A 249,862-nucleotide genomic window follows, 5' to 3' on the forward strand; every position below is an offset into this window, starting at 1 on the left:
GGAGGTTTGCACATGGAATGCAAAAGGTGCCTGGTGTCTGCTTGTGCTGTGAATGCAAAGCATGGCCTTGGCTCATTGAAAGTGTGATCAAGGGGCACAGTCTTCCCAGAGAGATGTGGAACTAAAGGGAAGTGTTACAACTGCATGGCTGAAACAGTAAATGTTTATTTCAACTCATTTCTCTGTCTCAGAAAGTCTCTTTCTTCACACCAAGGTACTGAGTGGGATTTTTAAGGATCCATGATTGAGCAGAATCTTCGCAAGACCTTTGTTGGTTTAAGACCTGAGTGGGGGGAAATAAAAACCAAGCCCACAAACAAAAACAGAAAAGCATTTCTTTTCCATACAGATCCTAGAGGAAAGCACAGAAACCACACTCGGAACTCCCAAGCTCTCAAGCAGCACCCCAAGTCCTGGGCTTTTCAATCCCTTCCTGTTTAATTCAACTTCCAGCATTCAAATGAGTGTTATAATCACTGCGGGCGCAGCAGACATCGAGCTTGAATTATAATATACTACCAGCTCAGCGTGCCAAAAGCACTTCCCTCTCTCTCTCTTTCCACACCAGTTCTCCGATTTCTCAGCTTTTAAATACCCTCTTGTTCTTTCTACGCACTCATTGTGCAACACAATTTATTTCTGCAACACATCGTTACAGCAAGGGAAGTGCGAGAGGAGGTGGGGACAGTAGGCAGCAGAGGTGTGAATGGGTGGTAACAAACTAAGTGCTATAGTGAGCCACCAGTCAACACCTAGAGGTTTCAAAAGAAGGGGGAAAGGCGGGGAAAGAGAAAGAAATGTATCTCCATGTGCTTTATAACTCGCATGAATATTAGAGAGCCCCTGTGCCAAGGCAGATGCTGCATTCCCGAGGCACAGTGCACTGTGTCAGCCACAAAGAACACAGACCTGTACATGTGCCAATATCAGCACTCCATCATCCATCCATCCCTTACAGCCTCTTTGTCTCTCTTTATCTCACTTCTTTTTGCAAGGCTTCTTTCTCCACAAGAAGAGATAAATGGTTTACAAGGGGAGGGAAAGCCCCCGCCATTTCACACATGCATCCAAACCAGCATTCCCGGGCACAAGATAAAGACACTAAACAACCACAGGGAAAACCTCTTATATTTTTATATTCATAGTTTGTTTGAAGCATTTTTTAGCATTATTTTTTCATCCAAAATGTTCAATAACAACATTCATTTTACTCGGTGGGGGGAGTGTGAGATTTGAAGGACCTCAAATCCCCTCTTACCAACCATTATAAAACTATTCACGAGGAAAATGCAGCTCAATACAAAAGCTACAGATTCGGTGAAATGTTTGTACAGAAATAGTGCACCACCAACCATCATTTGTGTGGGTGTGATGAAACTCTACTCTTAGTAACTTCACTGAAACTACAGCTTCATCCCTAAACCTCTCCAGAAACAGGAAAGGAAAGCCTGTAATGGATGAGGAAAGCAGACAAAGGAGAAAAAAGAAAAGAAAAAAAATCAGCCAAAAAAATGAACACAACCCCAGATTAGTATTATTCACTATATTAAATAAATACCACCCGAGCAGTCAATACTAGACCTAATACCCATAGGATGGATGAGGGACAATCCAAGCCTTGAGTTGGTGATGCTGCCCTTTTCTTTCTCGGGGGCAGAATTTCACTTGAAGTTTTTATCTGGATATCAGCCAAATTAACCCAATATCAGCTGCACATGATTCTGGGCACAGGTTGGGAACTATCCTGCAGGAAACTGTTTCACACTGGGTGAGCAGCACATGAAAATCCAATATAATGACTAGCACTTATTTTCTTTCTCAATGTAAAAAAAAAAAAAAATTTTTACATTATTTATCACATAATTTAATGAAGAATTTCTGCTACTACCTAATGTTTACAAGGTCATGAAAACCATAGTTTATGTGTATATTCCAAATTACAGCAGTCATGCTTGTCTCATAGCATCCAGCCACAAGTAAGGAGACACCAGGGGCACAGGCATTAGCCATGTGAAGTGTCCAGAGACAAGAGATCTCATCCCATTCTGGGAGGTGAAAAGCAGTCTCAGAATGCAGAAGAGAACCAGGATGGATTAGAGTGAAACAAGGGAGAATAGTTTAAATAGGGCATAATTTTTATACTCAGTTTGACAAACACATCTCCAGGAAGACCAGGAGAAACTGCATCCACTGTTAACTAAAACCAAGGCCTGGATTCCCAAACAGAGTTGTTTTCTGTGAGATTCTCCTCTGTGAAAACATCTACAGCTGTATCTATTTAGTTTTGCCTCACTGATGTCTAATGTCATCATCCAACTGCTTTATAAGTGGGTCACCCTTAGGAGAGAGCAGAAAACTCATTTCACACTGCCAGAACCACAGAGGGAACCACTTGCCTCTGATTTGCACATTAGTAGTTCACTGCAATCACTGCAGAACATCCTAATTTTCTGTCTACATTCTCTGTCCCTTCTGTAGAGACTTCCCTCCCATCCCTGCTATTCCTGTGTGCTGCAGAGCCACGAGCTTCTTTGCACACTGTGCCTTCAACAGGTATTTTTTTCTTAAATGTGTGAAATCTTCCTTTCCAGCTGGGCCACCATCCAATCTTTACAGAGCATACCTTACACGAGCAGGTGCTTCATATGGAGCACAGATGCCCAGAAATGCACAAGCTGATATATTTGGGTAAGAAACCTTGCCAGCCCAAGCTTCCTCATTAGGTTTCAGTTCCATCCTTAGCTAATGCTGCAAAAGTGAAGAAAACAGAGCTTTTCACAGAGCCTCACAGCTCCTGCAGCAGCCAGAAGTGGTTATGACTGAGATATGCATGACCAAAAATAAACAAATCCTGCATATTAAAAATAAATAGCCAAGTCCTGTTTCCAAAGAGGGATTTCCTGGCAACAGGTTGTGGATGCTTTCCCTACCTAGCATTCAGTGCCAGTCCTACAAGAGCAGCACATATCTTTGACACATACATGCAATTTAACTCCTTTCCAAAGCCTGATGGTTAGGAATGTGCCTGTGCAGAGGAGGAAATGTGCACAGTTATTTGTACCTGCAAACTGAGCAACAACCACCTACAACTCAGCCACTGACTGTAGGCAAGAGCAGCTCTTTGAGTGCCAAAGATCAGTGAGAAAACTCTGGCCAAATACAACTGGAAGCAGTGCTGAGGCTCATGTTCATCCCCACACTGACAAGCTGGCCTGCTCATCTCTGAGGGAGCCAGTGCCACATCCCCATCTGCAGTACAACCATTTTTTGGGTACTTGCAGAGATGACAGTGTGGCACTTGTGCAGTTTGAGAGTTCCAGGGAAGCCTTTCACACATCACATGCAGCTTCTCCTCCTGTGAGCAGTGCTGTAAGAACAGCAGCCCTCAGTGCTGCTGTGGTGTGCGGGAGAGGCAGGAAGAGAGACCAGGTGGGTTTGTGGATGACTTCACTTTAAAAATAACACTTAAAAAACATAATAATAATCATTTTAAAAAATCTTTCCACTGGCCCAGCCTCAGCGCTGCTGGAATATCTTATTTACTCACGTAAAGAGGAGGTGATGGGGGATGTAGATTCTCTCAGTCACTTTCCTTATTCAGCTGGCGTGAGGCTGAGGAACTGAAACACACTCAATTAAATCTTGTAGTGTGGCTGCTTGGGGTGTTTTTTCCTCCCCCTCCTTTTTCCTTCTTTTCTCAGTCCAAGATTCAGACAGGAAAGCAGCACTGCTTTCCATTGAAGCCAGGGTGCTTTGGGAAACATCTCAACTGGCTTTTGAAATCACATTTCCAGGATCTGGGAGAGCTTTCCAAAAAGTGCTCTGGCCCACCCACATCCAAACAGCAGAGACTGCAGGGGAGTCCTCGCCAGCCTCAGCCTCTTGCAGGACACATGTGGGTGTGGGCCTTGGAGTTTTGGACACTTGCTGAAAAAAAATAAAAAAAATAAAAAAAAATAAATGGAAAGGGAACTTCAAAGGGAACTAGCTGAAGCACTTGAGAAATTAATCATGCCTGGTGGAAAAGATGATTAGCGGCTTCTTGTGCTCTGGTTTTAAAGCTATTGATCTTGGACACAGGAAGGAGATTTCATATTCTCCACAAGCCACAGATGGTCAAAAGGGTCCCGAGAGGAAAAGGACAAAAAGAAACCACAAGGGAACTACAGAGAGTACCAGAACTCAAGGTGTGTCCCAGGGATCCACGGAAAAGGATGCACTGGAAAATCAAACACAGCAGCAGCAGCAGCTTTTGCTAGTTTTCCTCTCTCTCAGCTTCCTCAAAACATTATCTAAAATTTCTTGCCTTTGAAACAGGTAAGATTTAAAAGCCTTTTTCCAACACTTTGAATACACCACGCCAGGAACACCAAATAAAACAATTTGCCTCAGATTTGGTGCTGTTTTCAGATCTACAGTCTGCAACTACATGGCTCACAAGCAGAAAGGTTGAAGCAGAAACTGTAAGAGAAAGACAGGAAGACCTTTCATCTAAACCTTTTGGTGATTGGGAGTAACAGAATCTCTCTCTCTCTCTCTCTCTGGCCAATTTTGAAGACTTTGTGCAAGCTGAATTTTCCACACAAGATACAATTATATCACAAAATACCAACTATAAACCCTAAATTGCCTCCAATGTAGTATTGTGCAGGGTCAAGCTTTCTTCTGGGAAGCACTGTCCATTTTAATCTCCAATCAAAATACATTTACCAAATAACCAACATTTCTCTGTAAGATGATAAGATGATACATATTCCTGGTTTTATTATAGAAAAACCCACATCTTTTCATGAACTTGCTGAGAAAACATAAAGTCCCGTTAGGAAATAAAATTATGACAAAGTAAAGAGTGCAAAATTTCCCACCCAGGAGGTGGTGGTGGTTACTCCCAACAAACGTCTGGAGTGGGACTTACTGAGCTTCCCATTGTGGCAGGGAGAGGTGGGATCAGGCTGTTCAGAAGTCCTGCTTCTTATATCGTTTGGAAATCCAGGTGCTGTCCATTCTTCACCCTAATATATGATATTATGTATCATTACATATATATATTGGTTTAATACCTGTGTATTACCATACCCATACCAACCCAAATGAAAATTTGCACAATTACATTTGTCTGTCTTCCATTTCCCTTAAATTACCTCAGCTTTATGTACCCAGTTCCCTTGTGACAACAAGCAACAACTGCAATGGCACAATGACAAGGATGGAGCACAGGGAAACAAATAGCAGGTGTGTGGGAGAGGTGGGAAAATGGGGATTGTTTGGCTTGGCAAATGTTCCCCCAACTAGGACTTCAGGGAGGAAGGCAGAGGCTCCAAAATGCCTTCATGGAAAATAAAGCATTTTAAAACTCCAAGCAAGGAACTGTTCCTCTGATCAGAACCCTCTGAAATCAATTCAAATAGCTGAGGCAGCCTGGGAGTTCTTGATGACTGTATTAACATTTTGACATTTCTTTGCACAGTCACTGCAACTACATTATTAGCAAGGATCTAACAGCCTTATGCTCCACTGTGGAATAGTACAGCAGAAGAGTGGAAAGAAAAATAAAATAAAATAAAATCACAGTAGATGCTTTCCTATCCTTCTGACAGCAGCATTCTTCCCACAAGAATACTCCCCCCTAGAAGGAACTGTTTGAGAAAACCAAAATTTTAGATTGCTACTGAATTTTTTTTTTTAATATATAAATAAGAACATTTAAGAAAGCCATTTGTGTTTCATCCTACTGGTTGTTCCAGAGGCACTTCTTCCTTCTTCCAGTGCCAATGAAAACAAGAAAAACAAATCAATAGCCAGAACAGGGTACCTGCAAAATTTTTAGTTATTTGGGAGCAGATGAAGGGGGAAGAGAGAGAGGGGAGAAATGGAAAGGCAGGAGGAGTTCCAGTCATCCCAAGGCACACAAATTGAAATACAGGTTACCACAGCACAGGGTGGCCTAAAGCCTCTTGGGGAACACCATGGAATTTTCCTGCAATGCATCCAAGATGCTCAGAGGAACTGGGCTGCAGCAAGCATAAAACAAGTCCCTAATCACTACATGCATGATTGAAAAGGATGAGACATCTAATTCTATTACCAAGCAGAGCTGTGAAAAGTTTTTCTCATCAGAAAGTAAAATGAGTAAGGTTTGGCTACTTTACTGTAAAAATGTGGTAATGTAGGTATAAAAAGAAAAATGGGCAAAGGGGTTTTTTTGCAGGCAGAATAGTGCTGTCTGGAGGTGAGAGCAGGGAATCTGGGAGTCTATTCCTGGTTCTGACACCCCAGCCAGAGCCTGGACAGCCCATTTCACCCACCTGGCACAGGTTGTGCAACCACAGCCAACTACAGCCCCGGGGCACTGTCTCACTCGTGTGAGGAATAATCTTTTTAATAAGAAGTTATTACCTGTCATATTAACATGAAGGTGTCCTAAACTTTCTTTTAAATGCCAAAGGAAATCCCCTTATCACCACGTTTACTAATTTTATCCATTGCTTTTAATACTATAGAATTAACTTTGAGTGATCCTTGCACTGTTTTCCCTTTCCCACGTGCTAGGAAATGCTTACTGGGGTGCCTGTTTCTCTGCTTCCAAAAATATTTCCTCCTTACAGCATCTTTTGGATTTCTATATTTCTATAAAAGACAGCAAACAACAGCAAATCAGCTCTCAATATTTTTCCATTCAAGATGCAGATTAACAATGCAATAACAAACTAATTTCCCCTAACTAGGGAATAAAATGGTGACACATCCTCATTCAATCCAAGATTATGCCAGACCAGTTTACATTTCCTTTCCTTCCTGTTTGACACTGGGCTGATCTGCTTGGACAGATTTTCTGCAATTTCTGTTCAATCCACTCTTTGTGGCTCTCTAGTTTCACTCCCTCTGAAACTGTGCAAACTGATGTTATTTACACATTAATTACACAGACTTAAACTGTTAAGGCTAGTCCAGAGCTAACAAGAGCCCCAATCCTGCTGTCAGATCCTCTCTGCTAATTTGTTAGGTCAGTGAGGCTTCGAGGGAACTCAGGCAGGGGGATCCAGTTGCCTGCTCAGGAGTGAAGTTCTCATCACTGAGATGGGAATGCTGGCATGGGACAGATGAGTAACTCTCAGGAGAGAAGCAGCACTGAGTGAGTACCTCAGCCTCTTAATTTTCCTTGATCACAGCACTTTTGGTAAAGTATCTCTCAGCAAAGGCTTCAGACAATTAATTAAAAGCACCCTGGAGTGTGAACAACAGAGCATTACTGTCATTTGAATCCAGTCTTTATTAATCTCTCCAATTTCTGTTAGGCAAGGTTACATAAACCATGTTCTTCTATATTATACATATTTGCTTTGGGTCTTTCTTCTGCAGGGGGATAAAACTTAAATGCAGAGGGATTTTGCAATCTTTGAAACTCAGCTGTTAAATATCCCTTTACTAATAACTTACCCCATTTTGCCATCTGAGCAAGCAATTCAAACTCTTTAGATAGGCTGCAGTGCAGGAATCAAAGAAGAAATATTGGGTCATTTTCCACGAAATTCTAATTTCATTTTGAAGCCCAGTAGGCATTACCAAGCTGATGACAACAGAGCTACAAAGAGTTTGATGTTTAAAGAATCTACACTGAAAAAGACAGAAAAAGAAAGAGACCTTTAGTCTGGATGTCTCAGCTTTTCATATGGGTGGTTGACAAGCTGGGCTATAGGGTAAACCATAATGTGCCAAGCACCACGGAGCCTGGAGCCAAGAAAGGGATAATTTCAGGCAAGACCCGGTCTCTAAAGCCAAAACCACTGGCCTGAAAGCTTTTCTCAGAAGGTTTGCTGTTCCCATCACTGCTGGGATGAATTTTAACTCATTATTGATCAAGGGAATTTTAAAATCAATTTTAATTAAATGAAAGATTTCTATCATGGCTTGTTCTGCGTGGAAGTCACACAGACAACATATAAATATATGGAGGTAGATCATGCAGAGTAGATTTGTAGCAGTTAGGTCCTAACCAGGTGAGAAAGAATCCAAAGTTACATCTGAAAGCAAATTTGTTGTGGTGAATTATCTACTATACCTGTCTATTCCCTCATATTTTTGCTTTTGCTGTTGGAATTTAGTCCCAATCTGCACTTTCTTTTTTTTTTAAACCATAGAAGTGTTTTCATTAGGTTGTCTCTCAGATCCCAAAGACTGGAAAAGGGTTCAGGGGGCTTACTACATGCTGACTACAGAAAGGCTGGATTGCTCAGATTGCTGCTCACAGCCAAGTCTGAGCAGGGAGATGAGGAGAGCTAACCCCTCCACTGAGGCTCAGTCTCTACAGAAAACACTTCTTTCACATCTCAAACCACTCCTGTTTCCAAGGCAGGGAGGAACTAGATCGGCTGTGCAAGGCATAACAGAAGGGATGGAAGCAACAAAATCAACTAATGAAAAGACTGATCAGCTTGTTCAGGTCTTCAAGCAAACCCATGTACTCCCTGTTGAACTGCAGGGAGCCTGGGCAGGCAGGACACACCTTTGTCCCATGAGGAGCCTTTCCTCCCCAGCTGCCTTGGCTGAACTGGGGGTTTATCCTAGGGCTGCCTGAGTTCCCTCAGACTGCACCACAGAGGAGAAGGAGGTTTTCACCTTGCTCAGGTGCACTGACTGTCTGACCACGCTGCTCACAGACAGGCTCTGAGGGATTGCCTCCAAGCCAAGGCACTTGGGGCTCTTGCACCGTTGTGCCAAGCTCAGAAAGAGCAAATCTGCAGTTTTCAACACCTGCTGATGTTGAAGAGTCCAGTTCCTCGTGCTGTGCTCAGGCAGGAGGTCAGCACACTGCTCGTGCTGTGGGTCACAAGTTCAGCCCTCGAGCTCAGCCTTGGGTTCAGCTGAGGCCCCAAACTAAATCACCAGAAGGTGACTTCATCATACACAGACAATGCTGAACAGACTCACGAGACTCCTGTAACATTGACCACTGGCATGAGGCTGTGCATGTACTGCAGGCTTTACAATTATTAATTCATTAACGCTAATTCATTAGTCATCACACTGTCTGAGTAGCAGTCTTATACCGCTTCTTTGTGTAAGAAATCAAAGGGCCAAAGGGTTAAATGACTTGACAAAGGTCAAAGAGAAAAATCAATGGAAAAATTGGAATTAGAACGTAAAGACACCCCCAATTCCTTGCTTTGTGTCTATTTCACTTTAACTCACCTAATCACAGGCAACAAATAAAATGAGCAAGGTCCTACAAGACTCCTCATAGCCAGAAGAGCTTTTTTCAGCTGCAAGGTCTCTACCAAGCCCAGTCAGAATCTACAAGGCTTCATTGTGTTTTCAAATACAATGCACACTGCAGTAAATAGGTTATTTTACAACCCTGGCCCAGTTTTCAAAGTGGCCTCAATCAGTGTTGTGCAAAACATTCATGTCCAACCACAAAATTACAATCAGGCTTTGTTTGAATCCAGCCCGTGTCCCTGGCCAGCGGTGGTTAGTCCCAACTCACAGGGTCTGTGAACTGTTAGTCAAAGGTTTTTGCAACATTTTTGCCCTGCCTGGATTTCTCTGAGTATTTATAGGCAGCTGTTCTCCGGTGACTTTCATGTTCAAAGTGTGCTGGCCGGCGGGGTGGAAAGGGGATGTAAATAAAGGAGGGAATCACATGTTTTCCACTCGCCCCACTTGTTTTGCTTCCAGTAAGAGACACGTGTTGCAAGAAAACAACTGCAAGGCTGTGACTGCAGGACATTTAAATCAGTGGAACAGTATTTCTACACACTTGAATGTTTTCAAACATCCAGCTATTGTGAAATAAGAGTCAACTGTTTGGGTATTCGAGCAGGCTTGTGAAACTAAAATTTGTCACGCTGCTGGTCAGTTTGGGAGTGGGGATGAGATACATCTCTTGAAAAACTCTGGACAAAGACTGTGAGGTACCAGCAGCAGGAATCAGCCTGAAAAATCCGTGCCATGATTTATCCTGCAACCAAAGCATTCCAAGGCAGGATCCACAAGGTTTAGTCACCGCTGTGTGGAAATTCACACAGTGCTGATGAGATCAATGGAGCACGTTGGGCACATCATGGTTACTGTCACTGGTCCTTACGTAATTCCAAACACCATGGAGAAATCAGGAAAGCATCTGGGTGTCCAAATAGCTTTGTCTGCTGAGCAGAAGACATAAACAAGCCCTTGCATCATATGTATATATGTCCTGCTTCACTGTCTCTCTTAAACATTATAAGCTTTGGGCACAGTGGGATGGTTTCAATATTTCTTACAGGATTGTTTTACTTCTGAGGCACAATGGGGAGGTATCTGAGCTCTGAGGAACCCCAGCTCCCCAGAGATGTAGGTTTGCCATCCTCTGTCTACAGATCCTCACCTAAAGGTCTGTTCATCTTGACCGTTACATGATTTGCTGCTTAAAACACAAAGCCAATTTTGTACAGGAGGAAAATCAGCTGATGGCACAGTCTTAGAGATGTTTTTGGAAATCAGGTCCTTGTGGGCTGTGTCTGTTCAAAACATTCCCAACAAGGGCTAAACAAAGGAAATATCATTGCTGATGGCAAAATATTCTTTAGTCCAAAAAAATCTGATGAAACAGAAGTCTGTCCATATGGATGACAATTCATCTTAACTGGAGATGTCTGCAAACCTCAAGTGGAAACTGCTGAAACCATAAAAGTTAACTGTTGAAAAGACATAGCTAAGGAGCAAAACAGAAGAGACAGTGACAGTCTGTGGACATCTAATGGAAACTACCTTCAGTGTCAGTGCACAAAAGCTGAACCAAACTAGAAACAGAAAAGTCTGATGTTGACCCAAGCCCTTTGTAAAATACCCAAATCTCAGAGGACGACGCGGAGAGAGGTTTCTTCTGACTGCAGCTTTATTCCAAGATATTTCCAGTAATTCTTGTCTCCCACCAGGATAAAAATACCAGGACAATTGCCTGGTCTACAGTACTTTTGTTCTTTTTTATAAATCTGTTCCAAAATCTAAAGTGTACAGGGTCACAAGAGGATGAAATATAAGGAAAGAGTACGAAAGAGACAACAGAGATGGTTTTGTTTTGATTCTTTTCTTTCCCAAAAGTTTTGTTACTTTAGGTGTAACTGTTGTGCAGAGAGGAGATGGATTTCCAAAGCTGACTGTTGCATACTCACACTGCTCAAAAAGCAGCTGGATAACTGCATTAGAGGTTCACAGAAATGTTCTATAAATGCAGAATATATTCTGTTTTCCCCTGGCAATTTTGAACCGATTCTTTGTCCCTATAGCTTTTCAGTTTTGACTGAAAAGAGAAATCTTTGTGTCTTGTAGCTATGATGAGGAGACAACATGGAAACTACATTTTTTTTCCTGTTGACAAGATTGCTTATTTAGTAAAAAATTAATTGAAAAAAACTAAAAAACTCACAGAGGATAAAAAGTCTTGCATTGTTCTTAGCTCTTTGCAAATTCACTTTTAAGTATATGAGGGAGGGAAGGATCTTTCCAGTTGCTGTCTTGTTCTGTCCATCCTTCCTGCATGGGAACATAAGAGGATTTCACATTCATTAAAACTGCAACACAGCCTGGCTGAAACATGAGTTGGGCTGCATATAGAATAAACCACAGCTATATTACAATGACCTTTCCTGATTATCTTGTACTCTGTCACAAGTTAAATGAGGTCATTACTGATGTTACTGGCATTCCTCTTCCTTGGCCCACGACTTCAAAGACTAATGGGCCCCTTTTGTCACTGAATTCTTGTCAAAATGTTCAGTCCAATCAGACCCCTAATAACTGCACACAGGGTAACATTCACAGATGAAAAGAACATGCAGACACATGCCTTATGCATAATTAATCCTTCCAATGAACTTCATGAATTTCAAAATTACACAAAATGGAACAAATCCAACACAGAGTCTCCTGTGGGCATATGAGGTCATGTATCCTGCCAGGGGGGTGAAAAAACCTTATTCTGACATGGATACCCAGCAATGACTCACACAACTTCATTAACTGATTTATTTTCTCTTCCTGCTGTCATCTCTATGGCTCTACCTGAGGGCTGACAGTGTTAATCAAGACACCTGTCTATCACACCAGAAAATGAGCACCAAAAACTATCACAGGAGTCAAAAGAGGTCCTGGTCTTGCTATCAGCCCTGCTATCATCGAGGCAGCAAATTCTGTATCTGTCCAGTTCTAGTTATTCACACAACCAAGGAAGCAGATTTCTGCCCAGAAAGTTTTTCTCCCTGCAAACAACAATACTGGGGGCAGGGTGGAGGGCAGGCTTCGTTCTTGGAAGCCTGTAAAAGCAGTGGTTGACAATTTTCTTTCTAATGAGAAGTTTGCCTAATTCGGTGCTGGCAAGGCTGTGCACATGTGGCAGCCACATCAAGAAGATGGGCACTGGCATGGAGAGCAGCACAGCCTGCCGTGGTTTTTGGGTTGCTCCACGCCAACTGTGTGCTCAAACCCCACTCTCACACTTGGGTCTGTCATCCAAACACACACCAGCACTGCATCAACCAGCAGCTTGGTTGGATTTGTTCAAAATCAACAATGTGGACGTTGCCTTCTAATAACAACATCAGCATTTCCTCCTCCCTCTTAATTCCACATCTGTCTCTCCATGTGTTGTTTCTGATAGGCATCAAAACATGCCAAACATATCAAAAGGAATATTTTAGTTTGGCCTTACCCCAGTTTTATGGAGATCGTTTGAAAAAAAATATATATTGTTTTCTTTCTTCATAAGTAGATTAATTTGTTCTAGAAATCTCAATATTTTTAATATAGGAAGCCACCATTCTCCTTCCAGCCAATCTCAAAGTCAACACACATCCACAAGTGTGAGGAAAAATCAAACAAGTCATGGAAAAGAAGAAAAACAAAGCGGAAAACAGTCACAAAACCAGCTTTACACACATGAGGATTTTAGAAGCTGAGTTCTTGTAAGCAAAATAGCAGAAATTGATTTTTGAGACAGATTATCATAGAAAAGGAAGACTCAAAAGGTCAGCAAGTTCTTGCCCTTGCACAACAGTTGGATAAATATTTCAAGACCACTCCTGATTGATTTCAATCTAATTTGTTGCTAAAAATGTACAGTAAAGGAAATTTGAAGCCTCCTTGAATACATCTTTCAGATGCTTCACAACTTTCATCATTTAATTTTCCTAGTATCTTACACAAATCAACTTGCAACTTTGCGGTAATTGAATCCAATTACTTTTTTACTTATTCCCTCTGACACAGAGAAAAATGTCAATGTTCTTTTTATAAGAACTTCTTATATAAAACAAAAGCAACCAGCTCCTAAGCCCCATCACAGCCAGACCCAGCACACTGCCTTAGTTCTAAAGATTCTCTCTCTCTATCAGAAAGTTTACAACTCTGGTGTCATGCTGAAGGACATGTGCATTTCTTCCCAGCCCCACTCTTTGCAAATCACATACATCCTCTTTAAAGCACAGAGCCCCAGATCCCAACCCCAGTGTTGACCATATCTGAGCCAAGGGCAGTCAGCTGCTCTTTTCATATGCCCTCCAAGCCTGAAAAAGCACCTTTTTGAATTATTCATTTAATGTCTGTCCCCATCCCCTGCTACCAACCATGTACCCATTTTATGGCTACTTATTCTTGACCAATTTCCCTCCCTTGCCTACAACATAAACTGACAAAAGCCTCACTAAAATTGGGACCTATTGCATCTCATTTTTCCCTCTTAACCTACTGAAGTGGTTTTCCAAGAAAGAAACTATGTTATAGCAAGACACTTCTGTGTCCCATTTCAGAGTTCAGCATCAGAAGAGGTAAGGAGCTGTAACAAAATTTAAGGACCATTCTTGAAAGAGAGATGCTGGAAGTTCATTATGGGAAGAGTCTGAGGCAAAAGGATTCTTATGGAAAGATTATTTTTTTCAGGGAGAGCAACAGTAGATAACTTTCTCCAAAACAAAATATAGCTTCCACTCCTAATAGAAATCATAGGAACTGGGTTTGGTACACACAAACCAGTTAAAACTATATATTTTGCCCTCAACAATTAGAAGAACAGAACTATAATCTGGAGTAACCACACATACATTTGCCCTGCAGCAATGGTATGTCAGTACAAGAGCCTGGAAAACAGTAGTTTATAGTAGTCTGCACTTAAATTTGAGGTTTTCTGTTTCTTAGTGGTTAGATCCAATTCAGACAAATAAATTCAGAAAACAAACATCAAAATACAGAAAATTGCAGCAGCAGAGAGGTTAATACACTCCATAGTTATTGAATTTGTCACCATTACGAGCAAAAAACAAAAGTCTGCATTTTGAGAAGTAAGGCTTATAAAATTGACTCCAACTAACTATGACACTTCTGTAGGAAAAGATGTTCTCAAAACAAAATCCACCCTCTGTGGAAAGGAGATAGAAGGTCATAATCCTCCCAGAGGAGCCATAAACAACCCAAGATAAGGGCAGGGAATTTGCTGAAAGTGTGCTCTCGTGCTCAGCCCAGCTCTCCTTGCTGTCCTCTCCTGCAGATGTAACCTTGAAGGACACTGTCATGTGCAGCTGACTCATGGCAATGCTTCTGAAAAATCAGCAGAGGGGTTTTTTCCTCTGCATCTTGCAATTCATCATCTGCTTTAATTCACACAAACTCCTGACCAGCTCCTGGGAGCACACAAGGCCAAGCTCAGAGTCCTTTGGTCTCTACAGTGGATATATTACCCTCACATCCTGAGGCATTTCCCTGATTTTATAGGGAGACAGTTGCACAATTTGGCATGAGACTACCCTTGTCCATGGGCACCTTCCAAATTATCTCAAGCAAAACCCTCACCTTGGTGACACATACAAACTCCACTCTGGCCATGGAGCTGACATTTCCAAACAGGTAGCCGGTAGTAAATTGGGGTAGCAGCAGAGATTAACAGATCAGAATTCTGGAGTGAGTGAAACCAGACAGGTGACAATCATCAGATAAACCCTCAAATCACTGTCCTCAACCAAACCATCTACTCGTGTCTGTCTCTGTGCCTGTCTCAATAAGTATTGTTATTGGGGTTCTACCAATAGGTTTTATTTTGCTCCAGCTCAGTCTCTCCCATTAAGGAATGTAGGCTTCACATCTGGAAGGTCAGGTCTGGTGACAAGATGACAATATATAGCTATGCTGAGATGACCTAGGGAAAAAGCATCTCTTAACTGAACATAGAAACCTTTTGTTCAGTAGCTGTAATTTTTAAGGCAAAAACTATAAACTTCTTCAAAAATATACATTACAGGGATTCTAAAAGCTGAGGCCAGGTCAAGACAAATGACTTAATATTTAAGTTCTATTTTAAAAGAAGATTTTTAACACCAAAACCATCAGAGTGTTTTCTGAGGAGCTGCATATAGACCTTAGATCAGATTATCTTCAGGGACAGACTTTCCTTTCTGCTGTCCCTCTTTTGATAATCTTTGAGGTTAAGCAAAGAAGAGGCTTAGCCCCCCAGAGACCCTCACAAACTGCAGAGTGGGGGATCTCAGGGGGCTTGTATGCAAAGAAAATGCCAAGATTCAGCTCAAGTTTAATAGTTTCAAAAGATTTTTAATGGGGCCATAAACAAACCACGTCACTAAACACAGAGACTTCGAGCACCAGTCCTGTGCCTCTTTTCCAGCCACAGATTCACATGAAAATCTCTGGAGCCTGCACAGGAGACAGTGGCTATTAGGCAACTATTTAGCTTTTTGTACTATGTTTATTTTGGGTGGAAAAGGTCATGTCATATAAGCAGTGACAAAATTACAATCTGGGAGTTTTGTCAGTACAACTACTCTTACACCAGCGACTCTTGTTGGAATAGCTGAACTGGCCAAAAATCACAAACCAGCCTATCTCTGCCCATCACAGCTCTGTTAGCAGATGTCAGTAGTGTAGCACAGGCTCTGTTTGCAGAACTCTAACCATAGGTTTTCTGTTACAAAACACAGCCCTGAAACAAACCTGCAATCAACTCAAAAGTCAGAAAATGTAGGATTAAAAAAGAAAAAAGTAAAAACAAAAAAACAAAGTGACTGGCTCTTTGTTTCTTTTCATTTCCCTAATGGTACCAGACGAACCTTGGAAGTAGCCACATGGAAAAAAGGTAGGGAATGAAAGCCTCCCAGTTCAAATTGTCAACATCATAATACCTCTGGCAGGGATATAACATTTGCAGAGCCCGAGAATTGGAGGCCATTCAGTTGGAAACTTCGGCATGTGAGACTAAATTCCTGCCCACTTGTATTTGGGAATCTGTGTGCCTATTTATTTATTTAAGAGAAGGGCTCGGTTTTATCTTTCAGGCCAATTGCCAGTGCTCCTCATTAAGTTCTGCCTCTAAAAGTTTCTCCTGCAATTACAGCTAAATCAAACCCTCTTCCCTCTCTGTCCTCAATGCTGAAAGCAAAACTCAGCTGAACTGCTTCAGTGCTCCTCTGTGATGGAAGGAAATCTATCTCTGAACAATGAATTCAGCTATCCAGATTTTCTCAGGTTGCCATGAAGTCTGAGACTGGATGCAGTGCTGACAGAAAAAACAGAGACTTACTGGAGTGCACAGAAACAGTGTGAAACTTCTCCCAACACACAGAAGAGGTGAGATGCCCAACACTCTTGTAGATAGGTGGAACAAAGACATGCTCTAATTTATCCTAATACTCTAAAAACAAGGTTATGAAGGAGCACAGCTGGATTCAGTAATTTTTATACCTCATTCACTGTTTTGAAGACTGAAGTGACATCTGTGCACTAGATTAAAGGGGGAAAAAAAAACCAAAACAAAACGTTAAACGTTATAGTACTAAGCATGTAGTGTCTGTACAAGTATTTCAGGAGAATTTTCTTCCTAGAAAACAGAACAGACTTTCTAAGTCTATTCTTTCTAAAGCAAGAAGGGGCTCTCAAACCCAGTCAGCTTCTCTGTGCTACAAGGTCCTATTATCACCTTCACCTTTCTTAGATTCTGCAGAGCTCAGAAAGAAAAAACCCCAACTAATTTATTTGGGAGTTCAGCTTTTTAAAACTTTTTCTGGAAGAGGTGGGCACTGAAAAGGTATGGAAGAGGAAATACTAGGAGTTCCACCTTGAGCAGTTCCCTCTACAAGTAGATTTAGCAGAAGTCATTTTGTCAGTGCTCCACACTGGTCTCATTACACCTCTCCCTGTCCTTTAGCCCCAGGGTGTAAAAGACACCAAGCCACTAGGAGACGACAGGCTCAGGGCTCTGGGTAGAATTTAGGTCAGCTCAGCACGGCCCCAGGACACCCTATTGAGATTTTTGATGCTCTCACAAGACAGAAGAAGCAGAGTCCAAAGAGGAAAAACTCCTTTTCCTTGCAAGTAGGAAGAGGTGAATTTCCCAGTTCACTGCCAAGCAGCAACAGGGCAATGCAGTAATCTCATTTACATTGGTAAAACTTTTGCAATCAATTCCTTTATCCCAAACTGAGAACGGCTTACTTAAAACAAAGTAGACGTGGTCAGTTTAAGCTGTTAACAGCAATGAATATTCATTATTGTTAAATACAACAGAACGAAGGACTATCACTAGAGAGATCTAGAAGGACTATCACTAGGGAAATCTAGAACCTGAAAAGTCTTCTGAAGGTAGCTTTTTTACTTTACTGACTGTAAAAAAGGAAGTCAAAAATAATTAGACTTCTAATTCAGGTGAACAATTTAGAGCCTACAGGTGTGGTTGTGCAAAAGCTAAAACTCTCCTCCTTCCCTGTGATGTGTTTATGACCCTTTGCTTGTGCTCTGAATTTGCAGTGAACCAATTTGGGAAGAAACACCAAAAGAAGATTAATCACACTAAAAAAGCCAATAGTTTGCTGCCAGCTTAGCTCCCTGAAGCACCTCACCAAGGCTGACCTGGTCAAGAGAGGAGAATTCCCAAAGTTGTGAATAAATCTGGGTCTGTGTCAGGATGGGGCAGTGGGACAGCAAGACAGAACAAGACTGCCTAAAACAGTTGTGGAATCAAAACTGAAGTCAGATGGAATAAATCCAGCCAATATGTTTCTTCCAGAGATTATCTCAACATCACACTGTCCTTACAAAGTAAACTGAAACTTCTACAGATGCATATGTGCACATAAACCCTCGTGTGATTTTTATTGCACTTGGTACATGGGGTTTTACACATTCATCTGTGCACCACAACAGGCATGGACATCAGTGGGTGCACAATGCAAACTCTATTTGCCAAAGAGTTCTTGTGTTGCTTAAAAGGTTTAGGTCAAGTGCATTCCACACTTCAGGTTTTATTAAAAGCAAACCAAATTCTTGTTTCCTTGAAAGAAGTTGTCTGTTGTAAAGGCTATACCCAGAAGAAATATGTTCCTATTTTTTTAAATAACAATGTGGTTGAAGCAGGAGTTTCTAATTTTTTTTTCCTGGCATTTGAATCATTAGATTCAGATAGGAAGTCTAAGACTGAAAAGTTGTGGACAAACAGTTAATGGAAATGGAAAGGGAACTGACATATCATAGCAAAATCAAATAAACAAGTAAGTGAAGTAGATATTACAGGATTGAATACAAGCCGTGAGGGGGAGAATATTGAAAAATATGAAAAAGTTTGGGATAAGATACTAAAATATGTGATAACTTCAATCACTTCATGCAGGAAGAAATAGGCATGAACTAAACAAGAACTTTTCAAAGATGAAATAGATAAAGAAAACCATTAGAAGCCATAAAAATAAAATTAAATCAGTGGAAAACAATAAAATGGCGCAGGGAGCAGCTCAGATTACATACAGATAATGCTGTACAGGTAATGCTGAGAAGTTCACCTGTCCCTCCTAAAGGCACTGAGAGGGTAAATCCCTCTGAGTTTATAAAAAGGTCAGTTAGGAAACTTCACTCAGGTATTAAAATGGAGCCCTAATTATTAATTCTGTCACATTCCTTTTAAACATTCTGACTGCAAGCTCAGTTCAGGACACCTGCACCTTTGACATGAGCACCTTCTGTGCCATTCACTGCAGCTCATCAAAGGCAGAGCTCCCATCACTGCCAGGAGCAACCTGAAACCCAGCGAGGTGATGCAGTTTGCAGGGACAAGGCATGAACAGCTGCCAGACCAAAATAATGTTTCACTCAGGGCCTCTGCTGGGTCAAGAGGCACAGGCAGAGCCCGATGGGTTGCTGAAATCAGATCTAGTCAAGTTTAGCTCTTGCAGGCTTGCTCAGCTCGTGTCTCTGTGGAGGATGATATCCGGTAACACCACCTCTGAAGTGCTCTCAGATGGAGAGCATCCTCACTCCAGCAGCCCGAACAGGAAGGTGTTTATATCTCCTCTCATCTCCCGTTCATATGGATTTTTAACACACACAAGCCCAGTCTGGTTGCCAGAGAGGCGAAGAAAAGGTCAACAAACTCCTTTGCCGCGAGTTAGTTTGTCAAACTCCATTCTGGGCAGCATGACTTTACATGTTAATGTGAGTGTTTGCCTCTGTGTCAATAGCCCCTATTGTGTGCATTTGTAACACAAGATTTATGGTAAAGCTTGCGACATTTTTCAGGCATAATAAGCGTTTATTCACCATCCCAGGTCTATAAGCAGAGGCCTGACAAGTAATTATTGACACATTGTGCAGAAATAAAAGCGGTGGGCGAGCTGCTGTTGCGAATGGCAGCGTGGGTAGGGGGAAGGAGGGGCTGTGTCAAAGGAGTGACAGCCTTGGTGCCCAACATTGTCAAAGCCGACAGTGACTTGCACTGTTCTGTGTGCCTGACTGTATTTGTGCTCCCTGTCACTGGGGTGTGACATGCCAAAACACGAGGAGCGCTCCTTTTGTCATGCTAATGCTTTGTGATGACAGCTTTGTGATCCCCCGGCTGTGCTCTCGCTCAACAAGTCAAGGTGTGACAGGCAGCAGAGCCCTTTGTCAGCGGGGCTGTGCTGCCCTCATCAACACCCTGTTCCTCCTGGACTAGAACCGACCTAATGCCTCAGGGAACACTCACATCCCAAAGCCCTTCCTGGGGATACCAGCTGTGCCTGAGAATGTGTTCTCGGGTCACCTGCCACCTCAACTGACCCCACCGTGCCCAACACAGAGCCCTGTGCCACCACTGGATGAGGAGGGAATGAATTTGAAAACCTTTTCCCATTTTTCACGAGCTGGGGTTCAAATCTGCCTTTCTCTGTCGCACAGGGAACAACTTGTTAACTTCAAGCTAAGCCTAGGAAAGCTCTGCAGAGGTTTTATGGTGGTTTAGCACAACTAGTAAACTCTGCCCAGGATTAATTCAGCCTCTGGACTGCACAAGGTATCACCAGACAGGATTAGGATGTATTAGCAAAGCAGTGTGAAGGAAGGTTGCACGACGCCTACTTGTATTATACTTGGCTGTAAAACCGAAAGTCACATTAGCACCAAGTTCATCCAAAACACCAAAGCAGCCCTAAAACTGTATTTTATATGGGAAAAAAAGCTGGGCAGGAAAGGGCAGAGTTCAGGCTGCCTAGACTAAGCAATGTGTTGGCTTCTTGGGATTGGAGTTTGCAAATGGCTTGAAGAAGTACATGAGCTTGGCTACTCACATGAAGCTTATTCAAATGATCCAAAACTCAATGATCAGCAAAGCTGGGCTAGGAAACTTGCCAAAACAGGCTTTTTCACAAGATTTATGGTGCTTCCTGCTTCTTGTTCCCAGGCATAACCAGGAAGTGAACTGAGTAAAAATGGAAAATATTTTTCAGAAAAGTTATGAATCTCTTTTTTCAAAGGTTAAAGAAGTTCACTGCAAAAAATTTTGCGTCAACTTTCAGACCTTTGTTTTCTTACTTATCCAAATTCTACCCAGCAGCTGAGCAACAGATTATTATTCTGAAATGTTAACAGTATTGATGAGGAAGACAAAGAACAAGCTAACTACGATCCAAAATCAAAGCCATGATATCAGAAAGTACAGGTTACTCACAGTAATTATTTCCTCTCCCTAGTGACACCACTGGCAATCAGGGATCCCATTACATTAGGCATCCTGAACACAAAACAGCAATCTGCTCCAAACAGCTTGACCCAAGATTTCAGCACGCTGAGCATGGGGTGGTTAAAGGGGCAAGTGGAGGGTGGAGAAGAAGACTTGAATGAAAATTATTTTATTATCTGCAGTTCTAGCATGGCAGAGGTTGGGATTTTCAAAGCTGCCTGTGACATCTGGAGACCATGGCTCTGCACAGAGGTACCACCAACCCAGGAATTTTCAGAGCTCTGTTCTAATGCTTTTCCTGCTCTTCCACCCCACATGCCAGAGGCTGCTGAACTCTGATCTGCTGAGCAGCTGAGCCAGGGAGGGAAATGCAGCCCAGCAGGAGGGATGATGCTCAAAGGGCTCTGCTGGAAGGGACTGGGCCAGCTGCAGTGCAGAGCTGGAGCTCCAGCCAGCCACAAAGCCCAGGGAGCTGCTCCTGCCATGGGATTGAACCCAGCACAATTCTGAACATCTCAGTTTACAGGAAACTCAGGTGTCTGCACTCACAAAAAGCCTGAGGAGCAGCAGTAAGAGCTTCAAAAATATGGTCTTTGGTTTGAACTGCAAGGAAAAGCCTCCACCCTTCAGGATGCACATGTGATTACATTGGCAGAGGCTGTCCCACAGAACCTGGAGTTCTGCACTCCCACTCCTTGCTTTACCCAAAACCTCAAGGTTTCTGTGCATCTCTGCTGTGTTCCAGTTGCATGTGACATGTCTATGCTCCTTCAGCAGGGTATTTGTGTTTCAAAGTGGATTCAGGTGCTGATCTAAGTGTTAACGAAGACTGAAAACTTCCATGTTTTCTATCAGATGATTCTGTAGCTCTTGGAGGAGTAAAATACCTGCAAAAACTTTGATTTAGTCTGAGGATGGTCTCAACTGATTTGCACAGAAAGAGCTTCAAAAAGTTTCATCCAGATAGATCCACAGTCTGAGCAGTTCAAAGAAAGAAGGAAACTTCTGAGATCAGTGAAGGCTGGAAACAAGCACTCCATGCATGAGGGAACCCAGGTCTCTATCTATACTGAGAGCTGACCTGCATTTTCATCTGTTCTTTCAGCCCTCACTCTTGACTAGAATTACCCTAAGCCCAATGGTCTTTCCCTGCTTTCACTGCAGATCCTATCCTTCTTTTGACTTCTGAAATCCTCTCTTTTCCAACAATGGGCTCTGATCTGAGCAAATAATAACTTGCAGTGAACTATCAGCTCTGCCTGCCTTTTCCACTCCAGTACTTCTATACACAGAGAAATTCATTTGAGGGCTCCGAAGGGTCTGCAGTGATATCTGCACCTTTCATTTTGCTGACATCTCTAATTACCCTCTACTTTTAGGTGTGTCTTTGTTTTCATGAAGCCTGAGCTCCACGAACAGAATCAAAACTGCTCAGTACCCTTTCCCTCTCTCACGTGTTCGTATGTCTATCTTCTCTGCCCTCCTTAGTCTGAATTTCCTAGATAACACATCTCAAATGCTAGAGATTTCAGATGGGTAAAAGGTACAAATTCCTGGCACTTGTAGATTTCCTTGGAGAGGAAATGGGAGTAATGAAGAGAAAGTGTTAAGGAGTAAAACTCAGCAGGAATAATATCATCCAATAGAGCTCACCTGGCCAGGGCCCGTCAGAAATACGAGATTCTGCAAGTCTCCAGCAACTAAATACTGTGCTGGTACAAATCTGCTTTCAGCTGTTTGGAACTGCTCTGCTATATTCATTTTACGTTTCCAATGAGACCCAACTCTGCAGTCAAACCTGCCTCAGCCCTGCCTAGAGGGGGGAAGGAAGGCAGGGGATGTGGTGGTGTGGGACTATGCCATGCTGGGAGAGCTCAGTCTGGGTTTGAGGGCTCCAGCACAGCCTGTGGCTGCACTTGGTCAGTGTGGGATTAGCCAGAAACTCCTATTTTCTGTAAACAGACAGAAGATATTTACCACATAAATTGTGGTTTAATCAACAAAGGAAAGCCTTAGATTTAGGCTTGATCTATTTTCATTTAATGAATGCAAAGGTTGGAGGACAAGAGGGTATTTTACTGTAAGTGCTACTTTTGGCAAGGCTTGCACTGACACATAAACAGCCTGGAAATGGGACTACTGGCTTCTGCACTCATGCTGTCACAGTCACATCTCACCAAGCTGCCTCAGGGCCAGCAGGAGACTCAGAATTGCCAATTTTAATCAAAGCCATTATGGCCCAAAGGCAGCTCACCCTGCCCATCCACAGGGAGAGGCTGCCCAGCAAGGGAACATCCAGCACGAGGTGCCAAACACACAGTCTGCCACTTCCTTTTAGTGTGAAACCCTTTGGAGCATCTCTGCTGCTTCCCCATACTGACAGCCTGGTGGGCTCCAGGGCAGGAGCAAGGCTCTCCAGGAGACAGAGAACTGCATGGAATTTTGACAAATGTGTCTACCAGGTATTGACTGGTGGCATCAGTAGGGCTGAGGTGGCACAAAGTCATTGAAATCAACATTTAACATACAATCTTAACTTAGAACAACAACAAAACCCAGGTAAATTAAACAGACAGAAAACCAAAAAGTTTCCCACACAAGATTCATAAATAATATCTTCACAATACAGGACAGAAAGACATTACACAAACCCCACCCCTTGGCCCAACTACAACACAAATTTCTGACTGCCATTCTACTTAAAACCATGACTTAATACTTGTTTTGCCCAACACACCTGTCACTGTGGTGGGTGATGGACAACCAGCCCTGCTGGGCTCTGCAGCACTGGGTGGGGACAAGGGGACCCAGGAGGGTGCAACATCCAGGGCCAGGAATCCTGGGGAATAGTTCATGGCCATTCAACTTCAGCAGCTAAAGTTTGGGTTTTGGTGGTTAAATTGACCAAATGCCAGGCTCAGGCAATGTTCCACAAATGGGTCTTTAGTCTGCCTAGGCTTAGACTTCAGTTTAAACTGTACAAGTATTATTTAAACACCAGTGCTTACAAATAGTATTGTGTTTGCTAATCATGAACATAAATCTGCAGTTTAACACTCTCTAAAATTTTTCACCTCCTCTGGATTTTGGTGATGCCAGAAGTCACCACCTCCATGAATATGGTGCACACCATAAATCTATACAGGAAAAGGAATGTGATCTTTTCCCCTGAAGTTGTGATGTCCATAAGTCACAGGGAGTGCAAGAGGGGATGCAGAAAGCAAGAATATTCCAAAGCCACACAGTGGGAAGACAAACAAGAACACCAACCAGCTCTTCCAAATCTGAGGTCACAAACCCATGCAGTCATGAGCACACAAATGCACAAGCAATGTACATCTGTACTATGGGTACATACATATGTATTACCAGAAAAAAAGGTTCAATTCAAATGAAACTTGCATAAAACTGGATAATTATTGACATACTGAAATAATTTCAAAATCAATCTCAAGAAAATTTAATGGCTGGTTTAAGCTAAATGAAATCCAAACAAATTGTGATTCAGCACACATTTAAAGCATTCTCTTGACTTCATCTCTGCCCTGTAAGGATGCAAATTGCTTTGGTTAAGGTATTCCAGTGTTTTGGGCCCAGGCTTACTTAGGTTTAGTTTAGATATCATACCTGGGGATTTGGTTCCAAGTATTTGAGGGGATTTGGTTCCAAATTTTTTTGTACGAGATTCATACTTGCCACTAACTTTAGAGTTTATATTTTACACTTGAGATTGACAAGATCACCAGGAAAAGAGTTATCTCCATCACACTAAAACTCTGGCTTGGGAACATTCTGTCAGGGTTCCTGTCAGAGCTTTTAGGTTTGGGTATGAGTTGTTCCACTGCTTGAGACATTGGTAGCCCAAAAAACCCACATGGAAGCCACCTGGTTTGCAGGTGAGAGCCATCTGAGTCTCCCTCAGACCTGTGGGAACAAGACAGACCCTCAGTCAGCCCAACACCACCAGAACCAGCACAGCCTGGCCTTGCCCTTCCTCAGGGAAGGAGAACAACTTAGGCATGGAATCAGCTGCTCCTAAGCCTTTCTCACTGCAGTGGATGATCAGGATTTCAGCAATCATGAAATACATAAGTAGAAACAACTATTTGTGTTCAAGAGAAGGAAGATCGAGTGTCCAACCACAAATAGCTGGTGAAGAAAGTGATATTCCACTTTCTTTACTAACTCATTGATTTCTCAAGCAAATAAATCTGTTCTGTCAGTCCTATAAGAATAATTCCCCCACTTTTTGTAGCCCTACACAGTTGCCAGATCTCATTTCCCTGTTCCTTTTAATAACACACACCACAAGTTAACAGTGATCAAACTTGCAGAGCCAGCCTTCTTTCAGGGTAATTTTTAGGGCATATAAACCACTTGCAAAGATCAGTTTTGTCAACACTGAATGTAATACATCTCAAGTTAGGAGCCCTCCAAGCCCTGCTGATCTATTCTGTTTTTCCAGGAAGCAAATGACTTTGAAATGTTCTCTTCATCTGTCACAGTTATCTGGCACCCATTTACATGCAAATATAATAAAGTGGTATTTGCAGTTAAAGACAAGATCACTCTAACCGAGTTATCACAGAATTGGTTTCCTCTGAACAACCCTTTTTTTTCCTTTAAATAAAATTATTTCAAAAACATTTTAGCATGTTAGAGGCCCTTGATGAATAGGGCAGTCCAGTCCAGTGAATCTTGGACAGGAAAAGGGTACCAGACAAACTCCTTGGGTTAATGCAGTGTGGACAGATGAATGGCTGATCCATCCTTAGGCTGATCCAGCTTCTATCAAGTTCAAAATAAGGGAAGGCAAACCAAGGACATCCTTCCCCCCATCATGATTATTTATTCATTTCCTTTATTCAGCACAGTCCTCCCCTCATGCCTCTATGGAAATATATATTAAATAGCCTAAGTTTCCCAAGCATAATAATTCACTCGTAAACTTCTAGGAAATTCCATTAGCACAAGCCCTCCTTTAATTTAGCTTCACAACATCTGGTGAACACAACAACAGTGCCACTTGCAAAAAAAAAAAAAAAACCTTTCAAGTTCAACTTCTAGCAGGATTTTGGGGAAGATGGAGAGACCTCATGAGAGAGAACACTGAGCAGCACACACCAAAAGTTGCAAACCATGCCAGGAATTCCAAGATGGCTAAAAACACTTTAGAACTTTCAGTGTCTAATTTATGACAGCTGATATAATGGGTAGCATGAGGAAACACATGGATTGGTCAAAAGGAGTATAAAGGCTTTGGTTTTGTAAAAGTTTTGTTTTTATTGACCAAACTCCCCTTGTCTTCAGTGAGGTGTCATTTAGGTTCCAAGTCTTGTTGATGGTGTGGTTGGAAGGTTTGCCATAAAGACTTTCCTCACATCCTTCAGCTCCTGAAAATGCCCACACAGAGAAAATACACATGGTGGCACTGAATCAACTCTCACCCCAGTCAGTGCTGTACAGCTGCCCCAGTCCTGTCCTGCTCTTAGCTGACAACCTCTGTGTTAAATCCTTTTCCACTGCAACAATAATTCATTAATTAATTTTAATTTAACCCATGCCCAGCCTGAGGAGTTCCAGAGTAACAGCACAATTCAAGCTTACATCTGATCCAATCTTCCAGCTGCAAGAGAAAACAGCTTGGTGTTCCACACAGTTCCTTAAAATAACCACACAAAAAAGATTCAGAAATATGAATTAATGTTTTTCTGCTTATCTATTCCTTCAGTGGTTGTTCACTCCTCCTGGCTAGGACAGTTCCATATACATTTAAAATATCAATCTAATCTGCCCAAAGAGCTATTGATTTATCAGCTCCATCTCGGTGTTGCTATTGAATGTCTTCAGAAATCTGCCAAATATGTCTATCCTTTCCACTGCTTCTATCAGTCCTGCAGCCTCAATGTCAGCTCATCTATTGATCCAAGAGCAGTTCTGCTCTTCCAGTCTACTGCTCTCTCTCTTCTCCTCATATTTTAGATGTGCTCATAATTGGTGCATAAAATTTAGGGGTAATACTTGTGCTCCTTCCCCAGCAACATTCAGCTCATCAGTCCAGTTCCTCTGAAATCAAACTTACAAAAAGAAACCAAAAGGGAGGAGAGATGAAAAGAGAAAAATATTTTTTAAATATATGAAATAACGAGAAAGTGTATCTATCCCCAGGTTGTGTTTCTATTATTAATTTCAGTGAGTATTCAGATGAGTAGCCTAACTCTGCTGGAGATTCTGTTCCTACTAATAGTCAAAAGAAGTTCAGAACTTCCTTCAGCATTCCTTGCGCAATTCCAGCTCTGAAGGCTAGAGCCAATCCCATCCTTTGCCCATGAGCCTGACCCAAGGCCCTTTAATTAGAAATCTCTCGAGTCATAATCATGTTTCTGTCCACACTTGACATTTACAGATCAATTCTGAAAAGACACTTCTGCCACAATTCAGGCAAAATATGCACAAAATACACCAAGTGATGGCTTGAGGAATAGTCACATGTTCATCCAGCGATTGGCTGCTATTTGTGAGCACAATTAATCTTTAATTAATGATTATTCCCCACTTGCCCATGTGCTCCAGTCACCTATTGCTTCCCTGACGAAGTCCTGCAGGAGCACAAGGCAGAGAGGGGAGCTGTCACTTGCTCCCATCTGAGCTGCTTCAGAAGGCAGTGACATCTGCAAACTTGACCCAGCAGCAGAGCCCAGCAAGCCCTGGCAGAAACGAGCAGCTCCCATCACAGGATGTTTTCATACATTACCCTGCTGATAACAGACAAGGGGCTCAAGGAGCCAGCTGACAGGCAAACAAACTCAGCTTAACCTCTCTTCCCAAATTCCATTTTAATGTTCAATTCTTGGCTTCATTGAGAGCCCCAAGTCCTTTGGAATTTGAATTTGGTTGACCAGATTTTTCATTAGTGGAATTTCCTATGAGCAAATGCCATGTGAAAGCAGACCTCACTTCAAGAAAGAGTTTCACAACCCTGTTGATTATTCTGCCTGCAAACATCCAGAGGGGCAACAATGCCTTGGGTCATCTCCCCAGCAGCCTGTGACTAGAAGAACATGAGCTTTTGGGGAATGCTAACTTAGGGAGGCAAAGTGTCACTGCTGTGTTTTCTCAAGAACAGCAAAGGCTGTTCCCTACCATGGCTGCTTGGGGCAGTAAATAAACCAACAAGTACCTGGAGCTGTGGGGATATTTTCTAAGGCAAAACAGTAAGTTAAATTAAATTACTGAACAAACATTTATAAAACTGAAGAATTAATCAACTTCTGTTTCTAACCCTCACTGAACAACTGCTCAGCTGCTTTGACTACACTGAGATGTAAAGCAGTCAGGACTTAACTGTGAATTCTACTGTTGGTGTTCAGTCTCATCCACGTATATTAGAATCCCCTCAAAAACTTTTACTAAGGATACTGTATTCAGGTCTGTGTTTTTTTCATTTTTCCCCCCTAAATCAGTTAAGTTATATCGATAGAAATTTAAAAGAAGACTCAGTTATACCGGTATAAAGATTACTTTCTCCTATATCATCCTGTAAGTATGTTTGCAGATCTGAACATATCTTTAAAAACCAGCCTTGTATAATTGTACCTGTAGAGAATTTAGGACTTTAACAGTATGTTTAAAGCAGTGTGGTTCTCCAATGCAGGAAGGGTTGTAAGCTCTATTTATAAGCTCTACCCTCTGCAGAAACCTTGTGCTTCATTGGGATACACACAGAACTCTTTGCAGGATCAAGATCTCCATCAAGTCGTTTATACACATAAATAAAAAGGTCTTTGCACAGAATCTTGCAGTTTATGGCAGAACTGAAACCTTAAACTAGATTTCCCAAGCCCAAAGTTTGCATTTGTTGCTATATCATCTTTCCTTATACTAACTAAACTTCCTCTAGTCACTTCACCTTTCTGGTTTTAGTATACAAATTCCTAAAAGGGAATACAGCTGCTTCAGATGTAAGACTAACAAGAGAATAGCTACCCCTGAAGAAAGGGAAGACAGCTTTGCATGGAATATACCTTTTGTTTATTTTTGCCTGGATTCTAGGACTTGCTAGGAACATGCCCCAAGTGAATTACCCTGTTATTGTAAGGTAATGCAGCTAATGCTGCAAACCTGATTGGACATGAGTACAATCAATAGAGATAAGCAGAAGCAGCAGCCAGATTTCTTGAATAAATGAATTCTTGCAAGCTTCTTGCTCAGCTGCTCCATCAATGACAAAACTCCCATCGATTTCAGTGGGAAATAGGATCAGGCCCTGATTTCTGACACTGCTGATACCAGTAGTCTGTTATATAACAGGTGATGTACAATTAATTAGAATTTAAACTATATATATATTTTTTTTAAGAAACCAGTTTCTTTGTCCCCAAACTTCCATGGTCCCCTGCCCTACAATTAATCATGTCTATTATTAATCTTTCCCCAAACTGTAAAGCAGCACAGCAAAATGGCAGTGCCAGCACTGCAGTTCAGATCTCACAGCCCTCATTAATAAACTTAATATAGGCACTGGAGTATTTCAGGAGTGTAGTAAGTTACAGACTAAGGACTTTCCTTTGGGTGTAATTTTATATTCTTGCTTCATACAAAAGTAATGTATTTATTCCAGAGTCCTTGTCTCTGTGAAAGTGAAAAAGAGAAATTAAACCCCTGTTTAATCAGCTGGCATGGTGTGAAGTTTAACCCTCTCACCTTACAGGTCAAGCATCCCTGGAGCTGCAGAAATCTTGACTTGTGCCCTGAAACTGCTCCTTGCACAGAAGCAGGAGGCCAATATAGCCATGGGCTGAACAGCCACTTACATTTGTGGACATAACTATGTAGAGGAATAAATGGATGTAAACCTAGAACAAACCAAGTTTCTATCATCAATAAAGACAAGTCTAGTCTGTGACTGCTTGAGCCCTGACTAGAGTGACATTTGTGTGAAGAAGATTCTAAAAGATGAGAGGTTCTTACTCTACTAGCCCAGCTGATCACTCACTGAATAAGAAGAGGTTGAACTAAAGTCACATTATCTTCTCAAGAGAGAAAAAGCCACCCCAGAGACAGCTCCAAGTCACACCCGGTTCAGAACTGAGCTTCAGAACAGGTCTTGAAAGCACTCCCCTCCCACTTAGAACCTCTCTCTGGCTGATGAAAAAGCATCTCTGGCAGCTGCAGAAATCCACCCCCCAGAAGATCAAAGATAATGCACTTTACAGCTGTGCAACACAGTGCAAGGAGCAGAGCAAACCTGGAGCTAACATGGGCTTCCCAAGGAACTGGGGGCAAGAGGATGCAGCAGTGAGCAAGAGAACAGAGCACTGAAGGACCACCAGGGTGTTGGAGGAACAGAACCAGTCTTGTGTGATCAAGTAAACACTCACTAAAATTCATTTAATATTATTGCATCAAATGTTGCAGTTGGTTTAAACGAAAAAAACCCAAACAAACAAAAACAAACAAACAAACAAACAAAAAAAACCAAAAACCCAACAATAACAACAAAAAATAACCAAAAAACCCCCAAACAAATTAGGTCACACATTGCAAAATAGCTCTGCATCAGAAAAACTGTTTCCAAGTCTGCGGCAAAATCCCCATCAAATTCCTTAAAATTCCTTGGCTAAAGGTAAGAATTTCTGAGAATCCTCTGACATTCATAAAAAGATTTTTAGAGATATCCAGTGCTAGAAACTGAAATTTTGGTGCTTGTTTTAAAGCCATTCAACATTTCCCTCATTCTTTTTATTGTTTTTACTTTTAAAGTTATCAGGTCTTGCTAGGGAAAAAAATCAACTGGAGGCAATGTGAATGTGAAGTAAATGGGGTACAAAAATAGAGGCCAATAGCATACTTTGTATTATCCCTGGGGCACAAGAAGATGTGTCCAGCAGTGTTTGGATTAAAAATAACATTTTGAAGCAACATGAATAACCCAAACACATCAAAATGCAGTTACTTTAACTCACAGTTTTAATGGTTTTATTTATTTCAATTAAACCATGATGGCTCTAGTCCATTAGCTAGTTAATAATGTGAATTAGAGAGCGTCAGTTAACACTGGTGCTTGCTATTTTTCTAAAAGTATTCAACACCCATTTGTCAGGAAAATGGTGCTGCTTGCATGGAGAGAATCAGCAATGGTCTAACATGTGTTTATCATATGATGGGGCAGTTTTTGATCCTTTTCTTCCCCTCCTAGAAAAGGACCAAATCTAAAAGCAATTCCACTGTCTCAGAAAAAGTGTTTCCTTGAGGATTAAGCACAATCAGGCAATACTCTTAAAAGCACATCTGTTTTTGTCTACACAAAGCAATATTCTATTTAAGGCTTTGCTAAATGCTGTTCACTGCCTTTCCTCCAACACACACTGGTTTTTTGCAATATACTGGAAGACTGGGAAGGTTTAACTCCAGAATAGGTGTTTTCTTTCAGAGAGTTTGTAAACAGTTTTATCTACTCTCTCACCCTGGATGAGAAACAAAGCAAATCCAATAAGACTGTAGTAAAAAGTACAGCTGTGAGAACTTAGGCTACTTGAAAAAAGTACCAATTTGAAAATCGGTGAGATGCAAGGACTTCCTACACAGCTACCCTCGACATAATTGGGGTTTTTTTGAGCTTCTGGAACTCCACATGTGGTTATCCTAGGAAACAGACACTTTGTTTTTATTTTTTTTTCCCCTGAATGAAGGACTATTTTGAAAAAAAATTTTACAGTAGAGATACAGCGAAGTGTGAAGAAACTGATTTTAATCTACTTTCTGCCATGATGGACAAAAGTAATACTCTCCACTAGGGACAAGAGGAGCAGGAAGGCCTCTACATAACACAGTCATGTGTACAGGAAAGAGAGAAAAATTTAGACAAGAGCTCAAAAACATGATGACAATCTTTGCCAGGTTGAATTTGTGCATTTGGTGAATTAAGCTTATTTCTTCAGACACCCTATTTACATGCTGTTTCCTCCTTTTTAGTTATTACACTCTCAACACACAAACAATTCCTTTGCTTTTACCTTTTTCTTGAGTAGGAAAGAAACTGAAATGGGCTCAGAGGCTCCAGGTGGAAGTCACACATCTCTTCTGTTTGTTCATCTCTCCTGATGTTCCTCCTCTTTGAGCCTGTGAAGACAGAGAAAATGGAGGAGGGATCATAAAAAAGCACAGTTCTCATTTATCTCCACCTATCTGGTTCCTTGGAACATGAAAACAACATTAAAAATGGATCTATAACCTATAGATTACCAGGAATTATGGAGAGTGGGTGTGAGTTTTCTCTCCATCATCCATCCTACAGCCCTGGGAGAGAACATGCTGTTTCCACCCCTCATGTTTCAGTTCATGAAGTCTCCCTTCCTCTGCTTTTTCTCCACAGACTCTCATATCCACACACACTCATTTTGCCCTCTGAACCGAAGCAATGAACCATTCCTTGTGATTAAATTAGCGTAAGTAATAAGATATCATAGAGCTGATTGATTTCCCCAGCAATAGTTATTAACCAGCTCAATTCAGAGGAAAGCAGAGCCATTATTCTAAACATTGATTCCTGGACAGGACTGCAGGAGAGGAGCGTGCTCAGATCTATGGAGTGTGCATGCAAACAAATCTCAATCCAAACCCAGAAAAAGTGCAAGTTTCCACTCCCAGCCAGAAACACAGACTCAGGTGCCCCTTGGGAAAAAAAGAGACATGTTGGTTGATAAAAGGGGATTATCTGCAAGATGTGCTAAAGGTGCCATAATTGTGAATTTGTTTCAAGGCAGCAGAGACTGAAATTTGTTTGAATGAGGCAGTAGCAATTGGGGATTTAGCATAACCAAACTGGGGAGTTTCACCTATTTTCTTGTGGCTGACTCTTCTAGGAACAAACACAGCTGGCACAGCTGCACCTCTCCCAGAACCTTGGCTGCTCCAAGCACAGAGACTGAGAACACCAACTCACTAGTCAGAGTTGCCCTTGCTTCTTCTGCACTCATTCCTCCAGCATTTTTTGTGATCCAAACCCTCCTGGAGGTCTCTCCTCCTGCCTTCAGCTTTATTTCTCAGCTGTTTTCTGCAGGATTTCATCATCACAGTGCAGAGGACTGGAGACCAAATTCTCCGTCTCCCTCTAAAGCAGCAGTGTTGGCTCTCTCAAGACAAGAAGCCCAAATTGTTCTGTAGTATTCAAAGTCCCAAGATAAAGAGAACCAAAGTACTCTGGAAGTTCCTGACTGTGCTCAGAATATGGGCTTTCTGAGCCAGGATTTAATTGTGTTTCACAGCCCTATCTAGATTTTTCTTCTATGGCACAATCAAGTAGTTTTTGTGCCCATGTGAACTTTACAGGATCTATGGCATGCTGAGGCAAAGAGCTGCACAGCTTAAATCTATTTTTAAGACCTTCTATCTGTTTATTTTGACCTTTTTCAATGGTTTATCTCATCTGAAGCCCTCTTAGGTCTTGTAAGGCAGCTGGAGCTTACTGTGTGGAGGGGAAAGGTAAGTATATCAAGTGACACAAAAAATACGTGGTGTGGGTAACCTGAGGAAAATAGGCTGGTATGAACTGCAGGAAAAAGCCTTGGTAGAGTCAGAGAAGTTCGTGGAGCCAGTGAATGAAGCAGTCATACATTCAAGCTATTAGAAACACTAAGTATCAACAAATAGCCCCACAGTAGCTCAATTTACTGCCATCAGTTTCAGTTCTGGTCCAAATAGCTCTCCCCTCTCCTGGAATTCAAAATGAGATGTATTACACTTTAAAGAATCTGTGTGAGTGTATGTGTGCCTATGGGACTTTTTCAAGTCACTTATTTGTCTGAATGCCATTGATTTTTCTCCTAATTGTTATTCACTATGCTAATTTCCCTCACAAATCTCACATGCTATTGATCAAAAAGTAATAAACTCTCCAGCAAACAAAACAAGCATTATTGCAATGTTGGGAAAACATCATTTAATATCAATACCATATTTACAATTATCTTTAACCCAAATTTCACCCGCAATACAATGCATAATCAAAATCACAGAGCTACAGGCAAAAGGGTAATATTAAAAGACTCCCACTAGACTATTTTCTAGTAGATTATAAGAAGAAAGGCTGAAACAGGACAATCTCAAACAGTTTAAGATATACAGCTAATGCTAGAAATAAATGCTGCTGAATAAAGTCTGTTCTGCCTAGTCCATGTCCCTTCTGGTTTTGGAGACAGTCACCATGAGGATAAAACTAAAGAAAAGGCAGCATCAGTATCTGTGCCAAAATATCAACCTATGGAGGATCAGACCTCATTTAAATTGTGGTTTCTGCATTTCATTTTATTTTTTTGATAAGAACATACTGGGTTCAATCCAGTTCCTAGTGCATGCCTGCTGATTTTCCTCCCCTTGAGTGGTAATGGTAGTAGTAACAAAGTGGTAGGAATTTATGATCATTGCAGTCCTGAATCTTGTTCCAAACATTATGAAATACCCCAAACTATCAGTTTTCCTTTTACCCCCATAATTTTCTGAATTTTGCCGTTAATTTTCTCCATGTTAGCTTGAAAACTATCACTCCTTTTCTTCTCTACCATGCTTCCAATGCAAACTGCAGGCAAGTTACTGCAGAGTCAAGGAACTCAGCCTGGTGTAAAGTAAGATATAAGGAGAAAATCAGGCCCTGTGGAGGAGCAGAGAAGCATCCCAATTGTTAAGCCAGATATATATTTATTTATCCAAATAGAAAACATTCAGCTCTTTTGTCTCCTCTGTCCCCAGAGTATTTCTTGGTAGAAAATCGACAGTTTATGTTTCAACTCACTTTGTCCCTTTGTGATGAACTCAGACAGGAACTTCACCCTGCACTGGGTGCAGTGAGCTGGGTTTGGTTGCTGACTGTAGATAAAAAAGCATCACTGGAAGCAGATAGATAAAGAATCTTTATCTTCATTTGGAGGGTAGGGCAGTTGGACAAGAGCAGGCACACACAGCTGGATGCCAAGAGCACGACACATAGTTGTGGGGAATTCAAAATCTGATTGAAATCCCACAAGATATCTTTATTTGGCACCACAGCTCATCTTTAATTTCAGCATAAGCGTGGTGTCTCATATTTGGGGCTGAATCTTCACAATTCATAGAGCTCATGTGTTCCAGCTCAATCCTACTCCAAGGGAATCTAAGGTTCCCAGTTATTTTCCTACAGTTTTCTCTCCCTGCCCTTTCTGGACACTTTCAAATCTCTCCTTTACTAGCACACTCAGATTCAAGGATATTATTTCCAAGTTGCATATTTCCAAGAGCTACATGTCACAGAACGTGACGAACACAGAAATCTGTAGCGTGGGTGGATTTGTGAAAGAAGAGCTTTTGAGTGTGGCCTGCCATTCAACTCTGCACCTGGCAGAGAGGGAAAACAATCCCAGCCAGCCAACTCAAACAAAACAAAAAGCAGGAATGGAATCAGCAATCTCAGGGCAACTCTTGCCACAGCCCTGCTAGAGTTTCACGAATCCCACATTCCCTGCAGCTGGAAGAGCAGCCAGGTTTCTGTCACTAAGCAAAGCCACCAGAATTGCTGGGACTGGCCATCTCCAGAATGAGGATTACTGAGGTAACAGGGCTGCTCCCTCACTGGGGTAAAGTGGCATCGTGCCAATCGTGACACACCAGCCAAGGATCCAGTCCATGATTTTTTGCATCTTAATAGGCAGACATGGAATTATTGTGTCTCTGCAATTATTTCTGACTAATTCCTGCCATTACACCTCTTTGCATCCAGCACACCCCTGGGGGGAAAGTAGATGATTTGTCTGGTGATATCAAGCTAAGTTGCCAATCAAAACAGGGGTTATTGATATAACACTGAAAAATATATCTAATTAATTTCATACTATTTGAAATACACATTCTGCTCCGCACACACCCTCTTCAGTAGTATTTTGAAAATAAGTCAATTTTTGGAACAATCTGCAAATAGTGATATTAATAACATTCAGTAAATTGATGGCACACCCTTCCTTGGATGGCTATGTTCACTCCTCACTCCATTTCAAAACCAGATGTAGCGGAAATAAGCAGCCCAAGAATGGAGAAGGAAAGATTTTTTGAGATTCAGGGAAAGACTTCCATATGATATTGGTGAAAGGACTTGATTTAGTGAGAAGATCAGGAAGAGTGAGCAGCAGAGAGCACAGCACATGTGTTCTTTTTTACTCTTATAAAACAGCAACAAAGAAACATCAGGTAAAGATGAATGAAAACAAATTCAAAACCAATTACAAAACCAGAAATTCTGTTTCCTATGCAGCCCACAACCAAGTTATGGAGTTGATTGCTTCATATAAATTATCACTGATTTAAGTATTTATAAAGATCTGAAAGGGATTAGTCATTGGCATTGATAATCAAAACAATAAGTTACAATAAAAACTTAAAAATATGACTGGACAAATGCCAATTATTAACTGCATGAGATAAAAATACCTCACTGGTGCAAAATGCAATTCCCCAGTTATAGGGTATCATGTAGGGTTTCTTCTGAAATGTCCTGGCTGGCTACTGAGGGAGGCAGGATATTGGATTAGAAGACTTATGGATCCCATTTGCTGAGGAAACTCATCATTTCTCATTTGGTGATTCAAGGGGCAATAGGTGAAGAACTGCAGGAGTGCCCATGGGGAGGCACTGAAAGGGCATGAGGAGCATTCTGAGCAAAGATTAGAGAAGGATTAGATAAAAGAAGGATTAGATACCTAAGAATATAGAGTTCCTTTTTTGGTTAAAGCAAATGTCTCACCCAATGGAGGAAGCTGAGGAATGTGTGTGCTGTGCTGCTGCTCCTGAAATCATGTCAAGTCATCCTCTTGACCAACATTTGCTAGAGAGCAGTTCAATTTCTGAGCCTGACTTCAGCAATCACAGATTCTCATTAGGAGATCTTATTCACTGGAAGGTTGAAACATGGTCTAAACTCTTCAGCCCCTGAGGGTCACCCCCAGAGCTGGGTGTTGCTATCACCCAGTCACATCAAAACACTTCCCTGTATGAGAACATTTTCTAATATCTGTAGAACTCAAGGAAAGGAGACACTTCCACTTCTGACTATAAAACTGCTGCATGAGGCCACTGGGAAATCATATTCCTTCAGCTTCCCAAATCCTGTTGTCTCCCTTGCTTAGAACCTCTAACATGTCCACAGCCACCCCTCGTACAAAGTGTGGGGTTGTTTTTTCTTACAGAACTAATTTATTCTCTCTTTCCACTCTAAATTCAGTCCTCCTTGGTCAAAAGTTATCTTCAACAGAGTTTAATAGCAAGAAACATTCCGCAAGGACTGCACAGCATTATTTTGTTCTCAACATACTGGGAAACGAAGTGTGTGGGTTTTGGATTCTAGGATCCAGACCATCTGTTAAACCTATCAGAGGTTTGAATTCTAATTTGCTGTTGATTTAAAAATAGTCCCAGCATTACCCTGTCATTTTCTGTAAATTATATATTATTTAGTTTGCCATTTTTAAATATTATAGCGTCTTCTTCTCTCTTCTCTTATGGTTTAATTTAGATTCCTTATCATCTCTACTGGTACCATTCTTCCCTCCCAGTAACTGATCCTTGTCTCTGTTCTATGCCAGGGAACCTACCTCACTACTCACAAGCTGGCTCAGAAACTAATTCTAATGTCGTCATCTGAACACAACTTCATCACTGCTGCAAGATGTCATCTCTGTTGAAAACCAACAAAAAAGCATTTATTCTGTTTATTTCATCTGTTTACCTATAGTTACCACACTAATAATATGTCTTGCAGTAACTTGTCTTACCACTCAAATGACCAGCAATTAAGGTATCACTGCCACTGTATTAAAATGACAAGCTTTGGGAAGATTTTCCTAGAGAGTCACAATCTGCATTTTTTCAGAGTGAAGATGGATCTCATTCTCATATTTTATCTTTAAAAAAAGACTCAGCACATATCATCATGGGTTCTGCCATGGTGTTTTCTTCTCAGTCTGCCCCACAACCTTAAATATGACCTGTTTTCTCAGACTACAAACCAAAGGGCTCCAGTTTGCTTCTAATAAGAGTGCAAGAAATTAGTTTTGCCCAAATAACCCTGGCTTTTTCTGCTGAAAGCGCTGTCAGCTTAAACAACAAAAACCTGATGGTTTAGTTGCACTGCAGATTACCTGGGTGCTCCTGTAAAGTTCCTAAGAAATTCCTTTTACTTGTATCAGGAATGCAAGTTGCTGTTTTGAAGCTCTGGTTGCAGCAGGATCCAACATAGATTCATCCTGCAAACAGGAGCAGAAAGTGGAAGTGATTTAGATTTCAGTAAAACCTGACACTGCAGCTCCCATCAGCTCAGCTGAGTGAGGGATGGTACAGCAGGGCTTTGTGAAGATGAGGATTTTTTACATTTACTTGTTGTCTAACCCCAGCCAGGGAAAGACAGACCAAAGACCATGTTTGACACTCTTTCTGAAAACTAGCATTCACAGATATTTTATTGCCTGGCACATTCCTGCCCCCTCACTTCAGACTCCAGCTAGGAAAGAGCACTTGGCACAACCAGGAGTATGTGCATGCTCTATCTTATTAATTATTTGTAAAACACACACATCTAAAGCAGTGATTCTCAAACATGGCTAGTGTACAATAAATTTATTTCTCATTACTCAGTTGTATTTTGGTTTAGCTATCAAAACTGCAGCTGTCATGAATTGGTGTGGCTGCAGATGCGCCCACATTAAAAATGAATTGTGTGCAGTGGGTTACGTACATGAATTCACAGACTGAGCAGGGTGGTGGACAGACAACAGGAGAAGAAAAAAAAAAGACAAATAGCAATCTGTCAATTTTTAGGAGTTTATTTAAAACTTAAACTGATTTTTTTTTCTAATAGGTATCAATCCCAAACTAAGCCATCTTGGAGCTATCATCCCTGCATGTGCAGAGCTACTCTACATCTCAGGCACATTGAAACCAAACTCAACATCTGTACAGCATTCACTGTTGAGAACCAACCTACTGCAAACTCTAATTCTCAGGGTAGTTCTATCTCAAGCATCTAAGTTCTTCAATTAAAAATGTCTAAAAATTCAGGGATGATCACAAAAAAATCAACTTAAAGGGATATTATTAGATGCAAATGCAGCCCTACACCCCTCCATGACCAAGATAAAACACTGCCTCAAGTGTCAGTACCCCTAAAGATTTCACAAATTTGTCTCATGAGAGTTTATAATGGTTTCTAATCCAAAAAACTTGTCAGATCTTAAGAATTGTAGATCTTAATCCTTCCAAATTGCAAAGATCAAGAGTCACAGTTTGGTTCTCTTTTCTAGGGCAGCCTGAGAAAGGACATGTTTGTTATTACATGAAGCGTTTTGGGGATTACAACCAAAAACCATCATCTCCTGACCCTAGCACTGGGAATGCCAAAAATTCCTGCCACTGAGCCTGTTACTCACAGAACCTCTGGGCTGCAGGCAAAGATTGGTGCATCTCGCAGAAGTTCAAATTACCATATTTTCCCACATAATTTTAGATCTCCAGTTACAGATTGGAAGAATCTTAACTCATTCCTCAGCCACTCTGTCCTTTCACGTCACGAGAACACAGCACAGACTGACAGAAGTGCTTGTCCACATTTAATGAAGATGCAGCTGGAGTCAGGACTGAGGCTTCTAGGAAATGTACCACAGCAAGGAAGTGAGCATGACTGGTCCCTACTGTGCTTCATTGGACCTCACGTGACAAAATACATCTCTGCTGACAAAGAAATCACCAGGGAGAAATCACCAATGAAACAGGCATTGTATCCTGCCTGTGCTTCCAGGGAATTAAAGGTCAAGAAGACACACAGCAAATTGGAAGAACCCAAACAAGAAATGCACAGATAACAAGAGCAGGGAAGAACAAGCCATAGGGCAGTGAAAAGGATGGGGCAGCAACTTTTGCAGAGAAGCAAATGGGGCTTTTCCACCTTCTCTGACAAGTTTTAATTACTTCCATGGATCAACTCAACATTGCAGTTCTTCCCCTAATACCTGTTATGCTGAACTTCAGCTGCATGCAGAAGGCTGAGCCCATGAAAGTCCAGAGGAATGGAATTGGCAGGGCAGCTCTGTGCCCAGGAGGTTCAGCCCAGTGTCCCACCAACTGCAGTCATCTCCAGCCACCCCCAACCTCATTCCTGGGCTGGGATTTGCCTACAGTCAGACACAGACACCAGAGGGCTGTGGCAACACGCAGTGGTGGCCTCGGGCAGACTCTTTAAACCATAAGTGTACATTAAGACTTTGTTTTGGCCAGACTCTCCTTTGGGTGGTTTATTTTTACTACTTTTTAATTACTCTAATTGAAGGGGGAATATTTCCCTACATTTCTGCCATTGGGCTGCTTCACCTCCTCCCACCCTCTGCTCTGAGTCTGTGCCTGCAAACACCACTGTTAGTCATATTTCTGTGCTGGGGTAAAGCTGCTCGGCCTCCCCCCTCCCTGAATTCTGTCGGAAAATAGAGAACAGATGAATTTCATTAACTCCCTCAGCCTGTAGGTTGACACACCCCACGACTCGTAAACATAGGGATTAGCTAAGTCCTTCTAATAAACAGAGGAGCGAAAAGAGAGATCTGTCCACTATTTGTGTAAGGGATTTTGTGTTGACAAAGGAGAGGGGAGCATATGGGAGCAAACCTGCTATTTAGTCCTGGTGGAAGGAGAATGGCCCAGAATAAGGAGAAAGGCTCTCCTCACACACACACTCAGATTTTAAGACAGTCACCTCCACATAAAGGCTGAAACCATGTTACCTTCACAATCCTTCACAAACTCTTGAGAAGACTGACCTGGAACAAGACTTTTTGCTGGAAACTACAGCTAGAACCCAGACCTGCACTGCAGTCTTGATAGGTAATTAACTGGAGTGATTTAATTGCTACTCTGCATGCATTCAACTCAGCAGCACAAAGCAGCACTCCTGATTCTGGCAGATGAAGGAAGGTGAGAGGCCTTTGAGCTCTGGGATTCAGTGGAAAGGAGAAGTCTCCTCCAGAGGAACTCAGGAAACATCCAGCACCTGCCTCACTAACGCAGAACAGGCTTCCAAAACCCCTGCAGATTTTTTGCTCACCATTTGATATCCATTTTTCACATCCAATTATTAATCTGCATGTACTGAATTCTTTGGTTTCTGCAGATCTGCCTGATTATTTAAGCTCTGAAATAAGAAGGCAGAAAATGAGAGAGAAAATGAAGATCTGATTCCCAGATGGATGCTAAAACTGGGAGGGAGGTGGGGGCACACAGACTACATCATTATAATTCAAGATTTATTTCTTGTTCTGCAGCCTTTCCAAACAAGTATTTGGATCAGAAGAGGCAGGGTAGTTTGGGATTTAGTAGTGATTTCTGTGAATGACCATAATTATTCCAAGTTCTCAACATTTAAGCCTCACATTTCAAGGTCTTCCCCATCCTGTTATTCAGAACAATTAGCTTCCTTTTGCATTTCAACTCTTAGAAGAAGAATAATCATACTTTAACAAATCTAACACTGCTGATATAATGGAATGCCTTTTATTTTTAATGCCATCAGGATGTGCTGTTGCTGGCATTCCCAAAAATAGTGAAAGTGAAGAAGTGTACAAAATAAACAGAGAGGTCACTCTGTAAAAAGGCACTTTTATGCATAACCTCAGGTTCTTCTGGCCAGAAGAATAAAATTCATACAATTTTTTGTGTACAACTGTCTTTTCACTAATGCCTTTTGAATTTTCACCCTGCCTCCCCCCAAATAAACAAGTCCATTCCTCTTTTAAAAATGTTTTCATTTTCTGATAAGGAATCAGACCCTGGAAAGGTCAGAAGCAGTACCAGCAGATTAGTAGGTGCTTCCACTGATTGCAACTGGGTTATGCAAAACACATCTCATTTCCTTTGAGCTCTCAAGCCAAGGTTTGAATACAGAGAGTGAGCAAATATAGCAGCACAGCTGCTTTAAGCTTCCTCCGATGCTCACTCATAATGCACAAGTGGTGCTCCTGCTCCAAACTGTGCTGCGATCAAAACCAGCTGATCCTGAGTCTATCAGGACGCTACTGTTGAAATTGCACTTGAGTTTTTACATTTTCCCCTGGTATGTTTTACGGGGGCCCTTGTAAATCGGATAAAATGCTGGAGCAGCTAGAGCTAAGTGGTGCTAATGCTTCCCTCCCTTCACAGATTTTCCTGATGCTCTCCAGTGCCTCGTGTGGTCCTTGGGGCTGCCTGCCTCTAACTCTGCTCCAAAGGAATCATCTATCCTGTTCCTTCCTTGTTTCAGTCGGTCAGAGATGGACACATATAACACCCTTCACGTGCAGATCACACAGTGCTTATCACTCATTAAAATCTAATGACAGAAAAGGATATAAACTGCCAAGCAAGGCGATTTCAATAATTCTTTGAGACTCGATTTGATACACTCAGCAACTCAGAACAACAACATTTGCAGGATCCACTATTAGATCAATTCAATTTCTTTATCCTATCAGAGATACAGAAAAAGGTGGGTGTGAAGGTCTCACTAGCTAGATGACTTATAAAGGCAACATACCTGGAGTGGTTTCAGGTCACATACAACCAGTTTACTTGATGGAAAAGATGACAATTCTTAATTCTGAGCTTCAGAAAGTGTATTAAAAACTGCCTGGAAACTCTGAAGTGAGTGTCTAAGATCAGTTTCCAGTCTCCTAACCCTGCCTGGCTGGCTGTGGACCGAGCTCAGTGTATTTCCATCACCCTGCTACCAGCACGGGATGCCAGCCCATCCCTTCTGCAGAACAGGCTCAAGAGAGATTTCCTACTGACCTTGTGGCAAGTGCAGATTTGATAATCATGTGCCTTCAATGAAAAGCACCCACCACCTGCAGTGTGTTTAAGAGCAGATATTAACATCCAGTTCAAATCATGCTGCTTGGAAACTCCTTGAGCATCAGTTGCAGAGAAGATTCTTATGGTTAAAACTCCCTTTAGCTCACAGGAGACTTCAGCAAAAAGGTCATCTGCTCCAAAACAGACTGCAGGGCTTTCTGATGGCAGCAGTGTGAAGTGTGTTTTCAAGGCAATGCTGTGTTCCAGCAGCCACTAACAGGTCCTATTTACAGAAGCTGCTGTTTTAAGCATGCAATGATTGTGTCTCTGATACTTCAAAGCACTAAACGTGTCTGGTTCACCTGCCATGGCAGAGACAACAAGCAAAGCTGTTAAATTGCCCTCCTTGAACTTACAAACCTTTCCAAAGCAGCATCTCTGCACACAAGCAGCTTTGCTCTGGCTGAAACAGCTCTGTTTATCCATGTAAAGCCTGCCATACAGGACACCATTTCCTTTTATTTTCTCCCCATAAAAAGTTAAATTATTAAAAAAAAAAGTAAAGAGAAAAGAAACATTTTCTTGAGTGGTTGCAGGTCACTCTGGATCAGTGAGGTTTAACTTTAGTGTGTTGTGATGAAATATTAATACTGAGTCAGTGTGTTTATTTCTTCATGCGTCTGGAGCCACTGAGTGTTTATGCCTCAAGATTAGCAGGAAGTGTGCCCATGCATAGCAGCCCTGTACTTAGAAAGTCTGAGATTTCAACATTTGAAGACTGTCCACAGCAAATCAGCTGCATCAGATTGTGTGTCAGTTCTGCTGTGAGACAGAGAGCTGTTCCCATGGGATTTCAATCCCATAACAAACCAACAGATTGTCAGATTAATAGCAGTGCTAGCAAGGCATATCTCAGTCCCTTCATTTCCGCTGCACAGTATTCGGACTTATCTGGAGCAAGCAAAATTAGGACATAAACTTACTACCAGCAGCCGAGACAGTAAGAGGGTCCCAACTTATTCATTGTGACAGCAAAAACCCTCTGGCCAGGCACAGCTTGCTCTGTGTTTCAGCATCTAAGACATCACCTGCCCAAAAGAGAGAAAGCCAGTTCTCCAGGTTTCGAGGAAAACATATGAACTCATCCTACGGTAAATGGACACGGTTTGGCAGGTTATAAAAGCTTCCCCCAGTGCCTCCTGTAAGACACAGCAGCAGCAAACTCTGAGAGGTGGGGCAGGGGGAATTGTTTGCACAGAAGGCTGGGACAGGAGGGCTGAAAGAGTGCCAGGAAATCTATAGCCTCCCTCAAAGCCAGCCCGCAGCACTTCACTCCATAAACATGAGGGACAGGAAGCCACTTGCCTTTCCCATTTGAAAGGTTAGAAGGGTCCTAAAGGAAGGGCAAGCGTAGGAGCAAAGGCAAACGTAGAGGAAAAAGGATACTGCAACGTCCTGCCCCAGTTTCACGGTGTGGCTGGGGGCAGATCCACTTCCCTTGTTCCTACAACAAGTGGAAACAGGATTTGTGTTTTGGCTGAGAGTCTCTCTCCTGTCATTTATGTGGGGCCATCTCAAAAGTAGTCTTTTTAGGTGGGTGTTTCTCTAAATGGATGAGTCATGAAACCAAGGTCCTGGCCCCACAGCAAAGTTCAGTCGAGATTTCCTTGCTGTAGTTTTCAGTCTGGCACTGACAATTAGTGCCAGAGCAGCTGGAGCTGCTCTCGAAAGGAAATGCAAGTGACTGGACCAATTTGCCTTTGCTGCACAGGAGGAAATCCAGCACAGTGCATTGCTTACTATGCCAAGCAACTGCAAACAGTAGCCCAGGATGTCTTTTGGAGAGAAATATAAAACCTTAGCATGGTGAGAGGAGAACTCCCAGGCATCAGACATTTCTCTTAGGGGACATAAGGGAATGATGCTGAGGGGTGGCTCATGCTGACAGTGACAGGGTGTGACCAAGGGGACAGAGAGAAGGCAGCACTGGTTGTCATGGCAGGACACACAGATGAGGTTTAGAGGAAGGCTCAGAGCAGCAAAATCAGCCTGTTTGCTCCCACGTCTGTGCTCATGTTGGGCATTCAAGCCCAACACAGAGGTGATGTGAATATGGGATTCCAACTGGCTGAGTTCATGTCTAGTGGGTCCTTGCTGATGCTAGAAAGCAGTTTCCTAAAAACACCTGATGATGATTCAATACCACACCAACAGCTATCTAGTTTATATACACAGTGGTGTAAAGGATTTTTAATTCTAGTCCAATTATGTAAGAAAAAAATAAATGAGCATTATTAAAAAATTGATCATCTTTACTACCAGAAAGCCACAAGCCAATAAACACTCCTTTCTAAAGAATGGTGCCAACTTCACAGACATTATACACACCTCAGGGTCTATTAAACTAATTTATACCTGTGGTATACAGCTGTATAAATTTGAGAGCAAACAGAGATGCTGCTGGGATCCTACAGAACTGCAATCACTAAGACAACAGCATGGTGTTCAGGACAGGGGCTGGTTCTGCCCACTCTAGAATCCTTGCACCTACCTGGAAAAGAGGGCTAAGGCAAATATTCAGGCCTCTTTAAGATCCCCTCCAAAAATAAAGATATACTCAGGCAGAGATACAAAGAGATTATCTCCGCCTGACATAAACATTGGCGGTGGAAGCAGCGAGACGCTCACACAAAGAGGAAAAAATAAATTAGATAAGTCATAATAGTACTATAATAAAACTATAAAGCAGGAGACTGCTCCAGGCATTTGACATGCATCTTGGCACTTTTAATGAGGGAAAACAAAAGACTCAACGTGCATCCTCAAGAGCCTGTGTGCTAGAGAGAGAGGGAGAGCGGGCGGGTCTGGCTGGCAGGGGAGGAGGATGCTGCTCACTGAGGCCCATCAGGTAGCAGTAAATCTGCCCCGTCGGGCTCTCCCCGCCTCGCTCCTCACGCTACATTAGGCTCCTTGTACTCCCTCTGGTTTATGGAGGGCTGTGGTGCTAAATGAGCCTGAACAAGAGCTGTGCTATCAGGGGATCCAGTGGCTGTCTCCACCGAGCAGCTCCACTCGGTGAGGCTTTCTGCAGCTCTCTCTTCTGTGCTTAGGGTTGTGCCAGGAAAAAAGCCAAGCAGCACAGTCCCTAAATTGCTGTGCAAGTGATTTGCACACACCCCAAATTTCTGAGTCTGTGTTTGGCATTCTGAGACCTGGGTAAAATGTTATTTATCTCAGCTGTCACTAAAATTCAAGTTTGTGACTTCTCTCTATTTGTCACTTTGCTGCGAAGCAGAGGATCTGCAATTTCCTACCAAATCCTGGCACTTTTGGATGGACAGGTCACATTGCAGCCTTCTTTGGAAAAGCAGGAAGATGTTCAATCATATCTTAAATCCATAGCAGGAGTTAACACTCAGCTGCTGCTTCCCTCTGGCATTCTCAGCCCCTCCTGGAATCAGCTTTCACCCTATCTTTCCCTCACTATTCTTCAGTTACCTCCTGATCTTTTAATATTTTAAATTGATTCATTTTCATTTTTTATTTTCTTTAACTAAAAGTCACAGTTCAGCCATTACTGTATTATTTTCATGCCTTAAAAGACCGAGTTTTGCACAAGTGCGTGGGCCACGCAGGAATATTGGTGGGCAAAAATCCAAAACCAAATCATTTGCCAGACATTCATAACATTTCAAAACATGTTTTCATGTCACACTGGGGCAAAAATTCAAAATGTTTTAATGGAAATACAAGAAATGAGATGGGATGTTAGAGTAAAGCAGCGCTCTGTACGTTTTTAGTGCAATGAAGGTGGTTTTAAGTTCCTTCTGGAAAATAAAAATGCAGCTTCAACTTTTGATTTTCAGAGCTCTCCATTATGGGGCTCTAATTTGTCTGATAGCTGCTCAATTCTGACCAATATTACAAAAAATCACTTTAACAACCACGCTACTGTCTGCATTAGGAACAGGTATTTCAACTGACAAAACCACACACAATAAGAAAAACACAATCTGAACTCAAGTTACGGATGATCAACTCAGAATTAACTACCACATCGCAAAGAATTCATTGTATTTTTGTCAAAATCTAACCAATGATCAGCTGGAGATGAAATGCAAAGGGAAAATTAGAAATTCAGAAAGACCAAAACACTTCCTTTTATGACCATTGGCTCCAATAACTTGAGTATCAGATGCAGTTCTGGTTGCCTCAGCAGAATTGCCAAAAAGTACATCAGATGAAGAAAAAGGGCACAGAGATATCCAGGAAGGACTAGACAGACTAAACAGGCTTCTGGAAAAGAGGGACGACTAAGGAGGGATTACAATAGAGATCTGCAAAACGAGAGATCAGTACTTACTACAAGACCATCAATTGTATTGGACAGTTATTACTGGAAGCATTCAGTGGTTCTAATCAAGGAAAAATGTGATTATCCAGTGAAACAGAAGGTTTCAAGCTACAAAAGAAAGGATGTTTTCATCCTGTAGGTATTCAAACTGCCACTTGTTCCTAATGGACTTCCTTGAACACATATGGCTTTGTATCCAGAAAGGTAAATGGCTAACCAGCAACACCTCCAGAGTAGAATTTTAACACAAAAATGTGTCTCTGTACATATCTGGATTCACAATTTCAGGAATAAAGAAAATAGCATAAATCTTTAATATATTTACCCTGACTCTGAAATGAACCCAATTTTGTTGATTCAGGGAAAGAGAAGGGAAATTTATTTAGCTGTTCTCCTTATATTCTGTAAAGTTTTTTAGAAAAACAGTAGTCCAGAGAGCCAGGATGGAGAAAACCATTAACTTCTGGTTTCTTCCCACTCTCACGATGCCATTTGTTCACACAGAAGAAGCATTCTCTCCAAATATCCAACTTTCTGCATGTTCTGATGGCTATAATTTCGCATATGGAGGGCATTATGATACCACCAGGACAAAAATAAAGAAAATGATTTAGAGGCAACGCTTAGCAGAACATACAGTATCCCACCCTCCTGCTTCCTGACCATCTTGGTAAGAAAGTATTTGCTCGATTGCTTTAAGAAGTTCTTGGCCACACCTCATTTAACTTATTTTCCAGATCAATCAGGTCAAGCCCCTGAAAAATCCCCTCAGGTTGCCTTTTTAAATGTTGACTTGTTGCCTTTTAAGCAAACAAAATAGAAGTTTCCTTTTCAGCTGGCATGAGCTGGAGTCCAGATGCAGGGCTCCAGCCCAAAAACAGCATTCAGCAAAGGACCCACATACCAAGCAGGATGACTGATTTTTGCCTTCACTTCCCCTCCCTTTTTTTTTTTTTTTCTCCTGCCTTGGGAAATATTTGGGATGCACAAGCAGACAGCCTTTTTTAGACATTGCCTGCTTCTAGGAAGAAAGGAGTGGGTGAATGGATACAATAGCCCCAGAAAGTAGAGCTGTTTAATCAAAAGCAGCCACGAACAAAAGAAAGCCAAGGAGCCCAGGAGGATAATTATATTTCACACATCAATTAACATTCTTTCGCTGCCACTTAAGAAATCCTGTTTAATTGCCCTGCCTAGGTCCTGATTGTATAGGATGTGGTAGAGAAAGTGAATTGGCTGCAGTGGAGGATGCTGTGGTACAGAGAGCACAGAGATGCATCAGTGCAGAGTTTGCCTTGCTGGTGTGTCCTGGTCTCTCCATGGATGGCACTGATGCTTCCTCAGCTTTAGCAGCATCACAGCAGCCACCCAGAACCTCATCCCACAGTGCTTAGGGTGTCAGCTCTTTGTATTCATATCACAATAGCACCTAAAGGCTTCAACAGATCTGTATAAACACAGGACACCTTCTCCCTGATAAACTTAAAGGCAAGGAAAAAGCAGCACTCCTCAGCCTTGGACAGTTTGAGCAATTTAATTAAGCAAGATTGTGAGAGAAGAGCTGGAAAGTGGCCTCAGATCTCAGTTTCTTAATAATAGGTATTTTTCTTTCACTGGGGTTCCTGGGTACTACAGAAACAAAAAAAAACCCAAAAAAACCACACAAAACAAAAAAAAAAAACCAAAAAAACCAAAAAACCAAAAACAAACAAACAAACAATGACAAAAAAAACCCCACAAACAACCAAAACCCAAACCAAGCCAAAAGCTGAAATAATCATCATCATCAACTTTCTATCATCTTTCTCAAATCCCTTTCCATTTAAAGAAGAGGGCCTTTGGGAAAAGGTCAGTGTGCCTAGTGTTTGGCAAATACAAAATAATTTTTCCAGTGTGTAGAAATAATTTTTTACGTTTGAAAGTTAAGCAAACCATTTCTACTGGAAAACCTGCAGAAAAAAAAAAAGGGAAAAAAAAAAGCAAGCCAAAATACTTTTATGATTATTTATTGGGACACATTTGAGCATTGCACGGGTGGCAAGTCAGCGAGCATCCTCTGCTGGCCCTCTGGCTCCCACCACAGGCAACCTCAGCAGACAAACTCTGCCCAAACCTTCCCTCCATCGCACAGCAACCACCTCCTTCTGCTGCAAGATTTTGTAACCCTTTTAGTTTGGCTTTTTCCAGTAATTTTTCAGAGTCCATCCTGCAATGCCCTGTGGATTCCCCAGGGACACAGACCTGCCCTACACCTCCGAGCAGCCCCTGCTGTGACTCACTCCAAGAGCTAAGCCAGCAGGGCTCACATTTGCCATTTCTCCTCCCTTCCCCCAAATTCTGTGGAAAAGGACTTTGACTTTGCACTTTGATCTGCAGGAGCACTTCTGCTGCACAAGTGTTGATTTGACATCCAGCTCCTACTTCATCCATCTTCTTAACCAAGAATGCCTGCAAAACTTCTACATTTGGAATAAGACTCAAATACAGACTGGGTAACACATAACATGAATAAATTCAAAGCCCACTGACACCAGGATATCTACAGAAATACAGATTTTAATCCAGCCATACAGGATAATAATTTTTAAAAGTCTCTCAATAAAAAGAAATTAACTTCCCTCCCTTTAGTAGGGATAATGAAAGCTGAATTGTTCTGTGTGTCTTTATGGGGTGCTGTATATCTGATAGAGGCAAACCATATTAAAGATACAGCATGTTGTTATTTTTAAATCATGCGATTTTCTCTGTCACTAAGAAGTAACAGATTTTATTCAATAAAATAGTTAAAATATATGGATTGTGACAGCCACACACAAAAAAGAATAAACAGGAAATCATGAAGATCTTTTCCTGTTCTTTGAAGTGGAGACACTTTTTTCACCTAAAAAAATACTACATTAATTTAGATTAACTGAAAACACTACTACATTTTTTGATTAATTGCATGATCTTCCCACAAAGTATTTGACTCCTTAGGCAGTCTTGCCATATGGACTTAAAAGTCTCCACGGATGGACTGCAGCTCCACCATAGATCTGTTTCAAATCAGCTCTCTCTGCTCAGTGTCTACAGCAGGAGCTATTTATGAAATGGGAGTTAGGAACTCCTGATTTGAACACACTGATTTCTTTTAAAGTGTTTAATTGTCACTAAATTTGACTTTCTATTATCAAGTAAGAGTTACTATTATTAAAATTATTAACTTCTTAACACAATCCATGTCATGTATTTGTACCTAAGGAGTATGATCTTTAAACCAATTTTTTAAAAAGTATTTTTTTTGTTTGTAAGCCACATCTTTAGAGCACAGAACAAACATTACATAAAATTTAATTTAATTGACCAGGCCAGCTGCTCCCCTGCCAATATTCAGCTATGACAGGCTCTCCCTGCCCTGCAATGGATAACACACAACACCCTTCCCTGAACCCTCAGATCTTCCTGCACAGCTCTGGGCAGGAGGGAAGGTGGGAAGACGATAAAGGGAATGGCAAAGAAGACCTGAGAAGCAGCAAGTCACCAGGCTAGTGATGGCAGAGAGCACTGTGGCCAGGGCAAGAGCTCTCAGAGTAAGCACCAAGTGACATTTTGGGTGTCCCAGAGCTTGCACAGGAGGAAGTGGAGCAGTGGCACCCTGGTGACACTCAGAGCAGGTGACCCCTCCAGGCTGGGTCAGGAGGCTCCCAACAGCTGTGCCCCAGTGCCTCTGCAGGGATAGCACCCTAATCACACAGGCTGGAAGTGCCTTTAGCTTCCACCCTCCAACACTGCAGCCACAATTCCTCTGGACATCTCATTTCTACACTTAAGTGTCCAGATCCCTTCTAAGTCTGAGCAGGTTGCTGCCTTTAATGCTATCCTGCAATCTGCAGAATCTGAGTTGGAGCTTAATGTTGAGTGTGACCTAAAGTGGTATCTTTCAGAAAGCAGAGAGGGGCTTTGGATGCAATTCACAGAGGTACAAAGGTGCTGGTGCTCTTTGCTTCATAAACTTCTACAAAGTTTGATATTGGGAAGAGATCCTTCCCTGTGAGGGTGGGCAGGCCCTGGCACAGGGTGCCCAGAGAAGCTGTGGCTGCCCCTGGATCCCTGGCAGTGTCCAAGGCCAGGTTGGACAGGGCTTGGAGCAACCTGGGATAGTGGAAGGTGTCCCTGCCATGGCAGGGGTGGGACAAGATGGGCTTTAAGATCCCTTCCAACCCAAACCATCCTGTGATTTTATGAAACAGAAAGGAGCCCCTGGCTTTGCTGGCAAAGCAAAAGGTGAACTTTCAGAGAAGGTCACCAAAACGTTCCATTTTACTGGACAAACGCACACAGTTTGAAGGTGACTAAACTAAACCCATTAAAACTTAATACCCACTAAACCATTAAAACGTATTTTCATATGTCGCCAACATTTTTGTGGATGCCATTTTACATCTGCAATTTCCTTACTGAGACATGCAGCTCCTTGTCTTACCCTATATACACACCCAACCCTCCCAGTCACAAACCTTGTTCCTGTTATTTCTCAAAGCAGACCGGAGAGGCAAAAATGGAAATACAACTTTTTATGAGTGCAAAGCCATGTCATGCAAAGCTCGGGCAAGATTGATGCTGGCAAACGGTAAAAAAAGGAGAAAGAAAATAAGAAAAAAGCAGAACATTTCTTTGAACCTCAAGTACCAGTGATTTGATAAATCAGTGTTGTGGTAGGTTAGAAAGTGCGAGTTTTTAAACCTGAGCTGTAGCACTGATACTGGCAGGAACTTCAGAGCAGAGAAGTCTCTTTCCTCAGATCAGAATTTTGCAGAGTGTCTCAGCAGTAACACACACCATTGCCAGCATGTCACACATGTCCCCTGAATCTTCAGTGACTTTCAGTAGAAGATCTAATCAATCTGTGTCTCTGTCCTCACTTTAAAGGTGCTCAATGCCTTTGAAAAAAATCTAAATATTTGAAACGAAAGCTGCAATGCATAACAAATACCACCAGGAACTGGGGACCACTACAGTCCTTACTGCCTTCAGTTCTGCTTCAGCACCTTTCCACCTTCCTCCTCAAATATAAGCACAGAGTGACACAAGCATTTAAAATCAAGAAAAGAAACAAAAAGCCTCCAAAGAGGCTTTCTGAACAGTAGGGAATTCAGCCAGACATAGAGCCTTTAAACCAAGGACAAAATTAATAAACCCATGACACATTAGTCATGTTCCTCCAGGCATTGTAGCAAGACACTTGGAACTACACTAATGAGGGATACAGAAGGAAAGGGAGAGAAAAGGATGGTTTAATGGCTGAAGAACTTCACGGGGAATTGTAATTTTTGTGTTCTATTTTCAGTCTGCTACAGACCTCCCAGATGATATCAGACCAGTTAATTGATTTGCCCACCTGTTTGTTAAGCAAGATAATGGCAGTAGTTCTTCCTTCCCTATGCCTGCATCTCCATCCAAAATCTCATTTTTCTTTTTTGTCTTACAGATTGGACTGCAAGCTCTCAGACAGTCACACTGTACACCACTGACAGCACATCTCGGTCAAAACTGCAGAATGCAAAGATTTCTGATTTTTTTTCCTACAAAAAAACTTAGAAATCAGTGTCAATCACAACTCAATTTCTCAATTTATTATTTTTTACTAAAACCTCTTTTATTAATGTACTTATTCGTATGCAATAAGTTTTCAGACTATTTCTTAATGAAAAAAACAAACCACCACCAGTCTTTTTGTTGTTATTTTTAAACCCAAACTGGCCTTTTATGTGCACAGCTCCTGTATGAGGATATCTCACCCCCTGGTTTGGAAAAGCCTGGATTCTCCTCTCTGTTGGCTACTCAGAGGAACAGCCATGGCCTGCTGTAGTCAGCTCAAGACCAGCAAAGGCTGGCATTGCATGCCAGGAGCCTGGAGCAAAGCCCAGTCATGTTTGAGCTATTAGAGATCTAAGAATGTAAAAGGAGACAGAAGCAAATGAAAAGAAAAATAAATAAATAAAGGAAAGTATTTAGAGGAGGGCTGGGAAAAGAAAAAACGTGGGCCCTACTGGAGATTAAAACTTTGTTCACCGTCCAAAATTCAAAAGCAGCTCTTCTGCGGGTTGGCTCCTGCTCCTCCACAAACAAGCTGGCCCTGCTTCTAACCTGGATGAATTTATCCAGCCACCAGCAGAGCCAGAGCCCATCCAAATCCCTGCCCTGCTGTTTGCCCAGGGCTTTCGAGGCAGATCGTGTGGAGGGAGCTGCTGGTGGGTCACTTGTCAATGCTCTCCTTTCAGCTGCTGGGGACACCTCTGATGTCCTCCTGCTGAAAGCAGTGTCGCCATGCTGCCGGGACAGCCCTGCTGAGCAACCCCCGAGGCATCCTGGCTCACCACGGAATGTCCCTGACGTGCAGAGGGAGCCTGCTGCCGTGGCCAGCTCCAGCTTGTGTCCTGGAGTAACACCCAGGGAAAAGGACAGGATCACCTCCTGCTCCCCACGCACACTCTGCACTTGTCAACCAGCTACAAGCCAATTTCAAACACACAGCCTCGCTCAGAACAAATGCAGTGTTGTTCTATTCAGCCCACAGTGCTCTTTATGCATTGTGGTAGTGATGCCTGATAAGTTTTGCCTTTTCTTTCTTATATACCCTTTTATATATTTCTATACCCTTCATACATTCTGCACCCTTAGCCTGCATACTTGTAATTTTTGTAGTCTAGTATTCTAACTTAGTTTTAAAGTTCTACAAAACAAAAACCCCAAACATTCACAGGAAACAGCCAAAGGACCCTATACTATCAAAAAACCTTGAGGTTGCAACTTGGTTGAAACCTCCTCTCTAAAACATATTTTTTAAATGGAATTCTAGCCTCATTTGAAAGAAGATTCTCTAGAATAAGGAAGCATTACTTCATTTATCAAATTTCTTATTGAGAAATTCTAAACAAATGTACTCTTTTGCAAAGCCCATAAAAATGGTATACAAGTTATACAGAGTACACATCTCAGTGTGTTCCACCTTTGAAAAACCGCTCACCTAGAATTCTATTAAAATACCAAAATAAAACCCTTTCACCACTTTAACCGTGCCTGCATCATAATTCCAAGACAAGCCAAAAAGCAACAGTAGAAAAAGAAGATTTTTATCCCATGGCACACCTCTGTTCAGGCTGAGTGACAGAGTGCAGGGACTGCCTGGTGGATTCCTGTCTCTGCTCCTCAGATCTCTCTCTCAAATGGGAGCAAATTTACTTCTTCTGCAGGTAACTGTAAGTAAATTTAGGCACCTTACAGACTCATGGTCTGGCACAGGCAGTGCAGCTTGTTTGAGTGACAAGGCTGTAATGAAGTTACAACATGAGACTGATTACCCAGAGAAGCTGAAAGCTGTTGAGTTCTCCCACCCCATGCACAGACAGCAGATTGAGCCACTTGCTTCAAAATAACCCAACAGGTGACAAGGCTCTTTCATTCCCACTCTGCCCCCAGAGGTTATAAAAACACACACACTGATGCCTTGGAGAAGGCTTCTTACAAAGCACCAGTTCTTTTCAGAGCACAGGTCTGTTTTCTCTATCACTGGTAACTTTCTGCATTCATTTTTCCCAGGTTACTCCTGCTCATGAGCACCTGTGAGGTTCAGACTGCCTCTGTCCACAATTATTCTGCTGGGTTTACCCACAATCTCTTCAGTTTTCTTGTTTGCTGGCCAAACTGCTTGTTCTTCCTGTTTTCCCTTTGTTTTGTTCTGGAACTAGGAAAAGACTAATTTTTTTGTGAGCTAAATCCACCTTCTAGATTACTGCACCACGTGTGGTCTTTATGGAAACCTAGCTATCACCTCAAATTCAGACATTATCAAATGTGCTATACAATAACTTCTGCCAATATAAAAACATTTGAATTGTAAAAAAGCCATGAAAATGCCTCAACATAACCCACCCTGCCTGGGCAGAAGGCAAAGACAGACATTCAGTGATCCAGCAGGAAGCAGGGTGAGCTAGATGGAAGGGATCAGGGTATGAAGTCAATGTGATTGTGGCTCTTGGCACATGTAACCAGGGCTGCATTTGCAATTATGCAACCAGAGAGGGTATGAACAGTTCTGCTTAGTCCTGAATTCCACCAAAAATAACTAGGGGGTGTAGGGGGAAAAGGAGAGTCACCACACTGTTCCTAGATGGATTTGAACCCGCTGGAGCCACAAGGAGATCACATCAGGGCACACACTCCATGTGTGACACAAAGCTCCTAAACCAGCCCTCTCTGGAGCAGCTCACAGAGTGTCCCAGGGATTCACAGAGTGTCCCAGGGATTCCCAGAGCTCCAGCAGGGATCAGAGCTGACACCAGGAACTTTCAGCCTGCTCTTCACAAACTCTATGTTTTTTCCTTTTGTAATCACATTTCCAAAAATTTATTCACAAACTTAACCCTTTGCCAAAGCAAGAGGTGTTTATTTTAGGCTTAACAAATGATTCAGTAACACTCAGTTCCAGCAGAGACACAAGAAAATCTGAATAAAAAAATGGAGATGGACAGTCTTCCAGGGTCCTCGATGTTCAGGTATGATTCTCTCTAGGTGAGAGGGTGAATTTTTATTCCATGCAGCCCTGGCCCCCAGCAGCCCCTCTAAAATTGCAGGGCTGTAGATTGTGTCCTGCCTGCCATACCAGTAGGAATGTTACACCACACCAGGGCTTCAAAATTACACTAAAATCGAAACTAAAGTAACATCTATTAGATAATATTTTGTTAGCCATCTTTCTTCCATCCTGACTTCAAAAATAAACCTATTTTTAAGATCATTCACACTTAGAGAACACAGTTTATTCCTATTTGTTACTAGCAGCTTTTTCAGAATTTACATCACTGAGAAGCTTCTAATGTTTATTGAAATCTCATGGAGCAGAAGCAGCTCTGGAAGACTTCTGCCCTCACTCTTACACCTCTACATTGTCACAGGCTCATAAAATTCAATTTGCTGATGCAATTGTGAGTTTGGAGACAACATCCTGCAAAACTAGACTGACAGTGCAAAACCTGCTTCTGTTACAAGTATCTTCACAAAAGAAATACTTTTCCCTTTCAAAAGCGAAACTTCATAACAAGAACATAATGCAAAATATTACAAAGTTAACATGGGAAAGACAGGTCTGTGATTAGCAACTCCTTTTGAAATATCTTCCACCATCAACTTGGAAGAAATAATCCCCTAAATAGCACAAACTGTACAATGAGATATCATTAAGAGCATAAATGGGCCATAACTTCAATACAGATCCCATCAATATATTCATTTCTTAAAAGAAATTAGAAAAACTCCAGTCCTTTTCAGATATAAATGTTGCACTGCTCAACGAGAGCTTGAGTTGTGCAGAGGTTCAGAGTCCACATTTGAAATACCTTGTAGTTGTTAGAAATATTTATTTTGCCACTTGGAAAGCACTGAACTCAGTGTGTATGGTTTTTTTCCTACTACAGCCTGGGTTTTCAGAGTTTTTTTTTACTCTCACATAATGCAAGAGGAATTGCTGGATGGGCTTTGCCCAACATTTTGGAGAAACCATAATTTTTGACAGTCATCAAGGAACAAAAATTCCAGCCTAAGAGGTAGTTTTTTCCAAAGGCCCTAAAGCACTGAAAGCAGCGTCATAATGGAAGATGTTTTGCAACCTTAACTGCCCAGTGGTTGCTCCTGGCGCCTGCAATGCTACAGACCTGCAGAGATGCACACACTGAAAAGGCACTGGAGATTACAGATGATCTTTTTTCCCTCTCTTTTTAACTCAAATTATATGCTGTAGTCCATCGGATGAGTTCCCTGGATGGAGCTGTAGCTGAAGGAAACTTTGTCCTCATGCTGCAAAAGGAAACCAAAAACAGAGGTCTTGCCAGTCTGGGGCTTTCCTAGCAGCCCACTGGTAAGGAATGTAGGAAAGGACATGGTGGCCTACTTTTAAAAGGGTATTTCTGCCAAGTCACAAAATCATAAGAGAAAGAATTTATGGTATAACCAAAAAAAAAAAAAAAAACTTTAGGTTGTGGAAATTGTGATGGACGACATCTCTTGCCCCTGTTGCCTGTGATCTGTTTGAACATGTACAAGACCTTAATTACAGCCTTGCAGTAAATGATCAGGCTTAAGGAATTCTCCTGGCCCAAATGGAGGAGCAATCCAGGCAAAGGAACAGAGCTGGATTAAGCAGAAGTGTTGAGGTCCTGGAGGAGACACTGAACCTGGGAAAGAGAGTGACTCGAAAGCATCAATATTTGAAGCACCAATACTTGTCCTGTTGTGTTTTAGGGGAGGCAGTGCAATCCCACATCTCAAGTGTTTATTAATTCTTCCTCTCCATCAGACAAAAAACAGGCTTTCCCTTGTCATAGACTTGCAAAGCTGAAAGGTACAGAGTATTTTTACCAAAACCATGAACCCCAGAAATGACTTTAGATCCCAGCCTTGCCTAGGGAAATTCTAAGATCTTTAAGATGGTCGCTCAGCAGCATTCTAGTGATACCAAATAGGCTTTAGCAGATACTGAGTTTTGCAGCCCAATATGAAAGGTCAGACACAGCACCAGATTTTTGCAAGAATAGCTGAAATTTGACAGGAAACTTCTAGGTCTGTGTTTACTTCAGCTGGAAAGGTTGTGGGGATGTTGACTGAAACTCATAAGTTAATGTCAGAAATGGTGAACAACAGCCCAAACTGAAAAGCCACTGTGAGGAAATAAAACACAATGAAAAGCTGTCTGCACACCATGTGTAGCCAAGCCTTTGCATTCATGGCCATACAAACTTAAATATTGTAGCTGGACTGACAGAAAAACAAGCTAATTTGGTGACCAGTAATGAGAGAGTATCAGTAGAAGTTCAAGTTGGCTGGATTTCACCATACACAGTGTAATCACTGGAGGGGCCCTCTCCTTCCAGATTTACTGGTACAGGTAAATCCCCTAAATAGTTCCCTCCACTGCAGACTTTTGCTGTCCTCTGAAACATCAAGTTTTTCTCAGTGCAGACATCATTATTCAAAACTGGAGTGGCAAGTCCAAAGGCAAAACATGTAGGTGCCAGCACAGAATGTACACACAAATCAGTATTTCATTCTCTTTTTTTGTCTCTTTTCCCATTTGGCTAACAAAACAAGCTCTTTAAAATAGGAAGTGGGAGAAAATCAGACTGGAGGGGCACTATGAACACCTTCTGCAACCACCAACAGAACCTGGGTTAAAGAAATCCCACCTCTGGTGGAAGACGGCTGTGCTTCCCTTCTGCATAAGTAAATATGATTTTGGGCAGTACCTTGAGGCTGACCCACAGACTTTTTTTAAAAAACCAAATCTCAAGTTAGAATCCAAGTGATGATGGATTTATCACTTCCCTGGGTAAACTGCTCCTATAGTTAATTATCCTTACTATTTAAGTTACGTCTCATTTCCAGTTTAAAAAAAAAAATTCCTGAAGGCCTCATAATATTTTTCCACAGTGTCTATATGGATGTTTTTTGTGTGCACACCCACACACATACTTGTTTAAAATAATCCCACTTTAATTCCTAAAGAAGGACTCTTTTTCCACACGCAATGTTGTATTATCTCTGGATCTGAGAACTGGGATTTTAATTCAGAACTGCTGCTGGACTGATATGCAGTTGTATGGCAAAAAATTCCAGCTCCCTACCCTAAGTCAGGCTTCCTAAAGCAAACTGACAGCAAGCACTTGGATTTCCCTTAGAAAAATAGGAGTTGCAAAAGGTCCATATTTTCTCCTACATTTTTAGGCACAGAATTGAATGCATGTGTGTACTTCATCAGTTGCTGCTGCATGGTTTACATTATAACTATTGAAAGGCTGGCCACTGCTTATAATTATCAAATGTAGGCTTATAGACAAGTTTACATGCAAGCTATGAGACATCTTGAGAAAACACTCTTCAGCCAACTCACGGTCAACACGAATTTTTCTTTTTTTTCCCTAAAGGTTCTAGAGTCTTCACAGTTTTCTTTTTGTGATCCTGTCAAGCTACTATTATTAATATTCTGAAAACTTCTGAAAAGGCTGGAAGATATGAAGCAGAATGAAGGAGACTACAAGAAAAGAGCACTCGCTTTGTCTCTACTCCTGCAAAATTTCTGCTGTCCAGCTGCAGTCTCTCTCACAGACGATGAATCATATGCCTAGAAAGAAACTACATATCTGAGTAAACCACATTGGGTTGCTGTCTCTGTTTGGTTATATGTTAGGTAAACCCAACCAATCAAAGCTCATCAGCTGACACAGAAGCCAGTGGAATTAAAACACAGACATACAAAAATTCTTGTAAATTGTTAGTAGGGTCACACAAGGCCTTAAATATTGAGAAAAGCAAAACAAGCTATTAATAACTGAAACACTGATAAAGTTTCTGCACAGCCTAGAAAAGAAGAGACAACCAAGAGGTAGAGTTTCCAAGTTTTCTGTGGTCAGTGAGTTTTTAATCTGATATGAAAGTGCTTGCGTGCCTCCATGTCCTGGGACAGCCAGGATCCAGGGGCTGAGAGACAGTTCAGCTGGGGGCAAGTGTATTAGAGGATTATGGACAAGGGGGGGAAATAAAGGTAGGCAAAACATCATAAATTTTTCTGGTCATATGCAAAGTAAGACTTGTTTTTATGCAACATCAGACACAGATGAGTTGGCAGCTGTTTGATTGTGACCTGACTAGTCCAACCTCTGTCGTTTCTGCTGCTGTTTGCATCAGACCTTTGGGATTTGCCCTAGCAGGAGACCAGGAACATGCTGTCTGGGGAGCCAGAGTTACTGGGAGAGCTGTCCTGAATGCACAGAGCAGGGTGCAAACAGCAAAAGGCACATCCTGCAAAGCCTCCAGCAGCAGGATCAACACCACACTCAGCATGCAGAGGTGCCCTGTGCTGGTACAGGGACCAGCATGATGCATCCCATGGGATGCCAGTCTGCCAGAGCCCACAGCAAGCCTGATGAAATGGGCTTATCCTGCTGGCAGCTCAACAGCATCTTTGGGAAAACGATGGCATTGTGTGCAGCAGTGTGCAGAGTAACCTGATCCAGGCACAGCCTGTGTCATCTCAGGTCAGAAATTACAGAGAAAGAAGAAACTGTGGGTTTTGTTTGTTTATTTGGTTTCAATATGTGGCCAGTGCAAAGATCTGTTGTCAAATGGAAAACATTGGTTGAGAAGTATTGAAAAAAGGAAACAGTCCCAAGAGAAGGATCCTCTGTGCCACAGTGCAAACTCCACAAGTCCCCAATCCCCTTTAAGGCTCTGTCTGAGCAGGTTTAAACTAGATTCTCCCCAGATCCCAAAAAAACTGCTTTGTATCACATCCAAATCCCAGCATTAGGCGGTAGAGCTGCAAGGCAGAAGCCAGTTTGTGTGGAAAAGAAAGTCTCCCTGCACACCAAGTTATCTGATAGCTGTCCTTTCCAAGAACATATAAACTTCCTGCTGAAGTAGCATCAGGTTCTGGCCACTGGCTGGAGTGAGGCACTGGGCTGGATGAACCAGTGGCCTGGGCTGGTGACACTAATCCCCATGGCTCTGGTGGCTGCCCAGCAGAGACACTACTGGGAGGAGGGCATTTCCCCATTCAAGTGCAAACCATGTGACAGGAATGAAAAATCAACTTCAAACATCCACTGGGCTTTTGGAATAATAGCCTGGCTATCGAGTACAGGCAGCAATGGCCATCAGCCCTGCTGCTTCTTCCCACTCCAAATCACATCTAATAATTATTTGAGAGACATCAAAGCCTTGGCCAGAGCTCATAAAATGCTTCAGTAACTTTTGGAACATGGTTTCCTTGCTGTAGTGGGTGGGTCAGCCCTGCTGTGTCTGACCTGCCTCAGGGTCTGAATCCAGTTCACTGCCCAGCTACACACCTTGGCTCAGCAGATTTTTCCTGCCTGTCAGTTCTGGGGCAACCTGCACAGCTCTTTGAATAGCCAGAATCTGCCTGTGCCTTCAGCACACCCAAATGCATGTGGATCCCCCTCCTTGGGGCCACTGTGGATTTATGTGCCTGGTACAGAAAATTGTCATCTCAGCCTTTGAGGTGTTGCTACAAAAGCAACATTGGGTGGATGTTATGGTCAGGGATTTTCATAGGACAGCACTGTCTCTAAATGTGATTTAAAGGTAGGGCGAATCTCTGGAAAGAAAATGGAAATACAACATGTATGGCCTTAGGAGCACACTGAAAATCAAACCAGCTCTTGAGATCAGCCAGCACAGCCAAGTGAAGCCACTGACCCTCAAGTTCTGTTTGATAATTCATCTCTCCACCACTGCAATGGGAACTTGCAAAAAAGCCCTGAAGTGAAGTGCTAAACCTTCCTCATGTGAATATCTCAGCCTCATGAAGCCTGAGATCCTCAGTGATCCTGAGGAACCAAAGTATTACATCACTCAAGAGAAAAACAACATTAAACAGCTAAACAGGGATTATGAGATACAAGAGGGTGCCCTTCCCTCCTGGACAGACCTGCCAAATGTAATCATTTAAATGAGAGTTTTGCCAAGAACAAAAAGCTGTGAGTGCCACAAAGCAGTGCCAGCCCAGCCAAAGAGCCTCAGGAATGTTGAATCAATGCCTTAGATAGCTACTGCATCTAAATATACATTAAAAAGCAAACATAGCATTTAAGTACAGCAGCTGGATCCATGCTGCTGGGTCTGATGCATCATTTCCATTACCCCCTCTGCAAAATGCAGTGGCAGCTTTAAATGCAGTGAAGGCAGAGGAGATGTCAAAATGTGATGCCTTTTTTCTCCACATTTGGAAACATAACCTGTGATGAAAGGATGCTCAGTTACTCTGAAAATTCAGCCTCCACTTTAAATTCAATTCATTTTAGGGCTTCCTGTTTTCCAATTGCAAACAAAGCCTGCCAATGAAATAAGTTATTTTTAAATTTTAAATCAAGTGTCATAGACAAATGCCACATTTTTCAAGTTCCTCTCTTCATTATGCATACCAAGCACCCATGACACACCTTTTGTCCCATGACATACAAGGAACACACAGAAGCATCCCCCGTGGTCATCTTGGCCACTTGCTTGGCTCCAGAGGAAACACAGACTGTTTCAGTTCACCTTCATTAACATCTCATCCTGCCCAGTCACAGGTATTTCGTTGTTTTTCAGGGAGTTTTGATTTGGATTAGGGAGTGTTGTGGGGGTAGGAATTGAAATAAGAAGAATAAATCTGGTGACCTTTTAGAACGGGATATAAACCCAAATGGAAATAATTATGTGTCAATGATGGACTGATCTCTGTCCTTACTTTCTTGAGGCACAAATTATGGCCAGGATTTTAGTTCTTAGGCCCAAACTTTGAGTGCTATAAACTCTTACAGATCCACACTGACTTACCCTGGCAGAAGACTTGCCCATTATACATATGCCTGTGACTAATACATTTGAATGGAACTTTGAAGTCCAAACAAGTTGAGGGAAAAAACAAATATTACAGTAAAGGCACCCAGTCCGCAGGCCAGCTGAACAATCCTTGAATGAAATCCAGAAGAAAAAGGTTTGGACTTAGTCCATTCTCAACTCTCATGGGACTGGAGAACAAGCCACAAATGCCTGATTGCAGTTCAACTTTGCTTTTATCTCTCCCACCTTGTTCCTATTCTCAGGACAGCACCAACAAGATGATGAATGTTATTCTGCAGTGACCCCTGCTCCGTGGAAACAGCATGGCAATCCCTCCCACTCCTTTCATTCCCAACCCCTTTTCTTCTCAAGAATCACTTTGAAGGTTCATAACATTCAGCCCCGAAGGCAAGAGGGTTTTTCCAATGTAAATTTCTTTTGGTCACTGCAATATGAACAGAAATCTTGGGCATCTCTGTTCCATGACAGGGTTTTCATATTTCCTTTGCCTGCCCAGCTATTTATCATTTTCCAATAATCCCATGCCCTGGAGACAATAACACTCAGCAAATGGCCTTAGCTCCCCTCCCCCTGTCCCACACACACAATAATGTTTCCATGCCTGAAAGTCTGTCCGTCAACGCTGATCGGAAAGAAAGATGTTTATCCCTACATATGGCAAGCCACAAAAGTTAGAGATGGAAAAAGATCTATTAGATCATTGAGTCCAAAACCCTGCTAGAGGAGGACAGAGCCCCCAGAGAACACAGAGCTGGTTTTAAACAGATGCAATAAATCGTCTTTCGTGATGTGGTGGCCAACTGAGATATTTCACATCTTTGACTTTGAGGTAGGAGATGCTGCAATGTGGAAGTTTTTCTCCTTTCCCAATAGATTCATGACAAAAAATTTGTTGTTGGTTTCTGCTAATACCCTCTAGTTTCCAAAAGACAGACCAACCACAACCAGAATTCTTCCGTCACTGCCTGATCCTAATTTATTTAAGATACTTGCTGAAGTCATCAGTTGGACTGTTCTCAAATGACCCCAAGCTAGGATCACATATGGAAATACAGAAAAGCAATATGTTGCAACAATCCAACAATATCCTTCCAATTAAATCTTAAACTTTGGTAGGTTCAGTCCAACACCACCTCTTTGCCCTCATAACAGTCTCTTGTTTGGTTAAGGGTTCACAGGCAAATTTAGTGCTCTGAAAATGCCCAGGGGTGCACCAGGACCAAACCAAAAATGAGTCTCTGTTGCATGGGACAGGAAGGACACAGCCAGAAATTTGCCTATGACAAATACAGAAGAACAAACATCTCTCAGAATAATTCAGGTGTCTGAGAAAGCCACTGAAACACATCCTGAGAGTCACTCAGCCTGTGAACATTCATGCCCAGGCTGGTTGTACCTAACAGATCATAGCTGATAAGGACCTTCAGGAAAGGAATAATCTCAGCACAGAAAGTAGCTCCAAGGTCAGAAGTGTGGCTCTGTGTTTGGATACAGTTCCAAATAGGTATTAAATTACAGAGCACATAGACTAGACATTCATTATTATCAGCTTCATTAACATATTTTAGAAATTAGAAAGTTCAGTTCAATGTTAAATCTAGAGCTATATGCAGTTTTATAAAAAAGTGGGACACCTAATGGAAATGAATTCCCATGTTCCAGGCTTTTGTGAGGCTGCATATCACTTTATCCTAAGGGGAGACACAAGCAGGGACAAGGCATGGAGATGCACTTACTGACACTGAAAATCCTAAATCCCTGGTATTCCAATAGCCCTCTGGGTTTAGCTGCACTGGAATGAGTTGGCACACTTTGGAAATGCTTTAACCATTTTCGTGAACACATTTTTCAGCAATAAGGAAGAGATAGGCAGGAATGAGTAACCTAAGGCAGTTCCATATCAATGTAACATTGAAATTGGGCATGTAACTCCTTTCACTCCATGTGGAAATCCTAGCCAGAAAATAATTTTTAAAAAAGGCCTTAGCTACAAGTGGTTTCTGAAAGCATTTAAGAATATCCATCTTTAAACGCAACCATCTAAATTCAGATTATTTAGAAAACAGGAACAGTTGCTGGTGACTATTCCTTTCTCAACACATCTTGTTTTGTGCTGTGCTCAGCTTTTCCAGCATCCAGTGAATAAATGCAACATTGGACCATCACAGCCTTACTGCCTTCCACACCAAGAGCAGACTAACCCAGCCTAAATTTTTATAATACAGCAATGTATACATATAAAAATTAATAAAACATATTGCTCCACTGAGGAAATAGAAAATAAAAATGTGTGTGGCAGATATAAGTCATGTCAGCTACCAGAAGGTGTTCAGATTTGAAAGCAATGTGAGCAACAAAAGACTAGGTGTAGAGTTTGTCAGAGCTAGGCAATGTTTCACAAAAACTTCTTCAGAATGTTCATTTACCATTTTGTATATAATCCTTGATACAAGATTTGACTTTATATATGGACACACTGGATCCCAAGAATCTGGTCCAAAATTGCTCTCACATCTCCCTCTGCCTCCACCCAAATGCTTTTAAAAGTAATATTGACACAACTGCAAGTAGTAGCCTTTCTAAATTAAAACATCTCTCTGCAGCCTGGGCACACAGTTCAGCACTTTCAGGGCTCTGTGAGGGACATCAAACACATCTTGGAAGGCTGTCTGTGGTTACACTGGCTGTGGGATTACTAAGGAGCACAGTGCCTGGCTGGAGCTTGTGTAATGCAGTGCTCCAGTTGTATCTCCTCTTGCAGTCCAGCCTTGCTGGGTTAGATTGGCAAAGAGAGGAAATCTGCAGGCTTTGCCCCAACTTGTGTCTCGAGGACAGAGCTTGGACAAATCACATGATTTGATGTTTATCAGAATGAGGACATGAAATATTGGCTTTGCAGTTTGTCCTTGGAAACACAGAGTAAAGTTCAACTGGTCCATTTGTGCTGCCATTGAAATCCCTTGGGATTTGCACATTAGGAACAGGTTTTCTGTCAAGCCAAATGAGTAAGACAAGGTGAAATACTCAAAATAAACCTTTAAATATTCAGTACCAGATCTACTCATCCCTCAAAATACAAGATTATTCAAGGCTTTTTAGGTTTGAAAAAAAAAAAGCAATGAAATGTCCATGCCTCATTCCCATATGGTATTGCCTGATTCCAGCCAGGAGCAGAACTGCAGAGTTACCACAGGTAACTTCTTGCACTCCTAAGTGGCCTATGGAAATTCTCATTAACCTTTCCCAAAAATAAATGCAAAAGGAGATATGCGCAGAGAGAAAGAACTGGTAGGGGAAAAGGAAAGAACACCTCCATTTAGAATACTGCAGATATTGCAATTTTCCTCTAAATTCTTTATTTTTGCCACATGACTGTTTCAAAAGATCTTGATTTTCAAAATGGATAAAATGAAATCAAAAATGTGATAGCAAAAACATGCCAAGAATAAAGACCGGCAGCAAGGCTGGATTATTTTGTATTGAAAAATAAAAAGAGAAAATAAAGGTTTATCAAGTCCTGGAAGACTGAAAAGTGTCAAAGGGAAAAAGAAAACCTATGAAATTTTTTTTTAGTTGGGTAAAAATTTCAGTTTCAAAAGCAGATTTTCTTCCCTTATAAGAAATGCAAAAGTATCTTGAAGTCACAGGATGCTGAAAAACAAACAAGCAAACCAACTAATCAACCGAAAAAAACAGAACCAGATCTATTTCTTGTCTCTCTGCCTGGCCCAAAAAGCATAAATAAACACCTTCTGAGATTTTCAATCTAGTTTTACAGTCCCAAAAGACTTGAACCATTAAAATATTATGTAAGTTTTTATTCAGACCAACTACTTTGAAGTCCATCTGTTTATATCGGAGTTGGCCTCAGCAAAAATCTGAGAACAAAACACACACACTGTGTGATACTGAAATCAGATCCAAGTTTGCTTGGTTGGCCCCTTTTCTGCCATTTGCTTCAACCCATTAGTCAAAGCCACTCTCTCCAAATGGTGTGGGGAATACCTCTTTCATGGTACCCCCTCTGGACCCCAAATATAAAAACAGGTTTGAGAAATCAATCTCTCCCCCTGATAGCAGAGCAGATAGCAAGCAGTGCCTGATGCTATGTTTCTCTTCCATTCCTGTTTCACCATGGTATATCAATCTGCTTTCCAGCAAATGTCCCAGCAACAGCCAAATACACATCCAGGAGAATTTATTATTTTGGGAAGCACTGCCTGTACTCTGAGTTCATCTCTTTTATATCCAAGGCAAGTGATGGGGTGAGGGTGCAGCTACCCATCCCACTCTACACTCCTTGGTGCAGCCTTTTGGGTTTATTTCTCTAACTAGCCTAACTGTGTCACAACAGAGGCTCACAGCCTCTTCCTTCTCTAACAGCATTGGGTGTGAACTGCAAATGCTGCTTTTTTTTCCAGTAATTTTCCCTTCTCCCAAGTATAACTCTCCACGTGTATATCCTCACACACGCACGCCTCCAGTCACACACACGCGCTTGCCTTTGGAGGATATTTCAAACCTACCCAACCTAAATAAGGAGAACTTTTAAATGTATTTTCTTTTCCCCTTGATGTGGTGAGATTCACAGGCTGTGGAAAAAGAGGCTGGGACAAGACACGGTTGCATCTGGAGCGGGGGAGGCATTCTTTCTTGTGGTCGTCTGATGAATTATCAAAGCCGACTTGTAAGGAGTTTGGGGCCCAGAACTTTAAACAGATAGAGATTTTCCTCTCTCCTTCCCCTTCTGTCTCCAACTGTCCTGGGGATTTGACTGAGTCATGTTACACTCGCTGTGACTTCAGATCAGTCGTATCTGGCTTTAATAATGCCTTTATTTTTATTGCTGTTATTTTTGGCTGCCCGGGCCTTCTTCAGAGCCTTGTTGTTGCACTCCCAGCAGAGGCAGCAGCCTGCACTCAGTGGTGGGAGAGACTGAGGACAAGAGGGATCCAGAGATGGAGATGTCAGTGTGGAGCCTCTGGGATTCACTCAGGAATTCACTCACTCTGAGCTCCCATGGAAGCCCAAGGCAGGAATGGCTGGCATTCCCATCCCCTCAAACTAGAGCACCCACAGCTCCCCATCTCAGACATCTCCCCTGCACAGGAGTTTAGCAGAAGTCAGGACACTGGGGAGAGGGAGGGTGGAGGTAAAGATCTCCAGGGACATGTGAAATACATGTCCAAGTGGGACAGCTCTGGTTCAAAGCAAAACAAGCCCAGCTTAGGTCAGCCTCAAAGGCTGCAGCTGACGGGAAATCCCTCTGGGGAGGTCCAGGTGTCAGGCAGGAAAAAAACCCCCAAATTTCCCCATCCTTCTTTCTTCCCCTTTTTTGGAAACCATTTTTAGAGCCTGAAGTTACAGCAGCATGCCTCAGAGATGTGGGAAAAGGGAAGGAAGAATGGATTTTCACAGGTCAGGTCTCTTCCATTACATTTTTTTATATTTATTAATTCATTTCTAATAAAAGAGACAGTACATCTCCAACTTTTTATAGGAGTGCAAATACGAAGCCAAAGAGCTTCCTGCCCAAGACAGAGGGGGGGGGAGAAAGAAATGGAATGGCTTATTAGTGGCTACATTTCATCTTTCAAAGGAACATCTTGGAGGCCATCCCAGAAGGATCCTGCTGTGTTTCAATAAAGTGACTACGGGGAGTGAAAGCCCAGTCGAGGCACCTAAAGAACACAGCCAAGAAGACAACCAATACCATTAGGGGTTTATTTTATTCATGCACAGAACATACAGGGGGACAGGGGAAGGCTGCAGTAGCACATCTTGAAGGCACAACATGCTGGAATACCACAGAGGGTTTTAGGGACTGAGGCCCTTGGCCCATTTCATCAGTTGAATGTATAAAATTTATAAATGGGTTCTCAACTTTCTTGTTTAAATCAGTTCCACAACTAAAACCTTAGATCTTAGTGCTAGGAATCTCTGAGAACAGGCCTTGGAAGAAACAAAAGTGTCTTTTATCTACAAACACAACTTCATTTCAATTACCAAAAGTATTCCACTAGCATTCATACAATTCATACAATTTCTTTGTGTCAGCCATGCAAAGCAGAAAGGCTGCAAGACCTACAGAATATCCCCAGAAGCCAAAGTAAAATGTATTTATGGAAGAGAGAAGGGGAAGTTCAAGACAGGAAGGAAAATACAATTGTCAAATATCTTCTTGCCGAGCAGAAATGATTAACAACGCAAGTCATGCAGCCATTGCTACACCACATATAATGAAAAGTTGTACTGCAAAATGGATTATTGGGGAGAGTGGAGATGACACTGGAAAAAAACAGAAAGCCTAAAAATCCTGGACAAAGAATCTTCATTAAAATCAGCATAAATGTGAAAAGTGACGAATGGCAACAGATTAGTCCCTCATAAATAGCTGCTCACTCCAAGCTTGGGTTGGACACAGGTGGTACCTAAAGTAGCCTGAAAAGAGAAACATCCTCTCATTCACTCATCCCCCATCAAGCCCTTAACACAGATATACTGTCTCCCCAGAATTATCATATTCAAAAAAACCCTTCAAAACGTGCAGTCCCCCCTTTCCTTCCTGGAGCCTCATCTCTGTCCCTCACCTCACTGCCACCCAACCCCCTGTGTCAGTTTTCCTCAGACAGATACTGCACAAATATAGGGGATGGGGGCTTTGCCTGCATACAAAACCAGGAAGGCAATTAGCAGAGATTTTTCTGTGGCTCCCTCCTCAAACCAATCTGAAAGAGAAAGTTGGGTTGCAAAAGGATCCTGGATCAAGCTCTTCCACACTCTTTCAAATGCCCTGGACAGAACATGCCATTGCAGCCTGAATGCAACAGCCCAGCCTGGAATGTTTCTCTCCAGATGCTCAAGCCTCTTTCCATTTTCTGTTTATATGTTTATATCTGACTGGGAGCTCTTTACAAAGGCCATTTCAAAAGTCAGAGACAGCATTTTGCTGTTCTCTGAGGGCATGTGAGAAGTTTTGCAGAGGGAACTCTGAAATCATAAATAAAGATTTTTAACCCCACAAGCCTCACTTTTCCTATTTATTTTGATCTTTAAGAACTAGCACTGGGGGGAAGAATATAAATTCAATAGAGCAAGAAAGCACAAAATAAGCACCATGATGTACACTTCAACCCCAGTGCAAAGGCTGTACAGGTGTGTGTGCATGGAAGGATGCAGAAGTGAGGCAAGAAGAAAAGAATTCAAGACGATAAGGAATTCAAAAGTTATACAGCCCCAGGAGATAACAGTCTGGAGGAACACTGAAGAAATTCCATGTTTTGAGAGCTTTGTAGACAGTGCTTCATTCAGATGCAGCTATAAGAAGCTACTGTCACTGAAGAAAAAAAGAAGAATCTACTGCAGACCACCTTATACAGCAGAAACTCAGATGCTCTCTCAGCCTACTTGGCAGGAAATACATTTCAGCAAGGAAAAGATTTCTCTTCTTTACTCTGAATATGAAGTTTTGTACTCACAGAAAGTGTATTCTTTACACATTCTTATTTCAAAATAAGAGCAAACGACCTTGGATGCACAGAGTTCAATGCTGAAACAGGTAAATGGTCATGGCCAAAACTGCATTTCAGCAAATCCTAATAGTCCATTTCCGATTTGCAAAACTTCCTGAGAATCTTCAAAAGAAAAAAAAAACCCACAACAAGAAAGGTAATTCATAGCTCCTTGGCCTTGATATTTTTGGAAATCAGCAGGAAAAATTACAATTCTTCTTAACTCTTTCTGCTTCTTCCTATGCAGACCAGTGTTTAAATTTCAGGACTTAAATTTCAGTAATCAATTAACATATATTGTCCATTCATGATGAGAAAATCTCTGCTGATTTCAGACAGAGAGCAGCTGAAAACCTGTCAAAGGGTGGTCAGAAGAGGGAGTTATGTTAGTTTATCACTTTGAATCATACAGTGATTTCTGAGTAACAGCAAGCAAAAGTTATCTATTAGGAAACTCTGTTTTGTTAGCTTGGACTTCGCTTTTTTGGCCAAGCAATACTAATACTAAAAGAAAGTGCCACAAATGCAAAAGGAATATTTTTCAAATGTATAAGCTGGCTCAGGGATAAAAACAACTCAACCTGAACTTAAAAAAAACCTGAATCTGTTTTTATCCTCTGTTAGGTAAGACGGTGATCATTAATTCTTTACCTCATCAGAGTTTTATTCAAATAAAACCTTCTCATGATGAAACCATAGATTTTACATCATGATACATGTGTAAAGCTGGTTATTCCAAACTTTAAATCACGTTTCATAACTCTCTTACCCACATCCTCCCCTCTGTAGAGCTGTTTGAACAGGTGTGCAGGCAAATTGATAACAGTTTCCCCCAGGTAAGGAGATAAGCAGTTTCTACCACTGCACAGCAAAGTGCTGCTTAGGATTCACTATTCACCAGACAGAGTTTTCATTCTCAAGAAGTCTAATCTGCTTCACTGACTAATTCTAGGAGCTGGGAAGGTCTGAGCCAGACAAGCATCAGATATTTTACAGAGAAACTCTGCACAGTAAAAGGTAGAACAGAAAAGTATTACCTCATTAGAAGTTAAGGTTTTGCTTACTAAAAGGCAAGGATGTCCAAAAACTGAAACCCAGACAAGGTCCCAGACACAAGCCATGTGGGGTTCTGAACTCCAGACTCATTTTCCCTTCATCAGAATCAAGCTTATGCCGTGCAGCTCCAGCTATAGCTGAAAAAATGTTAATAAAATGGTTTTTCCATTCCTATATGCTAATTTTTGTCTCAAGATAAAAATCACTGGTCCAAGTAAGAAAGAAACAGGCCCATGCCACAGTGGCATACACTTCAGCAGGCAGAGCAGGTGTGTGGACAAGGAAAAATGCCAGAGGGGCAATTTGAACTTGGATCTCTCAAAAGCAAGGAGAGCACCTTAACCCATCCAACCTCAGGTTACAGAGGAATTTGGGAGTGTGGGGGGAAGAGGGCAACAAGTTTTATAAAGTCTTGATGCCATTCTGACACACAATATATATTCCTTTATAAATCCAGAATGTTTTATGGGGTCATAACATATCCTGCCAACCTCTACCTGGTGCTGTTTGCCAGCAGTGCTCCGACATCCTCCTAGATCAGACACAGATGCTGAGCTGCCTCAGAGAAGTCTATTTACTGAATTAGTAATTACCACATCCTACAGCACCTGAGTTTTCCTTGGAGCTCTCCCAGCCCCGTCCTGCCCATACCCTGCACTGCTTAGCTGGTGAAATCTGACATGTTCTTGGCCAGCAGCACAGCAGCTTTGGCTGAGTGTCCAGAAATATTCAACCTGCAGAGAGATGGTAGCCAGAAAAGATTTCTAAATAATTTGGCAATTCCACTCTGCCTGTTACTGGTTCCTTCTCATGTTCTTTTTACGCAAAGAGAAACTACACCAGGCTGGCTTGGTTATTTTTGTGTGGCAGCTGGGTGGCTAGGAGTGAAAATTCAGCCTGTGGAATACAGAGCACTGATGAAAATCTGGCCCTTGGTTAGCATACACAGAGACTCCCGTATCAGATATCCTACTTCCAAGCTGCTCTCTGCAGAAAACAAGAGTTTCTCCCCGGCAGAAAACAAAAAATATGCAAAAGAAATAAAATGATAATAAACAGAAGAAAGCCCCAGCCCTGAGGAGCAGCTCAGCACTGAATGAAAGGGAATGCAAGCTGTTTTACATGCTTTTCTTGTCTTCCTTCCCTCTGTTGTCATTGGTTGTTTCGTTGTTTGCAAGGCTGGAACAGAGGGAGGAAAGCTGCATGTCAAGTATTGAAATTTCTCTTTGAAGGTCCCTTTTTCAGATGAAAAAAGGAGCTTCAGACAGAGCTCCCGAACCCCACTTCGACCTTCAAAGTTTGACTAATCCTTTGTCAGAGTGGCATTTGCCACTTAAGGCATAAAGCCCCTTTTAACACTCAGATCAGGAGCCTGTTTTCATACCTCCTCCTAAAAGCATATCCACAGCAGACTTTCATTCATCGTAAAAAGTGTGGGAAGGGGTTGTTTTGTTTGTGCTTTTATTTGCCGGCAAGGGGGCCAGGAATTCAGCTCTGTGTTCCAGGCAAAGATACAAAACTTGTAAAGCCTGAGCTAATGTGCCTGTGCTTCTGTGGGGCTCAGAGGGCATTTGGGGTCAAAGAATACTTTGGTATGAAGCAAAAGAGTCTGTTTGCAGTCAATACCTATTAAGAGCTTGTTACTGGGCATCCTGGGTGCTGAAATTGTGGTTGGCACATGAGCCAATCTGGTGCAAAATCTACAACCTTGACATTTTTGGTATCTCACCAACCTGTCAGAGTAAGAAAGACACACATCTACACACAGTATAAATAAGAATGCAAATGATCTTATTCATAAGGTTCCTTATCCTAGATGTAGTTGGAAAACTGAAAAATATATATTGCAAAGGGTGAACTTCATACAGTGAAATTTGCTGATTGCTGGGATGAAACAAAGCAACCCTTTTGGAAGGCACAAACACTAGGAATAGGGATTTTGTTTATTATCTTAGATTTCATAGAGATCTTGAACAGACAGAACTCTTACCCTACTCAGATCTTAGCCAGATCACTGGATTTCATCCTAATACTCTTGCAAAAGCTGCTGCAAGGTCTTTTCTTGCAAGACTGCCAAGCATGGTGTATTGGTAAGCAACATGCAGGAAACATCAGCCTTGCCTGCAACAGCAGCCTCTGGAGCCTGAATAAAGAGCAGGGGGATGGCAGCTCTAAGCCACCATAACTGGGGTCAGCTGGACATAGCCTTTAACCCAAGTCCAGATCAATATCTACACTTTAAAAATCCAGATCCATAAAGATATTGTCTTAACCACCTTGCCAAAACGTTTTCATCTAATAAAACATGAGGGTTGTGTCCAAATTGCAGTGCAAGAATGTGATTTTGAGTGCCACCAGAGCCCTCTGCTCAGTTCAACAGGTACCCCAGAAGTACACCTGAATACTGACAGAATTAAGATGCAGAGACAAGGTAAGTTCCAAGGATTAAATTCCCTCTTAGGTATCTATAGAAGCCTTATGTAGCTATAAAATATTACTTGTTGCAATACCAAATAAAATATGAATAATTCCTTCTCTGACTGAATAGGCTAGTACTGTTATGCCCTAAAAATGTTTATAAAATCCACAGATGCAAACTGCTACAGACATTGAGTGTGGAAGGATTCTGGATCAAAACCAGGAGAAATGTTACAGATAAGAATTCTTCTGCAAGTGAAGAATTCACATACCTTTTTGGCATTCCAAGTGTGTGCTGTTCAGAAAAAGTACAGCCTGTTCCTACCCTACCAAACTGAAATCTATGCAAAAAGTGAGGAGGGTTTTTAAAAACTGTGAACAAAAGCAAGGAAGATGTGGTGGATCTCAAAGGATTTCCTTCAGGTCAGGAGTCAACTTGGAGTTCAGATTTAACAGGAAATTTTTAGTCTGAAATATAGACCATAACATATTTTTGGATGAAAACAACAAATGTGAACCTTCACCCGCAGCTGAAACCAAACACAAAATCAATCTTTGGTGAAGTTGGAAGTCCAGTCCCTTAAGAAATTGAGGGACTGGATCCCTTAAGAAATTAAGGGATTGGATCCATGCACTAGGGAATATTGAGAGGCCACACTGAGCACACTGAGCTTCTCCAAGCCAATCAAACAGGTTGGGTGTCCTCTTGTAATAGGTGGATCTGATCTAAGACTGCAGGGTAAGTTTGGAAACTTCAGCCAAAAAGATAACACAATCTGTTTTACTTTAAGCCATGATGAATATGCTTAATGATCAATAAAATCCAATCTTCCAAGCTTCAGAAAGACAAATATATTATGAACACATCCAGGAGCAAGGGAGGGAGAAATTTATATAATTATAAAACAGAGTAATTTAACCAATCACTACCAGGTCGTCAATGCCAGTGGTCTGACTGGCTTCACCACGACAAACACACAAGGAATCAAATTCCTCGGTACAGTATGAGCTCTCACTCCCTAGAACAAAACAATTTACAAAGCATCATTTAGTGTTACATGCAATCAAGACTAGAAATAATTCTATTTCCTTTCAGGGCGTGAATACAAAGCTTGAAGAGACTCATCAATTCCAAGAGGGAAGAAAAACTCTCTTAACTTTGCATTTACAAACTCTGCATGATTTGAAATCGAAGAAATGACCAGGGATTCTTTTGCCTGTAGCATAGTTAGTTTCCCCCATACAGGCATAAGTGATGCTCATCAATAGAAATGTGAAATTTCCGAATATAAAAAAGCAACATAAACTGCACTTACTAGGTCTCCTCTGGTTCCCATTTAATTTCTTTTGTCTAATGTAAACTCACTGGGCTATGACTAACAGCTAACATATAATTTCTAATTGTATGGCATTATGTTATGTTAGTACAAAAACATTATCAGAGCCAAGAGAGAGAGAGAAGCACATCGTTCAGTCTTACTGGGAGTAGACAGGAATGGAAAAATACCATCACTATCAACTACATTTGTCAAGGAAGCAGATTAAAAGCCAGCTTTAATGGGAAAAAATTCTTCCTACATTTTGCTTTCCTACCTTTTAGATCATAGAACTGTTACATAAACAAACCAAAATATGTTCACCTTTTCAAGGGCTTATGAAAAAGCAATTGGATGATATAGGACATTACTGTTTCATTCTTTGGAAGATGTTCTGTATATTTCTACAGAAATGGCCTAAAGCTTTAGAGAGATATAAAGCCTGAAGCCACATGATTAGCCATAGAATCCATTCTTGTTGCAGAATTATGTTCAGATTTACATTTGAAAGAATTATGAGCCAGAGTCTCTGCAAAAAAAAAGGAAGGAAAAAAATCTGATTTACACCCTGTAGAGATTTCCCTCCCTGGGGAATAAAGCAAAGGAACATAAATCAAGAGTAAGGCCATGTAGAAGTACACTCCAGAGCCTGCAGATAGTCTGCAACAGTAGCTGCAAGAGCTGCCATCAGCCCATGTCCTCCCACTGTGCTAATCATGAGTTCAACACAGACAAATTAAATGGCAAATGGGACAGGCAGCACTGGCTTTGTTTGCTCTGGGCTGGCTGGATGTGATGCTCCTTCAAAAAGCTGGGGCTGAGCACCTTGTCCCAGGAAAACCAGCATGGGAAAGGACTCCAGTCCCATCAGACCCTGAGTGTGCAGAGAGGGAGGGATGGAGAGAATGACACCCATTAACAGGCAGGACACAGTGCAGGAGCAAAGACAGGGACAAAGCTGAGAGCTGCAGGGAGAGATCCACAATAGGGTCCTCGAAGGGGCATGGGTGGAATTAGTTGAAATAGGTGCTTAAAAAATACTGCCTTGACCTTGTTGTCACAGAAAGCAAATGATTCACTGAAATCAGAGCAAATCTCAAAAAGATCTATCTACATGAGAGGGGGAAGAGAGGAGGATTTGTTTATGTTGTCCTCAGTTTTGTCTGTCCTAACCCATGCCATATCTGTTGATCTGAATTTCTGCTGTTTTAAAGCATCTATATGTTTTCTTAGTTTGTGGTCCAATAAAACACGACTTTTGCTACTTAAAATTCTTTTCTGAAGAGCTCACTTCAAGGAAGAGGTGCAGCCAGGTCCATCTGAGAGCTCTGGCAAGCTTGGGGTCCTGATCACTTAACACACATTATAAGTGGCTGCTGCATCACTCTGTACTGCAGGTAAATTTCATTAAAACACTGTTTGATAAAAGCCCAAATAGTTAATTCACTCTGTAACCATTTCAGCATCTGGTGGAATTCCAGGAGCTAGGAAGAACCTGCAAGGAGTGCAGGCAGAGTCGTGGTGCTGGGTTGGAAATATTGGGTTCACTTCCAGCTCTCAGGAGAACCCACTGCATGTTCACAGCCTGCAGTGTGACCCCTGGCAAGGCACCCCACACTGCTGGGCTTGTGCTTCCCTTCTCACACAGCCTAGCAGTCCACTCATTACAGCTGCAAACTCTTCAGGGCAGCATTTATGTCTTGTTATATATTTGTTCAGTGCTTAATAATAGAAGAAAGCTCTAATCTCCCAGCTGGGCAATCCTCACAACAGCAGAGTGCAAACACTGGCCCTGTGCTCTCCCTCTGCTCACCATTCACAAACCTGTACTAATCTACTCTATGAGTCTACTCCATGATGGTTTTTTCATCCAGGAATCCCACATTAACCAAAAAGAAATCCTAAAACTCCATTTAACTGACCTTTAATGTCATTGTCACCCAGCATGCACCTGGCAGCACCCAATCAAAACCTTCCAGGGCACCATAACCTTGATACTATTGACCAGCATTGCTCTGATTTAAATTTCAAACAGCCTGCAATTTTGATTCTTTTTTCTCCCAGCTCCGAAAGCAAACATTATGGATTTTATAGGGAAGAAGGCCCTGGCCACACACTTGATTCGCACAAACTTCGCATACGTGAAAAGGCAGTCAATACAAACAGAATTCATTTTAATTAACCTTAATATGCTGATGAAAATGGTGGGGAGTTTGCACTAGAAAATAAGCAGAGCCACATACAGAAAAATATCTGCTTTGTTAATTATACACACACACATCCAATAATACAGTCATGGTTAATTACAGTCCTTGTTTCCAAACTTACAGTGTTACAATCAAGCTGAGGAACTGTTTCAGTCAACAAGCACCTGGCCCTTTTTGGGTTAGGTGGAGCAGAACCTGGTGCTGAGATTATGATCTTGTCAAAGATCTTTAATTTTCCATCTCATCAACAAGCCACTGGTGCCTGTTTGGGATAGGAGGAAACTTAGTGTACTTCCCCAGCCTGGAAAATCCGCTGGGAAAATGCCTCCCGAATGAGAAGTAAGCTCAACTGCAGCATTTCTTTAATAAGTCCAAGGAGTTCAAGTCAGTCACACAAAATCAGGAGCAACTATTCAAAAAAGTGGGTATGCTGACGTAAAACCAGTGAAAAGAGGCAATCAAGACATCACTCTATGAAACTGCTGTATACAAAGAGAAGGCAAATATACCAGAAAGTGAATCAAAATCCCCATTACTCAATTTAAACCTGTGCAGACAGATTTGGTGAGGACTTGGTACAGAATCTCTCAATGGACATATTCCAAAGGAAGAAGAGAGCAATTCTGAAGAAGGCATCATAACATGGTGATTTCCCTGTTCCTTGCTGCAAAAATTCCAAGCCAAAGCAGACACCTAAACATGAACAACCTTTATAAAAACCAAAGCCAAATAATTTTAAACACCTGCATTTCAAATGTGCCTCTGCCTCCATGAGGAACAGCTCTCCCTCTAAGGCTTAGCTGGGCCCAACCAAAAGAATCCAAAATGAAACTTGTAAGGAAAAGGCGAAGGAGTCAGGCACTTGAAAGAACAAAAGTCTTCTGCAATTGTTTTAGTGACTATGTAGGGCCTCATTCTGAAAACTTGCTGAGAAATATCTGTGTATCAGCCAAATTCCTGATTAGGAGTGAGACTTTTAGTTATTTCCCCAAAGCAGAATACAGGAAAGGAGGGAAGAAATCTTCTCTTAAGTTTCCTCAGCACTCTTATCTTATCAGAACAGTGAACACGTGCTGCACAAAGAAAGCAGATCCAAGACACAAACCTGGATATTTAATGTTTGTTCAGTTAGAAGAAAAATATTGCCAAACCGATGGATTTAAGAATAATAGAGTTATGCCCCGAAAATCATGAGATTTGAGACTCACTCTCTTTGCTTTCTATTTTTTAATCTTCCAGGGTGCTTTTGAGTTACATATCTACATTTCAGAGCCTGGGGGCCAGGAATTTATTTAAGATGCAGCTAAGAATCTCATTAACAACATGAATCCAGGAACTGGGCTTTGAAGCAAATATATAGGTAATGCAAAATCTAAAGTCATGACAAGTGGCACCAGTGCATACAATATCAATATCTTGCTAATGGACCCATAATTGGTTAATGAGCTGAAGCACACAACAATAATGGAAAAAAATATCAGAAACAGGGCTGATAAGAATTACTCCAAGTTATTCAGAGTCACATCCAGTTTACTTACATGATGGTAGACTAGCTTAATTCTAATGTCACAATGAGTACTTTAAAGTGGGTAAATGCTTTATTATACACCTTGAGTTGCATCTATGTAATCAAGAAAAAAGGAAACTAAACAAACACTTGAGTAATTAAGCCAAGTAAGATGTATTCTTAAGATTGTACACCAAACCACTATTTAATTGTTTAATGGGATAATTTTAAATAATGCTATTGATAGTTATCATTTCATCATGTCCAAAATCTAGGTGTTAGAGTTAGGTTGCTAAGATTCTAACAGCTAAGGATAGACAAGCACATTACAAATGTTGCAAAATGCATTTGGCAAAGCTTCAAAACAAACCAGTGCTGAGCAGCAACAGACTGAAACTCCCTTCTTGCAATATCTTCTTCATGTTTGGAAAGTATCTGACATATTTCAAGGATATTTTCCTTAGATGCATCAGCTGACCTGTACAAACACTGCTGCCATCTGCCCTCCTCCCTGAAATTATTGACTAAACTTGGAAAGTGTAGGAAATAGCGCTGCCAAAATTCAGACTTCAGACTAAAAGATGCAAATAATTGTGCCTTCAGTAGTCTGCCTGATGCTGAAAATCAGAACTGCAAATAGCCTGACTTTTCTGCAGAAACTTCAATGCACAAGTTCACGAGCATGGATGTGGAAAGTAAATTCCAGTCCTTCAGCAACATTTTCCTCTATTTATACCTTAATAAATGCATTATGGAAATAAACATTTACCTGACTCTTGTCCTTAATAGAGGTTCTCTCCTTTTAAATTGATTGAGAGCTTTAGACTAAAAGAAGAAAAGCACAGGGGGATGTACAGCAGTGAAAGTTTGGAGTTTAATGAACAAAGCCACTTATTCCCTCTCAAAGGCAGAGTGAGGCAGGGAGGGAGATGAAAGCTCTTGTTTCATTTTATGTGCAAAACAGAACAGACATCTCCCATAGACATGCTAATGAAACATTGATTTGCTGGGGTGACGTCTCTTACCACAGGGCTCTCCACCTTGGACTTCCAGGAGAAACGATTCACAATTAATTAACTCCTTTCACAGATTATCTCAAATCTAACTTGGGCTCAACCCCACTTCGTGATAATGTTGGTTTTGTTAGCAATATGTAGATCAATGAACATATATACATATATATATATATATATAAAGGTAGTGCAAATTTTTAGATGTATGCAAACCTATAATGCATTATATATAACATATAAAAATAATTTATATATAAAATACCAAATGCACATGTATTTGTAGCCATATAATTCCCCTTCTGTAAACTCATGCACAGTTTTCTGCCATCAGCTCAGCAATCCCATGGGAGATTTCCACTAACTCCCAACACTTCAGGACAATCCCTGCTCCACTCACCCACCTCACCTCCTTCTTCCCACAAGCTACTATCAAACCAATACCCTGGGACATGTTAACAAACATTGCTCCCCATTGTTCTGACCCCACTTTAATGGATTCTCTTATGAACAAAAATGAGACTGGCACTCATCTCTGAATAATAATAATAATAGCAGCAATGACAACAATTAACTTATTTAGGGGGAATGCAGATATAAAAATAAATATTCAAATAAAAATAGTTGAGATTTTTGTTCATTTGCTTTCAGAAAATATAAAGGGGAAAAGTAATCCCAAAATTCTCTTTCTATTAAAAAAAATTATACACACACCACAGATCATTTTGCTGTATATACACTATATGGCAGAGACCTGTGAAACATCAGCCATCCCATATCACAGGGTTTTAATCTTATTTATCCTGTCCCTAACAGATCCTCAATCCAGGATCATAGCCTGGTTGATCAAAGGAGGGTGATTCACTACATTAAATTCTACCACGAAGATGGGTTTCCCCCCATTTGTTGGAACACTTCTCAAAACAGAGCAGCAGGACAGCTTCATAACTGGCTTACTAGTCAATATTAGAAATGGCAAAAAAAGTACCTCCAAAGGCCAGCAAATGCTACATGTTTTCAATAGGAAACATATTCTTTAATATTTTTTCAATAGGAAACATTTTACTATAAATGCTGGTTAAAGATAAATTTCCCGTAAAAGTTGTAAGGAAATTAAGGAAAGGAATTCTGTGAATATTGCCTTTCTAAGCTTTTCTTGTTCTGGTTGAAAGACAATTGTTTGGGAAATAAGAAAAAAGGATGGATTCTTTTTATAAGCCAAGTATTTAATTTTCAGCAATAAGAACTCCAAAAAACTAAAAGTGGATATTTCCTTCTAGTTTAAGTGAAAAAAAAAAAAAAACTCCTTAAAACCTAATAGTTAAGGATCTTTGTTTAAGGTCCTGTGTCAGGGTCATAATAGCTGTGGTAGACTCAAATTTTATTTAAAGAGATTTTAACCAAACTCCAAGTGACTATATCCATTTTCTTCTGGGATGTGCAACAGAATTATGAATACGACATTAAAAAGAATTCTTTGGGATATTTTGATTTAAAGTAAAAACTGAAACTGCTTTTGAGTAACATATCTAGAGGATCAAAGGCCTTTGGAACAGCAATGCCATAAATAATGTTCAACCTACTACTCTTTAAAGATTTTAACTGGAGAATTTGAAATAAATCTCTAAGCATACACACACATTCCCCCTCTCCTTCCTCCATGAATACCATTAACGTGAATTTCAAGCAAGGCTCACCTTCACAACAGCTATTATTGACATGGGGTAGATGATCAATACGGAACAGACTTGAAGCTCATTTTCAGAAATTGATAAAAGTTCAAACCCCAGAGGGGTGAGATGATTTACAGCAGAGGTTAAAGCTACGCATTCGACTTTTCTCAAAAGCAAGGCTTTTCCAGATGCTTCCAAATCTTTGCTTCTTCCCTAAATGCCTTTAAATTTGAATACAAATTTATTTTCTTTCTTTGAATACACAGTTAGAGGAGAAATTAATTTTGCTGAGAATATCTATCAAGCAGGTAACATCACACAAGATAACTTTATTTGAATGACAGGTGCAAGAATCATGAAGCTGGATCTTACTGGGACCTACTCAGCTGCTCCCAAACCCGCCTCAGGGCCAAGTTGTCCTATTCCACTCCTTCCTGGCTGGAATTCACTCCCCTCCATCCTGCACTGGCACTGGTGTTGGTCCTGCTTCCCTCCCCACAAGGGAAGTGCTGAGATGGAACAGAGGTGCAGCAGCCTTCCCTTTCAGCTCCCATTTCAAGGGGCTCACAAGATAAAGATGAGACAATAAGGTTTGATACATTCAGGAAGGACATAAAAAGCATGGAAATCAGCAGCCATCAACTTCCTGCAGAGCTGAGGACATGCAGTATCTGGTCCCAAAAAAACAAATGGGAACTTCCTTCTCCAAGGAAGTAGAGTAGAGCAGGGACAGTAAGAGCTCCAAGCAACAAGCCTCCCTTCCCAGTTCATTGCAACTTCTCACCCTCCCTGATCTCCTTTCCTCGAGGCAGCACACCTTGATTAGGAGGCAACAGGAGCAGGAGGTTAAACGTGGCTTTCCTTCCCAGGTCAGTGCTAAAGAGTGGCCTTAGCAAGGAAGTGCTCTGGCTGAAATAATAGAAGAAAGGCCAGTGCAGAGCTCCTGAGAGTCCTAACCCAGTCCACAGCCTGATGTTGATGCCATTATTTGGAAGCACCACAGAGTAGGTAGGGGAACCCCACGTCTATCACAGCAGTCAGAGACCCATTCTTACTCTGTGCTTTTATTTCATTGACACCTTTGGACTTGACAACTGCTTGAATTTTCCTGTCAATACTTTAGCCCTTGATTTTCTTGGTTAAATCACAGTTTTGAATTGCTTTTTTATTTCACCCACACCCCAACTATTTTTTGGCTTCCAATTCCCTGAACGCCCCGCGCTGTTTTAAATTACACACTCATTTCAGAATACTTAGGCTATTTATCCAGGAGGCAAATTTCAGAGCCATCTGAAATTAATTTCCCAACCCCAGAGTTCCTGGGTACCAGCTTCCAATTCTGCCATGGAATTTCCTGATGGTGCTGCGTGGTTTGGGTTTCTCCACACCTCCAGAGCCACGAGGCTGCAATGTGCTCTCCTTCCTGCCTCTGTTCCCATCCCACTGACCTTTTCAACAGCAAAATAAAATCTACTTTAATTAAGTTGTACCTACTAGAATTGGACAAGCTGTGTAATTTTTGAGGTTGGATCCAATCTTGGGGTGTGGAAGTTCTACAAGCAGCTGGGGGATATGCAGCACTCAACATAAAATTCAGCCTGGGAAGTTGTCACTAATTGTTTTGCCAAGTTCATTAACAGGCATCAGCTTCCCTGCATGTCCAGCAACACAGCGTTCAGTATCAGTTACCCCAGGTAACTTCACCTGTATTTTGGGTAACCCCACCATCTCTAATGTTAGGCCTGTGGGCAAAAGTAAAATCATTTCACACGCATTCCAAACATAAAATGAAAACATTTTGCCATGAGTAATCTTGAATTTTATTTTGCATGTCTGTAAAGAATCCAATCTGATGGCAGAAATTTGAAATTCCCTGGTGTTTTGTTAAGTATTTCAAAACAAGTTTCAAGTGTAAGAGAAGTTATGGCTTTTTAATGGTCAAAATTTTTACATGCAAAATTGTTTTTCTTTAAAATTATTTGCTTGTGTTAAATAATTTATGACATTAAGTTTAACATGTTTCTCATTTGAAGATGGACACTTTTCAAAAATGCCATGATTCATTTTTTTTTTGAAAAAAAACTCGACGACAGTTACCCTCAAAAGCTTGTAAGACTTTTGGAAATATTTCCACCTTTAAATTGTTGGACAATTCAATGTTATTTTGGGAATAAGGATAGGGAATACAATGATTTTGCAATATCAGACCAACACATAAACGTTTATTTCCTGGTATTTTGCTGTGACTGAAAGAGTTTTTACTTTTTCAACCAGAAATTGAAGTTATCTGAAAACTTTTTCATTATTGCATTTTCAGTATTTTCTGTGAGAGAATTACTGTAATCTGCTCCTGAAATCACTTCAGTACAAAAAATGAATGAATGAATGAATACATAAAATTTAAAAAAAAAAAAAAAGTTACATTTTAGCCCTGAAGCAAGGGATTTTCATACATCTAAGACTGAAGTTTCTCTTGCATCAAATCTTCCAAGAGTCACCTAATTGTAGATGACAGTTGGAATCAATCATGTCATGCTGCAGGATATTTATCAGAAACCAAATGTTACCTGTTTGATCCACACCTGCCAATGGGCAATGGACAACCCCATGTAATACTGCTATAGCCACCCTTAAAGGAAGTATCTGGAGCCTGGAATCCCCAAATGCCCTTTCACTGACAGGAACTGAGGTAAATCCACACATTTTGGGGGTTGGGTATTCTCCCTCAGCTGACACCTTGCTCCAGGGCTCTGGGAGGACTCACTTTGGGGCAGATGGAAGCTGCTGAGCAGCTCTTGTGGGCAGGCAAGGTGCAGCTGCATGCAGACCACTCCACAGGCTTCCCTCCCTTCTCCCAAAGAAAGAACTCTCCCTACAGAATTGCTCAATGGAAGTGGTGGCACTGTGATTGGAGGCACTGATGCCTTGAGTATAGAGCACACACCAGTGGATGTTCATCACCAGGTCATTCACCTCCCAACACTCTGTCCCATGAGCACTCTGCTGCCCAGAAATCACACTGCAGTGCTGGATCTTCATCCTACAGCTGGAAATATTGGTATTCTGAGGTCAAGAGTAGCTCAAACAGCTGTCTGAAAACTCCAGTGTCAGAGTGCTCTGGGAAAAGAGCAGCAAGATAGTCACTATGGATAAGAGAGCAGTAGGAAGATAACATCAGGTCCAGCACATTGCAAGAGAGGCAGTTACAGACCTAAGAACAGTATTTCCCCATGGATAAAGTGATTTAACTGAGTTTTACTACCATAGCAGGTTTGTTTGCTTGTTTGTGTGGGGTCATCTGCTGTTTGTTTGTTTGCAGGCAGACAGCAATGGCATTGGGACTGTACTCCCTTTGATCTCAGCTCTAAAAGGATTTCTCTCTGTGCAGATTTCCCAGTATAAAAGGTAGAATCTGAACCCAAAGAAGCCAAACTTGGAAAAGCTGCCAAAGGGTCTAGTCAGGACACTGTGAAAATTTTGCAATAAATTTTAAGTGCAGCTACTTGAACTCAGAATTAGGTCCATGTTCCATGCACAGTTTTCTACAGGGCAAAGAAGATCATATTTTAAGAAAACAGAAATAAAATACGAAACATGTTCAGGGGAGGCCAGTTAAAAAGCAAGCACAGAAGCTGAGGGTGTTTCCAAAAGCATCTCTCCACAAAGCTGAGCTACTGAGGTTCCTTAATCCAGAGCTGAGTACCCAGAACTCAGCTGAACACAGGAGCTTCATGAAATTCACAGCAGCTCTGCTTTGCCATCAGCACATTGATAAAACTATAGTAAAAAAAAAGCTGGAAGGTGAGGTACATTTCATTCTCCCTTCTACTGTTTCTATTCCATTTATTTAAACTGAAATGTCACCCTGCCAGCTGCACATTCAGCTGCTGTGGCAGCTCAGGCATGCACGGCCTGGCTTCTTCACGGTGATGTTTTGTGGCAAACTCTATTTTCCAGTAAAGGATCCACCATTTCCACTTGACAAAGGTGGGCTGTGGGGTGTGCAGATGAAATGGAACCTACAGCAAGCTCACGGTGCTTTGATGTAAAAGCTGTAGGCCAGGCAGCCTGGCATCAGCTGGAAAATACAGCAGCAGGCACGTATGGTTGGGTGTTTAAATCCCACCCTAAAATACCCCAAGGAAAGAAGAAAGTAAGTTGAAATAAAACAACATTTTGGTAGTCGTCACCAAATACTTTGAACAGCTGGAGCTCCTAAGTACATCCGTGCCTCTTTAAAAGGGCTGAAAAGCCACAATTTAAAGAAAAATATACTGTACCTAATAACTGCACATTAAAGGGTGGAGGAGGGAGAGAATCCAGATGTCTACCTTGATGTCCTGGTGAACAAAACCTGATTGAGATCTCCACATGTTTTTCATCTGCCAGGTCTCAGCTAGGTATTTCTGCATGGTTTGGGTTTTGGAGGGTTTTTTTTTGAAGGAGGGAAAAATTCCTAAAACTTTTTTTTAAACTTTTTTTAACATTTAATTTCTTCCCATTTCCATAAACAGAGGTTGGAAGCAGTAAAGGGCAAAGAATCTTCAAATGTTTCTAAAGCCTTTAAAATGCTAGCAGTAATCACTGCCACAATTAAGAGAAAAAATAATGCCAACTTTCAGGGGTTTTGGTATCAACAATCACATTCTTCTCTGCCATAAGGCTGATTGTAAAAGGTCCTGAAGAGACAAGAGCCCCACTGCATTGAATTAAGAATGTGGCCAATTTAATGAAACATTTAATACCTCAAAAGCCTCAGCTTTTCAAGAAAATTAGGTACTTTGCAGCACATCTACAGTAGGGGCATAACTGTGTTCCCCTTGATCAATCAACTGGAGCATATAAAACTCCACAAAAATTTATCTTTACATCCAGCTCACTCACATTTATCCTAGCAGGACACATTAGCTCTTACACATCACTGGTTAAACCACCTCCACTGCTCCTAGATCACAACTGGCTCCCAGCCAGCTGGGGCAAAGCACAGGTTGAGAAGTTCAAACTTATCTCCTTCCCTTCAATTAGCGATACCCTCCAGCAATTATTGTCTCCTAAAGAACAAGGCAAATCTGCCCTGCAGCTTTTTCCTCCAACTATTCCTGCTTGAAAAGAGACTCAGCTGAGTGAATGAAAGGAAACTGAGGGCACTGGTAAAAATCTGTCCTCAAGCAGCCACCACTCCACCTATAAACACTGCAAAGAACCAGCTGGCATTATAACCAACAAGTGACTCACATGACTCCGTGCTTCAAGGCTACATTTAAGATTTCAAGAACAATTGGATGTTAAACCCAGATTAATGAAGGCGACCATTCACTTCCCCTCTGCAACAAAATCCCCATGCAATTAATTAGAAAAGCATTTTTCCTAAACTGACACGTCCAACACAAAGACTGCAGAGAAGGTGAATTCTGCCCCAGTAACCCAGAAGCAAATCCCAGGCTGTAATTGTGGATATTTGAGTCCTTGACATGCATGTGTGTGAGAAAAGCCAGTAAATCAGCACATGCTCACCCTGTTGCTAAATCAAAGGCTCACGAGAAGGGCAGGGCTGGAGTTTTGCCACACTCCAACAAGAAAACAACACAGCAGCTGCCACAGCATGAGTGATGATGTGCACCACACAACCCTACTGCCACAGCACATGGGACAGAAAGAAAAGCAACTTGCTTTAAAGGTGTGATTATGTTCCACCTCAGAGGAGATGGAGAGTCCTGTATCTCAGCTCTGTGTATCTGTATCTCATCTACCTTTTTTACATAAAAAATGAAAAATAAACACCCAAAATATCTTCTGAAAATACATCAGTGAATCAAAACAGTAAATGGGTATGTCCACAAGATACAGGTTTTGTTCTTAGGATTATGAAGGAAATTGTTGGTACCAAAACACCACTGTAACAATACACCATCATGTAACTGACGTCACTTCATGGGTATTTCAATTGTTAAAGCAAAAAATCAGATTGTTCAAAGACTTCTCCAGCCCTAGCTTTGGAAAATCCACACTTTTCTTCTTCAACTTTCTCTCCACATGTGGACTTAGGAAAGAAGAGACTTTAGACCTCATGTTCTCCTTTCTTTCTCTCTCTCTCTCTTTCTTCCAATCCACCTCCCCCAAAGCAGCTCTTACCACAGTGACAAATGAAGCAATAATAAGGTTAGTCATTTAACTCCTTGCATCCTACTTAAAAACCACCCTAATTACTGTGTAATGGGTCCACAGAGGCAGAAGAGTCTGGGTGAAATCTACCCGGAGGGCACTGGTATAGTTCATCCGTCCATTCCCTAATAGCACTCTAAAGTTCACCCTTATAAACATGTCACCTCGCCTATAATTAAGTGACTGGTCATTAGGTAACAGATGTGGTACCTGTGGGTCACATATCAGTCAGCTGGTGATGGATCTCCACCCAGGAGCTGGGCAGGAGCAGCTCCAGAGCTCTCTGTCACCATGGCAGTTCTCTCCATGCACAGCATCCTCACAGAAGAGTTTGTTTGCATGGATTTTTTGGTTTCTTTAAACAATAAACTCTGTGTTTGGGAAGGGTGAGACCCTGAGGGGAGCAGGGAGTGGAAGGACTGTCACAGTTCAGCCTTGGCCTAGCAGAATGATGAAAAGCTGTGTTTTTCCTTCATATTCTGCAGGCTTTGGTTCCCAAAGCACCCTTCAAACTTTGCTGACAGGTGAGTTTGCTATTTAAGCTCTGTATGAGTCGAGATTACTAATTAATATATTTTTATAAACTACAAGAGGACATCCTCTTCTCCCTGGTCATGTTTTAAAATAAATAAATCAGTATCAAGTTATGCTTTTTAACTCCTCCTTCAGCTTTCATGGTTGTACAAGGACAAGATGGACAGAGAGGAAAAGCACAAGCCAGTTTTATCCTTGATTTTATCCAACAAACAGGAAGAGTCTAGGAGCTACATCTGAACAAACTCCCACACACCCAGGGTGATCTGGCCATTCATCAGTGTGGGCACAAAGATAAATACAACCAATTTCACTGAACCCCCTTCTCACTCTGTGCAACAGCAGGGGCTTCATCAGGGGTGAGATCAGAACAAGTGCAGGACTTTGGAGTCGAGTTTTTCCTCAGACTGCACAAAAGCATCAGTCTCCAGCAGGTTTTGTTGCCCCCAAGGGACAGAAAAGGACAGATCACATGAAGTCTTGAAGTTCAGACTAGAGTCCTAGCAACCCTGAGGCTCAAACCTCTTACAAAATTATTCAGTTGCTCCATAATTTAGAAGTTCTCTGAACTGGCAAGAGAAAGAAAATTAATTTTCTTGAGGATGGCCCACAGAGGTGGGCAACCAATTTTATCTGGTTACAACAGGACTTTAGCCCTGGCTCTGTGATGCACACACTATTTTCAAGGAATTTACTTTTACCTTCTGCATTCTTGGATTCAATAATGCAATGAAGAGCTGGACCACACAGATTTCCAGATGGTAAATGAGATTTGAGCTAAGCTTTTCTGGGTAAGTAAATTATATAGGAAATGAAAAAAAAAGAAGAAAAAAAAAAAAGAAAAAAAGCCCTCATGCCCACAACATTTAAAGGTTATAATTGTTAGTTATTATCTGCAAGGAGTGTGCCCAAAGCCAGGATCCTATAGCCAATAAAACAAGACAAGACCTTGAAAGCAGCCCTCTGACCTCAAAGTGGTGAAATGTACTTTAATTCCCACAAATGTTAACCTCCCATGATGTCTCTTCTGGCAACACACCTCTGCTTGATGTTCACAGCAAAATATTTAGGCCCCCCAGAGTTTTGGTAGGACAGGAAATAGAAGATTTGGCAAAAGCATTACAGTGGCCAATAAATTCCAAGAACAAAATTCAAAGCCCAAGAAGAGACATTTGCCCATTAGAAACTAATTTAGCCCATTGTAAGTAGAGATATATTTAGATGTAACTGGACACACACACACATCACTGTTTTCATTATTTACAAAATGAAGCAAAAACTGGCATTTTGACTCAAATCATATTGGAAAGATACAGAGATGCACAAATTTTGCACCCCAGGGAATTTTATTGCTTTAAATTCTGCAACCAACGAAGGGACAAAATGTAAAGAAATGCATCCTTTTTTTGTATATTTTATAGAGAAAATGCCTGCCCCCCTGACCAAGATGAGAATTTATTACCCTAGAGTTGCACCCCTTACAAGGCTGTCCACACCTTGAGTTTTGACTGCATTTCAGTCAAAACATCTTCATAACTAGACCCATCAGTTTCTGTTTTCTTCACACCAAGAAAACATCATCCTGCTTTTGTACTCTCATGTTTTGCATATTTCACCATATTCTCAGGTTCTTTAGTCAAAGGTGAGCCAGGGAGAGTGATCTGGAACAATATCTAAAAATGTGATTTTTAATTTCAACTTAAAGCCCATGAAATATGAATCTCAAAGCTGCTTTCTAGGAAGGCTCGTGGAAGGAATGCTTCTTCCTGGCATATTCTATATTATGTCAACACCATAATTTGAAATGCTGTTTACAAACAGCACACACAACTCTTAGATTCCAAGCTATCCAGTAAAAAATTCAAACCTTTTTTCCTCAGGGGGTGTTTTACTCCCCAAGGCCCCTCTGGGTCTGGTATCAATCACCCAGTGATGGATGGGCATCCCATGCCAGGGTCATGTGCACCTCCAGTGCTTATTGAACTGCAGCACCTCATCCTCCCCAGATACTGACGGCTGATCTATATGATTCAGCTCCAATCGAAACGGTGATTTTTCACTGTTAAGGACTCTTCCATTTGACGTGTTTGCACTGAGACTATAAAGGATCAAAATGGGGCACAGGAAAATAGCCCTCAAATAAGGGGATTAGCTGACTGCTGTGTGCTTGAACCACAGTACTCTGCACCATGTAAAATTATAAAGTGGTCCCATCTAAAGAAAAAAAGAAAGGGAGGAAAAAAGCAAAAAAGCCTGTAAGGCAGAGTCACTGTTGCTTACTCAAGAACATGTGACTTCATGTGAACACGCAGTTGAAACAAATAATTTTGCTCAATTCTGCTTTAAGGGTTTGACAGCTAATTGGCACACACAGGCACATGGCACAAATTGAACTTCCCCTTTGTCATGGCCAAATGTAAGTCATCATGTTTAAGGAGGATGTAGAAGTGTAAAACAGCGGAGAGGATGGGTACAACACAGAGAAGCAAAGTTGTTTGATAGAAACTGAAAAAATAGCAAAGTAATTTACTGTTAGAGTGGAGATTGCATTAGGAAAGTCTGCTCACAAACTGTAAGTGGGCAGAGATATGAGCTTATATAAGAAAGGAGAGAGAAAAGTTAGTGAGGAGATTCTTAACAGTTCTGCTTTTTTCTGTATAACTCACTAGGTGTCTGATACACAATCAAAGGATTAAGCTGATCTCAAGAAATCTTGGACCTAAACAAAAATTGAGTTGACTCCAAAGAAAAAAAACACACTGGTTTTAGATAACTTGCCTTAGGTTTTACCCCTGATTGGATGCATCCATAATAGTGTCTTCTAATTCAACAAGAGAAATCATTGCTCAAACTGCAATTACTTCCTGTGCCAGTGAGGTGATCTAATTGCCCTTTTTTGGCACTCTCCACTGTATTCACCACAGCACGTGTTCTTCCCATGCAATTGCCATGCCCTGAGAAATATCCAAGCTGAATGCACTGGAATGCCAACCCTAAAGCTCTGCTTAAACCTCAGGTGGATTTCCTTACATACCTAGGGAAGCGATGTGGTTAGATCTGAGATTTCAGCTGACAGTAATAGCTGGCTTTATATTTTGCCTGTGGTTACAGCTGCTCACTCTGCTCTGCTGCAATGCATAGAAAATGGAGAAACACCAGAGACTGACACGGGAAAGGCAAATAAAGGAAAACATTGTCCTTGCGTAGTGAACATGGCCAGAAGGATTTTGGGATTTGTCTGGAACGGGACATAGAGGGACCAATTCTTTGCTGCTTGCATCCTGTCCTGTTCCTCCTGTGCAAAGGGGATGTAGTTCATTACTCTATTTCCACAAGTATAGGTGACCACACAGAGACAAGGCAAGATATAATAGAGCCCTCAGAAATGAGACTTCTGCAACTCATTCCCCACTCACCAGGAGCTCACTGGGTGGTCTTCAACCATAAACCAAAGACGTAGCTAATACTCTCTTACACAGCAATTCCAGCACTCCACAGCAAAATATTTGCATTTTCTTAGCTGAACAATAATTTTAAAGTATATTTGGTCTCATTAATGTTTAGAATTATTTTACCTTTGTTTTGATTCATTTCATGAGAACTTTTTGTCCTCAAATACTTACAAAGTGTCTCAAAAACTACCACCATTCTGTGGAACAGCAATATATCATTGTACCCAATCTGCAGAACTGAAGAACAGATACAGGTCCGCAGGGCACAGGGTTGTGGCTCTGTCTTTCCATACATATAGCATCCTCACAGAACACCTTTTGCATGTTTTCATCCATCTGAAGAGCTGCCAAACCCTTTGAGAACTAATGGTTGCCCAGTGCTTCTCAAAAATCTCGAGTTTCCCAACAGACACCTTGTGTAAGGTGACCATACAGACCACATTTCTGCTTTTTGTCTCCAACTTGCAGATCTGACAGATTAAAGAGCATCTTGATAGGATTTTTCCCCCCTATTTTGCTGTGGTACTAATCACAGAGCAAATCTGAGGGCAGGTGTTTATTTTATTTTTATTATTCTGCTAAGCACAGCATTCTCTACAACCTTCAGGGAAGGGGAATGGGGAAGAACAGCATCAACTTCCGAGAAAATATCAAAAGCTAATAACCACCCTTCTGAATTTTAATCCATAGCCAACCCCAAAATAGCTCACTTCATACACACTTCGCACTTCTGATGAGGAGAAAAGGAGGTGCTTCATTCCAGAATCATCTTAAAAGGGGGATAACATTGATAATGGTGAATTAACACTGATTCTTAAAGATTACACTTTTCTCCTTAAAATAGTAGTCAAAAGTTGACATTTATGAAGTAATTCAGGATCAAATAATAGTTCTCATGCGAATGCATATTTCATAGAAGTTTCCTTTTTAGTTTGCACTGTAAACTAAATCATTGGAGAAAGATGTTTCTAGAAGAGATTTATGAAAATGTCCTTCACATTACTGTGGATGGACAACTTTCTTTGTGGTTGCTGATGTGTGCAGAGCTAAAGAGTCAAGAGCATTTGGGCACAACCATTAGGTGCCTGAAGTCACCATGCCCAGGTGTCACCAGCCCAGGTGACATCAGGACTTTAATGCCCTCCAACACTTTAGCTAAGTGGCCACACAACCCTTGCAGCACCACAGCCATGCTGAGCAAATAAGTGAGATTGAAAATGCCTTCAGTACATCCACATTCATCCTGGGGAAAATCTGCTTTCTAATTTGTCTTTTCAGTCCTTCAGCTGCATTAATTTTACCGTGGGTGAAAGATGTGGGTATATTTATACAGCAGAAATTACCAAATAATGAAGATCACTACAACACTTCCAGATTTTTGGAAGCCTCTTGGCACAGAATCAAAAGAAACACAGTACAAGAGTAAAAATAGAAATTGCACCCATAACTACTTAATTTTGACAGGAAAGACTAACATGTTTGTTAATAATTTTACTGCTTTCAAAAACACCAAAGGATTCGTAGTCTCTATATACCTGAGTTTAGGTAAATTACAGGCAGCTACTTCTTTCACTTTCAAATTCTTTATATAGGCTTATTACAATAGGTTGAAAAATAAATTAGCATTAGAGTTTCACTAAGATAAAAGTTTAAGATTCCTTTTGGTACTTTACCTTCCAGTTTTGATATTTCATAATCTTTATTTTGTATTTATCTCATCTTTCACAGGCAAAGTTGACAAAAAACATAAAAACCATCTAGACTGCAGATTGGCCCAGGATGCAGTGGTTAGCCAAACAGACTAAAAGCTTTTAGATCATGGTTACACGTAATTACAAAATAATATTTATGTCTTCTGCAAAGAAACCAATGAAACCTGCATCAGGATGATCCCTAGGAAAATTTATATGGAGAAGAAACAGAGTATTGCTACCCAAATAATTAAGACAATTGTGCAATTGCATTTTTATATGTACAAATAAATGAGAGAGCATAGCCCCTGACAAAAACAGATTGGGCTCAAAATAGACAAAACACGAGCATAGCTTGGTTATAATTATGCTTAGGCCAGCAAGACCCAGGCACTCTGTGCATCATGTAAACATCAGGCAGTGGGATTTGTTTATTTTATTCTATAAATGAAAACTAGATAGTCATAGGCAATCTGAGAGGACAAAAATTAAATAAAATCTGGGTTTGAGTTTTGTTCTGAATGGATTTTTATGCTAACTGTACAAGATCTCTAGTGACCCCCAGCAACCAGAACAGTCTTGTCTTCAGTCTCCTCAAAGAGACAAATTGCAGTAGTGCAGCACATAACACTGGCCTGATGAATTAGCTTTTACTTCACTAAGAGTTTCTATGCAAATGTGAATAATCCCTGCACAGAAGAGAGAAAAAGGGCAACTCTACCCACAGCCAAGACACATAATTATACTCGCATTAAAAAAGTACAAATAGTTCAATTTCATATATAAAATATGCATAAAGTTAGGCCAGGGAAGTTTAATTATTAGTGATCTGTTAAGACTTCAAGACTAGCCCTGAGTCCAACACAAAGGTGGAGCAGGCAGCTCAGAACAAGGCCTGGAGAGGACCCTCAGTAATCTCACCCACTTGGGCTGCAGTCCCTATGACCAACATAACCTCCTCCCTGCAATCCCAGGAGATCCTCATCCCATCCCATGAAACCCTTTAAGGAAAACCAAAAATTCCCTACACAAAAACCCATCAAAAAAGATGGGGTTGTGGAGAAACATCACTTTTTTGCTGCTGTTAAGAGATGCTCAGAACTTGAGCAATTTAGTAGAATTTTAAGAAGCCCCAGAGTCCATTTTACATGAGGTCTATCACATTTCAGCTGCTGTCACAAACCCACAGGTACTTCCAGAGAAACCTGGGAAGTCAGGGTATTACAGAGATGCTTCTGTGGAGCAGCAGCAACATCATCTAATGAATATCAGATGGACTAATAATACTTGGACTCATTTTAAAATAATTTTTGATTAAAAAACATGAAGGATCACCTCTGAGACTGACTTTATTAATGTTGCATGGCAGATACAATACTTAAAAAAGCAACCTGCTGTGATAGGTAACTGCCCACTTCCTGACTTGTTCACATTGCATGATCTACTGAATGGTTATTTATTGTTCTAGGTACAACTATAATGAACAGGTGAGCTCTGCAGCTCTAATCAGTTAAGAGATATCACTAAATACTTTAAGAGGACCCTAACACAGTTAAGCTGCAATAATCCCCTGAAGTATTCAAGTAGCTTAGGTCACCAATAAGCTGCTCTCAGGAGTTAATCAGGAAAGCTGCCTAATTAGGACAACAAGCTCTTCACCAGCACATCTCAATGAAGAAAGCCAATTATACTCTTAAATGTCCCATACTTCTATAATCCCATGGAAGTCAAACCATAGCATTTGCTAGATAAACCAGTCACACTCCAACCAACCTACACAAACCTGGCTTATGTTTAAAGCTGTTATTTAGTGCTACATTTTACACACAACTACTATCTTGCATTTTGTGTGTGAGTTACATGACTTCATAGGTTGGTTTTTGGTGGTTTTTTGGTTTTCTGGGGTTTTTTTTTTCAGAATACAGCACATGCTCTGCACCACCACACTGACCAGTTTAACCACCAGGGAATGCCCAACCTGATGGTATCCTTTAATGAGAAATCACCAGCCAAAGATTTTATGAACAATTTCTCAAAATTTCAAAACTTGAACAGAACAGCTAAAGAAGTTGAGATGGCTTTTTTAAATAAAGATTCTCTCTTTACATATCACAAAGTACATTACAAAGTCTAAGTTTCAAATTACTTTCTTTTCTACTATAACAGTGCCCCAACATTGAGTACCGTTTTACACCACAAGAGTACTTTTATTTATATATTGTTCAGCTTTAATTGAAATTTCACTTTCTAACTCAGAATAAGGTTCATATTATTTTGTGTTATTTATTCAGAGCCAAATTATAAGAAGCATCAAGCCAATAGATCACAATTCAAGCACTGGAACAGGCTGCCCAGGGAAGTGGTTGAGTCACCATCCCTGGAGGTATTGAAAAGTGGTGAGCTTGGCAATGCTACACTAATGGTTGGACTTAAACTCTAAAATGTCTTTTCCAACCCAAATATTTCTATGATTCTATGAATCCAGCTCCTATTCCCTCAAAATCTTACAAAAACATCCTCTATTATAAGTATTTCATAATAAATTGAGTGAAAATTCAGGGTTAAACATAAGCTTGTCAAAACCCACAGTCATATGCAATGTCAGAAGATTGTATGAGCAAATCAACAGGCATCATGTTTAGTTGTATAAAGCTATTTTAAAATAATTTCCAAGCTTGCAGATTGAGCTGCACTTGTGATTTGGGAATCAGACTGCACATCCAATACATAAGTCTGGTCCTAATTTTCTATTACAATTTGCCAGTACACTTCAAGTAGATTCATAACTCCTTGGCAGATGATTCATTATGAAGATGTTAGAATAGCTCCAGTGTGCTAAGGAGTATGTTCAGGTTGCTGGTGTCCAAAGCACCATTTGGGGGGTGGGAAGTTTAGATACTTTCCACCACTTCTAGACTTCTAGGCAAGCAACCAAATACACGACTCAGGCAGGGTTGGCAGAAATATCTTTGCTGACCCAGAGCATAAGGAATTAATCAGCATCACGACAAATATGCAAGTACAGATTTAATAGAAGGGAACCAGCCATTTGTTGAGTCTGCTGAGTTTATCACGTGTACAGACATCGTCAATGGACACACACAAGCATTTTCTGGTTTTCTTTTGTTTTTACAGCCTCCTTTCTCCTAATCAGAGAATAAAAATTAACAACCTCAAAACCAGCTTGGGTTGCCAAGAGTCTTTCCTGGCCTTACTGTAAGTCTGGGACAGAAAAGATTTAACGTGAAAAAATTCAGGTTGGGAATGACCTTCTGCACTGATTGACTTTAGTGGAATGTAAATGATGGGCAGTAAATCAGGAGACATGCACACCGCTCAGTGAATCATCCCATTCCCTTCAATCCCATCTAGAGGGAGAGACATAAATCCTCCCAGTTCAAGCTGGGCCATGAGCAGTCCTTTATATTTCCAATTAAAGATGTACTGTCCTTTGCCCAGCACTCAGTTGGGACACTGCACATTAATATGGTAATCAGCAGCCCAGCAGTGGCACATGGGGACCTCACTGCCTCTGTGCATCCCAGGCTTCCTCCCAGCTTGGTGGAGCAAGGTTTGGTGCAACAGGCAAATCCCAAGAGGCAACAGAAAACCCTTCATTAGAACTGATTTTAATGCCACACAGCCAGGAGGCAACATGTTTTGATGATCAGGACTCTCACACCGATCCTCTGGGGCTGCAGGTCAGGTACAGAGCTTCCCAGTGCTCCAAAACAAGTGCATCACTGTCCAAACACAGCCTCACGGCTTGAATAGCCATCAATTACCACCATGGCACTGCCAAAAGCTGCAACTGTGAGGTTCTCTCTTATGGGAACAGCTTTGCTCCTCTGTGGAATCACAGGAGGCTACAGCAGAGACAGCAATCACAGCAATCCCATGGCTGAGAGCATTAAGGGACATTCAGCCCCACAGCCACCACCAGCATTTCTCTGAGCCCACTGGTGATGTTTGGTGGGGTCTGGAAGGGGCAGCCCTCCTGTTGGACCTTATGACCCTGCCATGGGATAAAGTAACCCAGGAAAAGAGGGAAGGGGCCAGGGAGGTGCAGGTGGTGGCCACTTACTGCACCAGTGTTGGAGATCATCCCTGTGAAGAGGAGTATCAGCACATGACTAAAAGATAATAAATCTCCTCAGAGTCCACAGGCAACTGCAGGGAAAGTGATTAATGAGACAGAACCAAGTTAACACTTTGGGGTTTAGGTGTTGGAAATGAGGATTGGATGGGCGCAAGTCCCCTCATTTCCTATGGCAGGGAGGACAAGCTGCCTGGAAAAAGGAGCTGGGAAAATTGTTGTTTTCACTATTTTGGCATCAAACTGTTACCCACCCAAACACAGTTGAATTGTCTGCCTAAGTCCTCCTCAAATTCTTTTTACAAGAATCATGTTATTTAAATCACCTCATTACTCTGATACAACTCCTTTCGCCCAGAGCTTTTGAAAAGAGGGGATGGAAAGAGTCCACATAGTGTACATAGAGTGTACACAGACCCTAAAAAAAAGGGGGTTTATAAAGTTAGGAGCTGACCTTTTACTCAAACCTCTCCAAGCTGCACTGCATGTAGCTCAGCCACAGGTACAGGCATAGTCCCCGAATTTTAAGACCCTCTGCTATCAACAGTGGACAAAATGTGGGTATCTAGCACATAAATCAGTGCCTCCCTTCATGGCTCAGTTGAGGATTGCTAACTTCTGGCTTAAATCATGTGCATAGAGAAAATGGATGCCAGTTACTTCTCTAGAGAGTGGATTGGAGCGCTGCAGGGGGTGGAGGCAGTGGTTATCCTTGTTGCAGACCAGCAAACATGGGGCATTTTTAAAAACGTGAGATTTTTCCCCATGGTAAGCAGATAAAACCTGTTTTACCTGCAGAAAGTGGTGCCTTGTAACCAGATTTCCTTTTTTTATTTTTTTTTTTAAAACTCCAGGGAGTTTTACCTTCCCTAAAAAGATGGAGAGTAAAATTCTGGATCCAAAAGCATCTCCTCCCACACTGGCCACCTTACCCCACCCTGTTCTCTCCAGCACTCCATAGCTATTTTTAACATCTCATTTCCTCACATTATGGCAATTTACATACTTAAACACATCGCATTATCGTCCAATATATAAACAAAGTGAGATAATGCACTGTAAAGAGACTATTAAAAAAACCCTGCAGATACACACACAGGAGCTTTTGGAAATCAGGCAGTTCTTTGAAGCAAAGCAGTTGTCCTGTATCAGTAATGGGAGGATTTCTCAGCAACACTTTACAATAAAGCGGACTTAATGAGAGCCGAGCAGTGGTGTAATTCCTGTGGAATTGCATATTGAAAGCTACATTCATACCCAAGGAGCCCATCAGGACCAGTATTGTTAGCATGAATGCTGAAGGAATTGCAAAATGAATTGCCATTTTGTCATCAAGTGCTTCCGATTGGCTCCATCCTGCCATCTGTGTCATCGGGACGATGTGCAGCAGCTCAGGTCCGAACTTGGGCAGCTGAAAGGTGGGTCAAGGGGAAATTTTATGCTGCAGCAGCCTCTGCTTCTCCACTGAGGAAGTTCAGTGCACCTGCCTTGCTGTCACTGCAGCGGGAAGAAAAGCCAAAACAGAGAGCAGATTGCCAGGACCTGGGTAAGGCAACTCTTTGCCCTTCAGGGGAGGGGGAACACCATTTATTGATCAGCCATACAATGCCTGGTGATAGGTCACAGCAAAGCACTGCTTAGAAACAAGAGACTGCATGTTATCTGGCTCTTCTGAGGCTCCTGCAGCCTTCTCTGCTTCTTTGATAAAATGTAGATGTTCATAAATGTTGTAAGATGTAAAAACTTGGAATGTCCTCCAGAAAAAAAAAGGAACACACAGCTCATGTCTCATTTAGCTCTACAGAGAAGGAAGAGATTTTAAAACTGTTGGAGTGATCTAGAAGCCTAAATTACCTTCCCAAAACATCTAAATCACATATAAGGTCACTCACTAGTGTTCAAAACCCAGAGTTAGCTCATCTATGTGCTTTAAAATTGTATAGAAATGCACAAAACAATCTTTTTTTTAGCTTTCTTTTGTTAACTTCTGTTGGAATAATCATTGATAAAAGAAATCTTCAATGAAGAAATGTCTTTGTTTCATATCTTGTTTTATAATTGAGGTACTGATGCTCCACTGAGTTAGATTTGATATCTCTACATGAATTCCCACTTCTGTCTTTATTTACAATTCCCTTTCAGCCTTCAAGATAAAGAATTACTGTATTATTCATCTCCTTATGTTGGTATTGCCACATTGGGAGGCTTTCCAAGTAGAAAAGCCTATTTTGACTCTTGGCACAGCCCTGACACCACAAATAATCTGGAAGCTGCAGAGCTCTACACACCCTCAAAACCCAAGAAACTCCCCAGACCAACCCATGTGTACACACAGGAGCAAACCACAGCACCTTTCATTCCCACTTCTTCTCAAGTCCATCCAGCCTGACACCTCCCATCCTGTAGGTCTGTGCTGTGGTTCAGCCATCAGCCCGGGAGAGGCAGTGCTGCCTCCTTCCAAAGGCGTGACATCCAGCTGGGAGGGACTGGATGGAACTCACGAGGAATTCCAAAGGTTGGTAACGCCCAGGGGACCTCCCTGTTAGTGCCTGGGACTCGAGGGGTTGTGCAAGTTTGCTTTAGGGTGCAGCATTTCCCTTCTGACCATTTCAGAGCTCCATAATGGTCACAGCTAGGAAATGCACATTTCATCTGAGAGAAACTGAGGCTCAGAGAGGAAATTTTCTCTAGAAGATGCTATAACCATAAGACTTGACAGGATGGAGCCAAACAATACAGACTGGAATGAAGGAATGAAAAATGGCTCTGTCCTCACAATTGTGCCTTCAGGTTGTACTCTGACCATGCCAGAGACATCAATTGGCTCTGTTCCCCTGCAATTTCTTTGTGGCTTGATATAAGATCCATGCCAAACTGATCCATCTCAGATGGTGACATGTACCATGCAAATGTTGCAATGGGTCCAATCCCTGTCAGCCAAGACAGAGCACAAGGAACAAGTTTTTAAAAAATTAAATTCTTTAAATTTACAGTACTATTAAAAAAATGAATGAGTTTAAATATTTCCAGATCTACCAGAAGAATTATTCAAACTAAGTTTATAGGTCTGACTCTCCCATACATCATTCTAAATCAGAGGGGATTTCACTAGACCTGAACATAAATAATTTATGATCTAATGGGAAATGCTCTTCATGTACCAAAAGCTGAAGAACAGTTCCCTCTCCAGAAACAACGCCCCAGTTTAGCAAAGCACACATTTAACATCACAACTATTCATTTGAAGTATCACGTATTAAAGACAAAAAAATTAGTCACCTTTAGGAAGGCTTGGTTCTAGTTGCAGCACTGGCAATAAAGAAAGCTTCCTGTAGTGCAGGCATTGCTCCCAGCACCACCCAGCCTACACCCACGAGCACTTTACCATCAACATACACAAGAGGAGGTGTCCATCTTCCCTTCAGCTTTATTTCAACTGAGAACAACTTGATCCTGCAGCCCAGGCTCACAAGAGCATTTGTACAGCTCTCCAGAGAAATGAGAGACCAGAGAAGGCTTTGAGAATGAAGCTCAGACAAAAAAGAACAATATTTGTGTGATAATTTGAGGCAGATAACTCTTTCCTGTCAGTCAGGTTTTCCCTCCTAACAAGGAACTGAGCTCCACCTCTAGTTCATATCCACAGGGTGGAAGAGACTGACCCTTTTATTTAAAATATTAATCCTTTTAGCACCATGTCTCTACCTGCACAGTACCTGGACTGTATTTTTGTGAGTCCTACAAAAACAGCAATGATTCAATAAGGGGCAATTGACAAAAAGCCTCATTGCTTCCCCTTTCACTTTCCTTTGAAATAAGAGAGGGATACAGGCACCTTCAAAATTCTGCATTTCAAAGTTATCCTTTTTCCTTTTGTTGAGAGGTGGCAAAATCAGACTATTTAAAGAATTGTCTGATGATATTTTAAAAGGCTTTGGTTACACTGCCTTGGGGAGTTGGATAAAACAAAGGTAATTCAAAGACAGTGCACAGGTCTGTGATCTGTCTCAGCTTGGTTGCTCTTGCCCATAATTGCATGCATCCTTCTTGTAGGGATTTCAAAGGGAAGTTCAGCACCTGAAACACTGATCCCTGCCTCTGCATCGGGAGCAAGTTCTAAACCACAATTTAAGCACATGCAGCTCAACTGAGTCAACAGGATCAGCCTTGGGTAGAAGTCACAAGTCAGATGAGCTTGGGCACTCCCTGAAGGAGCTCCTGATAGCACATCCTATTCCACATTGCTCCTTAAACTCAGGATGCACATAAAATACCTGAGAGAAATCAGGAGACACAAATACAACCTGGTGCCCAAGCTATAAGGATCTCCAGTCTCTTTGCCAGGTCCAGGCTTTGCCCCAAGCTGACTTTTTTCATAGCTTCCATATCCCCTCAATTCTTCAGCAGAACAGACCCTGCTGTGTTCTGCTTTCCTGAATTTAGTACTACTACCAACTCTTACCACTCCAGATATCAACTCAGTTAAGCACAGGAAGTGTTACATATTAGCACCAAGAGAAGACATAAATTTTCCATTCCTATTTCAAGTAACTTGGGGAAATACAACATATTTGAACTTATATAATGCAAAGTTTGAATTCAGATAAATGAGGTAGAATATTATATATGCCTGTTCCACTTGCAAAAAAAAAAAAAAACCAAAAAAAACCCAAAAAACAACCCCAAACCCACCTCACTTTTCAGTGCTATAGAAAACTGTTGTTGCTGAAACAATAAAGATAAATCCAGTTTTGAATTGAGCAGGCACATTTCTACAGGCATTCAGAGCTTTAGACACAGGTCCAGTGGAGAGCCAGTGCCAGGCTCAGGCTCAAATCTGCAATGGTGAGACACAGCCAGACTGGTAACTGTCTGGACTCCAAGCTGGCTGGATGCAAACCAGCCCTGCTCTGAAGCTGGAAAAGGGAGGATTTTGCTTGGACAGACCCTCATTAGAGTACCTGAAGAGGGTTCAAGCTGATGCTGGATGCTGACAGCAAAGACACACATTGTGAACAGCACTGTCCTTCTGGGGCAATGGAACTCACATCTTCCTGCTACTTATCTTCACTACCCTAAGTGGAATTTCCCTATTTCTCTAGGCAGAGAGGTTGCAGATGGTTAGGAACTGATCTGTGATGTACATACACAGTATCTGAGCCTTTGAGAAGCACTGAGGAAAACCTTTGTATTCAAAAAGTCATCCTGCACACAGATACTAAAACTAAATCTAGAAACTAGCTATGTTCTGTCCTAACCACAGCTTAAGGAACCAAATTTAATCTATTTTATGGCTCAAAAACTACGTTTCTTTCTTGTATTAATCGTTGTATTTTGCACTTTTGGTTGACCCTTAGCTTCCCCCTGGCCTATATCACTTTGCTGAAAAAATCTTTATTATTTTGGGTTTTCCTCTCGACACAGGACTGCTTTCCTGCATTTGAAATACAGCCAGAGAACATCCAGCATGGAGACCTTTCAAAAAAGGTGGGGTTTTTTCCAGCTAGAAGGGTGGAGGTGGCTACTTTTGAGAGTTTTTGTGCTTCCTGAAGTGCCTTTTCACCCGCAATGTAAATGAGTGGTGACCTTCTGTTCTGATCCGCAGCTCTGAGGCAGAAAGGTTCTGCACATTCTGATAATTTCCGCAGGAACTGGTGTGATGCCAAGTTCATTTCAGCTGCTGAAGGAAGCTGCTATACCTCAAGTTCAGCAGACTTAATATCCTTGAGCTCACAATGCAATGGCATTATTCTGTATTTTGGATGGTGCATAGAATGCACTACACCAATATTTAGCCTATCGTGGACCTGACCAACCCATCAAGAATTGTGCCAAACAAAAGGAAGCTCAATTTCAAAATGCCCAAACTTGGCTCTGCTCCAGTTAGAGCAAAGCTAAAACAAACAAATAAAATTAGTCTGAGTTTTCTGTGTATTTGAAACAAAAACAAACCTTAACTGATTGTGATTCCAATGTATTCTACTCTAACACTTAAAGAAAAAGAGTGAAAGTAAAACCAGAAGGTCGTTCCAAAAGACAAATCAAGAACATTTCACTCCAGAAAACACAAATAAATCTTTGTGTTTTCTTTCAAACTGAGATATCATGATAACAAAGATAATTTAGCAAATTATTCCAGTTTGACAGTACTGAATTCAGGTGGAGCTCTACCAAAGTTTACAACAAGCTTGTATTTTATCTACAAATATCTTCTTTACAGCATCTTCTGCATCTTTAAGCCCCTGGCAACCACAGGAGTTATTCTCAACAGCCAGAAGTAAAATAGGAATCAAGCTTTGTATCTGCATATCCTGTTCAACCAAAAGGCCTCTGATCTTGCCTGGACATCACAGATTTATAATACTTCAGAACTGGACGATATAATCACTTTGAAAATACAAGCTGCTCACCAAACTTTCACTGGGAAATGACTCAGATGAAAAACAGAAAATACTAGCTGGGATGTTACTGCAGGCAGCCCTTGGCCAGTGCTAGGTACCATCTCCAACACTGCTCTCAAAGAAAACTTGTTTGCTCTCCCACCTCTGTTGCGTGACCCTAGCACCCCAAAGCTGACTTGGCAGTTCCAAGCCCCTTCAACCTCCCTGACAATATAAATCAGCCTTTGTTAAATTCAAATCTCCCAAGTCCAGAAAGAAAACCATGTTGATACAGGCAGATTTTAAACAGTGAATATTCAAAGTATCTTCATTTTGGCTTTCACATGGTTTAGTATAAAGGGCCTCAGCTGTCTGATCCAGGAAAAGGAAGAAGAAAATAAATATATATATTTCCAGGTACACCACCCTTTTCTTGAAAAAGTTGGGTCTTACTCCCTCCTCATATCAATATTTAATATGTTTACTTGATTACTGATGATAAACTGATCAATTAAAGGTTATCCCAATGATACTGAAATGCTGTTGAGGCATTGCCTCTTTCAGGACCACTGTGTGCACTGCAGACAGTATTGCAAAAGAGGCAGCAAAACAGAAATTAATTCAAAGAAAAACACTTCCCATGCAACCCCCCCCCAAAAAATAAAAAATAAAAAAGTCTAGGTATTAATAACCAGTGATGTTTCCAACCAAAAGTGTATTTTCATTCAAATATTGTTCTTCCTCCTGCTGCAAAACGTGCTCAAAAACCCCATGACAAATGCTTGTAATATTTACAAGATGTCATTGCAGCAAAATATGAATATATTTTCCTCCTTGCAGAACAACAGTGTACTCCTGCTTCCAGAGCAGCATGCAATGGGTTTATTAGAGCCACTTGCTGTGTGCTGTGGAAGCCTTTCCAGCACCCAACATTCACTAGGACTAGAGCCAATACAATTTGTACCACAGTAATCTATTAGATTCAGACAGACTTGCCTGAGCCTGAGGGGCTGAAACAGAGCAGCTACACTGGGAATGTTCTGTACAACCCAGAGCTGAGCTGGAGAGGAGGAAGGGATGCCATGCCAGCACTGTGCCAGGCTGGGCTAACTCTGAGCTTTGCTCATCCCAGGAGTTGGGGGACAGCAGATCACTTCATGTCCCCTCACTGCCATGCAGAGGGTCCATCAGAGCCTCCTCAGTCTCCATCAGCTCCTTTCAACATCCAATTCTTTTTAACTTATTTCACTAGAGCTTGAGCAGATTTGCCTCCACTTTCAAATTATCCAAACTGCAAAATAGCTGCTAGGTAGAAGCACGATTGACCATTTCATAAATCCTGCACTTCCAGCATCTCCTTCCCTAATCCCTGCCCTTCTGCAGCTCTGTAAATAGCTGGGAAAGCAGATATTCCAGTTGCAGATGGCCTCAGGCGAGCCTAGGTTGGTTGAGGTCAGCCAAACCTGGCAGCTGTGTTTTGCCAGCTCTGCCTTCCTGCTCAGAGACAAACAAGCAGCAGCTCCCCGCTCTGCTGGCCTCCTCCCAGCCCATCTCCCACAGAGGGACATGAAGGTCCCCTCTCCATCACTGCCACTCCCCAACCCAGCTGAGGTTTCTTCTTGTAGCTCTTCCCCAGGGCTTGATGCTATCTCAGGTGTTGAGGAATTTTCATCAGGGTTGATGAACTTTCCAGAAGCTTTTAGACTTAGTTCACACTGAGGTGTAATTTTTGGCTCCATCAGGCAAAATTTCAGCACCAATTCTCTCAAAACCCTGACATAACACAAATGGCACCCAGTTTCTGGGGATTAGGGATGAAGCCACACCAATTCAGTGTGCTCTCTATCTGGGAAAACAGCAAATGTGCACACTCTGTGTCTTAACATCAAAAAACAGCAGAATATGACAGCTGGGGCTTCTCCCAACACTTCCAAATGCTTCGTGAGCCAGCACTTGCTTTTATTGTTATTCTTATGCTTCTGAAATAAACAACATGGAAAACCCCAGTGCTAATTGACAACAGCTTACACAATGACAGCCAAATAAATGAAGCTTGAGATCAGTCTGAGTGGAAAGGTTTCAATTATCCACATGTCCTAATGCAAGGACAAGGTTAAGAGTAAGTACACCCTGGGCCTATCTGCTCATCAAAACTCCTCTCCCAGTATCACAAAGGTGACAACTCAGTTATTAATAATTGTTAACATGATCCCAGCCTTTAGAATTAAAAGTTAACACGAACACTTAATGTTTGAAACTAAAGATATTTACTTAAGTTACATTATTGTCTTAACTGAATGAGTCAGCCTTAGTTTTCCAGGTTTGAGCTTTCTAATAGGTGAAGTTTTCATCATTGCTTGAATGCTGTTTTCATTAGCTGATACTGTTGAAAGTTAAAATACACTCAAGACTATAACATTCATTTTACAAGTCTTCTTAAGTAAGGTTTGGGTGTGTAACCTGCAATTAGACTAGAAAATGCACTATAAAGTGAGTTTATTAGCATTTGTAAAGGGAAAGTCAGAACGATCTGACAGCTTTTTTCCCCCTGTAACTTCAAGAAGTGCGAATTTACTAAAAATAGTGTGAAGTAGGGAAAGAGTTGAAAGGAACATGAAAAGGGGAAAGGAAAGGGAATAATGGGACCACATAAATATTTAAAATACTTATTTGTATACCATGCACTCCACAGAACTAACACATATTTCAAGGTTTCCAGCTACAGTGACATCTGACCATACTTCCCTTTGTCCTGGAGGGAACACACTCAAGTAGTACAGAGTTTGTAAAGGCCATGAATGAGCACAAATACAATTCAGTGACCTCCAGTGTCCTTGTCACCGACATGTGATATTTATGCATGTGAGGCTAATCTGAAGCCTCTCTCAAACTCCCATTCATCATTAGCCCATCAGATGCTGACTAGACCATATATCTCTACCTGGATGCTTGCTAATCTTTGCCTATTAAACAGGGATAAACCACAAATTTTGTACTGGGGGCCTGTCACTCAACTATTTGGATCTACTTTTGTGGGCAGCTCCTTTTGTAAGAGAGCTGAATATAACCTTCACCTAGGGCTCCTCCTGGGCACAAAATGGTACTTAACAAGAGCACTCACAAGCCAGATTCCCAGGTTTTATACAGCAGCATGGATCTGTTCAGTCCAAGAGAGCTGGGCCAGATTACTCTGGCTGAGAATATGGCCATACACCTTCAGGGTACTCTATAAATTAATTAAGCTTCATAACAACCTTGCAAGGTTCAGCAGTACAAAGGGAAGTGGGAAAAGTGCAAGGACTCCAAGCCAATGGCACACAAGGAAATGCTGCTTCCCAAAGGGCAAATATCTTGACTGCCTCGCTTTTTAACTGTGCATTCCACCCTTCCTGAGTCAAAATCCCTCTCAAAGCTCCACAAAGCTAAAAACTGTCATAGCATCAGGCTGCAGCATTAAGAATTGAACCTGGGAGCTCTGTACCTGTGTGTGTGAGATTACTGCAGGAACTCAGACATCAAGTTGGGCAGCTCAAGTTGTGTTGAGTTCACCCATCTGCTCAGCCTGGCCACAGAGAGATGTTGAGTTGTCTTGTATTCATAATAAAAGTCAAAGAACTGTCCTATCTACTGCAGAGGATAATAACTGCAATATTAGAAATTAAATTTTAAGATTTTTTTCCCTAGTATTTAAAAGTACAATGCATAGTCAATAGAAATCTTCCTGCTTCCCATGTGCTTGCAGAAGGCAGCTTGACACCCAGGAGTTTTGAAACTCACAGAAATACCTCTTTTCCACACACTGCACTGAAATGGTTTGTATGTTTTTAGTCAGTGAACACTGACAAAAGAACTGAGACAAGGAACAAATGAAAACAAGCCTAAGAAGATGGAAGGTTAGAAATCTATGAAAACAGCCCTACAAACAAGTTCTCCCCCTGCATAACCCAAAACCATGGCATTTCACCTGATAAATCATGCAATAACCCAGCTGAGCTGTTTCAAACTGGGTTTTATTGCTCCATGCCCACTCAGCCTTAACCCAACTTGTTGCACTGGAGGAAGAAGCAGTAATATTAATAACTTCCAGATTTGCTGTATTCATGAAGGAGTTCTACAGCCTGGGCTGAGAGGGTTTGGGAAGGCTCCTGGCACTCCCTCCTGCCTTTGCTTACCTGCAGCCTTGGCCCAAATTACTCCATTGTAAAACACTCCCTTATCCCACCTGCACTACTTTTTCCTCCCTAAAGTGCAGAGCACAGCTTATTCAGAGCATCTCCCTGGGCCACAGATCCTGCCTGGAAAGATGACAGAAGAGCAGCTGGAGCAAGCTCCACCACCACACCATCTCCCACACTCCAAGCCCCACGATCCCACAGCCCGGCGTGCAGAGCAGGAGCAAACCTTCAAAGGCACACCCTGAGCATCAGCTTGACCTTCAGCACCCACAGCACCCTCTGGGCCTTTCTCCAAAGGAGGAAAAACATCCCACCAGATTTCAGCCAGAGGCTTTCAAAGGCAAGAGTGTTGGCAGTTGCTAAACAAACTCCGAGGCTCGCTGTGCCACAGGCGGTGCGGAAGGTTTCCGGCTGTCGGTCGGGAGTGTATAATAGGCCTGATTTATAGTTATCAGCATGGGACTTGATTCGAGAGCTCAATCACCGTGACTCCTCACAGTGGGGTTTGCATGCTGCAACGGGCCTCAAAATTGGAGAGGAATTTACCTCCCGCTGCCGAACATTACATAACAATCAACAGAAAACAAGCGGAGAGCAGCAGGAGGTCCCCATCATTAGCCTGCACAGTCATGTTAATGGAGATGTACACACACTCATCTATCTGCACTTATTATGGAGCTTGCCAGACTGTGGGATTGCACTGCGAGAAGGAGTCTGGGGCAGGGAGAGACAAGATGCAGGCAAAGAGCTTCGAAACTCCAGTCAATCCGCAGAGATTTCCACATTAACTGAGAGGCTGGGGTCTGGGAGGTCCAAATCTCACATGCAGTGAAATGGCTCACAAACGTTTGGAGGTGCAGATGACCTTGCACTGTGCAAAATGCTGCTTTTCCTCTACAGAAATAACAGTTCTGCCTTCACCTTCCTGCCTCTCTTGAGCCTTGCTGCCAAGGCAACATCTCCACCTCCACAAAAGGATGCCCACAAACTTTTCTGAACTTCTGTCTGCATGGCCACGTTGGTCTGCATACCAAAACAATCACAGACTTCAATGTCAATTAGGTGCTTCATAATAGACAAACAGTAGTCCCTGTGGGGGCTCCTGCTGCCTTGGCATACAGAAAAGGACAAAACCAAAAACTTAACATAATTTAAAATGCCATTCACACCAAAAGGACTAATTTTAAACCCTAACATTTTGGGTAACTGTAGCTTTGTTTTCATATGATATATTGTCACCAATATCACAAGAATACTACAGAACATTCCTCATTCTCTCAAGACTGATAGACAAAACTGCTTCATTTGTGGGCTTTTTATGGAATAAAGTGCTTGAACACTTGATGTGACTTAGCAAAGGTGAACCAAGTCAGAGCAGCAAACAGCCCCATCACATTTTCTCTCCAGCCACTGCTTTGACTTTTATAAATATTCCCCTTTCCCTCCCAAGCCAGCAATTTATTGTTCCTCCCTCACGGGGTAAACCCTGCAAATTCATTCTAAACTTCGAGTACACAAGGTTAAGAAAAGGTCAAGACAGTCCAAGTCCCTCTATGCTAATTTAGCATGAAGGAGGCAATCTATTTCCCCTTCCCAAACATACATTAAATGCAGAGCATCTCTAATGGCCTGAGAGTTTCTCCTTGATGTTTCAAATATTCTTCCTAGATCACTAAGCTATGGATCTAACTTGTGTTATTTCTTTTAACAAAATTAGAAATGACAGTTTTAAACAATCTTAATGCTATAATCAAATCAACTGGAATGTCATTAGCTTTCCCGATTGCCATTTTTCTTTTCTGATTAATACTGTGATTCCTGTAAGAAACACTCTTTCCTTAACCACTATAAACAATCAGTACATTAACCCCATAGAGATGGATTATTTCTGCCATGTGCCATTTACTAACCAAAGGAGAGGTCCCACCATTTCTCCCCTGCCTCCTCAAAAAGCATTTTACCTCTTTTTGTCCCTATCAATAAATTGACTCAGAAATATTTGCAAACTGTTGGTCATTTTACATTTTAAAATGAATAATCCCCTGCAGAATTCAGCCACAAATTGATCTGTTTGCACAAGGATCTGGAATGTATCTGTTGCAAGGACTAGACAGGACAATACAAACCATTACAACTGAAGAGCCCCTTCCTGGTTTCTGAATGTTTTTATTTTAGACAGCCCAGAACACTGAGCAAGCTGCACTACTCAGCCATTTCAGACCCTCTTCAACCTGAGTATTCCCATCAAGCCCATATGGGGAAATAAACTGGTAGCACTGAGAGCTAGAGAACAATAAGGGACTAATACATAACTGAATTAAGAAAGTGCCTTAACACTTTTAGGCTCTACGCTATGTTAAAAAGAGCTGCCTGCTCTTGTTCAATGATCTCTGAAAATTGTGTGTCTAGCCATAACATCACTGAGTTGTTTTTATTCAGTGTTTCTTCCCCAGTGAATCACCTCCTGATTCTTATCCTACATTTAAACTCTCTGTACTTTTGGGTCAGGAACAGACTTCTTGTTTTGTTCCTAAACCAGTCTCATCACGGCAACAATGATTAGCAATTATTAGCGCTAATAAGTACTAGTGAAGAACTAAGACAAAAAAATTGCTAGCTTTCAAATATTTTGTTGCTGTTGTTGTTTAATCTTAGAGGGAAGAAATGAAGCAATAAAATGCTTCTCTGCTGATTGTGCCTTGTTTTCATGGACAAAGCCTCTTGGCTACAACACATTTTGGGCCACAAGCCCATCTCTAGGTTAGTGACCTTCACTCAAAACAGCCACATGACATCAACTCAGGTAAGCCAAGGACCTCCTGTTTCCATTTCAATTGTTTTTCCTCTGGGAAACATCTTCTTGTGACCATGTTTTATGTTGTACAACTGTGTCAAGCACCTACAGTTTAAAGAAGTAAAATGAATCCCACCTAGAACTGCTTCAGAACACACCTAGAACAACAACCCACCAGAAATGAGAGGCAGCAAGAGATGTCCCAGAGAAACAGAAGCTACTTTGGGGCCAGTTTTAACATTCTGCTTTGCTATCCACACTCAAACTACACAAAGCCAATGGTGAAGCCCCTTCCTGCAGTGCTGGGCAGTGCCAGTGAATCAAAAAGGCATTATGGGAGACACTGTCGTGGCTTAAAAATTAAAGTTAGCAATTTATAGGCCACCAAAATTGCAGCTGGAACTACGCTGTAAATTCTCCCATGCCACCTACTGGTGCCTGCTTTATCTACCAACTGTATTTTATAGAAAGCCACACAAACGTGGTGCATTTATGGATAGTGTTCAAACTCATTTTGAACTTGAGTGGAAAGGCACGAGGGTCAGTGCATAACAGGATGTCCCTGTTTAGGTGCCTTAAAAGACAATTAATTGTTACTGCTGACAGTTTCGAGATGGTGAGAAGCCAAAAGAAGGAATTCAGGACAGAAAATGCTGCTCAGTACTAATGCAAATCTGCCATGAGAAGAGCAGGGAAGCAAAACCACCTCAGTCACACACCAAGAGATTGTATGAGAGCAAAGCTCTGCTTGCTGCTCTCCAGAACACTGCTCCTGCTGCAAACCCACAGTCAACACAGCTAGGACTGCCCATGGTCCTACTGGCACCATGACTATTTTCTCAGCTGGGCATAAAATGGAAGAAGAAAAAAAAAATTGATCTTGCTTAACCAACCTAAACTACTTTTTTTATTATTTAACATTAAAAATTAGAGTCTTGTCCTCCTCTATTTAAAAAGGAGAGCTGTCAGGTTCTGACCTAAGTCTAACCAAAAGGAGGGATGGGGAAGGGAAGGGGGAGTTGGGAAAAATCAATGAATCTACGCTAATAAAGGTTATAGGAGTAAAATTTACGCTGGATGCAAGTATGATCCTGTAGTCTTTTTATTTTTTTGGCATGCTGCCCCAGCGTGATTTACGTCGAGATAACATGATGGAGCCTCCACCATTGAAAGGAATTAAATAAAAATGCAATAAAGGAGTACAAAATCAATCCGCTTACAGTTTTGTTTAATAAAAATTCATGAAGGATGGGCGGGCAGGCCCATAAGAAATACACCAGTTCAATGAGGGGGCTCTATCAAGCCCACAGCCATTAGAGTGTAGCAGCAGGATAGGATTATTGAACATTAGCATGAGTTAGCTGTGTGCCAGTGTGTTGAATATGCCTCAGTTCCCCCATCATTCCAAGCTCTGTCATCGCTGCCAGTCAATAGTGCATCTATCACCTGAAATAATGGCCAAGAAAAGTACAAAAGATGGGGATTTGACCTTGACTGAGAAGCTGATCCATGGGGATTTTCCAACAGGGAAGCTGTTTTTTTTCAGTCAGGATGTTGGGAATAAAACTCCACAGTGGACCCAGCCTATCTCTAGACATTGCAAGTGCTTTCCACAGGCTGAGTTTGGCTCCCCAGTTGTCACAGCTGAGTGAAACTTCTGTCCTCTGGAGACATTTCCCCCAATGATAAGTGTGTATTTATTTTCTTAACTACTGGCTGAGGCCTGAATACACAGGCAAACAAACGTGCCCTGGGGCACAGCAAAAATATTAATTGCAGAATCCTGTAGCCACCCTGATTTTGTAAGAGGAGCTGTGAGGCTTGACCTCACCCTTTCCCTCCAATGGGCATTTTAATAAGTATTGCTTACAGTTACCTCAACAAAAAAGTATTTTAGTGGTCACTGGTTATGCAGATGAGCATTTGAGAACAGAACATTGCCAAATCCATGCAGCATTTCTCTGGTTTTCCACCAAATGAAGAGTTTGACCAACTGTGGAACAGAACTATTTCAATCTTTACCCTAGCAAACCATCTCATTTACAGAAAATTAATTTCCTCTGTGCTAAAATCCACGCTCTTTAGGGCTTTTTTATTATCACATGGAGTTCAAGTAAAAGCATGCCTGAAAAAAATGGAGCCGTGCCTTGCAAGAGCAGAAGTGAGTTTGGAAGTCAGGTGTGAACATTCCCACTGACAGTGCTCACAAAATACACTGAGTGTGTGATGTCACCTAGTGGTCAGGACACACGGGACTGACAGTCAATTAACATTTTCTGCTAATTCCTGCACTAGCTGGAGGTACCTGCTGAAGTTTTTCCCCAGGTTCCTTATCAAATACAGACAACTGCAAGCCAGGATGAGGTAGGTTTAGATTTACACACACCTGTGATAGGACATGTACAGAAACAGTGGGATGTGACTCATTTCCTCCAACACCAGCAACTGCTAATTCCAAACTCCTCCTTCCCTGGGCTCAAGTCAAGCCAAAAAAGTTAAATCAACCTTTTCCAACCACCAGCAGAGCTGCAAGTCTGCAGACACCCAGGAGCAGATGAAAGCACAGAAATAATCAGACTCCATAAATTATCCCCACGTCTGCTTCGTGCATGAAATTCCTCTCAGAGCATGGCTGCGTCCAACTCCACACCCTCAGACATATTCCAGCTTGTGCCAGCCATACTCTGGGCTGCCTGATCTGCCCACACCTTTCTCCCAGCAGAGGGAATTCATGCCTAGGGAAGCATTTCAGCTTGCCTCTCCCTACCCCAGTCCAGGGGCAGCTCGGCTGACTGACTCTGCTCTGAGCACTGATCACGTAGGAAGGCAGACAAAAGGCAAAATGCTCTATTATCCCACTCCTCCCCAAAAGCAGCCTTAGGCCAAGCAGAACTGCCCTGCCAGTTTTCCCTGGTAGGCTTTTCTTGGCTGTTCCAGTACGTTGACTTGAAGGACAATAACCTCTAGCTTGTTTAACAACTTGTCCCTGCTGTGTAATTACACTTCTTTTAATTGGCTCGTGGGGTTTAATCATCTCCTGGGACTCAGCTTGCAGCGTTTCTCATTAGCTGCTGCACGCACTCTTGTTCTGAGGACAGGGGGATGTGCTCCACCACAGCACATGGGGGAGGCTCTCTCAGCATACAGAAGGAAAGATCACAGCAGAGCTTTCAGCCCTGTGCAGACACACACACACTGCTCCGAGCCAGCTACACCCCATCTGTAAAGTGCACAGCCAGCCCTGCTCACAGCCGCCGTCAACTTTTTGGAACAGCTAGAGGAGGCAGAACACAGCAAGGATTGAGAAACCACAGAGAGGAAGACTCCTGGCAGAGGCATGGAACAGAGTGGATATAGGAGCCATGCTGAGCCACTGACACAAGAAACTTCTCCCAGTTACCTAACTGTTCCAACATTTCTCTCGCAAGTTTTCAAACTTAAGCTGATCTCAAAATTACATTTAAAAATATATCTAAAATTATAGCCACAATAATGTTAATATTCTTCATTCTATGCCAAGTGCCTTTGTGCCCTCCTGGAGCACAGCAGGAAGCCCAGAGGAAGCCACAAAGATGATCAGAGAGAGCTGGAGCACCTCTGCTATGGAGACAGGCTGGAAGCTATGGGTCATTGGGCCTGGAGAAGACAAGGCTTCAGAAAGACATCAGAGCCCCTTTCAGTGCCTAAGGAGGTTACCAGAGGTCTGGAGAAAGACTTCCTACAGAGGCACATAGTGGTAGAACAAGAAGAGAGTGTTTAATGGATTAAAAGAGAGGAGAAGAGATTTAGGTTAGATATTAGGAAGAAATCCTTCCCTGTGAGGGTGGGCAGGCCCTGGCACAGGGTGCCCAGAGAAGCTGTGGCTGCCCCTGGATCCCTGGCAGTGTCCAAGGCCAGGCTGGACAGGGCTTGGAGCAACCTGGGATAGTGGAAGGTGTCCCTGTCCATGGCAGGGGTGAAACTGAATGAGTTTTAAGGTCCCTTCTAACCCAAACCAGTCCAGGGACAGCCAGGTTGGTTGTACAGAAAGTCTCTGCCAGCACAGAGCTGCTCCATCCCGAGCAGTGAGCCCCAAATGCTGCTAGCAGGAGGATGAACCAAGGACACGATACATTGCAGAAAATGGAAAAGGATATTTGACATTTGCTGAAGGAACAACACTACGTTAAACTTGCACTGGCAGGGCCTTGAGATCCAAGTAGTTTTCTATTACTTCTCAGCCATGCTCGGCCGGTTTGTTTGATTTTTCCATCAGAATCCTGCAGCTCAGTTCACTTTACCAGAGGGAGAAGTTGCTGGGAAAGGGACTGAGAAACAAGAATCTGTCAAAGAATTGTTTTATTTCCTACAGCACTGGCTGACTGACCAAAATCCTATAAAAAAAATAGAAAAGAAAAAAAGTCAAATTCAGGAAAAAGCCCTGAACGTGTCAAGGCTTTTGGAACAAATGGCACAATAGGTTTTTCCTGTAGCTATAGGCATGTATTTCTTCTTATTTTTTATTTATTTATTTAAGCCCCTGTAACACACCATTTCCCCCAAAGGGCTGCAAAGGTTCAAAGGCTTTGAGAGCACCAATAAATCACGACCACATAAATGTCCTATAGTGAAGTTTGATTCTTATTTACCCGGGGTCTTTGGGCCAGTGCTCAGTCTGTGTTGGAGAAGGCAGATTTACTTCTCCTGAGATGCCCTCAATTCACAGAGTGCTCATCTTTCAAGCAGCACCGCTCCAGCCTCAGCTGCCAAAACACTTCTAGCTGCAAGTTTCCATCATTTGCTTTATCACACTTCCCTTTCCCCTCCCAGATACTGGTCTAAAGCAAGTTATGTTTAGAAATACCTTGTGAGTGGCCAGACTGTGAGTCAATGAATCTCTGTAAATCACTGCCATATGCAGAAGAATTTCAGGCTTTAGTGAGCTTTCTCCTTAGGCCATCTCTAGCCATGTTTCCCTCTCTAAAATAATCCTTAGGAGTGTGGCATGTTGTATAGCATGTAGGAAACTCAGCACAGGTATAAGCAGGCTACAGGAGTGGGGCATAAGAGAAAGAGCATTAAAAACAGGACAGAAATGCTATTTTAGGTGAACTGGATGCCCAGCTGCCTGACTAAGGTGCAGTTCTGTCCTGCAGGCAGTAAAGCAGTATTTCTCCACATCATGGGTGCTCTGTTCATCCAGCTCTGCTAAGAGGAAAACAGAATCAGCAACAGAAATTCCAGCAGTCTGATTAAAGCAAGCACCTAATAGTGTAGCTGTTTCTCCACGTTTTTTTTCTGTTAGGTGACTTAATCTAACATTCCTTCTCTAATGTCAATGAATATTTACACCCAATCCACTTTGAAGTACCCTTTTTAATTATTCACAGTTAATACAGCTGCAGGTATTCACTACCAATTTGTGAACAGAGTCCACGTTGATTTTCTGGGAGCATTTTTCTGGAAGTAGTTTTTTCTGACAGGAAACAGAACCAACACCCAGGGAACTAAATTAACTACTCACAGGACTTAAAACTAAAAGACTGCAGATGCAGATGATTTTTCAGATATGTACATGGAAAAATAAAAACTAAAGACAACTAATTATTGCAAGATATTTTGCTGTAGAACCCTAAATTTTTTGAGACAAACAGAGAAAAAGTGTTCAAGCACCACAGAAACATCACAGTTCTGTGCATCATTCACTAGAGAAATATGAATTTGCCAGACACATAAAGCAAAAATCAACTCTTTGATTCAATGGAATGTGACTGGGACATGCATAGGTTCAATTACAGTGGTAACACACATAGAGAATCTCATCCTCAGACAACAGCCTTGAACCCTGTAGGAATCTGCACAGCTCTGCTTTTAGGAAAGGCCTTTTGTCATTAATAGTTTAAAAGTGTTGAAGGGAAATGTTGGCAAAACCCCAGCAGCAGATTTGAGTTCATTCTGTAACCCAAAAAAACAGGTGGGTGAATTAACCTACAACCAAGACCACTCTGTTGCACCCCATGCAAAAAAGCAAAGCTTAAATGGGAGTCTGGTATGCCCCGAATTACATCTGTTTGGCTTTAATTTAATTTGCCTTAGCTTTTCCCACTCTCTTTTGCCTGGAGACTGCAGAAGCTCCTAGCCAGAGGGCCTGCTCTTTAGTTTATAAATTGAAGGTAATATAAATACATTTCACGCTATTTTTATTTATGCCAGAATTGGTTGTGGGTAATTTTAATAAATAAACAAAGGCAGCTTAACATTTGCCACGTAGTCATATCTTCCAAGTGTTTTGGTCAGGGTGGCGACCACATTATCCTGTGGTGTTTGTGTTGTGTGCTCTGGATGACAAGTTTATTGGCAAATGAACAAGAGCCCATCTCCCAGCCACTGACAGCAAAAATCCATCTCTACCATAACAGACAGATATAATTGTTGTGCACCCTGTTAGACATGCCAAGTGATTGATACAATGCAAAAAGGAGCGGGGTGAAATTATGATGATCTATAAAGATCCTTCTGGAACACAGAAAGAGGAAGAGAATCATTTTTAATATGATTAATATTGCAGCAGAGAGGGGGAGAAAGGAAAGAGATGGGATTTGTTCCCTGCTATAACACTCTACTCCCAGGCAATACTGCTTAGCAGGAAAGCCTTCCAGCTGAGGGCTATGAAACAGTTATCACTGGTAGGTGATTAAGTTACTAATTCTTCAGGGAGAAGACATTTAGAGGCCCATATTAAAGGAGAGCGAGGCAAAATTACATTCCGTTTCAATTTAGTTTAGCAATTCTAGTGATTTAGTTAAATGAAAAGCAATTGTTCCAATTAATAGTATTGAATGTTATTCATCAAAAGTGTCAAAACAGCTGTGTTGGTGCATTAGTAACCTATTCTCTTGTCAGAGATATGGATAATTCCCCGGGATTGCACGAGGGAAATGGCAGAGCAGCCAGGAGCCTTCAGCAGAGCCGCACGTCGCGCAGCGCTAATGACTGCGGGGTCAGGGAGCTGCTGGCAGCCTCCAGCAGCTCCACTCGGGGCTGGGAAGGACAGCTGGGGTTCAGCAGGGCAGGAGATGATCCCAAACTGGTGAATCTGGCTTTCAGCCTCCCTGGTGCCATCCTACAAATGTCCTTAGGATGGTCTGACTGGGCAGAGCAAACAGAGCTGCTCCTCTCCTCCCCATCCTGCTCCTTCCTCAGGGCTTTGGGCAGGAAAGGCTGAGACCTCCACCTTGCTTTGCCAAGAGCTGGTGCAGGAACAATTAGGAAGCCAAGCCTCAGCAAGTGCCAAGCACCATTTTGATCCACACTGAGTCCTCAGCAGAGACAGCAGCCCTGCAGCAGCTTTTCTCATGGAGCTCATCCATCAAAACAGTGATTAAGGAGCTGAGAGGAAAAGTTTGGACATAACCCCTGAATACAATGGGGTAATAAAACACAATGGTGCTGCTGGCCTGGGAATATGACACTCTGGCACAAGACAGAGCCTTCTATTTTGGGATAAACAGACCCCGGTCTGAACATGGCTGAGGGCATCCTGGAGCTCATTAATCTGTATGGGAATGACAGAGACAGGATAACAGGTCTGATAAGGGTTTCCTCCAGCCTTTTCCTCGCACCATGCAGGCCCCTGCAGCCATCCCAGCTATCTCCCCTCAATAAGGCTTTATACACTTCCTCCCACGACCCTTAATTGCCATCTCAGTGCAGGCGATACTATCGCCTTCCTCTCCTTGCAAATTTCCATAGCCTTTTTTGTGGGAGATTAGAAAATCCTGTCTTTTTTGGACTCTGCTGTTTGTTTTCTCCAGGAGCTAAAGAAAAACAAATGCATGCCATGTAGCTGAGTTGAAGGACAAGGGGAAAAAATGCTAAGGACCCAGCAGGAACCTCTGCAGCTCGTGTTGCTCCTTATCCAGAGCAATGCTTTCCCACTCCTCAGGAAAAAGGCAAACCACAGCCCAGTCCCATTCCCCAGTGTGGCACAGGGCAGTGCTAGGATCCTCCAGGTCACACCACAAGCCAAGAGCTACAGTCTCACACATCAAATGATGTCTCTGTTAATTTTTAAAAGTAGTTAACAGAAAAAAAAAAAAAAAAGGAACAAAAAATGTGGGTACATTCAAGGAGAAATGGAGGCCTACATACCTCACAAATCAAAGAAAACTCTGCTTTTTCTCCCTGTCTCCAAAGGTACCCTTAGGGCCACACAATCCACCCTTCCTCATGAAGGTTACAAGGCTTTGTAATGTGACTTTTCTTGCTTCCTCCTTCCTCTCTCCAGTGACTGCCAGGGATCACACCCCTACCCACACTGAAATAGCCAGGAGCTCTTGATGAACACGAGATAAAGCCAATGCAGAGCATCCCATCATACCAGCACTGCTGTAATTGAAATGTTATTTAACGGGGAGAGGGAAATAATCTCTTATCTATGCAGTCCAAACAGTTTGTTATCACCTGCTCACACTCAGAGGAGGAATAAGGCTTGAGAAACCTGTAACTGTAAAAACCTTACCCAGCTTTACACATAAAAATATATAAATCAAGTATCCTCACTAGGTTTGGCACTCCAAAAAAATCCCTTTTTAGCCCCAGCTTGGAATTGTACCTGCATCTCCTTTTATCACAAAAGCTTGGAAGCACAGAGCAAATAGCACCTTAAAGCTCTGTGCTTTGTTCTGACCTCTGGTGCTGCTGAAATACAACCCCAAACCACAGCAATGAACTAAATCCCCCCATGCTGGTCCCAGCACAGGGGACTGGACACACAGGAGCTCCATGCTAAACTTCTGCACAAGTTGGGAGAACACACAGGTTAACTTCAGAGTGGTGGCCAGAAGAGCAGAGAAGCACTGTGGAGCCCTCCCCATATAACCATCCAGGTTTTTGACATAAAGGAAGCTCCTTGTTGGCAACTCTTATTTTCTCATTCCTGCTCAGATAGTAGGATTTGAATGCCTGCAGGGCATAGAAGGTTACTGATAATAAAACTGTGCATTTTAATACACCAGAATGACTACAGATATGCCTATTTTGGTACTCATGGCTCCATCTTAGCTGTATTTCAAACATGCCACATAACATTTATTATGAAAAGGAATTAAAGAGCCCTTCATTAATTATTTGTATTAGCATAGCACCTGAGGGCATTAATCACACATCAAGGCATCATTCAGCAAACACTGCTGGAACACAGCCTGCCCAAAATCAAAATCCAGGGCAATGAAAAAGAAACAACTGCACAGAAATAAAAGCATTCCTACACGTGGTGTAGGAAGCACAGGGTGATGGCTTCAGCAGCAGGAGAGGAAGCAGAAAGAGCATTTCCTCTGCCATCAAATCACCTGGGCACAGCCCAGGGGAGGAAGCTTTCTAAGAGAGGCTGGGTGAGGACTGTTATTGCCTTTTGATGGTCAGTAATAAGTGATCAGCATATTGGAAGCCAAACCCAAGGAGAAGGTGTGGGAAAAAGTGGGCAGCTTGCAGCTGTTATAATGCAGAGACCACAGAGACAACACTGAGCAGTCAGGTACAGTTTGAGGGGAGTTATGGACGGAGAGGACTCCTGGAAGATCCTTCCCAGTCCAATCCTTTGACTTTACAACAGTTAAAAATAATTTGAAAATAGATAGGAAAGTTCTAACACCATTTTTGTTAAACAGACCCAAACTTTAAATGCTTCTTTACAAGTTAATAATAACACTATCCCCTCATTCTGAGAAGCCAAGGCACAAATGTGCTGGGAACTGCACCCTCACCCATGAGAGACCCCAGAGCAAATCACAGCTTCAGCTTTCCTCGAAATCACTATCTCCTGCCAAAGTTAAACACCGATATTAAACAAATACCAGCTTCTGATCGTAAAATGGAGCTGAAGCCAAAAATAAAAGCTCAGAGTCTGCCTAGGTGAGGATTAGTAAATAATACAGCAGGTAAGTTCTTCCCACCTTTTCAGTTCACCCAGCAGCCCCAGAGCTCACTTCCAGCACAGGCTGGAGCAGCCACTCATTCCTAACCATCATTTTGACTCTTACTACCCCATCCCTGGGAAAATGGGATGTGTCCTCACATAAAAGGCAGTCACTAGAGATAACAGATGTATATTGTGAAGTGACCTGAGCAGCAAAGCAAGTTAATTCCTCCTACCCACACAAGGTTTTGAGATTTTGGTGTATTAAATAAAAATAAATTTATCTCTGAAAAGCCAGTGTTGTACTTCACATGCCCCATTTTCCTCCCAAGGGGAGACTCTTGCATTAAACTGCTGGGTAGAACAGAACAACAATTGCTGCACACAGAGGTAACAGTGAAACATGAAATTATTGTAATATAGCACATTGTCATGTATGAATTAAAGTACTTTATTTCCCAGCTGTAGCTTCCTTAAATTCCTATTTCACTTTGTTGCTGTTGTTTGGTTTGGTTCAAAATAAAAACAGACTTCAAGACAGCTGAATAATTAAAAGTGTTGTCTTCATTAAAGAAAAAATAAAAAAAAACAGCAAAACACCCCACTCCCCTGGGAAAAAAAAAACAAATATAAAACCAGACCAAATTCCCATTCAAAATCTAAAAGAGCTGTTCTCCCAAACCTGACTGTACGGGAATGCAGCTAACACAAAAAGGATTTTTTTTTTAATTATTTAGGTGCATTCTCAGAAGTTAATCAACTAATCTCCTTCTCAATTTCCTAAACCAAGAAAAGGCCAGATGTAGTAATCTATTACAGACATGATATAATTGTACTGTAATCATAACAGAACAATATCTGCACATATGCTTTTGTTAAGCACAGGGCACAGCCTGACACTACTCATTAAGAAACAAATGGAACATTCAACCACGGCTTTCATTTGATCTTACAGAGATAAGCCTTGGTATTGTTATTCCGGATTTGGTGTGTGTGCAGGACACAAAAGCATTCTCTCTCACAATTTGAAAAAAAAATAAAACCAAACCAAACTGGTCTACGTGGGGCAATTGACCAGTGGAACAGTATATTCTGCTATTATCACTCTGCAATAACTTAAAAGGCACTCCAAGCATGGCATTAACACCAAAAAACAAGCCTAAAATGGTTATCTCACCCTACTATGGTCTTGCTGATCATTCTTCTTATGCCAAAAGAATAATTCTTCACTATCAGGCCCCAATGGTATTATACACAACATTATACTCCCTGGTATTGTAATTTAAACCTTGTCTATGCCTTGTGTATGAAAACTTCTCAGCATAACTAGTAGCTCTATCAGAAAGGGAAATATCAAACAAGCAGCTGATGTTGCTTTAGAACTTTCTGAAGGGTGTGCCTGGCAGGAAAGCAGTTAAAAAGCAGCAACATGAAATTGCATATGATACAGCACAGTGATGCTACTGCATTATAAATAATGCTGAGGGATGCATTATTTATATGTCTAATATTGGGCTCGCTTATGAAGAAAGCTTCTTTCTCCAGTTTGTCTCCAATAGTAATCGGCAGACAGGATCACACAGCAGAGATCGGAAGGAGACATGGCAATTCAGGGAAATTTGGAAGGCAAAACACAGAAAAACATTGAGTGGAGCACTCTATTGCATTTCCCAGGTTTAATAAGTTGGAAATCTCAGAAGGTTAGGAGCTCACCTTTCATTCATTTAAACATTCAATAGGAAAAAAAAAACAAAAAAAAACCTGGATGTTTATTTGAGCCTTATCCCAAGTCTGTGTCCTTTAACAGCTGCAGGGCTGGCACGGAAATACTCTGAGATTTCTGGCACCTCCACGTCTGATCACTGTTTTAAACCAAAACTGGAGAAAGCTCTGCCCTGTAAAAGTGTTTGAATTGGCTCTTGCAAGAGGGAGGAGCCTGCAGCCCCACAGCGAGCTCAACCTTGTAGCACACTCATTTTCTGTTCTGTGTTGAACACAGCACTTTGCACAGATCCAATAGCAGTGCTGCTGCTGAGAGCAGCTCCTTCCTCTCTGCACTGCAAACTCCACCAGCAATCTGTAAATGAGTGCAATTATGAGGGTGAAAGCACAAATGAACCTGGTGCTTAGCCCAGGTCAGAGCATCAAAGGGGCCAAATCCAGCTTTTGGTGCCACCAGCACTTTTCCCTTCAGCCAAAAGTCACCGACTATGCAGAAAAATGCCTGTAACAAACTTTTACCTGCCTCTTATCCCACTGGGTTTCCCAGCATGGTGTGAGATGTGCACCAGAATCACCTTTCTTTGTCATCAACTCACAAAGCTGGGGAATGGAGAGAGATCCCAAACACCCACTGCCACCACAATGGATTTCTCTGCACTTTGGGTGGACAACCAGATTGGTCTGCAAAAAATAAATCAGTTCCAGTAGGTCAGAAACTGCTCTCAACAAAGAGCACAGAGCTGTTTTGGAAGTTAATGAGTCTCACCACTGCCTAATCCAGCCCCTGCAGGGCCTTGGGGGGAAATTAAAGCCCTCTTTGCTTTGCTGTTGTTGCTTCAGTCCAGCTTTACCTCATAAAAGCAAACTGGGCTTGTTCTTGGGACCATCGTGCTGACAGCCACATGAGCTCATCCTTACAGCTTTCTTTTAAGTTTTCCAGTTGTTGAAGTTGAAGAAAAAAGGGGCTTGAACACTAGAATGGGACAATGACCTCAAAAGATAGTTGGTGGTCACTTGTTTTTGAAGTGACCACATTTTATTAAACCCTTCACTCCACTGTTTTGGAAACTTGCTTTCACAATCCTATGCTCTGAGGTCCCAGATGATCCAAATTCCACAAACTATTGTTGGAAATGTTTTATGGATCCATGTCTAACTGAACCACCATCCAAAATCTACCCAATTAGAACAAAATTAAAAAAAAAAGGTCAACAATGGGAAGGAACTGAGATTCTCTTTCAAGACTGAAGGTTATCCACCAGGTGCAAATATCTCTTCTGCATCTTTTCAAAGCAGTGTTTAAGCACATCTAGTTACATTTTGGTTCTCCCCTACTGGTGTTTTTTTGCTACCTCTTCAACTTTATTTACAAAGCATTTCAGGGCAGGATGTTCTCAGCTAGAGGCCACAATGAAGGGCTCACAGCTTCTCCTTCCCACCTGATTCCTCACAGCAGCACAGGCAGGGAAAGTAATTGGCATAAACCCATTTACATCCCTACAGCAATTTGTCCTGAATGCTTCCATCAAATGGCCAAAACACCCCCAACACCTAAACCCAGTGACACAAGAAACTCTGTGTTCATTTTAAAGTGTTCTGGACTTTGCTAGCTGTGCACAGAAGTTGAAGACACAGCCTGAGCACACCCTGCAGCCTCCAAACTGAAAGCCAATGAGTGATGCTCAGATTGGATTACACCGAAATCAGAGTCACAAGACTCAGTTTGCATTTCCACACGATTGACTCCTTTAGCTTGGCACAGACAAACTGTCTTTTCCTGTTACAGGGTTTGTAAGAGGGATGCAGACCTGGCACTGACTTATCCCAAGATGTGAAGCTTGCCAGGAATTCAGTTCTCACCCACAGATTCCATTTTTTTAGTGCTCCTCCACTCATGACCATCCTTGAGATGAGGAACTCCCCCAGTGCAGAAAGCCTCAAGTCAAATCACATAATGGAGCTTAGTTTATGCTATGCAGCATTTTCCAGATAAACTTTTGCAGTCAAATCTACCCAGCACTGTTGATCCCAGTTCTCCACTTTGCTGAGCAATTTCAGACACAGCTTAAAGCAGAGAAGCCAAAAGAATCCAAAAATTAAAAACCACTTTCCCCATATTCCACTCAGCAGCTGTCATAGAGGAAATGCAAGTGGAGTGATTAATTCTTCCACTTACTCTGATGCAAGAGCATCAGCCTCTCAGATTTGGGCTTTATTACCATGCTCTGCCTCCCCAGGCCAATCGTCAGAGTCAAATTTTGACAAATTTCTTACTGTGAGGCTTTTAAACAGTCAAATATTGCTTTATTATTTAGAACATCACTTTTCGGTTTTGTTTCCAGCTGTATGTAGTACTGAAGTTTGCATTAATGCCCTGCATTATATCATCCTTATCAGACAAGTTTCCGAGGTACAGCTGATTCTCCTTTTTGATTCTCTACAAGAGCTATTAAAAATGCTGACCAAAGAATATAGATTTTCATTAATATTTCCTCTTCTTTTGATCTGTTCCTTTGATTTACCTGACTCTACAATCCAAATAATCAGAGGAGTTCCTGTCTTTCATGCAACAAATGTAATGCCAAAATTTAATCAAGCCAAGGTTTTTGAGATGGGGGAAAAAGAGGCAGTACATTTAAAGAGCTTTTCCTCACCCTATCTCTCCAGATGGTTTTGGGAAAAGCAGACCCCCAAGAAGATGTACCAGTTTGGTATCCAACAGTATAAGTGATTTCAGAGGAGATTCTCTGCTTTGTAGGCATGAAAAGCATTTCTGCAAACAGCAAAGCAGCTGAGGATGAGAATTTAGATTGAGATGGAGAAAATCTTTTTCTTGAGGCAGGGAAAAACAAGGTGTTGCTCCAGTGTTTTCCCCATACTGTCTCTTGCTTCAGTTCAGTTTTCTCTGCTAGTGGTTGATATGTTCTCAGGACATCCATTGACTGTATACTTGTTTTTCAAACCTGTTTTGGCATAAGGTTGCTGTCTTTATTCCTTTTGGTATTGTTCCTGCACAGGAAGGCAGGAAAATATGTTTCCAGGCTCCTAATATATGTTTGTTTTCCCTTATTGTTGTTCATTCTGTTTACACAGTGGTTGTTTTTCTTCATCTCTGATGAGGAAATTTAAACTCTCTCCTAAGAGGAGAGAGATTTCAGGGGATGGAAAACAGAAAGGCAGCAATGAAGCAAACACAGACTTTGCTTTCAGCACTCTTTTCTTGAGGAATCAACCTTGACCCCAAGATGCCCAAACAAGTTGCAAGTGTAATGTGCACTTCTGGATTAAGCCCAAATGCTCTTGTTTCTATACTATTTTTACATGAGTGAATGAGGGACCAGATGTGGTTCAGGGCAGTCAGTGCACCCCAGAACACTGAGCTGCAATCACTCCAGCGCCATCAAATCACCATCAGAACAGCTTTGCTCAGGAGTCCTTCAGCTATTCCATGTGATTGCTGCTCCAGCCCAGTCCCAACATGCACCTCAAATATATGGATAACTCAGAGAAATCAGAGAATTAGTAATTCACCACCCTCTCTCTCAGAGGCAAAATTACTCATGGGGTCCCTTAAAAAAAAGAATACCTGCAGGTTGGTGAAAGGAAACATTATCTGTGTGTGGAACAGCTACTTGTAAAGGCATCTGTAGATCTGTAGTTGCTCAGATTTTTCCAAGTTTCCAGTATTAACTTGGTGACACAGTGATTTGTCTATGCAAATAAGGGGGATATTTGCATAAACGAAGTTCTAAGCCGTCCAAGGAGAGGGATAGGCTAACTAAGTCAGAAGTTTGGGTGATGTATACAATCAAATCAAAGAAATCTGCAGCTTCTCAGAAAAGGGCCAGAATGGCTTCCAGTCAGCTAAACAGCAAACAAATCAGCTTTTCTGGTAACCTGGCAGAAGTCTCTTCCCTCTTTCTTTCTTCTGAAACCAAATAAAGAAGTTCCTATGCACATAAAAATGGAAATAAAGCAAATAGATCTGAAGGCTCTTAATCCTCACAAACTGTTGCCACATCCCTTCTTTCAGTAAAAGCCTCAAAGCCTCATCCTTCAAGCAAATCCCCTTGTTTGCTTCACAGAAAAGGAGTGCCAAGGAAACTTTCCTGTCTGACCATCCAGGAGCCACTTTGCAGCCACACTTGGACAATCTGCAGCACAGAGTCTCACATGTCCTGATCTTTACAATAATTTAATCAGGGTAGGATAACAAAATACCAGCTCAGCAGGCCTTTCCTCTCCCAGTTTCCCCTCAAGGACAGAGCTGGCATGGGTCACCATCTCCCCTTCCACAGAACTGCTTGCTGCCCCAGTTACACCAGTGCTGCCACTGGGGTTCTCCTCCTGGGGCCAGCACACCCCAACAGCCATCATTTCACTCAGCATCATCCATGTCCTTTGTTCTCACAGGGATGACCTCATCTCAGACCAATTCCAACTGTTTTCCACAGTGATGTAATTTCCATACCTAATTCCATATGGTCAGAGCAAGGTTTGAGCATGAATAACCTGGAGCCTAAAACCACAGAAGGGGAGCCACATCCCTGGATGACTTCATAGGTGACCTCTGCTGGTCAGGGACCTTCCCCCCATCCCACCACAGCTCTGTGGCTAAAAACAGAAACAGCTTTTAATCTCCCATTAAAGCTATGCAAGAATGAGCCCACAGGTTATTTTGGAGACATCCAGAAAGATCCCTGAAGTGTCAGTAAAATGCTAGGAATCAATGGCCAGCTCAGGAAGGCAAAGGAGGAAACATAAAAGAAAAATACTCCTCTGAGCATACCATTATTGTTAAATATCACCATTCCAAACGTAAGAGATAAATTTTCAAGTGTTACAGCAGGTCTCAGAACCCTATTAATAGAAATTAGAGGGAAGTCTAATAGAAAAAGACAGAGAGGAAGACATTCTCTCCACTGCTCCCTGGGGAAGGTGAGAAAAGACTGAAAGATGACACTTTATCTCCTCTAATTCTCACAGGACCCATAATCACAGCATTCATTCAGCAAATAATAATAATAAATATGGTCTGAAGCGACTCCAGCTATTTCAGCTTTAATAAATGGGCTGAAATAGAGGCAAATTCAGATACAGAGAGCATCTTTTCAATAAAATCTGATAGGGTTATTAATAACATTAATGGAGTACCATGCTGTCTCCATTTTGTTAATAGTTGCCTTATTCTCCCCCAGTCCATTCCCCACTCCTGTGCACAGACACAGACAAACACACACACTTTTCCCTCTAGTGATGACAAATTCAGACTGTCAGCTTTCTGCTGGCAATGCATCCCAAGAATTAGTCAAATTTGACATGATTTTATTGTTTTATGGGAACTGCCAACAGGGATTTTTCTGCCTGAAGTACATTTATATCCTAGTTCAAATCAGATCCTGGCTTAGTTCATGGACACAAAGAGGATAAGCCAGGAAAGCTGCAGCTCCTCAAGGACAAAAAAAGTTTGAACTATGATGGGATGCATAGAGATTTCCTCTAGGTAGCTGTGCCTTTGTTTTCACTTGTCCCTTACTCCCAGGACAGCTTTTCCTTTCAGCTTTTTTTCCCCTATCAGGGAATCATACCCAGTGCTTGGCCACACTATTTGGGCTGTTGGTCCAAAATCAGAATTTTGAACTCTAAACATCCTTGCACAGATTTTCAGAACTAAAAATCTGTCAGCAGAAAAACAAATGCAAGCAGGTGGATTTGTCTAGTTTGATTCTAAGAATGGAGAGTTTAAAAAGGTTTTCCTTTTATTTTTTTTCCTCCCTCCTCCCCCTTTTTTATGAATAAAGTGTGACCTCTCTCCCACCATACCCCGTGAAAAAATAACTATTGACTCCAGTTGTACAGGACTGAGGGCTCCTGATAATTTAAAATTCATCCTTATTTATCCCATTTCACATCAGCCCTTAGCAGTATTTTCCAAATGTCAGGTTTTTACAGACTTAATGAGATTAAAAAAACATGTTCCTTTCCCTTTGCATTTTATGCTTTCAGCTGTGACTTCCATAAAATCATTTTGGTTGGCAAACAAGATGGCTATATGATTAAAGAAAAAAATGCATCTCATTTTCCTAGTCCCCATCTATAGATGGGGGAAGGAGCAGCCAGAGCCAAAGTGTTTTATATCACAGCACTTCCCTTGTGAGGAGACAAAACAAAAAAAAAAAAACCAAAAAAAAAAAGAAAAAAAAGAAAAAAAAGAAAAGAGAAATAGAATTATAGAGTTGCAGAGAAATGAAATGTTTGAACAGAAAATAATTTCCCTAACTTGTAGCCTGGAGGCATAACCTGTCAGAGCTCTGCATGAATTGAACAGTCAGGGAGTTCAAGTTTTTGCAGCTTACCATAAACTAATATGCTCCGTCATATCATCCTCAGGAGACAGGGATTTGAAGGAGCCACTGTATTTAGAACAGCAAAAGTGATTCTAGGGTTTAATAGAATTAGAGGGAACCATCAGAAGCCAAACACAGATGGAGACTAGATGGAAGGTGACAAAAAATTCCCAAAGCACACACCACACTAAAGACAGAGAGCTAAGTGGTGATTCTATTTTAAGCTCTTCCAGAGGCCATGGACTAATCAGCTCATATCATACAAGAATTCCACTCTGTTTTACATACCTGTACCCAGAATAACTGTCAGATTTCCACTTGAAACAGAGAGCACCATACTGTGAGTGTCTCAGGGTGGTGGGTCAGCCTCAGAGGCTGCTGCAGGAGAGGAGAGAGCCCCACAGCATGCACTGCCTTCTCAAAGGGGGGAGCAGGGCTAGGAGGAAAAGGAAAAAACTCTTGAGCAAGAAATGAACTACTTTAAAATCTGCACTGAACAGATCAGGCAAGATTCTCCTCTTGCATCTGCAGTCTCTCCTCCCTTGATCTTTATAGGCTTACTTAGGTCTGAAATCAATGCAGAAGGCACAGTGAGGTTCAAGTCCTGGAGGCTACTCCACAAACGAGACACAGCTGAACAAAATAAGTGTTTTTCCTGAGATATTCTCTGTCCTGCAGCCTTGTCAGGACAATACATATACTGAGGAGTAGATAGTGTCCTAAATGCTGCTCTCTGAACTGCTCATGGGTCAGAACCAAGGCACTAGCTGTGCCACAGGCTGGGCTATGGACTGACTGCTCCTGCCTGGAAAAGAGCAGAGTAAGAGAAAAACATTGAAGAACCCTCTAACAGCCAGAGGAGGTTTGTTACCCTTTCTCGGGCCAAAAATTCTCCTCCCCTATTTTTCCACTGTATTATACTATGAAAAAGCCCCCATTAAGAAAGCAGGTCTATATTGGGAAACCCCTAGACAAAAGTCAGAGCTGACCTGATGCCAGACATTCTATTTGCCTGGCTCAGCTTGCTCTTCCCATGCTTCTATAGGACCGGTTCCCCTTTACTGGTATTTGTTCTAAAGTATCACAGTTCAGGTCTCAAATCACTACAAATATTCCAAACTCATGAATGATCCAAGTGCTCTCTCCTGTAACAACAAATTTCTGCCATCCCTGCCCCAAACTGTGACACAGCCTCCTCAGAGAGAAGTAAAATGTTTTTTCATGTAACATCCCACTCTGACAGTAGCTCTTCTTTTACAGAAAGCCCATATCCTAACCCAAACCCACAGGTTTCCAGCCCTGGACACAGCATGAGATACAGCCTGCAATAAATCAGTGTCTCTGGCACAGCTGGATGCACCTTATTTGCATGGGGAAATGGGTGAACAGCTCTGGGTTACCTATAACTCACAGATCCCTTCCCTTCCCACCTCCAGTGGGTGATGGAGTTAACTTGCTTGCCTTTAGCTGGGTAAGGATCAAGTTAGCAACTGGGACAAATTGTTGAAGGTCAGAGGGAAGATTTAAGTAGATCTGCAAACTGCACTCACACCTTCCAGTGCTCCTCCAGCATCCTCCCACTGGATCTTATTTTCTCTCCACCAAAGTGCTTCCCCAAAAGAGGAAAATATCAAGGAACCAGCATTCAAAGGCAGCACTGGGAGAAAGCCAAAGGAGCTGCACTCACACAGAGCTGCCACACCACCAGCTGCCCCCACAAGTCTCCTGTGCCCATTTACCCCTCTGAACAAAGGGACGACACCCACGGTGTGACCTGCTGGGAGCAGAGGCTTCTCCAAAGCACTCCGTCTGACCTCGGGGTAATGAACAGAATTAATATGGCAAAGCCTCTAACACGGCACCACTTCCCAGCAGCACAGCCACAGCCTCTAATTGATTAGTCCATAAAAATCTGTGCACTAAATTGAAAGGAGCTGCACTAATTCTCTTTTATGTTAAATTTCTGTCTTTCTCCTTTATCGAATCCTTCGTCGAATGTCCCTTTTGCTGCCTATTGTGGGCTTGCTCTGGGCCTGTTTTCCTCTTGCCCAGATTAAGTACCTAATCAAAATCTTGTCTCCCTTAATGGCATAAAATTGAAAGATAGATATTGCACTTTACACAGCTGATTAAACACTAGAATGTGGCTAAATGCTTTACAGGGCTTGTTACATTAACTAACTCTGTCATCTGCCAGCTATCTTATAATTGCATATGCTCATGTTGCCACTGGTGAAGCCAAGGTAAGATTTCTTTTCCCTCCATTAGCTCTTTCCAGTCTCCCCCCCTCCACATTGCCACCCACCAGATGAGTGTCAGTGAGGAGCTCAGAACTCCCCTGCAACAACCACCTGAAGAGAAGCTGTCTGATGCTGCCTGACTGTGATTTTCTCTGTGTTTAACTGTCAGTCTCTGGTTTGTGGCCATCTAAAGTGATTAATGTGATGGAAAGGGACAGTAAATGTACACAGACATTTTATTTCAGAAGGAAACAATCCTGCCCACACTTGTCATCTTCAGAACCTTGCTCTGTAAGGTTGGAGGAAGCAAGGATAGAAGAAAAACCAAAGGTGTTTACACTACTTTGTATAAGGACATACTTTAAACAGCCTGAACTTCCCAGTGGCTCATCAAAGCAGGATCTCATGTAGGTACCCAATGTAGCACTTCTTGGCTTTTTTCTTACACTGTAATAATGATGCAGATGAACCTGCTGGAAGATTTGCTTTTCAGAGCAGAGTTGCACCTTCTGCAAGGCATTCACACAGAATGATCCTTTGAATGCAATCTTTTTCTTGAAGCAATCTAGTCAGAGACTAACAAACCAACCCAGAAAATCTGTTCCAGAAATCATCTTGGAAGAAAGAAAAGCTGTAGAGATTTTGTTAAATATTCTCAGGAATTGTTAACAATTGAAACATTAATCAGGGCTTACATTTTGTTTAAAGATATAAACTATGTTGCCAAATACTCTGCAGGTAAGATGTGTTGTCTTTGCCATGCACAGACCCAGCAAATTTTAGAAACAGACCTGCTCCTTTGCACAAATATTTCTATATAGATTGCTTTAAAGTAATTGCCCAAACACTCCTCCCTTTTAATACAGAAAATAGACTACATATTACAGCCAGCCTGTAAAATGTGGAAAGCTGGTTCAGTTCATGTGCATTTCTTCCTGACCCCAATCTTTTACAGAGAACCTATTTGTTAAGCAATAAAATAACCCATCATCCATTTCCGGTCCATGTGTTACCCTAAAAACCTTTTTCCTTATTCCCAGATTCCACTGCAGAAAGTGCTGAAAGTCTCTTTTTGCCACCTTTTTTCTAATTCTCCACCTTATTATACAAAAGCAGGGCTCCAGCCAGGCAAGGGGGCTCTGTCTGGGAGTGGGTACCTCTCTGAGGAACTGTGTTCACAGCCAACTAATAAAGCTACCACTAAGCTTTGCCCTAAAAATACCCAAAGGCACAATTTTCTTCCCATGGGCTCAGCAATAAGGCTTTACTGGGTGGGTTCTCCCTCTCCACTTTACATGGGAGCTAAATCAAGTTGAGCAGATGCTACAATTCTGCTGGCAATTAATAATCGATTAATTGTTTTCTTATCCCACAAGGATTCTGTACCTTCCCATTATCCATTCGTTGGTTCCCTACTGAAGCCACACAAATTAGTTCATCCTACCATTGGTAATGGTTCATAAAAGCTTACTAGAGGCTATTATGAAATCTTTACTAAGTGCTTGTATTTAAATATTCATGAAGGCACAATATATACTTTAATAAGACATGTTGCAAGTTACAAAATTAAACCCTGCACTAAACATTAACGTCCCAGCAAAGATTCATCTCAAAGCACAAGATGATATTCACAGAAAAAGACATCCACAGCTCTGTCCTAATCTTTCTTTCTCTTGATCTAGGAGATAATATTGCCAAATCCTTTTGCCTGTAGTTTCACGCTTATTAAAATTCTTTGGTTTAAGCTAATACACCAATTCCAAATTTCCTCCAGGAGGAGGAGAATATTCCCCTTTATATCAAGATCAATATGCAACACTAGATAGCAAAAGTGATTTGGCAGGTTTCAAGGAAAAGCAGTAATTTAGTTCAAGATTGATATGCAGGTACCAAAAGTAGGTGGAAATTTACCCAGGAACCAGCCAAAACCCATCTCCAGCTGGTCATTCAACACAGACAATTCCTCACCAGTAAGCATTTTCTAAACAGAAAAATGAATAGCTCCATGACCTGCCACACTATTTTCTACTGCTGACTTTTGAGCTGGACCCACAATTTAGAGCAGTTCATAAAAGCAAGACCAAGTCTGACAATTTTGTCCTAGTGCTTCGTGGACATTTGGCCAAAGCCACATTCCCTTGGCAGTCCTGCAATTCAGCACAACTGTCAAAGCCCTCCTAGCAGAGGTACAGCAGCCCAGCAGGATATTAAATATACTCACAGAAGTATGGGATGAGGAACAAAGTTTTACCAGGCCTAGTTATAACCATCAATCCCTCACTTCCAGGATCAGATGCACAAAGGAATATATTGAATCCTTTTATATGTCTAACCTCAGTGCTCTGATCCCTGCCAAGCATCCATTCATACACTGGAGCACGTTTGGGAGCCATGGAATTCCCATAATGTGATATCCAGCAGAGAGCACCACCTGTGCCAGTGTGCAACCTGGAATGTTCCACTCCCAGGGCTGATCTGATGAGGTGCTGAACACAGTGGATGGGGTGAGTTACCAATGCCAATGCCTACTGCCAGCCAGCCAGAATAGAGCTGTTGTGCCCTGGGTGGTCCAACCAGCCCCATTCCTGGTCATCTTCCCACAGCCTGAGCAGTTCTATCTGCTCAACTCTGCTGCCCCTGCAGTGGAAGAAGGATGGGCTGAAACTTGGTGGGCTTCACACTCACTTTCCAGCATTGTTTCTTCTCTCCTTTTCCCAAAAAGCATCACAGCAGCTTGTAGGGGTCTGGAGGGGATGGTGAGGGCAGCACTGGGGTAAATGATCCCTGGCAGAGGGAGAAAGGGATTGAGAAACATCCTACTCCTACTCAGAGTTCTCCACCTTGCCTTTTTTGCAAATAGTTTTCCATTACAGAAATATTTGGAGATCCTGTGCTCCTGCCAAGATCACAAAAGATCCAAGCAGCATCACTGAGCAGTGCTGAACATCTACACTAAACATCTACACTATGTGGAAAGCTGGTCCTAACCCAAACAAGACAGCAGACAGCAGGATGGATCCATCAGTTTGCATCCTGTCTTCTTCCAAAGACCCTCCAGGCAGTGGAGAAGGAGGGGTGCAGGAGAAATTGGACACAAATATTCCATTCAGGAATCAGAGTGAAAAGCCAGGGAAGAAAAGTCAAAGCAGAAAATTAGGAACTACAAGTGTTTTCAATAGAATAGTCACCATGAGTTACATGAGTTATAAGTGATGCTTGGAAATACCTCACCAAGAGCACCTAAATGAGCTTTCAACTGCTTAACTGGATGAGCAGCCTCTAAGCTACCTTTCTGAGATGCTTTCTGGCTTTATTCATAAGAAAAATAAAGTACAAGAAAGACATTACCAGAAAGAGTAAAATAATTTTGTTACTTCAAACCACAGCATCTTCTTAGCTGATCCTCCCTCCTCAATTCCCATTCTATCTCTCCCCAGGGACTGTTTGATTAAATATATGTGAATAAAAAGTATCCATTCCCTTTTGAACCAGGTTAAATTAACAGTGACCTGAATCAGACCCCACAGTCCTGACAGTAATTACTTATCAATGAATCATTATCCATCTCTAAATACAACTCCTTGCTCTTTCCAAATTTCTTTGACTTTATGTGTATGAAAGAAAAAAAAAAAGGCACATTTGCAGAAATAATTCAACAAGTCAGGATTTTGCCAGGGGGTGTGGGATGGACACAAGACAAAGAACAGATATTAGAGGAACTGAAAACTCTTACCATTTTCTCACCTCCTTTTAAGATTTTCCTCACCTTTCCAAAAGATAATCAGAAACAGAAAGTGAACTCCGATCCAAATGGAAACAAAAACCAAAAAATATCAACTATTTTACCATGGCCACAGTTGCTATACTAGCACTCTATTTTCTTCTTTCCCAGTCATCACCTGCCAGGAGGAAGTGAGCTCAAGCCATGAAATGTAACTTTAGGGTTCATAATTCTTGTTCAGAGAAATATTTTTCTGGGAAAATTTCTAATCTTTGTTTTTATTTGTGGACAACATTAAACAACAAGATCTCTCATACTTTGGAATTTAAAAAAAAGCTTTTTAAGCCAATGCCCACAACAAAGATGCAAAAAATGCTATTATCATACCTCCTATACAACCAAATTTTAGATCTCAGGGCAGCCCAGTAGCAAGGCAGACACATCTTTAGAGCAAGTGATTCCTCTCAGCCAATGTCAGATTTGCTCAAGTGGAAATTAAAGGTCTTACTGCAGGATTTTGGAGGCACTGTGCTTTACACTCTGAAACAAGATCTATTTTTCAAGCCCTGAATGACCTTGACAGCTGAAGACATTTGTCCCACTTGCCTACAGTAAAGAACTGCAAATAACTACTTGTCTTAGAGGAATTTGTGCAATCACATTTAAAACACACAGGGGTTACATTACCCCAAACTGTGACATTTACCTAAAGCTTGCAGGGAGATCTGCAGGTAAGCAAGGCAGCCACCTGGACAGGCTGGACACTCCTGGTCATGAACCCAAACTCACCACAGCTGGGTTACTGTGCAAGGAGTGGCCACTGGTGAGCAGTTCAGAGTGAGCTGCTTTCATGGGCCACACAACAGCAGCAGGTAAATGGCAAAGAGCAATAGTATTAGTTAAAAAGCCACAATGCAGAGCTAGCTATAAAATACTGACAAGTTAAAACAAAAAATCCAGATAAAAGACCAGCACTGACATCATTCCATTTGAGGACACAGTGCCTGGATAGAGCTATCTTACCAAAACCAAAAGTTCTGTGTTCCTGATCCAAAAGTAAAATACCTTTCTGCTGTATTCTATGAGGAGAAGGAGAGCAAACGACCCTCCTTTCCCACTCTTCCAATACCATTTAATCCCACTAACCTCACAAAACTCTTTCATCCTGGACATTGTCTCAGAACTACACTGGGCATCACTGAGTTTACCGATACATACTTTGGTCCATATATAAAAACGAAGACAGGCAAAGCTACAGAAAACTAAAGGTTTGCAAATTTTCACCATTTTGAGTTCTATCTAGATTTCAATTCCATGAAAGCCTTTAAATTTAGACTGTTTTGGACATAAGACTCTCTGGTCCATCCATAAATGCAAGACAACCATCATCCAAAAAAGAAAGTGAGTAAATAAATAAATAATTTATATAACCAGAATTTAACCATAATGAATTCAATCCCTTTTTACTGTAAAAGGGAAAGTTATGCTTGCAGGCATAGTTTGGGCCTTGTTTTTAAATGCAGAGAATAGTAAAATAGATGCAACGTTTATGAATTATTAAAACCTGCACAAGGATTTCTTTTCCTCTTCCACAGCTCCTTGTTTAATCCTTGTTCATTGTTGGGGGCTCTGGGGATGACTGACATTTACCACATCTCTGCTGTGCCTCCTTACCCACTGAATGCCTGACATGGGGAGAAAGAGAACCACCCCACACTCAAGAATTTGCAGGTTCCAAATGTTCCAAACTTTCATTCCTCCTCACTCCCCACATCCCCTAAACCAAGTATCTCGCAAAAAGACGGAAACATTCCCATCTGGAACAGTATTACATGAATAAGAACCTTTTCCCACCTCGCAAGTAACAGATATTAAGGATTAATAAATTTGGGAGTTGGTTTGGTTTTTTTTTTAATAAAGTAGCATCTCTATTTTGTAGATGTTGTGGTGGTAAGGGGATATCTTTTGATTTAATAATATTATTTTTTCTTAAGAAAAAAAATATATTTTAAGAAGTACATTTAGAGATTTAGAGATTTGCAACCTGAAAATATTTGAGCATCACATCATACACCAGCCTCAGCACACAGAGTGCTGGCAGTGCTAGCCAGTCCATTATTCCCTGGACATTTACAGCAGAAGCTGAAATATAAAACCTATTTCCTAGTTTCACAGGGAGCAACAAGAACAAAGATCCAGGCACAAAACAATCAGGCTGTCCCACATGGAGAATTTTGAAACAATGGTTAGTTCACCACAAGCAGCATTATTACAGCAATAATGGTCTGAGTATAAACACTAGACAAGGTTCCAGGTGGAGCAGCTGATCTGAGCAAAGGGAAAACAGTCAAATTTGGGATCTTAGGTTCAAAACTGGCCGGTTATTCCCAGCACCCTCTCTATCAAACAGTCAGAAGGTATCACCTTCCCTGGTAAAGTCTGCCTTGCTCTAAACACCACAGAACAGAGAAAAAATAAGGAATCCACATGAGCAGCACTTCCAGCAGCAATAATTTTCAAGAAAGTGATTTAACAGGTTTAGGAGTTTGAGAATAATTCAGAATATTCGAAGCATGAGGAGTTAAAAGCCACAAAAAAAATAATTTGCAGAAAGTAGGTATCCACATCCATTAGTTCATCCCTAACTAATGTGCCAATGATGCAGAGTTTCTTTAAAAAGCTTAATGGCAACTCTTTCCCTGTACTCCCAGATTGCACAGCCTACCTAGCTCATTCTACTGCACAAATTGTGTCCCAGGGTCTGATAAAGTCCATGGTAAACCACATATTGATGTAGGCATGCTTTTAATCAGACTGTGAAAAGAGTCTTGAAAGTTTATATTGAGAAACAAACATAAGCATCAGAATGAAACACAAAGATGACATGACAGGAAATGCTTGTGAGCCACTGCAGCTTTTGTGCTCCAACCAAACCTGGTTTTCACCAGTGACAGAGGGGTCTTTGCACCTTATATTTAAAAAACAAACCAAGCATGAAAGTACAAAATACCAAATGGGAGGACTGGGAGCCACAACTTTACACCATGAAGATAAACTGGATTTTTCATTAAACTGAGCCAGGAACCAAAAGGTTGCCTGTATGAGTTGTGATGTCTCTCAGGGTTACAGGTCTGACCCTGATGCAGATCCTGCACTCAGTGAGGCTGCTGGGATTGTTGGGGCTTCCACTGGCTGGATTGAATTTCATATTTGCTTAGAGCAGAACACATAAATATAAGAGGGAGATGCAAGAGCTGCAGCTCAAACCCTCCTGCATGGGATCACAGCCTGTATTGAGATATAAATCAAGAATAATTTTGTACCAAGTTACAGGGTATTATTCCAAGCTGAAATATTTAAGGAGACATAAGTCTAATTTCACAGCTATTTTTAGGATTACTCAAAACTATCAGTTCAATAAAAGGATAATACTTTCAAATCCATCCTTGCCCTGAACAAATGTAAGCTTACTGCAGCTCCACCCCTAGCACAATCAAGCTATTAACAGTTTCTGTTGTATTTCTACAACATTTCTACAATTTTCCTTTTTCCTTTCTTATTTCTCCTCCCTAATCACCAGCAAATCCATCTCTGTACATAAACACACTTTATCACCATATTATCCATGGCGAACGGCACTAAAATCAAACACATCCGCCTTGCAAATGTGAAATGGAAAAAAGGCTGCCATGGTTTTAATGAAATTGTGTATGTCTGACGTTTTCATGGTATAAAAGCAACTATTTAACTGTTCACAAGAGGGGTTTAACAGACAACATGTTTGTACTAAAATGTTTGAGATTACTGGGTATTCCTATGAAAACTTCTCTACAGTCTCCCCAAAAGATATTATATTTAAGAGCTCTTTTAATTTATTTCATTTTTACCCCTGTTAAGAGCATTATTTTTCCAAAAAAAAAAAAAATCCACCATTCTTATGCAAGTTTAAACTGCTGCCAGCAAGCTTTTGTTTGCCTGTGATTATTAATAAGCTATCTCTTTAAATCTACTCTGCTGTGCTCTACGAATTGTAAAGAGCATACCAATGAGACACAAAGCAGCTGCCAAGTACCTAAGTAAAGCTTGGCCTGGCCAGTAATAAGCAAAAATTATTTAATCCTCCTTAACACTTTGCAATCTATGCAAAAAATATTTATAGAAGCAAAATCAAACCCAAAATTTATCAGATAAAGTTTTGACAGTTAAAGAAGAGAGATGCAGAAGAGATCAATATTTTCCTTAGCTAACATAATCTATTTATGAGTTGCTGGGGATTGTTGATCAAGATTTCTCAATCAAAATTTATCCATCACAACACAAACTTTTGGGAGAACAAACTGTATTTGCAGAAACAGTTTTTAGAGTAACAACTTTCTTACAGCTGAATGCAAATACCCCATAAAGGGTCTGCCCAGAATACCCACCTGAAAAGGAGCAGAAAAAAGCTGCAAAAAGCCCCACCACCAGCAAAACCCACAACAAACCACAGTACTATGGTTTGGGGAGGATGATGCTCTAAAAAGCAAGGGTTTTAATTCTGAAATAGGTGTAAAGTTACACCTTTCAAATTTATCAACACAAACTGACCTGACGGTTGACTGAACTTCTGCTTTCAAAACAAAAACCAAAATGCTATTTCCAGTCTGATATTTCACTTAAATGCAAAATGGGGAAGAAAACCTAAAATATTCTGTTTTCAGTGTAAATAAACTGCTTTCTGTTTACCTCAGGTTATATATATATATATATATACACACACACACCCCTACCCCTCAGCTTAGAAAGCAAAGGGGAGTAGTGAGTAAATTGAGTCAGTAACTGCAAAATTGTCCTAAGTTTAAGGAGGGAGCATTGGGTCACATTCAGGCTTTCTGCAGTGAAATAAACCTCTCAAAGACTAAGCTGGGCATATCACAAACGTATACACTTCAAACATTTAACAAAAACAAATAAACATCCTGCTGCAAATTTTACCCAGCTGAGTGCTTTAAAATTAGTTTCCTGTGTGACTTCACCCTGGCCATCACCTTGTGCAAACTGTCAGCACAGAGCAGTGTGGTGACAGGTTCAGTCCTCAGCTGAACCGAGGTATGAGCTTATTTACTGGGGTTTTTTCTCTTCTGGTGAAGAAGACTCATGTAGAAAATTGCACAAGCTACTTAGTTAGCCAAAAAAAAAAAGAAAAAAAACCACATACATTTCTTTTCTGAAAAGAAAACTAGCACCATTCCACCTGCAAAGGCAATCCAATTAGACACACCATGCAGTACTTGGAAAAGGATTCACCACCAAAGGAGTGGGGTCTGCTGCCCCTCTCTCCTCCAGGGATCTTCTATCACCTCTCATAAATGCTAGACACAGCTCACAAACCCTCCATGCTTCACCTGACTCAGTGTGTTGTTTCACCAGCCAGCCCCATGTGAAGCATTTGCATTACACACTGATTCTTTGACACAATTTCTCTTCTAAAACAGAGTAAAGGCTTCCCAGGGCTATTGCTTTCAATTGGGAGGGGAAAAAAATTAACAGCCCTGAAACAGAATACACCGAGCATTCATTCAGGGTGGCACAATAGGGAAAAAAAAGGAAACAAAACCCCACAACAAGGCAGCATTTCTGTTGCTTCTACAGATCCCCCATGACTTGCATAAAACCAGCTGTAGGAGATGCTGTGCTCTACTTAAAAACCCACTAAATTCAGGCTTTTTTGGCTGGGTTTTGCAGTGTCCTCTGAAATGTCACTGGTTTACATTCTGCAGCAAGTTCTGCTTTATCAGAAAGTATCAGTGTAATGTATTTTCTAGAAAGTGAAGAGTTTTTAGCCATCTATGGACCAGCTTGAATAACTGGGAACAGCTGAGGACATCTCTGTTCCTCAGCTCTTATTTGACAGTTCCTAGATGACTTGGAGCAACCTTTTGCAGCTCACTTCATGTTTGAGAACAGTTTTAGTTATCTGCTCCTAGGGTTCCATGTACCCTACAACTTCAGTCCTTTTTTCTTTGGCACAATCACAGCCAGTATGTGATGAACTGAAACTATTTATGTTTGTCCATGAGTTGCCATTGCTAGCATGCAAAAAACACATCTTTGTACATACAAGTGCCACCTAAGAACCTGCAAAAACAAAATTATCTTCTAATGTTTTCCAGAAGAGATCCCATGGCACTAAAACAGGCAGTTTGGGATGTTTCTCTTCCTGATGGGTATGTGTCCCCAACCTGAGGTTTCCTCACAGCTGTCAGACATCACCCTGCACCGACTGTCCACCAAAAACCCAACCTCAGTCATCCTCAAAGCATGAGAAATTAGATGCTAAAACTCACTTGTCAGCTGACTGCTTGGTGTTTATGGTTGGATTTGTCTTTACACAATAACTTTCATCCTAATTAAGATTTCTGGGTGAATCCCCAGTACAAATAAAATTAATTTGGAAAGAGTAAATACAGAGGAACAAATCACAGCCCAAGTGCACAGTCTCTTGGAGCCTGTGAGACTGCAGAATCTTGCTTGCAGATCGTCTCAGCCAGCTCTAATCATTTATTTAAAAAGAGACTAACAGAATAGTCTGTCCTGGAGGATGAAAGCATATGTTAGTCTCAGCGTGGATTCCTTTAGGAGGGCAGCATAATTATCACATTCAGCACTCCCGTAACTCAAACCTACTCTTTCATTTTCCCTCTTTAAACACCAAGTGAAGTGCGTATAAATAATTTCACTGCACAAAATGCAGCTCTCCCCACTGAATTGTCACCGAGGCAAGTCAGTCAAAGTCACAGTCAAAGGACAAAGGACAGTCTGGATGGCCCCAGCACAGGGAGGTTATAGCTGCTCTGCCCATATCCATGCTAACAGGATCTCTGACTTTTGGGTTTGCTTGGGGATTTTTTTGGGGTGTGCCTTGGTTTGATGTTTTGTTGAGGGTTTTCTGATTTTTGGTTGCTTTAGAGGGGTTTTTGTTGTTTTTAAACCAAAAAGCCATCATCCTAGCACAAAACAGCTGAGAGCACCATCCTCTGTCAGTACTTTTGGGAGCTCTAGGGGTCATGTTGAAGTCCATGTTGAAGAATGATCCATGAAGATCATGTTGACCTGTGAAGTCCAGGCAGAGCACTTGTGTAGCCTGTCCAGATGCTTTTGGTTTCTCCTACACTCAAATCCAAGGTGGTGGTCAGCAAGTCAGGACAGTGTAAACTTTGCATATGGATGTGAAGTAGCTTCCTTAGCTCATGGAAAGCAACTCCTAATGCTACCCAGAAGTGAAAATTCTAACATGAAAAAGAAAGCAATGCCATCCTTCCAGGCTAACAGAGGACCTCTACCCTGCAAATAAACTCCTTGGGAAAAGATTTACTGAACAAGCAACTCAATGTAAGCTCCCAGCACAATGTTGTGACAGAAGTGGCTAATGTTGGTTTTAGAGGTATAAGCAAGAGGAGTAGTAAGCAGGATTGATGAAGTGATTATACTTTTATTTATGACATTGGTGAGACCAGTAAAGCACACACAAAGCTCAGTTGCAGCATTGCAACTTTCTAAAGAGTGTTGAGAAAAAACAAAGATGTGAACAACTGTGGGGAGAATAACTGGGATCTCAATGAGAGCTGAAAGAGCTCAATCTATTTAGCCTATCAACAAAGATTGAGAGGTAACTTGATTAGTGTATAAGTACCTTCATGGGGAGAAAACAAAGGGTATTAAACGGCTCATTAATCTATCAGAGAGAGGCATAACAAAAACTAATGGCTGGAAACTGAAGCCAGACTGATTTAAATTTAAAAATAGGCACTTTTTTTTTTTTTAAACACTGTGGGTTATTCTCCAGCTTTTGATACATTCAAATAAAGAAATGGATGCTGTGTGGAATACCTGCTTTAGACAGCACAAGTTACACTGTAGTTAAGCACAAAAGTTATTGGAATCAATACTGTGGTAACCAGCAGAAATGCAATGGCCTACAATACACAGTGAGTCAGAGAGACAATCCAGGGGTCCCTCTTGGCCTTAAATTCCATGAATCTATGGATTATGAAAAAGCCATCTCTGCCCTCTAATGAACCCAATCATTCTGATTTTCCACCTACATTTAGTCACTGCCGAAACTCCTGTAAGTTCCTGTGGTAAAAAGATGAGAGTAAAATCTGAAATCAAGTTGAACCTGTGCTGAGGCATAACCCAAGAGTTAATTATTTTGCTTGCTCTTTAAAAATGGGGTTTGCATTCATGAAGAGCATTAGATTGATGACATTGATAAACTGAAAGGAGAAACAGGGCTAGGAGTGGAGAAAAGAGGAATCTAAAATGGTTCAAGCACACAAATACCTCATGCAGCATGATGCCTGCAGGACTATTCTGTAAATTAAAGTGTGTTCATCACTCACATTTTTTCTAACCCAGACTTGCAATACATATCAAGGAAAAGGGTTGTTAGTAAACAATTACATATTTACCAAAGCAGAGTCATAGAGCTTATCTTTGAGTCATTCAAAGCTTTTCATAAATATGATCCATGTATTGGAAGGAAAAAAAAAAAAAAGGTGGTGGCAGGCTATAACTTTAAAGACCTTCTCAATAAGTTACACAAAAAAAAGTATGTAATTTATTTGACCTAAATTGAAATTTACCAAGTTAAAACTGCATAAACAAAGCATTTTCTTTGGCCCAGTATTTGAAATAGCACAATAACCTCTTTCAGCACAAAAACCGTTTGCTTTGCACTCTCAAAATTTGGTCACCACAGTGAAAATTCCCTGCCACCTCCGTATGGGACTGGGATTGTCTGCATGGAGGATGCAGCACTGCAGACAGGATATGCAGAGGCACAGGAGGCTCCTGCTCAGAGCAGCACAGGTATCAGATAATGGGCTGTGATGAGGCATTCCCAGCAGAGCTGAAGATGTGACACCTCTCAGCTTTCTCCCCAGACCCCGTTCTGCCAAGAACACCCAAAGTAGGGGCTTCCCATCCCCATCCTTCCTTGCTGCTTCCTCCTGCAATTAGGAACTCTTGCCTTTCAAAGAGGGCTCAGTTCACCCACACTATCAGTGCAGATTTCGGGTCTCCCTCCCCGTGGGCCTTGTGAATGAAAACCAGCATGAATGGAGCCAGCTCCGGCCGCACTTGCGCTGTGGAAATGCACAAACTCCAGGAAGCAGAGACTTAATTTGATCTGAAAACCCCCACAGCCAATGCATTTTAAAGACAGAACCACAAAGCCAATCAATAGGGACCATTCAGATACTTGCTGTCAGCGGCTAAAAGAAAATGGATACCGAGAAAGCCATAACTATGATAAATTTGGGCGCTGCTTCTCTCTGACTAATGTAGGCACTAAAACACTCCATGAATATCCTGCTTTGAAACGTGTCATATTTCTGAGAGGCCAATCAATCTCAGGTTCTCTGTGGACCACATTAAAATACATTTGTCACTGTAAGTTTATGAAATATTGATGGTGTTTTTTAGGGGGGTGTTAGGAGGTGGAGAGGTGGATCAAAAAAAGGGGGAGGGAGAGCTACTTTAATGAATTATCTTTAGGCTAGAAGGGAAAGAAGAAACAAATGTAGGTGCTTATTGTGGATGAGGGTGAAAAACAGGAAACAGAATTGCTTACTGAAGAAAGACATTTGTTGGATTAATAGGAAAGATCATGTGTGTGAATACTTTACAGAGGCACTTGAGTATTTCAAGCTCAATTTGAACTAGATTTATTATTTTATTAAACTTTTAACTTTCTAAATTTGGTATTTAGTGAAAATAAAACCAGAGCTCCCTTAATGACAGTCACAGAGGGGAAATCAAAAGTGCATCTGTGTTCCAGAGGGGAGCAGAGTTTCACTGCATCACATTTATACCTGGAAGAAGGAACGAGCCATACATGCTAGCAAACCTCACCAAGCAGACACACACACTCCACATGGAAAAGAAATGGAATAAAACAGGGATACACAGAGCAAAACCACCTTTCCTACTGATGCATCTACACACACTCAATACCTGACATTTCTCGGTGTTTTTCACCAAGAAATTTTCCATCTGAAAGAATTTATGGTCAAAGTAACTCAAAGACCAGAAACGAGCAAGAAGAAAGTGGGGACCAAGGTGGAAATGGGAACCATGTCACACAGAGTAATTAATTTTATATCATAAAGAAAGCCTGTTGCAGATCCAAGCTGGGAGCCCAGAGCTCTCCAGACAAGGCCACTCTACCCTTCTGTAACCCAAACTGCTGAGCACCTAATGACATCCCCACCTTTCTACACCAGCAGCTCCACTGAAGTCAATAAAGCTATTCACAAGCGTAAAGTTAAGCCTGAGCTTAAATACTGTGATCTGTGTTTGTAAGCTGAGTGTGGAACTAAAGCTAGTTTGTGTAAATAATTGGAAATTGGGTCATTTTTCACCATTTCTGTCAATGCAAAAAGCAGTTTTTCAGATAAGAACAGCAGCAGCATTCACCAAGGGAACAAAAAGTAAATCCTCATATGCATTTTTAACTCACAGATGCTAAACTTTTTGGTAAAGATATTACACCATGTCTGTAGGAAAAACGCTCTCAGGCAATAAATAGCACATTTTGCTTTAGTGATGAATTGCAACAAAAATAAATTGAAGCAGAAGCATAAAATTTTTCATTTTTCACAAATCTGGAAAAATATGAAATTTCTATTAGTTTTGGCCAGTGGCCCAAACATCTTGCCTTCAATTTTTAGGAAGAACTTCACTCTTCTTAGTGAGATTATCCAAACAGATACGCAGGTCTATCCTCTATTTCCTTTGCAATAATTTAGGTATTTTGGCTATAACATTTGACTGCTGAGGAAAATTTCATGAAAAAGCAATTTTTCTACCTTCACCCTGGCAAATTCAGTCAAATTGAAGACTTCTACATGCATGGAGGGCAGAGAGAAGGAAGCATTTTGTTTCCCCACCAATTTAAACCAAGTTTAAACATTTCAGCACGTTCTAGGGAAGCAGAGTGATTTACTAAAGAGTTTAATATTGAATTACACCTCCTGCACTGCTACAGCACTTCCCAAGAACAGTAGCTCAGGTGTCCCAACCCCTATTTTTTTCCCCCAAAAGCTGCAGTCATTGATTAAAATACTTTTCCCACCATTAACTGCAGTCCTCTCTCTCTGCTATGAACAATACACTCAACATAACTAAAGTTGTTTTCTCTTCTCTATCCTGAATCTTATCCCAGAGATTTGCAGATTATTATTTTCCTGCACACACCTGTAGCACACACAGACCCAACTCATGGGCTATGGCTCTATTAGGTCAGGTGTTGAGCAAACAAAAAGTAAAAAAGAGAATGGTTTGAGGCAGAGCTTAGTTTTGTTTTTTCTCAACTGAAAGAAATGAAGTTTGGGCTCAAATTGGGTGTCAGTGTGAGCCAGTGATCACCTGTGCAGTCACAGCAGCTCAGAGCTGTGCTGACACTGCTCAGGTGAACTACAAACATCACCAAGAACTGAATTTTCAAACACAAAATAGACTTTGGGATGTTTCGGGGAGCAAACTGCACCTGCTGGAGTTGAGGCAAGAACATGGCAACTCCCACCCTACCTACCCTATAATAGCCAGACCCTGTGCCTGTAGTGTAGACATCTCAAAAAAAATTTAAAAAATCATATAGATGTTGGCATAAAATTCAGTTTTCAAAAAACTAATTTATCTAGTGGGCACAAAGGAAACAATACTCATCCTGAAAGTCATTTAGTTTTTCTTCTTTTTAATTTGGAAATTTTACTCTTTCTGGGCAAGATATCCATGCAGACAACTTAAGATCTGAGATAAGCCATACAATTAGCCTTGCAAGGAAAAAAGAATAAGGAAGAAAACTAGGAAAATCTCAACAAATTAGTGACTATTTAAATATTGAATACTATTCCTTTGTTCAGGAAGTGCCTGTCCAATGGAAACTCCCCTGTTCAAAATTGGTGTCATCTTGAATGCCGAAAAGGGAAGAAAAAGTCATTTATAAAACAATTAGAAAGAAGGTTTCAGCCTTGGGGGTCTTCCTCAGGGCATGGTGAAACTGGGACACAGCAAAACTGAACAACATCCTGTTCTTCTTTAGCCTAAGGAAGGCCCCATGGCCAAAATGCCTTCTCTAATCTAATTCTGTACTTCTGACAAACAGGCTGACCCTTCCCCTGCTAATTACTGCTCTGCAACTTTCCACTCTGCACCAAGTTCATCCCTTCATTTTTAGAGGTCACACAGAACATAAAGCATTTACACAAGCCATCTTCAAATCCCACACCTTCGTTTATGTCTGGAACGATCGGCTTTGAAATGTTCACTTTGGGAGAAGAGGGAAGCAATATAACTAATTCTCCACTGCCTTTCACTGCTGCCACACCAAGTCTCCTGGGCAGGAGGATGAAATGCTACTGGTAGGAGTTTGCATAACTGGATAAGACCAGCCAAGGTGCAGAGCAGTGGAGAACAAGACCTGGCAATTTGAGGATGTCATCTGTAAAAAGGAAGAATGGTTTCTGTCACACAAGTTTATTGCAGCCCAGAAATGTCTACAGCAACTGTGGGCATATAATGTGATGTGCAAGGCTTTTATGAATGAGACCCCTGTGGCTTCTTGTCAGAGCTGAATCTGAAGTGATGACAGGACATTTGTTAGAAGCCTTTCTTGGGATGCTGAAGGACTTCCATAAGGGATCGTCTTGAAGATTGGGCTCTTGAGGCCTTCAGACAAGAGGAGTCCTTCCAAAAAATGCTGAAGGTTTTTGGTAGGGAGCAACAGAGAGAGACACCCTCAGAAATACCTGAAGTGCAGGGTTTGAGCTCTTTGTGTACCCCAGAGGCACAGGAATGAGGAGTGCAGGGTGACAGAACACTCTGCAGGCAGAGGCTGGGGAGAAAGGAGCAAACTCACTCCTTCCTACTGCTGCTGCTGACAATATGTCAGAAACATGGGAATAATTTGTCTGCTGCCTCATTAGTTTGACTCACCAAGTACACAAACTGTTGCTGTAATTTCTTTCTAGTTGCAAGTTTTGAAAAGATGATAAGAAATCAAGGAGGCTACAGAGGGCTATTTCTCCCAGGCATTACTGAGAGGACACAAAAAGAGCCTGTATTCCAATTTGCCACAAATAGATAGAAACATTGGTAGAAGCACTGCCAAACCAAAAATCATAAAAGCATGAAAAAGTCGGAAAAGCATTCTCTTTGCCCTCGGTATGAGTGTTGGAGCAGAGCACCTGGCAACAGAACCTTCTCCAGAATGTGGAATTTATCCTGCAGAGGCTTCAGCGTGAGCTGCTTCAACTCAGATAAGCCAGCTCCAGCATTCCTGCTCCCAGAAATTGTTATTCATCTCTCCCTGGTATCTCCAAAATGCACTTGAGGGTTTTTTGTTCACCTCTCTGCACCCTTGTGCCATTCTTTGGCTCCTCACCATTTGACATCAAGCTCACTGTCAGCTTGACAGCATCCCTGTTTCCAAGTATGTCTATATCTGAACTTGCTGGAAGATGTACAGCATACCATCTTCTTGAAAATGGACTTACTAAAAAAAAATAAGCAAGGATGAGCCTGTATGAAAGGCTCAGTTTTAAAAAACAGCAAAAATGAAAGCTTTCATCCCTGATTCCATTGATGAAATCAGTGCAAGGCTGCTCAGATATATTCCCTGTCTAGAAAACAAATCTAACATTTACCACTATCACAGGGAGGCCTGGTGACCTGCTCATTAGTGCTCCTAGAGCAATTAGAGTGTGGGATAGAGACCACAATGAGAAAACAAAGACACCTCTCGTGTTGGTTCATTTCTGCTGTGCCTCAGAGCAGCTGGAGCTGAGCAACCCACAGGGGATTCAGACCTGAGCAGTGGGAGGGGAAAGGCAATGAGAGAAGGTGGCTTAAAGAAGAAAAAACTGAACCAAAATAAAACAGCAAGTTAGCTCTCTGCTGTTAACAGGAACAAAAATCCCTTCGCCTTTACAATGATATGTGCCTTAAATATAATCCCTGGGATTGTCACTTTGGGGTTGTCACTGTCTTACTTTGCAAAAGGTTCACAGAATTAACATGGTATTTCACCCTCACTCTGAGCAAAACCCTGGGCTTTGAGGCAAAACCACTTTGTGCAAAGGCAGGTGTCAGTCAGCCCTGCTCAGTTCGATCCAAACCCACCCCTTGGTGGCACTTGGCACAGCTGTCCCCAGAATCCCTCACCTCATGGTCCTTCCTACCTGGCCTCAGCAGAGCCTGCTTGTACCATGGAATCTCCACTGCCACGTGCCTAATTTCATTTTAAATCTGCACTGCATTTAATTGAAACTTCGTGCATGAAAAGTTTGTGAAGTCAGACAGGAGAGCACAGAGCTGCGGTGGCAGAATTGCCCTGGGGCTCATCCTGCCCTTCTTGCCATGAGGTGCTGTTGCACTTAATTGTTGCTGAAGACAACTCAGTGCTTGATCACATTTCTTTCCCCTTAAACCTTCCCTTTGACACAGGTTCTTGGTTAGAGGCAGACACTCCAAATAAATTTGCACAGGCAGAAGTATCTGAAAACCAGGTACAAGCAGAGGAAATTACCAATGCAACTCACAGGACTGAAAATTAAAGCCAGGAGAATTCAGTCATTAATACAGCAACTATGTTTTGTAATTTTTTTCACCAAATACTCAGACTTTCAACTGACCAGGAGCATCAAGTTCAACAATGAAAGTATCCTTAAAAACTGGGAATTGTTCAGGGATTTTCAGTGCATACTCAAAGAACTGTTATTACATACACAATAACTTAAAAGAATGATAGGCTGGCCAAAAACACAGTTTTTAAAATTGAGAACAGGAGGGAACGGAATAAACAGAATATCAGCAGACAATAATTAAGCAACATATTATAAAGAAACAGCACCAAACCCCCATATACAGTCATTTGTTCATTGCTAAATACAAAGATCAAAACTACACATGGAGGCACTGAAAAAGCAGGAGTGTTCCACAGGTACTTGTTGAGACAAAAGATGTGTGTAAACATCCCCTAAATGCCACAGGGAGATCAGAGAGTTTGACAAAGTTGTCTGTCCTTAGTTTGATCAGCTGACTTCTCATCAAGCATCAAAGTCGTCTGCACTATCTTCGGCTGTCTGCCAAAGGTTAAAAAAAAAATTAAAAAATGAAATTAAATCAACGGGTCAAGATAACAGAGACCAAAGAGTTTTAAAGGAATCAGTGCACTGTTAACTTTTTAATACATCATGGCAAACAACCTCGTAAATGCCAAAAGTTGCAGGGCTGCCAGCATAATTTCCATTTGAAAAGAGTTAGGGATGACTCCAGAGCAACGTGGACAAGCTAGTCTAGCCTTAATAACTGACAAAATAATAAAAGATTTATTCATGAACTATCAATAAAGAATTGCAGACTAGAACTACAATTGTGATGTTTCATGGAAAATTGGTTTAAACAAACCACACTTATCTTTTTTTGGCCAGATTACAAGACTGATTGATAGAAGCAGCTGTGATAATAAAGTGGACTTGGCCATCTCCAAGACTTCTGACTCAGCTGTACCTAAATTCTTCCTTAAAGCCCCATATTCTGGTCACCAAATGGATTAAATAAGTGGTTTAGAGACTGCCTTCAAACTGTAGCTGTTAAAGAAGAGCTACCAGGGAGTACAGCAAGAATCAGCCTCAACCCAACCCTGTTCAGAATTCTGTAGAGGTAATAACCAAACTCATGGTCAATAAAGTTAACAGATGACAAAGACTGGATCAGGACAAAGTTCTGCTTCTTTATAGGCTGATATTAGTAATGACGAGACAGTTATTTAAACAAAGTATGAGTTACCGATGGCAAAACACCTCTAAAGAATATTATTCCTCATACAGTCACACCTCCCACATGGCCATTCAGCTTGCACCCAGATATTCTTGTAATTAAACCTTCTGTCTCTCAGGTTTGGGCTATGAGTCTCCAGCCAGGGCAGGACTGCTGGCACATTCCAGCAATATTCCCAGTAAACAAGGGCAAAAGGAGTTCACACTTGAGACAGGAATCCCAGAAGACCTTCCTGAGCTGTGAAAAATCCTGATTAATGCATTCACTGCTTTCTTGTTGAATGTATGCTCATACAGTCCTGTGTCCCCTCCCACAGTCTATGAACAGTATTGTTAATTAGCAAGATGGAAGTAATGCAAAATGAGATTTACTGACAGTCCCTGAAATGTTAATATTTAGTTCAAACCTACATCTCAAGTTGGATGAAATGTCAGTGAGGTTGAAAGGAGAACACTCAGTAATAGATGTAAAGCTGGATGTAAACAAGTGACTTATGACTGAAAAATGAGTAATTAGATTCTGCTTCAAGTTCTCATTTTAGCTTTTTGCACAACACTTTTCCTGTGTAACCAAAGCAGGCTGAGTGTCCCAAGTCTCCACAGGAGGCAGGTTCCAGTCTGGTTTTATGTCCTGCCAGGCCCTTCTTTTAAACATTCTCTGATCCACTGCAGACAGGAATTAAATACAGCTGCTCTTCTGGTGAGCCTTGGACTCATAACTGAATGTTTAAGTGGTCTAATGTGGGACCATGTTTAAGGCACACCAGGCTAGTCCCCATGGCTCTGTGCAGCAGCATGCACACACCAGCCTGGCAACAGGACAGCCAGGAGTGTGCTGATTCTGCTTTTCTACTGCTCCTCTCCTCAAACATGGCCTGACACACTGTTGTAAACTGTAATCTAGATGGAAAAGATCCACTTTTTATTCCAATGCACTGAGCACAAGACCAGGAATCTACTTTTCTTGGCCTATAAAGAAATACAGCTCAGACATTATGCCACTGGAGCTTTTCATGATCACTTTAGAATATAACCTAGTATTTCCAAATTTCTTACTTCAATATTTCCCTCTAGAAAATGAGAGTAATTGCTTTCTTTTCACACAAATCTCATTGCTACTGTTGCTACAACACTTGAAGGACATAAAATTGCCCAACATCAGTGCTGTTCTGGACATAAGTGACTAAACTTCCCTGAATCTTACTGGAAGTCAGAAACACTATTGCTCTGCCAACTTCTCTTGGTATGTTCAGTCAACAATTCACATCATGGCTGTAAACAAGTTTTGGTGTCTCATTCCCACAGGAGAACAAATCAGTGATGTTCACACCAGCAGGGACTGCAGGGCTCAGGCTGGGAGCTGCTCCAACCCCAGGAATACCAAGGGGTTCTCTCTCCTAGTTTGGTTTGTACCACAGGGTTGGACCAGCCATCCAGTCAGCCTCTTCTTCCCCAAAGTCAAGTCTTTGCAGGTATCAGCCTCACTTTTAGTCAAACTATCTGATCTCTATCAAGAAAAGCCTGTTCTGAGACTTCAGACCTGCATGTGCTGATGTACTTTGGATGAGTGGTGGTACATAAGAAGCAGGTAAGTTCATCTGCTTGCTGCATGTGGAAAGCATTTATACTTTGCATTGAGTGATTATTAGATAAAATCTGCTGAGGAGAGTCCTGTCTGACAGCATCCTGCCTTTCCTCCTCATAGTTGTGTGCTGCCAGCTTTCAGAGCTGATCCTGAAATCTACGTGGATAAGGCAACATCTGCTGGAACACACTGCCCCATCCTTTTGTGTGACTTTGCTAACACACTGCAAAGAGTTCCACCAGCAATTTTACTCCAATTTCTTGGATTACCAGAAGGGTTATTTAGTTGGGGTTGATGTGGGGCTTTTTTTTAGTGCAAAAATGCAGAAGTGAGTTTGCAGTTCCACAGCTTTACATGAGACCACCTTAGCCAAACACAGCCCACTTTCCAAAACATGCTCACCTTGGACTGATGCAGCTTGGGGCTTCCTTGTGCCTACACTGCTCTGAAGGAGAGGGCAGGTAGGTCAGAGGACTTCAAGGAGAAGGAACTGCTGAAACCGTCACTAAGGTCCCCATAAATATTCCCCATGGACCTCATTACACATTTGAGCAAACATTACCTTCACTCACACAGCTAAATTTCCTGTTTGCTTGGCTGATCAATTCCTCATCAAATTTTAATGTGGGGTTCAGGCCGTCTGTGGTGTTTTAATTAGCCCGAAGATTGCACAGCGTTGGAGGCAAAGCTAAGAACCATGCAGTCGCCCCTGCCCAGACAGAGAGGTGGAAGGAAGGGGGTTGGGGACGAGCTGCAAATGAAGAAGCCAAGAACTAATTAGCTCTTGTTACTAGGTTAAGCCTGCTCTCTAGTGGTCACATCACACAGCAAATGCAGCGTGGAAAACTGAATTTAAACCGTGGCTGGATTCCTCTCTATCAGGGGGAAAAATGCACTGTGTATCTTTCTTACCCCTGCTGCTGCAACTTCCAGCATTTCTTTCCCTGTGAAGAGTCCTGTTTTCCTCCCCCTACTCCAGAAGTGTGGATATTTTTACTGGTGCTTTGTTTTGGCAGCAGGCAAGAGTGCAATGAACTGTAGCTGTTTAACCAAACACACCAATCCCCAGAAACAGCTTTGAACAATGAAGAGCAATCAATCTATGCATCTCCTATCCAAAACCAGCAACCACAAATGGACACCAGTGGTACTGGGCAGGTGTATTTTCACCTGCAGTTGGCTGCTGCAAGCCTCAAGTTCTCTGCATTTTGCTGTCATTACAAATAAAACTTCTCCTTTAGCTGAGTTTAACCTGCATCCTGAAGGGAGTCACATCATTTTGACACAAGCAGGATAAAGAAAACAAGTATCCAGCATGATTTCTCCCACCCTTGATGTAAACAAGATATAGCAAAGCAACACTGAAATGTAAGTCTTAGCTCAGTGGTCTTTCAATCAAGTAGCATTGCTGTGTTTCATAATCTCCTGAGAAGAGCCTCTACCTGTTTGCCAAAAAATTTCGTAAGATGTGTGAGAGCAGAGCAGTTTCCCACAGAGAAAATCAGTGATTTTATTAGCAGATGCTACTGCATGTCAGTGACCTGCTTCATCCCAAACCCAGGCACTGCCAGGCTCGAGTGTGGGTAGCTTGATATGAACTGAATTACACAGCCAAACTTCTACAAAATCCACCTGATTTTCATCCAGGCTGGAAAAGTTTAACTCATGTAAGAATCCGTACAGACTTTCCAAAAGAGGGGGAATAAAAAGGCAAGGAAAAAGGGCTGAAAAGAACTGAAAATGAAACAAATTTCTTATTTCCTTGCAGCTTGGGAATAGTTATTTTGAGTATTAGTCTGCACACTACAACAGCAATGGATGTATTGGAAACAGCTGCTCATTTCAGACAAACAGCAAACTATACCCAGTTCTGATTTGCTTGAAATGATAAGTTATTTGAGACCTTATGAATGATATCAGTATCTGCAAATGCACCTATTTACCACAGAGACACTGTAGCATATAAAGCTGCTGGTGCTGCAAGAAATAGCCAGTCCCTATCATTTACAGAACAGACACCAGACTAACCCAACAACTGTACATTTTCAGGCTCAAAGGTATGGATTTTAGTTGCATATATCAATTAATAGATGGCAGGATGTTCAGCTTCAATCTGACAGGCAGAAGATTTGCACTATTACATGGAAAAGAGCAGAATAAATACTTAACCTGAGCCTAACCTCCCTGCTTGAAACCTAGGTGCACTTAAATTAGTGAGTACAAATTAATTAGTATTATTAAAATAGCACTTAGCACCAGGAACAGGCAGACTGCTAGTATTTAAAAAACACATTAACTGGTCATCATAATCTCTGTGTCTAACAAGGTCTGGACCAGCTAATGTTCTTTTTGCCTACAAATTGAGCTGCAAATTAAAAGTTTACCCAAAAAAGGAAAAAAAAAAAAAAAAAAGAAATATCTTTTCCCAGGTAGTACTAGAGGTCTAAAAACCCCAGAAGGTATTGATCCCATACTTCAGTATAAAACCTCTTCAGTTTGGAAAAACAAGCAGAAGAGGACAAGTCAGAAAGGACAAATATCACTTTATATACAGTTATAAAGAGATTGAGGAAGAAACATTCCTAACCAAAATTCATTTACAAGACAAAGAGGTATTTTTATGAGCAAATGCATCAGGAAGGGATTCCTGATCCCTTTCTAATTCTTTGTAACGTTTCCAAAACCCTGATTGTTACAGATTATGTCAAGCAGCAGCAGCACCTTTGCTTTGCTTCCCTTCCAGATTTCACAGATAATTTCCACCTGTATTTATTTGGATTTTCCTTGCAAATAAAAAGCAACTATTCCCAGGCTTTAGTCATTTTGTTTAAAAGCAAAAAGCCAAAATAACCCACATGTAAGTCAGTACAACTGCATTAGCTCCCACAGTAAGGTGAGTTCCAGCAAGTCCACCAAAAAACTTTTATCCACATGTCAACGACATAATCTCAAAGCATTCTATAAACCAGAGCTGATCTCAGATGCTTTCCAAACCTGCACATTGCAGACAAAGGCATTTCTCCCCCACAGCCCTCAGAGAGCAGGATTTGGCCCTTAACTGCTGCTTTGCTCTCACCCCAGTGCCACCCCAGCTGCTGTGCATCAGCACTCCTTTAAGGCAATAATGCTCAAATACAGACTCCCAGCAGCAGCAGAAAGGCAGATTTGGGGGGGGTTTAGGTGGTGGATAAGGAGAAGCACCCTGTTTCTTGCCAGTAATCCTATGGGATGCTCATGGCTTTAGTGCTGTGCTTCTTGCCAGCTATGGGATCAGAAGTGATGAGGCACAGATGTCAGAATTTCTAATAGTGATAAATGCACTGCAGCCAGCTCTAGCTACCACTCTGCTCTGCCACTGCAAACACTTATCACTGAGCCATAACTCCTTCCTCCAGCTCAGAGCTCAGTGCTGACAGAAATCCAAGGTTTCTCTGAGCCCCACAAACCCAGACCCACCATCAGGCTAAAGCAGGTGTCATTTACTGCAGGCAGCTTTCATTTCCAAAGGGTTTCCACTGTCAAGAGCTCTCCCCAAATCAATGTTATCAATCCCACTTGTAATTTTACAAACTTCAAAGGGTTAAGACAGCAAGCACATTTATTGACTGGTGCTTCTTGGTGGGTTCAGTAAAGCATGACTGATTAGAGCCCAGTTCTAAAGAGCCCAGCTTTGTGAGGCTGGAATAAACGGGAGTCTGTCAATAACTCAGATCCAGGCATATTGACATAGTTTACAGCCTCAATAGGCAATTAACACTTTACAGTGGATATTACCCAGTGGCCTCCCCATGTTTTACTGCACATTTTCTGCCGTCAGCTGCAATATTGAAGGTTTGGAATAAAAATGATATTGGACAGACAGCACCTTTGTTCAGCTGCACAAAAAAAATTTTAACATCTGGGAGACATCACAGTTTCATTCCTCTTTATTCATTCTCTCACACCCCTTGTCTCACTTTCTCTGTCCTTTACAGTTCCTAGCCTGCGTTGGTGAACTTAAGAAACTCTCTTAACTAAGTAATTAAATCTATTACATGCCAAAACTCTCTGGGGAAACCCAAAAGAGTGACAACCCCAGCCTTTTCTCCTGCCATGGGAGAGGCTGAGCAAGTTCATGAACAAATGCCTCTTTGGCAGAAAAGTTATACTGACAAACAAGTGAAAATCTTCCAGGAGCATTTCAAGCAGAAATAGCTAAAAAAAGATTTCACAATCATCTCTTGTAGCCAGGCCCAAGACTGTATCCCACTTTGATAGAGACAGAACTGCAATACAGCTCCTACTAGCTGCACATGCACAGAAAAAAAAAAACCCCAAATCCACAGGAATGTGTGTTCTTACTTGGCTCCCAATGTGTTTTGCCCTGGTGAAACACACTGGCTGAGCATTTTGACAGCAATGTAACAGTCCTTTAGCTCTGTTCTTTTGCACCAGCAGCATCATGTCACTTGTTTGGGTTGGTAAAGAGCTCTCAGGTCACCAAGGCCAGCTGCTGACCCAGCACTGCCAAGGCCACCACTAACCCATCCTTAGCACCACATCCACACTTCTTTTAAATCCCTTCAGGGATAGTGACTCCCCACTGCCTTGGGCAGCTTGTGTCAATGCCTGGGCACCCTCTCAGTGAAGAAATTTTTCCAAATATCCAATCTAAACCTCCCCTAATGTACCTTCAGGCTGTGACCTGGGCTAAGAGCCTGACCCTGACCAGGCAGCTGCAGAGAGCAAGATCCCCTCAACTCTTTTTGTTCTCCAGGCTGAGCCCCCCAGCTGGTCTCTACCAGCCTTGTGCTCCAGACCCTCCCACAGCTCTCCTGCCCATCTCTGGACTCTCTCCAGCATCTCAACATCTTTCTTGTCACTCCAAAACCAAACTCAGCACTTGAGGTGTGGCCTCACCTGGGCCCAGTGCAGGGGAACAGTCACTGCCCTGGCCACACTCTTGCTGATACAAAGACCTGAGACACAACCAGCAATCCCAGCCCAAAGTGGCACCAAGACTCACCCCATGGGGTTCAACCCTGTGCTGGGCAGAGCAGCACAACCCAAGCACTTTTTAACAACTTTGACACCCAACTCAAAAGAACTCTTTATGAGAAAAGAAGATATTACTCACCCCAGAACAAAACTCCCGAGAAGAAACCTCAACAGTGCCCTGCAGCCTTCTGAAAGGAAAGGAAGGGGCTGAGAGAGGAAACAGGCACACTGCAAAGTGGCTTCAGCTGCTCCTGGATCTCTCCTGAGCAGGCACAGGGCAGTGCAGCCCCTCAGAGCAGGACCCACAGCTGACCCCAGGAGGTAATTAGCAGGAGACAAGAACAGGCTGTGGGTGCTTCAGAACAGCTGCAGCAGCTGCCACTCGTTTGGCTTTGGCCACACCATGGGGATCAGGGTGATGCTGCCCAACCTGAACTCTGTTTTAAACATGAGCCCTGCAGCCTCCTCTCCTGGCTGTCCTGTGCTGTCAGAACATGACCTGCCTCTCCCAGGAGCACAGCTGCCCAGGGGAAAAGCAGAATTCTGCAAGGCTCACAGGTGGATGAGGGTGGACGAGTTTGTTCTTTAAGGCTACACAGAGTTACAGGCTCAGAGTGAAAGAGAAAATGCCTCATCATTGATTCCTACAAAGGCTCAGGTGAAATTACACGAAGATGTAACACCAGCACAGAATTCCCACAGGTGCCATTTTCAGCAAGGAAAGGAAATAATTTATCTGTGTCTTGCAGAGGATTCTCTCTCTTGCCTTTTTCTTTCAAGGGAGGAAAACTCTGTAGATCACAGATTACATGGCTGTGAGGGGTGATAGGGAATTGATCTTCATTTATCCCATGTCCAGTAGCAAAAGACACCAGTGGAATTTTCCAAGAACAGGCAAGAAACAAACCTAATCCCCAACGGCCAATTTTTCATTTACCTGAAAATTATGGAAGATTTATAAACTGTTTTATAATAATTCACGTGTTTTCCTCCTGACTTTTCTGAATAGTGAAATACTACCTCAGTTGTAACTTGTTTCATACGGGCTGAATTCATCAAATAATTGAAATTGATATCGTGTATTTACATGAATCAGATAGATTGGCAGATAGATTTGCCATCAGCAGCTTATTTTGCCTTCAGCAATTACTTTTGGAGTGGAGAACTTAGAATTATTACCTGTTTAATGGAAACCTCAGACAAGGATAATTAAAGACTAAGTCACCAGGTTTAAGAGAAGGAGCAAGACAAATTTTCAAGAATGTCTAGAGTGCCTTGGAACCCTTACTTCCTTATCAAAGATTTCCTACACATATCAGTGACATTTAAAGACAGTTTTGCCCAGCTAAGGCTGTACAAACTCAGTCCTGAGCCAGAGCCAAGGCCAGCACTAAACCACAGCCAAGCTGCACCATTGTCATTTGTCTCTCAGCCACAAAGCACAATTCCACGCAAGAAAATAGATAAAAGAATTAAGATAAAATAGCAGGATTCAGAGATGACAACTGGATGTCTGTAATTGCTGGATATCCCCTTTGAATTTCTCTTGAGGGATTGAAATAGAAATATTGTAGTAGCTTTCTTCCCTCACCCTGTCCCTTCATGGATATGGATTGGAGTAGTTTAGAGATACAGTGTGTGAATTACACATTAACATAGTATCTTCCATGCTGAGACAAGTCAGTGGGAAATGTTTCCTCCAGGGAAAAAAAAAGAAAAAGAGTAAATTTTAAGTCTCCTTTCCAAAAGAGGAAAAGATAAATAAGAAAGAAAGATAAATAAGCATAGTCCCAAAGATGAAACCAGCCATTTCTGTCTGCCATTTCTATCAGTTCAATAGAAAAAGCATCTCTGGACTTTTGTTGGGAGAGATCTAGCTAAAGCTTGCTACAGGAAACCAAGTACAACCTGTTCCAGTGCTGCTACTTCAAACCACCACTGCAAACCCTTTGTCTTTGGTGACTTTCAAAAATTAAATACACACGCATGAACAACATGAGTCGTGCAAATCACACCTTTTCCCAAGCAGGCACAATCCTGGAAGTCTCCTGAACTTGAAAGAGGCAAAAAGCTTGTCAGGAAATAGGACACTGTGCAGCCTAAGTATGGACAGGGAGCTTTGACCTTAGAGAGTCATGCTAGTTATTTCATCTACTAAAAGGAAAAAATAAAAAAACAATTCAAAGCACTAACAAAATCAATCCCCAAAAGTTACCATGAGTTTGCACTGCTGTTATTCCTGCTGTGGTCCCTGTTTGTGGGGCAGGGGATGTCCCCATCCTGTCCCCAGCCTGGCAAGGCTGAGCTGTGACCCTGGCGTGCTGCTCTGCCAGGCAAGCACATCTGGCTGCTCCTCTGATCTGAAGTCCTGTGGTTTCCTCTGTGATGTGGCAAAGCACGTGGCCCCCAGTGCATCTGTATAATTAATGTGAGGGGAAAATATGAGCAAAAACAGAAAAAGAAAGGGAAAAAAAAAAGGAGTCCTCAAAGAACAGAAGCTGTTCAGGGTCAGCAGAAGGTCTGATGAAATAAAGATGTAGCACAGAGTCACGGGATGGGTTTGCCTCCATGAATTGGGGTATTTAGGAGATGAGGAGAGCTCTGGTTTCACCCTGTGCCACTGAACAAGTTCTGCATTTCTTGGAACATCTGTTTCACCAGTTTCTCATATTCTGCAAGCCCTGCAGGGCAGGGACACTCCTGTCTTTACAGATAAAGTCTCAACTGGATTCAACAGCAATGTAGAAACAAGAATAAAAGAATCACCTGCCCATTGCAGCCAGCAGGAGTTACCACATCTCAAAGCTAGTTTAACACTATTTGTTGTGTTTTGCCATAGAGGGGATTTTTTGGGATATTTTACTGAGGTAAGAGGCATGCTGGGCTTCCAGGGAACAGTGTCCTATAAAGAACAGCAAAAGGTTCAGCAGCAAGAAGGGCTGTGGCTCTTCAAGAGCAGAGCTGACAAGCTGAGCTCCTTGTGATGGGAACCCCCAAAAGCCAAACTGCAGTGAGTGAGCAAAGTGTGAGAGCCCCAGGGGCAGTGGTGACATCAGGGGACAGGGATTCCCAGAGCCAGCAGGTCACTTCAGAGCCCTGTTCCACCCACAGCTCGGTTCTTTGCAATTGCACTGTTTGAAAACAAAAAGGAAAAGAAAAAAATGGGAGGGACAAAAATAAGCCTTTTTCTCTTAAAGGAAAAAGGGAAATCCTGAAATTCAAAGGAAACTTCTCATGTGATTTATAATATTTATAAAAGCCTGTTATCAGGGAAGTGTTATATTAATTTCTTCCCCCTGTACACACCAAAGGTCATAAGTAGGGGATGAATTTCCACATTTTATACTCTAAACACTGTACTGTTCCAAACTCCCTTGTGACATCCTCATCGTGGGGATTTCATTTGTATTTGTTAAACTCTGAGAGTCATTTTGTTGCATTAATGGATACTTAACATGCTACCAAGTATTTTTTGGTAAGCCTTTATTTCAGAGGTCCCATTTTTATGAATTCATTTTCCACTGAAAGCAATAGCCCCACTTGTAATGTATTCTTCTAATATTAACATGCCTCTGCAAGCGTGTCCATAGGTGCTCAAGTGCAATTTATCATTAGTTAAATGAGAGTTAATGGACACTAAAAGTGCCACTTATTTTCTGAGTGATCCATTAACACACACACAAAAAAAAAAAAAGAAAAGCAGGCCAGCAGATTCCTTTGGTGAGATAACTGAGATGTCTGCTCTGCACATGTAAAACTTGTTTTGATACCAGGGGTGGCCTTTAAAGCACTGTCTGAGTGGGTGCATATCTCAGGTGTCTGAGTGCAAGCAGCTGATGTGAAAAAGGGGAGGAGAGACTGAAAGTTTGTGCTGAAAATAAGAGAGAAAGGAGGCAAGAGCAGGAAATTATTTTCTGGTGCCAGACAGACAGAGATGATGGCACTGTGAGCAGTTCTGAATGCTTGGTAACTTCTGGCAAACACCAGAATTCATTGGTGACTCCTTAGAAAAAGATCTTATATGAGTTAAATTAGTTTTTACTGTGAGTAAACACCACTGCTCAACTGAGATAATAATAATTATAACACTAGGCCTATGTTTTAGTGTCATCTTTCATAACTTATCTCAGTGTTAAATCAAAGTACTCCTAAAGTGGTCAATAAAACAGTAATTTCAACTAGCTGAGCAGGAAGAAAGGACATTTTTTCCTAGTATTCCTAGCATTTACATATTTTTATCTGCATAAGGGAAAGAGGATCACCAAGGGGTACCTCATCCAGGCAGGAGGAGCAGAGAAGAGGGAATGTGGTCTCAGCAGGTGACAAGGAGCAGATGGAAGGGAGATGCAAAGCCAGCAGAGATCTCAGTGTAACAGAGCAAGGCAGAGGAAACTCATGCCACACATTTTGCTGCTTGTTAAATACTTCCCACAGCTGGGGCCAGGTCCCAAATTCCTTACTGCAGCTCTGCTCCTCTCTCGGATGAAGGCAAGTGAACAGCTCAACAGAGCATGCTAAAACAGCTTCATAAACAACCTGAAAAGCAAAGAGCTGAAAGCATTTCACTTTCAAAAATCTACCTTCATCAGTTTAAGGTAATTAGTTCAGGGAGATGATGATAAAGCAGTGAAGGTTGCTACAAGTGACAGCAATGAAACTCCTGACACAGGTTTGGTACAGATTGCAGGAACAAATAACACTTCCCATGTTTTAGAAATCACATTGTCAACGATGTTTCCAAGCCCTGAAATTAGCTGAAGTAATCAGGAGCTGTTGGCAGCAGGCAGTTTCTTGGATTGCTTTTGTTTTTCACTGCAAGAATCTCCAGTTGTAGCTCAAAACTCCTCACACCTGTAACAACTTTCAGCTGAATTTCCCTCTCTCTGTGGCCAAGGAGAAACCTCCAAAAACTGATGCAAAAATCAAGTTCTCTGGGCCTTCTGCAGCCTTCTCCAGCACCATCTAAGCCTCAGAGAGAAGCACAGCCCCAGCTGGCTTTGTTCCCATAATTTGTTTGTTCCCATCAGAAATACAGAAATTTTAAAACAATAAGAAAACACTTACATTGTCAGGGATTTTTCCCCAAAACATATCTTGCTGCCTTCCATTTTCTAAGCTCTCTGTTGTGGCATGGGTAGACCAGAAATTAGAAATATGTCACTTTACAGGACACTTTTCCCTGGAAGTACAGTCTGCCTCTTACCTCAGTACCCCCTTGAGGTACCTTCTTGTACCTGAAAAGGGCTCATTGACACCTCTGAAAAGATCTAATTGGTTATGAAATGTCAGAAAAAGCAAACTCTTCCACAAAGATCCCTGAGGTACTCACTCCTTGGGGTTACCTCATCTATTCCCTACAGTCATGTTATCAGGCACTGAACTTCCAGTCATCCCTTTACCCCAAAAAGCAGCATTTGGACAAATTCCCCCTGCACTGCCCAGTCCTGTGTAATTTTTCCAAAGGAATAGAGCTATTTCCAGCATTTTGTATCCATGCAGACACAGCAGAGGACCCAAACTCCAGGAGATCCTCTCCATGCAGGACAGGTCACTCCAGGACACAGGAGGATGGTCAGGGAGCTGGGAGGAGGACAGGTTGCCTCTCCAGGTGTCTCCACAGCCCCTGGAGTGCTGCTCAAAGCAAGCACATGGCTTCTGCAGAAGGCAGCACAGGATGAGGCTTCCTCTGTTCCATTGTGAAGGTCAGAGGTGTCCTGATGGACAGGAATTTTCCTCCCTCCCTGGCCCTGCAGCTGGTTTTCTCTGTTTGCCAATTATCAAATGAAGCAAAGCAATAAATCATCATCACCTCGGAGGCAAGTCCCCTGCAACCACAGCATCCCAATTCCACGGCAGGTTCCACAGTGAAATCACTGCATGCTCACACAAGGGCACGTTTTGTTCTCTTTCCTTCTGTTTTCCACCATTTCAGATGCTTCACCTGCTCTGCAGTACCTACAGATTACATCTCTGAGGCAATCACTAGGGTTTTGGGTTGGTTTTTTGCTTGTTTGACTTTTTTTTGTTTTTTCTCCACTTCTTAAAACCCTTGAGGAAGTATCAAAAGAGGATTTTAGATTAATTCCCACACACCAATTTCAAACCTCTCTTCTTCCTCCACAGTAGTGAAAGATAGAAAAGATAGTTCAGCAAGGCAGTGAATAAAACCCTAGGAGAGATGGAGCACCAGCACCAGGGCTGTTAAATTGCATGATGAAAGTATTAAAACTGAATAAATCTCCAAGATCTTCCCCTTCTGCCCACAGACCTCACTTGAGTTCACTGCCCCTGGCTGTATTCAGGCAATGTTGGCTACAAGGTACAAGGAGAAAGGTCTTCAGTTGGGAAAAACAGTTAGAATCCTCTCAAACATGGTTTGGAGGTTTCAGTCTTAGATTTTTCTACCATGTTTGTAGAGAGAAATCCCTTGGAGTAAAACCTCTAAACCCTGACACTTATCTAGGGCCAACTTATGAATAGCCAATATAAAGCTGAGGGTTATTTTATATTTCTGCATTTCAGAGAATGCAAAAGGCATTTTTGGCTTGTCAATAGAAGAGATGGGGAAAGTCAATATGAATATGCAAATATTCACAGATCATGGCAGACAAAGTCTACAAATGAAAGACCAAACTCAGCTTGAAGTTTCCTTCTCAGTTGGACCTTACTGAGGTTCAGTGAATTGCTTTCAACCTTGCCTTAGCAGCTAAGAAAGGTGAAAAAGCTTACTTTTCCTGTGGAAGTGAAGGCAGAAAAGAAGTTCAACAAATACCAAGATTCACTTTGTCTTAATGTCACTGCAAAGGAAGAGAGAAAAGCACAAGTTGTGGACATTGGGATCACAGACACTGACTGAACATGCAGCTGCAAATATGAAAGAAATTGGAACATACAAGAGAACTGAGTTCATCAAGTCATTTGTAACAGCACAGGCAGAGCAAGGGAGAGTCCTTAAAAAGAGAGGTTAATACAACAGAAATCTTGCTGCCAAGGGCCATAATTACATCCAAGCAGTTTAATCATGCACCAAGCCTTAATTTAGCCTCCAGGTCTGGTCTTTTGTCTCTGCCCACAGGCTTTCTGTGCACAGTTGGCACACATGAAGATGCCTCATTTCCTTCTTTTAAAGGTAACAGAAAAATATAGTGGAGCTTCCAGTTCTATTTTTTTGCCTCGTGGAGCTTCCAGTTCTATTTTTTTGCCTCTTTTTGATGGTGAAATAAGAGCTGACTTTAAATTTGTCCCTTTTGTCTTCTTTTCCATATGGCTTGTTTGTGGTTCAATTATTGTGATATTCTCCCTACGGATAGTGATGCTTGGGGAATCTGGTAATACTTAACAAAAATATAGAAATAAAAGGATCCTGTCTGCCAAGCAGAAAGTAATTAAGGAACCTGGAACACAGAGAGCAATAAAGTTATTGAAGAAAAAGCATTCATTAAGCAAGATAAAGCACAGCAGGGCATGCAGAGCTGGCCCTGTCCCTGTGCCCTACACAACATCAGGGATCCAAGGGCTGAGCTGCACTTTGGAGGCTGTGAGGCTGCAAGCCAGGAGCCAGAGGAGCAGAGCACTAATGAGTGGAAAGCCCAAACTACAATCTCTCACTTCTCTTCTAAATCAGCCCTTGTTTAAATTAAAGTCCAGCAGCTGGCTGAACAAATAATCCCCAACAACATTCTTAGCCTAAACTTGCTCCTCAGTGTTATTCTAGCAGTGTATTTTGCTGTATGAATTCTAGATTGGATGAAGAATGGCCCAGAGTAAAATTCACTGCTCTGGGTTGGAAATCTGTTAACTCTGCCTGGCGGATACAGCATTGCCTCTGCTCTGATCAGGTACCTGCCCAAAACTGAGCAACAAATCAGAAATAAACTACTCAACTCCAACTTCTACATTTACAAGTTCTGTTTGTTCAAGCACACGTGGAAATCCATGCCTTTGTGTCTTCAGGCAAGTTGCAGTAACAAAAACTCCCCAGAAACCTCAGGAAAGATTTACTCTATAACATCACAGCTCTAATTCTGGGGCATGCCAGGTCCCACCCCAGGAGCTGCTGCATTTCATTGCTAACTGAAAAGATCTCAGGGCTGTGGTAGAGACCTTCAGAATCATCTGGCTGTATCCAAAACTTTCTCTTAAGTGACAATGGTTGTCACTGGTTTAGTTTTCCTGTGTTGCCACAAGGCAGGAAGTTGTTATTATTCCCACTTCACAGGGACAAAGAAAATTGTCTCATTCAGAGTCACACAGCAAGCATGTGGCAGGAATGGGAGGTGAAGCCAAGTCTCACAGCCCTTGTCATACACTAATTCCTGATCTCCTTCATCATGGCTTAAGAAATTTGGGGATTTTTTTCCCTTTGTTTTTCTTTTTCTTCCTGTCCTCAGAATGTATTTCGGTTTTATTTTAAACCTTTTCCGTTTGGCCCTTAAGGCTAGAAACATGATTTGAACCACAAACACAAGACTCCAGGACTTACCACTCTGATTATTTCTCTCAATTCTTACCAACTGGTTGCAACGCCACATTTGTATTCCATACCCATCTAAAATACTTACACAACAGGTAATATGCACATAACCAAAATGCTGGATTAAATGAGAAGTATTTAAATATTTGAGTAATCCCACCAGGGCCAGTTCATAGTTGCAGCACATGTAATAATGTTGGTGTTTAATTATAGCCCACAATAACCTCCTGTAGTTTGCTGGTTTCAAACACTTTCACAGGAGCTGCTGGGAACACATGAACAGATGATTATGATTTTGCTGACAATTAAATACATGCTATCAAGGCTTCATTTTTACTGAACACAAAAAGTGTAGCTGGACAATGATCCCAGTGGATCTCTGCTACTGAAGGGGGCAAGGAAGCTTCCCAAACCCTCCCACACAAGCAGCCCCACACCAGTTTCCCAACCACAGCTGGGAAATCAGTTTCCTAAGCCCATCCAGCCTGGCCTGGTGCTGTGCAGCTCAATTTTGGGGTATTTGTGCCAACAGCCCCATCCTGGAAAAATGGCAGGACTTCCCCTCAGCAGGACCTGAGTTACCTCAGCAGAAATTATTGGGATTTAGTCCTTTCCTACTGCTTTTCCCTGATGTTTCTAATGTTTCTTCTCCTATCTCCCAGCTGCCCTGCAGGTCACACTCTCCACACATCTCACGAACTTTGCAAGATGTTTCTTGAATTTATACACCTTCCACCCTGGAGTTTTTGTGTACACAAGAAGTACCTTGAACTCCTCAATTCCTGATAATGCTGCCTTGGATTAGGCATCAGAGTGTCTCACCTGAGTCAGAAGGCAATCTTTTCCCACCTAAAAATCAAGCATTTCCCATTTAATTGACCATTGCCACAACTTACTACATGGCAGGGAGATGGAAATACGAGGAGAGTGTCTGAGTATATAAATAAAGCAGGAGTTTATCATAATTTATTTATAAAAACTATTTCTAATCTAATTCTTTGCATATTATCTAGGGGCAAGAGAGACGAGACAAAAAAATGGTTCTTAATCAGGAATTGCCACATGGAGTGGTTTTGATTAATATGCAAAACATAGATTATAAATAGATTTATAAATAAATGATCAACTACGGCTGCTGCTTTATTTATCTATGGACTTGCAGAAAATTTGAAGGCTGAATTCTGATTAAATGAGAATCACCACTAATGGTGGACTGGCTGGCTCAAAGGGACTGGGAAAGGAAAGTGAGAATATATTTGCATAGCACCTTTGATTCAGAAGAACTCCCAAGTGCTTTGCAGAATTAATATTATATTTTAGGGGTCACTTCATCCATTACTGAAATGCAGCCTCTGAGGAGGAGGGAAGATAACTTTCTGCATCTATTTCACCTTTCCTTGAAGATCTCTAAGCACTTTGCACACTAATTAAGCCTCCTATTGTATCAATGCAATCCACTCCTCCTGCCAGTTGCTAAACCAATAAAACCTAAAGTACCAGGAATAAAACCAAGGAAAATTCATCAACTTGACATAATTTCATTTCACTTCCAGATCATCAGGCTGAGGCCAGCTTGGACCTCAAAAAGATGAACTCAGCTGAACAGCAGTGCAGATCTCAAATTACAGTGTTCAGACAATTTAGGAGTTAGACCCATTGTGCCCAGTACCACACCCACCCAAATTTGCCCTCTAAGAGCACCTTATCATCCCATCATAACAAACCCTCAGCCCCAAGGTTTGCAGCTCTGCATTTCTTTCCACTTCTCTGTCCTGCTGTGAGTCTCACACATCTCTGGAGTTCCATACAGCATTTTAGCCAAACTCTAAAGACCTGAGAGTTTGCAGATGCAACATTCAGCCCATTCCCATCTGTGCCAAACCCGTTCACCTGGGTCAGACTCCCCCAAATCCATCCAACAACAGGGCACAGGGGAGAAATACATCCCCTGAAAGTGCCGGTGAGTGGGTTCAGCCTCTTCCCTCTACCTTGCCTTTTAAAAATAAGAAAGGCAAAGCATTTCTTTTCATATGGCAGGGCTGTCCTGCCAAGTCGGTTTTCACAGCTGAACACTTCCCAAGGTGCCAGTTCTGCAATTCAGGGCCTGGATGTGATCCCCTGAGCATGATGGATGGTTTTAAAATAAAGGCACTGCGAGGAGTACCAGCTGGCCAGGTGCACACTGGATCAGCATGGCTGAACCACCCCTCCTCCTCCCCTGCCTCCTCTGAGGAAGGAGCAGGAGCTCATCCTGTGCAGGAGGAAGGCTCTGATGGCAGGAGAGGCACAAGAGCCCAGCAGATCCCAGCAGAGACACACTCAGGTCACATCTCACCCAAATGCCAGCCTGCTTTTACTGTGTCAGAAATAACCTGCTGCTACAGGGCAGCTTTGTGTGACTCCTTTTCAATTCCCTTTATTTGGCCACCTCCTTTCTGATTTCTTCACCCCAATAACCAGTAGCTAAGAGAAGAGGCATAACAAAGGCAAAATTAACCTTTTATCTTCAAATAAACCAAGCTCAACCTCCAGTGACACCACACCTACACTCTTCCCTGTGTTCACTCCAGGTTTCCAGATATCCCTAGAAAGGGATTTGATTCTAAAGCACCCTGTTAATTAACAGTTTCTGTTTGGAGTCCAGACTGTGAAGACCATCTTTAAACACCCTTTGCAATTAAATCCCCATCTTCACCAATGGGAACCTGGGTAGCACTTGCTATTTGAGGACACATGGGCTGAAATTCAGCCACACCACACAAGAAGGGCACCAATGTGGCTCTTAAACATTGTGCAGATGCAGCCTGAGCATCCTTGTGAGGAGAAGATTGGTCTCTACACAGGTTTTCTTCTCACAGGGCTTTATGGGACAGCACAGACTATGTCCCAGGAGTTCTGGGCAGCTGATTCTGTAAGTGATGTAGTTCAAACTCCATTTAGTAGAAACCATACACCAGTACAGTCCTACTTCCTCTCCCCACCCAGCAAATTAGCAATGTGGACAATCTACTGACTAAACAGAGCAGATTTTAGCACAGCAATAATAGTCTGTCCGGAGAGAACATTACACCTCACTGCCCAGTTAGAAAAACGTTGAATGCACGGAAATGCCTTTTGAATAAACACTTGATAACCCTCAATAAAACTGTAAGAGAGAGTTACTGCAGATTTACTATCCAGGAAAGGAAAGCTCTTCAAGGTACAGCCAAGAGCTTATTGCTTCTTACTTAGTGCTGATAAATGCAAGAGCTCCACAATCCCACAGCAACCTGGGTTAAAGCAGCTTAGCAGCAAAATAAAATATGTACCTGACGGGTTGCCCACAGAGGCATGGGAGGAACCACAAGTTGGCCAGAGTGGCTCTGAGTTGCTGTGCTTGCTGCAGGTTGTGTGGGATTTCCTGCAGGCTCTGTCACTGTTTGGTGAGGCAGTTCCACCCAGCAGCAGCAGCACAAACATCCCTGCTCTGCTGTGGGACATGAACTGCTCAGGGCCTGCAGCTGCAGGGCTGAGCTGGGCTGGGATTGCTGCCCTTTGGCTTCAGAACCTCCCTGGCTCTTCCACGGAGAGCACAGCTGTGAGGCACATCTGTATGGTGAGGACAGTGCTCTTCCTGCTGCCCTGCAAGGAGGAAAGGAGAGTCCCAAAGTGCACCAGGTGTCAGCCTTGCCACCTCTGCTGCTGGGGGGATGCTAAAACTGCATTTGGGTTTTCTGAAAACGTGTGATTGGCAAGGAGGAAGGAACGGGTTGGCTCTGTTTACACTAATCCAGCTTTCCCAGCCCAGCTGCCCACCTCGGGCAGCAGCCCTTCCTGCAGGAGCACAATGTTCACAGCCCCAGGGAGGACTCCACAAATGAACATTGACAGAAAGGTCTTGCCCTTGCTGATGAGCATTGATGTGCTGCTTTCTGTATTCACAGTTCTTGGTGATGGGGAAGTATTTACAGGATAATTTTGTTTTCCTCCTTAAGAAGTCCAGCGGGGAACAGCCCGGTGTTTAAAAAATAAACACCCAACAAAAATCATCACTAATTCCCTTATCATCTGTATTCCCTAGAACAGGTTTCCTTCCCAGTAGCCCTGTAGGCAGCACCTTACATCCTTGGGAACACCCAGGCTGCTGGGGATCACCAGCCCTGCCACCATCCATGGCAGCAAAAGGATTTTAATGCTGCACCTCCAGTTCTTTTCCAAGAAAGCATCAGTGAACAGTCCCAGCCACTGGTGTATCCCAGTTTTACCATCCCTCCAGCCAAGGCAGCTCTTCCCATGGCATGGCCAATGCTGGCTGATGTTTCTGCTATTTTAGCAGCAGCTGCTTTATTGAGGGAGCCAGCAAATTGTGCTTTGGAGACTTTTCCTGCACACACTGTTAATGCTGCAGAGAGCAATCCTCGGGGAAATGGAGGAGGGCAATCAAAGGAAATTTCCCTCTAGGCTCCCACTGTGGTTTCCTATCCAAAAAATAATATTAAATGTGATCTGCCATCGTAGTAATTAAAGAGATAATGTGCTATTTTATGTATTATTGGATCCCTCTCACAAGTAAATGGAGTTACATTCCTGCTGCTGTTCCAAGGGCTTTCTGGATGCAAAAACGGAACAAATCTCTCTGAAAGACAGAGGTTAAGCCATTTAAAACATCACTATGCTGTTCCTCTAGCACAAAGGTGTATTATCACTCAAATGAAGGTGTATCAATACCTTCGAATCTTTTGTGATTTATGTCTCAATCACTGTGCATGGCAGAGATGGAGCCCTGAGGGTTCTCCAAGTGGGGAAACTGAGGCAAACGTGAGGGGAAGAAAAGGGGTTTAGTTGGGATCCTATAGCAGGTTGGTGACATCTGAGACAGAACATCTTCCCTGGGCAAAGCTGGGTCCAAATTCAGAAGTTCATGCCCAGGAAGTTGCCAAATGTTGCTCTGTAAAGAAGAGAAAAGAATCATTTAAGGAATGAAAAATAACACTCGGTAATGAGGATGCTGATGTTGGATTGTCCAGTTTTCATGGTGATTTTTTTCTCCTCTTAAAACAATGGGATAAACCTTGCTTATCTCTTACATAAACATTAGACATTTGCTGACCAGCATTGGAGTTATTAAACCTCCACCCCCTTTGCAATGTGCATTTTGGAAAACACTCCCAAGACAACAGGTCCAAGTTTGTGTAAAAAATGAGAATACTTCCAGGGAGCTGCTGGCACATTCTGAGCAGGCTGCTGCAGTTGTTCACACTAATTCAGGGAGAAAGGAGGATATAAATTAGGCACCAAGCTGCCATGTAATCAGTCTGTGCATGTTATTACAACAACAGGAACATCCTTGCACTCCATCTCCTGAATCAGTAAATAAAACCCAGTCTCTCTCTGATATCAGATATATTGTCTTGGATTGCTGAAAGGAACTATTGAGACACAAAACTGAAGAAAAAGAAAAGTCTTCTCATTCAGAAAAAAACTTCTGATACTGACATTTAACTTGGAATTTGTTAACAAGGACAAATAAAAGCTCTAAAAGACACAACTCTCCTATTTTCATAAACAAAACATCCGAATTTAAAATTCTCCCTGTGCAATGCCTTCAATTAATAATGTAAAGTATCTGCCACCAATTATAAATCCTTTTTATGAATGCTGAATGTGGTTTGTATCTTTTCTCTCACTTCATCAGATGCCACAAATTGAAGGCTGTAACAGCATCCTTACTATTGCTTCTTTTTTCCTCACACAGAATCATACCCAAATTTTTCAATGTTTTTTTAATGCTCCATTTCTCTTAATGGCAAATGAGGTTTCAAAATATAGTGGAAGTTTTGAAAAGATATTGGTGAAACAACAAATTGGAAAATAAAGGGAGGGAGAAAAATTGAGTAATACCTGCACCACATTATATTAGTAGTAGGGGAAAATATTGGGAACACGAAGAGAGAAACCTTTTAAGTGCTTACAGGAGTGAATTCTGTTGTTTTACAAAATTCTCCCTAGAAGAGCAGGGGAAAAATCACTAATGGATGTCCAGCACAACTCTGACTTATGAAAACATAAACATTTTAATAACAATTTGAAAATAATTCTAAATTAAAATATTTTAAATCCAAAACCTATGAGAACCTGCATTTATCAACTATTTCTGCAGCAAAGTTTATTTCAATTTGACTGAAGAAGCAAAAGTTCCAGCAGGCACTGCAACACTCAGTCATTTTGCCATCTATTTAGTGACCTTTGTTGCTTTCCTGCCTATCAGATTTTCACAAATTATGCCAAATCCCTACCATGCTCAATCATTTCTTTATCTGTGTAGCAAAAGCTGCGACTTACATTGTGCACTTTTTTTATTTCTCATTCCTTTTATCTTTCATGATAAAGACTTATCTTTTAAAAGTTAGCAGCAAGCAAGCAAACAAGTGTGAGCCCTGCATTAGAGGCAGTATTTTTGTCTACAAGGAAAGAACAACCTCTAGTGTGGATTTTCCCTTTTTCCCCAGAAAAGTTGCATTAGATTTGCTGATGTGTGATGGCCATCAGTTGTGCATCCTGCAAACCTTCTCTGAGGAGCTGTTCACACATGGACCATCACCTCACAGGGAATAAAAAGCACAAAACTTCCTCTCACCAGCAGGACCATCCTGTGAATTTTGGCTTTGCTGACTTCACGTCCAATTCATTGTCCTAAATGTGGATTTCAACAGAATAACTGATGGGTCTGAGAAGACTGAACCAAGCCCTAGATTTTATAACTCAAATATTTCTGGTTTTGATGCTTCTTTATTGCTTAGATTACCATGATCACAATGGTAAGGCAGCTTATTCACCATTCATACCAAACAAATTGAGCACAGTCTAAAACATATCAAAGGAAGCTTAAGCCTGGGGAAAGCAGCCTCCAGATCTCTGGATGAAGTTCCCAGAGTGGAGAACAACCACAGAAAGTGCCATCGTGCTTTTGAGAAAGTAGATTAGTATGCAGTATCTATTTTATGAGTGATCTCTACTCCTGTGCTGGCTGAACTCAGATGTTTATACACAGGGAGTCCTTTTCCCTGCAGGATGGACAATTCCAACTGCCCAGAGAGACAGAATGAAGGAAAAAACACTAACTGCTCCCTGTTCAGTGAGGGAAAGGTCCAGCCTCATCTGCAATGTCATTCAGGAAGTCTGGGGCAAAGCTGGGAGTGGACTTTAAATTCTATATTTACAGTGGAAGTGTTAATTGCAAAACTCTATTTTAGGATCATGTACAGATTGAATTTGGTGAGCCAAATTCTGACAGTTTGTTCTGGGTGACTTTCATTCCTGCTCTAAATTACTGGGTGCCACAACACTCAACAAAAAACAGTACTGTAGGGGTTGTTTTAAGGTCCTATCACAAAAAAACCAAAATTTAACTCCATTCTTGTAAGACTAGGGAAAAAATTTGCATCTTTAGGGTTCATTCTGAGCTGACACACTGCACTGAGGTGGCTTTTTCCCTCTGCAGCTTGTGTACAGCAGTTCAGCTCTCTGTTTTCCCTACCAGCTGCTCTACACACAGCACCCCTGTCAGCAGGAAGGGGCAGAGAAATGAATGAAGACTGATGATTAACGAAGAAAGAGGGGGAATATTAATCATGGAGTCAACATTTGATGGGAGCACTGATGGAATAGTGGTCCCACTGGAAGTTGTTAGGAGTTGATTTTTATGCCCCAGGGCGGTGGTTTTAAACCAGGACTCGTGATGGAAGAGAGGTTGCTTGTAATGTTTTAAACAGGCCATTGTGGAAAACAGTCCTTCAGCCTCCCCCTGCCCTGACTCCTCCTCTGTTGAGAGCTTAGCCCAGCTCTGCTGTGCACCTACACTCCCCAAAACACCAGACTGTAAAGATCAACCCTTTAAACAGAAGCAAACAGGAGCAGGACATCTCCGTTTTCCCTTGCTGAGCTGCAGGAGAGCCTTCACCACCCTGAGCTAACTCAAGAAATGCTGATGGTGCTGATTCTGAGCAACTTTTCTGTTGTTCAGCACACTTGAATTACACCAGCAGAAAGAGAAGAGTCTGGGACAACTCCCCTCCTAGCTGGGTAATTCAGGTTTGAACTTGAGCTACAACCTGCTCCAAAGCACTCTGAAGGCTAAAGGAGTCACAGCTACATCATGAAGTGGTATAGTCAAGCCCTCCTAACATTGGCTGGAATTCCCTGTATCTCTCAAATTAACTGCACTTGCAATCAATGCCACAAAATGGACTCTACAATATATCCAAAAAGTTCTGTTGGCATTTCAAAAAGGTTTTACTTGGGGGAGGAGGGGATCTGAAAAAGTAAGAAGGGCTGTATTCAGGGCTGGTATCAATTGCTGGTAATTCTGTTGAGGTCAACAGATTTACCAACTTTCTCAGGGGCAGCTGTTTGGGTTTCCTGTGCTGCTCCCTCCTCTAAGCTCTACCAGTGCTCCAAAAATTGCAGAATCACAGCATGTAACATCTTTCCTGAACTTTGCTCCACAAATTAATCCATACCATAGCCCTGTCAGGAAAATATAACATGCCCAGCAGCTTTGTTTATAGACAAGGTTACTTTCTAAATAAAAGTCTAATTTTAAAAGTATAAACAGTTTTCATGCTTGCAGCAAAAGGTTAGGCAGAGAATGGGTTGGTTATACAAGTCATATATGCATTTTTCTATAGATTTAAGCTGCGGTCTTTCACCTCTCAGCAATAATTGCTTTCCCAGAAAGGAGATGGGTCTGTTCATGGGATGCAGCTCTGCTACCCCTCCACCTATGTGTCCCACAATATGAAGGAAAAAAAAGCAAAATTATTCCCTTAACTTCTGCTAGACAGGGAGAGAGAGAGGAGAGTGGATTTGGCCACAGTGCAACGAGTCACAAGGAGTCCCTTAGGCATAAAAAAGAATTCCTCCCAAGTGCACTGAGGCCAGAAGCAGCTGAACAGCAGAAGTTGTTTAATCCTCCATGTTGCATTTTATCCAGAACATTGGCCCTCCAACAACCCAGAAAGCTTCAGGTGCATTTTCACAGGTAGTTAGTGCTGTTCCATGAGTGGGGATTTGCAGATATGCAGATTATTTGCTCGGGAGCAAACACATGAACTCTGCTCTTTCTGCCTTCCAATTCTCAGGGTATCCCTGCCAGACACCCAGGATTGCTGCTTTCCTGCTCTTGCAGCAGCACACAGAGGGGATGGCTCAGGCAGCTCAGCTCTGTCCTCACATCCCTACAAAAGTAGGTGCTGCCTCACAAAGTGTGCAGTGCTCTGCAGCTCCCCTGCATAAATAACTTCTTAATGCATCTGTCATTTCAGGTGTCAGAGCACAGACAAGGTCAAGCTTGGAGAGAAATCAGCCTGCTCCATCCTTGACCCATCATTCATCACTGCATTTGTCCACAGCCAAACAGCCCAGCTGGTTAACAGGGAAAACACCTTATTTGAGCTCTAAAAGGGTCCTGTTTCTGCAATGGAGAAGTTTATTAATAATGCTCTCCAGCAAGCAGCAGAGTTTTGATGGACAGTGTTGCAGGGATATTTTTCAATAGAGAAGTTAAAATCCTACACTGTGCACCCAATCTCCAGGCTGGGGGGAGAGAAGAGGTTAATTTTGCAGACAGCAAATGGTGACTGTAGGTTATTAGAGATTCACAGTGGTGGGGATATATGAGCCTTGCCTTCACCTTTCCTCATGGATCATGTACAAGCTGTCCTGGCTGTGCTAACAATCCCACACCATGCAGGTGTCCCCTCATGTCACCAAGCAGGAATTAGCTCTGATTTCACAGGATTAGGCATGGGGATTAAAATACACACCTGAATTCATGCTCCTCCACACGGATTTCAGCTATCTTTACAGGAAAGATTCCTAGTTTGTAAGGAAAAAGAAAACTTTAAAAGGTGAAGCTGTGTCCCTAAGGCGAAAAGCTTTGTGCTTTAATCAGCTTTATAAACTACTGGCATTTGTGTGAGGGTTTGGAATTTTGGGAGGGTGAGGTTTGAAGAAGAGATGCAAGATTTCTCCCTTGAATGCAGGATAGACAGTGAAAATTTAGGAAGAGTTGACCCATTAGGTATTGGCAAGGTGATTGCAGCTACTTTAGGATGAGTTCAGTGTGCTCACAACTTTAATAAACCTTGTCACAGTAAATGCAGGATGTGGGACAAAAACAGATTTGGACTGGGCCTGACCTCTAAGTTTGACTCCTTGATGCTGAGACAGCTACACCTGCAACATTTTAAGAAATTCTAATTTTTACACACATAGACTTCAGTTAGTTTATAGACTCAGATACACAAGCAAGTTCCCACAGCCAAAAAAGTTTCCAGCTCCCACCTAAGCCACAGTAAATGTCCATGTAAGAGCACTTTGGGCATGACAGTGCAAGAATATTCCAATTTGCACAGCTTTCCTCCACTGCAGGCTGAATTAGGATGTAGAGTTAGCAGATGTAGCCCTGAGTTTGTGCAGATATGACCCATGAAGCATTCACCAGGTGTCTGTGTTGGTGCTTTGTGTCAGGAACAGGCTGAAGCCATGGTGATGTTGCAAGCAGGGGAAAGGCAAACACTGGGATTACACACAAGGTGTTATCTCTGACCCTATTCCTGGGCATGGCGAGAGCCTGGCGTGACTTAAATGAACTTTTTGGTCCTTCTGCAACTGGTGATCAGCTGGCATATCTCATGGGCACTGCACTGCTGTGGTGAAAGATGACTGCAGGGAAGTTGGTTCCTTAGCTCATCATACTCTTTTCTCAAAGATTTTACATTCATTTATGTCCATCCATTGTATCATCCCAGTTTTGCAACAGCTACTGCATTTTGAGACAAGATGACCATGTCTGATAGCTACTTACGCACTTAGAGATGCAAGCATCTTATCCAAATAATCAGTAACTGCTCTGCCTACTTAAAAATAGCTTTTAGACTGCCACTGTAGTGTAGTTATTTAAGTGATGGCTGAGATTTTCAGAGAAACAAATTAGATCCAAAAGTGCCGTGGGCAGTGCTGGCTGAGGTGTGTGCCCAGCACCAGTGAAATGCAAGGCTCCACACAAAGCACTGCCTCACTTTAAGGAATGAGTCTCCCTTGCCCTCCAGCATTTGTTACCCCAAATCTTTTAGCATCCCTCAGCTAAGCTCCCATCATCACTCTCCCAGTGCCGACTCAGCGGCTCCATTAGCCTCTCGTTTGTTTGCTGGGAAATGTGTTCCTCTGCTTTGTTTCTTTGGACCTAACTTCTTTTTTCTTTTTTTTCTTTTCTTTTTTTTTGCCTCTTTCTTCCCTCCACGGGGTGACAGCTATTTTATCACCTACAACAAGAAATGCTGAGCCTGTTGTGCAGGCAAAACATTTGCAAAGGGGCAGGGGGTACACAGAAAGCAGTAGGAAATTGATAAGGGCTGTAAAGTAGCTTTATAAAAATGCCGACAAGCCTGTTCAGGGCACAGAGCACCTGCACCTCTGCCCCCGGCAGCGCTTCCTTCAGATGCTCCTATTGTTTTCATTACTATTTGTGACTCCATCATTAATAAATTACTATTTTTTTTTCCTCCTGTTGGCTCCAGCCACCAAGGGAGCCAGCAGGTGCACCACTTTTACAATTAGCCCTTCGTAATGCATGGTTGGCAAGAAAAGTTGTCCACAAGCTGCAGAGTTTACTGACTGGATCTGTGCTTGATGGCCACAGCACTTGGAGCAATTAGAGAGGAATGTGCAGGAAAGCACCTTAATGCATCTGCTCATCTGGCCAAAAACTTTGACACAGGGCTAAATCCAAAACTTTGAGTCTTAAATCCAAAACTCTGAGTCCTGTTCATGAAACTGGGGCAGAGGGAGAATGCAGGGCAATGAGAGCAAGGCATGTTTTTTTAAAATAATTGTTTCTAGCACATATTACACTTTCCTGCTTTGATTCTCCTGTACTACATGTTTCAGATCAAATAGAAGAGAGGTGAGACTGAAAGGCTGGTAAAACTGGGCTGACTTTGGTTTGACAAGGGGCAGTAGAGCAGCAAAATCAAAAAGTTGCTTATTTCCATCTTTCAATAAATTCAGGTCTGTTCACATCAGGGCTCTGCCTTCCCATAGCAGAGCTGTTCTCTTTGTTCACGTAGGGAAAATTATGGATATACTGATCCCATTTCTCACTTGATATGACTTTCTAACTACCATCATATCTGCACATTCCAACAGAGGGATGAAGTGTTTAAACAGCAGCTAAGGGGAACAGGCTGGGGTTGCCTTTGAGTGGCTTAGGTCAGGGACTGTCAGCTTCTGGAGAGGAGATTATTTCATTGCCATTGTGCACTTTCCCCCAGTAGGATTAAAATAAAATTTTTTAAAAAAAGGAAAAGAGAATGGAGAGAAAAGAGCATAAATAATTTGGTAATGCTTTAAAAAATTAACAGAAAGCGAAAAATCCAAGGAAGAGTAACTCACCACAGATTCCAAAGCCAGCAAAGCCATAGAAGTTGTGTGCCTGTTTGTGACAGTTTTTATTCAGTCCCTGTCAGCTTGGGTGTTTCACACAGAGTTGAGGACAAAGCATGTTGGCACCTCTGTTGGAGACAACCAGCTGAAACCCATGGGTTCTAGGGGCACAGAAAAGAAGGAAAAGATATTAAAGATGACCGGTCATGCTGAAAATTACCAAAATCAGAACTTGCACAGAGCTGGCCCCACTGACTCTGCTGTCCTGTCCTTGAGAGTCACTGCTCCAGGATGCTCCAGAGGAGGAGGAGCAAGGCCTGCAGCAGGCAAAAGTGGTAAAATCTGCTAAAACAGATTTGCTACCTACAGATTTTGTTCTGAGGTCCATAGCACCAAGCTGGCAGCTCCCACCTGCACTAAGTCCATCCTGCTCCCACCTAAATGAAAACAGCCTAAAATTACTGACAGAATTCTTCACCTTGACATGGGATTTATGACAACATGCAACCTCATTCAAATGCTCAAAGCAGATTCTCCTGGCCAGATTTTTCCAATTCATGCTCTTTAAAACAAACAAACAAACAACAACAAAAAAACAAACAAACAAAAAAAAACCACAACCAAAAAAATGCAATGCCACCCCCTCCCCCCCAAAAAAAAAAATCCAAGAGGATTTTGAAAGCAGGAAGAAGAAAATCACAGTGTAGTCAAATATAATTAAACCTAATGAAGGACACAAGCATAAAAAAACCCCAAAAACCAAACAAACTAAACACAATGAACACAAAACTGAAAAATTAGAAAATGAAGTGTAATGGAATAGTAGCATTAAGTGTCAGAAGAGTTGAAGTCAAAGAATAGGTTAATTTCAGTATCAAAATCAGTTCTTGATTTAGACAAAATCAGTCACCTAGCCCTGGGCAATTTGATATCTACACAGGTCTGTTGAAGTATGCAATTCAAAAACTAACACTAACAATAAAATACCTCCCACTGCACCTCCAACACTCTGTTTTCCCTATTTAAACAACACGGATGCTTTCCCTTTTTTTTTTTTTTCTTCCTCATTTGCAGAATTACCGAGGCTTCCTTTGTGTGTTTGCTTTGCCTGGCTGTGAGCATTAGCCCTGCCCTGTGCTGGGTGATGCTCCAGGGGTGCAGCTCCTCTCCTGCCCTGCCCCAGCTCAGGAGTGCCACTCACTGCCACCCATCTTGCTGAGGCCACATATTGTTAAGCCATTAGACTTTCTCCTGCAACCAAAACACAGAGCCCCTGAGCTCCTTCCTTTTGCTTGACCTGAGCTGTGGGTTGTGCTCGCAGTAAACTCAATCACTGTCCTCTCTCAGGCTGCTATTAAACCTTGGCTCTAAGCAGCCCAGAAATTAATCTCTGGTGCCCGACCTCTCTGAGCCCCAGTGTGCTCTACAGCAGCTCTGCACAACCTTTGATCCCCAGCTGCATGGCTTCATCCATAAACAAAAGTACCTTGTGGAGTCCAGTGAGCCCAGCTGGTCCCTCACTAACATCAGCTGAAAAAAAAAAAAGAAAAAAAAAAAGAAAAGGAAAAACAGAGCACGAAGCTTTTCAGCTCAGAAGTTTTAGGTTCTGCTGTCAAATCACACCCTTCAATTAAAAAACAAAACAAAGCAAATCAGAACCTCATGTCTCCAATCTGCATTTTCTGGGGTTCACAGACATTCACACTGTAATGGGTGAAAAACATTGCTCTCTCCACTTGCCAGCTCCTGTGTTATTGAGTGAGACAACACCACACATCCCTCTCCTCTGCATATCTGGAATGCATGTCACTCTGGCAGTATTGCTTGTTCCTGGAGAGGGACTAAATCATTACACGTTTGTTAATCCATCATTCATCCTGACAGCTGCTGGTGCTCGCTGACAGCTCCGGGCAGAGGACAGCCACCAAACCCTGGTGAGCTTTACATTCAAATTCTAGCTAAAGCATCAGCATTTCAGGCAGGTTAGGTCTGTCTCTGGTAGTTTTATTTCAATGGGAGTTATCAGGATTGCTGCAATGTAAACTTCTCTCCAGAGTGCTGAGGACCAAACGGATGAGAAGAGTGTCCATTGTGAAAGAGATGCCTATAAAAATAAATTGGGCACAAAGAAAGTATTCTTACCAATTTAACAGGTGAGGAATCAAGGCTGAAAGCCATAAATCAATTATCTTGAGGGGATGCAGGATATTTACAGGAAAGTAAGGACTCAGCCCCAGATCTTAATCTACCACCCAATCCCTTTTCTGCTAGAACTTGAAGAAGTCCATGAGAAGCCAACCCCTCATGCTCTATCACATGGGAGAGAAAAAGTGGCTGCATCCCTCTGAAAAGCCTTGCTTTCAGTGGGGCAGAAATTCATCTGTGGTGAGGTCTGAACTCACACACCATGCAGCCAGGCTGATTAAGCACTTTAGGACTCAAACAAGTTCATGTTTTTTTCTAAATGAGAACAATAGACAACCTCCTTCTGTTTTATAACGCTCTTCTCCATATAAGCTGTTCAGCAGTCAGCAATTGACTGTTTTGCAATTTTAGTAATAATCAGTTTATCTTTTTTTGATTTTCAGAAGTTCTCAAGAGACTTTCCCCTCTCATTGGGCACAAACACATGAACACTTGACTTGGCATTTGCCACGAGTAAGGAGACAAAAGCCCACACTATGGGGGGGGAAAGCATTGGAAACCTTGTAAAATATATCTCCTTGGAGAGTCCCACTCCCTTCTGCTTCTCTCCCCCTCCAATTCTCTTGCTCCTCCTTTGTGCTGCAGACTAATCCATGGCATATATGGTTGTGCTCTGACCCTGGGGCTGCAGGGGTGCAGCAGCAGAAACAATAACTACATTTTACTAAATATTCCAAGTTCGGTATCAGTTGTGCATACAAGGCAAAGTTAAAAATCCTCCTCCTGCTCCTGTATCTGTTCTGGAAGCCCCAGAGAGCTCCCTGCCTTCCCTCCCTGCCCAGCAGCAGCTCTCCCAGCAGGGCTCCAGCAAAACCTCAACTGCAGAAAGAAGTTCTCAACCTCAAGGGCAGCTGTCAAGCCCAGAAGGGAAAACATGTGAGATCACCAGCAAAACCCTTTGGGCAGTGCTGCTGTCAAGCCTTTTAAAGAGCAGCCCTCAGTCAATTCCTTTTAGAGGTCTTTGTTCAAGCTTCTCCCCTCTTGCAGATCTCAGCCAGGAGCATGAGGAGACATGATCCTTCTCATGGAAGAATTGCTGGCCACTATTCCTGCTCAATAAGCTTTGTCACAGACTTGAGACTATTTTTGGAAGCTTTAAAAATATCTGAGGGGCACCTTTCGTTTTTACTCAGACACAGCATCTTTTTATGTTTAATAGAGGGATTGAAAAAAAAATAAAATTAATTCTGCTTAGCATCAACATGCTTTTCTGTTAAAAATAAAACAGCTGAGCTAGCAAGAGGGTTTGGGCAGGAGGAAATTCTATTTATAGACACTTTTACAACAGTTATCACAAGTTGATAAGGATCACTGTGACCCACAGACGCCACGGAGGGGTAGAGTGGGGATGAACTCATCACAGGGGAGCCAAAGCAGCAGCACAGAAGAGACAAACAGCTCTGGGGTCATGCCCTGCAGGGGACAGCAAGGTGTCCTGTGGGACAGGAGGAGCCCTGAGGGACAACCAGGAGCACTGCATGTTCTTCTCCAAAGAGAGCAAGCACAGGAGCTCCACAGGGCACTGTAAATCTCTGCTCTCCCAAGGCACACAGCCTCTCCTTTGCATTTTAAGCAACAACTGAATGGAGAAGTATCTGCATTGTTTGCTTGCTGGTGTGGCTGAGATAGGGCAGTCGTGGGAGAGGAGAGAGACCTTTGTAGTGCTCTGCAAAGAATTTTCTCCAGAGCATCCACTCTTCCTGTCTGTAGACCAAACCTTGCTCAATCTGCACCCAGAAATAAAGAATAATCAGCATTTTTGAGTTAACAACAGGGAAACTGATGGGACAAGAAAAAAAGGGGAGGAAAATGGTCCCATTTTCCTCTCCATTATAGGACCATCAAAAATAACAGCCTTCAAGCCATGAACAATAGGAAGGTGGGAGCAGATCTGATTTGAAACCATGGAGCAGATATGTCAAGATAATAATAGAAGGGAAATAATGACAGAGGTGTCAGAGGAGGAGTGAGTCAGACCAACAGGCTTCTCTTCCAAACCCTGCCACCAGTCTGCCACATCACCTTGAACAAGTTGCTTTTTCTGTTTGTGCTGCAAATTCTCATCTGCAAAACTTGTATTTACCTTGCTTGGGAAATGCCTGGATTTATAGGTATAAAACACTGGACATGGATCAAGTGTTGCTGCCACCTTGTTACCCCTGGCTCAACATTGCTTTAAAAGAATAATCAAATATCTCTGGTAATCAATGATCAGAAACTCTTCTGGAATAGGCTGGGTCAAGTCATAGTTACTTAGAAACCCTCTTGAAGCATGGGCAAGCAGGATTCTATCTTTTGCATTCAAGATAAAAGACATTTTTATGCCCTTCTGTAGTTAAAATAACCTGGTTTGAGCCTTCATAATAGGTATGATATATTAAACAGATGATATCTGAAATTTCACCTTAGCTCTCAAGAGTCTGTGTGATCCCAGAGGACCTTCCAATTGCAAACAAGGATGTTACAAAAAGCAGAGTTTAAAGCATGCCATCCTTTGGCAATCAGATAACATACATTGAAGTCTTTTTCTTATAAAAAATAAATGTCTGATCGTGAGACAACCTTACAGAGCTTTATTTGGAAGTAAAGTTGATTTTAAAGTAAAGCTGGGGTACATTTTTGTTTCAATACCAAGCGGCAGAAAGAGATGTGAAAAAGAGAAGCAAAGAGTAAGAGACAAGCACCCAGTGAAGATTTTCATAGGAATTACTTCCTAATTTCTGCCTTCTTTACAAAACTGCTCTGCATTGGGCTCTATCACTTGGAATTTCCCCACACATGATGGCCAAAGGTGTGTCCTAATGGTCTAAGTGTCCTCTCCTCAGGTTTTTGATACATCTGTGTAAGAGAGCCCAAGGAAAAAACAGAATATTCCCTTCACATTTGCTCAAATTTTGGTCAATTTGGTCAAATTAAAACACCCACCTATAAAACCAGACAATACTTACATGGAATATTAGATTCAAAGCCTGATTCTGGGTGGAGAAGACAGTATTTTGACAGTGAGTACTTCACTCTGCTTAGACGGGTCCAGCAATTTTCAGTGACCAAAAGAAAATCCCCTTGCCTCACACTTTCCAAACTGCTGAGCCACCCTGACAGCTCCCATCTCCCAGGCAGGAGGAGTGCCCTGCCCTGGTTGCACCACTGCTCACCCAGGAGCTCCCTGCACACTGCACAACGTGCTCTACAGAGTTCTCCAAATGATCTTTCAGAATTTCTCTGGGAAATGACCATTTCTGTAAAACATGGCACCTCTTCTCCTGGTACTGTGCAGTGGGACTCAAGAGCACCACAGCCACGGCTCGTATCTCCATAGGCAGCACCAAAGTGCTCCTGGCACCAGGCTACCATTTGTGCTGTAATTAAATTGAATCCACTCCTTGGCTTGGCTTTATCCCTGAACAATACCAGCATTTGAGTAATCCATTCTCAGGGCACTCATACATCACGGGGGTGAGCTCTGTCCGTGATGTATTGGCGCAATACATCAGAGTGCACTCCCGCTATAAGGATCTATGGGCACCATACATCATCCAGGTGAGCCTGAGTGCTGATGGATGGCTCCAGAGATGGTTCTGTGCTGCCATGGACCAGGCCAGCACCGGGAGGATAAAGGTTGGCATCACTGGAACCTGATTTCCCAGTGTTGTAATGCTGGCACTGAATCAGCCTTTCTGAACCAGGGGCTAACTTTAGCTCCTTATTTATTTTTCCCTGAACCAGAGGCTAACTTTAGCTCCTTATTTATTTATCCCAAGGTGTTTTAGCACTGGAAGAGCCTCTCCTGGGATGCATCATCCTCCCAGAGGTCCCAGGGGTGGCTGGTACCCAATTAGCAGGAGCCTATCCCCAGATTGGTGGGAGGGGGTTTAGCCCATTAGCACTAATGGCAGCTGCAGCTCTGACACTCTGTAGATCACCAGAGGCAGGCTCACACTCAGCCTTGCAGCCACCCCAGAGACACCTGCACACCAGTGGGAATAAAACAGTCACAATGCTCAGAAAACCCCCCAAAGCCAACAGTAACTTCATTGCTTTCAAACACTCGCCCTCTTGAGAAAACTCGCCCAAATTTGAAACATAAACCTGTCTGGCATGTGGAGGCAGGGCATGCCATGCTCCCTGAGGAAAGGGACAGTCTAGAAGTGTGAATTGTGACCCCACTGTGAAGAAAAGCCACCATTCCCTTGACCAATCCCTAAGAGCTCTGTAGGGAGCATTACTGCAAAGCAGTGCTGCTGTAGTGCTTGGGGAATGATCAGGGCAGAGAAAGAGGTGATTACAGAGGCAGAAAGGAGGCAAAGAGAAACATTTGCTGCCTGAGAGTCTTTCAGACCTCCCTTTTTGCAAACAGAGAAGTAAAATCAAAGTATAAGTCAATACAAGGCTCAGCAGAGACTCTTGGGGACTTGCTCAGAGGAAAGTGGCCAAGAAGATCCCTGAATGAGCACAATCATGCATCATCAGGGTCTGTGCCTGAGCACTCTGCTCCAGGGCTGGGGACAGCAATGTCCTGGGAGCAAAGGTGCTGAAACCAATCTCTGTGCTCCTTATGGAGTCACTCAGGGTCTCCCATAAAGCAGACTTATTACTCTTGTGAAAGAAGTAACAGGTATAATAAAATACAGATATCCCAGCCAACACCTCTGCCCAGCCCTGCCCAGGCAGGCCCTAGGGGCAGTGAGAGCACTCTGAGCCAAGTCACAGAATATCCTTCTACCCCTTCAGCTGCTCAGGGTGGGATAGAACCCCCAGCAAAACCAACCACCACTCCTCAAGGTCACCACAAGGGCACAATTTTCCTTACACCACACAGGGAAGTGCTGCCACAGACTGGGGAAGAGCCAGCCAGCCCTGCCTGCTGCACCCAGCTGCCCTGGTGGGTGCCAAGTTCAGCATCTTTACTAGGAGGTCAAGCCTTGCTGTCCTTAAAAATATGAGCACAGTGATTTTTCTCCAGATGGATCCCTGCAGTTTTCTTAATTTAAAAAAATACTTCATTTCAAAAAAAGTTCAAAAATCCTAAGGCATTGACTGAAATAATTTCTCAGACTCTCAATCTAGTCTTTGAAAACAACCTGGAAATGACATTCTCATTAATTACACACCATGTACCTGGAAAATGACAACACTGCCAAGCCGAGTGCAACAAGAAAACAGAAAACAGCTTGGGCAGGTGCATACCAAGCACATGAAAAAATCCTTGTGTTCATGCAGGGGAGGGTGGCCAGAGCCCAGCCAGGGGAGCAGGAGCAGCACTGATGGCAACAGAGCATTTCTGCACAGTGAGCAGTGGGCAGCAGCACCCTCCAGTTACACCCAGCCAACACAGAGGGAATTTCTGGCAATATGTTCCCTTGTGAAGGTAAGACAAGCTCCCCCAGACAAGCCATTTATCTTTGGTTAGTGTTTGAGCTGCCATCAGTGCAGTGTGATGGATTACTGGAGCTGGGGGGTTTCCCCACCACAGCACAGAGCAAAGTCAAGGGGCTGCCCTTGCTGACTCCACTGCAGGTCACTGGGAAGTAGAACTATAAATGTAAGCTATAAACACCAAAAAGTGGAGAAAATATCAGGTGTCTGCTTCTACTTTGACAGAAGACTCTGAAAATTCATATATGAAGAGCATGAAGAGAAGCAAATCCTCTAAACTGGGAAAAAATCTGGCTAGAGTGAGTGATGAAGAGGGTAAAGCAACATAAGGAAGGACTTGGAAAACCTGGGTTTGCTGATCTGCAATGCACCCATAAACTTCTCCAGATCCCTGGTGAAACTGGAGAACTGCACTTACCCAAAACTTGGGAACACTCACAAGAACTTGAGCAGTGGAGTTAAATCTCACCAGGTGGGGCTGGCAAGGCTGCTCCAGCCCAGGCTACTTGTGGAGAGCAGGGATGGCAGCTCTGGAGAGCAGAGCCAGGGGTGGATAACACAGAGCTGTGCCCACTGCTGCTGGGAGAGTCCAGAAAAACCAACCATGAGTCTGCTCCTGGTCATCCAGTTCTCCTGGGTGCAACCAAATGAGACCCTCATGCATCTTTTAGTAACAGCAATAAAAGCTGCAGTAAGAGACAAAAGCTACTTAAGAACAGTTTTTCCTGTCCATGGAACTATTTATAAGCTATTCCCTTCTTTTCCTTTTCTTTTTTTTTTGTTGTTTGTTTTAGAACTCCTCAGAGCAACACATTATTTCACCCAGAGCCATCTTTACCCACCACAAGCACAACCCACCTTTTGCCTGCTGAGCCCTGAAAGCATCACTCTGGCAGGGAGGGAAGAGGCAGATTGCTGCTGCCAGAGCCACTGCTGGCATACAGAGAGCTCAGAATGTCCCGAGCTGGGCAGCCTCGGTGACACCCAAACCCATCACACCCAGCCTGGGACAGCACACAGAGCCTGCTGCAGAAGCTGACACGAGGAACCAGCAGCACTGGTGGCACCACTGGTTTTTCTTGGCATGGCTCTGCTGCCTTCTGCCATGTAGAGGGAATGAGCTGGTTCCATTCAGGAGTTGTTTGATTTAAGAACGTGCACCTCGGCAGGTTGGGGCTGTGCAGGCAGACTGTTTTCATGAGAGAGAGAGAGTGAAAACAGAGCAAAGTTTCAGGAAGAAAGTTTATTTTGAAGTATTTTCTACCATCTGGTCAGCTTATACTTTTAAAAGTTCAATTATCTTCTGAGATAAACTTACCAGCCAAATTAGGAAACTAAATACAATTATTAAAGCATAAGAGAACAATTTCAGATTTGCTTTGAGTGCCAATCCAAATTTAACAAGCCCACAGATCCTGATGGATAATTCCAGAAAGATCCTTCAGCTTCATTTCAAACTAGAAGAACAGATGAATGCCTGGGATATGATTTACATTTATTCTCATGTTTTTAATCAAAACTTACACAGTTGTTTTAGCTGGCCAAAACCAGAACCAGGATTTTATAAAAATGTATTCAATTTCTCCATGGAATTGAGGGATTTGAGCAGCTCTGCTATTGAAGTGCTGCACAGACCCTACCTCCAGTGTGCAACTCAAGGTCTGCAAACCTGGGGAAAAATTCCATGTACCCCAGCATTTTGCAGAGTGATCTTTTATCCAGATGCTCTCTCAACAGCTAGATTAATCTTCTCCAGAACTTCTTTATGGAAAAAACCTCCAAACTTAAAAGAAAATTTCCTCTAAACTCTTGCCAGGGTCCAGAGTACTCAGAGTCCTCTGATTTTACACAACAACCTTCAGCATTAACACTTCCCCTGTGGTTCCTCACCCTGACACACACCCAGTGCCAGTCACATGTCACATAGTGATGCCCCTAAATGATCACTTATCTAATTCATTTCCAACAGGAACAACATATTCATCAGAAGGGCCTCGAAGCTGAAATTATCAAGAGTGAAAACATCAGGATACAACAACACCACTGGTGAACCAGAAATGTTTCACCTGTAAATGAAACACTTACATTTTACCTTTTCCTGTGCACAATGTGGGCTCCTGGACAGCACAGGTCAGTGGTGTTAATTAGGAACAGAGTAATTGCTGACCACCAGACAAGAGACACTGAGATCTTGGACAGAGAGGTGGTTCCCAAGCTCACTTTATGGATCATTAATGCTTAAAGGGTAAAGCCCAGAAGGTGTGAGGGTAACACACTTGGCTTTGATAGAGCTACTGGGATAGACCCACACCACAGAGCAGGACCCACAGCTCCAAGCTGCCTGTATTTAGAAACTCTCAAGTCCCCTATTCCAATGAAAATCTTCAAAAACCTTGAAAAACCCTCAGCCTGACAAATTTTCCCCCAGCAAAATTGTTACAGGGGGGAAAAAAAAGAAAGATAGTATTTAGAGGAGAACGTAAATTCGAATCCCTGATGGAAAAACACGTTCCTCTTGCAGCAATTTGTGTAGCTGTATTTTTGCACAGGGGTTCAGAAAGGTTTGATTTTGCAGTTTAGCATGTTGAGGCCTCTCAGTGCTCGCTGTCGGAGGGTGCCGATTACCCAGCTTCATTCATCAAAGTGTCACTTTTCTGACAGCCATTAATAAATATACTGCCAGAGCCCCTCACACCTGGCAGCCATGGCACACTGCAACACGCCGCTAACCTAATTTGCTAATTGCTGCTTTCCCCATTAATTTTAGTCTGTCTTGTTTGGTGTTGACACGGAGGGAAAGAAGAAATAAGTGTGGGAGAAAAGCAGGCAAGAAAGAAAGCATTTGGTGATTTCTGTTTATTTGTTCATTTATTCCTCACCCTCCATCACCGTTCACAATGGAACAGCAACTTCTGTGAGTCTCATTTTGCTTTTGCCCTTTCTGCCAGAGGGCTGTGGATAATCCTAATTTTGGAGCTGCTGGGTGAAGGGTTAATAATCCACACATCCTTCTCTTTTTTTCCAAACCCACAGCCAGACTTTTGTGCCTCCAGTTCTGCCAGAGCTCCACCCTGACCTCCAGAGCTGCCCACAGCCAGCCAGAGCTGCACCCCACTGAGCCCACGAGTGCTCAGGTCTGCCTCTGCCAGCACCTCACACCTGCCAAAAGCCCTGCTCTGAGAATTCAATTCCTGGCCACTCTTGAACAGAGATCCCTCAGTTCCATTAATCATGGGATTCTCTGATAAATCTCCTCTTTAAGGCTCAGGCACAGCCCAAATCCTCAGTGACTGAGCTGGACTGGAACTCAGGTCTCCAGCCGAGGTCAATTAAGACAAGCAGTACCAGACCCATCAAGCCTTCAGGCAATGATGAATTGTTGTTGCAGTGCTAGTAAAAGTCTCCCTGCAGGACACTCACCAAGCTGTTGTACTTGGACCCCACATTGGGGTCCATATGCTCCAAATTTTCCTTTTCCTGATTAGATCCAACAGCCATGTTCTTCACCCACCTCTCCAGCTGCAGTGGCTCTGCTGCCCTTCCCAGGAGTGGGGCAGGAACAGCAGGAGAACACAGGCTCTGCAGGCTACAGGGACAGGCTTGGCCACAAATGTCTGTCTGAGGAAGCATAAAGACCTGGGTTCTGCAAAGGTTTCCATTTCAGTCATCCTTTTCTTGAATTAGTGTAAAAATGGGGACATCTATCACAAAAGTAAGACCTGTGTGTATCCTCCAATCCCCTCAGCCTGCCAGCCTGGATTCTTCTCTCAAAGGCTTTTTTAAAATACCAGCTGAAAGTGTAAAATTCCTGATCCCTTTGGGTAACCAGAGCCTCCCACAGCCAAGCATTCAGACCCCAACCACACCACACTTGGAATGAGGCAGACAATCCCCTCTCACTGCAAGAGCCTTGGCTGGGAGCAGCCAGCCAGGACAGCTTCCACTGCCAACCTGTGCTGGATCCACACATTTCTGACAATTTTCAAAGACCTAGGAGAGAAGAACATGGATGCCAAATGCAGCCAAATTCCACCTTGACCAGGGACTTGCAGAATATCCCAGTCTCAGGGCTAACTCAAACACTGGGGACACATTCCAGGAGCAGCTGCAGTACGCTGCAACCAGATGTTAGCTAGAAAAGTTTTGCTGCTTCTGAAAAGAGTTTAGTGCAAACCCAGTGTTTTTGCTTTAAAGCAGCAGAGGGTATAAATAGACTAAAATTGGATCGTGTCACCAGCAGGGTCAAAACTGGGAATAGTTTAGGTTGTTTCTGTGCAGGAAAACTACTTATTTGAATCAGCATTTGTGTGCCTGCTGCTTGGGGACCAGCTTGGGTCTGGAAGCAAGAGTCAGCCTAATATGCTAATTCAGGACATTGGACATTGTTTTTTCTACCTCTGAAACATATGTGTGTGTCCTTTTAGCTCTTCTGGCACTTAAAACTGTGCTTATATTTAATTTCACAGTGGCACAGCACTCCTCACAGCTGGCAGAAGTGTAACCCACAGCTTTCCTTAACCCACTGGTGGGATTTTTCTGTTTCACCTTCGCCCAGAAAACCTGGATTGGCTCATATTCACCTTGAAAAGTCCACCACCCTTCTCCACAAGGTCTCAGCTCCCAAGGAGCTGAAGGAGACCTGCCACAGGCAGGGCCTTCAACTTCCAAGGGCCTTAGAAGTAAAATATACTATCCTGTTCCAAGTGAAGTTAAAAGGGCCCAGTAAAGAGTAACAGCATTTCAGCTTTTAGCCAAAAGCTTCAATTCATGGTCCTTTAAAGTTAAATTTATTGCCTCCATTTAGCAATGTCCCTGTAAAAATCCCGTCTGGCACAGAAAAACCCATGTGCAGCTCAGCAGTGCTACAGCAAACAAAATATTTCATCCCAGGGATCTAGCTATGCATCCATCTGCCTTTATTTAGGTCTTGGTGTCTGTTTATTCCCTTCTGTGCTCAACAGCTCCAAGCAATGAGGCAGCACAGGTTGTCACACTCCCCACTCCTCAAGCCCAACATCTCCTGCTGCCTGCTGAAGGGCTGATCAGCAGGAGGAAAACCACCAGCACATCCTTTACCCCATGGCTGTGACCCCAGGGGAGCACACAGCTCCACACAACTCCACTGGCTCTTTGTCCCAGTGCAGACAGAACAAGAAAAACCAGACCGGGCAGGGCAGGAGCAAAATGATCAATGTTCTACCCATCAGTGTGAGAACTGCTATTTTTCAGAAGTCAAGGTTTCCTCGGGGCTTTGAGTGCTCTGCAGTATCACCCCTGCCCTTTAAAGATCCAATTCATACTCTTGCTCAAGCCTCAACATGCCCTGACTGTGTTTGCCATAAAGGTTGTCTTGGACACCAAAACCAAAAAGAGCCTTTCCCAGGGACAGATTTGTCAGAGAGAGTGTATTTGATGTAAAAAAATTTGTTTAAGAGCATTTTCTGACAAAAGAGGACATAAAGGAAAACATTTTGTTGAAAAACACCGGGTCTGTTGGGGAGGAAGTCCTTTCATCTTCCATCCTCTGGGTTGGTTTTATGACTGTGAGAAGCCATTTGACTGAATTAGGATGGTAATCATGGCACTGTAATGGGGATATCGAGCTCTGCAGCAGGAGCCAGATCCCTCAGCTGGTACCAACCAGCATGGCTCCATTAACTGCACTGGAGCCAATTTATATCAGCTGAGGATCTGCCCTTTAGTTTTTACTACGGGAAAGCCAGACTACAAATGGGAGAAACCTATATTAAAAACAAATATCTTCAATCACAGCAGCAGGAATGCAGAAAAATATTGGCTGAGTCAACTTTTATAGAAATGTTTTCTTTCTCTCCTGAGTGCTCAGTTTTGAACACTCCCCTATAAAATTTTCCAAGCCTGAAGCAACTTTCTTCCTTCCTTCCTCCGGTTAAAACCCACCTCACCTGATGGAGGAACCTGATGGGGCTCTGGAGATTCTCTGTTTCTTTGCCCACCTCAGGGAGCTGGCAGCATCCCCACGTTGAGCCAGCTCCAGCCTGCAGCCATGCAGAATTTGTGAAATTGGGCAATTGTGAAAATGGAGATCAGGCCACAAACATCTGCTGCTCCCGGGATGCGTGACCCTTCCCACCAGGAGAAGGTTGCTCCACCTTTGGAAGGCCACCAGGTCCCCCAAATGAAGGCACACTGAAGAGTTCAGGGCCCCTCAGCAGCCTTGCAGTAAGTGCCTTTTGTTCAAAGCCCAGAGCTGTTAATTAAAGACTGGTGATTAATGATTAAACTCCACGTGGTTCCCATCTCAGGCTTAAAAAGTCCTAGGGATGCTGACTTTGCTGAAGGCTCTGGTGTGAGGTTCTGGAACATGAGGAGCTATTGATAGAGAAGTCCATCAGAGCTCTGAAAGGAAGTGCTCTTTCCACATAATTAGGAGGAAAAAAATACCATTTCCAAAAAGTAGAAAGGTCAAATATTTAAAATAGGTAAACAAGCTCTCTGCCTGAATAAGCCACAGCCAGGAATGAGAGAATCTTTCTGTGTGCACCTTCCCCAGCCAGCTGTTTTCAGCTCTTGGATTCGGGTTTCTATGGTAAATATTCTCTCTTTGGGAGTTCAGAATTCATTGTCCATAAAACTCCTGGATCCTCACCTGTGCTCATGAATAATGAACACAAAGGGCTTCCACATGCAGCATCTGACAAACTGCTTGGAGCAGTGGGGACTCAGTGCCAGGGGTTGATCTTAAAAGATTTTCCTATTGCATCTGCTGTGCAAAACACACTTAGGTAAACACCTGACAGGTCAGAAAAGCTATCCCACCTGGACATGCATTTTAAGAATTACACAGAAAGGCCCTTTGGCAGTCCAGCTCCACAGTCCCTGAAGCTGGTGCAAGGTTCTTGGCTTTCCTGAATGCTGTTAAATTCACACTACTCTACAGCTTTCTTAAATACCCTGAAAAAGCTTAAAACAAGGCAAGGGCTGTCCAGGACAATTACCAAATTGGTCTGCTCTGTAGCCAGCTGGATGCATCAATCCTTCCTGAATTGCAATCCGAACACTTCAGGGTAGGATCTGGACCTCCCAGCTTCAAACTCTCACCTTAGACAATGCCAGAAAACTCACATTTGGCTTCTGCTGTCCCTCCACTGTGGGTGAAGCATGTCAGGGCAGCATAGAGCCACTCTCAGTCCTGGCCCAGCCACCCAGCATGAGGGAAGGAAGCTCCAAACTGAGTCTGCCTCAGCTCAGGGTAGGAAAATTCAAATCAGGGGGATCTTTCTTTGACATCTGCACTACCATGGCTGAATTCTGTTTGAAGTTTTCAAAACTGTTTGAAGTTTTATTATTATAAGATATTGGAAATACAAATACTTTGCTCAGGTCCCCAGACTGACATTGGAAATATAAATACTTTGCTCAGGTCTCTGGACTGGGACATTGCTGACCAGTTACAGACCAGGTGCCTTTCCTGATTATGGTCCTCCCTCTGACCACATTTAATTAGAGAAGGTTTGATTTATGCTCTGGGTGTTAGGGAGCAGCCTCTCTTCTTATAAAAAGGTACATAAACATGTTTTGACAGCTCCTCATTTACTTCAGTCCAGCATCTGATTTACTGCAGTCCACAAATCACAGAAACAAAGAGCCCCTGGGAGTGCTCAGGTCCCACCTCCTGCTCAGGGAGGGACTCTTGCCACTGCTGCCCCAGCTCAGCCATGGCTTTGGTTCCACAAACCCTCTCTCCTGTGCTATAACCATACAAACAGTTATTTCCTGATCAAAGGCAGTTGTGTTGCTCAAATATGATTTGTCCTGTGTAAACTCACTCTGATTTTTTTGTCATCTCATCCTTTCAAGGCCATGTTTGAAGATTCAAGAAAAGAAGCTCCCTGAGCTGTAGTTGCACTGCCTCAACTGGCTGATGGTTTGTCCTGCTCTTTGCCTTTCCAGCAGATTGGAGCAACATCAGCCTTTTCACAGCCATCAGGGACCTCCCCCAGCTCACCGTGGTGCTCCATACACATCAAACAGCCTCACACCCTCATTTGCTGTCTGTTTCATCGCCTTCAAGTGAATTCCATCTGACCCCATAAACCCAAATCCATCCAGCTTCTCTGAGAAGTCCCCAAACAATTGTGTTTCCACTGCTTTCTGCCCCTTTCCTCCCCCTGTTCATCCTGACAAGAACATCATGTACCTTTTCTTTGGTTTCACACCACTGCTGAGTTCCACCCTTCTGCTGAAACACTGTATTTTCAAAATCTGAGTTAGAACAAAAGAAACTCCCCTTAGATAAACACTGTCAAGTCTGAGTCCCATTGCCACTGTTTTACATTTTCAGGTCTCCCTGAGGAATGGAAATTTTAAATTGTGGTTTTGAGGGAATTCACTCTCCCTGTCTTTCAATCACATTTGTGGGATGCAAATTAGACACGTTTATGTTGAAAATCTTGGTAGGAGTTCTCAGAGCCTAATTATTCCCTATCAAAGTGTAATAAATCCTATACAGCTTGCATAGGCTTCAGGAGATTGTAGATTATCCCTTTTTGACCTTGACAGCCAAAAAATGAAGATACATGTAAGGGTGTTTTTCTAATGTGAATGGAAAATAATTGAAGGTGGACTCAATGAGCAGATTCTGTTTACAAAAGCCATAAACCATCCAATTTTTCCTTCCATAGCATAAATGGTGAGAAGGGATTGTTCTTCAGAACTGCTCACACCACTGCCTTTCTGACAAGACGTCAGCCCAAAAATCCCACCCTAGGTTTCCTTGAAATTCTTTTCGTGGTGTGTTTTGCACTTCTGTCTCTCAGCTTTCCCAGTCTTTCCACAAACGTGTCCTACAAGACACTCCAAAGCTTTAGCACACATCCCACATATTCCTGCTCCACCAGCAGACATGTTTGGGTTTGGGTTGCTATCACTTAAGCTGTGTGGTTTCAGAGATGTCTTCTTACAACCCTCCTAGTCAAGGAGTGGCACTTCTCCCGTAGTGTTCTAGGGCTGGAATCCATTATTTGGTTTTTCCCTGCTTTGTTTTAGCCTGAGCAAGAATGCCTTTGCTCTGCAGTGCCCCAGGCAGCTCAGCAGCAGCAGGGCTGAGCCAGTGTGACAGACATTACAGAATCATGGAATACTCAGGGATTGTATTAAAGTCACAAACACCGTGTGAATATCCTTAGCCATCCACTGTGATGGTTCTCCTGGCTCCAGGAGTAAAATATAAAGTGCTTCCTGCGAAGAAATGGAGCCATTAGTAGGTAATTAATGCAAGCCTGGAATGCTAAAGCAGGATGAGTAATAGGGTTTTTGAAGTTTGGCCACAAGAGGAGGGGAGAGAATCTCACATATCAATTTGACCTGACTTAAAGCTTTTACCAGCAAAAGGTCCAAAATGACATAAAATAAAGGTTCTAGCCTGGAGGATACGGTCACTTGTGTTTAAGAGCTCATAGCCACATAACTAGGCAGAAGAGCATTCCCTGTCCTGTTCCCAGGGAATCAGGGCTTATAAAGACCCCAAGGTCCTCACTCTATTATGTAAAATAAATAACTTTATGTAAAAATATAATTTATCTGCTTGTTTTTAAAATAGGTTTTCTTGGAAGGACTCTTTTTCCCAACACATGGCTCTCTTCTACCTGTTAATGGGGTGATCCACCTCCCTCCACTCTACAGAGCCTGGGAAAACAGGACATCAGCCTCTGGACAGTAAATTTCAGGAGTTTGTGGGGGAAAAAAGCCCTGGCTTGGATCTCAGGTTTTACCTAAATAATTTGTCTTTCATTAAGATCAAAGAGTGTCAAAAGAAAGGTGTGATCAGAAACTGAAGAAGAAAGTTTGAAGAAGAGCATGTTTGTAACACTTAGAGCCAGAAAACTGTGTGCCTTCAGTGGTGAGGAGATCCAGAGCTCTCCATAGCCCACAAAGCCAGAGAAAGCAAGCATGGGTTACACCACAGCTTTCAAACTGCTTGTAAAAAAGGATAAAACTTCAAAAGACATAATCCCACGGTCTGTTATTCTGAAGTAAATGCAGCAACTTGGTGGAAGTCAGGAGTGGGTTACTCCAGGTTTAACTGCAAGAAGTTTTGCCTGATGCTTTTAATAGTTGCAACAGAACACAAACATCTGGGTCCAATTCCCCACTGATCCAAGCCCTTAGTTACCACAACTGTAAAATACCTTTTTCACTGGAGAGAAAACCAGCATGAAGTGTCTTTTTGTGCTGACAAATGCCATTACAATGAAGCATCACCTAGACCCAAGCCTGGCCAATTCCCTTTGTTCCCAATTTTCACAGGCACCGAAGGCTTGTCCTCACTTAAGCAAAACAAGTCAGTAATGTGACAATGGAAGATAAATGTCTGATACATGAACACCAGAGGAAAGACTTAGGATGTGATTGTAACCACAAGGATAGGTCCGTTCCAGAGTGGGAATAATTAGCCCTTTAATTAAACTTATCTTGCTGCTAGACAAGAGCAATGCTCAGCAACACCTGGCCTGGAACATTCCCGTCTCTGCAGGCAGCAGATGGACTGCACAGACACCATCCACCTCCCTCCTAGCAGCCCCACAGTTGCCTGTGCCAGTAATTAAGGTCTGGGACAATGTCTGAATTATTGTGAACATCGCCAGACATTTCCTTATCTGATTTGCCCTCATTAGGTAAAGCTGCACTGTTCTTTTTGCTGATTTTCCCCTCATGCTTTTTCCCCTTTTCTGCCATCCTGCTATTACATTCCTCCATTCCTGTCCAGGGCAACACAGAAAGAAACTCAGGTTTTGCAGCAACTTGCAGGCAAGTATTTCCTGGGGACTTCAGCAGGGCTTTGCTGAGACAAATTCATCCAGGTGACAGCCAGTGCAGGCCTGAAAGTGTTAGCCTCTGAGTTAACTGCTTCTCTGACCCCTTCTTGGTCCCCTGAAGGGGAATTAATGGAGATGTCAGGCCTTGGGGATCCTTTTCACATCCCTCCTGAAATCATTACAACATAATGACAGAACAGGGGCAGGTGAAAAGTTTAGCTGCTCCCATAACCCTCCTCCAAGAGCAGCCTGCTTGGGAAAAACAGAATGCAGGAACAAATCAACTATATTCAGCAATGCAAAACATGTGAAAGTATCTTCAGTGTCCAGTGATTATATTTTTTTCCCATCAATTAGGCTATTTGAACTCAGGTAAACTTCACACATCCCATTATCTCATAGCAAGTAGCTCCATATTGTAACTATGCATCATATGATAATATAAATTAGTTTGCTCATATTAATTCTGTGACCTGATGAATTGTTTTGACAGTCCTTGCTCTATCATGTCAGCAACAGTGATCAGCTGTTTCCCGCATCCTTTCTCCTGGCAGCTCAGGTTTTTATGCACCTCTGTAACAGACAGGTTTTCTTTTCCCAGATGCAGGACCCAAAGTTGATATCTCTATAAAGAGTTATTAATTATATCAGATATTTGATCACCTCCACTGCAGCTTTTCCATTCTAACCATGCACTTGAGGTGAGGACAAAAACCTCACAGACTCCTCAGGCTTTGGGCATGGCAAAGATATCCACAGTGAGTGAACAGCAGAGACATTTCTAAGGAAATAACTCCCAGATCTCTTTCCCTGAGCACCAATATCTTGTTTAAAGACCATTACTGAAAAATTATTTTAAAAAAGTTAGGACTGATTTCCCCCATTTCCTTTGCTTTGCATTTAACAATATGCAATTTTATCCACCTCCTCATCACCCACTCAACATCAAGAGATTTCCTAATTCTTTGTCCAGTGTAATGCAATAGTTAATCTCTGTATTTCCTTCTGAACCCTCTCACAGGGACATGGCAGGACTAACCACTGACAAAACAGCTTTCACAGAACCAAACCCTGCTGGTCTGAAACAGAAGGTCACATTTTAACTTAAAACCCTCCTTAAAACAGTCATAAATTCAGAGGTGTTGGCCTTGTGCTTGTTGTGGGTGAAACTCAGCAGGCTGCAGAGCATGTGGGAACACACGAGTTTTAACCTTAAATCACTTGAATTCTAGGCCATGGCTTACCTTGAACCAGATAAAATCAATCCACTTTTCTCAGCGGCTTGGAAAAGCTTCCTCACTCACTTGCAGTGAAAAATTCCCATGAATTATCCATTAGGTGATTCCAGTTTTGTTTTGGTGTATTCTCTATCTGCACCATTTAGTCAAGAACACTATCAGGAGCCAAATTAAAAAGATGTTTGCAATTTTCCTGGTGTAACAGTTTGGCACATCCCATGTGCCCACAGCATCCATCACAGACCCAGTGAAGAGCAGACAAGTTTGAATGGCACAAGGAAAGGTGCAGCTATGATCTCTATAATGGCATCAGCTCACTGGGGACTCTTAAAGTCTTGGGAAGTCAATGTTTACTCATCTTCAAACTTATATGGTAAAGCCAATGGAAAAAAATCCCAAATATTACAATAGAGAAAGATAAGGCTTACATGAAGGTATTAGAATTGGTTGAATAATAATAAAACTGTACTCATTAATATGTTCTCAAATAAGCATGCCAGCTTTCTGGGGTGACATTAATCATGGCTTAGCAATTACTCACTTGAGAAGTCAGCATGAGTAAATGAAGCTTGATGTTTCATCCATTTTAGTACACATTCTTTCTGTAAAAAGTCATACCAGAATCTAGTGATTATTATTCTCTTGTTAGGAAAGGTTCTCTCATCCCATGGAGCAAACAGAGATTTGGAGTCTGTTAACATTAACCAAAAGAGGAAAATAATTTTCTAAGGTGAGCTGCTCCAAGTCCCAGAAAAAACTACAGACATAAATCACTTACCAAAAGGTGAAAGTGAGTGTTTTTTAATAAATTAGAATAATTTTTTACTAAACAAAACACAAAAAAACCCAAAAACACAAAGCAAAAAAAGAAAAAATAGGAAAAAAAAGAAAAAGAAAAAAGAGAGGACAAGTTTGTAACTGATTCTTTTACAAAGATTATTTGACTTGGATTAATTTCTATTTTTCAGCTGTGAGAGTATCACTGAATATAAGCCAGAGCATAATGGCCAAAGAAGTGACCTGTAAGTTTGTTTTGTCTCTCCATTTGTTATAATATCCTGCTGAGTTACATTCATAATTTAAAAGAAGCAAAGACAGTTAAGGTAAAAGTAGAGAAGGAATCTGTCATCACATTTATTTTTTGGCAAGAAGTGGACAGGAATTCCAGGTATAAAGAAGTGGAGGGAGAAAATGAAGCAAGAAGTTAAGGTGAGTTACTGAGCACTAAATTGGACCTCAAAATAACACAGGAGGAATCTGCAACAGCCCTGCCAGAAGTCACATCTAGATCTCAGTGGATCTGTTTGAATGAGCACAAGAGAAATACAGCTTGTGTCTCTGCATAGAAATGATATAATATTTTGGGCTTTCTTTGTTTTAAATAAAGGATGAAGATGGCACTAAATTCTTAGTGGATTTAGGTGCCAATTCCCCTTTTCCTTGGAGCTCATCTCCTTCCCAGCTTGCATAGAGCAAGAAAATCTGTAGGCAGACCTGAAACTGGAGGGGTGGTTCCAGTTTTTGCATATGCAAAGTGGAATCAGAGTTTATTATTACTAAAATATTGCTTGAGATGTTTGTTCAATTCAAGGATAAAATATTTAGGCAGTACCTGAACAGAATCCTCTCAAAGGTGTGTCCAGATGAACAGGAGCAGGCTGAGTCAAATCCTGTGCATCCCACCCCAGTGTGGAGATGCCACAGGAGAATTCCTCACTCTCTTGCTGGAGGCTGGAACCATTCATAGCATCCCCTGTCCTTATCTGTTCCTGGGGTAGAGACAGGCACAGCTCAGATAACATTTGTGCACAGCAGCTGGGAGTATTTGCACCCCAAAGCCCATGAATGAAACATTTTTACTTCTCCAACGGCCTTGGCTTGTGGAAATGCAGTGGAGTTAGGTCAGCAGTTATTTTCTTTAAGGAAGTGTTTGTTATAGAGTTGTCCAAGGACAACTTTATTCAGAAATGGGGGGAAAGCCTCAGTATCCAATTCCTTCTTTCACATATTTTTTACAATTTCCTTGAACCATGAATCCTGGCAGTAGTGCATGGCTTTCCTGCTGTCCTCAGAACACAAAGGAAGAGATGGAATGGTTCTCCACAGGCATTATATCCAAATACAGTTGTGGTTCTGGAAAACCACGAGGAAAAAGCTAAGACTGATCCCTGAATGATAAGGAGACCATGGGGTGCAGGTGAGAAGATGATTCTGCCTGACAATGGATCACAGCTCCTGCAAAAGGCTTTGCCAGAACACCCTCATTGCTACTAGAAGGCAGGACCCAAAGAGATGTAGAAAAAGTAAAGGGAACATCTCAGTGCCTGAGCACAGCTGCTCAAAAAGCAGCAGAGGCTCAGCAGCAGGAGAAAAGATGCTCCTGGTTGGAGAAAATTACAACAGATTTGTTCTCAGTTCAGATGAACCTCTTCTCCCTGTCCCCTTGCAGGGATGTGCAAGAGCAGCCATGCAAAAAAACCCAACAGAAACAGAGAAAAACCCATGGGACTAAGCACAGAACTGTGTGAACAGGAGCAGGAGAGCTCTGGTTTGGCAAAAGGTCAGTTGTTGCTGCCAGCAGTGGGTTTGTCCCTCTGCCTCAGGGTGAAATGGGGCATTGCTCCCTCTTTGTGCCATGTTTGCTCCCTGGGCTTCAGCTGGGACAGCTCTTTGCCTCCTGCAGCCCAGAGAGACCTTCTGCCCACAATCCACAATCTGGGGCACAATTAGGAGCACAAATTGACCATTAGGCCATTTATTAATCTACTCCAAAATCTATGCAGTGGAACACCTCATTGCACTGCTTTGGCTCCTGGCCCCTAACATAACAAGTTACATGGGGCTTGTCTCATCAAAATATCATCATGTCTAAATAGAGGATCTGTCTGAACCACAGTGAAAATGAGTAATGATCACAATTATGGGCCGTATAACAGTCCAATAAAATCTAATTAAAATGATCCACATCCCATCTGCCAACAGCACATAAGCAACACCAGTCATGGGGGGGTGGGCAGGGGAAGAGAGTAAATAACACTCTCTTAATTTTTAAAATATGAAATATTTCATGCTGAAAAAGCTATTTACATTTTATAACTAGCTCCAAACCGTGCTGCCAATGAACTTCTGTGATGATTGAGGATTCATCACCCTTAACTTGGGAGAAGTTTTGGGGCTTGTTCCCTGGGGAAAAAATAAAATCATAACATGGAATCACAGAATGGTTTGGGTCAGAAGAGGCCTTTAAAATCATCTATTTCCAACCCCTGCCATGGGCAAAGACACCTTCCATACACCAGGTTGCTCAAATCCAGCCTGGTCTTGAGCACTTCCAGGGATGGGGCATCCCAAGAAGTTCCCTCAAAGTAAGTTTTTGAGTTGTGTTCCACACTGATAGATGGATGAAAGAAGGGAAACTTCTCCATCACTTCTCCATAGCATGGCTGGGCTTTCTGGCTGGCTCTCCAGTGTTTGTCTTTACACCAGAGGTGGTTCCTGAGGGTTTGCACTCCTTCCTTGCCCTGCTGCTGGTGCCAAGCAGTGCTCAGCTGAAATCAAACCAGGCCTTTCTACATTCACAAGAACAGATGCAAAGGAGCAGATGTGATCCTCCCTCCAAGTCTGGAAGCTGTGGGATCATTTCTCATAGTACAATGTGGATTCAGCCTTCACCCTGGTGGTTTTAACCATAAGTGTTCCTGATTATTGATAAAATCTCCCTAAACCCTGCTGCCTCAAGCCTGTTAGCACCTGGTTCTGGAACTGCATCCCTGAACACCTCCCTGACTCTGCTCCTGCCAGTCTCCATCTCTCTCCAGGGCCACACCTTCCTTCCCATCCTCTGTTCTTCCTTCACATCCACAAAAAGGGTGCTCTAGCTGCCAAGCCCAAGATAGTGATTTTTAATCAAGGTTAAGAACGTTCCTGCTTGAAATTTTATCTAGTGATCAATTCTTATGTACAAATCTGTGAACATTCCTATGCCAAGGTACCAAAGCCATCCAAAATTTTAAAGATTCCAGAACAGGAAAGGACTCACAATGAAAATTATTTTCTTCCAGCAGAATCCCCTTGGGATGGAGTCCATTTTTTGCATTTTGTGTGATTAGTCTCCATCCATCTGCAAAATGCTTGTCACTGTTTCAGTCCCAGCTGCCCCAGAGCTGCAGAAGTTTCATCTCTCACTGTTTTCATATGGCTGGAGTCCATTTTCACACCACTGCACCAAGGTAAAGCAATTTTAGCTTGGTGCAATTTTTAAAAAGAAGCAGAAGGGGTGCCAGCTTGACTTTGACTGTGGTTGCCCAAATTATCTAATCTTTGACTGAGGAAGAAATTCAGGAATGCAGAGCCATAGCAGTCTCCAGCAGAAGTGCTGGGATAAAATGAAAGAGGGAAAATACATATTACACACATCACCTCTGGGAAACAGTAATCACAAGTTATTAAACATTCTGTCAAAGGCTCTGCAGAGTCCTTTTCTTTCCTGCCCAGTTTTGTTAGCAATAAAGGCAGGTTGCTAATATTTGTCACTTTCAAATTCATAATTTACTACTCAAAAGGCAGCAAAGGTACATTATATTTTCATCAAAGACTATGAAGTTGTCCAATTTTCAGAGCTGCAGGAGGACTAAAACCCTGTGCTGTGGCACAGGTCCTTTCATGCATTATGGATACAGGGATTTTACAATTCAAAGCAACAGTTCTCACCTTTCCCATTGCCTGGAATCTTGGAGGATGCTTTAGGAGATGCAGCAGTTTTTGAGATTGACAAACATGTTTATGAAAGCAAAAGGATTGATGGACAAGATGTCCCAAATGCCATCACTGTGTTTAGGGCAGGGATGTGGCTCTTTTCTCCAAGAGTCACTCCAGTTATTTCAGTGGTCAAAAAACCATTTCCTATGTTGGAAATCACTGGGATTTTCACTGCTAGCTCTGAGTTAGCAACCTGTAAGAGAAAGGAGTAAATTTTAGGGATGCATTAATAACCAGTGAGGATGTATAGGACTTGAACTTCCAACCCCATTCTGCTTTCAAAGCAAATTATTCCACCAATTATCATACCCTACAGGTTCACATCAAATCTTTGGTTCCTCCCCATTACAACAGGCTCTAAGAAGGTATTGGTAAGTATATTCCTATTATCCTGGTGGATTCTCTGGAGTCTAATCAGGCATTATGCTCATTGAAATGGGTTTTTTTCCTGTAGCTAGAACCCTCTAGCCCTGAGCACCCTATTTTAATGGAACTCACAGAAGGTTAATATCTTTCAGACCTACTCACAGTCTGTGTTTAAAACAAGCCAAAAGGCATTGCCAGTTTGCCTGCCTGCAATCAAACCTCAGCCTTTTCCAGTCCCCAAGACAAAATCCCACCTCTGCCTGCTCCTGAACACGTTAGAGCAGCATTTCACTTTTTCCAAGTTCAGTGCAGACATAGAACAGTTCCTCACTACCCACTTAACTCCTATTGGCTCGAGAAAGGTTTACTCAAATTCTTCTAGGGAAATTAGAGCCCACAGACACAGAGTTTGCCTACCCATACACATGCCAAGAGACATGCCAAACCTCATCACATCCAGCCTAAGAACTCCCATTTGAAAATTAAAGGCAGGTTCCAAAAGCTTTCTCTCTTCCTGAAGCATGGATTTTGCTATGTAGTTAATTTTGCAAGCTTTGAAATTTTACTCTATATATCCTCCTTTTTCTAAAATATTGAAAAATCCATTGACAACATTTTTGATGCTCCTTTTCACTTGAAATTGAATCTTATTCCCTGTTCCCTTCCTTCCCCTCAAAAATCTTCAGATTATCTCCAAAACTATACTTCATACACTGGAGAAACGTAAAATAATTCCATATATCCAGTCTGCTCTATATAAATATTTCATTATGAGCAGATCTGCTGTAAATTGGGCCAAGTATGGAGAATAAGGAAAATAAGTAAGCTAATTCAGCAGCCTACATGTGGAATGGGCCACAGGTTGTATATGAAGGGAGGGAAAGAGGAAGGAGCTAAAATTGCACAACAAAAATCTGCATTTCCAAGTGAGAGTGAAGATCCCCACATGGCCACATAAAAAGGGCAATGCCTCCTGTATCCCTCTGCAGCCAAAACTATGGAGGAGCTCCTAATGCCTGGAAAAGGCTGGAAAGGCTGAGCAGGCAAGTGACAAGGGAGGTTTATTAAATCAAATGAGATTCAATACCAACATAGCTCACTGCTATAGATCCTGAATCCAATATCCTACATGAGACAGATAATGACATAGTCAGTGGGAGGTCCTTCCAAAGAGGAGGAAAAGTACAGCTATATTTTTTATTTTATTCCTTTTTTTTTTTTTTTAATCCTTTTCTATCTTGGACCTTTGCAGAAGGGAGGGGAAGTTTGTCTCGTTTCTACTTTTTCCCTGCAAAGAAGAAAGAAAACCAATTTTGTCACTTATATATACAAGAGACCAAAGCCAGAAATTCACTAGCAAGTGGCATTCAATCAGGAATTTGAGAATTAGGCTAGGGAGAGTTGGAGATGAAGTGTGCTGGGTTGTGGAGGTTTTGGAATTAATTTGCAGAAACTCAGTCCTCAAGCAAAAAGGGCTAACGTCCCAGCTACTGTAAATGAAACCAAAATAATTGAAGTCAAATTAATTCCACTGATTTACCCCCAAATCCCCTGGCTTATTTCTGGCCCATTCATAACCAGCATTATTCAGTACATCCACTCTGAGTGGGAACCTTTAAGTGAGAGCAACAAATTCCAATTTTGTGAGAATCCTGGTAGCAGAAAGCTGATATTCCTCCCTTCCTAATGAGCAACATTAACATTACACAGGAGATTTTTAATAGACATGAGCACAGGGTCTCTCCCACAGGCACAGCCTCCATCCTCACTCCTTGGGCACAGAGCAAAGGAAAAATCTAATTGCACAGCTCTGTCAGGATGAGCTCAGCAACAGCAAGACTCAATCACCTTGCACAGTAAATATTAACATCTGGTATAGATTACATAGCTATTTCCTTGATTTACCCAAGCATAGAAATCTCTAGTATTATGATTATGGACTGATACAAGAAGAAAGCAGACACAAGTCCTGGAGCTACTGACCCTCAATGCATTACACCAAAAACCTCTAATGGATACACAACATCTCACAGAAACCTGCAGAGATCTTCTGAATGCCAAAAATCCAGTAAACAAGTGTGTCTAGCAGCTCATCTGGTAAATCAACCAAAATGCAGCACATCAATACAAGTTATTCCCTGAGTAGCTGAATGAGGGATGGGGCCCATTTAATTAAATTAAATAAAAATAAAATTACCCTTTCAGCAATGTTTCACAGACATATTCCAGCAACAGACAGCAAGATTTCTGTAAACTCTAGGAGATGTTTTTCCCTACCCTACAAACAAGAAGTAAACATTCTGAAAGTACCTTTAGGATAGATTTTCACTTTAGCAGACAGATATAAGCTCTCTATCCAGCACCAGCAAGAGTTCTGAAATCTTTTCAGAGGGAAAAACAAGCAGAACTCCCTGGCTGCTTTTGCTGACTTGTACAGAGAAGCTGAGGCTTTTCAACCTGTCCTTCTTCATCCTGCCCCCAGCCCCAGAGGGATCCATCCCCACTAAATTGTGCATCTCGTGGTGTAAAACTGCTGAGGAACTTGCAGAATTTTGGGCACAACCAGAGGAGGAACAGCCATGGGACCACAGCTGGGTGATCCTGTCACTGCCCCTGTGAGCTGCCCAAAACAGTCCCTTTTTTCCAGGGGTTATTTCTCCATCTGACTGTAAATTAACTAAACCAATGAATTAACAATCTGGAGGATGTGTGAATATTTAAGCATATATTAGGAGCTGTCTCACATCACAACTGAGAAATTACTTACTTTCAAACACCCTTTACAATAAATTATATAATGGCAAAAAAACTGTCCTGTAGCTAAATGGGATCTCAGACCCCACATATTGTACTATCATGGGCTTATTTTTAATAGCACATACTCACTGTTTCTATTAATGCTACCTGTCTACATTTTGTTTTCCCCCCAAAAAAACTGTATTAGGATTGATATTGCATTAGGTTATATCGGCACAAACACATCTGTCCAATGTCACATCAATACTAACAGGACTTTTAATGCTGGCTGCTGTTTTATGGGATACTGTGTGTAGGGTATAAATATTTATACATGACGTCTGTTTGTGAATACATGGCCATGCACAGGACCAGCCAGACCCAGTTAATCAGGCGGTTTGAAAACTTCATTGCTTTCAGATGAAAAAGAAAATTATATTAACATATCAATAGCATATACATGCTGGGAGAGTGATTACCCTTTACATCTTCAGGATATCCAAGCACCCACACAGGCCCAGCTACGCTAACACCCTGTCTGGAATATTCTGTCTCAGTAGCTCTCATTTCTCCCCTACTCTTTCGTCAGACTTTCTTCTCCCTTATCTGTCTTTTTTCTTTAGCCTTTCCCATCCCTCTCATTTCTCTTCCCATTTCTCTTGTTCATCCATCCTTCTCCCCTCCCTTTTGTCATTCATCACTCCCTCGTCCTTTTTGTTTTTTCCTCTTCCCTCTTTTTCTCCTCTTCCCCTCCTGCTCTCCTTCTCCCACCCCTGTTCCTTGCTGCCTGCTTTGCTTGAAGTTTCCACCTTGTGGGTACTGCTGACTTCACATTTGCTGTGGTGTGAACTTCACATCTGTGAATGGATGACAGGAAAGATTAATAACCCCGAGTTCCCCTTCTCCTTGACTGTGGGCCTTTCTAATGAATAAATATATAAATAAAAAAAAAACCAGAGCTAAAAATCATCTAAATAGAGACCCAGAGCCTAGGAGGAAACAATATTTTGCTGAATCTAGTATTTAAAAAAAAAAGTAACAAAAAACCCTACACAACCTCTAATGATCTTTAGTTTACATACTCGGCAATTTTTTTCCTAAATAGTTTATGGGAAAAAAAGAAAAGTTAAAGGCAAAGGAATGAGCCCCCTCTCCTGAGCCAATTAAAGGAAAAGTGATTTAAAGGCAGTAATACTGAAGATACAGGAAATGGATGGGAAAGAAATTTTGATGCCCTGCAAAAAGCAGAGCTGTCAGACGTGGTATCAGCACAAAATCCCTGTCAGTAACAGCTCACACTGCCCTGTAGGAATCACACTGCAGAGCCAGAACATTGCAGCAAGGAAGGTATTTCTGCCTGATTCCAGCTTTTCCAGACACATGGAAATCTCTGCCTTTGGCTCCAGACCTGTTTATACCACCCACAGCAACTTACCCAGAGAGGCATTTCCCATCACAACTTACATATCTGTCAATTCTTCATTTGTAAGTTGATTATTTGACTTAATTTTAAGTGTTAATTGAAAGCAGAGAGCTCTGTATGTGATGCTTCTTTGGAGAGGAAAGAAGGAGCTTTGCACCTAACTCATTTTCACTTTAACCCTCATCTCTCCCTAAATATTAAAAAGCTCTTAGCAAGGTTTGTTATCACTGAGGGAAGAAAAGGCCCATTATGGGATAGTGCAGGAGAAGACATTTCACCTGCAGGACAGGTCTGACAGATCCAAAGCAGCAACAGGTCCAGGGGGCTCAAATCACTTCCCCCAGGAAATCCCACGTAGAGCACAGCTGCAAACCCTGATCCACAGACACTCAGCTGGAATTGATGCACAAACACCCAAATGTCCAGGGGCAGGGGGGAGATCATTAAATCAGGAGCTCAGCTCCACTTTTGCTGTTGGGCAAAGTTGTCACTGCCTTTGCTGAGCCCTTTGTACAAGTGAGGGGCAGAAGAGACCCTCAGCCCCTATTCACATTTTGTTGCATTTTTGTCCAACACTGGAAACCTGCCTGAGACAAAACATCCTCTCTCTCTCATCACCTGAGCCCCACACCAGCATCCTCTGACAGTGGCTTTTTGCTGATAGATTTTCCAGAGCAGTTGGTGAATAGGCCAGAAATGTGTGTTTATCTGCAGCCTCAAAAAACAAAAATCCCAACAGTACAAAACTCCTAACACTGAACACCTGATTGAAGCTCTGCTGCTCCACCACTCCTGGCCACTTCTGCTGCTTGAGAGGAAAAACATCTCACACTGCCCTTCTGCAGGTCAGTGAGGAGGAGACTTGCTACCTGCAGGAGCCAAATTCAGGGTTTCCTATGGCAGGAAATCCCCAATTTCTCAGCTTTAGCTCAAAGACCCCAAATGAAATGTGGCAGCAAAGTCCTGAACTCGGCAGCCTTACCTGGGACACCTGTGCAGCAAACCTTGGCTGCTCTTCCTAAGGCAGTCTGTGCATATAACTGAGTTATTGCAATAGGAGAAAATATTTTAAACCCTCTGAAAATCAGCAATGTAATAAATATAAGCTTCCCTAGATCATGAAATAAGTATAAATAAATATACACGTGTATAATTGTATCAATATGTATATCTGTAATAAATGCATTAATATGTAAATATAAATAAAAATTAAACTGGACATTAATCATGTCCCTGCCATGCCTGTGCACAGAGTAATTTTACTCATGTGAATTTACCAGAAAAGCCCTATAAAATCATGTGGGAAAACCCTTAGAAAAAAGGTATTTATTAAAAGATAGGATATCTATGTACATCATATGTACACAGTTTCTTTAGATGATAGTGTTTAAATTTATGTTATTCATGAAGAAAAATCTTTGGCCTAACCGTGCAATTTTTATTTAGCAAAACTGTCAGGATAATGTAGCACAGGATCATGCCCAGTGCAGCCAATCTCACAATTCTTTTCTTGCTCTCCAATTTTAAAATAAAGCAATTTTTTCTCTCTGGAAATTTTGCAATGTCCATGAATAATAAACTGCTCTAAAATGATAGTGACCTTCAGGTTTTAAATTTAAAAAGAATTCTAGATGGAAGAAATAAATGCAGTGTAAATAACCATTGGGTAATTAAATTTATTTTTAAACAGCATCAAAGTTCAGAAGAAAGAGAATAACAAAGAATATCTCATACAGACATGCACAAAGGCTGTCTCTGTATAATTAGTTATCTAGCAGTAACCAAAGTCTTTTTTATACAGATTGATTATTTTTGAGATTGCGTCTTGCAGATCTGAACTAGAAATGCTTTTTGTGCAGCGTTCAAACACGAAGCTGCCTTTTGGTAACACTACAGGCTGAGGAGCCCAAAGAGATATTTAATTTAGATTGAACAGGACACTTATGCCACGGTAAATAAATCAGTTTATTAATGAAAGTCTTTCCATTGATGTTTAATAGCTATCATATCTATGGAATTGCTGTAAATCCAAAATAAATGTGTTTAATAATCGATTGATATTTGTTTATAACACAATAATTTTCTTATTGAATCAGCATTAAATGTCTATTAGGAAGTGTTAACTTAAAGCTTTACTAAGACCTCTGAATAGGAGTATAATTAATAATCCTCATCTTAAAAAGGAGTAACAAATTAATTGCCAAAATATCGTAATGAATGTTGTGAAACCTCATAAACGAGAACTTTAAATTGTTAAGTACAAAGAAGAGATAACATTTCCTAAGAGCAGATTAAAATTTCTACATTATAATTATTACATTTAGCAGGATTTCTTTTCCTATGTTTTAATAATTCTAAAGTCTCTTTTTGTAATCAAATTGTTTGATGACTGGGAAAAGAAAAAGAGAGGAGGAATATCTTAATTTTCTTATTCCTTTACAGCTACTTACAAAAGAGCTGCTCTTAGTTCCACAGATTTTCCTTTCCAAAAGCAGTTCTGTGCTATTGAAAATTCCAAAGTTCTTTTTCTCTCGGATTCCTTTGAAAGGCACGTTTTCTTTTCAAAGATGGGGGGAAAAGAAAGGATTACAGTTAAGTCATTGGCTTTAATTGCAAACATATCCCTCCCCATCAGCACGGCACTTGATCAAAACGCCAGAGATAAATAAATTAAGACATCCATCAGATTCCTGCCCCGGCTGTCATTTTTTTTTTTTTTTTTTTTTTAAGAACTTGGAAAGTGCCTGTTATTCCCATCCTAAGGGCTGGGCTGGCTTGTGCCGAGGTTTGTGCAGCTTTTCCAGCCCTGAGGAATTGCTGTTTCAGTGCTGTCAGCTTTGCACCCACCGGGAAAGGGGCAGGAGGAGCAGGGATGGTGCAGCTGCCAGAGGGAGCTGGGGAACACCACAGCAGGGAAAATGCTCCTGAGCACCTCAGGGACCCAGGGGAGAGGGAAAGAGGTTTCAATTCCATGTGTAAAAGTGGAATAGTAGATGCTAGAGAGCCAGAAGTGCAGTGAGAGTCTCAAAGTGAAGGCGTTTAGAAGATGCTCCGTGCAATCCGCTCAGCGCGTTTGGCCAAATTGATGTTTTTTATAGGCTGCAGGGGAAGCAGAGCAGGGTGTGAGAGCAGCAGTTCTATTTAAGGAGTAATGTTTTACAGAGGAACTGAAAAGGTTTGAGCAAAGTGACACCTCGTTTTTCTTTTGCTCCCCACTCAGGAAGCTGCAGCCTTGTCCACCACCGACAATTATCTCTATTAATGACCCAAGGCGCAGGCAGACCTTCAAATTCTTTTCCTAACACTTAAAAAAATATATATATATATAAAAAAAAAAGCAATTGGTGTGTTTCCAAGTCCTTTCAGGCAGCTATTGGAGTTATAAAAAGAAATAATGCCCACAGCTAAGTGCCCAGTAAAAAAAATAAATCCACTATTTCCTTGAGTTAGCAAATCGAACTGAAACAAGCAATGCTCTCACGCCTTCCTTTCACCAGTTTTGGTGACTTTTGACACAAGAGCCTCCTGGCACGAATATTTTTAAGAATCACCAGTTTGAGAAATCTGATTTAGGACACAAAAATCTATGTTGCATCAGTCTTGTCAAAAGCACCACTGAGTGATCCATCCCTCAGTCAGGCTGGAGGAACAGGTCAAAAATCCAGAGAAAAAGGATCAATCACAAAGAGCCCAGCACGTAATGAATAGAGGAGCACATACAAAAACCAGGCTGCTCAGACAGTTCGCAAAGAGAGGGGGCATAAACCCTCCTAATGAATTATTCAGGATGTGGGCAGCTCTACCTTGGGCAGAATTTATCCTTGGTGTGAGTGAATTCAACTCCTCAGAAAGTTCCCAGCACTGTGGAGCAGAAGCTTTGCCACGTCCAGAGCTCATCAACCATGCTCAGTCTCACACCACAGACTCATTCCTCTGCAAGGCTCTGCAGAGTGGGTCAAATTTCTAATAAAAATGTTAACTTCTGCAAAGGAGGGAAGCAGATTTTCAGTCAGTGATATCGCACAACCCAGCCCTGCTGTGGTCCATAAGCGTTTTCTAAAATGTTTGCTTGTGTTGGTTGAGTAATTAACAATATTTCAGGAGGCTACTGGCTACCAGAATCTCATTGTGCTCTCAATGCAAGCTGGAGTGTATAAATATATTAGAGAAATTAATTTTTTGTCACTTTTAACTACATGTGTGTGTAGCTATTACAACCAAACTCCAGCAAGTCAAAAGAATCACCCTGTCTATGCAACATCATAATTAAACACTTAGTCCCTGTCATAACAGAAGGCAGAGCTGAAAAGATCTGACATCCTTAGCACCAGTTCACTTGGAAAAGAAGAATATTGAAGGAGAGAGCTCAACCTTTTGAAGGGAAAAAGAAAGAGGGAGAGAAAAATAAAGAGAAAAAAAGAAGGAAGAAAACACATTACATCACACATAATATTAACTACTTTTGTTTCTTTAGAAGTTCTATATAATTTAGGATCTAAAATGCTTTTTGTTTTTATTAAAGAACCGAATTCTCCTAATTCACTGCTCAGGTTTAAATTTCACCAGCTCGGTGCTCATTGATCACAAGGCAAGAGGAGCACTTCAAAACATCATTTATTCCCTTACACACAAAGGAATATTTGCATATAGAGCTGGGCAGGTTGGAGAGCTTCCCCAGCACAGGCAGGATGTCAGTGAGAAGAATGCTGTGGTCTAACAGTGTCTCTGGGCTTAAGCCTCCCAGAAAAGGGGAAAATGTTTCCCTGTAACAATCGTAAAATAATAAAAGTTCTGAGTTTCAAAAGGAAAAGTAAATAACTTCGACCAGCAACAATAAATTACATTTTATAATTATAACATCTATAAGATTTACAATTTTAAAATGAATGTAAAAATTAAACTGAGTGAAAAAAATAATAAACCCCATAATTTCAAGGTCTCCAAATGGCTTTTTACCGTGACTCAAACCCAGCTGCAATGGAAAGCCCCAGAGCTCCATCTTGTGGTTTTTCTGCTCTGAGGCAGGAAAAAGAATTAAAAATAAAAGTAATTTTGCTATTAAATCACTCCAAAATGCAATTTCTTTTGCTGGCATCACACACAGAAGCAAGGCAGAGAAGAAATTCAGCCAACAAAATATTTTTCCCTCTATTTTGCTGTGCAATGTCATCTCCTTTCCTCGTTTAAGGAAAAATCCTCTGCTTTTTCCTAACCCACAGCCCATTGCAAAACCATTGCCAGCAGTAGGACCTAAATGAAATAAACCTGTGGTCTGGAAGGGAAAGTTGTTGGGCTGGAGAAGGGCACAGAGCAGAGCAGAGGGACCACACAGCTCCCCAGGGAAACTGCTTATCACCATTACTGCTCTTCCCACAAACACCCTCCTTAATCCCAGAAAAAAATAAAAATAAAAAGGGGAGTGGGGAGGAGATATTCGGGCCAGACCTCCTGCATCCTGCACCCTGCAGTTATTTTCTACATTTATTATTTGCTGTTTATGCCATTTGCCTGCACAAGAGCTGAGTTCCTACAGGGATAGCACAGGATCCACTCTCTCCTCTGCCTCCCACCTGCAGCTTCTTCATCCAGCTAAGGCTCCAGGGTCAAGTTACAGGTGGTATGGGAAAAATAAGAGATATGAGAAAAGGGGAATGAGAATTAAGAAGGCACACCTTCTTTTGTCTGATGGAGTAAAACTCCCAGCCCTGTCATGGAATGGGGCTGTTTGAATATGACAACATTGAGCTTTGCTGCATTGGAGATGCTTAGACTTTACTCAGACACAGCTAAAGCCAACCAGACTGCTCCTGTAGATTTTTGTAATGTGTTTCTGGATTTCTTAATTCTGAATTGGCAACAGGTAAAATTCCAATTTACCTCACTCTGAAGCAGGACCCTCCTCAGGAGGTTATTGATGTGTTTCCCACAGGAAACCACACTCAAAATTCATGTCTCCACTCTGTTCAGCCCAATCAAGGGCCATCCCTGAATACAAATCCTAAATCTTTGAAACCTCCTTAATTTAAGATCAAGGAAAAAAAAAAACAAAAAAAAAACCAGAAGTGAGTTATTTTAGAAATATCTCCATTACGAGACAAACCAGGCAGCACCAAGTCTGTGCATCCTATCAAAACACATGGAGAATAAAAGGCTCCATGAATCTGCAGTGAAACAAAGTGTGTGGTGCCTCCAGAGAAATAAGGTGTCAGTCAGCTCCTGTATCTTCTCAGGTTATTTTGATGGGAAGTATTGTGAAACATAAATACAGCCTGTTTATCTTATTTACATCATATCCCAAATTTACATCTGTCTGACGTAAGATTTGCTTTTTTTTTCATACTCCACAAAGATACTGAAAAGTTTACATTGATTTAACTTCCTCTCCCTCCCATTACTCTTCCCAATCCTTGGCAAATGCTATCCCTGTTTGAAATTGGTCCAGTTGCCACCCAGGGTCACCATCAGTGGACAAAGCCAGCCCTGCTGCAGCCACAGCTCACTCACAGCCCAGGACAGTGCTGGGGCTGGCAGGGATAGAGCCCAGGTCATCTGAATTGAGCTAAACCTGGGACTCTCTGTGGAAAAACTCAGGAAAGAAAGGTAGTGATGGACTACAAGAACTTGGTTGGCAGTGAAATCTCTCCTCTAACATTTATTACCTGCACTGGTCGTGGTGAAAGCAAGAATAAGACCCTGAGAGGCAGAGCAGACTCATCTAGAGGGTTAATAAATCAAATCCAGGTGCTGGAGCAGAGGAAGCCATCCTGCAGGGTGTGGTGAAGCACATGCAGATGAGGAGGTGTTTCCCTGCAGGTACAGCAGGAATTCATCCCTCCTCACTTCCACCATCCTGCCAAGGGCTGAGCTGGAGCCTGCAGACATCTCTGCTGTCCTTGGGAGGGCTGGAGGGTGGCCTAGGAGCAGCTGGCTCACCCACAGCTAAAAATAATCAGCTCTTCCTACATGGGACAGGAATCATAGGAAACACATTGTCAAGTTCAGGGAAGGGCTAATGACCATTTCCCCAAACCCATTTGTCTTCTGGCACTAGGCAGTGCAACCTTTACTCATCCTGGGACAGGACTTAGCTCCTTCAGGACTTCCACTGGCAATAATGTCACTTTCCTGTCTTGGAAAGGACACAGTGTATGAAAATGAGCAGGGAGGAGCAGCAGGGTGGGAGAGGTTAGAGGATCTGTGCAGAAAAGCCAAGGCCAGCAACTTGAAGGCCACAGTTAAGGGGAATAAAAGCAAAGCTGAGAGAAGGGAGAGTGCAGTACTGATCTAAGGGGAAAGACAGGAGCTCTCAGAGAGGGATTTTATTTTTGGAGGAAATATTTCAGAGCTAGAAGACAGAATAGCTAAGGGGTGAGCAGGCAGGTGGCACCAGGATGGCATTTGCCAAGGCTTGGGATGGTCATGGGAGGGAGAGGAAGCTAAATAAATCTGAGCTTTTCAGCTACCCTTGTGAAGTGTGGGAAAAAAAAAAACCAAACAAATCCTATGTCAGACAGATGTAAATTTGGGGTAAACATGTAAATAGGATAACTAGAGCATGTATATATCAGTATCTCTCTTTTTCCCTTAACTCATTTATACAACAGGCTGTATTTATGTTTCCAAATACTTCCCATCAAAATAACCTGAGAGGATACAGGAGCTGACTGACACCTTATTTCTCTGTGTTTGCATTTTTTTGCCAGGCAGGGCATAATCTGGTTCTCAGGGAGTTAATGCACCTGCCATTCCAGTGCTGACAAGCAGTTTTTCAGAGGAACATGGAATTTTATTTATTTATTTATTTATCTAAGGAGCCCTGAAGATTGCACTCAGGAGACTTCTTGAGCACTGCCAATAACTAGCAGGTACCAACACATGTACATTTTTGACTGCACCATGATTGATGGTGCTTATTTGTGGCTTGCTGCCTAAATCTCTCCTTTTCCTTTGCTTTCTGACTGTCTCTCTCAGTCCAGCTATTTTAGTGTGGGGGAGGTTTTTTTGTGTTTTTTAAATTATAAAGACACTTTAGCCATTTGGGGGAGGGGAGAAGTGGGGGAGGAATGATTTATCTGGTGCTGCTGTTGTCTTTGAGCTGCTCTATTCCATGGGGATTTTCTGAGCAGCGAGTGGTCAGGGGAGAGAAATTGAGAGCCACAGTCAAGGAGGGCTTTGGACACAAAGTGGGAGTTGCCTGCAGGAGCAGTGATGGAGGGGAAACTCCTTCTGAGTCCTGTCCTGCTTCCAGAGCCCACACCAAACTCCTCTCTCCAGAGCTGGGACCCAGCTACTCCCCACGGGCAAAAGGATCATTCTTCATTTCTCCACCCTTCTTTCCCCATATTCACCTCCTTGAAACAGGATGAGGATGAGAAATCCATACAGGAGAAATGAAGCTCTAAAACCAGCAGAAACCTTTAAAGTTTACTCAGTGCAACATTTGCTTGCCTGCCCATCCTTCACAAAACTCCATCTCACAGCAAACCCAGACAAACCCCTGAGCTGGATGCTGTTCCTCCTTCAATCCCACACATGACTAATTGCTTTTATCACTTTTCCTAAGCCCCTTTACACCTGCACAGCACATTGGGGAGAGGCAGAGCAGTGTTTTCCATTTCCCTCGCACACGGGTTAACCGGCTACTTGCCTTTCAAAGGAAGAAAATTGATCTGATGAAAGCTTAAACATGAACTGCCTGGCAACAAGACAGAAGCAGCAATAGGTCTGTGAGAAGATCCCTCTGAAACCAGCCAGAATTCCTGTGTTGCTCCATATGGGAGTGATTCACACCGGAGAGGGCACGTGGCACAGCCCTTACACCAAACCAGAGCTGCAGACCAAGACCTAAAGCCTCCAGAGCCTGGGGAAGTTCAAAGCTCTTGACACCTCATCCACAATCGAGCCTGTGAGGAAATCAAAAGCCAGATGAACTCCAGCCAGACACAGGGGTACCTGTTTCTGGCCCTTTTTCCCAAGCCCTCATGTGGCACACATGGACTGCACACTGCTCTGACATGGGGTGAGCCATGGGCTCGGTGCTGGGCTGCTGTCTGCACCTGCTTTGGGCTCACCCTGAGCAGCAAATGGTGCTGTAGGGCTCCCCAGGAGCTGGGGGGATCAGGGGTGTGTCAGCTGGGAGAGCACCTCATGGGAAAGACAAACACCTCCTTCTCCGGGTTATAGCTAAATTCAGCCTTGAATAGCTGCCCTCTGCTCAGGGCTGGAGGAGCACTGCAGACCAGGTCTGAAGGGAAAAGGTGAAAGAGAGGTGATTTCCCACCTCATTGACTTTAAAGAAGCACTGGGATTTTGGGACTGAAGTGCAGATATGTGCAGAGGAAAGGGAAAGCACAGCCCAGCAGTGAGCTGAGCCCCACTGGCTCTGAACAGCAATTTTCCCAGAGCAGAGGAGAACTGCAGAGGACACATGAGACTGCTGGGGTGGGTGTAAATGTGTCCAAGCCTGGAAAATGTGCTCTTCCCACTGCTTTGTAGGGCAGGAGTGGCTCCAGGGCTAGCACAGTGCCTCTAATGCAGGCTGGTGGACAAGCAAACCACCAAGTTTCATGGCACAAAAACCTAAGCAGCAGCACCAAATCAGCTCCCCACCCTCCCTCAGCCTTCTGACCCCTGCACCAGCTGTTCAGAGGAAACCAACATCATCCCCTGAATGCCCAGAGCTGCTTTCCTCCAGCCCAGCAGCACTGCAGCTTCAGCTGATGAGTTGATTAAATCCCACAAAAACTCTGGCCATCCACCCAGATAAAGCTATTAAATTCCCTCAAAGTAAAGTTCCTGCCCACCACCTCAGGGTCCTACATTAACACTGGGCATCCCCTGCTGAGGGTTCTACCTACAAACTCCCACTTACACAGCATGCTGGCACCATCCCAGCTGCCTGACCTTCCCAAAACCACCCAAAAATTTGGTATCCCGTGGGTAAGACACACTTTCTGCCCTTGCACCCACCAAGAGCAGGCAGTGCTGCTGGGTCTGTGCATGTGCCTGTGCTGGGCTGTAAAATTCCCCTAAATCTGCGGTGGGTGGCTGCAAAATGGTCAAACAGTACCATCTGCAGGGTGCAGCAGAGGTTGCAGTAGGTGCTGGTGGCCAGGAACACTCTCACTGCAGCCAAAGTGGGCTCTGTGGGCTCCAGCTCCCCCAGCTGAGGCACCAGCTGCCTTCACTCCCTTCAAAACAGATTAGCAAGAAGGGCATTTAAAAAGAAGCAAAACAAAAGCAAGGACAAGGCAGTCTTTAGAACTGGGAAAAGCTTCCAGTCTGGAGGAAGGGAAGGCCAGGCACACACAGCAGAGCAGGGAGCAGGTGGTTGCTGGCTGAACCCACGCTTCAGGAATCACCCCAAATCTCATCCTGGGGCTTGTAGCATTCTGGGGAGACACAGGTGAGAGCAAAGCTGTGCTGGGGCTCAGCAAAAGGAGCTCAGAGCCAAGAGAACTGACTGGACATGAGCATGGGATCTGAGCTCTTGTGCCCTGGATAATTACAGAAAAGGGGATTTTCCAGAAACCAAAGGTGACACTCAGAAGCTTGGGCTGTGACCAGTTCATCTGGGCTGCAAACCATTCTCAGAGGACTCCTGGATTTCCTTGAGCTGTTAATTTGTGGTGTTTTCCCTAAAACCAACACCACAGTGAACTTAAATGGCTGCAGCCACAGCATTCACTGCACATGATGACATCTGTGAAAGTGCTGACAGGGACAGCTGACAGCCACTGCACACAGTAATTCACACCATAACATCACCTCCCAGGCACTTGGGCTTCTCATTGAAAAACTATGCCATGCTTTTTTGGAAACCCACTGCCAAATTATTGATAAAAAACCTGAACCAGTTAATGGGACCTCCAGCAATTTAGCTTAACTTTAAAATTTTTTATTTTTTTTTTTAATCCTATAAGCTGTTTCTACACACCTCATGTTGTGGTTAAACTGGGCAAGCAGCAAAACACCCAACTGCTGCTCCTCACTCCTCCCAGTGGGATGGGGAAGAGAATCAGAATAAAGCTAAAACTTGAGGGTAGACACAAAGACAGATTAACAGCACAAAGAAGAGAAAATAATAATAAAAGAATATACAAACAGGTGCTCCACAGTGCAATTGCTCACCACTCCCTGACTGATCCCAGACAGCCCCTGAGCTGTGGCTGCTGCCCCCTGGCCACCAAGCCCCAGTTTATAGACTGACCACAAAGCCACTTTGGCCACTTGGGGCCACCTGCCCAGCCTGTGTCCCTTACTGCCAGGGCAGCACAAGATGCTGAAAAGTCCTTTAGTCAGTGCAAGCATCACTCAGCAACAGCTGAGCCACCGACATTGTTCTCATCCTGAACCCAAAACCCAGCTCTGTACCAGATACTACACAGGAAATTGACTCTCTCCCACCTGAAACCAGGACACCACGGTAAAAGTCAATGAATTCTTTCAGCTGTAAGAAATGTGTTTATTTTATCATCTACCTCTGTCTCCCCAGGTGAGTACCTCCCTCTCTGTGTAACATTCCTCTGACTCCAACCTGCTCCCTTTTGGATTTCTGTCCTGAGCAGTTTTATTTGCTAAACCCAACACCAAGCCACAGCAGCAAAAAAAATTCTAACACTCAATAAACTCTTTTTAGTTTCTTTCACCACATAAAAATACACCTAGAGGTCAAACACAAACAGTGATCCACCTCTTTACTGAATAGATCAACACGAGATATTCCTTACATCAAATATTTCACATTATCTACTCTGCAGCCCCTTTGAGGCAGAGACCATCCATCTGTAAAACACAAGTGTTATTCCCAGCTTAAATTCATAAGCACCACTGATTTCCCAATATCAAGCACTATATAGGATTTGCCACAGCAAATCAGACTCTGTCTCACTAGATTTTAAATCCAATACAGGTGACATAAAAATCCACAGTACACATAAAGTATTCACAGCCTGGGCTCTGCTACCAGGTAGCCAAGACTGAATTAGTCCCAGCTGCATCTGGCACCTTGCATCAAGGAAGCAGAGTGAAGTTCAGGGGCTGTGAAGCCACCAGGCATGACAGGACACCAGTGTTGCAGGAACCAGCTTCTTGTCCAGCTGGAAATCCAGTGCTGGGATTAACCCAGCCACAGGGAATAAGGCTATGAATAAGACAGTGGTCAAAAAGTTACCAGCCAATGCCATTTAAAAATAAGAATAAAAATTAAAAATAATCTGTAGCCTTTATCACATGGACATGTATCTCTATATTGTTTAGCTTGTTTGCACAAGGACAAATCTTTCCACCTCTATCACTGCTCAAACACAGTCATAGGGCTGAAGAGGCACCCTTCAACCTCACACTTTGCTCACTGCAGGCTGAGTTTCAGCATGCAAATAGTCACCAGAAACCTTGTGGAGGGCCAGAGCTTTGGCTTTAGGGTTTGCTCCTGCCATGCTCATCTCTCCAGGGTTGTATCTTATGTCTGGAAAGTGTAAGAACAGGTTCTCCTGAGCAGAGACTGTGTGCTCAAGGCTGGCTGGGGAGAGCAGGAGTGTGGATGTGTTGGCTGGGACAGTTCAAAATCCATCCATGGGTCCAAAACTTGGACTACACAACATGTGAGAACAGAGATGGGCCAAAAGGGGAAGGAAAAAAAGCAGCTTATCCTGGGTTTCAGCGAAATCTGCCCAAACACTAATTCACCCAGAATATTTAATCTCTGTGCCTACAAAATGACCAGCACCTTGAGCAGTGGGGTCCTTGTCAGACCCCAAAGCAGTTCACATTTCCTTTTACCAAACCTCCCAGAAACAGCCAAGGGCATCCCCCACAGAGCACCATGCCAGGGCTTGCGAGAGCTCTCCCCTCATACTCGTCACGGGAGCTGTCTCCTCGTGTCCTCTGGGAAATCATGCACCAGAGCCAGGAAACAAAGAAAAATGGATGTTAATTCACCCACAAATGAATAGACTTCTCCTCCTTCTGCAGCTTTGTACCAAAGTCTGCTTCAGTGTCAGATTGGATGCACTTAAGTTTAACTCTTTCTGGTAAATGTACATTTTTAACGTAGGAAGGAAGTTATCTTAAAACAGGATTAGTGTAGGTTTAGCTACAACTTTGAGTTCTCTCTGTAAAAGAAGGTTTTGCAAAAGCAGAGAAGGGCATATTTTAAAGCTGGAAATCAAGCCTAAATGCACTTTCTAGGGGCACCTTTAATAAAATAAGAGGGAAATATCATGATCAGTTGAGGCTGACTATAAATCTTTATTCCCAGGGAAAAAGTCAGCCTCAGTGCTCCCTGTCCCTCCAGCTCAGCGATTAAGGCAAAAACCTCAGCTTTCTGTGTCCTGGTCAGCTCTGCTTTCAGGATCACCCTGATCCCAGAGCAGGCAATCAGCAGTGGAGGGAGCAAGGAGCATCCCTTTACCTGGCTTGTCCCAGTTACAGAACAGGACATCCAGGAGGTTTTAAAATCCACTGAAATATCCCCATGCTCAATTTACAAAAGCAAATGCAATCCAAAAACACTGCAAAGCAGATGAAAACCATGACAAAAAACAACAAGGGGGCTTTAATGTTATAAACACACACCAAACCAGAGCTATGGGCATTTCCCTTCAACTGAGCTGTGCTTTGCAATCTGTCCCTGCCAGGGAAACACCCAGCCAGGACACCTGGGGCTCCCCAATCCCTTGAGTCAGAACTGCTTAAGGCAAATAATGCTCTGAAAAGTGGGCAAAGACTTCCCCCCACCCACGACCCACTCCTGGGAAGGAGCATGTGCTCAGTGCTGACTTTTGTGGGTTTGTCTTCAATCAGTTCATGTTATTTTGACACAGTTTGCCTCTTGCTGCCGAAAGTGACAGCTCCCTATATTGACACTGCATAGTATATTTATTCTAGTTTAGCACAATCTCTGGGCCGTGGCATTTAAAGCTACAGCCCGTGTTCAATCTGTATCAGTTTAACATGCCAGCACCATATGGTTTTCTATAATCAGCTGCAGCATTGTACTTCAAACCCACTGCTGCATTTATAATATTATTGTATGCTGCACAAACACCAATATTTAGAAAGAAAAATGTCCTTTTTATTGGACTCCTGCTGATATCCCAGCTGTTAGCCAAAGCACGCAAAGAGTTTCTCTTTTTTTGCGTGCAAGGAAAAAAAAGAGCCCAAAGGGTTTTTTAAAAATCTTACATCTGAAAGGTACATTTTGTCCTGCCCCAGTAAGTCTGTAGGACTGAGTTAAAATGTGGGTTTTTATTAGATGAATTGCATCATTAAATTACATTATAAAAACTAAAAATGCACCATTAATTTTCAAAAACAATAGTAAATACATCTCATTTCTGATACATGATTCTGCATTTAATTTTTGCCCTGGGCCACGTTTCTCTAACAGGCTCACTGTCTTCCATTATGCAGACTACACAAATGGAGCTAAATTGCTGGAGTTGGGGGGAAGGAGATATTGGTCAAATGTCTAATGTGAAAATAAATGAATTTCTAATCAGCTGTTGCAAAAAGAAAAATTACTTTTTGATCTCGGCTCAGCCAAGCAAGAATCTACCTAGCTGGGGTAATAAGATCCAATGGAATTGTGTAGGATGCAGAGAGAGACAAAAGGCTGGACAGACAGACAACCATGGCAGTAAATTAGGTTCGTGCAGTCAGTTCTGTATGAGCAGCATTTCTTAATTAAATGCACAGAAGTTCCCCCAAACTGGAGCCTCATTGCTGCAGGGTCTTCACCAGCAATGCTCTCCAAGCATCCTTGGGTGACTCTGGGCAGCAAGGAAGGGAAGGGAGTGACTGAGTGTGTCTGTCTGCACGGCCATGGGTGAGCCAGGGTGGAGCAGCACAGAAACAACCACCCCAAAACTGCTGCATGAGCCAGGAATGGTGGAGCCAAACCTTGCAGAAGGTGCCACAAGCCTGGCAGAGGCTATGCAGTGCTTGATGGCTGCACTTGGCTCTGAGGCCACTTTTCTCCCCGCTGGGAAAGCTCCCTGACAGCCAAGCAGGAGTGAACTCCAAACCAGCCCACAGCAGAGAGCTAGAAACATCTTCTGGCCAAAAATCTTCCTTGGAAAGAGTCCTGTGCCCCAAAATGCACCAAATCAGGGCATGAGCTACTCCCAGAGCCATCTAGATGTCCCCATCAGTCTCCTGTCCTGGTGCAAGCCCAGGAGGTGATGTCCCCATCCCAAAGGGCCACGTTTGCATTCCCAGGAATGCAGAGCAGGGGGAGAGGAGCTGCACAGCCAGACTTCCAAACCTGACACCCACACCAGCCACAGCTCAGGGGATTTTTCCTCCAGATGAGTCCCATGGTCTAAATGCCCCTCAGTGGCTGCAGCCACATGCCTGAGGAACATTTTGCTTTTCACTTGGTTTTAAAGGAATTTAGGTCAGACTCTCAGAGATGTGAAAGCAAACCAAAAATCATAGAATCACAGAATGGTTTGGGTTGGAAGGGACCTTAAAAATCACCTGGTTCCAACCCCTGTAAGTGGAGAGAACCAAGAGTTTTGCTTCAGAAGTGCCTTCCTGACCCAAAGCACACCCCAATTTTAGGGGTGCCCAGAAAGCCCTTGGCTGCTTCTTGGCAGAGACGTTTCTCTGACCAACCAAACACAGAGGAGAGATGACTGAAAGCATGGAGAGATTGAGAATTTAATTCCTACAGAAGACAGGCAAGGAAGACTAGAGTCCCAGTTTTGTACAGCCAAGTCCATCAGAAGTGTTTTATGAGTCATATTCCTCTGCCTCCACCTACCACTATTAAAAATTACTGTGTTTTTTTATAGTAGGAATGAAACCCACCCAGTAAAACTGATAAAAGCTGTGGTGATCAGGACTACAACTACAGTATAATACAGCAATATTATAAGCTAGTTATGACTCAGTATCATTTTACACAGAAAGAGGTTGAATCCTGCTTTTTGTAGGAAAGGCACAGAATGGCTGCACAGAATTAGAGTACTCTATACTTAACTGGTATAAATAGTTTTATGATTTATATTGTTAATATTTTTTATTAAAGTAATGATGAAGGGCCAACACAGAATGAGCAAAAAATACTCCTTTGGTCTCAACAGAGAGGTGAGGCTGCATGAGGGGAGGCAAAGGAGCACATGGATCAAACACTGATGCAGTCCATGGTGTTTCTAACATTCTGTGCTGTTTTTATGGAGCTAGGATAAACAAAAAATTAAGGGAATCCCAGGAAGAGAAAATGAGAACCAGAAACAGAGAAGAAGATAAGAAAAGGGTGGAAAACCTAAAGAGATCTTCTTTTTTTACTGAATAATTAGTGTTAATAGAAACACAAATTCGTGCACAAGTCAGATGCTACTGGGGGCTCTGTCTCCCCCATCAGCCAGATTAGAGTTGGTTCCTTATCCTCTTAAATTAACAATCTTCTCCTGCTCTCCATCACCCCACAATGCCAGGCAGCAGCACGATGCACCATCCTCATAATCTGCTAATGGATGACAAATATTTACCACATTACCCTCAGGTAACCTTGTCAAACCAAGGCAGGAGCCACATTGCTCCACACATCTCCATTTGAAATCTGTGCCAAATTAATTGACATCCAACAATTTTAAAGAAGCCATTGGTGGGAGTGGAACAGTGTAAAAATGTGTGTGCTTGCCCCATGAAAATGGTCAGGGCTAAAGGAAAGAAGCTTTTTCTGCCCCTGCGTGAGAAACCTTTAAAAAGAAGGAAAAAGCAATGTGTCACAGCTTTGGAGTCCCAGCAGGCAGGGAGCAAGGAGGGAAGGAGCTGCTGCTGAGTCCAGAGAGCCTTCCCTGGGTGTCAGCTCTGCTCACTGCTTCAATAAATAAGTTCAGGATTTTAAATCATGAGCTACTTCCTGGGAAATTCAGAGAGAAGTAGAACACAGTGCTTTTGCCCCAAAATGCTCAACAGCCTCTGACAGCAGAGCTCTGGAACAGCCTCTCCTGAGCACCTGAGCCAGCCAGACCTCCTGTCCCAGAGGCTTATGACATCCCAAATCTTTATCTAAACTTCCTGCTTGACAATATGACCAGCTTTAACATTTTGGATCCTCATAGCTCTATTTTAGCCTCATCTTATCCTTTCATGCTCATCATAACCATTTGCAATACAAATTTTTTTCATCTTTTTTGACACATGGGACTTTCAATTCTTGTAGTCTTGCTAGACTTTTATCAATTTGCCCCCTTTCAGTTTTTTTTAAACCACAGATAAATCAATACTGCCATTTCCTTTTATCCAAGCTAGTAATAGGGATAATTATGGATAGACTTCTACTGAAACAAAAAGCTACATTTTTTTTCTTGGAATATACAAACCCTTTCCACCAGGGACATAAAACTGCTGCACACAAAAACAGCCTAAACCCCACTGGGTCACTGACCTCTTGCACAAGGCAGAGCTCCCCACTGCAGGCAGTGTTTGTGCACTGAAGGGTTTGCAGAATTCAGCCTTTCCAGCTCCCATTTGAATAGATCCCTTCCCAAAACCCCATGTCACTGCTGCACTTTAGGATTTTTGTTAATGCAATTCTACCTTACACATACAGCTGATTCCACATCCATCTCCTGATCAGCAGGCTCTAGATCACTGGAGAGATTTTTTTTAAAGCCAACTCTCTGTTTTTAGAGTGCATATTAATTACCCTTAAGCAGGTGCAAAATCAACCTGTTCATTATTGTTTCTTTGAATCCTTAATGGTAGTTGCAAGGAAATAAATCCAGTTAATGCAATAAAAGGATTTATTGTCATCTAAATTTACGCCAACAGTTTAATCATAACACCTTTCCATCTGACAGACTTCCTCGGGAACAATTTGCCCCACAATTTGTCAGCCAGAAAATGGCCTTGTATAAATGCTGGGAGAAAATAAATGCTAATACGTGGCACAGTCTTTCATTCTTCTAATTGCCCAGGGAGTTTAAGGGAGACAGACTTATTTACTCACTGTAGGAAGTGTGCTGTAATAAATTATCACTATTACGAGCCTAAATAAGTCCCTGACAGTGACAGAAGCAGAGGTGGGAGGGAAGCAAGGGGAGGTGTCAGCATGCAGAAAACATCCTTGCTGGTGAGAGGGTGTGAGAGCACCAACATCACTGTAGAGCCATTGCACACCCGTGCTGGCAGCTGCAGCACCGAGGGATTAACAGTCAGGAGCCATGCAGGAGCCCTGGAAGAATTCCTTGCATTTAAAGGGACTCTCACAAGCTGTTAGATGAGCATCCTCTTCCCTTCTTGCTCACTTGAAGGATTCCTGGCCCTCTCTGCCAGCCAGACCCATGAGCTGTGCAGCAGCACCCTGGCAGCTCCCAGCCCTGGCATTGCCTTGGAGAGCTGCCAGCTCTCAGGGACAAGGTGAATGCCACCTTCTGCTCAGGATCACCTCCACCAGTGCCCTGTTTGCAGCACCTTTCATTCCCACTGGGGAGGCAGGAGCTGGGGCCATGCAGGGATGGGAGGAGATCTCTTTGGGATGGGAGCCCCCAGAGCTGAGCCTGGCTCAGCAAGTTTGGAGAGCAGCAGCTCCTCCACATGAGTCCAGACATGTGCATTAACTTCTCAGCTCCACCACGGAGAGGCTTGGGAATTTTATCTGCCCCCAGTCCCTGCAGCCATTTGTGAGCTCTTCCAGAGGACACCTAGGGCCCATCAATAACAGCAGGGAGGTGAGGGAAGCAGCAGAAACAAGCAAAGACAAACTCAGTGTTCCCATCCCAGACACCTCCTCCTGGGGTCCCCGATGAATGCCAAGGACCCCCAGCCTGTCCTTGAAATGAGATCTGCCTATTGCCATAACAACAGGCTGGTGTTGCCACAACACAGACAAGCTTTAGGTATTCCCCTCCCTTATTATTTCTTTTTTTTCCCCTCTCCTTTTCTTTTACTGCTTTTCCTTGTGTCCCTCTCTACAAAGACTCCCTCATTTCTCTGAAACAAATTGCCTGCAGCTTGCTTTCCCATACATCACAGAGTGGGGACCAGGCCTTATCAACGCTGCTCTGCTTTTCCCATCTATTACCCGGTTTGTTTGCACTTTTATCCCATCGTCCTTGCACAAGGGAGAAAACATCCATCATCCATACATCTGCCAGCTGTCACGGGGCTGTCAGCACGGTGACAGCCAACATGACAAAACTGTTGTAACGCTGCACCAGCGCTGGGGCTGAGTTGAGATTAAACAGGCGGAAGAAAAAAAATAATAAATGGAAAAAAAAAATTAAAAGTAGATTTAGCTACAGAGAGTAAAAGCAAAAAATTAAGAGCTGCACTTTGTGCAAAGAGGGGAGTGAGGAGAAAGTAGCAAAGAGGGAGGTGAGTGAGTGAGTAGCAGAGTGAGGTTTGTTTCCAAAGGGATTTCAGAGAGCTGGTGCAGCACAGAGAAGCTGCGATGTGTGTTTGTTAGCTGGCTCAGATAAGCACTCCTGAAGCACAAATGGGGTGCACAGCACTGCACCCTGTGCTGTCAGGAAGCACAAATCTGCAGGAATGTGGCCTGACCCAGGGGGTCAGTGCCAGACCCCAGGTGACACAGGAGGGACATAGGAGGGACACTGCCACCCCCACAGCAAACTACAGCACTGGGGATCTTTGCTGCAGCTTTGGTTTCTCTCTCAAGCCCTTTGAACAGAGCTGCAGGTCCTTCCTTCCCCACAATTCTCTGTGCAGAGCCCTTCCAAAGCTCTGAGGCAGACAGGCTGTGACCCAAAGCCTAAGGAGAACATTTCTCATTGAAACATTTGATGCCTTTAGCATGACTAGGGCCCCAGTGGCATGAAAATGCTTTAGAGAGCTCGAGTCAACTCCCTCCCATCAGAGGAACAGCTACACCCACATAAAACCTTCGGCCCAATGCAGCCATACCCTCAATTTCACAACTCCTGTCCAGCCACGCCCTGGTTTAAACTCCTGGAGGGATCAAAACATGCTGAGCACATCTACCCATCTACTCCTCTCTCAACTGTGCCTTGTTCTCCTCATGCTTTTCCTCACCACCATTCAAAATAGGAAATGCTTCACCTCTGCCACCCCTTTGCCCACAATAAGAATAGAGACCAGTTATAAATCCTCAGGATGCTCTTGTGCTAAAGTGAAGAGAAAAATCACCATCCATGTGGCCAGAGGCTGATCCTCAGCTTGTTAAAGACATCTTTAAATGAGTGAAACACTCAAAAGGCAGCATGTGAGAGACACAGAGCAGCACTGCTGTGCTCTGAACAGGCAGAATGCACAGCAATCCTAACACCGGGAGAGCAGACAGTCAAAGCCAGTTTGAGTTCCAACCTGTAGATATTTCTTTTCAGGTGATGTAAAAATAGAGCTGGAAAACTCACCCACGTTTATCTTTAACTGATTTATTCAGAACATACAGACTGAAATCCATGGTCTGAGAATATTAATTGAAGAAATAGGGATTTTTAGCTTGCACTTCCTTTTCAGAGAGTTTTGTTTTGCAACCAAAATCCCATTCACTCAGAGATGTGTCTTTATTCATTTTTTTCAGAACTCCTGAGTGGAAATTGTTGAACTGGGCTTTAACCCCCTCTTGATGCCAATGCACAGGAGCTGCTGTTGCAACCTCCCAAATCTGCAGCATGTGAAGCCAAACCCACACTGGGAGCAGCACCATATTCCCTCAGGAAGGATATTTTGGTCCAAAAGTCAGTAATCAGCTTGGGCTTCTCCAGCTGGGAAAGGATGGCCAGACAAGACAAGGGCTGGAATCTTTAACCTCCTGGGTACCACTGGGCAGGTAAAGGGGTGGTGACAGAACACAGCTCCTGGCAAAGCTCAAAGTGAACCAGCAGGTGAAGGGAGTCAAGAAAAGAGTTGAAAAGTAGGAAAAAGGAGGGATTTTTTTCCAATCACACCACATGTTCCAGAGGGGAAGTCATGAACGTACATATGTTCAACTCAATAAATTCACAGAGGGAAAAATCCATCAAGGGCCATTAACAAGTGTGTTCCCTTTGGCTCATAGGTTCCTATATAATAGATTGCTGGAAGGATATATTGAGGGAAATATGTGCACACACAGTTATACTATTCCACTTCCAGCCACAGTGGACCACAGGTCTGAGACAGAACAGCCATTTTTATATCATTTCTCAAATTTCTTATTTCTACTAATTTTTTTAATTCCTTAGAAATGACAATTATTCAATTTGATCTAAAAACAATCTTTCTTCCAATTCACAAATCAAATATTTAATCTAAATACCTTCAGAGCCTTTAAAAATATTAAGATGTGAATGAAAAAGGGCAAAGTAAAAAAGCAGTAGATCATTCAAGACTGCAAAGCCCAGACCAGCAGTGAGGTGAGAGCTTGTTCACCTGCCCTGTCAGATTCACAGATAGCAAAGCTCTTGTTCAATGTTTCCATCTAAGCAAGACCATTTCATCTTCTTTTTCTTTCTTATGATCAGAGATATAAGTGGACCAAAAAAAAATACATTGAGAACAAAAATCTTACTTATATTTAAAAAAAAAGTAAATAGTTTTTTTTATCATACCACAACTCAGTCTACTTAAATTTTGGAAACCATGGAAAATCATGGAAATATTAACAAAGGTTATGGATAGGAAGAGAAGAACCTGATGATTCCTTTCTCCATGTCCTGGTGCCACCACTTCCTTTGGACTGTGATGGCCAATTTAGCCAAGCACTGCCAAGGTTTGGCTCAGAATTCAGAGTTTCTTCCAACTTCCCCCTGGTTTGGGACTACAACTAACCACAGTTTAGCCAAGGTGGTGCCTGACACTGCAGCTCTGCAGGAAATAAGGATTGTTATGGTTAAGAAAGCATGGAAAAGCTTGTGTGTTCCTTTCCCCAACTACTTTAGTGTTTCTGCTAAATAAAAATCCATTTTTATTCTTAAGGGAGCTGAGTGGAGAGATGTTGTTTTACGCCCTGCTTTTTGCCAGTGATGATCTATGTCCCTTTTACAAACTTATCTCTGGGTTTTTGCTCAGTTTATAAGCCAGGAGCAATCTTTCTTTCCTAAAGCTTCCTTCTCTCACAGTCTGGAGGAACCTTGAGATTTCCTGCTGGTGATTTAAAGGGCTATAATACTCGCAGGCTAGATTTGTTTTAGTGTCCATAAAACTCAAAAATTTCATAAAACAATTGGTGAAAATAAAATTACCAAAAAATGATGTACTGCCAGCAGACTGTATAATAGTTACGGGGGAAATGGAGAATATGATTCACTGGGGTATAAAAATGACAATGTATTTATTGCAGTGCAGTGACAAGAAACTAATTTGTCCCTTTTACTTTTCAGACAGGACTTGAATTCCGATTTTTCTCCTTTCCCTCTGCTGTGGCAATGTGCACATTGGCTGGAGGGACAGTGACAGCTGTGGCCACAATGCCAGTTACTTGGTCATTGCAAGAAGAAATGGCAAGAGGAGTTTCTCTAGAGCTGAATACTCACAAAACTACTGAAACATTAACTACAAGCAAACGTCTTTTGGCTAAAATAAATAAGTGTTCAAGTGTTAACGCAGAAATTGGTCTATTTGTGTGGCTGAAATAGAGTTAATTCTCCCAAACCCATTTTCTCTTCTTTAAGTCAAACCACTCCCATAGCCCAGATGTTTTCCTCCTCAGGCTTCTCCAGAAGCTCACAGGAAAACAAATCAGACTTCTAAAAAGCAAAAAAATCCAGAGTGAAGACACAAGCAGCAGGTGAGGGGTTTGGCTTGAGGAACCACAGCTTTTCCCCACCTCAAATTGTGCAAAATTCAGCTACTTCTCACCCTGCAAACTTTGGACAGTTTGCCCCTTTTTGCCCCAGCTGCACACTTGTGATAGGAAGCTGGAAAACCTCATTAAAACACAGATTCTGAATTAGAACTGGAAGTGAGGAAAGTGGGGTTTATTCCCTGAAAAAACGAAATTATGCAACTTGAAGTATGAAACGATGTAAAGATGCTTTTGGTATTTCAAATGAAAAATACTTGAGGGAATGGGTGCACAATGAAATTCAAACACTGCTACAGAAAATTCAACACCAGACAGTGGCAATCCCTGACACAATCAAATAAAATGTACAGGGCATGTTATCTTCAATTTTTTTTTTTTTTTTTTATGGGCTACTTTGGGGTGTCTCTCTTGTTTCAGCTGTGCTACCTAGCTTAAGCAAACTTTAAAAAATCAGGTCCTGGAGAGCAGGGAAGTTCTCTCCAACCTTGGGCTGCAGAGAGAGGCTCTTCCCACTCTACATCAAAGGTTATTTATGTCTAAATATCCCCCTTTCCTATTGATCACAGAGGTGAGCATGACTGCTCTGTGTCCCTTTGACACTTCAACTCTATATCACAAAGTGCTTCTGCTGGCAGTCCCTGCTCTGGAGACCCAAAAGAGAACAGGATTGATTCCAGGGCTGTATAAACTGGGTTTTATGAGGCAAGCAAGGCAGCTGAACACATTGCCCAGGTCATTGTCCTAAAATGCACCATAAAAGTACTCTAAATTCTCTCTGTTTTGGGGATGGAGTGGAAAGCTCACTTTTTTCCCCCCAGCTTGTACAGGTCCCTGGAGTTAATAAGTTTCTGTAGATTATAAAACCCCAGAACTGGATTTCAGCACAATTTCAATTTGTCCTTTCATTCTGTGCTATTAAATACATTTATTTTTATGAGCCCCCTTACTCTCCTCAGTCCCCAAAAATGAAGGGCACATCCTGCCATTTGCTCCTGGCCCATAACACCATAAGTTCTCGTGAGTCTCTCCAAATCCTGCCAAGAGCTCCTGGGAGAGGCTCTGGAGCAGCTGTACCTGGGCTGATTACAGGCTGAAGGTCTGGGGAAAACTCCAAATGTGGGATCATAACCTCAGGAAATCCCACAACTGTCCTACAGCAGCAGTGCCTCTGGAAAAGGCCCTGCACTCCACCCTGAACACACATTATCCTTGAGAAGTACTTCATTATTTTTAGCATTTTTCCAATTTCCATGTAAATCAGTGAGGATGAAAAGGGAATCTCCTGGCATTGCACCAAGCAAAGCCAGAGCACTGCACCCACCTCCTTGTCTCCTAAATTCTGTGATTTGGGCTCAGGTTGGCCATTTCAGCATTGCCACAGACAGCAGAGCATCACAGCCAACTCCACCATGGTCAGAGAGGCAGGAGGGATGGATCACCCACCCCAGTTTGAGAAAATGCATTCTGCTGTGCATAGATTAGGATTATTTAGACAGAGAATGTGGTGTTTGATATTAAAACCAGCTTAGAGTTACAGAATCACAGAAAATTAAGATTAGAAAGGACCTGTTGAGAGCATCAAGTCCAACTCTCTACCCAGCACTGCCAAGTCCACCACTAAACCATGTTAAGAAATATCACATCTCCTTCTGCCAGAGCTTCTCCCTCAGTCAGTTAAGGACTTCACATATTTCCTCCTCACTATTTCTCCTTAAACAAGAGGTGCCAGATTTTCCTCTTGGCAAATTGCTTAGCAGACAGGTTTATTCTGCCATTGTCCTTGAGATTTTATTCATTTATCTGCTAATTTTGATTCTATTTTCCACCATAGCCCTGTGAGAGAAAGAACTTAATTCAGGCTCCTTCCTCAGCTGTAACCTGATCAGAGAGCAGATCACAATTGACATGGTTTGCTATTTTGACTTCTAAACTTGGGGGAGACCAACAGTGTTAGTTTGTGGATAAACTACCATCCACACTGCTAATTACACTTGATCTAAAAGTTAGGGAAGAAAAGACTCAGTTTTTGTAATTAATTATTTTAGCTACAATACACTGGAGGCAAGAGTCCAAAAATTGAATATTGTCCACAGAAGATGAGCTCAGGGGAAGCTGAATTCCTCCCAGGGACTCTGCAAACACTACACAGCAATTGCTAAAGGCATCTACTGTAAACTAAGTTTCTGGCACTGGCAAATTTTCAATCCTATCATGGCAAAATACTTATGCACCCAGCAGCCATGCAGGAGCTATTTTGTAACTATTTCTAAGCAAAGGAGAGATTTAGCCACACATCATTTTGCTTTTTTCCATGGTGTTGAGATGGTTTTGATTTTGGATTGAGGATTTTGGTTTTAAACTGTTACTGAATTACAGACAAACCCCAATAAAGCTCCTTGTACAAGAGCTTGAAGCACTCAACATTTTCCTGAGATAAGCAATTGACTTTGGAGAATATTAGAGGTAAATTCACTATTTCTCACAGCTGGAAACAAATCAGTCTGTGCTACCATGTCTCTTGCTCTCTAGAACAATAAAAATTAAAGTCTAAAGACATTTTCACAATTCTTAGCAAAGCCAGGACAGCTGACTTTAAACCACAGTTTGCACTGACCTGTGAGGAATCCCTGGCAGGGCAGCAGTGCTTGTTCCCCTGCTCTGCACAGCCCAACCTGATTCTCTCCCTAAAGAAAGTTTCAAAACTACTTTTGGGGTTTTTTTGTTGTTTTGATGACCAAGGAGAACAGTGGTGCAAAGCCAGATGTTATCAAGTCAGCATAGACAGTAGACATGCACAGTTTCTCTATCTCATGGAGGAGTTAGTAATTAATTCTAAAGAAAGAAAAAGGGGGCTATGACTAAAAATCAGAAGTAGCCCCTGCCTCAGTGAGGTCCAGACTGTCTCACAGTCTATCACTGTTCTTCTGGAGGTTTTTAGCATTCCCTGCATGGATTTTTCAGGAAGTATTTTGTGATTACAGCCATATTTCCACAATCCAAGCAGGCAGGCAGGCAGGTAACTCTCTGCAAAGCAAACCCTTGCAGGGAGAGGGGTGATGGAGGCAGAGCTGAGAGTGAACATCCCAGGCAGTCACTGAGCCCTGTGTGACACCAGCAGCTCACTGACTCGAAGCCACCTGACTCGATTGCTGTGGCTGATGTGGCCAGACAAACCAGCCCAGGCAGGTGACATCCCCATCCCCTGCCTCAAATGCTCTCTGCTCTGTGCTGAAACCACTGAAACCACACTGAGACCACGAGCAGAGTGTGGCAGGCCCACGGTGGGAGCTCTGCACACAGGCATGCAGGCATGAAATTCCCCCCACTGCTCTCACACTTGGCTGCCCTTTCCTCCTCCCTCCTCTCCCCTCCAAGAAGTTTCTTTTCAAATGTTATTGTATTTGCACCATTAATGTCACCATCTGAGCTCCTCAACCTGTGCACAGCAGCCCTGAGATGGTGGATTTATTATCCAAATGCCAAGAGTCTTGTTATCACTAATGAACTCTGGGAAGCAGGAGGACTGTTGGTGATAGTCTGGGTTTATTTACCCAGCTGGCATCTTTTAACCACTGAAAAATGTTACCTCTTTAAATCATGGAGCCCCAGATATGTGTGTCTGCTTAAAGCCTGGGGACTCTGCTGACAGAACACGAGGTGAGCCTTTCCCAGCACAGCTGAAGACTTGCAGACATGAAACAGGACTCATTTTCTTAGATTTTGTCTGAAATAATTTTCATGGCCAGAAATCTGAATTATCCCAGTCTAACAAAAGGATATTTGTGCATTTACACTGGAGATGAATTTCCTAAAAGACCAGGAATACATGCATGCTGACACTGAGAGTAGCAAGCCATCCATCTCACTGTGTTACAAAAATAAATTGCATATTTTGATCAGCTAATAATTTATCACATTCAAACTACTTGATTAATTTAACTTCTTTCCAGCAGCAAATCTGACTACTCCACAGATCCCCTTTGTGATTAAGCAGGTAAGTGACACACTGGATGTGTCACACAATAAACATTGGCTTTGCTCAAAAACTGCAAACTTAATACTTTGACTCGCACATGCAAACTATTAGTTTGGGATATGGAATACTGCTGCACACAACTTTAGACTTTATAGAAGAAAAAACTTTCATACCAGCAGGGTTTTATAGTCCCAATTTTCATGGGAAGTACTTGACAGAGAGGCGTGAACACAGCTGAAACAAATTCAGTAAAGATGTTACACACTTCCTCCACATTGCACATGTGTTTAAGGGTTCTGCTGGGCTAGGGACCAAAAAAACAGTCACAGAAACCCTTCTTATTCACTCTGAAATTTTGTTTTAGTGCTTCTGGCCCATCCACACACAGGCTGAAGTTTCTGACAGAGGTCTGCCATAGCAGAGTTAATGCTCACCACTAAATTCTCCCATTTACATGGTGGGGCAAGGCCAGCTGCTGTTGAACAGAGAAAAGATGGTGGGAAATGTCCCATTCCAGCAGTACCTCCCAAATTCAACCTGTTTCTCTTTAGAAACAAAAAACTGCACTTTGGAGATGAAAAACTGTTCTGGGGAGATGGCAAGTACCACAGCTTTCTCACCAAGCAACACAACACAACAGCACTTCTGTGAACAGAAAAAAGTTCTCAGAGAAAGTTCTGTGAACAGTTAACTGCACCAATTCTGTTTTCCTCACAAGTATTTACACTCCAGCAGGCTACTCTGACACGCAGCAAACCTTCAGCTACCTCTGATTAGCTCTACAAAGTGTAACATGGCTTGCCCCCCCCAAAAAATAGAGACAATAATTAATTGATACCATTTTCATGCCTGAAAGAAAACAAACAAAATCCCAAACCAGAGCAGGTACAGTTAAGACTTTTCAGTTAATAAGTCAGTTCTTTTTTGTCACAGTCATCATCCAGCCACCACCATATCCAAACAACTCAAGGTCACATCACCTCTTGCCCATCCCTTGAGAGCCCAAGGTGCATTTCCTCAATTCCAGCAGCAGAACTTCCTACAGCCACTTCCAACTGGACATAAATTCACCATGAAAAGTCATTTCCAAGCCCAGCATTCAGCTGCTTTGGCTTGCACTGGATGTGGAGCAAGTGAAGCAGCACAGGAGGAAAGCAGTTTCAAATATTTTTGTTGTTGATGGTTGCTGCTTGCCAATTCTTTACATTATACACAACTTTCCAAATGAAAAAAAAAAAAAAATAGAATGAACACCTCTGTGTATATATTATGTATATATATAGACATATATTGTAGACATTGTCCACCCTCCAGAAAATTAAACAAAAAAAAAAAAAAAAAAAAACATAAGTAGCTCAAAAATTAATTGGGGTTGTGCTTTTTTTAACTTAAGTTTTTATTTGTCTTTTAGTTCCTGAGTCTTTACAGTGGAGCCAGATCACATTTTAAAGCCATTCTCACAAACCACAATTGCTAGAAATGCTTATAACAAAAGCCAAGAGTCTCTTGCAGTCACTTGCCTCCAGGAGCTGGGATAATAAACAAAAGCCCAAATATCCCAAGACTCAGTAAAAGCACAAGAACAAGCAACACTGTCTCCATTTCAAAGTGTTAAAAGGTATTAAAAGCCCTGGTCACTAGAGGGTATAAATCAAATACTACAGGACCTGTGACTGGAGATTGTATTACAAAAATGGGGTCGTGCAGCTCTAATTTTATAGATAAAACTAAAAGAATAAATATGTCCTGAATTATTATTGATAATTCACCCAGGTCAACAAGGATGGGCAGAGGCAGATGTGTCAGCTGGGGGTGAGCCTGGCTTTGAAAGTGCAAGATCCAGGCTGGTCCCTTGTTGGACTTCACTGGCAAACTTCAAGAGTTCTGTCTGGTTTTCCTCCAATTTTCACCCAAATTCTCTTGGAAAACAGAAAAAGGAGGCAGAAAAAAAAGCAGGAGAGGATTTAGAACATGATGGGTATCTGAGAAGAGTTGAAAAGCTTCAGTCAAATGCAATGGGAGTTGGCACACTCAGGTTTTATCACCAATTTTACCTTCACGTAAAGGAGCAAACACAAGTTGGGAGGAGACCAATGCTGCAGCACCATTAGAGGGAAAGAAAACACAAGAGACCTGAGTTTCTGAGACTCAGCTCGTGGCACTGGGAATAAACATCCAACAACCCAGGCTGGGTTACCCCCTGAGTATCCTCAAAGTGCTAAAAATAAATCTGAAAAATAAAAGCTCCTGCCTGGCTCACCAAAACACAACAGGCATCAAATTGCATTAGAATGTTTATATTGAGGAAAATTGCATCCTGCAAACTTAAATTATCTCTCTCCTCCCTCTCCCCTCCCACCTGCCACAGCCCATTTCCTATTATATTTTTCTAACAAACCAATAGATGCTTGAAATCATGGAAAGCCATAAAGAATTGGAATCAAATTAAGTGTACATTCTAACTGCATTAGGTGCTGTCAAGCATAGTTTACTCACTCTTCACAGTTCTATCTAGAGGCTAAACAATTTTGTACCCTTTCTCTACTAATCAAAACTGATTACTCTGATAATGGACCCCTGACGCTGAACACTTTATGAAGGTAAATTATGCCATATCGAACAGGAAGGGGAATGGAAAAATCACCCAGAGATAAATAGGCCTAAAGATGCATCTATTGATCTCACACTCATTCCTTCTCTCTCTCTCAATGCCTGTATGGCTAAAGGTTCAATCAATACTTGCAGTGCTGTAATGCCATCTTTTATAATCCCATCATAATTGGCTGTTACCATTGCATGCCCTCAGATTGGCTTGAGCTGGAGCCTTTTAGAGCTGAGATCTTTTGTTTCTTCCCTTTCCAGGTCATGGAAGTGAAGGGAGAGGTTCAGGCTGGCCCCACAGGGCTCTGAACCAGGACCTGCCTGCACAGCAGGGCAAGGGAGGGCAGGGATGCTCAGCCCAGAGCTGGAATGGCTGGGAAACTCAGCCAGCAATATTCCAGTGGATTCACCAAGGAATGCTCAAGTACAAGCAGATCTTACTCTTGAGCATGTTGATTTTTGATTGTGAGAGACAATGCACTGTTCTGGAGCTTGAAAACTCCTCCTGTCTCCAAAAAAAGGGTGGATTTGCTTTACAAGGCCTAGGTGTTACCAGAACAAGCTGCTCAAGGGAAAGAAATGCTGATTTGATGCCTACCCACCATGAATTTCAGTAATTCTGGAGTGCTGTGTCAAAGGACAAAGAACAAAAGTGCTTCCCAACCCCACCCAAGCAAAATCCCACACAGCTGGACACAGCTCTGATCAACAGTGGAAACCTCTGCTGTCAGAACAGCCCAAGATCCCCCAGAGCCAGAGAGAAATATAAGCATGAAATTCTCCATAATCACAGGTTAGGGCATGATATGTGTTTGTGCAGATATCAAGAAACCTCTCCTTGGGAATCAGGTGGCCAAAAAGAGGTGGAAAAATAAAACCAAAGCAGAAAAACTTCATAGAAGTAGGTACTTCACAGAATAAAAATGAGCCTAGATGAAATTCCTTCATTGCATCTATAACTATTCCATGTGTAACTCACATATGAGACAAGAGCCAGATTATAAATTGTTGAGCTTTCTTGGTCCTAAATTTTTAGTATCACCCTATACAAGAGGAAAATTTGTTGCATCACATACAAATTCTACTACAGAAGGCACAAATTGCTGTTTGCTGCCTGGATGTGGCCAAGGAAATCCACCCCCCTTATCAGTACAGGGATTTAGACTGTTGCAAGTGTTTCAAGACATCATAATGAACTTGATGAAACACAGATAAAAAGGCTCAACTAACAAAAGCTTGGCTGAACTGACACTAGGCTAAATCCTCTCTTTTTGACCCATCCAGATTTCTCATTCATGCAGCTCTAAGAAGAGAAAGTTACTTTTTGAAAGAGTTTGATTTGTTAAACTAACTCTTGGATCAATCAGATTTGGCTTAATAAGGATGAGCACAACAGCTCAGATCACCATCTCAGAAGTCTTTTACAGCATCTCTTCAGGTGTCCTGGGGAAATAGCTCACTTTCACCACAACTGTGGGCTTGTTGTGGAACATTTGGAATCAAAACATGAATTACTGGCATTTACAGGTCAAAAGAACCCTAAATCCCACCACAGTCCCCACCCAAGCCCCTTGCTCAGGCAAACCCAGCTGGGGCTGCCCTGGGTGCTCAGCAAGATCAATTCCTCCTCTCCAGAATGAGATGCCCACCCTACAAATCACTGCTGCCCTCCCCCTGCACCATCCCTTCCCTCCAACCCTCCTCCATTACTCATCCACTGGAAGGAAATGTGAAGAATAACAATAATTAGACAAGTACAAATAGCAGGGTGGTGTGTTCCCCTAAATACCAGGCTGTTTCCATACCAACCAGCCTGGCTGTGCTCACAGAGACCCCAGGGCTGGCACCTCATCCATTATCCCCTGCTCTGGTGGCCTCACCAAGGCACTGCCCAGGCCCTGGTGTGCCCTCAGTTTCCTTGGGGTTGGTGTTCCTCAGGAGGAGAGCTGGGAAAGGATCCATGGGAGCAGCACTTGAGGAGGTGGCTGAGCTTTAGGAGGGGTAAAAGGGATAGAGAAAGTAGTTGTGGGACGGATTCAGGTCTGGGAGAGGGTGTGACAGCCACACTCCCACCTGCACTGCTCAACACCTGCAGGGAAATGGTGGGGGATGTCTCAAATAAAAAGCCAGGAATTAGAGGAATGCTGATGAAGTGGAAAGGAGAAAGCTGGAGGGGGTTTGATGGCAGCAGATCTGTTGGATGTGTCAGGGGATCTTGCTGGAAGCCTAGAATACTTGGTCATGCCACAGGACACAGTTAAGGGGGATCATAGAAAGGGATCCTGAATCAGGTGAGGTTCTGAATCCTTTTAACTTCGAACACTCTCCTGACACAACAAGCTTACAGCAACAATTCAGCTGCATGGATATGGGGATGCTTGAAAGGAAAGGAAAGGTTCTGTGTTTCAAGACTAAATGCAACAAACCCCCTTTGGGATCCTGCTAGCAAAGTTAACAACTCAACTTCAGATATTTTGGGGAAAAGCCTATTGCAGGGGAGTGATGCTCTTTGAAAGTCAGTAGCACCTTCCTGCACCTGGGCTGCTCCAGGGTGATCCTGGCAGATGTGCCACCTCCTTCAAAATTCTCATAAATCCTTCATAATTCCTTGTCTGCCCAAGCGTCTCACCTGATTTCCTAGGAAATAAGATTATAAAACTACACAGGCTCAGTGGTGTGTAAAACCCAACAGGGTGTGCAAGAAATACTTGTGCATCCCACTGTCAAGTGTCCAAAATCACTGAGTTTTTAAAAATTTTGATCATTGCTCTGAATTTAGGTAATGAAATCTGGTTGAAATAAAACATGAGAAAACACACAAAGAAACATAACTGTGCCTTTCTGAAGGGACAGAGGTGCAAAGGGCTGCAATGGGGTTTTCCTCTTTTTCCTATTACATGTTCAAACCCTCAAGGCTGGAGGAACTTACAGCAAAAGGAAAAAAAAAAAAGGAGTTTCTGTCATGTGAAGGGATGGGGAAATGGGGAAAGGAAGAAGTCAATCATTTTTTCAACCTTTGCAAAAGTATTTCATGAACAAACAGTTGTTCCATTTTGTACTCTGCAAAGCTAATCAACTTCTCTCCCCAAAGTTTTTATTTAAGATTTTATTATGAAGCTTAACAATCACATATTGATTTAATTAAACTAATCTCTCTTTGCCCACTGATCTGACCTTGCTGTGCATAAAATGGTCAATGTCCCAGCTAAATTTGGAAATATTTCCAATGATAATCCATTAAGAAAAAACCCAAACTCAGTCTTCTGGCTTTAGAGTCTTCAGACAGGAATTTAAGGTGTGCAGTTGTTTCTACTGTCATAGAAACCTGATGAATCCAGAAACTGCTTTAACCTCTCTTCCCTACAGCTAAGCTACATAAATCCCTTCTCCTCTGTCAGCTTCCTTTGTGGACTCTTCCCTTCCCCCAAAAATACCTCCTCTGGGGGAGCTGGCAGTTCCTGTGCTGAAGTTACTCACAGTACACATGACTTTAGGACACTACATCATCACCACAACAGGGATCTCATGTCTACCTGCACTTAGCAAGTCAGTATTTATTTCATGTTCTTTTCCTGCTTTACTCCACAAGGGAGAAGGGCAAGAGCCAGAGGAAAGACAGGAGCCAGAGGAAGCTATCTTAAAAAAAAAAATTCTAACAAAAGGGTGGAATTTTTCCTTTTCTTTCCCAAGGAACTCTGTTTTCCCAGTATTCAACCACAATAAAGGCAGGTAAAAGTGCACAAAGACAACAGTTCATGTGAACAGATAATGCTGCACGTGCTGTGATAACTAAAATAGCTCAACAAAATAGGCTAAACACACCCTGCCTGTTGTTTCTGACTAGTTCTTGGACACTCCTGTTCCTAGACACACTAACAACTGGAATAAAAGGGCAAGAGATCAAGCAAAACATTCAGATCCTAACTCACCAATTTCTAAAGTATGTGGAGCAACAAAGGTTGTGCTAGAAGACAAAAATAGAAAACAAAAGGAGCTATTGTAATTTACTGGATTTTCATTTTGCAGATGCATGTATCCAGGAATTATTCACTCCAAACCCACACACCTGCAATGAACAAGTTCAGCCTGTATCAAACCTTTAAATCAGATATTTCCCAGCAGAGAACAATCACTCAGGAACTTCACCCATTAAAGACAGGGGAGGTGAAAAGACTCTCCTGATCCCTTTAATTCTAAGAAGAGAGAAGGTTCTTATTTAACATACATCATCAAGACTCAAAAAGAAAGTTATTCTGTTCCTCTCTGTAGTCAACAACATCTCATTCATCTCTGCTGGTACCTTATCCAGACAACACTTTAAAACACATTTATTCTCTTTCCAGCTACTTACCTTTCTCTTCTCACACTGTCCTCTCACCACAAGGAGTCTTTCTCAAGTGTCTGGGGTTGGAACAGTTGGACAGCAGTGCATGAACAGCTTCTCCTCCAGCTCTGGGGGAAGTTTTGGCTCACAAGGTGGTCAAGGGTAAGTGTGGGTTGCACCCACCCCAAGCTGACCTGAGCCTATTTCAAACAGCAAATGAGAGCATCAAATCCTCCAGGCACAATCCCAGGCATTGCAAGGGAGAGGAGGCAGGGAATTAACATCTGTTAATTAAATTATTGGTGCTATTGGAAATGCCTGTGTCCTGGGAGAGAACTGGCCTTCCCCACCTCCTCAGCTGGGTGCAATTACAGCAAATCAAGGAGCACAAATCACCTGAGCTTCCCTACATGAACCAATTCAAAGCCTGTGCTGTGAGGGGTGTTGAGGCAGATTGTGCACAGGTGTCCCCACAGGTGACCACACAGGTGACCACACTGACCCACAGAAGCCTCAGGCCACTGCCCAAAGCCCAGCTGTCCCCTGCAGGTGTCCTGGCAGAGCTGCTGTCCCTCCCCAGCACCACAAGCTCCTCTTTCCACACAAAATCCACTCTGTTTTCAACTAACACAGCAAACCTCCTGCCTCTCCTCTGTGCCTCCCAACAAAGCTGCTTTGTCTCCTTTGCACTTAACAAGACAAAGAAGATGGTTAACAAGAACTTTTGCAGATATGTTTTATTTTTATTTTTAAGACTTTCCGAAGCAAACTCATCTGCTCTCATGGGCTTCTTGCTGATACGTCTCACTTTATTAGTGACTTTGGCCTTGAGTGTCTCAGCTGTTTGATCAATACTGCAGGGGGTCAGTGATATTTTCTCACTTTTAGTGTCTGCCTGCCTTTAACTTTGTCACCTGATGAACAGCACTACCCCTGGAACGCTTATCTCGTATCGATTTTCTCCAGGCTCCTGCAGCATTTCCAGCTGTCCCACCATTTCCCTCCCTGTCACCACATGCCCATTTAATGTTAACTTATCCCCTTTCTCCCAGGCTTTTCATTCTTACAGGGTCTTTTGCCTCCCCCTCCCCTGCCCAAGAGCAGATTGTCAAAAAAACAATTTCCTTTTTTTTCCACCTGACTCATTGTTATCCTTCAGCCGTTCATTGTTTGTCAGCCTGGCTGGGCTGGGGAGAGGGGCTGAGCTGAAGCAGATGTTTGAAATCCACCTGCCCCAAGCCACACCACCCAGCCAGGGCTGCAGGGCTCAGATTTACCACGGAAAGTTTGTCTCCCTCACTAAAAATGCAACTTTTCCTCTCAGCTCGGTAGCTCAGAAAGTTAACAAAATTGGTTTTGCACAGTGAGGTGAAACAAACTGCACTGTTTAATACCTTCCAAATGAGATTAATTTAAAGACCAAAGGACTTTGGGAAGCACTGGAAAGCAGAGCCTTCCTCAGGGCATGGGGTGTTCACTTCTGCAGGAAGGAAAAGCCTCTCAAGCCACATCTCTGGAAGAAGAGAGAAGGTTTGAAAACCTGCAACGTGCTGCCTGAAAAGAACCAACTCATCTCATGCTCAACATCTGAGAAATTTACCCAGGTACAGGAAAATCCACTCCTCTAAACAGACTCATTTCCAGAGCCATGGGCTTTCTGCACTTCACCCAGCATTTGGTAAGGGCAGAGTATTGTTCACATCTTAAGATGAGAATGTTTTCTTGTGAGAGAATCTTAGAAATATACCTCGATTTAGAAATAACTAAAAGCAAACCAAAATAACTCATCTAGAATGAAAAACAAAAAATAAATCATAAGATCCAAACCAGTATTTCTGATTTCAACAGAAAATTAAAAAGTAGAAGATGTTTCACCTGATACTGGAAATGCAAAAGTTTAGTTCACGAAAGAAAAAGAAAACTAAAGACTCAATGATTTACGTAGTTCTACTTTCAGTCACACTGGTGGGATCCCATTGGTTTCAGCAGAGCAGATCTAGCAGGTTTCCATGTTGTTCTCCTGTTAACAACTCTGATCTTTAGCCTTTCAAAATCTTGAGCTCAGGGCTGGAGAGATGGTGAAAGACAATTGCTTACTTTGTTCTACTTTTATTGTATGTCACTGGCTTGAATTGCTCCATTTTTAGGCAAATAGTACAGTAAATCTTAGGGAAAACATTCCCCTGCCTGCATTACCATAGGAATAGTCCTCTGCAGTACTTAGCCCAACATGTTCCTGATTTATACCCCTCGACATGTTTATTTTCAATCAACACACCACCCTTTAATAGCTGAGCATCCTACCATGGGTCCAAATGCTGCCAAAGGAAGCTGGGGCAGTGTGCAGTGAGTGGGGTTGGATCATCTCCTCCAGGGATGAACCAGAAGGGAGAATTTATTTGTAGCCCACCCTGCTGAGCCATCACTAAGGGGTTGAGGGGAAGGAGATGATCACACTGCAGATGAAGCAGCAGGACTGCCCAGAACAGGCAGGAGGGCCAGGGAACAATTTTTTATCAGTGAAGGGGTTCACAGAATCTTGTTTCCCCACTCTGACAAGTGGGAAAGGATTCACAGGCAAGCAGCACACTCTGCCCAGAAGGAAAACCAGAGCCCCAGAGAGTGGATGGAGCAGAGTGTAGCGGCAAAGGCTGCAGGGATCACCTCCCACCAGGGCAAGGATGCTCCAGAAATCCTGGCCTCCCAGTTCACTTCCACAGAAGCCACCCAGGCCCAAAGAGAGTTATGGACAGGTCTCCCCCTCTTCTTTGCTCCTGTGGCTGGTGGGGACAACACACACAGCAGGGCTGCTGAGCAGCTTGTCCCTGTCCTGCCTGTGAGAAGCTTTCAGACCCATGGTGTTTTCTGTGCCTTCCTCAGAGCCATCCCAGAGCATGCAGCAGCACAGCTAAAGGGCCACAGCAGGTCCTTGTCCAACACTGAGCCCTTCCCCAGCAGCTTCACCCACTGCCCACCCCTCAGCCATGTGCACTGCCCAGCCAGCCCTGCACAGCCCTCCAGCCCCTGATTTAATGCCCACGTGCTCTTTTACCCATCGAACAAGTTTATTCCTTCGTCAGGTGCAGCCTCACACCGGAGAGCTGCTCTGGGACAGAAACAGGGTGGATTTATCGCACTCACAGGTTTGTTCCTGCAGCAGCTATTCACTTATGCAGACTCCCCTCTCTGTGCATAAAGAAGCAAGAGGCTGCAGCTCAGAGCGAGCCTGCATTGCCCTCCTGCGGCCAGCGCCCAGCTCCCGCAGCCCGCACATTAATCATAGCAGCGGGAGTGTAAAATTCAATTTTACCTCTCCATTCATTCTGAGATGAGTTGAAGGCCGGCCTTGTACATATAAACCACACTTTACTTCATCAGAGCCCCGGTAACAAATGGAGTGTCTTCTTCGGGGAGTTTAACCATCAAAAAACACCGCGCCAGTTAATTCCACGCGTGCCGAGGGTCAGAGAAGGAGCTCTCGGCATCAGCAAATGCTTCAGCCCTCAGCTGCGCAGTAAACTATGTTTTAGAGATTGTTCCTCAATACGAAATGATCAGTCCATTTATCTGCTAAAGCAGCCTGTCTCTTTGTTCAGTCTCCCAATATTTTTTCCGCTGACCTGATCTGGACAATAAACCAAAGTCATCTTAAGATATTCACCGTTCAATTTGTTACTTGAGTGCCTCTGGGCCTGGCTGGCTCTGCTGTCAGCATCCCAGCTCCCCAGCCTCCTCCATTACCCCCAGTGCCTGTGACAGGCACCCCTGGCCCTGGGGCTGCACCAGCTCTGCTCAGCTCATGGTGCCAAGCTCCTGTCCCAGCTCCTGCCGTGTCCCAGACCCCAGCCAGGTGTTTTGCCCAGCATCCCTCTCACACCAAACACACCACAGCACTTGGAGAAGGATTTGGGACTCCCCATGAAGCTGTTTTTGCAGAGCTGCAGACACAGCCTTTCCCCAGGGTGATGTGATGTTGGTTCTCTTTTACAAGGGGAGCTGATCTGTGCTCAGGGGATGCCCAGGGCCCCTCTGTGCACCCTGAGTCTCTCTCCTGGAGCTGGTGAGAGCTACATCTTGCAGCTGAAGAGAGCTTGGAAGCCCCACCATAGTCTCAATGAAGGCATTTGAGCCGTCATGCAGAGCAGGAATTTATCAATTATCTCTCACCTCCTACAGCTGGAATTTTAGCTGTTGTTTGCAGCAGTGTGGTGCAGGAACTCACCATCCTTACAGTTCTCTGCACACTCACGAGCAAAGGCCAGTGAAACAGTGTGACTGTCCCTCTCCCTCAGGAAGGGATGTAACTCGTGCACAGCCAAATCTCTGCTGGCCATCAGCACCTCGCAGGTGTCTGAGTTCTGGGCTTCCACTTTTAGAACTGGTTTACCTCTGTCTGCATCACTCTGTGGGAGGCTTTTAGAAATTCAGTTCCACAAGAGGTTTCCCAGTACCCCAAAGAGCTGAGCTCCCACTGGCACTACCACCTCAGCTCCCTTTTCCCTGGCTATCTCAGCTATCTCAGGGAGCAAACTGGGTGCCTTGCTCCTTATCCTTTGGCATCAGCAGTCCCTTTGCACTGCATGGGAGATTAGACACCTACACAAGGCTGTGGTGTCCACTGCAGGAGCCAGACACCCAAAAGTCAGCCCTCACAGATCCCTGACTCACGCCCAGAGCCCTTTCATGCATGTAGCTGTAAATAACTAATGCAAGTTTACACTACAGTGATGGAGGGATTTAATCTTTAAAGATGTTAAAAGAGCTTCCAAACCACTGAACCATCCTGGCTGCACAGACAAGGTGCTGCTTGGAAAAGCTGTTCCTTATAATCATTAATTTTGATTCCCCTGCCATTTTTCATTACGTGTTTGTCCCGTGTTGCTCCATGAGGAGCTCCATATCATCGATTCAGCATCACATAAGTGGCAAGATTTTAACAGCAGAAGCTTTCTCAATGCTTCCCACCTTGGCTGTGCCACACCAACCCTTCAGCCAAAACAACACCAGCATGCAGAAGCAAATGAGAGATTCTGGAAGTCTCCAGAAGAGCATTTTCATTTCACTGCAAAGGCCCTGTGAGTTGGACTGTTGTGAGCTGTCTGTGTGTGAAGCACAGCTTGGAGAGACACACCTCAACAGCTGGGCAGTTGCAGACAGTGCCTTAATGTTAATCTGTGGTTTTTTCACCTGAAAACTTTCATTTAAAAGGTTTTGATCTTTTTTCCCAAGGAAGATTCTAACCCTTTATCCATGTTTTGAAGGTTCACACTGCTTCTTTCAAAATGTTTTTGAACAGATAGGGAGAGGAAAAAACCTTCCCTTGCAGGTCTTCATCTTTCTGCAGTGGAAAAGCACAGCAGGGAGAGGGATGTGGCAAAATACTTTCTGCCACTCAGCCAGAGAGCGTGAAGTGAGGAAAAAAGTGCAACTGAAACCAAGCACAGCATTTAAAGATCAGTCAGCATTGAGAAATATCAGATGTCAGCAATCTGCTCCCTCCACTTTTAGACAGAAGAGTTTTCTCTCAAACCGTCTCAGCCAGTTTTGGTGACAAAATTCCAAACACGCAAACCCACTTGCCAAAACCATTTTTGCCTTCCAGAAAGCATCGTGTTTGTGGGTGTCAATAAATCTGACAGACACTGCAGTCTCCTACTGCTCTAGGAGATAAAATTTCACCCATATTTACACTTCAGTAAAATGAACTACAAGTGGATTTACCCAGAGAGAGACAAAATCAACAGCAAAATCCACATGCTCCAGTTCTTTCTGTTTCCAACCAAAACGCCATTCCAGAATAACACTCTGGAGGGAGGAGGTGGATATTCAATGTTTATCTTCTAGCTATTGTAAAAATACACAGGACAGCCTGCTCCAAAGTGATCTAGAGTGTCCTTGGACTCCCTAAAAGTGTTTTTCCCTGGAGATCCAGCCTCAGGAACACTGGGATAGTGACAGGCACTGTGCCTTCCTCCATGGCTGTGCCCTGCTCAAAGCTCTGTCACACTCAGCTCCACTCTCACTGCACCTGATGCAGGAATTCTGGCAAAGCCTAAAACTCCTGTCTTGCCAGAAATGATTGCTTGCTTAGGTACAAGGGCTCCTGGAAAGTTTCCAAACCCTAATGGGAACTTCACTCAAATGACTGAGCAGCGGGTTCCCACGTATTTCAGCCTCCCCAGTCCCTGAGATTTCCTTCTACAATACATCTTCCTTCTGTATTCCACTCCTCATGCTCACAAGACAACCCTTAAATAGACTCAAGAGGACTTTGTGACAAAGGGACAAGAATTAGGAGGTGTCTGTGACAAGCTTTTGTATGGAGAGCTGCAGGAGGACATTGAGCAGATCCAGAGCAGCAGCTCTTACCAATATGTACTAACCACTGCTCCTTCATTCCCTGTTTAATGATGATGCTTCCCACTTGGATCTCCTTATTCATCCACAGAATGGGTTACACACTGCTTCTCTTCTACAAATCCTGCTCACAAAATGGCACCAGTGGGGACATTTTGAACAGGGGTTCACGAGGTGACATTTGCCATTTATAGAATTCACTTAAAATTAGCTTTCTCTATATGTATTTTTTGGACAGGCTGAGAGAGAGAATTTAACATGAGTCTGGGAAGTTACTGGGAAAATCAGTGCTAGGGGACATGAACACCTTGCAAACATCACCTGATGGAGACACTTGGCCAAACAGAGGGGGAGGGACAGCCTGGTGGCTCTCAAAGAGATGTGCCCTGCAGCAAACAAGGAGCAAATACACACATAAGCCCCCATAACTGACTCCTTCACTCTGTGGTCAGCCCTGTAAGGCAGATCATGTGTCCAAATCCTGGATAAACACACTGGCAAGTTGTGAAGGCAGGTTTTGTGACAGAGGCACCTCTGGTAATGCTCCAGTGCAGCAAGTCCCATGCACACAGCTGCAGGAGGAATCACTTTCTGCCTCCCTATCTAAACCAAGAGTCTTAAAGGCTTCTCTGCTCCATCCCCCACCACTGTAACACTCTGCTTTCCCAGCCGTGCAATGCAGAGTTAAATCAGCATCAGCTGCAATGTCCAAAAAAACAGATTTTGAGTAAGACAAGGCACTTGTTCAACTCAGCTGCAGTTCTGACACACTCCCCCTCCATGTGCCAGGCTGCCCAGCATCCCCAGGGAGCTGCAAAGTGCCTTCCTGGTGTCCTGACTGCTGTGACAGCTCCTAATGGCCATCACTATTTCACACTGTCCCAGGCTGTATTTACATCCAGAGCTGCCTCTGTGATGGATGTCTCCCACCAGCACTGCCCCAGGCTGTGCCAGCACAGCAGCAGGGCCAGGCAGATCCTCTCCCAGTGCTGGGACTGAACATGGTTCTGGTTTTTCCAGGTGCCAGTACATCCCAAAGGGTCTCTTCCCTGCCCTCACTGCAGCAGGACCTCTGCACAGCTTGTGAAACCCTGATACCTCACCTGACGCCAAAGGCAGAAGCAGCAGGACTTCCATAAAACCTGGCTCATGGAAGAGGTTTCCTGGCATCCAAACATTCCCTGTTTGATGGGATTCTCTCTCTGCCAACAGGCATCTGCAATAAACAACCTATTTTGTGGCCTGAAAGGAACCAAGAAGCTGTTGTGATTTGTTGGTCTCTGTCCTGCTCTCTCTGCTGTAAATTTTGACTATTCTGAGCAAAGCAGTACAGGATGGAAAGTCTGCAGGGATCTGGTGGGTGATCCCTGGTCAGGTGGGACACCTTGAAGGAAGCCTTGTAGGCAGAGGGTGAACAAACAGAGCAGGATTCACGCAGGGAAACCCACCTGGTGCAGCATCTGTGGGAGGAGATCAGAAACTCACCCCAAGGATAGGAAACATCCCCCTCTGACTGCTCCTGCCTCAGCTTTTCTCCCCTCCTGCCTCTCCCTGCAGCACCAGCTTGGTAGGAGAGCACAGGGAACAACCTGGGACCTGGGAAAGCAAGGAAACAGCAAGGGTGGGATGTGCAGCTGCATCCATCTCCCAGTCCCAGAGTGAGCTGACAAACAGGGATTTCTTTGAGTGGTGCTCCTGGTGCTCCTGTGCACTCCAGGAACTGTTAGGGAGACTTCAAATAAATCTGAAAGACAAATCGAATGCATTTATTTATTTTAAATTCTAACTATTATTCTAGAAAGGAGAAAAAAGGGATTTTTTTTTTCCAGGCCATTTTTGATAGCTCACAATTGGCAACACAGCCAAATACAACTCCTGTATCTCACAGCCTTGCACATCCACAGCCCTGCAGAAGGCAAATTTGGAGCAGAGTAGGAAGATATTCCTGCATCCTCTGAGAAAAAGCACATCTGCCATGCTGCCACAGACAGAACAGGGTTTTGGGGTTTTTTTTGTTTGGTTTGGGGTTTTTGGGGTTTTTTTTGCACTAAACTTAATTTTGTTTATTACAATAGTGGCTAGAATCCAACACAGCTCAAAAATTCCTTTGTAGTGAATATGAAGTGTGGACAAGCTGCCATTTTTTATGACTCAGGGTGTAAGTGAAAGAACCACTACAGAATTTGCTGGCTGGGAATTTTGGGGTTTTTTTAAGGCATTTTGTTTGTTTGCTTTTAAACCAGCAGGACATTCAGCCCTCTGGGCTTTTCACTAATCTCTGCACTTCAAATACTGCCTTTATCCCACAGCCACCAATAGCTTTTTCCTTTACCCTTTCTCATCCCACTTATCATTAAACTAATTTAATGTTAAAACTGAAGAATAAGGAAAACTTTTGAAGAATTGGCCAATTAGTTTTTCCCCTAGATATTTCTTGAGATCGGTGCCTGCCATCTACTGGTACTTTTCTCAAAATGCAGCCAGTTTTAAACCAAAAGCTGGATATAAGTTTTTCAGCAAGCTACTTACGTTCGTCTTGCAACTTCTTTATTCCAAGCCCCAGCAGAGGCACTTGCTCTAAATGTTGAGTTGTGGTGTCCACTTTCTCTGCCAATTGTTGATTGCATGATCACTTGATAAACATTATGAAATCAGAGTAATAAACACTGATCCAAGTTGCTCTCAGTGGCATTGTCATCAATGAGAAGAAATGGCAGCCACATCTCCCTTATTTTTGTCCCTTTTCATTTTAGTCTTCTAATAATTTGTCTCTTCAGATTAACAAGAGTGAGTTGTGACTGTTTTCCCATTAGTTTATCACTTACTTTCAATCCACAAGATGAGAAATGTATTTCAATTGACATTTTCTTGGCTGAATCTTTATTACAGTTTAGCTTCATCTTCTTCTAGAGCTGGCAGTACTGAAGTCCTGAGTAGAAACACTGACAGCACTTTCTGATGGGCTTGAAGAATGCATCTTTTTTTTCCCCATAGCTATTTGATATCAATGGATTGAAAATTTACTTTTAAAAACCTCTGTCTCCTTGCCAGCAATGGAATGGCTTCTATTCCAAGCAGTATTTTGATTCAACAGGGTGATCTCTTAACCTCATTCCCTAAAAGCCAGGGTTCAATTCTTTAAATGTTTCATAAACTCCACTCAACCATCTTCAAATGGCTCCAACCTCCCCCCCAAGAGCCTGTTCATGCCACAAGGAGCCAACAACAAGGCAGTGACCCACCTCCTTACACAAAGCTATTTAAAG

The 249,862-nt window shown here is 42.4% G+C and overlaps 3 long non-coding RNA genes across 4 annotated transcripts; all 3 read right to left on the reverse strand.

Annotated features, from left to right (window-relative positions):
- Positions 1-1,164: 1,164 nt before the first annotated feature.
- On the reverse strand, positions 1,165-157,124 carry LOC146428812 (uncharacterized). Its single transcript, XR_014855979.1, has 5 exons — positions 156,961-157,124; positions 31,972-32,077; positions 11,405-11,511; positions 4,916-5,012; positions 1,165-3,927 (listed from the first exon to the last, which is right to left on the reverse strand). It is a non-coding gene; the product is annotated as an uncharacterized LOC146428812 (long non-coding RNA).
- Positions 157,125-166,733: 9,609 nt separating this feature from the next.
- Positions 166,734-240,484, reverse strand: LOC146428813 (uncharacterized). 2 transcript variants are annotated; one of them, XR_014855989.1, is made up of 9 exons: positions 240,267-240,484; positions 209,066-209,172; positions 202,043-202,283; positions 201,372-201,452; positions 200,420-200,515; positions 198,945-199,101; positions 177,727-177,878; positions 170,002-170,221; positions 166,734-169,909 (listed from the first exon to the last, which is right to left on the reverse strand). It is a non-coding gene; the product is annotated as an uncharacterized LOC146428813 (long non-coding RNA). The 2 variants fall into 2 exon arrangements; XR_014855988.1 differs by having other exon boundaries at positions 201,372-201,693.
- Positions 170,412-175,154, reverse strand: LOC146428814 (uncharacterized). Its single transcript, XR_014855981.1, has 3 exons — positions 175,098-175,154; positions 171,246-171,278; positions 170,412-170,532 (listed from the first exon to the last, which is right to left on the reverse strand). It is a non-coding gene; the product is annotated as an uncharacterized LOC146428814 (long non-coding RNA).
- Positions 240,485-249,862: the final 9,378 nt, after the last annotated feature.

The sequence above is a fragment of the Lichenostomus cassidix genome, chromosome 20, assembly GCF_008360975.1.
Source record: "Lichenostomus cassidix isolate B80296 chromosome 20, HeHo_3.0, whole genome shotgun sequence".
Taxonomy (NCBI): Eukaryota; Metazoa; Chordata; class Aves; order Passeriformes; family Meliphagidae; genus Lichenostomus; species Lichenostomus cassidix.